Raw genomic sequence first — 287109 nt, 5'->3', positions numbered from 1 at the left:
GGGTTCTTCTATATTCGCCTGAGCGTGCTGGCGAACCACAATATATATTTCGCGGGACACTTAAGGAAGAAATCACTACGATCTCACGGCGGCAAATTTACAGGAATACTAGGATTTCCTGGATTTATAATTAATTGTTGCGGTGCTCAACCTGCGCGTGCGGTTACTTGATGGAATGTGTGTTACGTCATACGACCATGTCGCAGCTCCCGGTTTATTCTCAACTTGTACCGGTAAGTTATTAGGATGAAGGTGTAAGGGGTTAGAGAAAGGGTTGATTATTTGGACAACTGGCGTTACCAGATGGAATTTCAGTTAACAAAATTATGTAACTTGATGTCTTAAATAATTTTACTAAATAATTAAATTTCCATTGGTAAAACAAAATACACCGCCAACCAAATGTGTAAACGTGTAATGTAGACGGATGTCTCTATCGCACATTTCGCACCACCATCAATGAGCATCTCATGAACGTATACAACATACAGACTTTGAACATAACTAAAACCAAACAGCGCGTTTACGTCGTATCTTTAACTATTTCTTAGCAACCCCGCATCACGACGCCGCCACAAGTAAAGACGTTTTATGCCCGTCGCTTAAACCCAGCAGACAACCCTCATTCTGTTTTTTCAGCCTGATTCAAAAGAGTGATATAGTGCTCATTGAACCAAGTATTTAATTCTGACCATAGACTTTGACCTGAATATGGATTGGCCTCCATTTCTCTGCATTACCAATCTGTGGGTGACATCTTCAGAGCGTACTTTACGTACGTAGACTTTGCTCAGACTTTAACGTAATACATAGCTGAGTGTAACCTTAGCATGATCTTTTATTTCATCTTTATAGTTAGACAGCTGACAATATGCTGAGCTTAAGTTATGACAGATAAATACAAAAGCCAAATGCGTTTTTTATCACACTTTAAGAGCTGAGACAATAGGCCAGAAAAGGAATTAAAAAACGATTAAAACCAGTTAGTATATTATAAGTACTTTAATTATATTTATATACAAATAGTAAAAAATCAACAAATAACATATTTGAAGACTATATATTTAAAAAAAAAACGCTAAATCGTACATAGCATGTAATCTTATTTTTATATCTTCATCAATATTTTTTGAAAATAGTAGTTAAAGATATTTTCTGAAAATAGAAGAGACTTATAAAAATCAATATAAGTTCCCTTATTTTACTTGTTTGTCCTCTTCCAATCGTTACAATAGAAGAAATGGGGATAATTTTTTATAAATTTCTTAATATAATAAGTTTGTAAGCGATTGAATTATCTAAGTACTAAATTGTCACTTTTTTTGAAAACAAATGAATTAACGCTTACGTTCTTTATATCCCCTCTAAACTCTACGCATAAAACGGATGTTATGATTTTAATATATAGCATATACACACATTGTGTGTTTGTCTCGTAGCTCCAAAATGAATGGATCGATCTGATGCATTTTTTTCTGTTTGGAAGATTTTTGATTTTTAAATCATGCAACTGAAATACCGATGTAAAACGCCATTCTATCCGTCGTAAGACAGTTGTCATATTTAACACGATTTATTACTTCACAAGTCCAATATCTCTAGAAACTTCGGCGAAAGCCTGAACGGCTTTGCTGACATCATCTGGAGTGTGAGCAGCGCTGATCTGTACACGGACTCTAGCGGCACCTTTTGGCACTACTGGGTAACTAAATGCTACCACGTATATTCCTTTCACTGTAACAAAATAATACACAATTGTTAAAGATAACAGAATGTAACGTCGCATTTCCGCAAGTGATGACCTACCAGAGAGAAGTTTATTATCAAATTTACAACCATAGGTGTTACTGTCTGTTTGAGATGCATAACTCGATGAAATCTTATCTTCTTAGGAAGAAAAGACAGATAGGACAGATCACTAAAGTGTCACGGTTCGTATACCTCTTAACTTTATTGAAAAGGTTACTTGGCACTGTAACAGCGACGAAATATCAGAAGCTCATATAAGAATCACATCATGGAGTATATATTAAAACGTTTCTTTTATAAAAAAGCTGATGGCAATTGATACGCCCTGCCCATAACAATGCAGCGCCGCTCAAGATATTGAAAACCCCAATAATTCTGATCGGCACTACAACTGCGCTTGTCACCTTGAGACAAAGATGTAAATTCTAATTTCCTCAGTAATTTCACCAACTCGGCGCCCTTCAGACCGAAACACAATAATGCTTACACATTACTGCTTCACGGCAGAAATAGGCGCCGTTGTGGTACCCAAAATGTTGCCGGCATCCGGTGCAAAGGAGACTGTTTGTACTTGCCAGTTGACTGGGTTTTTCTAAAATTAGGGTACCAGTTTCTTAAATCTAAATTCCTAAATAAAATAAAGGAAAAACATACGTAGCATTTTCGAAGCAAGCTCTACAGCGAGCGGGGCATCACCAACCATCACGGGGCATATCGGATGTTCATCACCCGCAACTGTTAGTCCGGCAGCCTTTATACCCTCGCGGAAACTGCGAGTGTTCTCCGCCAGACGCTGTCGAAGTTCGTCGCTTTGCTCCACCAGATCTAGAGCCTGCAATATAAATATTTTTTGGCATTACTCGGGATTCCAATATTGGGGATATTGAAGGATTGGCGAACAGACTTATTTCTGCACCATGCGCGGTTTAAAAGATTAGACAATTAACTGACATAGATACGGCGCGACTAGTATACTACCTATTTCCATAGTATTATGTCCTGCGGTATATTGTTATGGGGCAACGCTGCCGATATAAATACAATATTTATGCTGCAGAAGAGGGCTTCTCGCGTTATTGATAACCTAGGTCCTAAATTCCATTAAAACTTATACTTTGAGGCTGAGATTTATATAGTGCATAACTTTATTTACGTAAAACTGAGTCAGCTGAGTTCAAGGTAAGCGAAATCTGATTTGTTATTTATAGTCATTTGACAGCTGACATTATGCAGCGACAGCTCAAGCGCGCGTTTCATATTCGACGACCTGTATAGCCGAGTGGTTAGCGATCCTACCTACTAAGCTAGAGGTTCGAATAACAGTAGGTGCAAGCATTCATATGATGAATATGGATGTTTGTTTCCGAGTCATGGGTGTTTAAATGTATTTATGTTTATATAAATTTATGTATGTTTAAGTAAGTATATTGTATTAAATATATCATTGTCTTGTAACCCATAACACAGGCTATATATGCTTAACTTGGGGCAAGATAATTTGTGTAAAAAAGTGTGTCAATATTATTATTATACACAGTAGGTACACTGTCGATTATTATTAAACAAACTTTTACTATAAAAAGTTTAAGTACCAACTTATAACAGTATCCAAGACTTATCTGATTATAGTTTTATTGATATAGGATGAATGATTTAAGCGAAATGCAGACTTGGTAACTTATTTGGTATAAGAAATGGAACGCAGTTTTAGATGCGTATTATACGGGAATTTTACAACGTCGAACAACAGCTGTCGTGATGACGCAAAGAATTGTTAATTTCCTTTTTGTTTGGTTTATAGTCCAGAGTTTTTCCTAAGTCGTCGTTTTGGTGGACTAGAGTGCGCGCTAAGCTTGCTTGATGTTGATAAATACGTTTTTCAAATCCTGAGGGCGGATAGCGGTAACGGACTGTCAATAATCATTTATTACACACACACTCATGTTACAAGTAATAGAACAATAGTGTAACTCAGCGGTCTTCTTGACATTTATAGCGCGCGGAGCGCTAGAGTTGATACATACAAACAGATTGACGACAAATTTAACTCGGACAACGACCAGTCTCAGCGTCGTACCACGTACATCGTAGCACTCAATAGTTCTGTATTCCCAAGATTGCTTAGCGGCTGTGTAAATGGTGTGTATGTGTGCGTGCGTCAATTTGGGCGCTCTAGTTAAAGAACTGTTATTTTACTGTATTGTGTCGAAGGCTTACAATGGAAGGATTACATTATTAATAATTACGTGGACATAACAATAAAGAATTAAATACTATTATAGTTGTTACTTTTTATAGATTTTATGGCTCAACCATGTCTTATTCTACATATTGTTTGTAATAAAGTAAAAATTTTTTTGTATAAATTTTTGTGAAATATAATACACACACATACTCACGCCTTGTTCTCGTCGGGGTAGGCAGAGACAAAATAATGCCACTTGCTTCTATCCTTATAAACCTCATTACTTTTTTCATACATGCTCGTCGGTTGCGGGTGTTGGACCTTTCCTTTTCTCAGAACGTCCTCAATTTGGTCGACGAATGTTCTACGAGGTCTCCCGCGACCGACTCGCCCACACCCTAGCCTTATATATTTGATAAGTCATTCTTTCCTAGAAATATGCATGTATTTAAATTGTATTTTTAGTGATTGACTTAACCAGACTCAAAATAGATACCTTTAAAGAAGCTCCAACAACGGGTGGTGGTGGAGCATTAGAGAAGAGATATGGTCTGGAGACGTTCCGCAGCAGAGTGATCAGTTCCTTTGGTCCTGTAGTATATCCACCAGCCGCTCCGCTCACGGCTTTGCCCAGGGTTGAGCAGATGATGTCTGCCGCACCCATCAAGCCGCAGAACTCTTCCGTGCCTCTGTAATAAGTTTAAGTACACAAGGTTATAGCACTTTATAACTAAGATTTCAAGCTTATTAAAGTAAGGATTTTCATGAGATAGAGCGACAAAACCTTTGAAATAATTAAAATTACAGGAACTTTAGATCATATATACGTTTAGATAGTCTGTGACAGCTGTAAAAACGGAGGTTGATAGTTAACCTCTATTTTGTCCAATGCACGCACACTAACACAAAGTGTCATACAAATCGCGAGTGTAAGACGTAGCTTGTCACGCACACCAAAGTATTAAACCTGGCCTGCTTTCATCGGTTGTCTACAACAATCGTTACTATAGGCTCTATCGTCTCGGCTCTATCTAGACGTATAAATTATCTAATTATTAGTAAAAATGCTAACCTGCCAGTTTCTCCGAAGAATCCGGTGGCGTGGCTGTCATCGATGGCAAGCAACGCCCGATACCTGTCGGCAAGTTCCCGGAGACCCTTCACCGGCGCCACGGTACCATCCATCGAGAACACGCCGTCTGTTACTATCAGCTTGACTCTTGCTTCGCTGTGAGCCAGAAGATGTTCCAGCTCTGCGAATTTTTACAAATTCAACAATTTTTTGAAGTGAAACTTCTTTAGAATCGTTGTGATTTGAAATTTGATATCTTGAAAAAGGATTCAGCCGGCGGGAGAATAAGATAGGAAGCATAATACAGTCTAAAATATTATAAATAATAATTAATTAATTATAATTAATAATAATATAAATAATACAGTAGAAAATATTGTCTTATATTAAGCGATTATACCTTAATATTCGACGTATTACGACGTTTTACAAATTTTTGTGACCAAAATTTTATGATCGATGCGGCACTCAAACTCTCGGGTTCCGTCCTAACGCTCTTACCAACTGAGCCAACCGTTCGAGTGACATGAACCCACCATAGGCAGTAAAGTTCGTGCATAAGAGCGCTATCTTCTTGACCTAACCTAACTTACATTCTTTAAAATTGTTTTTCCCTGAATCTGAAATTCCAACCAAAAAATACTTTTGTGAATGAAAATAGAATTATTAAGCCTTATTTAATGCAAACATTTATAGACACATAAAAATATTTGTAATTTGCCCAAGCTCCATACAATGCTGGTCATTCTCCTTTTTGACCCACAGATTGACAGTTCTGCCGTGACATTTTTTCATTATAAGAACAAGGAATAAAGATATAATTATTGTAATAACTGAACTTCTACAAATGATGTAGATGAGCTAGTATTATATAAAAATTGTTCGTTTTTTAGATTTCTAATGTATGTACTAACCATTTAAGTCTCTATGGGGGTAGCGGAACTTCTGCGCTTTGCACAAGCGAATGCCGTCAATGATGGAAGCGTGGTTGAGTGCGTCGGAGAACACGGCGTCTTCTGGAGTGAGCATGGACTCGAAGAGACCGGCATTGGCGTCGAAACATGACCCGTACAGGATCGTGTCCTCTCGCTGATGGAACTTGGACAAGCGGTCCTCTAGTTCCTGCAATTATAAATATATGATAGCTTCATCCGTAGTTCGTAAGGATCCCCCAGGTATAATCAAAGGCGAGTTTTTGATTTATAATACATGTCTCCCAAATATACCCCTCGATTCGAGATCAATTCTCTAATTGCCACAGGTAGTATCGACATACTTGGCGTTGATATTAAATTCAAATTCAAATATTTTTATTCAAAATAGGATTCAAAATTACTTATTGAACGTCAAAAACTACCACCCATTCAAAAGAGACTGCCTCAGATCTGAGAAGAATGGGCGCAAGAAACTCAGCGGGCTTTTTTTTTAATATAAAAATATGGATTACAATGTGATATCGTACAATAAACATTTATAATTAAAGAGCCTGAGGGTGTTTGCTTTATTCCCAGTTCGTGGTGTCATTAAGAAAATCGTTTATGCTTATAGTAACCTTTCCCACACAAACGTTTTTTAACAATTCTTTTAAATTTCGTAACACATTTGTTTTATACATTTTCTGGGATCATATTGTAGAAGCATATACATCGCCCAACAAAAGGCTTACTAACTCGACCCAACTGAGTAGTTGGCATAACAAGTTTATGTTTGTTCCTCGTGTTAACATTATGAATGTCCCAGTTTCTAGAAAATTATATCGAGTGAGGTTTATTTTCGTTGTTACTACGAAGAGATGCTAAATTCGCCTCTAAACAGGTTGAAGTAGTCAGTAAGGCGAGACAGTATTTCACTTTAAGCCACCCCCTGCAACTAAGCAAGGCGCAAATTCGCCATCGCATGCAGTACTTTTCTCACCTCTGGGCAAGTGCCCCCCCGTACAAGCCCCTTCCATTTGACCGTATACAACGAAGAGCGAATCGAATCATCGACGACCAAGTCATCTCCAATCGACTTGATTATTTCGACACAACGCCAAAACATGTAGGTTTTGTGTGCATTTTGTACCGTATATATCACGGGGATTGCACAGAGGAGTTGTTCGGGTTGATACCAGCAGTCGAATTCCACCATTGAACGTTACATTACAATGCGAAATTTCACGCGCATCATGTTGACGTCTGGCTTTCTACAACCGCAGGATTGAGAGGAAATTCTTGCCTCTCACAGCCAGTTTGTGGAATCAATTACCGACTACAGTTTTCCCGAACCAATGCAGCTTGGGATTATCGATTGGACCTTCAAGCATAGGGCATAAATACTCTCAACTCTTACGCCCATAACGCATCTGTTAATGCCTAGGTTTGTATATGTCTATGGGCAGTTACCTCACCACTCCCCATTACGGGAGTCTTGCCCGTTTGCCCCTCTATTATATGAAAAAAATCATACAGTTAGCTTACTTTGGGCTTGTCACGCAGAGCCGAGCATCACGTATCTGTGAAAATTACCATCATGCGACCAGCTTCCTGCCATAGAACGACGGTGAATGAGTGTTTTCCTGACTTTCGTTCACTGTTATTCTTTACGCCTTACGGGAGTAAGGCCTTCACCACACAGAAGCTCTAACATAAGATGTAGTAGGTTTAGTATCCTTTTACGGAACGATTTATTTACCTTATGTAGGGTCTGTGTTCCGCAGATGAATCTTACAGAACTAAGACCGGCGCCATAGTTCTTTAGACTGTCTTGTGCAGCTTTTACCACTTCAGGGTGATTCTAGAAAATATTTTTTTACCATTACAATACAAAATTAATGAACATAGAATAAACTGAGATTAATTTAAGTGTCATATAAGTATCCATTGTAAGAGATACATTTAAAAAGGAAAAATCCATCAAGAATCCCTTTGGATTACCGGAAATAGGCACCCACCATTATTTACTTGTTATATTGACACGGAAAATATGCTGTATATATGAACTTGCGACCCTTCGCCTTTACACGATAGGCAGAGAAGCATAGGTACTACGCCAGCCTTGCATAGGCCAGCAGGTTTTAAATTTTCCTTCAGAATTTTGAAGTGACAGTCAGTAAGGTTTAATTTAAGTTAAAAACAAATTTATAGAGATCGGCACTTACCGAAAGGCCTAGATAGTTATTTGCGCAGAAATTCAGAAAGTCACCTTCCACTCCTTTCACTCGAACCTAAAGAAAATTGTAAACATAAGATATGACTTACTTAAATTATTAAATAATCTTAATTAATAGATGGTCTATAACATATATCTAAGTAAAATAAAAACTCTAATGATCGCCAATTCCGTGGTCATTAGAGTTGCCAAATTGTCTACGAAGAAACAGGAAGGATAGAACACGGCATTACGTCAAGCCGGCTCACATTCTAGCAAATCTCATTTCTGGTCTAGTGCAGGCTAGTATCAGCTTGAACCGATTGACGTTGTGAAAAGCTTCATTGTGTGTATTCTACAGCATTTATTATGGGGACAGTTCCGAAGATCTGTTTACTGCCGCAGAATTCTACCTCTCTCTCATGACGCACCACCAACATGGATATTATCCTTACCAGCTGATTGTGTGGCATTCCTCCAAAATGCAGTTTTCAAGGAACTCTCCTGTCATTACTCTGGTGTTCGAAGAGTGTAGGTTGCTGGGATCACTTAACACGTTTTAAGACGCCTTCTGGAATACGAACCTTAATTTATAGGGTAACCGCATGTGTTACAGTGTTCCCATCCCTGAACTAGGAAGGTCCATCGGCCGAATTTTGTGTTTTTGTCAATTGATTAGCTCTTCGGTTGCCACTTTCCAGTAGCCTCATTGAGGCAAGGCTCTAAGGTTCACGTGTCCCTCCTTTTCATGGTGAAATTGATGGAAAAAGTTGACCCGCCTCATGTTGTGTTACAAAATGTCTAAATGTCATATTATGTTACAAATTTGGATCCAAGTCTTCAAGGTGCGTCTATACTAGAGCCAAGCACGAGTAGCCCCAAACAAGCATGTCACGAGCTGGGTATTTCGGTTTTTTTACGAACACAATGGGATTTTCGTCACGTACTGACACACGTGTATGGTGACCATCATGGAAAGAAATCTTGATTTTTATGGTGGAATCTGTCTTTATTTGTCCTATGTTTGTTTATAGACCTTAAAGAATTTTCGATGTGGCATGGTAACCGTATACTATACTATATAATAATAAAATAATTTTTGGTTGTGCACTTGCGCGATGTAACACGGTGGGTCCTTAGCGTCCAGCCGTCAAAGGGGTCAATAAAAGAGGCTTTTGAATTGAATGGAAATAATTGGAATGGAAAAACTTTAAATTTTTTTTAGATAAATTTCTGTAGCCATTTTTCAATTATTCTGTACTGAGTGATACCCAAAGGGATGTTTTGTTGTGTTTTGTAACATCAACCAAAGATAAACAAATCTGCACGGTGGTAATAAAAGATTGCTGTATGTATTTGTAGATCACCATCATCGTGGCCTTGAAGCTTGTTTGCTAACTTTGATTGTAATTCGTAATAATGTTATTAAGCCGCTGCATTTCTGCACACTACTGAAAACTGTGTTATAGAGACTGATTATTGTAAGATTGGTCCACGCTTGAGACTGAGTGGAGTTTGAACAGACTGGCTTCGCTCGTACTTGGCTAGCATGGTCGCAGCTTTACGCATGAAACTACCGATACCGACCCTGAGACTCAAAGATATAATGTGCCCTTTCTGCGACACCAAATAGGTCAAATTCTTAAGTCCGAGTATATTCGGCAGTCGAAATATTTCTTCACTTAACTATGGCCTACCTTCCTATCTTGTGGTGAAGTAATGATTCTCTCGTGTTTCCAGGTTTTAGCTCTCTTTATTTCCTTCAACCTATCCTCTAAAACTTCTCGAAGCTTCTCAACACCTGCTCGTTGTCCTGTTTTCAGCTCGTGCAGTTGTCTAACTTGCTGTCCATTGAAAACTACTGCAAACATACGATTAAAAGTTTACTTTATAAAGTCGTAATACACAACACTGTAATCAGTAATTATACAATTTTGAAATATAAGAATTGACTTTAACAAACTGCTTTCGTTACAATAAATAATTTCAATGAAAATAAAAAAATAAATAAAAAAAATCTCCAAAATAAGAATGTATATCAGTGTAAGAAATTATTTATTTATATTTGTATAATCTTAATATATATAAATTACGTGACACGTTGTTTGTCCGCGATGGACTCCTAAACTAATGAATGGATTTTAATGGGGATTACTTCATGGAGTGCAGTTTGGTCCAACTTGAGAGATAGGATAGTTTTTATTTCGATTTGGGACCAATAATTATTTTATTTTCAATATTTGTTTTGTATAGACATATTTTTTGTGAGAGAATTTAGTGACGCACGGTTCTGCTGTGAAATAATTTCATTATAACAACAAGGAGCATATGTTACGAAATAATTCTTGATGTTTTGATTATTATTGGCAAATTCCTATAAAACAGTTTTTTTTTATTATTTACAGAACAACGTCTGTCGGGTCAGCTAGTATGTATATAAAATTCTCCTGTCACAATGTTAGTTGTAACGGCTTGATCGATTTTTATAAAATTTTATATGTAAGTATATTCAGTATGTCTGAGAATCGGTCGTTATCTATTTTTCATACCCCTAAGTGATAAGGGTGGTCCATCCCAATAATTATTTTTTATTTATCAGATGTTTTTTCCCTGTAAATATATAGCATTAAAAATACATGTTGCACGCAGATAAGTAGAGTGTTTGATGGTGACGGGGAAAATAGAGGTTAAAAGACCTAAAGGAATTAGTTCTAAAAGGTGGTCGGATCAATTCTCCAAAAATCTGAAGATCCCTGATGATGAAGATGAGCGCCGCACATTATCAGGAGAAGAAATGAAACCGATGGATACTGCTCGTTGATCAATTGAATCTGAGTCACGATCTCTTTCTTCTGTTATTTTTCTGGAACGACTAAAGAACGAAGAAGGGAAAAAATACATATAACCTTAAATTTTTAACCTTATATCACCAACCCCTATTTATAATCATATTAATCACTTGATCAGTTATCGCGCCAGGCGACGTGTACCGGTGTCACTCACCCAGTAAACAGTACGGAGTAGGAATGAGACCGAAGCTGGTCTCTTGTCTCTCTCACACAATAAGCCTTCTTTCACTCCCTACACAGCTTTCGGCCATTATTATTGTTTACGCATCGAACGTAGTAGTGACGTTTACAATTATTATCATTTTAATTGACGATGCGGGCACAGCTAATTTAACTCGGTCGTTCCTTTCGAGGATCCGCCAACTAAGGTAAAGAAAGGAAGAAATCAAGGAAAAAAAATGATTGCCTCATTCTTTGGTCGGAAAGGTCATTTCGCGACAGTTGTGCTAGAAGATGGAAGGACAGTTACTGCAGACTGGTATGTTAAACGCTGTTTGCCTGTTGTCTTGGAAAAAATTCGACAGCAGCGCCCTCGAAGCAGGATCCTCCTTCACCACGACAATGCGGAGTGCGCTGAAGCTCCGCAAAACGGACTGTTGAATATTTGACTAGGGCAGGTGTCGAGATAATGAGTCATCCGCCATACAGGCCTGACCTGGCGTCCTGCAACTTTTATTGATTCTCAAGAACTAAACATAAAATTCGAGGTATTCGCTTTACGAGGCCTGAAGATGCGGTGGAAGCGTACGAAAATGCTATAGAAGAGACCCCTAAGAAAGAATGGGCTCACTGCTTTTCTCAGTGGTTCCATTGAATGCGACGATGTGTAGAGAGGAACGGAGATTACTTCGAAAAGCAATAAAAGTATAATCAACTTTAACATTAAGCCGTTTTTCATTTTCTAAACATTTTCAGTGTTACCTAAGTATATTGCTGAATATATTTATTATTAAAATCAAGCTATTTTTTTTAAATATTAACAAGCCATAATTTAAAAAAAATGTAAAGTTAATGATATCTTGCTATTGGGCCTTTGTTCGAGTTTTGAATTAAGTATTTCTTGAAATACTTAGTCTATTTTAAGAAATTCGTACTATTTGATTAGAAATAATGTTTTTTTCTGTGGAAAAAGAGTACAGATGGACATCACTGCCGCCCATAGAAAACTGCACCACCGGAGGGCTTGCAGATGCGTTACTGGCGTTTTAGGAAATGGTGTGGAAAGGGAAGAGTGGACCTACGGGGCTCTGGGGGAGGAAAAGAGGGTAAACATACTCCGTGACTCTCACTGACCAATCGAAACGCGACAACATAGCTGCCACATGACGCCGATTTTAAGCATGGAGATTTATCTACAAATCATCCGAGCTCTCTTGATACAATGAAGATACGTTTCTACGCAACGCCAGTCGATCGAACCGTTCACAGGTAACCGGATCCCCGCCAATTCAAGCAGCCCTGTGTTGCACGGGTTGTCAAATGGTTCGAGGTGATACTGGGGTGCGCCACACCAGGGATGAAAGCAATACTTGATATGTGGCTGGACCTGCGCTTTGAAGAGCGCTAGAATGTGGGCCGGGTTGAAGTATTGCCATGCTCTATTAATGACGCCTAGCTTCTTCGAATCCAATTTGGCTTTGCCTTCCAGATGACCGTGGAATCGGCATTCGTTCGAGATTTCGAGACATAGTATTCCGATACTGGGCAAGGCTTTAAGGGAGGTGTTGTCGAAGAGCGGTGATACGACAAATGGTTTTTTTTAGTAGTAAACGCGCAAACTTGAGTCTTCTGGGGTCAAATTGGACAAGGTTCATTTTACCCCATTCTGCGACCTTCTCAAGAGAGGACTCTATCGGAGACACAAGTTTCATCTAGCACTGTTCGACAATTTTCTAAGAGAGGCCTGCATGGCCCGTGTATACGGCATCACCAGTACTGTCATCTGCATAGCAATGTATGTTGGAGGTGTCCAACATATCATTGGCATACAAAAGAAACAGGAAGAACAAACAGTGTAGGAGATAGCACATAGCCTTGGGGCACTCAGGTATTCTCGGGCTTCGGGTTTGAGCAATAACCATCGACAACGATCTGTACCTATGCTACAAACAGTGAGTAAGCTGGAGGTCCACTTGCATAAATCTAGGGAAGCCCAAATGATCGAAGTTTTGAGAGGGGCGGCTTGTGCCATACACGATCCCTTCTCCCTTCCTACCGATAGCCGCCGTCTATAGTTCCGCCTTTTTTCTACTTTTCTGTTTGATATATCTAATCTTACAACATAACTAGGGCGGCTGAAATATTTTAAACCAAGGCCTCCTCTCCTTTTACACATTTCTTACATTTTCCATAAAGTGCTTTTAGCCAAGTTAAAAAATAAATAATAATAAATATCCATTTATTTTCTTCTCACAACGATCTTAAAGCTAAAACAGTACAGTAGTGTTACATTTTTTTAACAGCTAGTATTTTGTGAGGAGGAGGAGTAGGAGGTTTCTGAAGTAGGTTGACCCTGTATTACAGATCACCAGGACCTCACCCCTAGATATAAGGATCAAAATAGTATACATCTGTACTAGTAGCTAGAAGAGCATTAATAACAATAGATGACTTTAAATTTTTGTAAATTACTAGTAATGTATTGTGTGTGTGTGTATGTGTGTGTGTGTTTGAGTGTTTGTGTGTCTGTGGGCGTACTCTACTCTCAATTACTATTAGTGTAGAAGGTTTTCAGTAGAGGTATAGTCCAATTCCTGTAACCACTCTTTCAAGATATGCTTGCATTTAGTTCTGTTGAGGTGGTAAATTGACAGCACTTTGTTTACCTTATTGTAAAGGTTTTGATTTGAATTACCTTGAACACAGAAGAATCTTTGGGAGAATCTAGTATTAAACAATAATTTTTCACAGTTTCATCTTTTCGCAGTTGTGCTTTATTTTTTTCCGGGTCGTAACTGATAACGCTATGTTTTTATAAGATACTTGACGGTCTCTGATTTCTGTATTTTGGCACAGTGACAATATAGGTTTTCAGAATTACCACATGAGTGGAACATTATATTGTGATTATGATTGGTTGTAAATTTGGTATTTCTTAGAGAAAAGGTAATATAACTTGTTGTAACTATTACGGTTGTAACTATATTTAATTTCAGGACATTGTCATTTAGCCATTCACTGACGGTATTAAAGCCCTTCTGTGCACTCAAATACACTTCTTCCCAAGTGTCCCCTCTAAACAATAAAGCTGTGTCATCACCAAAGGTAACTATTTTAGCATTTGGGAGCTGTAGTTAAAACAGGTCGTTTATATATACTAATAATAATGTAGGGGCAAGAATACTTCCCTGAGGGACGCCAAAATACACTGCTTTACTTATCAGATTACCTATTTGGACGCATTGTGTTCTATCACTGAGGTAGTTTTTAAACAGTTTTAGTTGTAAAACCCTAATCTCGAGACGATCGAGCTTTTCTAAAAGGATAGGGACAGAGACTGTGTCGAAAGCTTTGGCCAAATCCAGAAAAATGGCGATTTTTTTTCTATGATCTATATTCTTAACTAAAAACTTTGTGAGTTCATGTACGGCGTCAGCTCCCAAAAATATTCCCCGTCTTTGCATTGAAAATGCTCGTCAACTGCCGTCTTCATCTCTTCTTCACTCGGAAATCATTACCTTCGGAGTTCTTTCTTTACATTAAAATATAGAAAATAATTACTGGGGGCTAGGTGGGTGGTTAATTTCTTCATACCCTGTTTAATCTAGGGCACGCATTGCAGCTCCCGCTGAGTTAAGTAATGCATCAAAAACAGGATACCACTTCACTCACTTTTGTCAGCAATGTGGCATAAAGATCCCCATTCATCGTAGTTTTTTTTTGGAATGTAATCGATAAGCAAATTCCCTTCACAATACCAAAAAATAGTGGACATGAGCTTGGATACAAATTTTTCGACTTTGAACAACCGTGGCGGTTTTTCCATTCCATCCGGATCATATTGTCGGATACATCTTTCATTAACTGTGACAATACGAGTAAAAATACTATCAGGATTATTTTTTATTTATTTATTTACATTTAACTTACATTTTTTTACCTGCCAAACGTTACGTTTATCAGCGAGATGCGCTCATTAATTTTATACATAACCTACTTAATATACACACCGGCACAATTAGCGGAACAGAAAAAAAAGTGAGACTATGAGATAATAACGCATATATTTGACGAAAACGTAATTAGACACAAAATAACAAATTGATTAACATCTTTTATCAACGACTTTTTAAAAGTCTTCGTTATTTTTTATTGAAAAATAAAGAAATTTGAAATAAGTGAAATTTTTAGATGATTATGAACCATCACAAAAATAAAAAAAAGTAAGCATTAAATGATTTAACAATAAAATTAAAGCAAAATTAATAACGAGTATTTCCCCCTCTTGCTCTGATTACGGTTTCCATTCGTCTGGGCATGCTACAGATTATGTTATCGATGATTTCTTGAGGCAACCGCTCCCACTCCTCAAGTTATGCGTTTCCAAGTTCATTCAGATTGTTGGGGGGTGGCACTCTGGATTTAACCCTTCTTTTTAGCAAGTCTCAGACATGCTCTATCGGATTCATATCGGAGGAATTTGCTGGCCACTGCATCACCGGTATACCTACGCGGCTCAGATATGCCTGTACCGATTGAGCACTATGAGCACGAGCATTATCTTGCATTAGAATAAAGTCGTCACCAATAGATGGGGCAAATGGTACAACATGTTCTTCTAAAATGTCTCTGATGTATCGATCTGCTGTCATGGTCCCTCCTGTGACTATCACTAACTCCGTGCGAGCTCCCAAACATATCCCTCCCCAAACCATAATCGAGCCACCACCATAAGCCACTGTGTGTTCAAAATTAGACTGTATGTGGCGTTCTCCTTTGCGTCTCCATATTCGCTGTCTCCCATCGATCTGTTTTAAAATAACTCTGCACTCATCAGTAAAGAGAACCTGCTGCCATTCGTTCAAATCCCAATGACGATGTTCTCGCGCATAGCTTAATCGGTTTACGCGGTGACGTCTCTCAAGTTTTGGGCCTTTGGCAGGTATATACGACCCTAAACCAACTTCTTCAAATCTCCTGCGAACTGTACGCTCACTTACTCGTACTCCTCGAACGTTTTCCAGCTTTTCGTTTCAAGCTTGTACAGCCGTTAATCGCGTATTCCTACGAACTCCAAGTTGTAAAAAACTGTCATCTCGCCTCGATGTATCTTTTTCTACCTTGTCCCCTCCTCTTCACAAGAGAATTAGACGATCTGTACCGCTGGATGCTGCGATGAATCGTTGATACTGGGCGACAAAGCCTTGAGGCAATCGATCTGTAGGTATGGCCATTTTATTTATCTTCTCATTTCATCAGCCCTAATGATTTCCAGTGATGTTAAGTCAGGCATAATAAAGAGCTTTTAATAAACAAAATTGCCTATAGAATAACAAATTTATAAAAAACCATTAAGTGTAATTTTTCAAAAAAATTTCAATTACGTCGTTATTACTCGAATAAGTTGACAAAACGTATTGTTCGGGAAAATAAAAAAAATTAATGAAAAAAGTGTATGTCATCTAATTTTCTATTTTCAAATTTGACAATAAATTAAAAAAATATCATAACTGGCCAGTTCCTCAAGTAAAAGATTTTAAAATCCTGCTTTTTTTCTGTTCCCCTAATTGTGCCGGTGTGTATAGTATAGTAGTAGGCTATTGCCTAGTGGTATACAAACATAACATAAAATGCTTCTAAATTTAAAGTTTAATAATATAAGCTGCAAATAACTATACCATTATGATATATTATGCTTAGTAATTAAGCTTTTTCTTAAATAATCCAATCTTTGTCTTGGTGGTCTGTCTTAATATGTCTACATTATTAAATACATAGGGAACCATATATCTATCTGTACGTTTACCGTTATAATTTGTTTTTTAACTAACTCTTCTAGTATTATATTTATTATGCAGTTTCTTTTTTAGTTTTCACTATATTAGTATTCTACGCCTATTAAATATTCGACTTTCTGTTCTATCGATAGTATTTCACATAAGTATATAAAATAACTTATGATAGTCTTTTTTGCATGCTATTTTTCGTTTATTATTTTACAAATCTTTAATCAACCGAATTTGTAGATTCTTAATGTCTCTAATCTATATATAAAAATGAATTGCTGTTCGTTAGTCTCGCTAAAACTCGAGTACGGCTGGACCGATTTGGCTAATTTTGGTCTTGAATTATTTGTGGAAGTCCAGGGAAGGTTTAAAAGGTGAATAAATATGAAAGTGTTCGGAATTAAATAAAAACAACAAATTTGTTTTTCCTTTGATGTGTCCCCCGTCGTCCGATATTTGTTTTGTATGGAGAATTTATTGACGCACGGTTTGACAGTTCTGCTGTGAAACAATTTCATTACAACAACAGGGTGCATATTTTACGAAATAATTCTTGATGTTATGAAATATTATTGACAAATTAATAAAAAACATTATTTTATTAATTATATACAGAACAACGTCTGTCGGGTCAGCTAGTGTAAGATATAAATGTTCGTCCATACACTACCAAACCATAAATAATCAATGTGTCTGCAAGCGCGTAGTATACGACTTTTAATGTATCTGAACTTAATATTTTCTTTAAGTGAAAAAATTTTCCTAGTACAAATCTCAATTTATTACAAACATTGGATACATGCATTGCCCAGTTAAAGTTTTTTCAATGTTGAGACCTAAATATTTGAAATTTGTTACATATTGCAGCATCACACAATTACAATTATGTTTATTCTTAAGTAAACAATCATACGTGTGTCCTATTATGGTGAGATGCTCTCGGTTAATATATTTTGCGTTTTTATTATATGGTGAATATATATGCATGCATTTTGTTTTATTGAAATTAAGAATAATGCCGTTGTCATGTGCCCACTTCGTGATATTTTCAAAGTCGAGCTGCACGTTTTTTTTGTACAATAGAGATATCTTTTGACCGGTATATTGCACACATATCATCCGCATACATAAATACTTGACAGGTGTTAACTACGTTTGTCACACTATTGACATGCATAACATACCCTACTGGCGCAAATAATGATCCGGTCAGGACACCTAAACTCACTACTGTGTCCTCCCCAGTGACTCCATCTATCATAGTTGGTATTTTCTAGCATCTAAACCAATTATTAGTAGGGCCACGTATCCCGCATTCATGCATGGCCTGCATTTAATATTTCTTAATCGCATTTAATCACTTTCGTAATGATGCCACAGATTCGGAACGGGGCTACCGCCCTCAGGCTATTTAATAATAAATTTTATTGTACGAAGCTGTCCTGTGACGAAATTTTGTTTAAAAAAATTCCGAGTTTCTTGCACCCGTTCTTACCAGATCTGAGGCATAATTATTGTTCGAATGGGTGCTAGTGTTTGTCTTTCAATGATTTATTTTAAATCAAACATTGAATAAAGATATTTGAATTTCAAACTGCGCCTCCACACAATATGAATAATAAAATTCGGTATCAGTGAAACATTGATATTGGTGTTATAACGTAATTGGCCTGTAGGTGACCACAACAAAAACAAACTTGAACACCTTCGCTTCGAACTAATTCGGAGGAAACATTTTTATTTTCCGAGAGGAAAATTAATAACATCTTGCAGAAATAATCATGAAACTGAAAAGTCAAATATCACTTTGCCACATATAAAGTGTATACAAATATAGATATGACGTAGTGTTTTTAAAAGGTAAATACAGATACCAACTTGTTTTACTCTAAATGTAAACAACCTTGATAATCTCAGGACGAATACAACTTGTCTACATAATATACATTATACAGAGGGCGCGAAATATATTTGTGAAGGTGACGTATAGTTTAAGATTATATTTTTTTTAGGATAAGGTGGACAACGATCGTATGGGTCATTATCTGTCATCAACACTTGGTGGCAATTGGCTCTGCCATCAGCCTTCAAGGTAGATGTACACGCTATTATTAATTATTTTATTGTTAAATAATAATAATTCAAGAATTACTTAATCTTAAAAATCTACTAAGACTTAGGTTATGGATTTGCATAGTTTTGTACTTATTTATCGCATTTGAAGCTATCAAATTCACCATATTTTTGCTAAACTAAGTATTATAAAATATAATTGACACATTCGCAAAGAAAAAATCTCGCAGTCTACTCATTAACAATATGTACTTATTTATTTGTATGAATAACATTTAATAACTTCTCACTCATAATATTTTGCCTAAGCCTACGTCACTTAACCTTTAGTTAACCTGTCTTGTTTCATCTAATATCCTTTATTGTATAATAATAATAATATTGACACACTAGTACACAAATTATCTTTCCCCAAATTAGGCATATCCTATTATGGGTTGCAGGACAACGATATATTTAATACAATATACTTACTTAAACATACATAAATACATATAAACATCCATGACTCGGAAACAAACATCCATATTCATCATATAAATGTTTGCACAAATATAGTATATAATATTATTGGGTAAGTTACATTTGCTAACGCAACAACGAATCTGTTTCGCAAAACAACACTAAGTAGAAGCTATACGGCCTTCATTATACAATAGAGCCTTAACATGGACAATCACCTGGTAGAGATATTATAACAACTTATTTAACAACTTATTACGTAAGTTAAGGTAGGCTATGTTGATAGTTTTAAACTAGATCATGAAACTATAAAATTACTTACAGTTGCGCAGGAGTTGGGGACGTAAAGCCATGTCTTGTTGACGTTCGATACTGACTGTGCTGTGGCCTGTGACTGAACTGATTACATATTCTAAGGCGCGGTGTATTGCCGCTCGCCGGTACCGGTATAAACATTAATTTTGTTGTGTGAGCTGTAAGCGGTCACACAGGTTTCTGTTTACCAATTACCATTCGGTTTTCACGAACACACCTCTTCTTACCATTATTATTTAAATCACCGAGTATGTGAATTGGCACAGAATATTTTAGTATCACATATTGGAAATTATTATTATCCTAATAACGGCACTAATTCTATTATTTGCTAACTTTTGGCAAAATATACACTGGCCTTCAAAAGTAAGTATCACACTTTTAAAATTGGGATAACGTTTTAAGTTCACAAGATATACTTTCGAACCTTCTTTTAAGAATTGGCTGAAAAAAAACTTCAAAAACAAAACCATTCCTTTTTCAAAGTGGACGTTTCCGAATTACAATTTTACCATTCACATTTTTCTTTCTGTTTAAATTTTTTTCAAGATCGATGGGTCTTGTTTTAAAAATTTATGCTAAAAAGCACATAACATTTATTTATCATGCCTCTTTCAGTTGAAGAAGGATCTAGGATCATGGCTTTTCTGGAACTACGCATCAGTATGCGTCGCACTGCAAGAATGGTGGGAAAGACGAACGGTCCGAACGAAGGTAAAGCGAAGGTACGAAGCGACTGGACACCATCTGAGGAGAACTTGGAATGGCAGACCCAGGTGTACCAGTGCCCGAGAAGATCGTTATATTATTTCCACTGTGTTAAGAAATCGCCACTAAAATGCAGTTGAAGTCCAGCAACAGCTACTTCAGACCCGGAGGGACTACATTAGTGACAGTACAGTGAGAAGAAGACTTGCTGAAGCAAATTTGAAACCCCGAACCAGCGAGTGGCCCAAAACTCGAGAGACAGCATCGAGTAGCGAGACTGCGATACGCCCGTGAACACGTCATGCAGTGGGATGAAGAAGAATGGTCAAGAATTTTATTTGCAGATGAGTCTCGATTCTCCCTTTACACTTCTGATGGAAGGCGAAGTGTTTACAAGCGAACTGGTGAGCGATACCTTCAAGCCTGCATCTCAGAAAGAGTCCAATACAGTGGAGGCAGTGTACATGTATGGGCTGGCATATCTTCAGAAGGTCGCACAGAGCTAGTAGCCATAGAAAATGGCACCCTCACTGGGCAAAGATATGCTCAAGAGATTCTCAATGAGTATGCAGGGCCGTATTTAGCAAATATGGGTGATGGATCGATGCTGATGCATCATAATGCCCGGCCACACACGGCTCATATCGTACAAGAGTATATTCAGGAGGTCGGTATCAGCGTGATGGCTTGGCCATCAAGAAGTCCTGATCTCAACCCGATTGAACAAGCCTGGGATGAGCTTGGGAGGCTAGTCAAAAATCGCAGACTACCACCTACTACCCTCAGGGCACTAAAGCAGGCCCTGGTAGAAGAATGGGAGAATATTCCCCAACATCGGCTCCGAAACCTAGTGTTCAGTATGCCAAACCGGCTCGAAGCTGTAATCAGAGCTCGAGGAGGCAATACCAGTTATTAAAAATTAAATAACATGTAATATATAATTTTAGTTGAATTTTTTTACACTAAACTAAAGATGTGTATTTTCAATGATTTATCTTTTTTAAATTAAAAATGTTACTAATGTATAATTTTAGTTACTAAGAATTAAAGCCTATAAAATTTGCAACAAAACGTTTTTAATCTTAAATCTCTACCTTCTATAGTTAAGAAAAAAAAAATTTGAAAAGTGTGATACTTACTTTTGCAGGCCAGTGTAGTTTAAGTATAATAATAAAGCGTTTATTTCTTTCTGGTTCATTGATATTCTAATTCATAGTGGTCCTCCTATCTGTTTCAGTTCATTCATCCATCGTATGAACTGCTTTCTTCTATCCCTATTATCTCCTCCGGGATACCATTCAGTTATTGCTCTAATCCATTTTGGTGTTCCATCCCTCATAAAGTAGTCCCCACCCATCTCCATTTGAACGTGCGTATTGTTTTCTCTATGCTTATGAACTTAGTTTGTCCTTTGATATGATCCAATCGCACTTTGTATTGGCGCTTTACCCCAACTTTTCTATTGAATTTTGGCAAACTTTTAACTTACTTAGTTGTTTTTGGGTAAGGGCTCAGGTTTGACAACCATAGGTAAGGCAAGGCAGTATGCAAGAGTTGAATACTTTTCTCTTGTCTTTTATAGAGATTTCCATATTCTTCATCACTTCTTTTTTTAATGACCAAGTTTAAGTATGCATAATTATTTTTAAATTAGAACATAGTTGCATGTTTAGCATGTGGAAGGCTCCTTTGTTTATTATAAGCAGGCTCGGTGTTTGACCTTTCCTACAGCCAACACTGGATTTCAAGCATTTTTTGTCTCGAGTGCAATCGCGTGTTGTTCAGAACAATTTCGTCTGACAAGATCAATATTTATTCTGTGCAATGTATCTAATGGATGTGCCGTACCATATCAGAGACCATCATATAGTATTTCTCTCGTTCTTCCTTAATAAATGTGTATCGTATTTTAACCTCAAAGGCTTTGTCCAGCAGTGGACGACTTTTGGCTGCAATGACAATGATGGTAAAAGTCATGTTGAGAAGATGAATAAATAGATTGCGTGGACAAATTTATAGAGTGGTTGTGGATAGTATTTCTTCCCAGGTCAAATCTGTGAAATTAAATGAAATTTATTTATTGGGTCGAATACAGTATAACTACATTATAGATCTTAAATTTATTGTAGTGTCTTCTATTCGGCTAATTTAAATTAGCATGCAAAAAGTTTACTTGAAATTAAAAAAAATCCTTAATACTATAATTTTTTGTCGATTAACCATTTAAACAGGAGTCCAGTAAATCGTTTCTGTGGTAAGTTTTTTATTTCGAGAGGTAGATGATTAAGTAATGTTATACACATGCGTAGCTACTATTTAGGTATAATGTTGTTCTGGGACAGTGGCCATAAACCATTATATCCGGTTATCTGGTGGAACGAGGATTCAATTCAAATGTCCTAAAAAGGGTGAGTATCGAGAGAAAATAGGGAGTTTGTATAAAACTGGGCGTGATAGAAAGGTAAGGTAAGGGTGGACATCCGCAGTCTCTGCCTACTCGTGCCTAAAATGTACACAGACGAACATTATGTATCTAAAAGGAGTTAGGTCTAAAGTACTTAGAATATAATCAAAAAGATTATTATTATATGGCTTTGAATAGTGGTTCAATTAATTTTCTGCCACCATGAAAACGATATTCATAGCGTAGCTGTGATAATTTTGAACGGCAGCCATCTTGGATTTTAAAGTACATATATACTTACTATACATATATACTATACATACATATATATAATCTTAAAGGCATTATAAAAACATATCCCTACCTTTACTCATACGAAATTAAACGACACATTTTCTTTTATATTTTCTTATATTCTATTTCGTTCCAAAAATTTATTATATAGGTATTACTACTTCACGGAGTTATATTCTTAAAGATGTCTTAGTTGCTGTAAAAACCCTAATTTTTCGAGGACCTGGTGATTGCGTTAAGAAAATAAAACACTTATTATTTATGTTTAAATGTTTTAATCACAGGATACAATAACAGTCAGATTTCATTTATATTTCCCCAAATCAGATTCCCCTCCAGATCACAGCCGACTCTGGAACAATAAGAATACACATTCGTGAGTTATTTGTGAAGAGGCGGACAAAGATTTTAACTTGCGCACTGCGAGTACTGAAGTTACTACAAGAACCAAAACTTCAAATGATGAATGGAAAAAAACCGATGCTCTAACATACAGTATTTATTCTCTATTTTAGATATGTATACTCTAAAGACACGAATATTTTATACTAAAATACTCTTTTTACATATTATTATATGTACTAACTTTTTGGCATATGCAAGCCATACTCATAAACCACAAAATAGAATTTCTATTACTTAACTAAATACACCGGTTGTTATCCAAAGCATGAAACTCAGACATTTCTGAACGCAACCGCGATAAGTTGAAAGTTTAAAATATGTTTGTAAATGTGATATGTTCCTGAAAATTAACTATTTTTAATAATTAACATACATGATACCTACTTATTTTCACACATTGCATGACCTTTTCAGAGCACGTTCTATAACTAACAATATAACTAACAATAAAATATGTAACTTTTACGCAAAACCCAAAAATAACTGAAAAAAATCTATTTCATTTTCATCACCTCAGATCCAACATGTATTGCCACCATCATATCGTAATCCTGAGCACCCACAGATATTTGTGCTCGGCCATCGCTTCCCACGTGTACAGTCTTTCCGCTACAATTGTTGTTCACTTTAGTGCCTGATATGACGTCACAGTATGTCCCAGCTGGGAGTCCAGTCTGAAATAATTATAACCTTAAATTCTATTGACTTAGAAGAAAGGGAGACTTTACGAAGAAAGAAACGTACAATCCTTAGTTATCAATGTTCGATTTCGAGTTCCCTCCTTTTCCTTCTAGATTATTAGAACAGCCTTAGAGAGTTGATATAACAGGAAAAAATAGATACGATGGGTACTTTCAAAAAAAGCGCGTACACCTTACTTAAGGGCCGGCAACGCTCCTGTGATTCCTCTGGTGTCGCAATATTATGTGGGCGGCGGCAGGTGACCCGTACGCTTGTTTGTCCTCCTTTTCCACATAAAAATATATATTGTTTACCTCGGAATCAACGAGAATTTTTTAACACGTAACTCGAATGAAATCTTTTTTCTACTCGTATTAAATCATAATAATAAAATTTTTCAGCATTCATTAATTTAGTAGTAGTTTCGATTGTCTACACTACCTTGAATCCAAGAATATAAATTTTGACGTACCATTAAGTTTTGGTTCAGATCCCAGTTATCGTTGTTAAATGCAATAAAAGCTCTGTTTCCCCTGCTAAAGGCGATCTGGTTACTTCCATTATCCCACCAGTTGTTCATCCCAGCATCACCAGCCTCGTTCCTGAATGCAACCATGGAGTAGATCTGTCTCCAGCGATGCTGACAAACCCACCCATTTCCGCAGGTCCCATCCTAGATGTTAACGACATAACAACTAAAGTAATTTTTTTTTCAAATTTTTTACTAGTCAGTAGATTATGATTATTTAATAGCACAATAATCTTTTATACACATATTCTATTCATTCACAAGAGTGCATAAATAGAATATTTATTAAAAGAGCCCAAAATTGTGTTCGTTTAGAGGACACGGGGACTTCTTGGTCAGAGAGTGTGGGCGAAGGTGATCCCTCACCATCAGATCTAGCATGTGTAATGAGTAAACACATAAGCTTTTAACAGCTCTACTCATCCATAAAAAAAATACATAGCTTCCATTAAATAGCTATTGGCGTTAAAGGCTAAACTGAACTTAGCTTAGCTAGAGCCAAGTTAGACGTCCACATTCCTGCCAAGCCATTGCGTCATAATCTAACATATTTCCTAGCTAAAACGTCAAAACTTTTAACAAATTATCCAAAGAATATTATATTGACCTCTTTAATACAAGTGTTACTCAGGTGAGGTAACTTGTGTTACTGCAACTTCGTAATTCTTAATACCTTGTTACTCGTATTAACGGCACTTAGTTAACGTGCCAAATTGATGTAAATAGCATTATGTGATGCATAGTTACTGTCAAGTGCACGTGCTCTTTTGCATTTTTCGATTTTTAGAAGCGAGAAGCTGAAATTGGTTTTGTTATAATCTAAGCTTAACATACATTATGTTTGTAAAGCTGTTGGTGTTCCAAACACAAAAACAAATAAATAATAGTTAATACAACTTACGGAATTAATAGAAGGTGATATAATGTTGCCTGCATTATCCATAGGCGGGCCTATCTCGGTGTCCCAAAAATCGAAACTGCTCATAATCTGTGGCTCACCATACGGATGCGCCAACAAGAAAGCAATAGCTGCTTTATACGGACGAGACAGTTTGTATGTCAATACATTTCCACCACCACCGTGGTCCCTTTCATTATCATGATTATCAATGAATGTAAGAGCATCACCGCTTTCCAACAGACCCCATTGTGTACCCCACGTTTGTAGCCATCTGAGTTGATTATTGCCTCTGAATGCATTGCTCAGTTCTGCTCCAGCTTTGAACTCAGTGACAGCTGCTAATGGTGTGTATTCGTCCCTGCTGATGGCTTCCCCACCGTAGTCAATAACTTCTTGGTAGATGTAAGGACGAGCGTTCTGTGGGAACCCGTGAGCAGTATTGAGGTTTCGTAGACGATCGTAGATGATGCGCAAGTCTTGAGGCCACATGTGTTTTGCTGCGTCGATTCTGTAATGTGCAGATTTCTGTATGATTAAAGTCCAAACTACGAGCAATAGGTTATTCTTGTATAAACACAAATTGTAAATTTAGATTATTAAAATGTTTGTAAGTTCTACTGTTTATTGAATAACGAGCTTCTGTCCGCCTTCTTGGTCACTTTTGGATCGCACTCGGGAATTTTTAGAAAATTCAGGATATAATATGACCCTTTTATGTATACCTATGGGAAATTTTACAATGAACAGCTAAGCTGTTAAACAACAAATTCACATTAGCAGAATTATTTTGCTAATGTCAATTTCGGATAGGGAACTGCGATGCCGCACTGAATTTTGAGGTTTTTAATGAAATCTGAGTAGTTAGCACTGCATTGTTATTGGTAGAGCACTGAACATTAGGAATGTCTTGCGTCATTCATTTACTTTTCTAATGAAAAAATAATAAAATAAAAATAAATAATAATAAAAAGGGGCACGCTTTGGGAGCATCCTCCACTGCATACGTCCAATGTCCAAATTCTAACAAATGAATTTGTAAAATTTAGAATACCCGCAATGTTTGGCCAAGTACTTATTGCTTCCTTCAAATACGCAATCTCTGATAACTCAGTAACCTGATAAGTACATAATTTACAAAGTTTTTAGCTTCACGAATCGGTCGCCGTGTAGACACATAATTGACAATTCAATTCAATTTCATTTTTTAAAAACATAGGTATTATTTTGAATAAAAATATTGACTCTGACTTTTAATTTTATTAAAAGGGTAGGTATAACTTATAGCTTTTAAATTATGTAAAAAATGAATATTACCTAAAACCAGCAACGCCTAAATCAATAAGTCTATTCATAAAATCGACAATACTCCGTCTCACGTGTTCATTGCTTTGATTTAAATCCTTCAGTCCTACCAGCTCACAGTTGCGGACCTGTAAGAAAGTTCCATACAATAATTACATAATAAGGAGAACAGTAGCGTGACTCAGCGGTCTTCTTGAAATTTATATCTACGTCTGGTGGGAGCGTTAGGGTTGGTATATACATAAAAGATTGACGACTCGAATGGCGCGGCGCAGCTTATTTAAGCTCTGTTCAAACTGAGGCGAATAACGCGCGGGAAGCGAGACGTGTTTTAGCGTAATTCGCTCGCTCGCTTAGCCTCTCAAACTGACGCGACTTCCCGCGTGTCATTTTTGGTTATTCAGTGGAGAAACATCATGCATTGTGAGATCAAACAATCCTGCCGGGCGTCCCGCTCTTGTTTCGCTTCAACTTGGGCGATTACTCGCGTCAATTTGAACACGTCCATACAAGTCCCGCGTTCCGCGCGTCGCCTCAGTTTGAACAGAGCGTTAACTGGGACAACGACCAGTCTCGGCGGCGTCGAAGACTCCCAAGATTGCTTAGCGGCCTTTTAAGTCGTGTGTAGGTGTGCTTGCGCCGATTCGAGCGCTCTCATATGAAGTTAAAGTACTCTTCTATTACTGTATTGTGCCATAAGATAATATATTTCGCCTAATTAGCCAGACTTTTAGGCGTAAACCGTGATTGTCTTCATGATTTTGCATAAAAGAGACAGAATGCACTTGATCCATGAATTATTTAAGTCCTTCAAATCACAATTCACGAATTGCACGGTGCCGATCACGCTATTGTCATTAATCTCATAACATTGCTAGAATCATTGGCGAACTCTGTTTCGTTGTGAATTACTGGATTTGCCAGGCATACCACTAGTCACACCTTCTTCGACTGAAAGTTGGATCTACGGCTATGTTCCTTTGAATTTGAACCCACCCAAAATTTAAAGCATATTGTATTAGACTGGGATGTATCATATGAGCTGTTATAGTTAAGATTTAAGTCAAATTTTACGTTAACAGTAACGCTGACTTTAACATAGACTGCGGAATAAATTGCACCATCATATTCCTTGATATAGTTAAAGTTAAAAAGTGATATATCAAGTCAATAACGAATATTATTTGAAAATTTTGACAGGTCGCTATTTAGCTATTTAACATTAACAACTAGCTTTAACAACAAATGCTTAAACCGGTTACGGTTGACAGTTAAAGCTATGACGTCTCTAAAAATTGTCAAATGGTGCAACACATTTTTATGGTACTTTAACATATTTTTTTGGTAAAGTTAGTTGATACAACCCAGCCATGACAATTAAGTTTATAGATAAATTCCTGATTATTAACGAGGACTGGAATAAATAGTGTCATTTAATAAATAACTGGTAACAAAAATATTATATAATAAAATTAATTGAAGTTTTATTATTTTTCATATGTCCTATTTGTATGTAACACCAGCGGGAAGCATCTATTGGAATGAATACTTCTAAGGCCTTATCCACACTGTACACTGCAAACGAAAACCATTGAAAGTTCTCCCTTCTTTTTCACTTGTCTCTCATTCCCTTCCATTTCTTAGCTGTCTTTTGTTAAATCTAGGACCAGTTTATGTGGCTGTAATCGCGACGGCCGCCTTCTTGACTGAAGCACAGTGTTGTGTGATACCCAACTAATATGCTGAGTAGCAAACCTTTTTGGGACAAAACATTGCAAACACCACCTTATTATGTTGATATAGAATTAGCCTTACTTTAGTTTTTTCTTTGGTTCTTAATGTATGTTCGTTTTAAGTAGATTAGGTATGTATATATATTTTTTATAATTATTTAATCAAAACAAATCTTATAACTATATGTATGTATGTATATTATATTCGTAATAATTTTGATAAGTTTTTCATATTATTTGTTATGATATTTTGTAAATGTTTACCTGTATTTGTAGTGTTTGTTCCAAATAAAGATATAATTTCTTACTTACTTAATAAGACCAACAGTTTAACTAATTAAAAATTTATTTGAACTGTGTAACTTATTTTATTAAGTCATTCTGTACAAACACGCCACAAAAGTCTTTCTTCAAATACGAAAAAGATTGACTAAGTATTACGAAACACCTTTATAAGGCAGTCTGTATAATATACCTTTTTTATGAAAATAAGGGACGATGATAGATAAGTAATTGATACGCCCTGCACATTACAATGCAGTGCCACTCAGTATTCTTGAGAAAACCCAAAAATTCTGAGTGGCACTACAATTGCGCTCGTCACCTTGAGACATAAGTTGTTAAGTCTCATTCACCCAGTAATTTCACTAGCTTTAGTTCGAAACACAATAATGTTCACACATTACTGCTTCACGACAGAAAAAGGCGCCGCTGTGATACCTACAATCTAGCCGTCATCCTGTACAAAGGAGCCTGGTACCTACATAATATGAATGAAATGGATAATGAAAAGGAAATAAATCGCGATGCAGATTGTGCATATTAAATTGAGAGATTCAGATCATAGCTGGAGTTTGGACACTTACCCTCCAAGCGTTATTTACGTAGTCCATTCCATCGATGACACAATGTGGCCAATTGAAATGCTCCCTAGTGTAGGGAACAGCAGGATAATACCATTCTCGGAAATTGGCGGTATTACCAGCTGTACCAACATTCTCTGAAGGCTCACCCGTCATGTGGTTGATCACTGCATCAACGTAAACTCTACAACAAACAATTTGTATTAGCCACTATAGCGTGAATTAAGAAGTTCAATCTTATCTATTATACCTTCTTAATTTAATTACTGTGGGTGATACCTATAGGTAGTCATGTTTTATAAACAGTTCTTCAGACCCCTGATAAAAATCTATATGCACCGTCTGCTTTAAAGAATTAAACCAAGAAAACTAGTTTTACAAATTACTTTAGTTATAATTAGGTACAGAATTGCTACACTTTCCGAAGGCGTCTCGGCCGCAAGGAGTGAATTGTTGTCCGTTTTACACATTCCATGACCGTGGATGCTAGTCCTTCAGTTGGAATAATAAAATGAAATATTATATTATAAAACGATTGTTATCGTACTAATAATTCTGGTAGCATTACCGCGTTGCGTAGCCCTATTGAGGCGCGTAGATAGTAAATTTGTACATTCTCCGCGCCTCTGGGCCCCACGGGCCAATTGTCTTGACAACAAACGGCACAAAATGTATGACTTACTGAGACCAACACATTTGCGACGTTTTTTATTCGCCGTAAATTATATCATATTACCTTACTCCAGCGTTATTACATCGTCTTAACATTTCACTGAATTCAGCTTCGGAGCCTGATCTTGTGTGAAGCGCGTAAGACATTGGCTGGTACCTCTCCCACCAGGGTCGGTTATATGCCCAAAGCACTACATTTTCATTGGGAGGTGATATCTGTGACAAATTAAATATAATTATTTTATGTTTAATACTATTTATGCGAAAGCTGTGATTATGCTGAACTTATGCTAAGGCAAATGTTACATGCGTCTTTTATTACTCACAGAACATTCTCAATTATTCTTAAACAAACTTTTAGTTTATTTATTTAAATTGGCTTTACTCATTAGCTAGCATAGCTTCGCACCATTCGGAGGTCCTACAACAGGATGAGTGTAGTGTGGTGTTAATGGTGAGCAATGCGTTATGCTGCACTTTCTTGTTCCTTATGGGGGAGGACGAGGAATTCCAGATATTCATGTAAAAATCCCAACCGTAAAGGAAGAAATATAAAGGTATTCTGTGGCCTATAAAAGGGGAAGTTGAAGTTGTTACATCTGGCTACAAGACTTATGAATACAAGTTATTGTACATTTTGACTGAAAATAATGTGACTAGGTTTTATTTAAACACAGTGTGATTTATAAATTGGAGTTGACACAACACAGGCTGTGCACTCCCGAACTATTTAATTAACATCAAATCTGACTGAAGCAGCTGTGGGGTTGAGTGCAGATAATAATATATATCTATAAATTCTTCACGAACAGTCACCAGATTTTAAATAATAACCTAACTCTGAGTGCAGATAATTTTCTATATCTACAAATTCTTCACGAACAGTCATCAGATTTTAAATAATAACCTAACTCTGAGTGCAGATAATTTTCTATATCTACAAATACTTCACGAACAGTCATCAGATTTTAAATAATAACCTAACTCTGAGTGCAGATAATTTTCTATATCTACAAATTCTTCACGAACAGTCATGAGCTTTTAAATAATAACCTAACTCTGAGTGCAGATAATTTTCTATATCTACAAATTCTTCACGAACAGTCATCAGATTTTAAATAATAACCTAACTCTGAGTGCAGATAATTTTCTATATCTATAAATTCTTCACGAACAGTCATCAGATTTTAAATAATAACCTAACTACCACGTTTTCGATAACGTAAACACTTTATCACCTCACGTGTCCCCGTGTCAGATGTTGTCCCGCGTTTCCTAGAAGCTCGGTGCCTTCGTATGGACTCGGGAAAAGTTTTAAAGTATTTTGTAATTTTAAGGTTCAGTTAGTAGGGCAATAATTGTCATAAGGTGTATGTGATTACGTAACATTAACGCCCTATGTTACAAATTAGAGAAGCCCCATAACTGCGTTGCCACTCTTTCTGCGTTCTGTAGTCTGAGTGATAAATATAAGAACAAAGGAACTGTATACAATATACCTGAATTCCACCGAATCCTTTAGGTCCCAAGAACCGCTCGCATTCATCAGCGATGTCATTCCACTTCCATTCGAAAAGGTGAACATTCACGGATCTTCCGCTGGCATAATACGGATTTTTGTACGCTGATATAGTGCTCAGGACCGTGAAGAAACTTACTATGATGTGGAGACGAACCTGTGGAATATTATGTCAATTTATGATCATCTCTTGATCATCGTCGTGCTCGCTTTATGCCACTGCTTGTGGCGGTGACGTGGGGCGGGTCGTTTCCTTCCCTAAAATATGGTCAAGGGAGTCCATGCGTCATGCTCGTACCGGGAAATCTGCTTGGGTTCGGGACTCGAACCCACGACCTCTGGCGTTCCGTGCCAGCGCTCAAAACAAACTGAGCTAACCGTTCGAGTCCCGCATCGTTTATATGTGTATTTTTGTTGCATGGCTTTGCATACATTGTAATTGAAATGATTTGTAAATTTAATTGAAAATAAGAACTTGTTATACCATTCTGTTTTGAAAAGAGCAACCTCAGAGTTTCTTGCTCGTGCTTCTCTAAAGAAATCTGCCTTCCGAACGAGTTGTATGAAAAAATTACATATTTCAAGTGTAATGCAATCTAACTACGAAATATAATATTTTTGATTTGACTCTATGTCTTGATGATGCTTGAGCAAAACTGATTATTTCAATCCTAATTAATAGGTAAGAAAGATACTACAGAGTAGTAAATTTACAAGACTTTAGTGACGCTGACAGGTCGTCGGTTTATGTGAAACTTGATGCACTTTACAAAGTTTGTTTGAGGGCTCTGAATGGTATCAGCTACATCATCATATTACATATAAATGCATCAAATAATAAGACGATGATCAATTAGAGCATAGTTGCCTGTAGCCTTGTAGGTAGGTCTACGTATGTATTGGCTTACGTGTGTTTACAACAATCGGCATTTCAGCATTTACCTTACTGATTTTTGTGTATACTAAGTAAAATTGTTTTGGAAATGCAGGAATAAAATTTACGACCTTGACTCAACAAATGAGTTCCTTTTTCAAAAGCAGCTAGAGAATATTGTTTTTTTTTCTAGAATGTGTATTCATATTCTAATGCGAAATAGTTAAGAAGAGGCAAACGCTTAAGGAATAGTTAAATCCAAGGTCTTTACTTTTTTTGGGAGAATGCTCTTAGCTTGGGGATCCGCAAGTCTTATCGGTTGGATAACGTGGCTTTGCCTAGCAAGATGTGTCTCACGTGATTCTATCATGCCAGACTTCGTTGATCGATGGGAAAGCATTCGCGGTGTAAGTAAGATTACGCCTTATTCCTACTGTAGTCAAGAAGACTAAAGTATTTTTAATAACAAAGCATTAAATCACAGCAAATGTGTAGAATATTTCCAGAGGAAGAGTCAGATTTAGTCTAATGAACACTGATTAATCCTACCATTGCGGATAGCAATAATTGTTCCCACTACGGTCTCACCAAATATAATTTTATGATTTCATAATTTATATAAATAAATGCAGTATGTCTTGCCACTTACCATCTTGTGCCACCGAGTCCAACAATAATGTTTACATCATAATTATCAATAATCAATGCAATGGTATAAATATCTATATCAAAAATATTAATCTTTAGATAAGCCTTCTAATTAACCTTCATTTAAACTTATGGGCACAAATAAACAAATTAATACTGGATAATCAGTTTCGCGTGTGGTGCCTGTTTATCTTTTAATTTATTATCAATAATCGGCTTGGGAAAGATATTATTATAAATAACAACAGCAATAATAATTCGAGTTTAAATATGAGCATGACTTTTCGCCGTATTGGCTAATTTGGATTTAATAAAACCTCCTTTGCCTGAAATTGCAAAGTAAACTTTTTTCACCCGATTAGAACTAGAACATTCCAGATTAAAAAAAGAAACAATATTGGATGATTAGTCATTAGACTTACCTGAATGTTTTTCCTTGATGTTAAAGGTAAAGACGGAAAATTTAGGTTATTTTTTAATACGAGTTCCGGCGTGGAACGAACGCAGCAGCACTGATTGGAGCAGGAGAGAAGAATAAAATCGAGAAAGAGTATTTACTAAGTTAAATAATGATGAATTGAAAGCGATGATAGAAACCGATTCGCATTCAAACTACCGCGTAATTTGCAGTTTGGTATTATCGTACTAAATCATGTAGACTTTAATAGGCTGAGTTTGTTTTATAATTTAATATTATACAAGATTGTAGGGAATATTAATTTTGCAGAAAACCTTTTAGTTTAATGTATGGCTTAAAGCCATAATGCTTATCTATTACCTAGGTACTAATTAAAAAAGCAAAGTGGTTCTAATACGTAAAAATATGTTTTAAAGATTTTTTCTTTAAATTGTAAAAAAAATATATAATATCATGCGTACCTTGTTACTCATGCGATAATATGGCGCGAATTCGTTTCCTTTCTTTGGAAATTATGTCTACGGAGTTTTCATATTCGTTTAAGTCTACGGATAATTTATCATTTTAACATCGCATTTTAAAATTTTTACTAATTCTGAGCTAAGACTTGAAGCCTCTCCTGACCTGAAGACTTGACCTTACTGTACTATCACATACTCTTTGACCTTACGCCCGAATAACTTACGTTACGTTACGGCTTCCAGGCGTCTCAATACGTGATACATGATCAAGTGTATTACGTCTCAAACTTTGATTACGGATTACACTTTTTAGATGCTTGGACTACGGGCCTCAGTATTGGAAATGTGTTAAGCGAAAAAATTCGAAAAAAAAAATTCTTAAATTAATTTAAAGACTGGCCAGTCAATTTTAAATGAATGGACATGAACACGATGACATGTATAAAAACATAATATTATTTTAAGATATATTGCTCTTAAAATTGTGAAGGGGCTTAGTAATACTAAAAGCTTTCTTAACGCACTATATGTTCATAGAAGACACTAGTTAACACAAGAATAACTTCTAGATTTGAATTCTGGAGGTCAAGTACTTATTTGAGTTCAACTTAAACATTATTAAAGCCTACATCAGAACGTCTATCTTATCTACGGCAAACTTTACTATTTCATTAATATGCAAGTGATTTATATGGGAAAATTAATAAATAGATTTATAGCTACTTATATTGTTTAAAGATTCGATTCTCTTCGAATCCTGGTGGACAAGCTCCAAATTATTTTTATATTGTACTCTATTCAGTGGTCACTGTGAGAATGCTAGTTAAAAAGTGGGTAAAAGTTTAAAAGCCCATTAATAATCTTCACTTTATATTTACCAATAATAACTCCAGTCATACATTTTCAGAAGAAAATAAACGACATTTTGCAAACCTCCAGTGATGCAACGAAGAGAGTTTTCGTTGCATCATTGTTCTGTCTTTCGTTCAGTCACTTGTCATTGCGTAGAGGTTTGTCTTCTACCGCAATTATCTCATAGTCTTTTTGAGGAGTGTTTCATCACATTTTAAAACATTATCAGGAGGTATGGCGGCCATGCAAAGTCTTGTTGTCAAAGAACTTTTCTCAACGTGCATCTTGTTATGAATGTTACTTTATACATAGTCTGCTGTTTTTCTGGTATTGGCGCTAGTTATTAAAGACAAATCTTGCATTTCAATAATAAGTTGTACCAGCCCCTCAAGATTTTCGTTAGAACAAAGATGATGAACTAACATATGGATTTATCATTGGATACTATTCATGCACGACTAAATTTCAAGCACAGAATTTCAGCTGAATGCTATCTTAACGATATGCAGGAAAATGAAGGGATAAAAAATAATGAGAAATTATAGAGAGTTGTTCCAAAATATGACTAGTAACCAAAACTTAAAAAGGCAAATTTTGGAGAACTCCAACCTGATATCCCCCTAATAAACCTTTGTTATCCAAATTTAGAATATCCAATAAAACAGTTATATCAAGAGTTTGCCGTTTTGCCAGTTTTTAAACAAAGCTTGTTCTCCAATATTCCTAGCCAAACTTAGAATTAGAGACCATTCTTTTACAGTAGCATATATATTATAAGTATTATAGTTTCAGGTATAATAAGAAAACAATACTTGGTTTAATCTTAGCACTGATAATTATCGTTAAAATTAAAAAACAGATACTAGTATAGCTTTGTGGTCTACCATAACCTAACTACCTACCGTAACATTGGCTAAATGCCCTGTGCTCCTCCGGGGCGTAAAAAGAAAGGAGCCATAGGCCCAAGACTATCGTAAGAGGCGACTAAAGGCTATTAGAAGTGGGAGACTCACGCTGTCCTATTATAACGTCGGCACGAACAGGCTAGACTCGTCGATATGTTGGATACTTGCAACATACATTGCTATGCAGACGACAGCACTAGTGATGCCGTATACACGGGCCATGCAGGTCTCTCTCAGGAAATCGTTGACCAGTGCTGGGAGGAACTTGTGTCTTCTATCAAGTCTTCTCTTGAAAAGGTCGTGGAATGGAATAAAATGAATCTTGTCCGATGTAACCCCCAGAAGTCTCAAGTTCGCGCGTTTACCACTAAAAAAAATTTTTTTTCGTATCACCGCTCTTCAGTAACACCTTTCTTAAAGCCTCGCCAAGTATCAGAATACTGGGTCTCAAAATCTCAAGTGGTTGCCATTCCGCGGTCACCTGGAGGGCATGGCCAAATTGGCTTCCAAGAAGCTGGGCGTCATAAATAGAGCATGGCAATACTTCAAGTCAGCCCATATTCAAGCGCTCTACACAGCGCAGCTCTCGCCACATACGAGGGCGGCACTGAAAATTTCGGGAATCAAGGAAGTGACAACATTACTATTTAAAAATGTATTTATTGACTTTCGAAGTATTCTCCGCGAAATTTGACACATTTTTCCATACGATGGAACCAATCTTTAAAACAACCATTCCGTTCGGGTAGTTGGGGTCTCCAAAATGGTCGTTTTGTAAGCGTCTTCAGGTGATGAAAATCTCTGACCACGCAATTTATTCTTTATTTTAGGGAAAGTATAGATATCATTAGGGCTTAGGTCGGGGCTGTAAGGCGGATGGTCTAATAATTCTATGTTTTCTTGCTCTAAAATCTCTTTTGTACTGTGCGCGGTGTGAGAACTCGCATTGTCATGATGGAGGATGATGCGGCGGCGGTTGCAGTTCTCTTTACGGAGTTCAGAAACGACCTGTGGCAAACAAATAGCTAGCATACGATTCTGCATTAAACGTTCTTTGTCCCTCAAGAGGAATAGTCGCAACATGGCCGGTTTTGGAGACAAACGTGGCCACTATTTTTTTTGCAACACTCTGTGAACGAACAATTTTTGTTGGCTTTAACTCATTTTCGAACACCCAAACTCGTGACTGGTTTTTTGTTGCGGGTTCGTACGCGTATATCCAGGATTTGTCACCTGATACGATATTGTATACAGCATTTGAGGATCCTGCGTGGAATCTTTCGAGAGTTCTGACGCACCAAGTAACGCGAGCTGCTTCTTGCTCTTCAAAGAGCAAATGCGGTATCCATCGGGAAAACAACTTTTTTACACCTAATTCTTCATGCAAGATTATTTGTATTTGACTCATGTTATGTCTAAAGTTGCTTGAATTTTGCGGTATGTTACATGTCGATCTTCCTCAATCAGCTTACGCACAGCATCAACATTTTCTTTGGTGACTGCAGGTTTTAGACGACCTTGACGGGGACCATCACTGAGCTTGACACGTCCAAGTTGAAATTCAGCAAACCAGCGATAAATTGTGGTTTTTGATGGGGCTTCATCATCAAATGCAGAAATCATCCGGGCAACACACTTTTTTTGTGTTAAAACACTTCGAAAGTCATAATCAAAGAGTATAATAATATATAGGGAATAATAATAAATCATCGCTCTAGAATTTTCTCGAGTCAATTCCATTTTCTCAACGACTAAACAAGTTTGACAAGGCCTTGTGACAAGACCGAGAAACATTTTTTAAATAAATTAATGGTATTTGATTTTTAAAACCAAGGAGTTTCCAATTAAAAAGATTTTAATATGACAGCAATAGTGGAAATATTCCATTCCCGATTCTTTTAGTGCAGCCTTTGTATTGAGTATTGCTGTCATCTCTGGTCTGGCGCACCCCAGTATCAGCTCGATCCATTTTATCGAGTGCAACGCAGAGCACCACGAATTGTCGGTACTCAGTGCTCTGTGAACGGCTGGATCACTTGGCGTTACGTAGAGACGTTTCTTCATTGTGCGTCTTCTACCGCATTTGTCACGGTTGGTGTTCCGATGAGCTGTTTCACCTGATTCCTGCCTTCCTTCCTGAATTCCACCTTCACACATCACACCACAACTTAGAATATCATCACCACCATCTGGATGTGTGGCGGTCCGCCACAGTGCGGTTTTCAAGGAGCTTTCTTCCACGTACCACAAAGCTGTGGAATGAGCTTCCTTGTGTGGTGTTTCTGGGACGATACCACATGAGTACCTTCACAAAAAGCACGTACACCTTCCTTAAAGGCTGGCAACGCTCCTGTGATTCCTCTCGTGTTGCAAGAGAACGTGGGCGGCGGTTATCACTTAACACCACACATATTTTTCATAAAAAATAATTGTGTATTTTCCAAAGCCATGGAAGAATGGAAGAGGATTAGAATGAAATAGTAAAAATTATTATAAGTTGTGAAGAGGTCTCCTATTTGGACTCAGCCTGGGAGCTACGGGACCTTTTTCGTATTATGTAGCAATATACTTATATGACATGATAGAGGATATGACTTTGATATTCTATACTAATAAATGGAATGCCGGTTTCTTCCTTCGGTTATACTGCGAAAACTACTGAACCGATCGGAATAATATTTATACCATATGCAGCGTGTTTCGGGGAAGGTTTTAGTATATGGTATGTAGGTGATTACTTATCCGGATCTTATATATTTTATCTTGTAAATACCTAATCACAATACAAATAATTCTGTCAATGACATTTCACTGCAATGATATTTTTATTGTAATATTCATCATAAATAATAACCACTGTCAAACACGGTCTAGTAAAAAATAAGGACTCCGTGTCACCTTACATAACAGTGGAGCACCAAAACGTTATTATTTGTAGTGTGTATACTATTGGCTTTCCAAAGGTCTGACGATCAGGTCGGATAAACTTTCCAATATGGACCATCCATTTAAATGCCCATATTTTTTTGTCGATAGTACTCACTAAAAGAAAGCGTTTTGTAAAGTTTTAGGTTGCGGAAACATACGGTTCATGAGATACGTTTTTTTTACTTTTCATACAAATTACGTAAGCTTTCATGGTTAAAGTTAGAATAGCGCTATTTGGTTAATAGAATGATTTTAATCTGATATTTTCTTTCCTTACCATTATCTCGTTTTACTTTTTTATATTATTGAAATAAAACATCTTTAGGCGCGACTTGGGGGTAACTTAGATTTTTTTTCTGACGGAAGTAACGGTCAGGAAAAAAGTCAATTGAAACAATTTTTAAGCCGTTATAATTGGTTTAAAAAAACATTTCAATATGCTCAGTAATATTTTTTGAAAATCTCTAAGTGTATAATTTGCCAATTTATTACTACTTATGTAAAAAATATTAAATAAGTTATCAGAATTTTTCTAACATTAGCGACATTCGTTAATTTGTTTTTGGTTTCTTCGTCCATTATTAGGAAAGGCAAAGGATTCGAGGCCATACAGCCATATTCGTTAATATTCAATAACAACATCATATTAATATGTGCTAATATAACCTTCAATTTCTTACTTTCATTTAATTAAATGTTTAACCATCAGGTCTTTTACTATCCGCATGAAATTTACATATGGTAAAATTTATGGTTTGTATTTCCAAGTTCCATGAGCTCTTCATAAAATATGAATGCCCGTACTCCGTAGCTCCCATACTAACTGTCATTGTTATATGTGACAATCACTTTTGACTAGTGTTACTTTCAGTATGACAGTGTCAGATGTATATGTCAAAGATTCTTTTCATTGTGGCTTTGTAGAATCAAGTTTCAACTTCAAGTTTGTAGGTAGGTACCTACTACCTACTTTGTAAGTTTGTAGTGTCAAGTGTGTGAGTTGTGTCTTGTGTTTGATAGTTCGCGGAATTTTATAAATATTCATAATTAAGCGTCATTTTCATTATTACTTTAATCCGCGAGCAGTAAAGTTGATAATTCAAGCTAAGAGCTCACTATTTTATTTCGTTATTACCATTAACATAGTGTTTCCACTCAAACCCTAGCACTTATTGTAACTTTAGTGGTAACATAACTTTGTGTGTTTTAAAGTTTATCTTGACGAAAAAAGTGACTTAAATTTTTTTACAATATTCAAAATGCATGCAAAGTTTTACTGTCTTGTTACATTTCTTTGCATTATACCCATTGCTTATGCCTGCAATGAGGCAATTTGTGCGAGTGTTGTTTCTAAGTGCATGTTGACTCAGTCTTGCAAATGTGATCTAAAGGACTGCTCTTGTTGTAAGGACTGTTTCAACTGCCTTAGCTATTTATATAGTGAATGTTGCAGTTGTGTTGGTAAGTTCTATAAAAGTTGATTACTAAAAGAATTTGCTCATTTAACATAAAAGCCCTGAAGTTGGGTTACATGTTCTGTGTGTGTGTGCCTTTTTTTCTGTAAATATGTCTTGGTAACTGCTTTTGTTATCCTTTAAGAATAAAAACCCTTTCCTAGAAAATCATAGTCAAATAATTTTTATGATAATAATCTTGATATTTAGAAAATTATAAAAAGCTATTGCTTTTGCATTACAATTTTTGTATGATATTTATCTCTTTCATAATATTTCTCATCATAATATTATATATCATTTGTTAACAGATATGTGTCCAAAACCGAATGACACCCAGACAGAGCTCTCCAAGTCATCACATGTGGAGGAAATGCCGGACAATGTGCCGGGTCTCTTTGCAGCCTTGACCAGTGATCCTGATCCTCAACAAAGATGGTTGTCCATAACATATCCAGTAGACGTTGACTTGTCCGCCTACAGACCTGCTTCAGAGAGACAGCTAGTTTATCATCTGCGTAAGTAAAGCGCTTACACTTTCCTTAAAGGCCGGCAACACTCTTGTGATTCCTCTGGTGTTGCAAGAGAATGTGGGCGGCAGTGATCACTTAACACCAGGTGACCCATACACTCGTTTGTCCTCCTATTCCATAAAAAAAAAGTATTATTATCCATATTTTCATGATATTATCTTAATCTTATATTAAATGTTACTTAACCACACCTTACATACTCAAAAAAATTGTACTGCTAATAATTTTTATGCTGAAGTAGAGTTGTCTCAATCTATTTGACTGCATACAACAAATAGTGGCTTGAACCATAGACCATCAATTAATCCGGTTGCCTTGAATCTGGCCTTGTTTGTGATGTGGGTTCTCTATACATCTTCTAGTGCAAATGATATTTACGCAAGGAGAGCGGCACATGGTGGAATTTCACCACTGAAACATTTTCTTAATTTACTAATTTATATCCGAGGGAACAAAGCAAGTTACTTACCTGATGGAAAGTAAAAACCCAGCCGTCCATGGCTATTAGCATTACCAGAGATTAAGAGGTGTGCTGTTTGAGATTGAAGTATGCTTGAGACTTGATGTTCAGTTATACATCAGTCAGCTGATGATTATACAAGAAATGAGTCATCTGGTGATTTTTGCAAGAAACTATTTGCCTCATACAGCCACTTTGTGGAATTATATTTGATATCTAATATATAAAATTCTCATGTCACTGTGTTTGTAGTTAAACTCCTTCGAAACGGCATGACCGATTCTCATGAAATTTTGAGTGCATATTGGGTAGGTCTGAGAATCAGACAACATCTATCTTCATCCCCCTAAATGTTAAGGGTGGTCCACACCAATTTTTTTTTTTTTTTTTTTTGACATTTTTTTAAATTTGGTCGATTATGAGTCAGCATTAAAAAATACATACAACTTCAAATTTTCACCCATCTACGATCAACAGTTACTTTTGTATAGCAGGTCTTAAATATTTTTTTTTCACAAATATGTAGTTCAATGTAGTGGTTGTTCTCCATTTTTGTTCCATTATTCAGATCCATATATTGTGATAAGCTTTCTGACAGGGCCGAGCTTTATTTAACATGTGTTAAATCAGCATTTGATCTTGATTCCTTTGGATACATACTATAAAAAACACCTGTTTTACCTAAAATGATCTTTTAATATTTACTCTTTATTTATTTGAACAACACAACAAAGATTTTATGCATAAATTACATAATTCACATTATGCTGTAAATACTAATTAATTTGTCTTTTTATTTTTTTATCTACTAGTTGTTACCCTTATAAGTTGGTTTTCCAGTGCATATACAGACACATTAAACACTCCCATACATTCAGTATGAGATTAGTAGTCATTGTATCGTATCACACAAGGATGTCATTTTGAATATGAAATCTTGTTCTTACTTAGAAATAAATATTATTCAATTAAAAGATAGTTTTATTACTTTGTTAGGTTAATAAACTGTTTTCTTTAATATCAGCTTTAAGCTAAAATAATGTTTTAAAATAAGTAAACTAAAACCTTTCTACTAGTATAGGAGTGTTTCATATCAAAATGTTGGATACTTCTCGTTTGATTTTTAAAAAGTTATTGCCCTTTTACTATTAGATACTGTACTTTCGATATCAGTTTATAGTTTTTTTGATATCTGTAATAGTTACGGCATAATCGCCTTGTCGCGCTTAAAGATTACATCCTGTAATGTATGTAATATGTTTTATAATGAAACAAAAACCATTTAATTGTTGCTGTGTAAAGAGAAATTTATTTTGTGATAAAACTTTCTAACTTTTACACTTTCAAACATTACAATTATTTACAAACCTGTAAAGAGAAACAACATTAAAAGCTATTGCTCCAATTTATATTTTAATAATCTAAAATGATTAATAGTATTTCTTTACAAATAATCCTTGTTAATTTTCAATTACATAAAACCAGAGTGGATACCGTTAAAGTAGGAACATAGTGCAAAGTGCTGACACCATAGAATAAATATGCATGTAAAACTTTGACATTTAAGGTCAAGTTAATGTGTGGGAAATTTAAATTAAATGGAGAGCCAATAGAGCTTCATTTACATACATGTATATACAAAATAATCATTATCTCTCATTGGTAAGGCAGCTTTTGTTTTTCCGTTCGGTCCTTATCTGACTTACTTTGCAAATCTGACTATCACGAAATAGTATTTCCATTTTTCGAGTTAGTACACTCACAAAATATAATTAAAAATCAAATATTTTTATTCAAAACAGGATGTTATTTAGTGAAAGTCAAAAACTACCACCAATTCAAAATAGACTGCCTCAGACCTGAGAAGAACGGGCGCAACAAACTCAGCGGGCCTTTTTTTTATAAAAAATATGTTTACAATGTAATATCATGCAATAAAACATATTATTTAATAGACTGAGGGCTGTCGCTCCATTCCCAATATGTAAAAGGCATAAAAAGCATTTATTTTCTCAAAATTGATTCGATTAGAATTCTTTTTGAAGTCATTTCTAATAACTACTAGATACTACTACCGCTTCGGAAACAAATGGCGCTCTGAGAGAAAAGAAGCGACGCAAGAAACTCTCCCAACATTCTTTTTTTGCGCTCTTTTCAATATAAATATACAATATTGTACAGTCATATCTATCGCTATAAAATTATCATAATCTAGTCCCAGGTTGTCTGATCATTTAGATATTCAGGAGGTCTACTCGCAAAATCGACAACGATACATTCGGAACGATAACGATAATACTCCGAATATATCGCAACTAACCTACTCTAACAAATGATCGAATTCCTTATCGTTTATCGTTACCATAGACTAATATTTTGATTTTTTTACCATGTTAGTGTGAATGTAATATGTTCAAACCTAAACATTATCTGTGCTTTGTCGCTGTGAAGTGTCAAAAGTCAAAACATAGTTTAGGCGCTAAGGACCATGCCAGACTCTGCACCACCAATTTGGTATCATTTACACATAATGTAAATATTACAAAAATATGTAATGAATATAATATGACCATTTAAAATTGAATAAATAATACAAAACTCGCGGATAATAAAATGTAATAAAAGTAACTCAACCCTTCTCGTCGACTTCCTATTTCTCAGGCGGCCATTTGCATTATTTCTACGCATAAACGATCAACAAAATGACTTAAATAACTTAGTAGTAAAAAAATCCTCTTGAATAGTAAATCACATATAATTATTTTAATAATATATATTAACTATGTATATTGTATGGCAAATATATCTTGAAACGATAATAGCAACGACAGCCTAGGAGGTATCGTTGAGATTATCGTAAAAGTGACGTTTGATTATTTGTGAATTTCGAATATTCGTCTCTGACATTTTCAACTAAGGGTAGGGTTAGGACCGATAATATCGAATAATGTTTCGTTCGTTCAATCATCGTTTCAACATTGAATACGATGTAACTAAGAGTAGGATTCGACACGACTAATGCCACGAATTTATCGAATATCGATTTTAGGAGTAGGCCCCCTGCAGTGGAGTAATAGTTTTTACAACAGAGCCATTTTTTTTATAAAACATTTAAATTTATTTGTAGATAATGCCTGAACAGTGGCTGGGACTTTATTATAGAAGTGTATACATTTACCCTTAAAGCTATTATGTATCTTATGAAGCCTACTAGAATTAGTTACAAGCAATCCCTTATTTATATTGTTTTAATAATGAAAAAAATGTAGCTTCTGTGAATAACGTAACATATTCCAACAATACTTAGTAAACAACATTAAGCTACATCAGTTCATTAGAATGGGAAGAAGAAGTGATAAGAAACTCCCAACCCATCTTTCAAATAATATAATAACAAAATTGCTTAGCCTGCTGAATTACGCCGTTTAGATAGTACTAGAACTAAAACAATCCAGCGAACAATTAAGAACAGAAGGGCTTAACTGTCTATTGTTAGAATTGCAGGTAGAATCGGCTTCACCGACATTCCTGTGACATCCCAATGTGACTCATTGAGACGCCGGTCGAGTTCTCAGAATTATTATTATCGCAATCTTAAGATCATTTGAATTAACAAATTTTCTGCCTCGAAGCAGTGAGCAAGTTATTTTGAATCCTATCTATCTAATATATATAAAAATGAATTGCTGTTCGTTAGTCTCGCTAAAACTCGAGAACGGCTGGACCGATTTGGCTTATTTTGGTCTTGAATTATTTGTGGAAGTCCAGAGAAGGTTTAAAAGGTGAATAAATAGGAAAATGCTGCTAAATTAAATAAAAATAAAAACAACAAATTTGTTTTTCCTTTGATGTGTCCATACATAATTTCTATGAGAGAATTTATTGACGCACGGTTTGACAGTTCTGCTGTGAAACAATTTCATTACGACAGCAGGGTCCATATTTTACGAAGTAATTTTTGATGTTATGATATATTATTGACAGATTCATATAAAAACATTATTTATTATATACAAAACAACGTCTGTCGGGTCAGCTAGTTTTGAATAAAAATATTTTAATTTGAATATTTTAATGCCATAGATATAAATTGTGATATGTGATATGAAAGCATACGGCATGTTTTTACAGCCTTTTAGCATGCGTAGAGCTTAGGCCTTGGCCGAAATGATAATCATCTCGATTTATTTGTGTTTAATATCGCGTGTAAAATTGCAGAAAGCGTCGACCAAGAATCGGAGCCCGTGAGCCGTGACGTGGTGACATTCAACTGTACCGTGGCGTACATGTCGCAGTGCATGTCGTGCGACAAATGTCGTGCGTCCTGTCGTTCTATGGGCTCGAACAGCTTCAGGTATCTAATATGTATATTATATGCTAATGTACGTTTGTTCGTATTGAATGCACTTTAATTCCATTCGTTATTGTGGCGTGATGGTAAATAATACTCCGTAAACATTCCTGACAAACGTTCTTAAAATTAAAACTTAATATTTAATTACTAACATTTATTTAATCTTGTGCACAGTTTGACATACCTACTCACACAGACTTAATAAAAATACACACACACACGCGCAAACACATACACACACACGCACACATACACACACACGCACACATACACACACACGCGAACACACACATACCTCTTTTTAGTGAGTTTGCTAATTATGTTTAATAATGTATAGCCTTTCGGAAGGACCTAGCCTCTGCAACTCAGGGTATCCTATCGCAGAGGGTAGGACACAAAACATTTTGTACCACATATTATTAGTTGAATAAAAAAAATCTAATATGCTGACGATACAGGCAATGTTATAAATATAATAAGCCACCGCGGAGACCCCGCTTCGATTCTCGACGGTCACGCACCAATGTGTTTTCGATTTTCGAATTCAAATGTGTTTGTTTATTCGAAGCTTTGTAAGATTAAGATGAGATTCATCTCTTGAGACTTCATTGATTTTCAACATCCCAATAAATAGATACAAACGACAAACAGATAAAAATAAAAAATAAAAAACTCTTTTTTGACTGGGTTTACCTAAGTACCTACAAAGTGTATATTTTTTATTGTATTTTTGTTAAACATGGCATGGCATAGTCGGCGAGAATTACTACCAGTCTCATATATTAACTACATACCTAACTTTGTACACAGTATACCTAAGCCACTTGACTGGGTACTTTATATAAATTATTTTGTTTTAATTTTATTAGTATATTAGAAAACTTGTAATTAGCTATCATAATTTTATTATATAAGTACTAGCTAATAACCTAGCTGTAAGCTTTCCGTAAAGAAGAAAATGAAATGACACGTGCCTTCGATTTTATGTTATGTACAAATAAATAAATATATTTGTCGATGCATCCAATAAACGATAATTTCTATCAAATAATAATAATAATAATATAATATTGACAACTTTTACACAAATTATCTTGCCCCAAACTAGGCATAGCCTGTACTATGGGTATAAGACAACGATATATTTGATACAATGTACTTACTCAAAAATACATAAAAACAAATAAACATCCATGACTCGGAAACAAAAATTCATATTCATCATATAAATGATTGCACCTACCGGGATTCGAACCCGGGACCTCTAGCTTAGTAGTCAGGGTCACTAACCATTCAGCTATATTTGTTTTTTTATATTACAGCCATTGTAAAATACTCTATTCGATATAACAGAGTTTCTCGTACGTTAATCTCACCTTTTTAGAACATATGGCGTATTCAGTAATTTAAAAGAAATCTAATATATAAAATTCTCATGTCGCGGTGTTTGTAGTTAAACTCCTTCGAAACAGCTTGACCGATTCTCATGAAATTTTGAGTGCATATTGGGTTGGTATGAGAATCGGACAACATCTATTTTTCATCCCCCTAAATGTTAAGGGTGGTCCACACCAAAAATTTTTTTTTTTTTTAAATTTGTTTGTTCATGAGTCAGCATTAAAAAATACATACAACTTCAAATTTTCACCCATCTATGATCAACAGTTACTTTTGTATCGCGATTTTAATATCGGCAATACAACGTTTGATGGGTCATCTAGTATTTATATATAAATAGTGACGATTTAAAACCGCTTAGTTTAAGACTAATTGAATGAAGTTTATTTGACTTTAACTTTGAGTTTAAGGCGCGGTCATACCTCGATATCCAAAAAAAAATGGTTTCTTAGAGAGTCGATTTCAACATAACGCAATGAAAATATTCCGACGCAAAAAATACAGTACACATAGAAGGAGTTAAAGAAAGATTTGAATAGAATAGAATATTTATATATAAGTATAATTTGAAATATCCAATAATAAATTTGGAAGTTGCTTCCCAAAAATAAACTTTGGAGTCAAAAATCTCTGAATTTCAGCGATAAAAACATATTTTTTTTAAAGAATTTAATAGAATTAATACTTTTCTAAAACTTAAACCGAACAATTATTCAATTTATTATGTAAATATTGAATAAACATTAGAAAATCTGTAAAATAAAAATCGCCCATTTGCAGCTTAGCTAACTTTGTTAAACAAAAAAATTGTAGCGTTGGTTGTAGCATTTACAATCCTAGTCACGCCTTACGGCCGTTCCCAATATACTATCTACAGATAGAGATAAACTACTACCTTATACTGTCAGTAATTAGCTATCAATAATCTGAAGCTGTCCCAATATACCCGATAAGTCATTCTTATCGCCTTATATTGGGACGCGTGAATTGCTTTTTCCATACAAACTTGTATCGCTGGCAAGCTATGCGTCGTCCCATTGACAGACAGCGTGTACGGATAAGGTGAATTACCGTCGGTAAGTTTATTAGAACAGAAAATTTGAAAAACAAAATTTTATGAACGACTCGGGACTCGAACCCACGACTACCCGCGTTCCGTGCCGGTGCTCTAACCAAGTGAGTTGTTTTTCAAATTTTATTTGTGTATTAATGCCAGAAGTGAGGTTTATCACTTTAAAAACATAACATATTGTTAGGAACAGAAAAGTCAACGATAGTTTCGATTTTTATCTCAAGTAAGAGATAGACTGAATATTGGGAACGACCGTTAAAGTATGTAAATTAATTTTCAGATGGTTCCACGACGGATGCTGTGAGTGCGTGGGCGATAAGTGTTTGTACTACGGAATTAATGAGAGCAGGTAACGTAATATCGATTCCGTTATTGTAAACACACCGATATAGACCGTTCTGAATACAGGGGCTGTAAATAAACTGACTTATAACGGGCCTCAACTATGTTGTTAAAAGGGAATTTGGTGGTTTAGTCATACATGACTTGATTGATATTGAGGTTGACTGTTAACTTCTATTTTGAGTCTGAGCAATGAACGCACACTACCACAAAGTGACTTACATATCGCGAGTGTGAGACTAATAAACCTGGCCTGTTTTCATCGTTTGGGTAGCAACAATAGGCTCTATCTAGACGTATAAATTATTAATGCTTTTTAAACTGTGTTTCTATCAAAATTGACATTTTGTCTCATGTCCGCTGAATAAAGAGCTGTAATGTTATTACATAACGACATTTAGGTTTTATATACATACAGGTATTCCTCCCTATAACGCGGTTGAGTGTATTCTCGTTATAGGCTGATCCATATAACGAGTTTGTATGACCACATAATTCGTAATAATAATAAGAAATAATCACACTCGTAAGAATTGTTTTTAAATTTCCAATTGTTTGCCTAGTTTTAATATTAAGGTTTTTAGTACACAAATTTAGTAAAACAATTTAATTTTGTAATAACACGCATGGTACGCAAAGCTTATTATGAACTGTACAAATCATTATAAATTTCACAGAACACAATTATGTTTTAGGGATATCCATGCGTTATATGGGAACATGTCCGTGTTATACGGGATAACGCATAGTATAAAAAGCGTTATAAGGGTACCGCGTTATACGTCGGAGAAGTGTTTATAGTATAGAATTTGTAGAATTATCTGCACGTAGAGTCACAACGCAAACACTAGTCATATTAATCATAGTTATTGAAGATGTCTTCATTGTCATCTACACAAACACCTGTGCCACAAGGTCGCATCGCCGTACGAGATAATTAACATAATATACTTGTGCAGGCGCACCTTTATAGCGTATCGTATGTCACGCAGGTGTTCAACAGATTCATACGTTCCATTTGTTTTTTTGCCGATTCCGCAACAAAAGTTATTTTAATTAGTTAATCAGTGTTATTAACTTGTGTAGGCAAGGGTTATGCTCAATCTAGATTTTTTTTCCGTACAAGACCTTTGAAAAGCGATAATATTAAAGAATTATTGACTCTTTCTGTAGTTGCGTTAAATTATGGTCGAATAAGTGAATAAATTATACTAAATAACTTTGCCAAAAAAATGCGTACATATTAGTATTATTATTTATTTATCGATATGCATTGTCCAATTTAACCCCCAGAAGACTCAAGTTTGCGCGTTTACCACAAATAAACCCCCATTTGTCGTATCACCGCTGTTCGACAATACTTCCCTTAAAGCCTCGCCTAGTATCGGAATACTTGGTCTCGAAATCTCGAGCGATTGCCAATTCCATGGCCATCTGCAGGGTAAAGCCAAATTGGCTTCGAAGAAGCTGGGCGTCATCAATAGAGCACGGCAATACTTTAAGCCGGCCCACATTCTAGCGCTCTACAAAGCGCAGGTTCGGCCTCACATGGAGTATTGCTGTCATCTCTGGTCTGGCGCACCCCAGTATCAGCTCGATCCATTTGACTGCGTGCAACGCAGAGTAGTTCGAATTGTCGGGGACCCAGTGCTCTGTGAACGGCTGGATCACTTGGCGTTGCGGAGACACGTAGCTTCATTGTGTGTCTTCTACCGCATTTATCACGGCGAGTGTACCGAAGAGCTATTTAACCTGATTCCTGCCGCCGAATTCCACCTTCGCACGACACGCCACAAGTTAGGATATCATCCCCACCATCAGGATGTGTGGCGGTTCTCCATAGTGCGGTTTTCAAGGAGCTTTCTTCCACGTACTACAAAGCTGTGGTATGAGCTTCCTTGTGCGGTGTTTCCGGGACGATATGACATGGGTACCTTCAAAAAAAGCGCCTACACCTTCCTTAAAGGCCGACAACGCTCCTGTGATTGCTGGTGTTGCAAGAGAAGGTGCGCGGCGGTGATCACTGAACGCCAGGTGACCCATACGCTCGTTTGTCCTCCTATTCCATACAAAAAATATATAATTTACAAAATACACAAATAATACACACTGTAAGAACCACTGAGGTTTGACAACAATGCATTATTTTAGTCTACGCCTTATGTTAGTTTCTTACAAAATAAATATAATATAAGCTTAAAATTAAATTCTATACCTACAGACAATTACTAATATCTAAAACATAACACAATCGTCTACAACAACATTAAGTAATGTACTTGTAGACGATTAAGTAATTTAGGCGTGTACTTTACCATTGGGTCCATTTTACTTACATATGTAAGTTATTTTGCGGAAATCCATAATTATCCAAATGTTGAGTTTTTCCGAAACGAGAATTCGGCCAGTTAACTTTTATTGAAGATGCCTAGAGGCGAAACACGTGTCGAATTGCTGAAAGACAAAATATCTTAGTGGAATTAACAATCAAGAACAACTCATACCTAATTATGTTGTTTAATTGCGGAAAGATTTGCCCCTATACCATGCTATACGATACTACTACCACTACTTACTTACTGGTTAAAAATTGTCTGAAGCAAAACTCTGCCTATGCGTCTATTAGGCAGAGTTTTCGTTCAGTTGTGTCAAAACCCCGGTTCAAATACAACGCCACGCAATGACAGTGTTCAGTGAAAAACTGTTAGTATTGATGTGTTTCAGATGTCTGGCGTGCCCTGGTGGAAAGGAAAGTGCTGGTTCTGTGATAGACGAGGACCTGTCCTACGATGACCTTGACTACGGAGAAGAGGTAGACGCACAGTCAGTCTGAACAGCAATAAACCGTGAGTGCATCGGGACTGGGACAGACCAGTCTGTGTGTCATCAGCAGGCAGTAATTAGTTTGTAAGCGGCAATTCTGAAAGTGATTTTTTAATCTGTGAAAAATGGAGGTCCATAAACCTAACGAGGTTTTTTCTTGCAATCAGGTATATTTAAAAATGATTGAAATTTTATTATTTTATTGTATTTTGGTTTGAGCTGATGGTCTTGTTACATATGCTTTAAATAAATATTTTACTATTCTTTGAAGTGTCTGCCTGACCTGACGTCACTATGACGTCCCCAAAATGGCGGCCAGTCATGTCGCGGCGGTTATAACAATTAAAGACATATCGTACTGTCAAATAAATATCTTGCGATAGTTTTTATATACTTTAATCATTTAGTAGTTAACAAATAAATGGTTTTAAGTAAGCATTGCAAAAAATGACCCAATTTGATGTATATATTGAGATTGATAAGATATTCAATTAAATAATTATATTAACATAAGGTGTCTTTGAGTTCTCAATTTGTTCGCAAGTGCGAAGGAGACCGCGATATGTCTAATGCTGCAAATACGTCCCATTGCTACGATATTCGGTGCCTGAATGAAATTAGGACGAATTCGCATGTTTTTAACAATTTATTTATTTGTATCTGTCACATTAGTAGGTACTATAAATTTACAATGCATATTATGTCAAACTGTATATTTGCGTATTATTACTTTTATCTGTCATTATTTTTCTATTCGAGCATTATTATAAGTATTATATAAGTATAAATTAAGTTAAACATATTTAGATACTTTAAGCAGAATTTATTAGAATTAATTTTTATAACTGACTTCTTAAATCAAAAATAGTACTTTAGCTTGGTCCGCTATTACCCTCTTGTGATTGATTGATTGTGTTGTTTTTGTTCATACCGTTGGATTTAAGTTGACCATCTACTAAACTTTCTTGCGCCGCTTCTTCTCTCTCAGAGCGCCATTTGTTTCCGAAGCGGTAGTAGTACTAGATACTACTATATATATATAATAGTATAGTAGATGTGACATCAAAAAGAACTCTTAAGGAATCAATTTTGAGAAAATAAATGCCTTTTATGCCTTTTAAAAATTGTTTATGAATTGAGCTGACTTAACACACCGTCAATCGAAACTATAAGTCTGGGTTGCCAAGGAATACGATGGTGCCACACATTCCGCAGTCTATGTTAAAGTCAGCGTAACTTAACGTTTAATTTGACTTAAACCTAAAACACCGAACATTATCTTTTTATTGTGTTTGGTAATATGTATATGTGTATTAACTATTAATTAAATCAAAGTTTTCGTAAAACATCACAAATAAATATTGGGTAAACATTCCATTTATATTTCGCTAGTTTCCAAATTTTAATGTTGGGCTGAGAATTAATACTGTTCATCTACCTATATCCAAATTAATATACGATCTCAGTGCCATATTATTGCATGTCAAAAATTAATTCAACAATCTTGAATTAAATAACATAAATATTTCATTTAATTTGTAAAATGTACGCTAAAAGCCCCGCGCTTTAAGAATGGGACAAGCCGCCATGTTAGTGACATAACGTCCAGGCGGACAGAAATCACAAGTCAAATGTTTTAATTTTAAAACCAACGACTAAACCTACAATGTCACTGTCAATGTCATTGCATTTATACTTCCAACAACAAAGACCCTAGAGATTGGAAATAAACTATGTCATGTCGGTGATGCGCGACCTTGAGTTCTTCCACCTTCCAAAAGTGTTCAACGTGCCTAGAGAAGTTTTTATTTATTCTAAAATACTCAGAACATTTTGGTGACAATTGATTTTAAACTATGGTTTAACTTACTTAATGCTAGGTATGTTACCACTATTTCCGTCCTTCACCAAAAATGAAACATGAGATTATGTATTTTATTCTATTACAGTTTATTATTTTAATATTTTTAGTAGAACACATAAATAAGTATAACATTCTTAATTTTATTTCAATTATGTATTTTAAGTGATTTAATTTTATATAATAAGGTAATTACATTATTATATTGTAAACGCAAGCTGTGCTATTAATAAACGCGACGTAAAGGTATTCCAAATTTATTTATTTTTTTGTCTTTATCTTACGTTTGTCAATGTACAACGTCAAAAAGAGACGCTTAAGGCGACACTAAATGCTAGCGACCTTGAGCGATACGAGTTCACGGCTGCCGGCTTGCCATCTATGTAACAAAGCCAATATTTTCAAAATTCTTGCGTGGAAAACAGTTTATAATAATAATACTTACAATCCTCGTTATTCACTACTAATCTGAATAAATGTACCTACACAAAAAAGTACAAGCTATAAGAATAACTTTTCTGAGAGTAATACTAAAAAAATGCGTCCTGCCATGCCAAAAAACTTGTTTAACTGCAAAGAAAAGTGGTAGTTCAAAAAGGCTCGGCAGTGTTAACTATAACCAACAGCAAGCATTAGCAACCTACAAACAAGACTTAGGGATATGTGTAACAGGATTAAATAGTGTTCATAGCTCGAAATGCTATATTTTCACCACAAAACTTGTGTAAAACACCATGTTTGCGTGTTTTCTGCTTACTCTTCGCCTTAAACCTAACGCGGGTTTTTCTTGTTATGGATATTGAAAAATAGTTTATATTATTGTCTTCGTTTATTGTATTTTAGTTTGAGCTGATGGTATTTATACCAAAGCTTTTATAAATAAAAAATTACAATAAGATTACCTTTGTCTGTTTAAAACTTTTCATTTCACATAACTTTTCATTGCGTTTAGTAATAAGACACAACATTTATTTCAATGTGTATTTAAATAAATTATTCAAATAAATTTAAAGTAATTCTAACATAGTTTAAAATGTGTTTTAAATTTTATTATGCATTGAAATCATCTGTTATAAGATAATTATCAAAATTTTGAGTACAAAAAATGCATTACACGACGACTTGCGAAGTCGAGTGGTCGATATGTAAATCTGTTTAAGGTTTATGACATAGATTAAGGATTGTTCTCCGCTGCGCTCCAACTAGATACCGTACTACCTAAGAACAATTGCTTTTTTATTACGGCAGCTTTATAATGAAGTGTGTATTGGCTGTTTGTAAAGATGCTTATGTCTTTAATTAATAAATTGATAAAAGAAATTAATAAAATACAAAATACTTACTGATGAAAGGTGATCCCAGTGTCTTTCTTATTTCTTATTGTATCATATCTACAAACCCGGCATTTTAGTGTCAACGTCACACATTGTTCGAGACTGGCTCGAGTACGACCACTACGCCTATCCTGCGGTATCTAGTTGGAGCGCAGCGGAGACCAATCCTTAATGTAAAGTTTATGAATAAAAAAATTTGTTTGATTCATTTAAATCCTGTATATTTTTGTAGTAAAAGTACGCTATGGGTTACTCATTTAATTATACGTTTAGTATTAATATACTTATAACATTCATGCGAACATTATTGAGAAGTATATCTATATCTCTATTGCACTATTTACTTTTTAATAATTTGTGTCCATAGTCTAATGACATTTTTGCCACTTCTACACAACGACCATTTACAATATGTGACCATAAAGAATGTCTAATAATAGTTGTTTCTTTAAAAAAAAATATGTGTCAAATGAATAAAAATACTTTTTAAACAAATAAAACCCGTGTAATTGTAGCTGTATTTTAACGTGAGGTTGTTGCGTAAAAGTTACTTTATTATTATTATTTATTTAACCCGATGTTTCGTGACCTTTACGGGCTCACTTTAGGGGACATGGAGGAGTCTTAAAAAAGTGTTTTATTGAAATGAATTTGTAATACTCGTGTTAATTTAGGAAAAAATTATGTCGTATCTATTTAATTGTTTTGAGGTTAAGTTTGATTTTAACTAGTTCTGATTGTTTCGCTGGTATTGCCAGCTTTGCATAAAAAATGCATTTGTATTGCAGAAAATTATTTTCTACAATAAACTATTAATTGAGTAAAGGGTCGATATTTGTCATAACGGCTTATTATTTCTCGGAAGTGCCAAATTATATTTTGTTTGAACAATTTGCCATTTACAAGTAGTTTATATAAGATCTGATAATTGTATCGTAAGTGTTGCCATTTAAGTGCCTTAATTATCATAGTTTTTACGTACTTTTAAGCGATTTTGTACTCGAATATTTTTGTATTACATTTTATACAATAAATGTTTTTAATAGTCTTCTGATGATTTTACCCTTTTTTAATAATAAATAGGTCTCACCTATTGCATGCCTCGAACGCGAAGCGGCGAGGTTGTCCTTTATAACCGACCTGTCAACGTCACACGATTTCCACTCTTTAAACTGCCAATTTTTTAGTTGTCGAATACGTATTAATATAAAAAAAAGTTCATTAAACAAAATTTATCGTGGACGTCATTAGTCTGTGGTTCAAAAAAACGGCGTGGTACGGATATCTCGAGGACGACTTGACGAAACGAATTTTTTTTTTTCACAATTTTCAGAATAAAGCAGAGAAGGTTCCTTTCGAAAATCATTATTGTAGGCCTTCTCGTTTTTTTAAAAAAAACGCAGGTCATTCGATTTTATTCGAAATTTAAGAGCGTTCGAGGCGTGCGCTTTTGGATTTTCCATTTTTTTTATATAAGAACCACGGGATGGGGAGTGGTGAGGCAACCAACCATGGACATCTGACGAAGGTGTCAAGAGACTCATTGCCGGCCCTTAGGGTGGGAGTGTGCTCTTTTCTTGAAGGTCCCTAAGTCGTATCGGTTCGGGAAAACAGCCGGTAATTGATTGCACAAAGTGTCTGTACGAGACAAGAAATTTCTTGCAAATTCAAATATTTTTATTCAAAATAGGATTTAAAATTACTTATTGAACGTCAAAAACTACCACCCATTCAAGAAACGCAGCGGGCTTTTTTTTAGTTTAAAATATGGATTACAATGTGATATCGTACAATAAACATTTATAATTAAAGAGCCTGAGGGTGTTCGCTTTATTCCCAGTCCGTGGTGTCATTAAGAAAATCGCTTATGCTATAATAACCTTTCCCACACAAACGTTTTTTAACAATTCTTTTAAATTTCGTAACACATATTTTGTTTTGTACATTTTCTGGGATCATATTGTAGAAGCACATACATCGCCCAACAAAAGACTTACTATCTCGACCCAACCGAGTGGTAGGCATAACAAGTTTATGTTATGGAATCAAAACAAATCAAGCAAAACGTGCGGTTGTGGAATGCAACGTGATGCGGGTGGTACTAGAATTTTGAAGCATTGATTACAGGCTATGTTATCACTCCCCTCTTGAGGGAGGAAGTAGGGTTTCAGTCCAATACCCTGTCAGGCATACACGCATCACTAGGCACGAAAACGGGCGCGCGGGATTCGTGGCCGACATGTAGTTCGGACATCAATAGCAAATGGCCGCTGTTTATTTGATTGGACTTAAAGTATTTTCAAACGAAATAAGCATTGAAAACTTTAAGATAAATAAGGTTCTTAACAATTTAATTTATTGTATGATATGATATATATATGATAACCCACACTTCAAACTCCTGTGATTCCTCTGGTGTTGCAAGAGGACGCGGTGATCACTTAACATTAGGTGACCCCTTCGTTCGTTTGTCTCCTCTCCCATAAAAAAAGACATCCGAGTGAAAGAACGGAGGGGTCAGTACATCTCTGGTTGTAAACAAAAAAAAAATACTAACTCTTTTACAGATGATAAACTGATTTGCAAAAAATAAACGGGCGGCTTTAATTTTTTCCGTCCGATTAGAAAATGCAAAAAAAGTTTTTAATCGTTTGAGAATATTACTGGCTCATTTATGAAGTGTTGTGGTGCATAAAAAAGTTTATTCCAAATTCAAATTTAAGACATAGTTGGACTTGTTTGTCGGACAGTAATGGTTGATAGAACGATAACAGCGAGCAAAATTATAGCGCTACTTGAGGAAGGGGGTAGTCAATGGTCCTATGTGTCCCAGAGGCTAAATGTGAGTCGTTTGGATAACCAGAGGACTTGGAAACGATATCAAGAGACTGGGTCCTTCAGTAGAAGGCCTGGGTCTGGAAGAAAACCATGCACAGAAGCTCGAGATGAGCGATTCCTGGTGAACCAGGCTTTGGGAGATGCCAATATATGTCGCCGTCCACTACGTGGCCCCAAACTCCGCGAGCACAGAGTTGCTAGACTTAGTTTCCATCGAAATTGTGCGACGTGGACTCAAGAGGATTGGGGTAGAGTATTAACACTATATGGTGAGGACTCGGCGAGTACGGCGAAGGCAAGGGGAACGTTTCGCAGAAGCTTGCTTTGAATACAGAACCACTTATGGTGGAGCCTCAATTATGTTTTGGGCAGCGATTTAATATATTGGACCGTACGGAGTTAGTCTTCATAGGAAACGGCACTTTAAATACCCGTTACCACACCGGTAGGTAGATGATAAAGTTCGCGCTCACCGTTCTGGAGATGTGGAAGCGTAAATTCAAGAGGTAGGGATTGGTCGTTTGGATTGGCCATCTCGAAGTCCCGACCGGAATCCCATAGACCACATTTCGGATGTTCTAAAACGAAGAGGAAGATCAGTGCAGCCCGCTCTGCAAAATATAAGGGAGCCAAGGAATGTAATTTCTGCGCAGTGAAACAAGAATAGCACGTCATTTTAGCAAGAGACTCGATACACACGATAACACTCGATATTAAACTTACTTTTATGTTATAAAAACTTATTTTTTTTATCCTGCTTTTTTATTTAATGAACCCTACAAGCTGTTTAAACTCAAGGATCATTTTTACTTATTTATACTACCTACTTAGAATTTTGAAATAATCTGAAGATGCCCGTGAAAGACGTTATTTGTACTAGGTGCCCGTTTGTTTTTTTTTGCAAAAGAGTGTATAATGTAATAAAACATACCAAAGAAAGTACGTACTAAGTATCTAATACTATACGAACAGAAGCTTTGCCTTAAAATGTTATCTGAAATCGCCATCATCAAATTTCGATGAAAATATCGATATTACACGTATTAGAACAACTAGCATCATGTCGTGTTTTATATAATTTACAATTTATAGATAAACCTTATGAAGAGTATTTTAAAATTATTATTTATGATTTTAGCGCATAATAAATTTCAACCTTTTATCATGTAATAAATATTCAATTATTTATTTACTGTTTATCAGGTAACAGTGGGAGGTATACAAAATGTTGATAATTTCTCGTATCTAGAAATTATATCGACTGATATTGTAATCAGCGGTGTTAAAGGATAGATAATGTATCGGCCAGAGATAAAATTTTTAACAGTGAAGCAATTTAGGGCGTGGTGTTAATCCTACTTTACGCAAATAATAATAATTATTATTATTACGTATTATTAAATGAAGTAAAAGTAAGTAAAGTATTCGCGCTTCCTTCATTCGCATTATCACTATTAACGGATTAAAAAATGCGACCAAATTCGCGGATACAGATCTTTTAATGCGTGGATACATATGTGCATACGTGCGGTATATACATATTCATAAAAAGGATTCCAATATATTTCCAAGCCAATCTTCTATCTATATATATAAAAATGAATTGCTGTTCGTTAGTCTCGCTAAAACTCGAGAACGGCTGCACCGATTTGACTAATTTTGGTCTTGAATTATTCGTGGAAGTCCAGAGAAAGTTTAAAAGGTGAATAAATAGGAAAATGCTGCTAAATTAAATAAAAACAACAAATTTGTTTTTCCTTTGATGTGTCCATACATAATTTCTATGACAGAATTTATTGACGCACGGTTTGACAGTTCTGCTGTGAAACAATTTCATTACGACAGCAGGGTGCATATTTTACGAAGTAATTTTTGATGTTATGATATATTATTGACAAATTCGTATAAAAACATAATTCTATTTATTATATACAGAACAACGTCTGTCGGGTCAGCTAGTATTCAATAAATAATTAAAATATTCCTTATTACAACCTATTGAAGGAGCTTTATTAACTGCCAAGCAAGAAAAAAATTGTCACCTGGGAACGTATCCCCTATAATCCCTTAGAAATTACCATTCCATATTCACGGTTTCGGTATTTGCGGCATATTTACGGAACATATACCCCGCAAATAAAGAGCTTTTACTGTACAACGAGCACCACCCCCAGTGACACGAACTTTCCATTCAAGTGGTGCCAACCCAGCTCATCAAATCTGAATTTTTGAAGTGAAAACTTCGATAAGAAAAGTCGATGAAACGAAAAAGCGACGGTAAATAGAGACAGAAACATAAAATCATAAGATTTAACGAGGGAGAAAATGAGATAGGAAGAATTATAGTGTTTTGGTACCAGGCGATCATAGTTGAAGAAGAGATTGTCTTATGTATGACGCGAGTATACCTTAACATATTCCGACATGATGCACGACGTATTACTACATAGACACCAGGAGATCATAAATTTGGTAGCGGTGATAGTAATGTCTTTCATAGCGGTTACAATCATGTGTCGTCCCAGCAATATGTACCAGGATCTCGTATGCAGTTTAGAGGTTCATCAAAAAATCAACCTAATAATTGTTTAGGTCTTCAGTCAGTATTTTGACAAATTAATTTGTAATTTCTACCCAACCCAAGCACCCCTTCAACCACAGAACATTGAATATTACAATTTACAACCACAGATTAATAAAATCTAAAGGTAAAAATAACAGGGAAAAGAGATATAACGATATAATATACAGCAACTATAAACTTTCGATTACTAGGAATCACGGAAGAGTTGCAAGAACTATAGTTAGCATTGGATGACATAAAATGGAACATGATTGGGATTAATGAAGGAAGAAGATTTGGGGAAAGAATAGAAGACCGTGGAATATACATACTACTACATATTTGGGAGACGCCCGGGTTATACAGAGACGGATTCATGGTTAAAAGAAACCTTGCCAAAAACATTCAAAAACTAACAGGGATTTCAGAACGGACCGCACTTCTCAACATTCGATTACCTGTAGATGGAGAGGAAGAACAACTTAGGTCTATAATCCAGGAGAATACGCCTACCGAATCAAAAAAAAAAAAGAAATATTAAAAATCGAAATGGACTAAATTAGTAACCGAATTTTATCCACGAGATAGCAAAAGACATAGAGGCAGACAAACCAACAGATAGGAAGATGACTTCAAGAAGTTATTTTAAATCCTATTTAGATTAAAAATATTTGAAAATATTTGTTTTTTTACACACTAGTTCACTGACAGAAAGTGGACATACTCCTTAGTAACAGGGTTTCCCGTTACTATCCTAAAATCCCTGAGCGTTATATTTAATAAATTTTTCATAGATCTAGAGAACTGTCTATCGAATATGGAAAGGCCTTGATTCAAAAGATAATAGGCATTTTTTTGTAGAAACATATTTTTGTAGAGATATCGCTTGTGACCTAGTTCTATTGCTATTAAATATCTACAGCTCTTCATTGAATTAATATTATAATTGTCATGTCAAATATATAAGTGGGTTAATTACGAACGTAATAATGTATAACCAAACAGCACGCACACAACACCATAGTTGTAAGCAGTATGACTAGTGAGGACGCCATTGGGGACTCAACCAATTTTCTGTGATAGCCAAGAAACCGCTATCGAAACACATATGTCCCAGAAAAAGTGTGCAAATAGAATTCTCCGTTTATACCCATCGCTAGGCATATTACAAAATCAGCATTTAAGAAAAAAATACCATTAACACAGACCCGCGCCCGCACGCCTATATTTATACATACACACACAATTTACTAACTGACATACTCTTCTTTCAATTGTATTGAATATGAAATAAATAACGGAATCATTCATTCTCTGACTTCAGTAATATCAATTTCCACGTAGAAGCCTGTATGAATGTTGGTGCAAACAGATACAGTTAAACGGCATCCATATTCAGCGCTCTAAACACCTGCACCAAATCCACTAAAGTTTTATTGTATATTGATTTCCAAATTATATTCAAATAACTATATCCTAAATAATAGAATAGTCCAGTGTAATACCCTCATAGTGGCAATCATTTGGAATTTGGATGGAGTATTTCAAACAACGTAGCTGTCTCATTTTCTCATGTGCATCTGGAGTGTGTGCATGTATTGGAACAGAATATCGATGACGTTTTAGGTAATTGGTAAGGCAAAACTTATGAATCAGAACAACTGACCTCTTTCTATATACCACTGGACTGGCGGCTGTCAAAGTGCTTTTGCGCCTGTTTGATATTCGCCATTTTGGCGCTGTTGGCCATATAGCGAGAGTCTGCGGTACTAAAACTAGTGATAACAACCTCAGCCAACATCGATAGATGGTGGTAAACTATTTACGAAATAATTGTGTACTTTGTAACGTTGATTCTTGAAGTATAAATAACACGTGAAATGAACGAAATTAATTCAAAATGCAAAAATACTTTAGACTATTGTACGTTCTTTCGCAGCCATTTGTATTATACGTCAAAATTAGTTCTCTGGACGCTCGTAAGTTGCGCTTCAAATAGGCACAAAAAATTTGCTGTCAAACATGTGGAACACCTTATCCTGTGGTATATAAACAGGTCAGTAATCAGAACTCTCAAACCATCACTTCACTTCGTGATTTTTCATCACTAATCAAATTGTTTTTTGCACCTCAGAATTAATTTATTTGGCGGAATAGGCTAAACACCAATCTATTTAGCAAAGTTTTTTGCCTCTTCTATACACATATAAATTAATTATTCTCTCATTTATTTCTTTGTAAAGTTTTCAACAGTCCAACTATTAAGGAGAATATTTTTTCAAATCGTCAAATTCAGAATAAATTTTATTTTTATTGTATTTAGGAGATAACCTTCCTCGTATTTTGGTTCCGGAGCATGAAATGTTTTTTTTTTTTATTTAAGAGAGGGGAAACGGGTAAGTCGATCACGTGATGAAAAGTGGTGAGGTAACCCAATGGTGGTGGACAATCCGCAATGCGATGGATTTTAGAGATCGGGTGTACTAAGATCGCTTTCCATAATTTTTGGATTGCGCCTGATGAGTTAGAGAACGCGAAAAACGGGCAAGGATAAAACGTCACCAATAAAATTTTTCTCGTTTTTCGTTCTTCTCAGGTCAGAGGTATAAATTTTCAAATGGGTGGTAAATTTGAAGTTCACCAAGTGATGTTTAAATCCTGTTTTGAATAAAAATATTTGAATTTTAATTTCATTGATTTTAATTAATACCTTATTTAATTATAATATTATTCTATCCACAAAATTAAAATAGCACGAGAATTAAAAAATTAAGGATTTTGTTTTGTTACGCCAAAGAAGTAAGTATAAATTTTCGCGTGCGTACATAAGTACCTAAGTGAACACACCTTTATTTTTCACGCACATCTCAGATTTTTTTATATAGAGGGCGAATGTCGTGAGTCATTTGTTTTTGCCCCACTCCGCAGCGCGTCAGAGATATAACTAATAACTTTATTTTCGATGAGGGCAGCGCAGGACCGATCGTCATAGAGATCTTTGGGGGAGGCATTCTTCCAGCAGTGGAATTTTTCCGGCTGATGATAATGAGACTTTATTTATCCAAGTAAAATAAGTTTTTTTTTTTTAACTGCGGAGTACCACCAGTCCTTGGCGCCGTAATTCGCATTCGTAGAAAAACCATACATATGATAATGTCCCAACAGCATCCTAATATAGCTGATAGGTTGAAGACGGCAAGACGGTGCCTTGTGTGGAGGCGATGACGGAAACCAGCTCCAGCTGTCCTCTGTCACCCTAGACGCGCGGAAATGGGTTTGCCTGTGTCTTTTATGTTTATATTTAAAGGGCTTTTTGATTATCGTTTATTAAAAGAGTTTAAGTCCAAGACGTTATAAAAATACAACTACTAAACAAAGAAGAAAAATCAGAACCTTAAAACTATGTTATTTTACCTATAGAGCTTACAGGCATCATGCTCGCAAATCTTTTCTTACGAATATTAATCCTTTTTTTATATGTTAGCTGACCCGACAGACGTTGTATATAATAAATAAAATATTGTTTTTATATGAATTTGTCAATAATAACATCAAAAATTACTTCGTAAAATATGGACCCTGCTGTCGTAATGAAATTGTTTCACAACAGAACTGTCAAACCGTGCGTCAATAAATTCTCTCATAGAAATTATGAATGGACACATCAAAGAAAAAACAAATTTGTTGTTTTTATTTAATTTAGCAGCATTTTTCTATTTATTCACCTTTTAAACCTTCTCTGGACTTCCACAAATAATTCAAGACCAAAATTAGCCAAATCGGTCCAACCGTTCTCGAGTTTTAGCGAGACTAACGAACAGCAATTCATTTTTATATATATAGATATGAAAATAAGGGACGAGACGAGCAGGAGTGCTATGCCCTGCCCATTACAATGCAGGGCCGCTCAGGATTCTTGAAAAACCCAAAAATTCTGAGTGGCTCTACAATTGCGCTCGTCACCTGAGACATAAGATGTTAAGTCTCGTTTGCCCAGTAATTTCACTAGCTACGGCGCCCTTCAGACCGAAACAACCCGTGTTTACATCACGGCAGAAATAGGCGCCGTTGTGGTACCTAGCCGGTAATCTAGCCAGCATCCTGTAAAAGGCAACGGAGCCTCCCACTGGTAATTAATTATAATAATACTTGCAACAATATCATTAAATTATCTGTGTAAATAGATATTTTTTCCCAATTTATAATGTTCTCAAAGAATAATATAACATGTACGACCTTGAGTTATATAATTGAAACACCAACTACAATAATTATTTATAAAACTTGTGTTACTTGCGATGTCTACGTTTTTGTAGTTGTATTTATGAGTTATGATCATACGAGGCAACCTTGGCGACTGCCTGCAAGGTTGGTTCTCAACAAAAAATTGGAAATAAATAAGTCTTCTTCAATAATAAAATTTGTCTTTCCTTATCTTTTTAAATCTAGTTGGATGTTAACCACCCTTAATAAAATTTACATGTAACTTTTTTATGACAATAAGGGTCGAGACGAGCACGACGTTCAGCTGATGGTAATTGATACGTCCTGCCCATTATAATGCAGTGTCGTTCAGGATTCTAGAAAAACCCAAAAACTATGAGTGGCACTACAATTGCGCTCGTCACCTTGAGACATAATATGTTAAGTCTCATTTGCCCAGTAATTTTGCTAGCTATGGCGCCCTTCAGACCGACACAATAATGTTTACACATTACTGCTTCACGGCAGAAATAGGCGCCGTTGTGATACCCAAAATCTAGCCGGCATCCAAGAACAGCCTTATTGAGTTCTGATTTATATTTAAAGACAACGAGGTCTGTCGTAAATTACGATGAAGCTTTATATGTTACCGCATTTATAAAAATAAATCACCATAAACTCTACACATTGCCGTTAAATGTTAGTAGAACTACACATAACTGTTATGGTTTAACACCATTTAGGTTCGTGTAAGGCTGAAGGCATAGATTGTGCCGCATTTTTTTAAAACTAGCACTGTATGGCGAAATTCAGGCAATATATTACGGAGTTTAATTAAAATACTTCATAAAGGATTAAAAACGCATGTTATAGTAAGCAATTTATTATGTTATTGCGTAAAATTATTATTTTTATAGTCATACTTACCAATTCTTCAACTTTTCTTAACTTGTGTGACAACTTCGTGGCAACTTTCTTGATAAGTCAGTTCACACTGTCGCCACACAATTGTCAATACGACGCTACAATGTTAAAAACTGATGAATATCACACAATATGCTCTACAAATACCATATTTATTTAATTGTTTTTTTTTGTAATAATTGCTTTAGGTACTATTGCCCAGACCAGGACCTACATTACCTACCTACCTACCTACAAAAACTTCACATAAAAAGTTTTTTCGTCAACATGGGTTTTCCCAGAAGTCCATTCGCAAACTAGAGTCTTCTGGAGCTTAAAAAGATGAGTCATGCTTGAGAACGGACGCTGCTTATATTTACATACATATATTTGCTGAAATGATTGCTTGCTTTATTTATTAAAGGCGACCCATATGGCCCGATGGTTATGGTGACCCTGACTTAATAAGGTAGGGGTCCCGGAATCGAATCCCGGTAGGTGCAATCATTAATATGATGAATATGAATGTTTGTTTCCGAGTCATGGTTATATCGTTACTTGGCACTGTTAAAACAGGCAATGTATTTAATATACCTTATTTGGGGCTAACTAACTTGTGTGTGTATTAATTATTATTATTTATTTCCAAAGTGTACAGACTGATGCATCCACTGTACTTGAAACTGTTTTAAAGTTTTTTTTTAATGGTATTAAAATTTTGTCACTTTTAAATTTATACTTCTTTAGGCATGTTATGAAAAAATTATGAGAGTGAAATTTTAAGATGCGCGCGTATCACTGTAACACAAAAGTGTTCAACAGGGTGAAGTTGGTTCCTAAGATTTTCTGACGTTTGCGATATTCGTTATTTTTTTTTGGTTTCTTCATCCATTATTAGGATAGGCAAAGGTTTGGCACATCGTTGCAAGAATTTTATACAATAATATTCTTTCTAGAAACATAGAATAGCACGAGGAATAAATAATTTTAAGGATTTTTGCTTTTTTAGGCCAAAGACGACTAAATTTATGACCTGAATAAATATACTATTATTAAATTTTAATATGCATTTAAATGTTATAACAAGCGTTGTCAATAGCACAGAATTGTCAGTTGAAATACATTGAGAGCGCGCCGTATTATTTATAGTAAAGTCAGCTGAGAATTGCTTAATGTAAATGCGGAGACATGTGAGGACTGGGGGCAGCCGACGTTTAATGTTTATCGTGACTCGCGAGCGATAACCGGCGCCTACAACTCGTTTCACTCCTTGTTTAATTAAAGAAAATACACCGATTAATAGTGTTGTGGATCACCGTGAATGAATGTGAAGTGAAGTGGTCATTATGAGGAGCGACTTGATGCCGCCGCTCGAGTTGGAGGGGACTGACTATCTCCTCTCCTCAACTATTAGGATCGAAGACAATTTTCTGCAGAATATACTCGGTGAGACTATGCTAGATGTATCAATATACCCACGTAAGTATTGTATAAACTACACAGCACTAAATCAGAGATCGTGAAGACCTCTTTAAACATATTATATGGAAGTATACCTAGTTACAAATGTAGAAATACACACACTTTTCGCAGTTACCTCAACGGTAATATTCTACAAATAACAGCACCAAGAAACCGGTACTAATTTAAACCTTAATAAGTATATGGCCTCGATTGGATCGTTTATTGACTTTTACATAATCAAATAATATCATATAAGTACTTAATAAAATGTTTCGTAGTATTTGCTGGAAAAACATATTCGTAGAGCATCCAATTAAATAGTACAAGAATATGGAACCTGATACTTATTATCCAATCTTCTTAATAATTATATGTGAAGAATTCAGTGCCATCGCTGGCATTTATTAATTAGCTTAGAATCTCATGGTTCAGTTGCATATTTTAAGTTGGGATCATGTAATTACTTAAGCCAGCATAATTATTATTATCTTCATGATATTGTTTTGTTTTTGTTCATAAATCTTCGTATGAATGGTAATCTATACTAATATATAAAGCTGCAGTGTTTGTTTGTTTGTTTGCTTGAATGCGCTAATCTCTGGTACAACTGGTCCGATTTGAATGATTCTTTCAGTGTTGGGTAGTCCATTTATCGAGGACGGCTATAGGCTATTTTTTCAAAATTAGGGATCCGTAATAAAATTGCTATTTTGTAACACAAGGTGTAAAATCGAAAACCTATTTTTGCGTGCGCTGCAAAAACTATTGACAATAGAACAAAATGATGTACAGGCTATAATATAGGCAATATTTTATTACTTATAAAACTATCGCGTGAATTATACTTTATATGGCAAAACAACGTTTGCCGGGTCAGCTAGTGAGTGTTAAGGCGCGGTCATACCTCAATATCCACAAAAATTGGTTTCTTAGAGAGACGATTTCAACATAACGCAATGAAAATATTCCGACGCAAAAAATACAGTACACAAAGAAGGACCTAAAGAAAAATTTGAACCGAATAGAATTTTTACAAATAATTTGAAATATCAAATAATAAATATGGAAGTTGCTTCCCAAAAATAAACTTTGGAGTTTAAAAATCTCTGAATTTTCAGCGATAACAACATCTTTTTTTAAAGAATTAGTATTTTTCTTAAACTTAAACCGAACAATTGTTGAATTTAATATGTATATTTTGAATATGCAAAAGAAACCAAGTAAAATAAATGCCCATTTGCAGCTTAGCCACATGATCAACACAAATATTGTACTATTGGTTATAGCGTCTACAATCCAAGTCAGTCCACGCCTTAAAATTATTGTCATGTTTTCGCGAAAAAGCGCTTTAAAGTCCAGTAATAAATGTCATATTGTGTGGTCACTTTCATAGAAATACAGCACTAATTCCAATAATTAATTTTAACATATATTTCATTACTCTATGTAAAATCTAGTGTTAACAAAAAATTAAGTGCTGTGTTGATGTCATGTATAATAAACCTAGTGTCACAGGTCATTGTTAAATTTAATAGCTATATTTATATTGACGTTAATAATCACGGGATAAATTAATATGGTATTGTATAAGGCCTTGTCCACAAAGAAAAGCAAAGAATATAATTTATATATAAAAAAGAAAAGAAAGATTTTTTTTGCTATCGATTGATAAAGGAGGAGTAGGAGTAACAACTTTAAAAATCTAGAACAGTGCACAGTTTTTTTTTTGTAAATTGTTTCCCACCATCTATCGATGTTTGCTGAGGTAGTACCGCAGACTCTCGCTACATAGCCAACAGCGCCAAAATGGCCAATATCAAACAGGCACAAAAGCACTTTGACAGCCAGGACTTGCGGCTGTCAAAGTAATATAGTAGAGGTCAGCGCTATTATTATAATTACCATAATAATGTCACAGGCTGTCGTAGATAGCCGCTATTGAGTAATGAGATAGTGTATTTTATGATAAGGCTGAACAGCAGACAATACCTTAGACGAGTTAACCACTGGATACGCGACTCATGAAGAATATGTAAGATCACGACCGACCAATTTTCACGTAATAATTGTCAAATGATAACAGTAGTGCTTATTTATATAGACAATTGGAAACAAGGCTATCAGCTCAAACCAAAGTATAATAAAATAAGATTATTTAAATCATTAATCAATATTATAAATAATAATATTAATATTTAAATCAATAATTTATTCTTAGATTTATGTGCAAAATATTTTCGTGACAGATCCTATCAAAACTCATATGTCAAAAAATGACAGTAGTGCCGTAATCCGTTTATGAGATTGAACGAAGTGATAAAACTCTCTATGTATGAGATACTGTGATTAAGTCTTAGCACGCACTGCGATTAAACGCATGCTTTTAAACGTAAGTCTGAAAACGCAAAAAAATTAACACATAGCTTTCTATACAAGCGCACGCATTAGCGATATTTTTCAGTGGCTGATTTTAAGAACGCAACTTGCTACATTTTGATGGCGGTTTGTATAAGCGCGTTTTTTTCGTGCCCCATATTATTAATATGGTGGCGCATGCACGGCGGTTAACCGCATTCGGTTTTCCATACAGTCTCGACTCGGAAAGCACATGGGATAGATCTTAAGGTGATATTGCCTTACGAAGTGCAGTGTCTTTATTATATTGTAGATTCTGTAGTAATTCATAAACTTATCGGGATGCTGCCGCACGTCGTTATACATTTTGCAAAAATATCCTTTCAAATGTCTTTGATCTATTAATGGGTATACCCAGTACCTATGGCGGTGCTGTTTTCGTTTTCTTTTTTCTATTTTGAAATCCAAAGCCGCAACACATGCTGCTCGACGGATATCCATGGTGATAAAATTAAGCAAAACGCCAACCGCAGTGCGAGGTTGTATACGGTGTTGAGTTTTCAGCTATTTCTAAACCGCTCGCTTTTAATCGCAGTGCGTGCTAAGCCTAAAAGGATGATAAGGAAATTCATCATTAATTTATTACTCTTCGATCCCGTATCGGATAGAAGTACTGGTTACACGTTACAGTACCAAGAATAGAGTCTGTATTCCAGAGTCCAGACGTCTCAATCTGTGATCAAGTGTTTTAAGCTCTGTTCAAACTGAGGCGAAAAACGCGCGGGACGTGGGACGCGTTTTAGAGCAATTCGCTCACTCGCGTAGCCTCTCAAACTGACGCGACTTTACGCGTGTCATTTTTGGTTCTTCAGTGCAGAAACATCATGCATTGTGAGATTAAACAATCCCGTTCTTGTTTCGCTTCAACTTGAGCGACTACTCGCGTCTATTTGAACAGGTTCATACAAGTTAGCTGACACAATCGGCGCGAGCGACTTCGCTCCCGCGTTCCGCGCGATAGTAGCCTCAGTGTGAACAGTGCTTTATTTATGAAATGAAATGCAATATACCTTTTTGCTCACCACCAAATAATTAAATACAGCAAATGACGAGAATACACCACAAGCAATAGGCGGCCTTATCGAAGATTAAGTTAAATTAAGAGTGATATCTTCCAGGCAACCTGTACTGAAATAATTTAGTTATAATAATATGATAACAGTTGGCGTAATACATATAATTTAAACATACACATACAGTAAATAATACCACGAAAAAACTAATGAATTTGTAGCAGCCATTTAAAGTAATTAAGGAGCATTGTTATGAAAGATTGGAGAGTTTGAGCCTTTCTGATTTCAGTGGGAGTAGAATTCCATAGGCTAAGAGCTTGCACAGTAAACGATTATGATCAGTTACTGGAATAGCACACCAAATATAGACATATTAAGAAAGACCCCTAAGATAAAGATTTAACTACTTCAGAAAAAGCTTAAAAATGTATTATTAGATAATAAGTATAGAAGGAACTACGAGACGTCAAGCATCATAATAATATAGTTATTCGCGTCTTACATTATTAAACTTTAATTTTAGAACCATTTTATGTTATGTTTGTATATGATTAGGTTATTAGTATGTTATTTATAAAATTAATGAGCGCATCTCGCCGATAAACATAACGTTTGTCGAGTAAATAAATGTAAACAGATATATTTAAATAAAAAAAATAAAAAATAGAACATAAACGAAGTGGAGAAAAATGACAGTGGTTCTTCCACTGTCATTTTTCTCCACTTCGAAAAAATAGTTATTAATATTATAATTTCCACGTATATATATATAACACCATAAGGCGTAGAGACTTCAAATTTGGTAGGAATACTCCTTTCGTCGAGTAGAGGTCAGCTAAGAACGGATTTACGATAATCCACCCACAAGATTTTTTTTATTAAGAACAGAACAACGTCTGTCGGGTCAGCTAGTTTTAAATAAAGCACTATCGCGGCTTTGGAAACAAAAGGCGCTCTAGGATAGACGAAACGCTCTTTTTTTGAAAAATACAATATACTGACCAATATTTTACTATGTTATTATTACTATATAATCATAATCTAGTCACAGATAGTCCAATCGTTTATTTATTCCGCAGTAGTAAGTATACCTACCTTGTGATAACGACAGGACATTATCTATTTTCTATCGAAGCCTACCAGAATAAACAATTCTTTGTTTATATTGTTCTAGCAATGAAAATCACTATTAGAAGCAAAAAAAAGAGTGTATGTACTTATGTACACGCGTTAGAAGTTATACTTCTTTGGCGTATTGAAAAATAAATCAAATTTTAACAAATAGTTAAGATCAAAGATAGTATAAACACTCAGCATTTAAGGTTAATATAAACAAGTATAGAAAATTAATTATTTTTTTTATTTAAACATAAAATTTGTTAATATACCAGAAATAAAAGAAAAAGGAAAAAAAAATTTTTTTTAGATAATAATGTAATAATTTTTAATTAACGATGTAAATAAATTATACATACCGACAATTAACCTCAAATCTATAAATGCACTCAAAACAGTTTATTCAAATCAGTTTTATCACTAATATTCTATATATATATAGATATACATACTAATAAATTATTAGTAAATACTATCACCGTCGTATATGAAATTGATTTAATAAAAACACCAAAATAATATTTATTTATTCACACTGTTTAATTGTACTGTTACGAAACACGTGCTCTAAATATAAAAATACTAGAATATACAACTTGAACATAGTTATTATTATTATTTATAATTATTATATATTATATTACATGCCACGTAGAACTAACTTCACGATGTAGAATCCAGGTGTCGGTGTGCGCGCGCATAGTAAAAATTTACTCTCATCATTTTTCTTCATCGCGTCAAAAGAATTATAACTGATGTTACTAAATTATGATTTTTGTGAACGTATCAAAATATCCTCGATAAACTGAGATCGGAACAGTTTTAATATTTACATTATTTTATTCTTGTAGCTCTTACGAATACTATATATTTTGGTTAGAGTACGCAAAGGCTTGAATATTGTAATAACATAGTATTTTCTTAAATTAACGCGAGTGTTACATGTATAAATAAAACACTTTTAAAGGATTAAAACGTATGTAATTGTAACCGTGTTTTTAAATTAGATTTTTGCGTAGAAGTTACATTTTTATTTTAGTTAACCCGACGTTTCAAGACCTTTCCAGATCTCGTTTTCAGGGGGACTGCAGTTGAAATGAGTCAAAGATAGTATAGTATTGTCATAGTTGTCATTAGGAAGTTGTATTTGCTGTACACAGATGGGTTTCGGCAAAATTTACTGACAGTGTCCTCTTCTTTATTGGTATGTGTAATTGTGGGTTTTAATCTAGAGATTATTGGATCCCAGGTGTTTGATAATTTTAAACCGTCTTCTCATTTGGGTGTTTTTGAATTCATCTGCAGTCCCCCTGAAAACGAGATCTGAAAGGTCTTGAAACGTCGAGTTAACTAAAATAAAAATTTAACTTTTACGTAAAAAACTAATGTAAAAACAGTTAACAATACCTACACGCGTTTTAAACCTTTAAAAGTGTTTTATTTAATTGTAATAACAATTTTTTAATGAGCACAAATAAATGAAAAAGCCTAAAAGCGCTGTAGTTTACCTATATCTGGTCCTAAGTTGTTATTTTATATATCGCAGTAAATATGTTTATTATTTATATTCAATAACTGTAAACTTGTTCGAGTTGCTCAGTAAATACATCATATACATATATTACAAAGACATATATTATTTAACAAACTTAATATAATATAATTTGTACACATACTTAAAGAATGACGTTGCATTATTCAAAACGTTGTTAATATCCTCTTTGTACTAACTTCTAATGTGTAACCTTTGGATATTCTGTTCTATCGATTATCTACATTTAATTTATTTATACTTAAAACTTGGTTTACTATTTGATATTTAATACCTTTTAATTTTAAACATGATTTTATGCAGCAGCCTATTTCAGCCGTGAAGAAGTAATGTGTAAGCATTATTGTGTTTCGGTCTGAAGGGCGCCGTAGATAGTGATATTACTGGGCAAATGAGACTTAACATCTTATGTCTCAAGGTGACGAGGGCAATTGAAGTGTCACTCAAAATTTTTGGGGTTTTCAATAGTCAGGGCAGCATAATTACGATTCAGCCATTGTAAAATACTCTATTGATTGAAAAAAGTGGCCGTTGAGTTTCTTGTATGTTCTTCTCACGAGCTCTACTTTTACCGAAAATTCAGAAATTTAAAAGATATATTTATAGTGACGATTCAAAAGCACTAGTACTTACGCTAGTACTAAAAAAAAGTACTAGTTTAAGCCTAATTAAATAAAGTTTATTTGACTTTGACTTCGACTTTGAAACCTCTTTTTATGGCAGTGTTGGTGAACACCACCTTGCTGATGTCATACAAACTGAGACGCCGATGGACCGACGATCTGTTCAAAATTTTATAGCAAACGCAATGACAGTACAATATTGTTTACTTTTATTAAAAAGAGCGCAAAAAAGATTGCTGAGTTTCTTGCGCCTCTTCTTCTCTCTCAGAGCGCCATTTGTTTCCGGAGCGGTAGTAGTATCTAGTATATTAGAAATGATATCAAAGAGAACATCTTTAAGATCACCGGAATACGTTGTATAAGGGCAGCGCAGGACCGTTCGTCGTGGAGATCTTTGGGGGATACCTTTTACCGGCTGATGATGATACTGTTGAAAATAACGCGGCTTCGATGACTAGGATAGCAATATTGGCTAGCTTATACCTATTTGATAGAATTTCAAAGAAACATGTTTCATAACAGCTTTCCATAATATTTAGGATACCAATATCTTTCTATCTTGTTAAATATCTGATGCAAATAAATAGATAAATAGACATAACTGTTATGCTAATGACATTATAATAAGACTGCCGTACATAAACAAACAACAATCATAAATAAAAATGATCGTTTACGTGCCAGTCAAAAATACTTGTACATGATACGTTTGCTATTTATAACCTAGGTCCTAAAGAATCATTAAGAGAAAAATTTAAACAAATAAACATTTTAACTGTTGCTTCTAAATACATTTTTGATAATGTTCTGTATGTTCATAAGCACATTGAAGAATTTTCTAGAAACTGTGACATTCATAATGTTAACACGAGGAACAAACATAAACTTGTTATGCCTACTACTCGGTTGGGTCGAGTTAGTAAGTTTTTTCTTGGGCGATGTATATGCTTCTACATTCTGATCCCAGAAAATGCACAAAACAAATGTGTTACAAAATTTAAAAGAATTGTTAAAAAACGTTTGTGTGGGAAAGGTTACTATAGCATAAACGATTTTTTTAATGACACTACGGAATGGGAATACAGCGAACACCCTCAGGCTCTTTAATTATAAATGTTTATTGTACGATATCACATTGTAATCCATATTTTATATTTAAAAAAAGCCCGCTGAGTTTCTTGCGCCCATTCTTCTCAGGTCTGAGACAGTCTCTTTTGAATGGGTGGTAGTTTTTGACGTTCAATAAGTGATTTTAAAATTTAAATCCTATTTTGAATAAAAATATTTGAATTATCTAACTTTGATAAATCTAACAGAACCTTTATACTTGCCAATGCTAGAAGCATCAGGTGTACAGTGACTAACTATTGATGGTCAGATAAAAATATAGTTTGATTACTAATTTAATTACTAAAAACAATAATTCTAAATTCAAAAATATAACCGAAAGTCGCTAAAAGAAATCAAGAATTACTAACTAAAAATCTATCTAGCGTTTTTAGGCGCGAACTTGATGCGATACTAATGCTACTGCGGGGAGAACTGTCATTAGAAATTTATTTTTTATGGCTAATCCTTTACCCCCTTATTCATAATAGTCTGCTAACTTAAAGCATTGCTAATTTTCACTCTGTCTTCTTCTATTGACCTAAGCCAGAATGAGAAAAAACACTCTTTAGCGGCTGTTGTAAGTTAGCGGACCATTATGAATAAAGGGGTTAGTCTTAGCCTTTTTAGGTGAGTGATCACTTGCAATAGCGGAAATAAACATCAGCGTTGCCGGTGAGTCTCAATATTCAACATCAGATTTATCCAATAATTAACTAGTTTGGCAACTGATCGAGTTGGCAAGTGGTACAATATATCAACTTTGTAAGGTTGTGGTATCTGTGCTACATTACGAATTGCCAAGTATTTCAATTAAGATATATTTTGTACTGCTGGAAGTCTCAATATGTTTATCAGGGCCAAGTGTAAATTAAACTTAAATATCTTGGATTCCCTACTCAGTAGATAAAATAATATATGATTATATGGCTTATCCATTTTCCAGAAACTTTTTAAGTGAACATTTCTTTAAGCATGCTGAGCACTTTTTCTTCTTTGTATTTCATGAGACTGGGCAACGCTAGGCTAAACCTATAACGCTCATTCGGGTAAGTTAAGATGCTGCCTTAAACTGTTAACCTGCTTATATCGTATGAAGGGATATTGTATTGAATGCGCTATGCCCCTGCACTGAATTTTGCCGCACGGCTCGATCGGTTAGTAGTCGCCAAATTGGATGTCAACTTCAGCAAGATCCGGTTTTTTTGCCGTGTCTTTTTAACCGACATCAAAAAAGGAAGAGGTTCTCAGAATTGAGAACCTCCTCCTTTTTTAATATTTTTTTAAGTATTTTTTTATGTTTGTTACCTCAAAACTTTCGACTGTGTGAACCGATTGTTGTAGTTTTTGGAGTCGGTGTCATCCGAGATTGGTTTGTTAGTACATACATAGTTATAGGTGAGATGTGCTTGAAGCGTGAGGAGGCGAGACGCGAGAGCGGGTCGCGGCGGAAGGACACCGAACCCAAAAATAACAATAATCGTAACTAGAATAAGATTAATTAATTAGATTGTATAAAAATACGCAATTATTTTTATACTTTTTAGTGCACATTATATCTATTGTTTTGGAATAGAGTTTTTGAAGGCGGTTGTATTTTTGGTTAAAATATTTTTATTCATGTTATATTATGAAGTTAATAAATTATAATATAGCTTTTTATAAGTTTATTTCAATTGAATTATTATTAATTTTTTTATTGTTTTAACCTTTACCTAATATAAGAAATAAGTAATAATATGATTATCACTGATAGCGTCAAAAATAAATTAACGAAAAAAAAAGTGTTTCTATAAAAATATTTGAATAAAATATTTTACTTTGACTAACCGTAAGCAGATACATGTGTAAAATTAGCAAAGTACTTACGTGCGATATGTCATGCTTTGAAATGTTTCACAAATAACATAAAATATTATTTCTTTTCATTTCCGTGTTTCATTTCGTCTAATTATCTTGACTACATTCCACTGGCTCTTTCGATCAGTATTTAAGTTCTACCGATCCCAAGTGTAACAACTTTTGCTGGGCAAAACAGAGCTACTTTTACTGTAGAACAACTGTAGCAAAATGACCCGATAAATTGTTTTATTTTGAAGTGAAGCTGTTATACGGACGTTCGGAAAGCTCGCTGGTTGGCCTCTCTAGACGAGCGTAACGTCAGATTTAAGCGTTACCTGATTGCATCAGATTTAGGACCGTTACACCGGTTAGACGCTATATATGTGATTTGTCAAAAGCATTTGACTGCGTCCACCATGAAACTTTACTCCTAAAACTAAAGCATTATGGAGTGAAAAATAGAGCCCTAAATCTGTTAAAATCATATTTAAGCGAAAGAGTTCAGATAGTAGATGTAAATGTCACACGGTCTTCGGGTAAACCTGTGGGAATAGGTGTTCCACAGGGTTCTATTCTCGGTCCTTTCTTGTTTCTTATATATATTAACGATCTACCGTTTGTGGTAGATGATAGCCATGAGATTTTATTGTTTGCTGATGGTACTTCACTTATTTTTAAAGTGAAGCGACGTGCGGATATTGATGACGAGGTAAGCAATGCACTCTCAAATATAGTGCGTTGGTTTGAGACGAATAAACTGCACGTAAACAGTAAAAAAACAAAGTGTTTACGGTTCATTACACCAAACACAGCGGAGGTACAAACCAACGTACTTATAAATGACCAGAGATTGGAACTTGTCGACACTACGGTCTTCTTGGGTATCACGTTAGATAAAAAACTTCAGTGTGGTCCACATATTACCCATCTAGCAGATAGACTCAGCTCTGCGGCATATGCAGTTAGAAAGATAAGAGAGTACACGAATGTTGTGACCGCTAGATTAGTGTACTTTAGTTATTTTCACAGCATCATGACGTACGGTATATTACTATGGGGTCATGCTGCTGACATTGATATAGTGTTTGCTCTGCAAAAGAGAGCTGTTCGTGCTGTATATCAGCTTGGTTATAGACAGTCTCTCAAAGAAAAATTTAAAGAAATAAATATTATGACTGTTTATTGTCAGTACATTTATGAAAATTTAATATATGTTCACAAAAATCGTCACCTTTTTGCTCTTAATAGTGATTTTCATTATTATAACACTAGAAATAAGGGATTGCTTGTAACTAATTCTAGTAGGCTTCGTAAGATACATAATAGCTTTAAGGGTAAATGTATACACTTCTACAATAAAGTCCCAGCCACTGTTCAGGTATTATCTATATATAAATTTAAATGTTTTATAAAAAAATGGCTCTGTCGTAAATCCTATTACTCCACTGCTGAATATCTAAATGATCGGACAGCCTGGGTCTAGATTGTGATTATTTTATAGCGACTGTACAATATTGTATATTTTTATTGAAAAGAGCGCAAAAAAAAGAATGCTGGGAGAGTTTCTTGCGCCGCTTCTTCTCTCTCAGAGCGCCATTTGTTTCCGAAGCGGTAGTAGTATCTAGTAGTATTAGAAATGACATCAAAAAGAATTCTAAAGGAATCAATTTTGAGAAAATAAATGCCTTTTATATAGATCAGGGATACACGGGAAGCATCAGCTTTCAAATAAAAAAAGAATTATCAAAATTGGTTCACCCAGTCGAAAGTTTTGAGGTAACAAACATAAAAAAAAGAGTAAGATTCGCCTGACCAAATAGTTCTAGCGTTTGGGTACGTCTCATATTGGTTAACGGCCGTTTTCAATAACCTATCTATCCTTAGTTTAACTTAGGAACTAGAGATAGACAAATCTATCCTTTTAAGTTTACTTATTTATTCACTCATTTCAATAACCTATCGACAGATAGCATTGGTCTTTTTTTTTGAGACGAGCAGGACGTGCAGCTGATGGTAATTGATACGCCCATTACATTGCAGTGCCGCTCAGGATTCTCAAAAAACCCAAAAATTCTGAGCGGCGCTACAATTGCGCTCGTCACCTTGAGACATAAGATGTTAAGCCTCATTTGTCCAGTAATTTCACTAGCTACGGCGCCCTTCAGACCGAAACACAGTAATGCTTACACATTACTGCTTCACGCCAGAAATAGGCGCCGTTGTGGTACCCATAATCTAACCGGCTTCCTGTGCAAAGGAGCCTCCCACTGGTATATTACTATACTATAACTAATAATATAACTATATTGGACATAAAACTATGGAAAGATAAGATCTTGTCATTAAACGGTGATAGTAATGTATCCGTAACTATAGATACGTTATTGAAAACGGCCGTAGATGTTTTAAGTTAATAGTGAACGGTAATTTTAGCGGCGGTCAGCCTGCGTATAATATTGTTTAATTTAAGGTAAAACTGGTATACGACCTCAAGGATTTCTTCATTTAATTAGTATCTCAGAAAGCCACGTTCAAACATAAGTGAATCTTTTACAGCCAGCCTTTATCAGAAGTCAAAATATACCGCAATATTATGAATCGTGGTAATTATGAAGTGTGGCTAAATTAGGCTTAGCTTGTACTATGGGTACAAGACAACGATATATTTAATACAATATACTTACTTAAACATACATAAAAACAAATAAACATCCATGACTCGGAAACAAACATTCATATTCATCATATAAATGATACCTACCTACCGGGATTCGAACGCGGGACCTCTAGCTCAGTAGGCAGGGTCACTTACCATTTTTCTAGTACAAAACTATTCGTACTAGCAAATAATGTATCTTGATCATGTGTATGCTATTACACGGTTCATCGTTCTCACTAAAATGGCATTGCTTCCGGCGTCGTCGTGTGCCGGGTCGTCTCCTTCCCTCAAGGAGAAGCAGCACATAATATGTGCGCTGGTCCATGCTTCAACTCGTGAACGCGTGTTGCTAGTGGTGTCGGATCGACCTGTTATAGTTAATAAATCATTGTATTTGTTCGATGTGATTACTAATTATGACAGTAATCACGACCATCATGTTCACGAAGCATCCTTACACAAACAATAAATTCAAGCTCTAAAGGTTGATGCATCCAATATACGATAATTTATATTTATAAAGATAATTCTTTATTACTTTTTATGAACCTGATGATATTTAAAACGCTTTTAACTTTGAACATGATTCATATATTGGATACCTAACTAATTTGTTTTGAATAAAACACTTTTAAAGGATTAAAACGCGAGATTTTTGCGTAAAAGTTACATTTTTATTTTAGTTAACCCCACGTTTCAAGACCTTTCCAGATCTCGTTGTCAGGGGGACTGGGGCAGGGGAGGGAGACCAGTTTTAATACTTTAAAAGTGTTTTATTTAAATATGTAACTCTAGTGTTTATCAAAGAAAATACTAATTTGTTTTGTATATTACAGCTATTGTAAAATACTCTACTTATTGATTGAAAAGAGTGGCTGTTGAGGTTTTTGTATGTTTTTCTCACGTGCTCTATCTTCTCTGAACATAATTATAGTAGATTCATTAATTCAAAGGAAATATTAAAAGTAACGATACAAAAACGTTTAGTTTAAACCTAATTGAATAAAGTTTATTTGACTTTGATTTTTTTTATGGAATAGGAGTACAAACGAGCGTACGGGTCACCTGTTGTTAAGTGATCACCGCCGCCCACAATCTCCCGCAATACCAGAGGAATCACAGGAGCGTTGCCGGCCTTTAAGAAAGGTGTACGCGCTTTTTTGAAGGTACCCATGTCGTATCGTCCCAGAAACACCGCACTAGAAAGCTCATTCCACATCTTTGTAGTACGTGGAAGAAAGCTCCTTGAAAACCGCACTGTGGAGGACCGCCACACATCCAGATGGTGGGGATGATATTTCATTCAAGTATATAATTTAATTCGTTGGTGCTCTAACGGCCGATTCCAATATTCAGTCTATCTATTACTTGAGATAAAAATCGTAACTATCGTTGACATTTCTGTCCCAATAAACTTTACGACGGTAAATCACCTTACCCGTACACGTCTGTCAATGGGACGACGTTTAGCTTACCAGCGATGGAATTTTATATGGAAACTGCAATTCACGCGTCCCAATAGAAGGCGATAAGAATTGTTTTGATTGTCTACGAGTCGGATTTGAATAATTATTTTTGTATATGATGATGGCCTCTTTAGACTATACCTCAGCTTGCCTTAAATATTGATATTTGTAGGTCGGAAGAAAAAACACTCCAGAACTGCCTCATCAAAGTCAAAGTAAAATAAACTTTATTCAATTAGGCTTAAACTAAGCGTTTTTGAATCGTCACTATAAATATTTCTCTTAAATTACTGAATTTACCATATGTTCGGAAAAAGTTGAGCTCGTAAGATGAATAGGTACAAGAAAATACAAGAAACTCAACGGCCACGCTTTTCAGGTAATAAGTAGAGTATTGTACAATAGCTGTACTTAATATACATAACAAATTAGTTTGTAATTGTATGCGGCATCGCATCCAATATATGAGTCGTGTTTAAATAATATATATTATTTCATAAAATGTAATAAATAATTAAACGTATAAATAGGTTATAGGTTATCACGGGCTATTATCGGCAAACTCGACGACAACAGCGCGCCTATTTTGCGTGGTGAGGTGGGCGGCTAATCCTGCCAGCCCAGCTCCTCAAGGTATTGTATCAAACCTCTGATGTCACCCATGACCTCGGGGAGAGTCCTCGGTGACCTCAGGTGTTTGGCCCGGTATGTGGCCACACTTCTACACTCCAGAATGACGTGTGCGGCTGTTTCATCTGCCTCCATGCAGGCTCTGCACAGTGGACTGTCGGTGACACCTATATTAAACAGATGCTTGTTGAAAGGGCCGTGACCCGTTAGTACATGAGTTATTTTCCGTAACCTAGGTCGTGGAAGTTTTACTAGCTAATAATGTATAAATATTATAAATTATCTTATATTGGATGGATCAATCAACCTTTAGAGTTTGAATTCATTGTTTATGTAAGGATGCTTCGTGAACGTGATAGTCGTGATTACTGTCTTATATCTGCGTCTTTAGCGTAATGGTTTACAGATACTTTCTGGTACGTAAACTTTGGCATTCTATAACCGGGCATTTCAGTAAAAACCTTTTTGCATTGCACAGGACCTTTGACGCATCTGCCGACAACTATGATCAACTGCCATCTGTCATACGATAGGACTTAAGGACCTTCCAGTCTAGAGGATTCTCCCACTTCAGAGGTCGGAAACACATCTCTTTATCTTTTAATACAAGATAAAATACAAATTTTAATACATTATGTATAGGCGACTAGTAAACCCCTTTCACTCCAATACAAGAAATAGCAGGTGCGCAAAACAGTCCATATAACGAATTTACGTACGCACATATTTTCAATTTAAATGAAACTATTTTCGTGTAAAACTTTAGCAACATAAACAAGTCAACCATACTACTTATTACGTCAGGTATTGTGTTTTTTTATAGTAATACGGCAAAAAAGGCGTATAACACAGGCGTTGGTAACATAAAAATAATTTTATTGAAGGCATATCCGTAGAATATGGCTATAGCACTTAGCTATACGAGCACGACATATGAAAATACTTTTTAACTTATATTTAATTCCAAAATAGGGCAGGGTTTAAGTACACCGCACCAAAAATTTGTAGGATGCAAATAAACTACCTCTGCTTGAACTAAAAACACATGCATTTATTCCCGGACTAGTAAAAAAATAAGGACTCCGTGTCACCTTACATAACAGTGTAGAACCAAAACAAGCCAATTAACGTGTAAATGCATAGACCCACGCACACACTTACACTACTCCATGCGGATTGGCGGCCATTATGAGAATTGTCATCGTATTTGATAGATCTCAGATTTGGGTCTCAATAAAATATTTTAATGCCGTCGTGCGTTGTGAAAAAGTGTAAAAACGATACTATATAAGTATTTGTGGCCATATATGATTATTTAAGGGAGAAAAAATTGTGTTACTAGTATCCCCCGTAACCGCACACACACTAGCATAACGGTGCTTCACTTGCTAATATCACGGCGCGGAGTCCTTCTTTTTTTACTTGTCCGTAGCATTTATTGTCTTATCACTCTTATCACGTAACTTATTCTCAATTAAACTTTATCATCATCATCATCAGCCGTAAGACGTCCACTGCTGGACAAAGGCCTCCCGCGAAGATATCCACGATGATCGGTCCTGCGCTGCCCCCATCCAAATGTATTTTAAACTTATATGTATTTATTTATTGAAATCTCAGTAATAAATAGCAATAAAAAATTACATTTATATCTGCATGATACAACGCTAGTAGTGAATATGTTCTACTTACTAGCGGCGCTATGTGCTTCGTGCTACGTTCGCCCTTTCTTGCTCTCTATCGATCGGTCTCAATTTCTCTCTCCCTCATCTCTCAATTTCTCTCACCTCATCAGGACAAAAACGTCCCACATTTTTGTGTCTCTATATTTATTGTGTTTCATCCGTAAAAATTTTACCCTCATGCTCGCAAAGAAGTTTCACTTCATAAATAATTCTATTCGAAATCTTTGACTTCAATGCAGGCCTTAACACTTTCTGGCCACGAATCTATGAAGGGATATGGATTAACGTATTCTTTTTACGGGAAATCGCTAGAACGAGCTGTGGCTAGATTGTTCTAGAGATTTCTTAAGCGACTCGATGTCAGGCTGTAGATTAGCGCAGACAGCGTCTTCTAAAACTGACTATAGATTTGTGTGAAAGGGGTTTAGAAGTGGGCTAGATGAAGACTTCATCCAAATAAGTATATACTTCTCCCACACAGGTTTTTTTTGCAAGGATAAAGGGCTACGGCCATCCTCCCGGATAACGATGGGAGGGAGGTGGTGAATGCTCATGCATACCAACGCATGCTGCATCGGATTTGTGGGACTCACATGAAACCTACGTGCCTACCCACTGAACACCAATAGAGGTTGGCTTTGGGCAAGTTCCCGCTAAGCCTTCATCTGAGGCGACCTCTCTTGGGGAGAGAGAGGCGCAAGCGGCACTTCCTTGGGAGTATCCGCTGGGTTAGGTACTTCTGAACTGAGGCCTAGTGAGTAAGTTTCCTTAAGCCATATTGCTATTCAATACGCCAGTATTTACGAGCTGCGGGAGGATTTTTCCCAGATAGTTTTACCGCTGCATAGTTGTGAACAAACTGGGTTTGTGAATTACTGCCAGAGTCATTTCATAGTAGGCTTTATGTTTATTAAACTAGGCTTTTTAAAATGCATCCTCTACTCAAATACTTATAAAGCATAAAGCACTAGTTTCGGAGAAAATTTAGATCTAAATAAGTATTCCGGGATATGCAGATGATTTGGTGAACTATTTTGGGATTCGTTTCTGGCATGTTTTACAGGAGTTCTAACATAACCTAACTTAAATAATAATGGCTTTCGGGTAGTTGTAAAAAGAATAGAATAGAATAGAAGCACTTTATTAACAGTAAAACACACACCATCAATTTACAGTATAAATCTTAAAGTAATAAAAAATTAAATTAAATGTAACAAAAATATAAACAAAAACAAAATATTAAATAACTGTGCGCGCGTGATTCCCTGCTAAAAGGAGCTGACTCAGTATATTGTTGGTCAGTGCAGAAGACACCAACACAACACTGGTTTTCAGCAGCCTCTCGTGACATTTGGAGTAAACAGCTGTTGTAGTTTTCCCATTGTAATTTATTTTTGATGTAAATTTATAGAGTTATAAAATAGAAGTATAAATAAATAATTAATATTAAATCATATAATAAATTTTTTAAGGCAAGTAGCATGAATTATAATTGGCTATAATTATTTTCGAATAAATGTTCAAATAACGTATTAATTGATAAGAAAAATCATTTTCAATACAACTTTAGAACCTTCGGTAGTCATGATTACTAATTATATCTTAATAATTATACCTACCTTGAAAACAGTGTATTTGTAAAAGTTTTTTTAATAAACTTCAACAAGGCCAGTACATTTTTAACACCAGCCTCAATTTAATAGTATACTTACAATTTACATCATCGTTGCATCATTAATTAAAATTTGTGTATGGACTCAGCTATGAGCAACGTTTTAATTAGAAAAAAAAATGAAATACATCCAACGTAATCGTGTTATTAATTGCTATAATTAAAATGGCGGACAAGTGTTCGTCTGTCTAATGTTTCCGTAGTAATGAGATAATAAGAACAATGCGTGTTTTTTTTTAAATAAAAACACATGCTAGGTGCTACATGCCAAAAGCTATTCTAGCTGAAGATTGATGCATACAATATATGATAATATATATTTATATCTACAGTTTATTCTATATTATAATTTGTATGAAATATTTGATATTATTTAAAAACTATTCATATATTTCAGCTTTACAAATTTGTTATGTATATTACAGCCATTGTAAAATACTCTATTTGATTGAATATAGTGGCCGTTGAGTTTCTTGTATGTTCTTCTCAAGAGCTCTACTTTTTAGAAATATTTATAGTGATGGTTCAAAAGCATTTAGTTTAGGCCTAAATGAATAAAGTTTAATAGATTATGGGTCCACAACGGCGCCTATTTCTGCCATGAAGCAGTAATGTGTAAACATTACTGTGTTACGGTATGAATGGCGTCGTAGCTAGTGAAATTACTGGGTAAATGAGACTTAACATCTTATGTCTCAAGGTGACGAGCGCAATTGTAGAGCCGCTCAGATTTTTGGGTTTTGCAAGAATCCTGAACGACACTGCATTGTAATGGGCAGGGCGTATCAATAAACATCAGCTGAACGTCCCTTATTTTCATAAAAAAAGACTGACCTTGAAGAAAATTATTCTAAAATAGCAAATCATATGAATATGTTTATGACTGTTAAATTGTTTGCGCTGTGACCGTCAGAATTCCTACATAATATGTAACGCTTATATAAATTTAAGTTTTAATAACTTTTATCTATGAACTTGTAAAGTTTATTATGAAACAATTCAGTACAAAAAAAAACTTACTGCATATTCGATATAAACAATTTGTGGTTTTATAAAAAATTCCGTGTGACTGGACTCTCCAAATAGATAGTAAAATTCGATGACATTTTATATATAACTAGCTGACCCAGCAAACGTTGTATTGCCGATATTAAAATCGCGATACAAAAGTAATTGTTGATCGTAGATGGGTGAAAATTTGAAGTTGTATGTATTTAATTATTTAATGCTGACTCATAATCAAACAAATTTAAAAAAAAATGTAAAAAAAATTAAAAAAAAAAAATCGTATGGACCACCCTTAACATTTAGGGGTATGAAAAATAGATGTTGGCCGATTCTCAGACCTACTCAATTTGCTCACAAAATTTCATGAGAATCGGTCAAGCCGTTTCGGAGGAGTACGGGAACGAACATTGTGACACGAGAATTTTATATATAAGATAATGCTATTTTTGTGTCTGTCTAGCAGGGGTCGGAAAGTAGTTTTTAGGTGGGGTCCGGACTCTTTGGGATTTTTTTTTAGCACGTCCAGAAAAAAACAACTGATAAAAATTAAGTGCTACCTATTTATTGTATGGTTTCAAATACAATTCAGAATTATAAAACACAAGACCTAAAATTAATGTGAGAAACTGCACCGACGGTTTTGAGCCAGTATTTTATAGTTTAGTTCTCGAGAAGATCAGCATATTCAAAACGTGTCTTCTAGGTCCATTAAACTCGAACAATTTTTGATATTGATAAACATGTTTTCCAGTGGGAGGCTCTTTTGCACAGGATGCCGGCTAGATTATGGGTACCAGAACGGCGCCTATTTCTACCGTGAAGCACTAATGTGTAAGCATTACTGTGTTTCGGTCTGAACGCGCCGTAGCTAGTGAAATTACTAGGCAAATGAGGCTTAACATCATATGTTGCAAGGTGACGAGTGCAGTTGTAGTGCCATTCAGAATTTTTACAATCAATTACCATTAGCTGAACGTCCTGTTCGTCTTGTCCCTTATTTTCATAAAAAAAATGTTTCACATACATTTGTCAGCCAAACATAGTGGCTAAATTGATCGCTAGTTTTTCGCAATTATTTCAATAAATAAAGGTTTAGTATACCTCATCTACGTATTAATTTCTACCTGGTGTACAAATACATTAAAATACTGGGCGGTCGTATGTTCGACCTATTGCGGTCCGCCTGTTGCCGACTCTTGGTTTAGAAGATTAAATTCCGATACAGTGACGTAAATTTTATTTCAAAATTACCAGTATGGAGCTAGCTCGTAAATTTATAAAAATTTATTATTAAAAATTGTTTTTAAATCAAATTCAAATTAATAAAAATTGCAATCTCGTGTCCAATTAGGGTATGGTCGGCGCTGTTCGTAAAGGATCCGTAAATAGATATGACATCTTTCAAAAAAATTATGAAATTACCCAAATTACCGTAACACGCAATAACTCTCTATACACAGCCGGAAGACGTCCACTGCCGGTGCACCACGATCGGTCCTGAGCTGCCCTCATCCAACGTATTCCGGCGATTTTGACCAGATCATCAGTTCATCTTGTGGGGTCCTACCAACACTGCGTCTTTCGGTACATGGTCGCCATTCAAGGACTTTACTGCCCCAACGGCCATCTCAGTTTCGCAATCGTTTGGGCTATGTTGGCCACTTTGGTTCTCCTACGGATCTCCTCATTTCTGATTCGATCTCGCAGAGAAACTCCGTGCAGAGCCCTCTCCATTGCCCTCTGAGCGACCATGAACTCTCTCATCAGGCCCATAGTTAGCGACCACGTCTGCGTACCGTAAATCATCACTGTCAACACACACTGGCTTGAAACCTTCGTCTTCAGACACACCCTTATAAGGACATATTAACATTCGCATTCTGATATCGGAAGGGCAAAAGTGTAAGAAAACTTTTATCTTTAGCTGTGTGTCAACTGTCACTGTCCAAATGAAATCTGAACTAAATAATGTTTTACATTGCTCCTTATTGACCAAGAATATTTTAAACAACTGGAGTAAATGCGGCAATGTATAGATAAAGCAGTCGAAGATTATTATGGTGTGTTTCATATTTCGGCTTTGATTTTATACGACGTGATTTGTCTATATGTACAAAACGTCATTGGCAACAGGCTTAAAATACTGACTTACTTTATATTTACAAATTCTTCAATATTCAACTCAAGTCAAGATAAACATTGGGAATCCGGGTCAATGCGCGATGAAGACATCTTATCAGCTGCTATCAACAAGCCTTAATACGTAATATTATATTGTATTGGTTAATAAAAACAAAATGACTCATTTTTTCTGCTATGTTCAGATAATTCGTATTTTTAATATGTTACAATTGAAAGCGATTAACAACAAAATAAGCGGAGCTTATTTTTATTACTTTTTAAGAAATATTTGATATTTAAAACGTTACTTACATGATATTTAATATATTTATAAACTGAAACACGATTCATATATTTAAGTGAAACACTTAAATACAGCATTAAAACGCGTATAATTCTTACTGTATTTCTACATTAGATTTTGCGTAAAAGTTTACATTTTTATTATTATTTTAGTTAACCCGACGTTTCAAGACCTTCCCAGTCCCCCCCCCCTTCTCGTTTTCAGGGTGACTTTCATCTGCAGATCTGGATTCATATATTGGATACAGCACCTTATGAACTAATTTGTTATGTAACTAGGTATATTAAAACTATTGTAAAATACTCATTGATTTAAAGTGTGAGCAGCGGTGGATTTACACTAGGGGCAGTTGGGGCAAGTGCCCAGGGCGGCAAATTTTTTAGGGCGGCAAAATTTTGAAAGTGAAAATTTTTTTTTTGTCTTACCAAGATTGCTCATTATAAATCATTAATTTTAATCGACCAATTCGCAATTCAAAAAGTCAGATGTGTCTGCCTGTGAAAAAATTGATGTAATATAATTATGAGTTAGCACCCTTAGTGCCAAATTTATAATTGTTAGAAAAAAACAAATATTTATTCATGTTTTTAGAATATACTTATTACATATAATAAAGCTTCTGCAGTAAATTAGTTTTTTTAGTTTTGAAAAATAAAATATATGTATAAGCTATAAGTGTTGTAAAATTCCAGTATTGGGGCGGATTTTTTTCCGGTGCCCAGGGGCGGCATTAAGTTTAAATCCGGCCCTGAGTGTGACCGACGAGTTTCTTGTATGTTCTTCTCATGAGCACTACTTTTTCAGAACATATGGTGTATTCAGTATCTTAAATTACATATTTATTTAAAATGACGAGTCAAAAGCGGTTATTTCATCGGCTCCACATAAAATTAAAGACGGAAAAATAAAGCTATATATAAAAAGAGAAAGCTAAACCAAACTCAAATATTATAGATGTAGATCATTTACTTCCCATTTACTACCAACTCGAAAAAGAGAAGAAGTGGCGAGAAACTTATTTCCACTCTTTTAAGTCAATATTTACAGCGTCATCACTTCAACTTATCTAAGTGAAGTAATAAAAATGTAAGTTAAGGATATATGCATCTGTGTTCAATCATGTGATTGAAACTTTATCTACCAATATTCATATTCCAAATTCCAGTCACTCTTAGGCTGAGTTCTGTAGAGCGTACTTAGAGTTTGCTCAGACTTTACTTACCTAAAACTTAGCTGAGTGTAAGCTTGGTGTAATTCAAATTTAAAATCAATTATTTTTATTCAAAATAGGATGTGACATCACTTATTGAAAGTCAAAAACTACAACCCATTCCAAAAAGAATGCCTCAGACCTGAGTAGAATGGGTGCAACAAACTCAGCGTCCATTTTTATTTTCATCACAAAATTTGTTTACAAAGTAATATTGTACAATTAAACTCCATTCCCAATCTGTGGCATCATTAAGAAAGTCATTTATGTTATAGTAACCTTTACCATACAATCGTTTCTTAGCAATTCTTTTGAATATCGTAATACTTTTGTTTTGAACATTTTCTGGGATCTTGTTGTAAAAGCATATACATCGCCCCACAAAAGACTTACTAACTCGACCTAGCCGAGTAGTAGGCATTATAAGTTTATGTCTGCTTCTGGTGTTAACATTGTGGTTATGAAAGTTTCTAGCAAATTTATTTATGTGCCTATGAACATTCTCGTACATAACATTTACAAGAATATATTGAGAAGCAACAGTCAAGATGTTAATTTCTTTGAATTTTGCTCTCAATGATTCTTTATAGGCAGCTGAAGTAATGATGCGCTATCACACTCAATTGAGTTTTACGTAAGTAAAGTCTGAGCAAAGTCTAAGTACGATCTATAGATGTCTGTCTTAAACCTTGGAGAAATACCTACGAATCCTTAAATACCGACCAAGACATAGCTAAAGCATTTACTCCAATCTGAAAATATTATAGTATACAGGATGGTTTTTTGAGAACGGACGTGATGGCCTAGTCGGAAACTACGAGCCTTAGAAAAAAGTCGTGAAAGGAGTCATGCCCTCGATTTATAAGAAACCAATAAATGTATACTTGATTTTTTTTTTAATTTCTTGAACGGAAATCGACCCGAGTGATAAAAAAAAATACATCCTGAATTATTGGACCAATGGACTCTGTTGCTGATAAGGATCAATCTTTGCAAATAAATGTATTACTTAAAATGAAAGGAAATACCAAATGTTTAATTATTTTTACACGGAAGAGAGCTCTATCTCCTATTCAAACTTTTTGTTAAAAATATTACTTTTTTTTGTTGGTATTCTATCCTGCCATGGTATTAAATACAGTAAGGTATTTATAGAGACGTATAATCTTATACATTGGAGTAAACGGAAACCATTTTGAGCAACTTATTAGTTATAATATATTTCTTTGCAAAGTTTAATCCTTATCAGCAACAGAGTCCATTGGTCCAATAACACAAATTGCGATTTTTTTTAGAAAAATCAATCGGGGTTGATTTCCGTGTAAAGTTCAAGAAATTAAAAAAAAAACGCAGTCATTGGTTTCTTATGAATCGAGGGCATTACTCTTTTCACGACTTTTCTCTAACTATTGTAGTTTTCGACTTGGCCATCATCGCCCTTCTCAAAAAACACTCCTGTAAATTTCTATATCAAATAGCCTAGAAGATTCTTGTATGTTAAATAATAGGTACATTTTATGTGACAATGTTAAAATGAAACACGCGTACCTACACAGTGTCAGATTGGCAGTTCCCAAGGGTTCCCCTTCGATGCAGCAATGCCTAATACGATGGTTGGTAATTTTCTTATTATGAATATATAGGTCAGAATTACTGCAGTCAACTTATATTTATTTAGAAGTATACGATATAGTTATATTTCGGCTCTAATAGCTAGAGAAATTTAGTAAAATAATGAGTAGATTATAAAGACAGAGAAAAGCCAGCCAAAGAATAATAATAAGAATAACAGTAAAGGCTGCTTTAAAAGGAGTGTTAATAAAAATCTAAACGAAGGTTAAATTAATTAACTTACTAGACGTAGACAAATCTATCCTTTTACGATAGCATTGGAGTATCGGCCGTTTTCAATAACCTATCTATCCATAGTTTAACTTACAGATACATTGCTGTCACCGTTTAATGACAAGATCTTATTTATCCATAGTTATGTCCAATATAGTTATAGTCTAATGCTATCTGTCAATAGGTTATTGAAATGTAAGTAAGCGTAAAAGGATAGATTTGTCTACGTCAGGTAAGTTAAACTGTGGATAGATAGGTTATTGAAAACGGCCGTTAATCAATAACCCTTCACTGCTCAGTAATACAGAAAAATCTCAATGTCATAAAATAAAACTGATGCGTTTTAATAATTGTGCCACAGCGTTGTCGATTTACCTTCTTCAATGTGATGACAATGGGTAACTAGATTATTCTTTATTACCTATATATGAGTTATTCTTTATAATAAACTAGAATATAACTTGTTTACTTCATAAATAATTTTACTAGTTTAGATCACAGTTTAAAAACGCACACAAGTGCATTACAGCAAGAAATATACATGAATATGATGCATATAATATTTATTAACTGAATGTGTGGATGTGTGTAAATGTGAAACCAATATTGTTTTATGTCAGGGTTATAGTAATAATTTTTAATTAACTAGTGGATTCGACAGATGTTGTCCTGTAGACGCTTCTTAAATTTGAAAAATTGGTCCAGCCGTTAGGAGGAGTTCAGTATCATACACATGAGCAGGAGAATTATATTATATTATGGACGGAATTGAGACTCTAAACCAATCTCAAATTCACTGGAACACATAAAAAATAATCAAAATCGGTCCAGCCGCTTAGGACGTAGTTCAATTGTGAATCTAAACCATTCTCGAATCCACCTGAAGACACACAGAAATTTTCATTAAAGCGGTCCAACCGTTTAGGAGGAGTTCGGTTACAACAGACGCACAAAAGAAATACATATCTTAAGATTATAAAATCCCTGGGTGACCTGTAATTGAGAAACGTCTACAACTTTGTTTACATGTTTGTTTCATTTCATTGGCACTTTCATAAAACGTAGTCTCGTTAACTTCCTGACTCTTTAAAATTGACCTTGTTTTTAATATACTTACTAGCAGTGACGGATAATCAAATTAAGCAATTGCCTAGAACATCACGTCTCACTCTCACGTCACCAAAAACCAAACCAAAAACAGTTTCTAGGACTAAATTTGAAAATTCCCGCATTTTAAGTTGACATAGAGTCCGACCTAGAGTCATAACCCCACATCCGCTTGCTCACTCATCATCATATTTTACAAAAACTAATGTTTTTACGCGGTAAAGGTTTAAAGACCGATTCTAGTTGACAGACGGATAGGGCCCCCCCCCCCCCCACAGGCATTGATTGGTTAGGGCACCAGGTAGTCTTAATCCGTCACTGCTTACTAGCCATTTGTTGTCAAATATTGGTGTTCTGCTAACACTAGGATTCCAATTATGTTACTCAGTGGAAGTGGAAGTGCTTATGAAGTATCAGACAATAACAATCATCTAAGCGAAATCCCCAAATATTATCAATTATTCAGTAAAATTTGAATTTGTGTTGATGTCTTACAGAATAGCTCAACAATAGGTTCTTCTATCCGGACTACTACGTAAATGGGCGGCGGCTATTCAAGGGAGAAGGACTGGATATTAGTCTGGATTTAACAATGGCTTTAACAAATATGTTCAAATTTATAGGCACTCCAAGTTATCTGATTTACAATCTACAGTTCATAGTCTTAATAAGGATCTCGCTACCGTATGCGAGTGGTGTAAAAATTATGGTGTAATGATAAATCCAGGAAAAACGCAGGCAATTATCATAGGCAGGCAACATCTGATCTCTAAAATTGACTGGGATGTACTGCCTAGACCTCGTGTCAATGATGTTTTAATTCCTTTTAGTAGTAATGTCAAAAATCTAGGCTTACATATAGATTCAAATTTTTCTTGGCAGACGCAACTGAATGAATTAAGTAAAAAAGTTTTCTCCGCACATGGATCCCTGCGCCGGTTACGTAATCTTCTCCCAGTACCTAGTAAAATATGTCTTGCGCAGACTTGCCTGCTCTCCATTCTTGATTATGCAGACATTTGCTATCCCAACCTTACCGAGGCTCAGCTGGATAAACTCGAACGCCTACAAAATTTATGTATTCGCTTCATTTTTAACCTACGTAAATACGATCATGTCTCCTCCTACCGAAAAAAACTCAACTGGCTTCCTATACATCTATGTCGCAATTCCAAAATTCTTCACCTTCTTTACTCCATAATTTTTCACCAAAACACTCCTCTTTACCTTAAAGACAGATTTGAGCTACTAGGGTCTCAGCATAAGCTTTCGTTGCGCTCTGCTGCGAAACAAATACTAAATGTTCCTTTCCATAAATCTGATAGCTATCACTCTTCTTTCACCATTAATGCCATCACTCTTTGGAATCAACTGCCGCTTACTATCCGTCAAGCACAATCATTAGCATCCTATATCTATATATATATAAAAATCAACTAAAAAACATTATCTGTCCTCTATTTGATAGAGTCTATCTGTATGTATCCTCCAACATAATTCAACAATTCTGAAATGTTAATTATTGTTCTTACTTTTTACATATTTTATTTTCTTATAAATTTATCTATATTTTAGTATAGTATATATTATGTGTGTCTATATTTTTGACACTTCTTACCCTTTTAATGTACTGCCTTTCTCTTTTATTGTATTAAAAATGGTTGCCTGGAAGAGATCACTATATAGTGATAAGGCCGCCATTTGCACCATATCATGTTATTATGTATGTTAGTAATTAACTTATATTTTGTTAATGTGGTGTCAAAAAAGTGTAATAAATAAATAAATAAATAAAGGCCTTCGATCTTGTGTTGCACAAGGCGCTCTTCTAGAAACTTCCATCATCTGGGCTTATAGGTCGCAGCAATTTAATATATATTACTCGACGTACATTGCCTGAACCTGATGCTCGTGAACGCTTCAGTTGAAAAAGAAAACTTGAGCTCCATGTCTACTGTGGCAATGTGCTATCTCCTACAATATTTTGATGTTGTAACGAAGGTGACGTCGTATGTCATATTTTCGCGAGAGAGAATTCGATAGGTACGATCATACGTACGGTAAAGGAATCTCGACCTTGACATACCTAGTTGTTTTGTAAACAACTTGTTTTTGTAAACCTTGTTCAATTTACTCAAGAAGACTCAATTTTAAGAGTTAATCACAAAATAGCATAAATATTTCGATCAATTTCGGTTCATTACAAATTAATTTTGGCAACAATTTTAGCAGCAAAATATTCACATTGATAATGGAGAGTGACTTTGAAAGTTATTATATAAATTCTAAAGTAGGTGTTCTGATTGTTTATTTCAAGACTATTTATATTGTATTTCTGTGTAACGCTATTTCAACCCTTATATCCATTCAGAGCTAGAAGCATAGTTAGATTTGTTAGATATTTTTTTTTTAATTAGACTCTTTTTAACTTTTTTTTTGAGCAGCGTTGACATTTTCTCTATCTAGAATTTAAAAAAATCATTTAAAATTATATTATTTTAACACGTGCGATTTTTTAAATTTTACTTAAAAATTATGAGAGAAAATTATATAAACAACAAAAAATAAACACTTATGTTTTTTACAGACAAATTCATTGCGAGGTTCTTGATTTTATCTTTTATTCTTATTTATAGATGAAAGAGTAAAGAGTAGGGGACACCGCCATTTTGTTAATTCGATTATTATTTCATTTTATATTATGCTATACTGCATTAATACCATTAATGAAATTTATATAGAATTTTAAAAATAACCTCTCATTAAATAATAATATCCGGACGTCCGAGCTTTGCTCGGATTTTTAAGAATGTACAAAACTTGAACAAAAAAAAAACTAATAGGACATCTGCATTCGAACCGGGGTCTTCTGCTTTCCGGATCACCCAATGTCCCATCTGAGCTATAATAGTCTTGTATATAGTGGCGAAATTTACCTTTGTATTCTAATGTTATTGTAGCTGTTTCTCATTCAAACATGGATAAAACCATTTTTTTTAAATTGAAACCTAGCTAGATCGATTTATCACCCCCGAAATCCCCTGCATACTTAATTTTATGAAAATCGTTGGAGCCGTTTCCGAGATTCAGATTATATATATACAAGAATTGCTCGTTTAAAGATATAATATAATTGAGATTAAGGTGAGATTAGCACATGTCAGTATAATATTGTTATTGAATATTATTAGAGAATGTCGCAAACGTCAGAAAACTTCTGAAAACATGGAGATTTTCAAAAAATATTACGTTATTATGGTATACATTATGAAATATATTAATATTAGGGCAAAAAATATTACGGTATAAAAAATAGATAGCAAATCATTTGAAACTGCCACCGTTATTAATAAAAGGGAATCCGGTAGAAGTGCCAATATATTCCTAACCTATGCCAACTAACAGCAGAGCGGTGAGGGTTTCTGGGCATTATGCTGGCTAGAATGTATTATGGAAGGTCATGATCCAGCTATTCCTGTTATGATTACACAACTAGGAATGGTTTTTAGTATTTATTTGACTACAGGGTTTGGAAAACACTAGCATATCCGCGAATAATTAATTTCACGTAACAGTAGTCAGTAAATTACTCTCTAATGTACAATAATACTAAGCACTTAGATTAAGGATTGGTCTCCGTTGCGCTACAACTAGATACCGCACTACCTAAGAACAATAGCTTCTTTATTGCGGCAACTATTGGATGGGATACCAGTGGGAGGCTCCTTTGCACAGGATGCCGGCTAGATTATGGGTACCACAACGGCGCCTATTTCTGTCGTGAAGCAGTAATGTGTAAGCATTACTGTGTTTCGGTCTGAAGGGCGCCGTAGCTAGTGAAATTACTGGGCAAATGAGACTTAACATCTTATCTCAAGGTGACGAGCACAGTTGTAGTGCCGCTCAGAATTTTTGCGGGTTTCTAGAATCCTGAGCGGCACTGCATTGTAATGGGCAGGGCGTATCAATTTCCATCATCTGAACGTCCTGTTCGTTTTGTCCCTTATTTTCATAAAAAAAAACGCTTGTATGCATGGCATCTTGACACTCAATGGCAACTTTAAAATTTTGTAACATACGCTTCGTGTTTTGTATGTACCTAGTCCAGCCATAAGATCTGTTACAAATGAAAATGCATTTTTTTTAATGAAGTAATGTAATATTATTAAAACTTATACCTACATTTTTTTTTATGAAAATAAGGGACAAGACGAGCAGGACGTTCAGCTGATGGTAATTGATACGCCCAGCAAATTACAATGCAGTGCCACTTAGGATTCTTGAAACCCCCAAAAATTCTGAGCGGCACTACAACTGCGCCTGTCACCTTGAGACAAGATATTAAGTCTCATTTGCCCAGTAATTTCACTAGCTACGGCGCCCGTCAGACCGAAACACAGTAATGCTTACACATTACTGCTTCACGGCAGAAATAGGCGCCGTTGTGGTACCCATAATCTAGCCGGCATCCTGTGCAAAGGAGCCTCCCACTGGTGTTCACGGCAGATATAGGCGCATATTATTAACGTCTCAGCAAAAAATAAAAAAACATTCTATTGGAAATAGTCACCTTTAGCTTTTATACAGGCCTTTAATCTGTTTGGCCATGAATCTGTGGATTTACGCACTGCTTCCAAGGGAAATTTCGCCACTCCAAAGATTTTTCAAGACTCAATGTCGCCGTGTCGTTTAGAGCAGGCCATGTCCTCTAAAACTGACCATAATTTGAAGTCTAAAAGGATGAGTTCTGGGCTAGATGAGGGCCAGTCTTCAACTCTTATAAAGTCCGGAACGTTGGTTTCAAGCCAGGCTTGGGTAGTTCATGCCTTGTGACCAGGTGCAGAGGCCTGCTGGAAAGTCCATGGTATATTTTTAAAAAGTGTATTGCTGAGAGGTTTCACAACATGATCCAAGACTGTATATTGAAACACTTTGGCTGAAGTTTTCACTCCTTTTTCACAATAATGTAGTTTTGTGACTCCTTGATAAGACACGCCTCACCAAACCATCACTGACGCAGGGTGATGTGCTCGTTGTACCTTTCCGACAACTTGAGCACCTTCTTTAGAACTGTAAGCGTACACTTTATCATTTTGCTTATTGTAGTGTTCTTCAATCGTGAAAATTTTTTCATCGGTAAAGAGGATATTTCTGTGCCTCTCACCTGCGTATCGTGACAGAAGGCGATCCACTCTCTTTAATTGTAAAGATTGATTTAGGGTACATGCTGTGTATCGGCGATAAGCACCGAGCTTCAGGTCTTGTTTTATAATACGCGACAGTCTTCATTTCTCGCGATAAGATTTTTTGCTTCCTAATGGGGTTTCGACGAATTCTGGCTTTAACAGCATTAACAGCCTTTTTAGTTCAAAAACACGCGGCCGCCCCGATCTTTTCTGGTCTTCGACAGACGAAGTGTTACTGTATCTGTTGATAGTACGATATACGGATATACGGCTGATACCAAGCTTTTGAAGTGTCTGGAATATGATCGACGGCTCCATAACCACTTTGTGCAAGGCGATCACTGCGATCCTATTTTCTTTAACACCCCATTCCCTATTGTAATTTGATAATGAACACGAAAAAATATGTGAAATGGCGCAAAATCGAAATAACTTTTTAAACAATATACGTGTTCCAATTTCAAAATAATTAAAAAGTTGAAAAAAAGAAAAGTTTTTATGTAACAGTATTTATGGCCAGACTAAGAAGTTTTTTTTACTTTGAAATTAATAAAATACAAAATAATTACTGATCATATGTGATCCCAAGGTCTTTCTTATTTCTTGTAGTATTATTTTTACAAAGTTTTACTACGCAACCCGGCATCTTAGTTTCAACTAGTAGCAAAGTTTATCACAACATATCACACATTCTTCGAGACTTGCTCGATTACGCCCATTTGAGCGTATTAAAAGCACTTTGCGGCTACGCCTGCGGTATCTAGTTAGAGCGCAGGGGAAACCAATCCTTAATCTAAGACTAAACAGTAAGTACTAATAAAACACTATTAACGCTTGTATAGGTAGGTAATGACGTTCTATACAATCCCCCTTACAAGTCCGCTTACTTTAAACAGCCGCTTAGGAGTGTTTTTTCTCATTCTGACTTAGGTCAATAGAAGAAGACAGAGTGAGAATTAGTAATGCTTTAAGTTAGCAGACTATTATGAATAAGGGGGATAGACAACACACGTTATACAAAATGAAAGCCGAAATATGGCAAATGCCACAAATGACACCATAATAAGCTTCGACTATGTCTATACATTTCTGCGTTTACTCCAGTTGTTTAAGCTATTATTGGTCGAAAGGCAGCAATGTAAACACTTTTTGAGTTTAAGCTGCGTTTTTTAAATTTAGAACCCGATTTGGACAGTGACATCAGTGGAGTAGCACTGAGATATTTTTTTAAACCCAGACGAAAAAGAGGGTTGCTATAAGTTTAGCGTTTGACATCTATTAGCTGGTCAAGATCTGTTCAGTCAGAGGTTTTTTACGTTTTTAATCAAAAATCACACTCGTATTATAAAGGCGGAAACTTGTATGTTTATTTATTGGTTTTGTATATTTGTTACTCCTTATCGCTCTAAATGGATGAAATAAGCTAAGGTAACCTTCAATGAGCGAGACAAACACTCGAATAGAATTAAGTAAAAGCTGAAAAAATTAGCTTCTACAGAGTTGCGGTGTAAATAAGTATCAATTATAACTAGGTTACTATACGTCTGTGTCTGTGATACTGTGTAAATAGCACTGGTTTGTAATTGTTCCCGTTCTTGTAAGCCGTTCATATTCAGTGGCAATGACGTTCTGTACACAATATACAATATTGTTCTCAGGGCCTTTAAAAAAAGTGCGACTCTATAGTTTTCATTTCTGACTGTGTGCTTGTATATAAAGAAACAATTTAAGTAATTGATGTTTTTGACTATATATAACAGCTTTAAGGGTAAATGTATACACTTTTATAATAAAGTCCCAGCCACAGTTCAGGCTTTATCTATAAAAACATTTAAATGTTTTATAAAAAAAAAATGGCGCTGTCGTAAATCCTACTACTCCACAGCTGAATATCTAAGTTATAGGACAGCCTGGGACTATAGCAATGACAGTACCATAATGTATATTTAATTAAAAAGAGCAAAAAAAAGAATGCTGGAAGAGTTTCTTGCGCCACTTCATCTCTCTCAGAGCACCATTTGTATATTAAAAATGACATCAAACAGAATTCTAAAGGAATCAATTATGAGAAAATAAATGCCTTTTATGCCTTTATGTTAAACAATCACGTAAACATCGTAGCTATGTATGTACAATAAATCTACATAGCCTTGATCTAAAGTATCACCAATGAATACATTGTTATCTAAATATGTATTTCGGTATCGAACTTGAACTGCATATCGACTTGAGTGTTTTATGATAGAGTATGAGGACAAAGGAGCATGCGGGTTACCTACTTCTCGTGTTTAATAAACGCAAGAGCAGTGCGGAATATTATAGGTACTATGATTACATTAAATTAAAACTATCATTACGGGAAAGTGTACCAAGAATACTGGCAGCATTTCCGCGTTGGAAAGCTAGGCTGATCCGTTCACCGAAATAGCTGCCAGAGCTTGGGTTTCCAGTAGCCCAATTGAGGCGCGTAGATAGCACTTTGTGCATTCTCCGCGCCTATGAGACCCCTCGGGCCAAGTGTCTAGACACCAAACGGCACAAAGACATACGACTCACTGAGACTAACAGATTTGAGATGTTTTCTGTGTTCGCCAGTCGAAGCAGCTGCTCTAGCACCAACTGACGTGACTTAAGAGTTCGAAGCTACCGTCGTTGCGGAATGGAAGTTCGTTGCTCAGACTTCCTCGTGTTCACATTTAATAGAGGTTCATTCCATTACAATTGAAAGAAAGTAAGAAAAATAACTTATTCTGCAACTTCCTTAAACCTAGTACCCAAATAGACTTATTATGAAATTATACTGAATTACAGAATTGGAATTCACCTCAACATAATACTGTTCATAGCCATAGGTTATACGAGCAGCGCTGGTCTTCCGGAGAATCCCAGGTGGTCTAGCGGATATAGCCTTGAGAAATCAATTTACCAAATAATGGTTGTTGATCATTTTCGTATTTTGTAATGATAATAATGTATATATTTTGGTAAATTGAGGTAGTGTAGTATTGAAATATTATCCAAATTAAAGATTCAAATGTTTATAGCAGACATTAATACAAAGTAACCTTTAAAATTTTCCTCTTGCCACCCATTTATTTCTTAAAATAACAAAAGGCTTTACGAATATTTGTTATAAAATATCATTGACGTCAAAAACATAGAAGAAATATAGCTTGAATTGATTTATAAAATTATTTATTGGAAACTCAACAATCTGACGATCGACTTCATCATACTTAAAAGAATATGCAAAGGAGAATAAACTTGCGGTCTTCAGGATCCACCACTCCCACTCTCTTGCAATACCAGTGACCAGAGGAATGACAGGAGTCTTCCTGGCTTTAAAGGACAGCCTTCCAGAAGTTCAGAGTCTTCCCGCGATCTTCACAGACTTCTCGGGGCGAAGTCATATTTACGAGAACATTGAACACGGAACTTAGGCCAGTCCGTTGGTCATTCCACAACCGCACGTTTTTCTAGAAATGTCGTGCTTCGCACAGCTTCGCGACTTAGGGACCTTCAAGAGAAAAGCATACTTCCACCTTATTATGGCCGGCAACGCATTTCTTGACACCTGTTGTTGCGAATGTCCATGTGGGGGTTGCCTCACTATCACCTCTCCCCATCCCTCTTGCCCGTTTGTCCCTCTGATATATATATATATATATATGTAAGATATATAAAGATATATATGAGATGCAAACAGCACTACACTCATAGCCTTAACACATGATCGGATTTGGTCCGGCCGAAGCATCGGAGGCGCTCTGGAGGTCTACTCGCAAAATCGACAACGATACATTCGGAACGATAACGATAATACTCCGAATATATCGCAACTATCCTACTCTAACAAATGTTCGAATTCACAAAATTCGAATATTCGTCTCTGACATTTTCAACTAAGAGTAGGGTTAGGACCGATAATATCGAATAATGTTTCGTTCGTTCAATCATCGTTTCGAGATTGATTACGATGTAACTAAGAGTAAGATTCGACACGACTAATACCACGATTTATCGAATATCGATTTTAGGAGTAGGCCCCCTGATAGCGGATCTATGTCGCATTGTCCATCGCATAATATTATTATTACCGTCTGGACCGTACGATGAATATATGATTCATGCGGGGGCCCACCGGATCGTCCGATGGTCCTGCCGTACCAAGTCCGACCATGTGCTTAGGCTATTATGGCTGTCTGCTACGCCGATTGTGACGAAATGCTTTTTAACAAGTGTATAAGCCCAGATTAAAAAAAAAACAAAGTCATTTATCAGAATTTAATTTCTTAAACCTGTGTTATTCTATTTCTGAATTCTCGTAAAAGTTACTCAAATATGTATGCAAGAGGCATGTATTTATGCGGTACTTAGTAGTTTAACACATAAATTTGCATTTAATTTATTATTTCAGGCATTCGTTAACCTACGAAGGTCAACGATAAATAATTTATATTCATTCTCCTATGTCTTGCGAGTTTAATGACCTTGGTAGCATAATTTGATTACCTAACTGAAGTTTTCGATTTTAATAATTCGATATATCAAGAGATTTTATATTTAGGTACGATTCAGTAAAACCAAACTGCCAAAACCCATTTTAAAGTAATAATAGTTCAATTACTAAAATACTTTCATTATGACTAGGAGCTTGCGGCGACGCGCGTCGTGTGCCGGGTCGTCTCCTTCCCTCAAATATGTGCGAAGGGAACGACCGTCGTGGTAATAAACCATTGTATTTCTTGGTATTATTATTATTATGACGGTAAGTATGACCATCATGTTCACGAAGCATTCTTATACAAACAATGAATTCAAACTATAAAGGTTGATGCATCCAATATACGATAATTTATATTTAAACTTACAACTTACAAGTTATTCATTACTAGCTGACCCGACAGACGTTGTTCTGTATATAATAAATAAAATAATGTTTTTATATGAATTTGTCAATAATATTATATTATCATAACATAAAAAATTACTTCGTAAAATATGCACCCTGCTGTCGTAATGAAATTGTTTCACAGCAGAACTGTCAAACCGTGCGTCAATAAATTCTCGCATAGAAATTTTTTTCTTTATTTATTGCTTTTATACGTATGTACATGTCAGCCCCATTATAATCTAAGTACGTTAAAAAGACAAAAGAAAAACAATATTCTTAACTTAACAAACTAGAAAAAAAGTTAATAAAACGAAAAGCAAGTTATATCAGCTATTGTGTTCAACAAATAAGACTTATGGATTCAAACAGACTTATGGCATCCTTAGATGCAGGGCGGGCAAGTATATTTACAAACATGCCCGTATCAAATCTGCTCAAACCCATAAGTCCTACAATTTTGTCTCTACTACACTGAAATCGGACACATTCCTTTAACAAGTGCTCAACATCCTCAATTGTTCCACATGACTCACATAGAGGTGACTCCGCAATTTTCATCAAATATTTAAACTTATTCAAAGGCATGTGTCCGGATCCAAAAAAATCCAAAAAAAAATAACTTACTATAACATAAACGACTTTCTTAATGATACCATAGATTGGGAATGGAACGACCGCCCTCAGGCTTTTAAACAATCTTACCTGCTTATAATCTTATAGCGATTGGCAAGGCCAGTGCATGTATGAATGGATCACGTCAATATCTTGTCATCCACATCTAAATGACACGCCGTTTTGAACCAACCCTGCTGCCAACTCTTCTTCAAACGTTGCCAAGTGTCGTATGACGTCACACCGTAAAACATTCGATTAGAAACATAGTAGATGCAGTTGCTAGTTGCCAGTTATACTTATAGGATGTCCAAAAACTGTCCAGATGTCACTGCTAGGGCTACCCGAATCACTCTCATGTCAATGTTCAGCAATTTTTTAGTTTCTGACTTATGATTATTTTCGTACTTCTTAAGTGAAGTTTTAATTTTTTTTTAAATGAAAATAAGGGACGAGACGAGCACGACGTTCAGCTGATGGTATACGCCCTGCCCATTACATTGCAGTGCCGCTCAGGATTATTGAAAAAACCCAAAATATCTGAGCGGCACTACAATTGCGCTCGTCACCTTGAGACATAAGTTGTCAAGTCTCATTTGCCCAGTAATTTCACTAGCTACGGCGCCCTTCAGACCGAAACACAGTACTGCTTCACGGCAGAAATAGGCGGCATCCGGAGACTGGTAAATAATAGTAAGATGTATTTAATTTTTATGTTACGATAAGTCTTAAATAAGGAATGTTCTAGGTAAGTAATCAAGAAGATCTTGAACAACAGAAAGATAAGAATATCAGATCGCAACTGGAATTTTCTACGGTTCATGTTAATCTTGAACAGAATAGTATATATTAAAAATATATACATAAAATAAGATGCACATTTCATTAAATAACTAACTAAAATAAATAATATTAATAATTACAAATTTAAGCAGAATCTAAATCTTATATTAAAAGGAGTCCCTTTAGGCAAGGTTCCGAAGATACTGGCAGCGTTCCCTCTTTGAATAGCTAGAGTAATACTTTGTCCGAGGTAGCTGCCAGGTCTTCGGTCGCCTGTGATGTGAACTGTGTAAACACACAATACAAGAGACAGTATTGCATTAAAAGAACTCAATTGGCGTGATTTTCTCATTTCAGATTTACACAACAAAATTCAGAAGGTCGATGTGAATGGCAATAAATCGCTATACCTTCTCTTGAATATTTGAAGGGGAGGAAATGATAAAGAAGTAGTCTTTGATCGTTCCTCTTCCTTCGAAATCATTAATTGATTACTTACTGCCTGCATTAAACAAACCAACAAACGAAGTAAACAATGCTTTCTACGACATTGATGATTGTTGTGTAATAGTGGCGACGATTGTAAATATTACGACATAGATAAGATAACCATTAGATAACGGACTTTAAAATATTGCACATTTTCCGAACTCAAAGCATAAATAAGTACCTACTGGACTAGCATTTTTTCAATTGACATACTCCTTAAGAGACTACCTACTCTGCGTATTTTGAATAGCTGTTTATGTTGTTACTTCATCGGAATCAGATCTTACTTACACACTTATTATTTACTGCTTCATGGAAATAAAAAGGCCTATGGCCTCCAGAAGGAATATCTTCTACTTCTTACCTACTTATGGCCGTTCCCAATATTTAGTCTCATACTTGAGATAAAAATCTTAAATATCGTTGACTTTTATGTCCCAATAAACTTATCGACGGCAACTCACATTATCCGTGCACGCTGTCTGTCAATGGGACGACGTATAGCTTACCAGCGATATAAAGTTTGTATTTCCCATTAAATAAGAATGACTTATCAGGTATATTGGGACAGCTTAAGATTATTGACAGCTAATTACTGACAGTAGACGGTAGTAATTTATTTCTATCTGTAGATAGTATATTGGGAACGGCTGTTAGTCGTTTGTTCTATTAATACTGACTGCTGTTAGGGCTAGAATGTTCGATTACTAAAAAAAACCGACGAGAGAAAGAACCACCACTCAACGAATGTTTTTCACGAATCCGGAATATTGCACCCTTTCTAAAAGAACGACACGCCACGCGAAGTTAGGATATCATCCCCACCATCTGGATGTGTGGCGGTCCTCCACAGTGCGGTTTTCAAGGAGCTTTCTTCCACGTACTAAAAGCTGTGGAATGAGCTTCCTTGTGCGGTGTTTCCGGGACGATACGACATGGGTACCTTCAAAAAAAGCGTGTACACCTTCCTTAAAGGCCGGCAACGCTCCTGTGATTCCTCTGGTGTTGCGAGAGATTGTGGGCGGCGGTGATCACTTAACAACAGGTGACCCGTACGCTCGTTTGTCCTCCTATTCCATAAAAAAAAGAAGTGGGACCTGAGAAGAACAGACGCAAGAAACTCAGGCAATTACAATATAAAACTTGTTTTGGAAATTAAAATAAAAACTTGTCTGCATAAGTAACGGGTAGAAGTGCTTACATACAATTAAGTGAGCCCAGTTTTACTGAGCACTCTTAAAAGCTGGTAATGAATTCTTCACTTCTTTAACATTTAATACATAATTGATATAAAAGGAAACTGTTTATTAACCTAACAAAGTAATAAAGCTATCTTTTAATTGAATAGTATTTATTTCTTAGTGACTGCAAAATTTTGTATTCGAAGCAGATGTTCGAAGTGACGTCCCTGTTGTGCGATACAATGACATTTCTACTGATCTCATACTAAATGTGTTTAATATCAAAATCTGGGATAGTTCTCGCTTGATTTTTAATAAGTTATTTTCTGTCATTTTCCTGATTAAGTAACGTTCATTCGAAATGAGTTTAAAGTTTTTTTTAGATCTGTATTCTTAACGGAATAATTGCCTGTCACATTCATCGGTTACACCCTGTATACTTACATAACTATGTTTTAGGGTTTGTACGAGTGATAAAAACTGATTTTGATTGACAACTCGTAAACAGTCAGTCAGGGTCGTCAGTATTTTGAATATTAAAATTAGCTAACCGTTAACTAGCGCACACATTGACATATATAATGTCGGTTGATTACACCAAACATAGCGGAGGTACAAACCAACGTACTTATAAATAATAAATCTTTATTTAAGGTAACAAGCATACCTACATTATTTACATTATTATGTTGACAGGCGCATTATATACAATATGATCCCAGAAAATGTACAAAACAAATGTGTGACGAAATTTAAAAGAATTGTTAAAAACGTTTGTTTGGGAAAGGTTACTATAGTATAAACGATTTTCTTAATGACACCACGGACTGGGAATAAAGCGAACACCCTCAGGCTCTTTAATTATAAATGTTTATTGTACGATATTACATTGTTATCCATATTTTTATATAAAAAAAAGCCCGCTGAGTTTCTTGCGCCCATTCTTCTTAGGTCTGAGGCAGTCTCTTTTGAATGGGTGATAGTTTTTGACGTTCAATAAGAGATTTTGAATAAAAATATTTGAATTTGAATTTGAATTAGTCAGTAATTAGTAGTAACACTAGAAATAATGGATTGCTTGTAACTAATTATACGTTTTAAAGTTTTATAGCAATAGCAATGACAGTACAATATTGTATATTTTTATTAAAAAGGGCGCAAAAAAAGATTTATGGGAGAGTTTCTTGTGCCACTTCTTCTCTCTCAGAGCGCCATTTCTTTCCGAAGCGGTAGTAGTATCTAGTATGTTAGAAATGACATAAAAAGAATTCTAAAGGAATCAATTTTGACAAAATAAATGCCTTTATGCCTTTAAATGTCTATGTATAGATAATTATGTAGTATAATATAATTTCACTCATGTATCAGCCGTTTGTCTGTCCATATATCAAGGTACATTTAAAACGAGGGTACGAGGATTTTTACTTGTCTTTAGTCTATTTTAAAAAGAAAGTATAACCTTCATTGACACGATTCAAATATTGCAAATACAACGTCATATATTTATATGCAATCCCGAGGAAGCGCGAAGCCACGGGTAAAAGTTCGTTAAATAAATAAGTCAAAAAACATTATAAATCCATCATGCGAGACGTAAATAGAACCTGGATCATATCCAGTCGTAATTAATAGAGTAGATGACGACGTGATAATTTAGATATAAATTTTTATTTTTCTACTTCGATGTCATGTAAAAATCTGTGTAGATACATGATACTGGTAATGCTAGAGGGTTTAGTAAACTTAGGTTTACACGGGTATAACTAGTATTCCCAAGATCTTTGGGTAAAGTCTGAAAATTTAAGCAACATTAATTATTTGTATACCTGGTTTATACATCTATGTGTACCCAACTACTGGACTAGCTGGGTAATGACCATGACAAACAAACCGTGCCAGAGAGAAAATATCTCTAACGGAGATACAGAAATGAAAAGTCTATAGTATATATCTTAAAATGAAAACGTTTCGTTGCGGCGCAAATACGCAAAAACTATTTAACATATCGCCGACGCTGGAGTCCCGGACTACTACGCTGTTATACGGAATAGAATAGCGGGTTTCTGGGAAACCGTCCGTTATTCTAATAATAAGATGGTTAAGGTTGTCGCTGAGGCATCCATTGACAATGTGTTTTACAAACACTGGCTAAGGGTACACCAGATCCCTAACGTAAAATGACTATTTATTTTTATTTATTTTGAAGTGACTTTAATTTTATATTAATTAATTAATTAATTATCTTCATACATATTCTATTTATAATTTTAAAATATTTTGACTACCTACTTATATGTAAACATGTTTTCTATGGGTCCCTGACCTGCAATAAAATGATTTTATTTTATTTATTTATTATTTATATCGGAGAGTGTGACCTTGAAGGCACTGCTTTAAAGCGGCTTTTGTTTCCTTTAGTTTTGGTATACCTATCCCTCGCCACTTTTAATTCGCTCTGAAGTAGCCACAAGCACACATACAGACAAACTCATTCCGCATTCACCCCTCCCCGAACCTTATTTTTTGTTACTGCACAAGTAATAATAGAGCAGTCAGCTTCATAAAAATGAGTCATAGAAAATACTAATATATATCGAATAAAAAATATTTTGAGCTGTTAAATGACTGAATCGACATTAGACTTGGTAATCTAGACTTTGAGTATATCACCGGTCTGATCGTGAATATTCCACGTTAGGCCGAAATAGACCTTACCAATAATTCCCTTTAAACTCTCTATTTTGTGCAGTCACTTTATTTTCAACCCCACCATCTCCACGTCATGATCAATATAACTTAACATGGTCTTCTCGATGGCTCATGCTTCTTTTCTTTATACCAATCTAACCTTGTAAGGAGGGTTGAAAGTAGGTGCCATGTACATATAAGTACCTACATACTAATGTAAAACGGAAAATACCCATGCGCCATGCTCATAATCTTTTTGCTATAAGTACTAACCTACCTACTAACTGTTTTTGCTCCATTTTTGCTGTGGTTCTAGCGTATGGCGATTTAATTACTGTACATATCGTTTGTAAGGTTCCGTACTTCATAAAAACCGATGAGTTAAAGCCGTTCGGCCTAATAAAATATTTTAACACTCCGCAAGCCGCATGTTAATCAAAACGTAGAGTAGGTACTTTTCATTTATCTAGAATAATGATGAATAGTTATATCTCTATCTCAATCACAAGTAAATGAAAAAAGTTACATGATCGGTTTTGTAGACAAAATACAAGTTACTTGAAGTGTGAGATAAAAGCATTTATAGCGCCTACTTTATATTAATAGCATTAGTGTCTTCTCGCGTCACATACTCTCTGTTTTGTTGCTTTGTCGGTTAAAATTACATTCTGATACATCAAATACATCTGATTATAGTAATTTCGCGATGAAACCCTCGCTGCGCAATTCAGACTCGAACTTGCCTAGAAATGAAGCAATAAAAACCAATAATGTATACTAGAACTGCTGCAACTACGGTCTATCAGACATTAAGCAACGCCAAATGCACTGAGACAACAGATGGCGCTGCATACCTAAGATTATCGTACTTCGTACAGCTCACTCTCAAATTGACATAATTGACAATGACGTTTTATTTTAATAAACGAGCTATCAGAGAATTTATTCAGCCAGCTACGAATAAACTGTTGTAAATATTGTACTAAATACTAATAATAAATTTACCGTATCATCTTTACATTGCAAACTATAAAGTTATAATACATACCTTTTTAATGTTGTGTGTAAGGTAGTGTTTTGTGTACAAACTACAAATATGGGACTACGCGATGAAGGTAAGTAACTTTAGTAAGATTGCTACGTCATAATAGGAACATAAAGTAAACAAGTCAATTAACTGTCTACCTACTACCAATGTTTTCGTAATACGACAGTTATCTACATAACTGGTACTAAAATAGAAAGAGTAGAATAATAATTATAACATGGAAATTTTATATTGTACATAATCTATAGCTATTTTAAAAGCTGCAATTTCGCAAAGTGATCTTGCTAGGCTTCATAGAGCTAATATATCTAGATATCAATTTAAGTAATAATGTTAATTAACATGCTAGCCCCACTATAAAATATCAGATTATTTTTAGATTGCTATCAAAGTAGTTGTTCTAAATCTTTTAAAAGTTTTCATTTATATTTTCTACTTTATTTTATTAGTAAATAAATCAGTCAAACACATATATCCAGACTTAGGAGCTCAGACTTATATTCTCAAGGTGTGATCAGGATTCAGCTGACTATATTGGGTCAGTGAGATGTTTAATATTCACTGTGCCATAAAAGGCATTTATTTTCTCAAAATTGATTCCTTTAGAATTCTTTTTGATGTCATTTCTTATACTACTACTGCTTCGGAAACAAATGGCGCTCTGAGAGAGAAGAAGCGGCGCAAGAAACTCTCCCAGCATTCTTTTTTTTTGTTGCATTTATATCAAAAAAAAATTAAAACCCAATTACAACTCATATTGATGTCTCTCACATTTTCTTCGAAGAAATCTCTTGCCTCACACAACCATTTTGCAGAATCAAATGCCGGCTACTGTTTACCTGAATGACTTAGATGACTGAAGATATGACATAGGGACCTTCAAGAAAAGAGTATATTCCCACCTTAAGGGCTGGCAGCACATCTGTTTAACCCTGAATTTGTGGATGTTCAAGGGTGATTGACTCACCAGTCCCCATCATATGAGCCTCTTGCCCATTTGCACCCCCTTATTTAAAAAAACTTATTGGTGTGTGGCGGGGCATAAACTGGGCCCTCCTGAATGTGAAGCATTGGTGCTAGAATATGTGTTTTAAATATACATTAGTAACCTGTGAGGTAATTGTCTAATAATAATATTAACAAATTAGAATGTTGAGGATTCATTAATCACTATTAACACATTCACCTTTCATAGTACAAGTGGGTTAAAGGTAAATAGACATTTCATTATGTCTTTTTTCTTTCAAAACTTGAATCGCATTGAATATATAAAACATATACAGGTTTCCTAAAAAAATATAATTTTTTCCTAAAAAAAAATGATTGAGTGGATATGGATTCAAGTGTTGGGACTAGTTTAAGGGTTAGTAAGAGGTATTGTATGGTTAAGAAATGATTGATACAACTGCAGGCAGAACTAGTATGTATAACTAAATAACCAACTACTGCTAGACATGATTGTTTATATACTTAGAACAGTTTTTTCAAACTACCTTCATCACAGAGTCATATTCAAAGTCTCATTTCTACTCTTGTGGAATTAGCCAGTTAAGGATTAATAAAACACTCTGTTGATGTTTACACTTGGAATATAATAATAAAAAGCTATCTTAACTATTAAATTTAAACTGGTTTTAAGCCATGGTTAAATAATATTATCACCTACCTTGACTTGCTGTCTAGCTATGACTTTAGCAACATTGTAGCATATTCTAATAATATACAATTGTGATATATAACATTACATGTAATAAATGGTTGCATGGCGTATGATCCACTAATTGTACTCATGGTTGTGGCTGGTTGAGGTTCTTTGAAGACAATTAGTATCAATTGTGTGTTGCAAAACTAGAACTGCCAATTGATTGGTAATTATTATCTGTAATTATTATTGTGCTTGTATTTAAAAAAGTGGTTACAATTATTTCCTTTATCCTTTTTTCTTTCTTTATGAAAATAAGGGATGAGCAGGACATTCAGCTAATGGTAATTGATACGCCCTACCCATTACAATGCAGTTCCGCTCAGGATTCTGAAAAACCCAAAAATTCTGAGCAACACCACAATTGCGCTCGTCACCTTGAGACATAAGATGTTAAGTCTCATTTGCCCAGTAATTTCACTAGCTACGGCGCCCTCCAGACCTACACAGTAATGTTTACACATTACTGCTTCACGGCAGAAATAGGCGCTGTTGTGGTACCCATAATCTAGCCAGCTTCCTGTGCAAAGGAGCCTCCCACTGGTTCTGACACACTTAATTAACATAAATTTGAGGACCTTTGTTTCTTTTGCATCTCTCAAGTAAAAGATTCCGAATTCGATTCTCAGTTTAAATTTTAAACTACTCCAAAAAATTTTGATCTGGAGGTTCTCTTTCTCTCAGTTGACTCAAGCTACCTTTACACAAACAAGTGTTACATAGCTAACTGTGACAGCTTAGACTGATTCAATACTAAAAAAGTAAAGTGCTCCGACTGCATAAAAAAGTTTTCCACTTCAAAAAAATAGAGCAGGGGTTATCACTCACCACTGCCACTTTCATATCCGATAATAACTGACATAAGAAAATACAAATTTTTATGTTATTTCGATAACTATAATATTTATATTCCTCTAGAAAAGTATTGTTACAATTACTAACAAAAGCTATTAATCATTAAGTTTTCATTACTACAAATAATTACGAATCACAAGTTGTGTAAATAATAATTAACTAACTACTGTGACTAATTTATCAGTTTGCAGATTCATAGCTTTTAATGAACCTTGTTAGTGATTAGGTACTATTGATAAAGGTAGTTCCGTAAACAATGCGGCACTAACATGAACAATATTATATGTATAGGAATCTCTTAAATTACAGAACCTTCTAGCATGCTCTTGTTGAGTTGATACCCGATTATAGTAGGTAGTACAACTCAACACCTTTGAATTGATTGTGGACTGTAACTGTGCAAACAGCCAAACAGGTGTGCTTGACAACTTTAGAGCCAATTAAAAGTTTAATGAAGGGCATACAGGATGTCCCAAAGTTATGGGACATGAAGGGATAGTACCTTAAATATCGTAGATAGGGTATTTTACTGAAAGAAGGCTTTATGTTATTTTTAAAAGTTAGTAATTCTGCATTTAAAGATTTTCTACAAATTACTTGCCTCGTCTTGGACTCGAACCGATTTAAATGTAGAAAAAAAAACACCCCTACTTTATGATGCCGATCGAAAGAATGGCTAAAAACTAATAACTCTTCTTAAGTAACATAGCATTTTAAAAGAAAGGAGCAACGTAAAATGTTTGAGTAAAATTTTAAGAAAGTTATTTATTGCCGACGACGACGTCCGAAAAGTAGAGATAATATCATTTGATAGATAGCATTGATTATTCGTAAATAAGTACCCACTTCATAATTAAAATACTTTATAGCTTAGTTTTTTTTTAGTTTAAAAGCGATACGAGAACGTGGGCGAGTTACAACCAGAATTGTGCCATATCATATCGAGTATTCACCTTAAAATGATAAGAAAATCAAAAGGCAGCGGACTCATTAAAAGATTGGCGATTTGCGTTAGACAGGAGGGATCACATTTTGAGCATTTAATTAATTAATTTACAAAAAAATACCCACTTAATTGGCTACTTTCTCATATCTGCATATCATAAAAGTAGGGGTGTTTTTTTATATTTCAGTCGGTTCGATTCCCAGACGAGGCAAGTAATTTTTAGAAAAATCTTTGAATGCAGAATTACTAACTTTTAAAAATAACATAAAGTCTTTTTTCAGTCAAATACTCTATCTACGATATTTAAGGTACTTTCCCTTCGTATATTATTCAGAAGCTCCAATTTATGCAATATTTTGTATAATAGTGATAATATTGAAATTGATTTATTTGTTAGTAACAAAAAAAGTAAAAGATGTGCCCTTAGTAAATATTATATGGTGACGCTAGAATAAACTTTATTCATAAACTTATTATTTTTGTTTTTCCATATCTAGTAGCTTGTGTTGCTGTATTCTGTTTGTGGCTGTAAGCTTCCCAAATAAAATAAAATATCTGACATCTGTGCATCGTGCATTTGCGCATTAAGATGAATTGATGGATTAAGTTACCAGAACACTTAAAAGCCGAAAAAATATTAAAAAAATTCATAACCTCTTTGAAAAAGTTACTTTTGGAAAAATGTTACTATTCTATTAATGAAAAATATATTTTAATGTCTGCCCCTCTGTCGTTCATTGCTATGCCTTATTACGAGGTGCATGTGATAATTATTTAGTACAACAATTTTGTTTAGTAACTAAGTCGCATGTAACGCAATTTAATTTAATAAATAGATGTGGGTTCTCTTAAACATATCACGGTGCTGAGAGTTGTTCGTGTGGATACCAGCAGTCAAGTCAGAGTCCAAATGTTTAATGTTTTCTTTAGTGTTAATTCCGCCAATATTTATCTTTGTCTCACGAGTCTTGTGCCAGAGTTTGGCGGGTCAACATGTCCTGATGATGCCTCGTGTAGAGGCGAAACACGTGTCGAATTGTTTAAAGACAAATATTGGCGGAATAAACACTAAAGAAAACTTAAAACATTTGGATGTTTATGGATTTCTGCATAGTAACTCCTACTTTAATAAATTTTCAAATCAGAGAGCACCCGACATTACTTACATAAAAATGGGATATTCCATCCGCATCATGTTGACATCTGGCATTCTACAACCGCGCGTTTAACAGGAAATCTTACATCGCACAACTACTTTGTGGAATCAATTACCGACTGCAGTTTTTAACGACCCGATACGACTTAGGGACCTTCAATATTAAAGCATATTTCAATCTTAAACCGGCAACGCATCTCTTGACAACTGGTATTGCGGATGTCCATGGACGGTTGTCTCACCATTTCCCATCAAGCCTCTTGCCATTGAGCCTTTTGCCTATTTGCCCCCTCTTATATATATATTTAAAAAATGAGATGTCTATAGTCTATGTTCGAGCGGGATCCTCGAATCCTTTATATAGTCGGTTGTCAATTACTCGCCACACACGCGCGTATTGTTTTATTCCCGTTATAGGCACCTAAATATGTTCCTTTCCTTATTTCATCGTAGTAAAAGTCTTCTTAAACATTGAAAGATATAAGAAGCTTTTTAGCTTAATAAGCGTCAAGGTAATAATTTCAAATATCAACGTTGTAAGATAGTTTTAAGTCTTATCAGCGTGGTCCTCGATCTTACGGCTACAAGTACATAGTAGTAGGTACCCAATAAGTGCGAGTAGTGTTAGTGTTAGCGTGTAAACTAATTTATTAATGTGTTATGAATCCAACACACCTGCGAACTGCGATTTAAAATAAATAATATCAGCCGTTAGAATAGTCATTTGCTCTATTTTTAAAAGGTGTAACTAAGTTAAACTTCCCTACTATTCCTCTTTATTCTACAGGTGTAAATATATTAATTATTGTATGTAGTACATTTAAGAATTGGTTATTATTTGGGGCTACTTAGTGCAAGCTGAGAAAAATATGATGTCAAAATCGTTCACTACTATAGAGATTAGCACATAATGCTGTTTCACTGCAAGTTGTTGTTGCAGTATAAGAGGGAATGGACTTTGATCGGTACAGTCGGCAACAAAATATTCCTAAAAGTACATTCTTGTTAACTATATTTTATTCGTACGCGTAAAATCAGATTTAAGATTTTTAGAGAAAGTTTAAATGCCCAATTTATTTTTATACCTGGTGAAGCAGCTCATTGCATAGTTCACTAAAATATTAATGTTTCATTTATGTGGATAAATTATGATGCATTGGGCCTTCTGCTAACTTGAAATTGTATTTAGTTACGCATGAAAGGTCTAGATTGCGCTAGTTGTCGCGCATGCTCGCTGAATACGTGCGAATAATCGACTCGCGCGCCAAAAACCAGTCACACAGTTGTCTTTGACCTACCATTCGGCAACATCGGATGTATAGTGCTACCTACTTCTACAGTGCGGTATAACTTTCTTAGATGTTTTTGTTATAGAATAGGAGGACAAATGAACGTACGTATTACCTGATGTTAAGTGATCACCGCCACCCACATTCTCTTGCAACACCAGAGGATTCACAGGATCGTTGGCGGCCTTTATGGACGGTGTACGCGCTTTTTTGAAGGTACTCATGTCGTGTCATCTCGGAAACACCGCAGAAGGATGCTCATTCCAAAGCTTTTTTGTACGTGAAAGAAAGTTTGTTGAAAACCGCGCTGTGGTGGGGGTGATATCCTAATTTGTGGCGTGTCGTGCGAAAGTGGGATTCAGCGGCAGCTATCAGGTGAAACAGTTCTTCGGAACACTCCCGTTGATAAATGCTGTAGAAGACACACCATGACGCGACGTCGATACGCAACGCCAAATGATCTAGCCGAACGCTGGGGTCCCGACAATTTGAGCAGCTCTGCTTTGCACGCGGTCAAATGGTTCGAGCTGATACTGAGGTGCGCCAGACCAAATATGACAGCAATACACGCACAATCACACTGTGGAATGATCTTCTTTGTGCGGTGTTTTCAGGTCGATACGACATCAGTACCTTTATAAAAGCGTACATACCTAAACGGCCGGCAACTCCTGCGATTCCTTTGGTGCTAGAAGAAAGGCGTCGATGATCATTAACCATCAGTTGACATCCGATCTCTGGTTTTTTTTTTCAATACAGGACGAGACGAGCAGGACGTTCAACTGATGGTTATTGATACGCTCTGCCCATTACAATGCAGTGCCGCTCCGTATTCTTGAAAAGCCCAAAAAATTCTGAGCGGCGCTACAATTGCGCTCGTCACCTTGAGACATAAGATGTTAAGTCGCATTTGCCCAGTAATTTCACTAGCCCTTGCCATTGTGGTACCCATAATCTAGCCGGCATCCTGTGCAACGGAGCCTCCCACTGATCTGTGCTGTTTTAAAAAAATGCCGTACCGAGGAGCCCTTTGAAAATTACATTGCATTTGTAGATGACTGTACATTCAAGCAAAGTCCAAAGTCCAATAGGACAATAATATAAGAAATTACACTTATAACCAGTATGTAGTAGTATGTTCTGCGAAACGAGTAACAATTCACGCTGACTGGCGGAATATATATTTAGTTTACTGTTACTAAATATTATTTATAGATGTTATTGTGTATATCTATTGTAGTTGTGGCTATACTTATAGTAGGTATATTATATTCGGAATAAATAGAAGTGTTGAGTCCCACGGTGCCTTTGATTAGATTCTCGCCCGCCACGTGCTAATGTGTATTCCGTTTTCGACGGATTTGGAAGTAGTATATAGAATTTGGAAATAGTAGCCGACAACCTTGAGTGTTTGAAGGTGACGGGTAGAAGAAATAAAGGGTAATTGACCTCGAGGCAGTAGTTCTAAAAAGTGGTCGGATCAAATCTCCTAAAATCTGAAGATTCCTAATGATGAACACCGCACTTCACCAGGCGAAGGAACGAAACCGATCGAGACAGCTCATTGACCAATTGAATGTGAGTCACGGCCTCCAGCAATGAGGGAACGACTAAGAAGACACACAAACAGTAGGCAATATGGAATATAGTATACAGCTCTATCAAAGAGTATAATAATATATAGGGAAAAGAGAGCCCTCTCTACGCATTATGAGCTGTCTATTTGAAAACTAGCGCCATCTGGAAATTGGCCCCGAAACTATATATAAGCTCCAAATTATAAAATTCATTTTTTAATGTTGTGACGCAAATAACTAACTCTACTTTATGGTATTGCAATTTTTTACCATGTTGAAATTGCGCGTAGAGTTAGTTACTTAATTTTGTCACAACATAGAACATAAAGGATAGATTTAGTAGTGTAAATATGCAAAATGGAACACGAGAGCTACATACATGCGCAAACGCTAGAAGTAGCCACCATTTTATGACCAGTGGGCAGTGACACAAATAAAGAAAAGTTGAAAGGTTTCAAAGCGAGTGACAGCTGACCAAGGCTTTCATTTTCGGGTAATTTTGTCACAACATAGAACATAAAGGATAGATTTAGTAGTGTAAATATGCAAAATGGAACACGAGAGCTACATACATGCGCAAACGCTAGAAGTAGCCACCATTTTATGACCAGTGGGCAGTGACACAAATAAAGAAAAGTTGAAAGGTTTCAAAGCGAGTGACAGCTGACCAAGGCTTTCATTTTCGGGCCAACTAACAGATGGCACTACAGTCTTGCTCTATTTTTATAAGACTGTAAAGGGATGATAAAAATTGCTGAGTTTCTTGCCGGTTCTTCTCACAACAAGGCCTCCTGGTAGGCCTCTTGAATCGATGGCATCAAAATTGAATTTCATATGCGTACAAATTGCACCGACATGAATAAAGAAATTTCATTTCATTTAGTATTTTCTTTGATTTTGATTAGATTGCTATCAAATATTAAACACAGACGTTCGTCTAAGTCAGCTGTATGTGAACACATAACAGACCGTCCTAACCGCTACATCCAGTTTGACCAACCAAAATTTTTGGTAAAAGAGAATTGATTTCTCCCAAGACTGGTACGTGAAGCGAAAAAAACACCATAATTTCAATAGAGAAGACGGTCTAAAATTATGTAACACCTGGCACCCAATAATCTCTAAATTAAAACCCACAACTACACATACCAAAAAAGAAGAGGACCCTGTCAGTAAATTTTGCCAAAAACCATCTGTCAACAGCAAATACCACCTCCGAGGCAATAAATAGCGCTAAACTTCATAATGACAGCTATGACAAATACTATCTTTGACTCACTTCATCTGCATTCCCCCTGAAAACGAGATCTGGAAAGGTCGGGTTAACTTAAATAAAAATAAAAATGCAACTTTTACGTAAAAATCTAATGTAAAAAAACAGTTACAATAACACACGTTTTAATCCTTTAAAAGTGTTTTATTTAAATTCATTTCAAATCAAATCAAAATCACTCTATTCTTGTAGGTCACGGAAATGACACTTATGAATGTTAAAAAAAAAATTTTCTTATTGAATCTACCCCTACTTCGTAAAGGGTTGAGCTAATGAGAAGAAGTAGCGAGAAACTCATTGCCACTCTTTTATATCAAGTTTACATTTCCAAAAAAATCATTCATTGCTAGTCTGATACTAATAGCATATTGTTAACGGCCGTTTCCAATATTTAGTCTATCTCTTACTTGAGATAAAAATCGTAACTGTCGTTGACTTTTCTATCCCAATAAACTTATCGACGGTAACTCACATTATCCTTAAACGCTGTCTGTCAATGGGACGACGTGTAAGCTAACCAGCGATAGAAGTTTGTATGGAAATTGCAATTCACGCGTCCCAATATAAGGCGATAAGAATAACTTATCGGGTTTATTGGGACAGCTTCAGATTACTGACAGTAGAAGGTAGTACTTTATCTCTATCTGTAGATATTATATTGGGAACGGCCGTAAATCCTCGATAATACAGTCCACAAATTCTTAACGTTGAATACAAATATAAATGTTATTAGTTAATAAACTCGTACACACAAATGACGTTTCGACCTCGTCCTTGACTTTACAAACAGGTAGCATTTGAGGAAAACACCTGTGCGGTTATTTGTATATATTCATGTACTTACCATAAAAATTCTTGCCTGCGTCATTATTTATTCAAATTAATAGCGGGTAATTTTGTTCAAATTCATATATACTTACTTTGATTTTTTTCTTTATACACTTAATTTTAAGGTTAACTTTAAATATATTTTATACAATTTAAATCCGACGGCTTGATTTAGAGATCAGCTAATTGGAGAGCAAGGAGTTGTTTACCAGTGGGAGGCTGCTCTGCACAAGATGCCGGCTAGATTATGGGTACCACAACGGCGCCTATTTCTGCCGTGAAACAGTAATATGTAAGCATTACTGTGTTTCGGTCTGTAGGGCGACGTACCTAGTAAAATTACTGGGCAAATGAGACTTGGCATCTTATGTCGCTTATGCCGCTTAGCCGCTTAGAATTTTTGGGTTTTTCATTAATCCTGAGCGACACTGCATTGTAATGGGCAGGGCGTATCAATTACCATCAGCTGAACGTCCTGCTCGTCTCGTCCCTTATTTTCATAAAAAAAGCTAGGCTCCGCCCAGTAGTAGTAAAAATCGCTCATTAGGGCTATAAATATTGGACCAGTTTTCGATGCTAATCCCATTCCGTAAATAGAATCTTCTTTTAAAATATAGGGCGTACACACTATAAAGACATACAAAGACAGTGTCGTTAGTATAATATATAAATAAATACTCCTGTGGTCCCTTAAATATTGCACACTCATCCACAAACTTACTCTAGTTAAACAATCTGTTATGTTTTTAAAGTGATAACCCTTACTTCTGGGATTAAGACACAAATAAAATTTTATGAACGATACGGGACTCGAAGCCACAGCTCAGACTTTACTTAGCTGTGTGTAAGCTTAACATAATCTTTGATTTCGTTTTTATAGTCATTTTACAACTTAAAATATACTGAGCTTAAGGCGAAGAGTAAGCAGAAAACACGCAAACATGGTGTTTTTAGACAAGTTTTGTGGTGAAAGTATAGCATTTCATGCTGTGAACACTACTTAATCCTGATACACATATCCTTAAGTCTTATTTGTAGGTTGCTAATGCTTGCTGTTGGTTATAGTTAACCCTGCCGAGCCTTTTGAACTACCACTTTTCTTTGTAGTTAAACAAGTTTTTGGCATGGCGTGACGCATTTGTTGGTACTTCTCTCAGAAAAGTTATTCTTATAGTTTGTACTTTTTGTGTAGGTCCATTTATTCAGATTAGTAGTGAATAACGAGGATTGTAAGCATATAAACTTATTTCCACGCAAGAATTTTGAAAATATTGGCTTTGTTGAATAAATGGCGGGCCGGCAGCCGTGAACTCATATCGCTCAAGGTCGCTGGCATTTAGTGTCGCCTTAAGCTAAGACAGCCTATTGCAAAAGTCAAGTTCGCGTTTTATCACACTCAGTAAAGTTTTACTTCAGTAAATTCTGAGTAAAGTCTTATAACACTTTATAGATTTCAGGCTAAGACTAATAATTATATATATATATATATCTCAGTGGGCCTAATAATTAAAAAAACAAAATAATATTGCACTAAATTTATGTTTCTCGGATTAGTAGTTTTGTTTTTTAAGTCTCGGATAAGTATTGTGTTTCGTGGGTATGCTTGCGGCGGCGTCGTGTGCCGGGTAGTCCCCTTCCCTCAAATATGTGCGAAGTGTACGATGGCTGGTCCATACGTCAACTCGTGGTGGGTGTTGCTTGTTGTGCCAGGTCGACCTGTTATTGTTAATAAATCATTGTACTTATTGGATGCGATTACTAATTATGACAGTAATCACGACCATCATGTTCACGAAGCATCCTTACACAAACAATGAGTTCAAGCTCTAAAGGTTGATGCATCCAATATACGATAATTTATATTTATTCAGTTGATTATTTATTACTTTTCATGAAATAATTTATGCTACAGCCATTGTTAAATATTCTATTTGATTGAAAAGAGTGGCCGTTGAGTTTCTTATATTATGTTCTTTTCGCGAGCTCAACGTATAGTAAATTCAGTAATTTAAAAGAAATTTTTATAGTGACGATTCAAAAGCGTTTAAGCCTAATTGAATAAAGTTTATTTCACTTTGACTTTATCTTTGTTATTATTTAGGAAAGATGATGTATAGTTAGACCCTATGTATCAGTGTTTCGGTGTGATTTTAAAAATACCCTCAATTCGCTGATTTATTGCCCGCAGTCGATATATTTCCATTGAAACATTTATAACGGCAAACAAATGCTTGAACGAGATCTTTGTATTTGGTGTTAACCTTGTCTTAATTAAGGGTTACATATAGTTTCAAATATGTAGCCTTGCGCATTTCCTTGTTATAGATAATATAAACATTATTAAAATTCCGATTTATATGGCCCTTCAAGGGATTCTTGTTTAAGATTTTTGTGTACAAGGATTATTTAGTTGTAGAAAAGGCTTGAATCGCTTCTTTTATTGCTATTTAAGCTCTTCAATTAAAAAAACAACCGACTTCAAAAACACTCTCAAAATATATCTTATATCTTAACACCGAACTTTCTTTGAAGCATATCCTTTCCAAAAAAATCATCGAAATCGGTTGGCACGTTATTGAGTTATTCGTAAATATATCGCGCATATATTTATAGCAAATTTAAGACTTGTATGGTTTTCTCATGGATGCTATTGTCAGATCTCGACCACACGGGATGCAATTGTCAGATCTCGACCACACGGGATGCACAAGCTTTCAAATAATAAAAGAATTATCAAAATCGGTTCACCCAGTCGAAAGTTCTGAGGTAACACACATAATAAAATTGAATTGAGAACGTCCTGTTTTTCTGAAGTCGGTTAAAAATACCCTGAAGCGCGTTATGTCTCCTCAAAAAGTGTCTTTCACAGTGTCAGTATTTAAGTTTTCTCACGTCTGTCTCAGCACTCACAAACTGCTAGTGCCAGGTCGTCTCCTTCCCTCAAATATGTGAGAAATGGACGATGGCTAGTCCAAGCGTCAACTCATGCTGGGTGTTGCTTGTGGTTCCAGGTCGACCTGTTATTGTTAATAAATCATTGTACTTATTGGATGCGATTACTAATTATGACAGTAATCACGACCATCATGTTCACGAAGCATCCTTACACAAACAATGAATTCAAGCTCTTAAAGATTGATTGATGCATCCAATATACGATAACTTATACTTAAACAGTTTTTTATTTATTAATTTTTATGAAGTATTTGACAATATTGGATGCAGCACCTTAGAAACTAATTGCAGCCATTGTAAAATACTCTATTTGATTGAAAAGAGTGGTCGTTGAGTTTCTTGTATGTTCTTGTCACGAGCTCTACTTTTTCCGAACATAATATGGTAGATTCATTAATTCAAAAGAAATATTTATTGTGTCGATTGAAAAGCACTTAATTTAAGCATAATTGATTTTTTTTTATTTTACTTTAGGGAGCCAACTTGCCACCGTGGCCTTCGCTTCAGGTAGCATATTTGCACACGGTTCGAGATGTATTTTTCCCTACCCTACGTGGAATCACTATAATAAATTGGTAGATATTTAAATGGGACGTCAGAGGAACAAGATAACTAGTGGGATGTAAAGATTTATTTATTTATTTATTTATCAAAGATACAATGTAACATTACAGATTAAATCTAAAGCGTTACAAAGATATTATACTAAAGAAAAAACAAACAATGAAAATTATAAACTAGTTATCTTATTTTATAGAGCTTACAGGCATCAAACTCTCAAATCTTTTCTTACATTCTTTGACCAAACATTCCATCGAGCTGGCAAATAGATCACACTGTGGTGCTACCTCAAGTACAGAGTTTAGAAGACAGATGGCTCGTATTACAGGCTACGATTTTATGGATTTCTAATGAAATTGTGTTTTATAGGACCTGGCTGTCAAATAAATCTTCTCTCGAACTTACACCACTTGCCAAAGTACATTTATATTAAACTAGCTGATGCCAGCGACTCCGTCCGCGTAGATAAAGGGTTTTAAAAAATAATAAGAAAGTCTGGAATTGATTGCCTGAATTTTTTACAAGTGGGAGGCTCCTTTGCACATGATGCCGGCTAGATTATGGGTACCACAACGGCGCCTATTTCTGCCGTGAAGCAGTAATGTGTAAGCATTACCTACTGTGTATCGGTCTGAAGGGCGTAGCTAGTGAAATTACTGCGCAAATGAGACTTAACATCTTATGTTTCAAGGTGACGAGGGCAGTTGTAGTGCCGCTCAGAATTTTTGGGTCTTTTAAGAATCCTGAGCGGAACTGCATTGTAATGGGCAGGGCGTATAAATTACCATCAGCTGAACGTCCGGCTCGTCTCGTCCCTTATTTTCACAATAAAAAAAAATTAAGATTATGTCATGATCTATTCCAGTTCCGGCATATTATATGAATCTTATTTCGAAGAAGATTGCTTTGGCAAACTATACCTACTATTGAAATAGTTATAGCTCTTTGACGTGAATTTCAGTTTTTCACAATGCCGCGGGAAGCAAGGGGTTTTCCGGGATAAATTGTGGTATATGTCCTTTCCCAAGCTCTAATCTATCGCTGTACCAAAACACATAGCGTAACAAACAAACTTACATACACATAATATTAGTAGAGATGTTCCTAAATACAAAATCAAACTTTTGTAAAATTCAAAACAGTATTACTTTTTTATTCAACAATACTAACTTAAGAAAACTTTTCATTTCATTATACATAAGTTAATGCTTATGGCAATCATAATCAAGTCTCAAGCCGCTTCGTCGTTTAGATAATTAGCAGTTTAGTAATATGTAAGACTTTTTGCAGAGTTATTTTAAATGAAACTTTTAAATTTATTTAGAAACAATGCGTGAACAAGCTGGGACATTATAAAAGTGTTTACATTCGTAGTTCAGAAAACCCATTATAATAATATTGTAATCTTTATTATGAAGTGTTTATTAATTGGCAGTAACATTACTGTCTGTATCCTTGGGACATGACCATGTGGCGTTAAGTATTTAAATTTTCTTTCCATAATTAAAAGTGCTACTAAATAGGATATACTTTACCAGCGATACGTGGCTTCATTATAGTTAAGTATTGAAAAGCTACAATAACATTTTAATCTGGCATTACATCTCATATATCTTACCAGAGGGAGGCTTCTTTGCACAGGATGCCTTGAAGCAGTAATGTGTAATCATTATTGTGTTTCGGTCTGAAGGGCGCCGTAGCTAGTGAAATTACTGGGCAAATGAGACTTAACATCTTATGTCTCAAGGTGACGAGCAATTGTAGTGCCGCTCAGAATTTTTGAGTTTTTCAAGAATCCCGAGTGGCACTGCACTGTAATGGGCAGGATGTATCAATTACCATCAGCTGAACGTCCTGCTCGTCAAGTTCCTTATTGTCATAAAAATATCTCGTTTCCAACAGTTATTATTTTGCAAAAACCTCCAATACTGATAATGTAAAATTTTTATAGTCTTGTCTATTAATGTGATACGCATGCTTTTACAAAAAGATCCCTGAAAATGTTCAAAACACAAGTATAACGTTATTCAAAAGAATTGTTAAAAAACGTTTGTGTGGTAAAGGTTACTATAACATAAATGACTTTCTTAATGATACCACAGATTGGAAATGGAGTGACCGCCCTCAAGCTATTAAATAATAAGTTTAATTGTACAATGTTACTTTAATTGTAAAACATATTTTTGAAAAAAAAAGCCCGTTGAGTTTGTTGCGCCCATTCTTCTCGGGCCTTAGGCATTCATTTTGGAATGGGTGGTAGTTTTTGACTTTCAATAAGTGATGTCACATCCTATTTTGAATAAAAATAATTGATATTGAATTAGTTTTTCCACGCGACATAACATTATTAACTAAGCCATTTATATCTGGGGTAATGTGAGGACACGAGACGAAAGATAGAATTGACCCGGCCTGCCCCGAGATATCGGTCTGTTTACTCGATGCAGTGACTCGTATTCTCGCCAACAGCCGTACTAAACAATAGCTAATTTGTATTCGTTGTTGTGTCACTACTTGTGTTTGTGGTGCAACTGGTGTTCCTCAAGGGACAACAGTAAGTCCCATTTTATTCAGTGTCTATAGTGCCGTACCCGAAAAGAAACTAGCGGGAACTCCGGTGTATATGTTTAGATAGATAATTTTTGTACGAGAAAAACTGACAAGATGAGGAAATTTCACCTGATGGTGATACGCTGAGCCCATTTAGGCTTTTGGCAGAATCCTACGCCGTTGTTTTAATCTATCTAGCAGGCATCCTGATCAAAGTTGTCTCCCGATGGTGAAATTTGATAATTAGTTGAAATTTTGACTGAATATTCTATAATGCCGTTATAAATTATAACAAAATGTTATAAAAATCGACAACCAAAACAATACGACAATGACGTCATGCTAATTAAAAATCCTAAACTAAAACTAACTAATCCTAAACTAAACCTACACCTTATATTAAACCCGATGGTATAGAATGTTTCATGTGAAGGTCATAATCACATCTGAGCGGATTTTTTTATAAAATCAATCATCCGATAGCAAAAATTCACCTACATTTGGAATCTACGTAATAATAATAATATTGACAACAACCCGAACTAGGCATATAGTCTATGGGTACATAACAACGATATATTTAATACAATATACTTACTTAAACATACATAAACACATATAAACATCCATGACTCGGAAACAAACATTCATATTCATCATATAAATGATTTAATATCTGCTATGCCTCCTCACCACCCATAGCAATAGAGGAGGTTTTTTTTTATTTATTTGGTGACCATGGATTCTAGTCCTTCATTACCAATACCAAAAGAATTACAGAAGTGTTACCAACGAAGTTCTAGTTTAGGACTCTGCAAAAGATCCTGAAAATACGGCGTGTTCTTAAGTTAGATCAAACGACAGAATTGAATACTTCATTAAGGCGAGTTATACCAAATATTACTGTTAAATTGTAATTTAAAATCGTAAAGTAATAAAGTTAACAATATATGTTATAATTATGGTTATTTATGAAGTAAATTTTCCATCTGATAAATCACACTCACTCAGTGAACTCGAGCCCACTATAATAACCGAAAGAGCTTCACACAAATAGGTTGCGCATCAAAATTTCAAACCCATTAAAAGTTTCACTTCAAAAATGAAATAAAAGTCACATCATTGATCTTTATAATGATTCATAATAATTAATTAAATAAATCAATTACTGTGTTATTACAAAAAAGTTAAATAAGTGTTAAACACTTGTTTTAAAAAAGTTCTATTACGAATCTGTCTTTCTGTTGTTTAGCTTTTAACAATCTTTAGACATTGCTTAAATTTAAACACGAATCGAAGCTTGTCTAAGGTTTGTGAAACGGAAAGATCGTATTCGTAGGAACATTTAGATTATATTATGACAGATAGCTGACAGCTGTCCAAAATCAGTTTATGTTGTGTTTAACGACGTTTTAGTTAAACACAAGCTTAACACTGTTTTGTAATAGAAAAAGATAATATTATCCATCTTAGGTCCCTGACATTGTGATAGTTAGGTTATTGTCTAACAAAACAAGAGTCTAAATTATGTTTAAATTATTTTTTGTAATAACACCGTTATTGTCGTAGACATGAGCTGCGAACGAAACGTTATCATTAAGCTATAAATAACGATATACATGTTTTTAATCTCAACGACAAACAACAGTAATATCACCGATAAAAATATGGTGTGATCGTGAAAAATACAGATAAAGGAACAAAGCGAGCACGCGCCTATCAATTACTCATCCGGTCTTCGCTTTATGCAGCATCAGCTGTGAGCTGAATGAGTGTCCATTCCCTATAAGTTGGAATACATCCGTTACTACCGATAACAACGTGACTCAACAACTACGAACTGCATTTGCTGACACTGTGGCCGCTGTTGCTTGGTCATCTAATTGTTTTCATTCAATAATAACATTATTATATTACTCAGGCTGTAGTCGGTCAATAGTCACCGGTGAGGAAGGTCGTTTAGGCCATATAGATAGCGATGGAGAGATTAAGCCGATACAAGAAATCCGCGGCGAATTGTGCTTAACGTAAATACAATCACCTGTTAACCAAACGGGTTATCAGACGCCTAGTATCAAACGTGCGATCGCGACAACTTAAGGTATCAGATAATCGTACACTCAGTTACGTGCTGTTGTTACGCGCGGCGACACGATAGTGCGGTGAAACTTTCTCTGGTGATCGGAAGATGCCAGTGCTCGAACACGAAATGGCCACGTCTCATGAAATGTGTTCCTCGAAGTATACCCTCAATAATGAGTACATGATGCCGCAGTTGTGGGAGAAAAGTGCTCCGAGTCCGTTCACCACGTATAACTTATACAGGAGCCCGCCGGATGGCGCTCAGCGAGTCAGTGCTGCCATGTTTTACACAGGTATTTACATAAAGGGTAGATTTAATGACAAATGAATAATTATTACTGTGAAGGTAATTAATGCTAGGTACATACATAAGTTAAGTCGAGGTAGTAAGTCTTTTGTTGGGCGATGTATATGCCTTTACAACATGATCCCAGAAAATGTACAAAAACAAATGTGTTACGAAATTTATAATAATTGTTAAATACGTTTGTGTGGTAAAGGTTGCTATAACATATTTGTCTTTCTTAATGCTACACATACTACGACGGCCCTCGGGCTATTAAATATATTGTAGATACGATATTAGATTGTAACGATATTTATCAGGTCTGGGGCACACTTTCTTCTCTTTTAATGGGTGCTAGTTTTTGACGTTCAATAAGTGATTTTAAATCCTATTTTGAATATTTGAATTTGAATACCTTCAATACTTTTATTGAAGTAGGCGTTACTTTGCGGAAATTCATAATTATACAAATGACTAGCTGACCCGGCAAACGTTGTTTTGCCATATAAAGTATAATTCACGCGATAGTTTTATAAGTAATAAAATATTGCCTATATTATAGCCTGTACATCATTTTATTCTATTGTCAATAGTTTTTGCAGCGCACGCAAAAATAGGTTTTCGATTTTACACCTTGTGTTACAAAATAGCAATTTTATTACGGATCCCTAATTTTGAAAAAAAAATATATTATACATAGCCTATAGCCTTCCTCGATAAATGGACTACCCAACACTGAAAGAATCATTCAAATCGGACCAGTAGTACCAGAGATTAGCGCGTTCAAACAAACAAACAAACACTGCAACTTTATAATATTAGTATAGATTTAAGTTTTCTTTAGTGTTAATTCCGCCAATATTTGTTTTTAAAAAACAATTCGACACGTGTTTCGCCTCCACACGATGCCGTCTCGTGCCAGATTTTGGCGAGACAACACGTCCCGAGGATGCCTCGAAACTTAAATCATTTGTAAACCTTCAATACATTAATCGTGGTCGACAGATTCATCAATATCATATTGCAGTATGTTTAACAATAGTCTTTTTTATCTAGAGGAACTGATATATATAAATTGGGGCTTAGTTTATCTTCAGTTATACGTAATCGACTTTATATTTTTATAATTTTCCACGAATCTGGCACAGTGTGCAAAAAGGCTGTATTCAAATATGTTAAGGCAGCTATTGCTTTATTGGCGAAATATGATTATGTTGGTGCTGTGCCAAATAATATAGTATTATTAATTATTACAAGTTTTAAAAGCATTGTATCCAAATATTTATTATTATGTAATATATTTATTTACATAAAAACAACGACCTCTAATGATGTCCTAATTAGCTGTTTATAACTAACTGCTTTCTATCAAGCAAAATAATGTTTACAATATTTTATCATGATACACAAACGTACATTTGGAGATATACAATTTACTCTTGTTTGTTTATGGTTCACTCAAAAATCACAAACATTATGTTCATGAAGAATCCTTACACAAACAATGATTTAAGCTCTAAAGGTTGATGCATGCAATGTGCTATTAATATGTTTATTATTTTTCATTTCTCATACTCATAGGAAAGTAGTGTTGTTTTGATCTGATTATTGGGTAGAAAATCTTGCTTCCCTCCACAGAGAGGGAAAAAACTCATACAAATTACTTCCCACCTAAGGGCCGGAATGAACTTTAAAATAGAACTGCAGTCAGCTGTGTAGAGTTTTATGTAAACGAAAAACAATGCTGTGGCCATGTGACTTTCTAAACAGCCAGTGTGAACTTAGCACAAACTTCTTTGAGCGGAATAAGCCGCAACAATTCCGCGGTGAGTTCCATATTTAAAATTCAAAAAGTCGACATAAATTGTCCTAATTTGACAATTAATTTTAAATAGCTACTACTAATATTATTACATATTATCTATGAATAGTTGAGATAAACAAATAGTTTTATTTTCCTCATATTCGAAATGAAAAGTAGAGTGTTTAACACGGGTAAAAAAATCAATTCCTACTCGACTAAAGACGCCCTTGCTGCGCTCGGGAGTCTAAATATCCCGGGAATTGATTCTTTCGACCCTCGGTTAACAATCTACTGTATTACTTTTTATGAAATAATTTATATTATTTAAACACAACTCATATATTGGATGCAGCACCTTACAAACTAATTTGATATGTATATTACTGTCATTGTAAATTATCCTATTTGATTGAAAAGAGAGGCCGTTGAGTTTCTTGTATGTTCTTCTCACGAGCTCAGCTTTTCCCGAACATGTGGTAAATTCAGTAATTTAAAAGAAATATTTATAGTGACTATTCAAAAGCACTTAGTTTAAGCCTAATTGAATATTAAAGTTTATTTGACTTTGACGTTGACTTTTATGGATTACTAGCTGACCCAGCAAACGTTGTATTGCCGATATCAAAATCGCGATACAAAAGTAACTGTTGATCGTAGATGGGTGAAAATTTGAAGTTGTGTGTATTTTTTAATGCTGACTCATAATCAAACAAATTTAAAAAAAATACGTGTGGACCACCCTTAACATTTAGGGGGATGTTTAACACCATGACACGAGAATTTTATATATTAGATATAATATTTCACAATAAGAATATAAAACTTACAATATTATTCTAATGTCAAAACATATAGCCCATAGCCAACATATAACCACAGGTTAGTGTTCTAACCTGTGGTTCCTGTGGTGTGCTAGGTCAGTATCCCACTGAAATTGAGGTCTCGGGCTCGAATCCCGGTGGATTGTATGAATAATATGGATGATTGTATACGAGTTATGGATATGTATATATGGTATAAAATATATCGTGTTGCATCCATATTAAAAGGCATAAAAGGCATTTATTTTCTCAAAATTGATTCCTTTAGAATTCTTTTTGATGTCATTTTTAATAAACACTAGATACTACTACCGCTTCGGACACAAATGGCGCTCTGAGAGAGAAGAAGCGGCGCAAGAAACTCTCCCAGCATTCTTTTTTTTTGAGCTCTTTTCAATAAAAATATACAATATTGTACAGTCATTTCTATCGCTTTAAAGTAATGATAATCTAGTCCCAGGCTGTCCGATCATTTAGATATTCAGCAGTGGAGTAATAGGATTTACGACAGAGCCATTTTTTTTATAAAACATTTAAATTTATTTATAGATAATGCTTGAACAGTGGCTGGGACTTTATTATAGAAGTGTATACATTTACCCTTAAAGCTATTATGTGTCTTATGAAGCCTACTAGAATTAGTTACAAGCAATCCCTTATTTCTAGTGTTATATTACATTGTACAAGTAGTTTGGGGCAAGATAATCTCAATAAAAGTGTGTCAATATTATTATAGTGGCGAATAATAACTTACTATATATTATTTGATATTGAACTATCGTTTTAATAGTACATTACTGCAGCACAAGAGTTATTGAAGACGAACGACAAGTAAATATTAATAGTAATTTTCTCAAATACATGCTGTGGAATGAGCTTCCTTGTGCGGTGTTTCCGGGACGATACGACATGGGTACCTTCATAAAAAGCGCGTACACCTTCCTTAAAGGCCGGCAACGTTCCTGTGATTCCCCTGGTGTTGCAAGAGATTGTGTGATCACTTAACCTCCTATTCCATAAAAAAAAATACATAATGCGAGAAAATTCAAACTAAATTACTCTTGCTGTTTCTAGAATTTGACGTAGTGTTCTCTCATAGTTTTCACTCGAACTTATTTTGTCAAATACCATTACATACTATTTAAAATCAATGACGAACTACGAACAATAATATTTATTCCCGCGTCAGTGTTCAAATCACAAAAACAAAATTTAATGAACGATGCGGGATTCGAACCCACGAACTCCGGCGTTCCGTGCCGGTGCTCTAACCAACTGAGCTAACCGTTCGAGTACCGCCTCGTTTTAAAATTCTGTTTGCTTTGTTCAACTCTCAGGCTGTGGCTTCATCTACAGGATCTACTTTACAGTTGATAACCTGCTCAACCCCAATATTCGCATTACAAGTGAGGGTTATCACTTTAAAAAAACATAACATATAGTTTAGTGTTCAGATTTTTTTTTTGCCGCTAAACCACGACATATTATATGGACTTTTGTCCAACTTTTACCGGCTACTGTTCGTATGTATTTGGCTATAACAGCAATTTTGAATTACCTCGAGGAAGGTGGTCAAAATAATAATCAAATTTCCAAGCATGTCTGAGGAAAACATAATATTAAGTACAATGTTATGTCTTAAATAATTAAATTCTACAAAATACATCATCAAGGACGGCTTTAATAATTCTGTAAAGATAATATTGATAATATATTGTTTGGCAAGGAGTGATAACAGCGTACTGTCTGTAAAATAATTGTAAAAATTGTATTTCGAAACGGCGAAGGGTAAGCAAAAAATACGCAAACATGGTGTTTTTAGACAAGTTTTGTGGTGAAAGTATAGCATTTCGAGCTATGAATACTACTTAATCCTGTTACACATATCCTGAAGTCTTATTTGTAGGTTGCTAATGCTTGTTGTTGGTTAACTAGTTTTTTGGCATGGCGTGACGCATTTTTTGGTACTTCTCTCAGAAAAGTTATTCTTATAGCTTGTACTTTTTTGTGTAGGTTCATTTATTCAGATTAGTAGTGAATAACGAGGATTGTAAGCATATAAACTGTTTTCCACGCAAGAATCTTGAAAATATTGGCTTTGTTACATAGATGGCGGGCCGGCAGCCGTGAACTCATATCGCTCAAGGTCGCTGGCATTTAGTGTCGCCTTCAGCTGAATGAATTCTTCGAAGTATTCACAAAGAAGTCAATTGGCAATACTACTCAAATATTATACATATAATGAAATAAATATTATTACTGTTCATTGTCAGTACATATATGAAATTTTAATATACGTTCACAAAAATCGTTACCATTTTGCTCATAACAGTGATTTACATTATTATAACACTAGAAATAAGGGATTGCTTGTACCTAATTCTAGTAGGCTTCATAAGATACATAATAGCTTTGAGGGTAAATGTATACACTTTTATAATAAAGTCCCAGCCACTGTTCAGGCATTATCTTTAAATGTTTTATTAAAAAATGGCTCTGTCGTAAATCCCACTATTCCACAGCTGAATATCTAAGTGATCCGACAAGCTGTGATTATTTTATAGCAATAACAATGACAGTAGAACTCAGGGCGCCATTTGTTTCCGAAGCGGTAGTAGTATCTAGTATATTAGAAATGACATCAAAAATAATTCTAAAGGAATCAATTTTGAGAAAATAAATGCCTTTTATACTCTGGACCTAATTACAATGATGTCATAGATCATGAAATAGCATTGTTGGTGTGATTACAGGTATACTAACCTCTGAAAAGAAATAATAGTACCAGCATGGTAATATTAATTATTTTATTCAGCATGAAACATTGAAATAATAATTTACTTAATAAAATATTATTTAAATTTAAATTTGAATGAGTAGAAATTCCATCCCTATTCAAATAAAAATTTAAATTAGGTATTCTAAACACAGATTAATAAAAACAATTCTTTGTTTACATTTCGACATCTTATTATTGGTGGTTTTTCGATATATTGTGAATGTGAATGAATAAAATTGACATAAACCTACTTAACCTATGTTAATTACAAGGAGTTTTACATCTCGGAAAAATCTTGATATGTTGAGACAAGGTTGTTTTTCTGTTATGCAACAAACACCTGCCAGTCACAACCATTTATAGCGCTTCCGTAATGAGTATGAGACTATTTATTTAATATATTTATGTCGATAATACATCCTCTATTTCCTTCTATGTTATCAGGTTAACAAATCAAAATCAAATCAACTTAAAATCACATCAGTCATACATGACTGAAGTGATTTTAAGTTGTTTGGTCACAAAAATGACACTTATGAATGTCAAAAAAATACTTTTTCTTATTGAATCTACCGCTACTTCGTAAAGGGTTGAGCTTATGAGAAGAAGTAGCAAGAAACTCATTGCCTATATAATAATTACATATATAATAACTATTCTCAATCTCTATTACTATAACAAATTGTAGAATCAGTAAAATCACAATTCAAAATAGGTAAATATTTTTTTTATATTCGCGTAGAACAAACAGCCTGAGCCCTTATCTTTGAAATGAAACATAATGCCGGGTCCACATAAAGCGAGTCATACAACGAACGATGGCGAAAGAAAGTTAACGAACGAAAGAAAACGAGTATGTGTATTCAAACAAATCACCAAAAGAGAGAAAAGGAGAATTTTCGCTGGCTTTCGTGCTCGGGTCATTATAGTATGTGTAGTAGGCCCGAATGTTTATTCACACATGTGTGAGCGTTTAAAAATACGGATAAACGAGCGTACGAGTCACCCGGTGTTAAGTGATCACCGCCGCCCACATTCTCTTGCGACACCAGAGAAATTATATGAGCGTTGCCGGCCCTTAAAGAAGGTTTACGCGCTATTTTTGAAGGTGCCCATGTCGTATCGCCCCAGAAACACCGCACAGCTCATTCCACAGCTGAAACAGCTCTACGGAACACTCCCCGTGATAAATGCGGTAGAGGACAGAATGAGGCGACGTCACTACACTTACCAGTGGGAGGCTCCTTTGCACAGGATGCCGGCTAGATTATGGGTATCACAACGGTGCCTATTTCTGCCGTGAAGCAGTAATGTGTAAGCATTACTGTGTTTCGGTCTGAAGGGCGCCATAGCTAGTGACATTACTGGACAAATGAGACTTAACATCTTATGTGTCAAAGTTGTAGTGCCGCTCAGAATTTTTGGGGATTTTTCAAGAATTCTAAGCGGCATTGATTGTAATGGGTAGGGCGTATCAATTACCATCAGCTGAACGTCCTGCTCGTCTCGTCCCTTATTTTCATAAAAAAAAACACAACGCCATGTGATCCAGCCGTGTTCACAGAGCAAAATGGATCGATGATACTTTATTTTAATTTTCGTGTTACCCTCAATCGCCTTAAGAACCGAATTAACCTTATGACCGATTATTGCAGATAGTGATATGCAACTGGACACCAGTAGCAGTGAGGCAAGTCCGAGCAGTTCCACGCCTGTGTCCCAGCAGTGTGCCATCTGCGGCGACCGAGCGACCGGCAAACATTACGGAGCATCTTCTTGTGATGGCTGCAAAGGCTTCTTCCGTCGCAGCGTAAGGAAGAACCATCTGTATACGTGTCGGTGAGTTCGTATGATACAATGTATTATAAAGCTCGATACTTTTCAAATATTTTTATTCAAAATAGGATGTGAAATCACTTATAAAAACTACCACCCAGTCCAAAACGAATGCCTCAGACCTGAGAAGAATGGGAGCAACAAACTCAGCGAGCTTTTTTTTTCATCAAAAAAATGTTTACAAAGTATTTTTGTACAATTAAACTTATTATTTAATAGTTTTGGGGCGGTCGTTCAATTCCCAATGTGTGGCATTCAGAAGGTCACACAAACGTTTTTTAACATTTCTTTTGAATAACGTAATACTTTTGTTTAGAACATTTTCTGGGATCTTGTTGTGAAAGCATATACATCGCCCCACAATAGGCTTACTAACTCGAAATAGCTGAGTAGTAGGCAATATAAGCTTATGTCTGTTCCTGATGTTAACATTATGTTTATGACAGACAGTAGGTCTGTCATAAACATGATCCATGAACATGACAACGATGGTCCATTATGGAGTTTGGGTGACAGTGTCTTTGGCAGGTAAACGGTACTAAAGGTGTGTAATGTTCACGAAGTTATAATTTTACTTACGTCATAGTATAAAAGCTGATTTTTATATATAATACTTAGGTAATAAGTGAATGATGTTTCCTCATTAGCCAGACACTTTTGATAGTCAAACCCCTTGCCAGACGTGGCTTTGGCAGGTAAACGGTATTAATGGTGTGTAAAATACATCAAATAATAAATTGCGATTTTTCTGTATTACCTTCAGAATATTAGGTATTTAAAATCACGTTATTCATTGACAGACATTTAATATCGTGGCAACCTCTTGCCAGACACCCTTAATGTTTATGAAATTATACCTATACCTATAAAAAATATCTAGGGTGTAGTATTTTTACAATAATCATTACAGAACAATTTTAAAATAAACTTAAACAACTTATTGTTTATGGATTACAACTCCCTTCACAGAAAGCTAATTATCGATAGAAGATGTCCTTACCCTACGCCGTACGAAGTTCGACCTTGCCTTTGAATAGCGCCGCCCGCGACCGCCAAAGAGATACCGCCGGCACGTGTACTACGAAAAAAGAAAAGCCGCCAGTGTTTTGACACGTGTATTTAATAGCCTAAACACATGGTAGGATTTGGTTTTAGAGTGTCTGGCAAGGGGCTGCCACGATGGTGTCTGGCAATGGATAAAGTGATTTTTAATAATATTCTGAAGGTAATACCGAAAAAGCGCACTTTATTCTTTGATGTATTTTACCCACTTTTAGTACTGTGTACCTGTCAAAGCCACGTCTAGCAAGGGGTTGGAACTATCAAAAGTGTCTGGATAATAAGGAAACATCATCTACTTATTACCTAAGTATTCTATATAAAAATCAGCTTTTATACTATGACGTAAGTAAAATTATAATTTCGTGAACATTACACACCTTAAGTACCGTTTACCTGCCAAAGCCACTGTAACCCTAACTCCATAATGGTCCATCGTTCTTACCTGTGTTGGGAGCATGCGCTTACAAACTTTCAGCTTTTATAAAATGACGTAGGTGAAGCCCGTGAACCCCACGGGCTCTTGCCCTATTAGTCTTATTATTGTATAATGTAAACAGCGATTTTTAATGCGGTCAATACAGAAAGTATTTGACTTAAATAAACGAACGCAATAAATTCTGATTTTACATAACAAAAGTATGTGCATCACAATGAAATAAGAATCAACTTAATATTCAAAAGTTACATTTTTTTTTTTAATTGAACAGGTTATTGTAATGCCTTGTCCATATATAAAGAATTAAGAGACGGAACATGTAGTTAACATCCGTAAACACAGTACAGACACACTTAAGTGAAAAATGTTAAAAATTTACCCGTTGAGGTCGTTCGTCATACACTTTAAGAATTACATATATGTATAGAAGGAAATAATATGAGGAGGAAAAGTAATTGAGTTTCGATACACTTTGGGAAATACCAAACTGTATTTGCTCATTTCCCCCTTCCTTCCGAAATCGGCAGTGCCCCAAGGCACTAGATTTTTCAGATACACCAAAACCGAGAGTGCCGTACGACACTATTACCTCACCAAGTTCTGTTTAACCTTTATTTTGTTTATAAGAAGGTTTTATTTTTCATGGTCTTATAGCTTAATTCAATATCTTTCAAATACATTCACTCAAATCATTCTAATTATGAGTAATCGATATATATATATGATAAAAATGGTCTTTGTTTGAGGTTCTTTCAAGCCACCATTCGAGGCGAAATTTATCCTAGATGGTTAATAGCTACTTTTTTTATTGTATTTGTAATAAGATGAATAAAGTTTAATTTATACTTTAAAAGTGTATCGGGAAAGTGGGTATTTTGACATTACACAAAGTCAAGTCCGAAAAGGAAAGTCCGAAAGAAAACGTGGCCAATGACAGCCGCAAATCGACATGCTCATAATAGAGGCTAGTTCCAGCCTAGCGAAACTCTCTAAGAAAAAAGTGATTCACTCGATTGTATGAAACGTGCAGTCATTGATAGATTGACAGATGACCTAATCAATGATATAATCTTGTATAAAACGGAGATAGCCGAAATCCACTACGTTTTAAGTAACTGTTCGCTTTCAAACTTAGCCGGATTATACTGCATCGCCAATCGCCATACTGTAATTACTACTATTTCAAACTTATATCAAATAACTGCACTTTTCATACTTAACTAAATTTCAATTTTGACTTAGGCTCTTATTACGTTGTATTTACATCCTCTTTGGTTAGGCATTTATTTTCTCGAAATTGATTCCTTTAGAATTCTTTTTGACGACTTTTTTCGGCGCAAAATCGGTGCGGATGTGTGGCGGTCCACCACAGTGCGGTTTTCAAGGAGCTTTCTTCCACGTACTACAACGATGTGAAATGAGCTTCCTTGTGCGGTGTTTCCGGGAAGATACGACATGGGTACCTTCAAAAAAAGCGCGTACACCTTCCTCAAAGGCCGGCAACGCTCTTGTGATTCCTCTGGTGTTGCAAGAGAATGTGGGCGGCGGTGATCACTTAACACCAGGTGACCCGTACGCTCGTTTTTCCTCCTATTCCATAAAAAAAAAACTCTCCCAGCATTCCTTTTCTGCGCTCTTTTTAAGCTGTCATGGTCTATCTAGACGTATAAATGATCTAAGCAAAAAAACATATATTATTTATATTTTCGTTCTATAAAGAATTTGTAATGACGTCACGATGTGCTAGCGGACAGCAAATTAACATAAACAGTGACATATGACATTGCATGTTTAATTAGACGGTTCAATATATTGTAGAAGTACACATGAATTCGGATTATTTTATACAAATGATTTGAGTTTTCTTTAGTGTTAATTCCGCCAATATTTGTCAAATTGTTTAAAGACAAATATTGGCGGAATTAATTGACGACCTGTATAGCCGAGTGGTTAGCAATCCTACCTACTGAGCTAGAGGTCCCGGGTTCGAATCCCTGTAGGTGCAATCATTTATATGATAAATATGGATGTTTGTTTCCGAGTCATGGATGTCTAAATGTATTTATGTATGTTTAAGTAAGTATATTGTATTAAATACTAGCTGACCCGACAGACGTTGTTCTGTATATAATAAATAAAATAATGTTTTTATATGAATTTGTCAATAATATATCATAACATCAAAAATAACTTCGTAAAATATGCACCCTGCTGTCGTAATGAAATTGTTTCACAGCAGAACTGTCAAACCGTGCGTCAATAAATTCTCTCATAGAAATTATGTATGGACTCAAAGGAAAACAAATTTGTTGTTTTTAATTAATTTAGCAGCATTTTCCTATTTATTCACCTTTTAAACCTTCCCTGGACTTCCACAAATAATTCAAGACCTAAATTGGCCAAATCGGTCCAGCCGTTCTCGAGTTTTAGCGAGACTACGAACAGCAATTCATTTTTATATATTAAATATATCATTGTCTTGTAACCCATAACACGGACTATATATGCTTAACTTGGGGCAAGATAATTTGTGTAAAAAGTGTGTCAATATAAAAAAAAATTTGCACTAAAGAATACTCAAATCATTTGTATAATTATGGATTTCCGCAAAGTAACGCCTACTTCAATAAATTTACGGATTATTTTAACCGGACGCCTATCACGCGGTGGGACCGTGCATCGTGTTTGATAGACTGTATGTACTGTTTCGGTACATTATCTGATGCACATATTTTTATCTTATTTACGTCAAATAATGCGTAATTAGTCCTCTAGCACTAGTTCAATCTAAACAGCTCTTTATATTCGATTGTAATACGGTTCATTTCTCGTTGAACAACGTGGTGATTTTTAGAATGATAAATTCGTAATTTCGGCTCAGTCATAATTTTATTAATGTTAGGTAAGTGTAATAATATAAACAGTTTGATATTTTCAAGTGATACCTCTCGTTTGGGATTAAATAAATAAATTTCATTATTACCAAAATCGGGTTCCGTGCGGTCGCTCTTACCAACTCAGCCAACCGTCTCAAACTCGGATGGAAGCGGAGAGACGCGGGTTCGAGTCCCGCATCGTCATTAAATTTAAATATTATGTAATAATTTAAATATTTTACCGATGATATGCTTTATGTTGAGAAATTATTGTATTATAGTTAAACTCCTTCGAAACGGCTTGACCGATTCTGGTGAAATTTTGAGTGCATATTAGGTAGGTCTGAGAATTGGACAACATCTATTATTTATTATTATTTTCATCCCCCTAAATGTTAAGGGTGGTCCACACGATTTTTTTTTAATTTTTTTTTACATTTTTTTTTTAAATTTGTTTGATTATGAGTCAACATTAAAAAATACATACAACTTCAAATTTTTCACCCATCTACGATCAACAGTTACTTTTGTATCGCGATTTTAATATCGGCAATACAACGTTTGCTGGGTCAGCTAGTAAATAAACAAATATTCGCGTTCATTGACTTACAACATACTAGCGTATAGACAAACAGAGCCTGCGAGAAAGAACATATCCAACGGATACACACCAACATAGAGAAGAAGAAGATTATGACTTTGACAAGTTGTAAACAGTCAACCACGCTGGTCACTAGCTTTTTTTTTATAAAAATAAGGGACAAGAAGAGCAGGGCGTTCAGCTGCTCCGCTCAGAATTCATGAAAAACCCAAAAATTCAGTAAAAGGCAGTACAACTGCGCTCGCACTTGCACCTTGAGACAAGATGTCAAGTCTCATTTGCCCAGTAATTTCACTAGCTACGGCGCCCTTCAGACCGAAACACAGTAATGTTTACACATTACTGCTTCACGGCAGATATAGGAGATGTAAAACTCCTTGTAATTAACATAGGTTAAGTAGGTTTATGTCAATTTTATTCATTCACATTCACAATATTATATCGGCAAACCACCAATAATAAGATGTCGAAATGTAAACAAAGAATAGTTTTATTAAACTGTGTTAAGAATATATAGTAAAAGAACTGTGATAAACACTTTTTATGGGTAATTGTAATGATAAATTACTTTCCTGCTGTTGTTGCTGATAAAATATATATTTAAATTTTAAAATAACCTTATACCACGATATAATAAACCTGTTAATTTAAGTAATATATTATTGTAAGAAAAAAAGGTAACAAAAACATTTGTTGAATATAATTTTGGTTCTTGTAATATAATAATCACAATTTGAAATGGTTAGTATGTACTTAAGTGAGTTAAAATTTAAGAAATTTAAAAAGTATTATATGAAAGCTGAAATAATAACTATCTGCAAAAATTTATAGAGCACTCAATTTAAAATATATTATGTATAGAAAAAAACACTGATCTTTGCCATAATATTTTCTTTGGTTAACGCGAGTGTTACATTTTACGTTTGTAATCTAATGTAAAGTTACAATTACACGTTACGTTTTAATCCTTTAAAAATTGTTTTATTTATGCCAGTTTCACACAGATATACATTATTGAATCAACCCTAAATAAATTACTCTCTCACGAGCTCTACTTCTTCCAAACATATCGTAGATTCTAAGATAATTTATATGTATAAAGTCTCTTGCTGTTAGACTCCCGATAAAAACAGGCCAGGAATATTAGAGTGAGAGTGTAGAGGTTAGTACTAAAGTAATTTTTTTCGACGTTTTCACAGCTGTCGTAGTCTATTAATAGCCGTTTTCAATAATCTATCTACCCTTAGTTTAACTTACGGATACATTGCTGTCACCGTTTAATGACAAGATCTTATCTATCCATAGTTATGTCCAATATAGTTACGGCCGTTCCCAATATTCAGTCTCTCTCTTACTTGAGATAAAAATCGTAACTATCGTTGACATTTCTGTCCCAATAAACGTATCAACGGGTTACCGGTGAGTTATCACCTTATCCGTACACGCTGTCTGTCAATGGGCGACGTATAGCTTACCAGCGATAGAAGTTTGTATGGAAGTTGCAATTTACGCGTCCCAATATAAGGCGATCAGAATGACTTATTGAGTATATTGTGACAGCTTCAGATTATTGACAGCTAATTACTGACTGTAAAAGGTAGTAATTAATCTCTATCTGTAGATAGTATATTGGGAACGGCCGTTATAGTCCAATGCTATCAGTCAATAGGTTATGGAAATGTAAGTAAGCCTAAAAGGATGGATTTGTCTACGTCTAGTAAGTTAAAGTAAGGATAGATAGGTTATTGAAAACGGCCGCTAGACGTATAAATGATCTAAGGGTAGATTCAGTAATTTTAAAGAAGTATTTATAGTGACGATACAAAAGCTCTTAGAATAAGCCTAATTGAATAAAGTTTATCAGACTATGACATGTAGGTCAACGAAGTGACACTAATGAATGTCAAAAGTTTTATTTATTTTTTATTTTTCCGTCACTTTGGAAAAAGTTGAGCTTGTAATGAGAAGAAGTGGCAAGAACCTCATTGCCACTCTTTCAAACTATTATTAACGCCTGGCATTGTCTGCTGATGGAATCAATACAAAAGTATTAATAAATTAAAAGTAAGTAAAAAAAATTAGATAGTTAGAACCTTAGCTATCGAACTTACAATCCATAGACACCTAATAAGTGCGAACGCGTTCAGACATTACACAACACAAATCTTACATAAATCTACAGTAGCCAATAGCAATAGTTTACGATATGCCGTGATCATTAATTGACCAATGAGCATTCAGTACCCCGCGCCCGCTTACCTCAGCCAGTTGACAGAATTGTTTGCATTGCGAATATATAGGTACAGATTCCTCGATCAGATTGGGTATTGGCATTACAGGTTTGATGCGAGTGAAAGGTCTGTAATCTTTTACAAACACTCTGAAAGATTCAAGAAAAAGAAGTCGATGACATGTAATATTTAAATAGGTACTTTCAATCACTTAGATAGATGTTAATTTTGTTATTATTTTTAATTTATGTTCTATTATTAATTTATGTAGCATGTATGTTTTTTTTTTGTCTGTTACTAGAATATTATTATCTCAGTCACTTACTGAGATAATAATATTCTAGTAATTAAACTTAAACTAATTTTGTAATTCTTTTAATTTCACCTGATTCCTGCCGCCGAATTCCACCTTCGCACGACACGCCACAAGTTAGGATATCATCCCCACCATCTGGATGTGTAGCGGTCCTCCACAGTGCGGTTTTCAAGGAGCTTTCTTCCTCGTACTACGAAGCTGTGGAATGCGCTTCCTTGTGCGGTGTTTCCGGGACGATACGACATGGGTACCTTCAAAAAAATCGCGTACATCTTCCTTAAAGGCCGGCAACGCTCTTGTGATTCCTCTGGTGTTGCAAGAGAATGTGGGCGGCGGTGATCACTTAACACCAGCTGACCCGTACGCTCGTTTGTCCTCCTATTCCATAAAAAAAATATAAATAAAGTTTCTCAAACCTGTGAAAGTTTGTGTAATTTGGAATGGTGTTTGTTTCAGATTCAGCAGAAACTGTGTGGTTGATAAAGATAAGAGGAATCAGTGCAGATACTGTAGGCTAAGGAAATGTTTTAAAGCGGGCATGAAGAAGGAAGGTATGTTTTTTTTATGTCTCCCTATGGTAAATAAAGATTCCTATATCTAAAAACAACACATATCTATCGAAGATTGCCGCGCACCCCAAGTTGTTTGCTGTTATTAAGACTCCGCTCTCAGATTGAATTTCTATTGCTGATATATCAACAAAATATTGGAATTCTAAAATTACCGCGGTTTAATTTATAAAAAAAAGTCTACAAAAATTGGCAGTCGTAGTGACTGTCGAAAGAAGTGAAAATTTAGAACTTTTAGTTTTAAAAATTCAAATTTCATAATGTATAAAAACAATTAAATAATAATGAAGGTATTTTTTGTTTTTCATATTATAACCGCTTATACACACATCAAAATAGTCTAAGCCACATGTTCTTATTTAAATTTTAGGATGGTTTTTCACATTATAACGTTGTATTTTAATTATAATATAATATTTTTAGGGTCCGATGGTGTAAAAACAACAGCTATTGTCTTCATAAGTTCTTTTAATAACAGAAATTAACAATATTAGAATATACTGCAGAAACTAAGGTACATAAGCAACTAAACATTTTTAACAAAATGAAATTTCTAAAGAAAATGAATTTATTGTGGAAGAATAGGATAATTTAATACAAAGTATGGCCTCCTCTGCTATTCAGAACTTGTCGGCAACTATTATTCATTGAATTAATGAGACTGTCTATGTCATCTTGCGGTTTTCTCTCCCAATGGAATTGTAGCAAAGCTGTTGGGTTGTTGTCACTCCGTCCAAATCCTTCAAAACACGTCTCTGGAGCATGTCCCATGCGTGCTCGATGGGGTTGAGGTCTGGCGATTGTGCAGGCCAGGTTAATACCCGGACGTTCTCCGTTGCCAAGTATTGACTGGTTCGCCGAGCTGTATGTGAACGCGCATTGTCATGCAATAACGTAAAATCGGAGCCAAAGGTTTGTGCAAATGGATGGACATAAGGTCTGAGAATATCCTGAACGTAATTATCAGCATTCATGTTTCCATTTACAAAAACGAGCTCAGTTCGCCTGTTCTTCATAATACCCGCCCATATCATAACTGTTGAGCCGCTGTATGGATGAACTTCCTGACTGCACCTGAGCCTTTCAGTATTTCCGGGCCGTCGGTATACTCGCACCCTTCTTGTATCAGGCCTAAACCCGAATCGCGACTCATCGGAAAACATAATTTTATCCCGTTGTTCCTGGGTCCATGTTCTGCGTTCTCTACACCATTCATTTCGACGAGCGCGATTCCCGTGACGTATCGGTGGGCACCTAATTGGGCGTCGAGCTCGTAAGCTACTCATGCAGTCGATTTCGCACAGTTTGGGGACTTACATCAACACCACTTAAATTTTGTAGCCTCAAACTTATCTCTCGAGCGGTTAACATCAGCGGGCGTCATACATACGGCCTGAATGCTGTTCAGCGGGTTCCCTTGTAATATTGTAGCGCTGCCAAAGACGACAAATAACACTTCTATGAATGCCAAAATGCCGAGATACCTGAGATTGATTACTTCCCGCTTGCAACATCCCTACAGCTCTTTGCATTTCATTTGCCGTCAAAAGATGTCGCTCCATGACGTAAAGAATAACTAACAATTCAATTTTGTCGCTAACTTTATTTAAATGATTGGTAAAATTATAAAATCGAGAGTAAACGTAGCAATAAAAACGCACTTAAATTCAAACAAATTCCCTTTCATTTACAACCAGCCAGTATGTCATCAACTACAAAAAAGTTTAGATACCTTTGCACTTTGAGTGAATAAAGACTTAGAAATAAATTACTATCAATGGTAAATTTGTTATATCATGAATGTTGCTGTAGACTTTTTTGATGTGTGTATTTTCGGTTGAGTACACGACGAATTTCGTGTGTAATGTTCATTCAAAAGGACGTGGCAAGGAACTCTTTTGTTCACAACAAATTCTACCATTAATATGATAGTTTAGGTGGCCGTTTCGGTTGCCAGTAATTCGCTGGCCAGTCTAGCTGTTAAATATTAGTCAAACATATCAACGTTCACATTTTTAATATTAATTTAGGTGACAGATGTATTTTTCTGATGATATTCAAATTCTGAACAAATATTAATTCATTCATATGTAAAACTTCCAGGAATTCTTGAAACAGCTTGACTGATTTGGATTTTTGATTATTGAAAAATAGCTCAATATTTAGTGACTTATGCTTTTTTTATTTTTATTTTTAACCAACAGCAGATATAAAGTAAATTATTTACAAAACTATTTATGCGATGGCCGACTACCAATCACAGTAAAAACACTGATATTGTAAATTTTGTATTTTGTTGTAATAAATAAATATTTGTATTTAAGGTAAAACATTTATTGCTCTAATTACACTATACGAGTTAAGAGAATGAATGTGTGTTAAAATCTTGAATAAAGTGAAATTAAAATCTGATTTAATTGTCAGATAATATGTAGGTAGGATAGTAGATGAACAAGTCAACACTAAACACTTAACAACTCAGTGACTTATGACATCCCCCTCCACCCCCACGCCCTCCTCCAATAAGGCCCTAATCTTAGCTACAACTCATTTAAGGCGAAAAGTAAGCAGAAAACACGCAAACATGGTGTTTTAAGACAAGTTTTGTGGTGAAATTATAGCATTTCGAGCTATGAACACTACTTAATCCTGTTACACATACCCTTAAGTCTTATTTGTAGGTTGCTAATGCTTGCTGTTGGTTATAGTTAACACTGCCGAGCCTTTTTGAACTGCCACTTTTCTTTGAAGTTAAACAAGTTTTTTGGCATGGCGTGACGCATTTTTTTGGTACTTCTCTCAGAAAAGTTATTCTTATAGCTTGTACTTTTTTGTGTAGGTTCATTTATTCAGATTAGTAGTGAATAACGAGGATTGTAAGCATATAAACTGTTTTCACGCAAGAATTTTGAAAATATTGGCTTTGTTACATAGATGGCGGGCCGGCAGCCGTGAACTCATATCGCTCAAGGTCGTTGGCATTTAGTGTCGCCTTAATAATTATGATGTTGACTGGTATCCTTCCAGCCAAAGCTGAAACTTATAATCGACCATAAGACAATTGTACGACCAAAAAAGAATAGACAACGGCTTTGACAATTGTGAGCTGTTGATTATTTCGGAATTTAATCATCCTTTTATTATACCGGGTGTTACCAGACAACCTCCGAATATGGAAGGGTTTGGCATTTTAGCAAGAAAGTTTGTACTTGCAGATAAAATAATTCAAAGTCAAATTTAGTCCGCATTGTAATGCAATGTATGTTCCTAGGTAATAAGAGACCCCGCAAACTGCAGACTTTCGATCGTCCGATAGTTTGGTTGAGTTCGGCTGTTAAGTGCGCACACTGGCCCGACTAAACAGTTGGGTCTGTGATGAGTGTGCACACTAGACAACTATCGGCCGACAGTTTTAGGGACGATTCGCTATTAGTTTTAAATCGGGTGTGCGGGCCTAGAAGAGCGCTGTACTGATATACGACTAACAGTCGGCCGATAGTTTGCTGACGGTTCAGTTTGAAGGCAATCGTGTAGCCCATCAAACTTTTTTGTCGGCCAATACCAAATCGTTATAATGTGCGCACTCTCATACATCTTCATACTGATTAGATACCAAACAAACTATCTATCTAAGGGTCTAAGGGTCAACTGTCACTTGTAAAACTGTTGCCTCGAAATACATTTCTCCATTTTTTTATAATTCTAGGGACTATTAATAGAGATTATTAAATAGCTATGATTCATAAAAGGACCGCATTGCATTTTTATTGTAAATAAAAATTAAAATAAAGTAATATGCATCACATATTTTTTTATTTTGGAAATTTTCAGTGCTAATATAGTCAGAATCATGGTCCAATTGCAACCCCCCACTTTTAGGATATAGTTGTTTTACATTCTCTATGTTATGTTTAACACTTTAAGCTGGATATTGTTAAGAACAATGCAAATATACAAACAGCAGAGATATAATTAGTGAATTGTCAACGAGAAGTTAACAGTTAAGTTATATGAATGTTGAATGTTTCCACTCGTTTAGCAAGTTTGTTCTTGATAATGTTGTTTATTTATATTTGTCATAAAGATACCAATGAAACATTATTGTAATGCTTTCAATTACTTGTATTAACTTTGAAATAAACTTAACCTTAATATATACCTGCCTAGACGACCCATATAGCCCAGTGGTTTGTGACACTGCCTACTGAGCTAGAGGTCCCGGGTCCGAACATGGTGCAAAATTTTTTATGATGTTCATGAAACATTATGAATGTTTGTTTCCGAGTCCCGAATGTTTATTTATATTTATTTATGTATGTTTAAGTAAGTATATTGTATTAAATATATCGTTGTCTTGTACCCATAGTACAAGCTTTGCCCAGTTTGGGGAAGATAATTTGTGTAAATTGGTGTCATTATTATTAATAAATTTAAATAGGTAATACCTATAAGACCAGAAGGAGGTTCCTTTGCATAGGACGCCGGCTAGATTATGGGTACCACAACGGTGCCTATTTCTGCCGTGAAGCAGTAATGTGTAAGCATTACTGTGTTTCGGTCTGAAGGGCGCTGTAGCTAGTAAAATTACTGGGCAAATTAACATCTTATGTCTCAAGATGACGAGCGCAGTTGTAGTGCCGCTCAAAATTTTTGGGTCTTTCAAGAATCCTGAGCGGCACTGCATTTTAATAGGCAGGGCACATCAATTACCATCAGCTAAACGTCCGGCTCGTCTCGTCCCATATTTTCAGAAAAATAAAAAAATAAAAAATAATATAAGAATTTGTCAGATTTAAGAATTATATATCAATATATCTATCGCGGTGTGGGCTAGGACAGCTGTAGCTGCGACTAAAAATTTTTAGCAAAAACTTTGATAACAGAAGCTGACTCCTCGACTATTTCCTTCTCCAAAGCTGAGGCAATCGTAACGTAATATAAACTGAGTGGAAACTTAATGTAACTTTTCATTACTTTGCTTATTGTTGTCAGATTTATGTATATACTAGCTTTTACCCGCAGCTTCGTGCGCGTGAAGTACTTACTTAGGGCAGAATTTTTTATTTTAAATATGTACTCACTTTGTAAATAATACACCACAAATTGCTGTGGTTAATAAATTTTTATAAGCTATCAACTATAGAACTTTCATCCCCCTTTTTCACCCCCACACAGGTCTAGATTTTAAAAAAACGCTAGAACAAATATTAATTTATTTCTTATCAAGTGCCTAAATACAAAGTTTCATTGTGTTATCTTCGATAATGACGTACTTTAAAAAAAAACATTTAAATTATTAATTTCCATTTATTTTCAATAATATATTAATCAAACAAACACACTATTTAAACAATGCACATTATAATACATAGATTGAACTTTTCACTAAATCTATTCAATTTCACTTACAAGATATGCACATCACTAAAATACGTCAGTTGTACACATATATATAGCTACAGAGACTTAACCCATCCAAAAAGTGTGTAACTATATATATTAATATTTATTTATTAATCGCGTGCGCTAGTAATGAGCATGTCGGTGACGCGCACCCATGACACTTTCCCCTACCAAAAAGTGCCCAACGCGGCTAGAGAAGTTTTTACCTAAAAATTCATAATTTCGTGTTTTTTTACGGCATATTCCACTGTAAACAATTGTTATCTGAATGATAGTGGTTTGTTGTAGCTGTTCAGAACGAGAGGGATCGTATCAACATCAGGAGGCCCTCGTACGAGGAGCCCACACAGACCAACGGACTGTCGGTGGTGTCTCTACTCAACGCTGAACTGCTCAGTAGGAAGGTTACTGATGAGGTATGTCTTCTTCTTGGAGTGCTGTCATCTATATATATATATATAATGAAAATGGTCTTTGTTTAAGGCTCTTTCACGCCTAAACCACTGATGATATCGACATGAATTTACCACCATTGCAACCATCCATGCCAAATTTATCCAAGATGGTTTATGGCTCCTTTTTTTATTGTTTAATTTATTTCCTTTTAAAATTAAAAAGAACAGCTAGTTACATATAAAAGCAATCGTTTGTTTTCATGTATAAGATACTTCTAATTAAAGTTCGTTTTTTTATGACAATAAGGGACGAGACGAGCAGGATGTAATTTAGCTGATGGTTATTGATACGCCCTGCCCATTACTATGCAGTGCCGCTCAGGATTCTTGAAAAATCTAAAAATTCTGAGCGGCACTACAATAGCGCTCGTCACCTTGAGACATAAGATGTTAAGTCTCATTTGTTCAGTTATTTCATTGGCTACGGTGCCCTTCTGACCGAAACACAATAATGCTTACACATTATTGCTTCACGACAGAAATACGTTGTGGTACCCATAATCTAGCCGGCATCCTGTGCAAAGGAACCTCCCACTGGTAAAAGGGTTTCATATTACCTTCTCCAGGTTGTTAATCATTTCGTAATGTTTGTTATGTGATGTCGGCAGAGTAACAACGCGACCGACGCGGAGATCAACAGCCGTAACCTGGCGAAGATCAATGACGTGTGTGACTCCATCAAACAGCAGCTGCTCATCCTGGTGGAGTGGGCCAAGTATATCCCCGCCTTCACGGAGCTCCACCTAGACGACCAGGTTCTTATATTATTACTAGCTGACCCTTTCCCTTTTTATTAATGCTCAATCATAAAAAAAATAAACAAAAAAATATTTAGGGGTGGGTCAAAAACACACCTGGTGGTAAACAACTTTATCATAAGGATTAAGCTGAATCACAGACCTAACTGAGGTGCACACAAAATTTCATACAGATCGGTTTAACCGTTTCGTAATAAAGGTGTTTGGTAATAAACACCGCGACACGAGAATTTTATATACAAGATTGTTTTATGGAAAACGAGGACCAACAAACGTACGGGTCACCTGGTGTTAAGTGATCACCGCCCACATTCTCTTGCAACACCAGAGGAATCACAAGAGCGTTGCCAGCTTTCAAGAAAGGTGCACACGCTACTTTTGAAGGACCCAATGTCGTAACGTCCCGGAAACACCGCACAAGGAAGTTGATTCCACGGCTTTTGAACTACAGTAGTTATCTTTGCAGCGGAAAGACCTTCACAGAAACATTGATAAAGATAAGATTGATTGAACTTAAAGGGCTATGAAGAAGTACATTTAGATCGGGGATGAACTGTTACTGGTGCCGCCCAGATCAAAATTATCTTCTATAAAAGTACTTGCATGATAGGGTTAATGTAAGCCGAATAAGCCGAGGAAGAGCTTTAGCCATTACAGTTTTCAAGACAAACCAACGTGCTCTTTTAAAACACCAAATAAATTACTACTTTCATATTACTACGAATTTGTTTTAATTCAGTGAATGTTCATTGGATGGACCAATATATGTCTTTTGTTTCGCCTCTACACGAGGCAACCTCAGGAGATGTTGACTCGCCAAACTCATAGACATAGGCGAAACACGTGTCAAATTGTTTGAAGACAAATATTGGCGGTATACTAAAGAATACTCAATACATTTGGATAATTATGGAGTTACGAATTACGGAGCAGTACATTTTTATATAAGTGATTTCCCGATCATATAACCCACTCACATATAATATACTTGCAAACAACTCGGTCAACCAACACAGGTGAGCGAGTGCTGGATTCTGGCATGCTCATTGGTTAGGTATTGATCAAAACATATCGTGATTGGTCAATTATCTTATGGATCGTAACGTAAGCTATCGTCACTGGCTAGCGTACATTTATATAAGATCTCTCGTGTTGCCGCACTATATTCCGTCAAGTGACCCTCTTGCCCGTTTGCTACCTCTTATATAAAATATTTATATATTTGTTCTATGAATTGCCCTCACTACTGGGATTAAATATGAAAAAAAATTAGGTAACATTAACTGCTGCATTAAATTGTTGAAGGCGTTACCTCGAGAGTGTTTTCGATCTCCGTATCGTCCTATATGTTTTGATAGATAAACAATTATTTTCTGAACATTTTGTTATGTTTTTAAAGTGATAGCCCTCACTTCTAGGATTATTACACAATTAAAATTTGAAGACAAGATCTTATGAGCGATGCGGCACTCGAACCCACGACCTCTCGCGTACCGTGTGAGTGCTCTTACAACTGAGCTAAGCGTTCGAGGGACGTATCGTCATAAAATCTTGTGTGCTTTGTTCAACTCTCAGGTTGTGGCTTCATCTATAGGATCTACTTTACAGTTGATAACCTGCTCAACCCCAATATATGCATATTAGGAAATTGACTTGAGATGTCTGTCTTTAAAAACAAAACAATTTGCTATGTTTTTAAAGTGATAACCCTCACTTCTGGGATTAATACACAAATAAAATTTGAAACCACAACCTGAGAGTTGAACAAAGCATACAAGATTTTATGACGATACGTCACTCGAACGGTTAGCTCAGTTGGTAGAGCACTGGCACGGAACGAGAGAGGTCGTGGTTTCGAGTCCCGCATCGTTCATAAAAGTTTATTTGTGTATAATCTTTATGACTTATGTCACTTCTCAAGTGATTCATGTAGATGGTGTATTGCAGGTCGCGTTACTCCGGGAGCATGCAGGTGAACACCTCCTTCTCGGGTGTGCAAGGCGGTCCCTTCATCTCAAGGATGTACTCCTGCTGGGTAACAACAGCATCATCACGAAACACCAGACCGGTGAGTACAGTGTTATACCAGACATCACCAACAACATCTTGGAAGATAGAAAATATTTTAGGTTTTAAGACCAGTGGGGGGCTCCTTTGCACAGGAAGCCATATGAAAACATTACTGTGTTTCGGTCCGGAGGGCGCGGTAGCTAGTGAAATTACTGGGCAAATGAGACTTAACATCTTATGTCTCAAAGTGACGAAAGCAATTATTGTAGTGCCGCTCAGAATTTTTGGGTTTTTCTAGAATCCTGACTGCATTGTGATGGGTAGGGCGTATAAATTACCATCAGCTGAACGTTCTGCTCGTCTCGCCCAATATTTTCATTTAAAAAAACCTGGCCTCACGCTTCTTTATACATAAAAAAAAACTTTAACGTTCTTATTATTATAAAATATAATAAAACTGAAATGTTTTCTTGTCTCTTGGTTTGGATCCAAAGTCGAGTCGGATTTAATAAAATAGGAACTAAGACATATTTGGAGTCATCTTATGTATAAAAAAAACTTTAACGCGAATTAATGTATTCATACGCCCGAAACTATTATCGTTATATTTTGGAGAATTCACACAATATCTTTATAAATTATTGCCTATGTGTTAAGCTATATTATTGTAAAGTTTCATCAAAATCCATTCAATAGCTTTTGCGTGAAGAAGTAACAAACATACACACACAAACTTTCGCCTTTATAATATTAGTGTGGTATTATCAGATACTAAACTGTTTAAAAATTTGGATGTGTGCAGATCGCAGGATGGATGTAGACATCAGTATGATCGGTATCCGCGTGATGGACGAAATAGTGAAGCCATTACGGGATATCGATGTCGACGACACAGAGTTCGCGTGCCTCAAAGCAATCGTCTTCTTCGATCCCAGTGAGTTGACACACGGTTAATTTATGGAGGCTACAGGATAACAGAACAATCTCATAAGGGGAAACAGTTACCCCCGTATTCATAATAGACTGCTAACTTGAAGCATTGCTAATTCTCACTCTGTCTTCTTCTATTGACCTAAGTCAGAATGAGAAAAAACACTCCTAAGCGGCTGTTTAACGTTAGCGGACCTTTATGAGTAAGGGGGTTAATCATTAATCATAAATAAATACTTTATTTTGCTAGAAAACATGCAAAAATGTGTGGAAATAGTTTTAAGGTATCAATGTTATCGGCCATTTCTGGCATGCAAAATTATTATTAAGTATTAGTACAAAATTCTAGTTATTATTATGATTGATTTAACATTAATAAACTCTATATTTTAAGCACTTAGGTCAATTTAAATTATAATTATGATTTTACCGTCCAAACACCACTGTATTCGAATTTTTACTATTATATGAGAAGCACTTGTTTACATGACGACACTAGCGACGCGATTGTTAGAAAAGTAAACAGTAATAACTGCTTGGTACATTTTAAATTTCAAACTCGTAAATGTAGGCGTGAAATAGCTGACATGGCTATCCTACACAGGATTGTGCATGGGAAATTTCAGCAATTATTTATTAACAGATGTTGACTTTGTAACTCGCAAGCAAGCCACTCGTATGCCTACATATTTGCAATACCGCACTGCTATAACAATGTCGCACATAATAATGCACTTCATCGTATGTGCCAATTATATAACGAATTGAGTGGTGATACAAATGAAAGCAGTCATTAGTCCGTTGTTTATAATGTCTTCTAGAACTTTATAAACTACCCGCATGTTAGGGCTATATTCACTGGGACACCACACTGGCGCTAACAGTCGCGCCACCGTGGTGTTCGTAAGCTACCAAACTAGACTCTGATGTCTGTGTGGTACAGTCACGAACCACTTTCTATTTTATAATGTTGAAAAACTTATAGTTCATATACATTCAGAGCAGCTCGAATTGTCGGGGACCCAGTGCTCTGTGAACGGCTGGATCACTTGGCGTTGCGTAGAGACGTCAATTGTATGTCTTCTACCACATTTATCACGGGGAGTGTTCCGAAGAGCTGTTTAACTTAATTCATGCCGCCGAATTCCACCTTCGCACGACACGCCACAAGTTAGGATATCATCCCCACCATCTGGATGCGTGGCGGTCCTCCACAGTGCGGTTTTCAAGGAGCTTTCTTCCACTTATTACAAAGCTGTGGAATGAGCTTCCTTGTGCGGTGTTTCCGGGACGATACGACATGGGTACCTTCAAAGAAATGCGTACACCTTCCTTAAAGGCCGGCAACGCTCCTGTGATTCCTCTGGTGTAGCAAGAGAATGTGGTCGGCGGTGATCACTTAACACCAGGTGAACGTTCGTTTGTCCTCCTTTTCCTTAAAAAAAAAATATTATATATATATGACTAGCTGACCCGGCAAACGTTGTTTTGCTATATAAAGTATAATTCACGCGATAGTTTTATAAATAATAAATAGCCTATGTGTTATTCTGGTGTGTAAGCTATATTATTTGTAAAGTTTCATCAAAATCCAATCAGTAGTTTTTGTATTAAAGAAGTTCAAACATCATCCATCCAGATATACAAACTTTCACATTTATAATATTAATAGGTATTGGTATTGGTAAAGGGCTCCTGTTTCTGCAATTAGACCGCTTAATTGGGTCCATTTTGCGTGCAGTGTTGGCCAGTCATTCCAACCAGCCCAGCTCCTTCCAGAAGTTCAGAACACTCCTGGGGTGTTCGCAGACTTCCTGGAGCGACCTTGTATTTACTTAGGTTTGTGCCCGTTGGTTGGCCACCCCAGCACATTCCAGGCTTACGTGAGTGACCGTTTCATCTTCGGTTAGACAGCCCCTGCACTTAGAACTGTCCGTAACGCCGATTGTAATTAGGCGTTTGTTCAGTGATGTGTGACCCGTTAGGGTGCCGACCATAATTCGGATGTCATGTCTGTTTAGGCTAATAAGTCGACGTGTCAGTTTGGGCATACACCCATCAGCTTCAGGCGGAGAACCGACATTGTCGCCTCATGTTGGATATGTATGTCAAGCGGTGTGAGCCCTAGAATGGTTTCTAGGGCAGATGTTGGCGTAGTGCGCATGCAACCAGTTATGGCTGTACTGTTGTTAGCTCTGTCCTGGGCCACCAAGCTATTGCTCCGTAGGTGATAATTGGTCTAATAACTGCTGTATATAGCCATTTACATATCTTTGGAGCAAGACCCCAGGTTCTCCCTACGAGTCTTCTACACTGCCAAAATATTATACATGCTTTTCCAGCTTGTGGTCTATGTGTTTATTCCAAAGCAGCTTACTGTCCAGTATGACCCCCAGGTATTTAACTTCTTTAGTAAGGGTTATCTCGGTATTGAACAATTTAGGTAATGTAAGGTAATAATGTTAATAGGATAATTAATAGGATTGTAATGCTTGAAGTATAATTAGAATAACATGTATAAAATCATTTTTTTTATGTATATAATGTTATATATAAAAGAACTTTTCAATTTAAAAACGGAGCGTAATGTTCGCACAGGATGCCGGCTAGTTTATGGGTACCACAACGGCTCCTATTTCTATCGTGAAGCAGTAATGTGTAAACATTACTGAGTTTCGGTCTGAAGGGGGCCGTAAGCTAGTGAAATTACTGGGCAAATGAGACTTTAAATCTTATGTCTAAAAGTAATGAGCGCATTTGTAGTGCCGCTCAGAATTTTTGGGTTTTTCAAGAATACACTGCACTGCATTGTAATGGGCAAGGCGTATCAATTTCCATCAGCTGAACGTCCTGCTGTCCCAGTCTATCTTGACGTATTAATGGCCAAAGCAAAATAGTTAGATTTCCATTTGCTTTACAGATGCCAAAGGTCTATCACACCCGCAGAAGATAAAACAGCTCCGCTACCAGATCCAGATCAACCTGGAGGACTACATCAGCGACCGGCAGTACGAGGGCCGCGGCCGCTTCGGGGAGCTGCTGCTGTGTCTGCCGCCGCTGCAGAGCATCACGTGGCAGATGATCGAGCAGATCCAGTTCGCCAAGCTGTTCGGGGTGGCTCACATCGACAGTCTGCTGCAGGAGATGCTGCTCGGAGGTACGTAAACTGGCTCATAGGACGCCGGCTACATTATAGGTACCACAACTGCGCCTTTTTCTGTCATGAAGCAGTAATGTGAAAGCATTATTGTATTTCGGTCTGAAGGGCGCAGTTTACTAGGCAAATGAGACTTAACACCTTATGTCTCAAGGTGACGAGCGCAGTTGTAGTGCCAATCAGAGTTTTTGGGTTTTTCAAGAATACTGAGCGTAATGCATTGTAATGGGCAGGGCGTATCAATTACTATCAGCTGAATGTCCTGCTCGTCTCGCCCCTTATTTATCGCCCTGTCATTTTAAAAAATACGATTACAGAGTAGGCAAAGTCAAATAAACTTTATTAAATTAGGCTAAAACTAAGAGCTTTTGAAGCGTTATTTAAATATTTAGGTAATTTAAATTGAATCTACTATGTTCGTGAGGAAAACGTACAAGAAACTCAACGGCCACTGTTTTCCATGAAATAGAGTATTATATAATAGCTGTAATATTTTATTACATAGTATTATTATGTATACATAATAAACTAGTTTGTAAGGTTTATCCAAGATATGAATAGTGTTTAAATAATATCAAATATATCCTCATAAACAGTAATAAAGAATTAATTGTATAAATATAAATAATCGTATATTTTATGCTTGGTTAACATGATGATGATGATGGTCGTGATAATGTACCTTCCGGTGCCTTAAGTTAAGGTCCCTAACTATTGTTACCTGCTAAAATATAATTCTTTCATTCATTAATTAACCGGTTAATTCCGCAGGAGTCGAAAATAGACGCCCCTGAAATTTAAACTATGCTCGTTTAACCAAAGACTATAAGATGGATAAAACCGTTCTTATCAGTTTCATTAATCAAGTTCATTATAAAGATTTTGTTAAATGTAACAAAATATTTATAATAAACTTAAATATCCAAAATAAATCGATAAATATTTTGGTCCTTCGAGCCGATTGTTAATGAAAGTTAATTAATTGCAGGCGCGACAATAGAACCACCGCTACAAAACAGCCCGGGCCAGCAAGCAGTCGAGTCGTCATCACCGATGTCGTCAGAGTCATCGCCGCCGCTGGTGCCGCAGCTGCCTGTCCCAGAACCAACCTATCTTGAACCCTTCAAGTCAGAGCCCATCTTATAAACTATATTGCCCAACACAACCAAATTTAGTTCCAATAAAAAAATGCAGGCAGAGAAAAAAATTCTCAGACAAAAGTATATACATTACATTAATTAAGTTTTATTGCATGTATATGTCTCCAGTTATTAATCAAATTCCTTGCATGTGCCTTGTCTATTATAGAATTTGCAATTATTGTTATTAAACCAAAGTAATAAATTTATTTAATGTTGAACACTTTTGGACCAGATTTTACATTGTTATTTATGTATTAATTTTTATAGATCTCGATTGAATAAAGCTATTATCAACTATTATGAACACTTTACAAATTATTTTTATTATACATATATAGGTATACGAATTTATATTGTTGTTTGGACCTGTTAATATATTATTAGTGAAGAAGATATTGATTAATGAAACGTATTTCGGTCTGGATAGATAATATCTCAATGGTTCACAGTGAACTAAATATTGTAAGAACAATTAATGTTCAATATAACTTTATTTTAATAATTATTTACCGCATGAATTAGGTGACGGTTGAGTTTAGAGCAATTATTTTCGCGTATTCTTGCGTTTTTATATAATTTTGTACCTAGTGATAGGTGAATAGTTAGACTGAGATGTTTTGTATAGATATATCATGAAATGCTCAATTCTTACGTGGACGCGGTACCCGATAGCTTGGTGATAGTAATACTATGTGTAATGTATTAGAGATATTATTGTACCTTGAGTAGATGTAATACAGGTGCCTTATTTTCCTATAAAGGTGTATTGTTAATGTATATACCGTTAAGAACTTAGTATTTTCAGAAATTAAATAATCTGTTACGCAATCTTTGTTTTATTTATTCGAATGTGTTTCGGAATCGTGCGGCTTCTCTGTGACGTCGATATATCCTTTTCTTCGACCTCCTCGGTTCTTGCAATATAAGTATATTACTGATACCGCCGAAACTGCTGTCATGGCCACCAATGGAATATATACAGGAAGCATTGTATCTTTAGAATATCACTCGATTAAGATAAGTAAACATACTAAATAACTGTATTTTTAATACTTGACAACGTCGTAAATGTGTCGCCTTTTATCAAGAGAATTTAATGTAAATTACATAGAGAACGAATGTTAGTGTCACGCTACCACTATCCATAGATAATTTAGGGCACCAGCACTCGCTGAACTCTACTATGGGTAAGTTCTGAACTGCGAGCACTGCACAGTGCTATCACTGTAGAAAAATTCGTTCCGGTATGAACTGCCAGTATACTGCCGCAGTACCCTAGGGAAATATATGATGTCATAAATCGCCGCCATATTCTACTGTGAGCACTGGCGTTTTCTAGGTAAGGTACTTTGATCACGTGATCAGTCAAAAACACTCGAGTGCATAAATTTTACGCCTAATATTTTTAGTTTGACACTACTCCAACAACAGTTTTTTTAATGAACTAGAAAACTTTAATACACTCATTTGAATGCTGCGGCAAAAATGCGGCTGACAGTATTCGGGATTGCGTTCCGTTTTAAACAGTAACCAGTATAACTGGCTATAAACGGCTTCGCAGTATGCTGAATTGACGTCACACTGTACAGTGGTCGCAGTGCATATGGGAACATATAATATATATCACTGGACTGGCGGCTGTCAAAGTTCTTTTTGTGCCTGTTTGATAATCGCCATTTTGGCGCTGTTGGCCATGTACCGAGAGTCTGTGGTACTAAAACTAGTGATGACAACCTCAGCAAACATCGATAGATAGTGGGAAACTATGTTCTAAAAAAATGTGTACTTTATTACCATGATTCTTGAAGTGTAAATACGGAAAACGAACAAAATTAATTCAAAATGTAAAAATACTTCAGAGTTTTGTACGTTCCTTCGCAGCCATTTGTATTATACGTCAAAATTAGTTCTCTGGGCGCTCGCGAGTGGGGCTTCAAATAGGCACAAAAAAATTGCTGTCAAAAACATGGAACAGCCTGTCCAGTGGTATTTATACAGTGTTGGCACTTTATAACTATAGTAAATACAGCCTGATCTTGCGTTTTAATTTTTACAAATATTGGTTACGACACCCTGATCCACGGAATTTCGCACCTTGCCGATTGTATAGGGGCACAATTATTGCATCAGCGAACATCACGTGAAAATATAAATACCGGTCTAGAGCAAACTCCTAGGCCTGAATTACATATATACAATTGCCCGTTTGCCTCCTCTAAAAAAAATAGTGCCGTCTAGATATATATATATCTAGACGGCACTATTTTTTTTATAGCATAGCATAGTAATTCCACAACAAATTATTTCATTATATCTCTAAGTGTACAAATGATTTGTTTTCTTTAGTGTTAATTCCGCCAAAACCAAACTCAAGACTGATTCTCGTTCCAGATTTTGGCGACCTGAGAATGCGTCGTGTAGAGGCGAAACACGTGTCGAATTGTTTAAAAACAAACATTGGCGGAATAAACACTAAAGAAAACTTAAATCATTTGTATAATTATGGATTTCCGCAAAGTAACGCCTACTTAAATTTTTCATATCTCAAGTGGTTTAAGGCTAAGTTTTCATTGATGGCTCCCAGACGGCTTATTTTTTCCGACACCTCCAACAAATATTATTCTATTTTAGCCAATGTATATAAAAATTTAACAAATTATACTTATACTAACCCTAAACTAAACTAAATATGAAAATCGGTGTAGTAGTTTTCGAGTTTATTGCGAACAGACAGACAGCTATATAATCATCAACGTCGACCGTACTATTATGAACAATAATTGGCGAGTGTTGAAGAATAAAGATCTTAACAGGTCATCCCCTATTTCCTTGCAATTGACTTTATTATTGTGCTATCTGCAACTTATTTTCCTCGTCCTCCAATCTAGTTCTAAGTGTTTTTTCATTATTCACAAGGTTAGGCCTTATCATAATTTATTGTTAAATGTACATACACATACATACACACTCTAGCGCCTTGTTCCTGTCGGGGTAGGCAGAGACAATAGAATGCCATTTGCTTCTATCCTTACAAACTCTTTTCATACATGCTCGCCGGTTGCGGGTGCTTCGGACCTCTACTTTTCTCAAAACGTCCCCAATTTGGTTGACGAATGTTCTACGAGGTCTACCGCGACATACTTGCCCACACACACTTTGTTAAATGTACTCCTTTTTTATCTATTTTTATAAAAGTAATCTGAGACTTAAAAAACATTGCAAAAGGAAAAGTTCAAATGCATACCACAATTTTTCTTATAAACCAAAATAAAACTACATTAGAAAAACTTAAAATTTTATTGCTTGTTGATAACTTAAGCACACCAATAGTAAAGCAACCTTACATAATTAATATGTTTATATAGACTGTGGCAGCTGTGAACACGTCGAAAAAATAGCAGCTAGCTGTTAACCTCAATGTTCAGCAACGCACGCACACTAGAATAAATTGTATCACATGCGTTGTCTAACAGCAAGAAGCTCTATCTAGACGTATATATTATCTAAGAGTACAACAGACAATACAAAACTCTACAAAAATGTTTTATTTTAATTAAAACCATAATATTATGTAACTTGCAAATAAGACTTAACAACTTATTTCTCAAGGTGATGAGCGCAACTGTGTCAGTTTTTGGGCTTTTTAAAAATCCTGAGCGGCACTGCATTGTAATGGGCAGGGCGTATCAATTACCATCAGCTGAACGTCCTGTTCGTCTCGTCCTTATTTTCATAAAAAAAAAACTTTAAAATAAACATTTCGAAGCCAATCCTAACATTATTAACTATTACTATGTCACAATTAACATTAAAAATATCTATATTTTATTATACTACATTGTTAAATGAGAATATGTAACCACAATAACATTAAAATTCTTCTAATAAAAATATATATATGGTGGCGAAAGTTCTCGATTATATTAAAATACTTTATATAATTTATATGTTGAGATCTCTTGCTGTTAGACAATCGATGAAAACAGGCCAGGTTTAATACTTTAGTGTGCGTGACAAGCTACGTCTTACACTAGCGATTTATTTGACACTTTGTGTTAGTGTGCGTGCATTGCTCAAAATAGAGGTTAGTTCTAAACTCAATTTTTTTCGACGCTTTCACAGCTGTCATAGTCTATCTAGACGTTTTTTACTTAAAACCTTTAAAGAATTCGCTCGATGTAAAAATACAAGAAAATTATATATTCTATATATTTACTAAACTAATTAATTTATAATTAAACAATATGTTATGTTTTTAAAGTGATAACCCTCACTTCTAGGATTAATTCACAAATAAAATTAGAAAAAACAAAATTTTATGAACGAATTTCACTTTAAAAACATAACATATTGTTTAGATTTACAAGAGCGACATCTCAAGTAAATTTCCTAATATGCAAATATTGGGGTTGAGCAGGTTATCAACTGTAAAGTGGACCCTGTAGATGAAGCCACAACCTGAGAGTTGAACAAAGCAAACAGAATTTTATAACGAGGCGGTACTCGAACGGTTAGCTCAGTAGGTTAGAGCTCCGGCACGGAAGCCGGAGGTCGTGCGTTCGAATCCCGCATCGTTCATAAAATTTTGTTTTTTCAAATTTTATTTGTGTAATTTATAATTATATTGCATCTGTTAAACAAATATACTTACACACTATACATCGTAATAGTAATAAAATCTAAATATTCACTATCTTTCGCATTCCGCCATGGCTTCAAGCTCATGGAGGAAGAGAGATAGTATCAGCCTAGTCGACTCTAAGAAAGAAGCGACTGTATGAAACTTGCAGTGATTGATAGAGTGAAAAACGGAAATAGCCGAAATCCACTACGTTTAAAAGCAACTGTTTCGCTTTCAAACTTAGCCGGATTATATTTCGTCGCCTATAATGTAATTACAATTTCAAACTTATATCTAATCACTGCACGTTTCGTACTAAACTAAATTTCAATTATTACTTAGGCAGTTCCGCCTCTTATTATGTAGTATTTACATCCTCTTTGCAGGTCAGATAAGTAAAGCTCACACTTGTACCATAATTATTCATTTGTTCTTGAATTTTTGTGCAAATAAAAATACTTGACGTAAAAATAGATATTTTCAACACTCAAAATTTTAATGAAACTAAATTAGAATTATTTTGAGTTATATATTTCTTATACTTATATGGGACGGACCAATAGGAAAAAGGACAAAAGGACGTCCTAGGAAAAGGTGGATAGAAGATATAAAAGCGACAGCTACAGGAAACTTATGGAAAAAGATAGCAATGGACAGAGAGGCATGGAACAAGCTGGAGGAGGCCTTTACCCAAGAAGGGCTCCCACTCAATAATGATTTACGATCGTTTTCAATAACGTATCTCTAGTTACGGATATATTGCTGTCACCGTTTAATGTCAAGATCCTATCTATCCAGCTATGTCAATTATAATTATTATAGTCCAATGCTTTATGTCGATAGGTTATTGAAATGTAAGTAAGCGTAAAAGGATAGATTTGTGTACCTCTAATAAGTTAAGCTAAGGATAGATAGGTTATTGAAAACGGCCGTAAGACAGTACATAACAACAGTTACTAGTACCAATAAATTATATTTTTTCATAATTAATTATGTAAAATGTAGATATATTATATATTTACTATGTAAATAATTATAACAATTTTTTATTATAATGGATGTATTCGTAGGTGATAACTGTAATTTAAACGTCAACTCAATTTTTGAAGTGAAAACTACTATAGCCGTGTTGGGCACCCTTTGGTAGGTAGAAAGGTAGGTAGAAATCTTACGGGTACGCGTCACCGACATGCTCATGACTGGCGCAAGCGATAAATAAATAATTAATAAAAAAAATGTAATATATAGTTAAACATTTTTTGGGTGGGTGAAATCTCGTGAGTTCGTGTCACCGAAATGGTTATAGCAGTATATCTGTAGCTATACAGCTGACGTATTTTGGAACATTAGTGCTGTGTATATCTTATAAGTGAAATTGAATGGATTTAGTGAAAAGTTTAATGTATATACTGTGTATTGTTGAAATAGTATTTTTGTTTGATTAAAATATTATTGAAAATAAATGTTAATTAAAATTAATCATTTAATTGTTTTTAAACATTATACATAATTTGAATACTAAAAGTTGTAAGTTTTCACTTCCATCGGCAAACTCAAAAAATTGCATTTTTTTATAATCATTATAATAAAAAAATAATCACAATATTTTCGTTATATTTTTTATGGAATAGGAGGACAAACGAGCGTACGGCTCACCTGTTGTTAAGTGATCACCGCCGCCCACAATCTCTTGCAACACCAGAGGAATCACAGGAGCGTTGCCAGCCTTTTTTTGATGTGGGGCCACAGGCTAATAATACGGACGTGATGATAAGTAGCCCCATGCCCATTATAATGCCACTTAATATTCTTGATCATGGCATGACAATTGTTACTTTCAGACAAATTTAAAATATATTCTAGCTGTTAACAATATTATTACAGAAGTATAATTACATATTATATACTACAGAGAACATCCCTTTACGTCGGTAAGATAACAGCATCATCAGCTGGATGCCCTGGTCTCACCCTGCCTGGCCTTGGACCTGGAGGTGTTGACTCCAACGTAGCAGAACTCCACTTGGATATCATTTTGTTTCATGTAGTGCATCCACTGTAGTTGCTTTATTGAAGGCTTGTCAGAGTCAGTCTTTACTTCTACAAACATTATCTGTGAAATTATAGTACCATTAAGCAAATAAGAATTAAAAATAACGAATTTTTTTATGGAACAGGAGGACAAGCGAGCGTACGGGGCACGTGGTGTTAAGTGATCACCGCAGCCGACATTCTCTCTCACCAGAGGAATTACAGGAGCGATGCCGGACTCGTAGTATTTTTAATATTAGATGTTGCGTTCGGAAACTGCACTGTTTGAAATTTTAACACCAAACATGATATTTTTAAGTAGGTGATAATAATGTTTACTAGTATTTATTTTAAATATTAAGTCTTAGAAAGGCACACAAAAAATCAAATTTTTGTGAGTATAAATGTAGGTACAACTATTAAAAAAATTATAAGGTATATTCAAATTCGAATGAATTTATTTTATTTTAAAATCAACTATCGAAAAAACGGCCTTTAAGGAAGGTGTACGCGCTATTTTTGAAGGTACCCCCCTTGTCGTATCGTCTCGGAAACACCGCACAAGGAAGCCCATTCCACAGCTTTGTAGTACGTGGAAGAAAACTTCTTGAAAATAGTTGTATGCACGTTGGCTTCATAATACATAAGTATAAAAAAAGTACAAGGAGTTTTTATCCGTACCTATATAAGAACTCATCGTTATAAGGTTGGCCGTAAAGATAATAGTTATTTATGTAACTGTTGTGTAATAAGGGGTATTAAAACACGAATGTGGATTTATATATATTTATACTTTGAATGTTCAGAAGTAGAATGTAGGGTTAGCTTCCTTGTTCTGTCGTTAAATATGTACAGTATCGACGTCTAGTTGCTAAAAATGTCCTAGGGTTGTCAAAAAAATTTGTAATAGTTATTTATGCAACTGTTGTGTAATAAAACACGAATGTGGGTTTATCACACGAGTATGATAATAGTATCACATGAGTGTTTTAATACCTAATTATCAACAGTTGCACACAAGACTTTATCTACACCCAGAATATGAATCCTCTAAAAGATTCTGGAACAGTTAGCTTACTGCTAACATTAAAACACCAGTCCTAGTAGTAACCTAATATCATTCGTTCATTTCGATTATATACAAATAAAATAAGTATAAATGAAACAATTATTTATTTTAGTAGTAATTTACATTTTGTATAGTGCAATAGTTAAAATTCACTCGAATATAATGTTCCATAGCCAGCATTCGTTGTAAAAGAGCCTCCCACTAGTACGTTCAGCTGATGGTAAGTGATACGTCCTACCCATTACAATGCATTACGCTCAGGATTCTTGAAAAATCTAAAAATTCTGAGCGGCACTACAATAGCGCTCGTCACCTTGAGACATAAGATGTTAAGTCTCATTTGTTCAGTTATTTCATTGGCTACGGTGCCCTTCTGACCGAAACACAATAATGCTTACACATTATTGCTTCACGACAGAAATACGTTGTGGTACCCATAATCTAGCCGGCGTCCTGTGCAAAGGAGCCTCCCACTGGTAAAAGTGTTTCATATTACCTTCTCCAGGTTGTTAATCATTTCGTAATGTTTGTTATGTGATGTCGGCAGAGTAACAACGCGACCGACGCGGAGATCAACGTGATCGTGTGTGACTCCATCAAACAGCAGCTGCTCATCCTGGTGGAGTGGGCCAAGTATATCCCCGCCTTCACGGAGCTCCACCTAGATGACCAGGTTCTTATTACTAGCTGACCCAGCAACTATTGTATTGCCACATAAAGTTATTAAAAAAAAATCAATAATTGAAATTTTTGGGGTATAAAAATATATGACGACTGATTCTCAGACCTACCAAATATATCGTGGATACATAAAATTTATCATACTACAATTATTGTATTCGATTGCCATCTTGCAACCTTATTACGGATCTGTGGATGGAACAGAATAATATAAAATTGTTATACAAAAATAGGTGTTGATCGTAGAAGGGTGAAAATTTGAGGTTGTACGTATTTTTTAATGTTCAGTAATAAAAAATAAAAAAATATATTTAGGGGTGGGTCACCCTTATCATAAAGGGTATAAAAAATAGATTTCATGCTAAACTGCACACAAAATTTCATACAGATCGGTTTAGTCGTTTTGTAGGAGTTTCGTAACAAACACCGCGACACGAGAATTTTATATACAAGATTATTTTATGGAAAACGAGGTACAAACGTACGGGTCACCTGGTGTTAAGTGATCACCGCCCACATTCTCTTGCAACACCAGAGGAATCACAAGATAGTTGCCAGCTTTCAAGGAAGGTGTACGCGCTACTTTTGAAGGACCCAATGTCGTAACGTCCCGGAAACACCGCACAAGGAAGTTGATTCCACGGCTTTTGAACTACAGTAGTTATCTCTGCAGCGGAAAGACCTTCACAGAAACATTGATAAAGACTAAATTGATTGAACTTAAAGGGCTATGAAGAAGTACATTTAGATCGGGGATGAACTGTTACTGGTACCGCCCAGATCTTCTTATCTTCTATAAAAGTACTTGCATGATAGAGTTAATGTAAGCTGAATAAGCCAAGAAAGAGTTTTAGCCATTACAGTGTTCAACACAACCCACGTGCTCTTTTACAACACCAAATAAATTACTACTTTCATATTACTACGAATTTGTTTTAATTCAGTGAATGTTCATTGGATGGACCAATATATGTCTTTTGTTTCGCCTCTACACGAGGCAACCTCAGGAGATGTTGATTCGCCAAACTCATAGACATAGGCGAAACACGTGTCAAATTGTTTGAAGACAAATATTGGCGGTATACTAAAGAATACTCAATACATTTGGATAATTATGGAGTTACGAATTACGGAGCAGTACATTTTTATATAAGTGATTTCCCGATCATATAACCCACTCACATATAATATACTTGCAAACAACTCGGTCAACCAACACAGGTGAGCGAGTGCTGGATTCTGGCATGCTCATTGGTTAGGTATTGATCAAAACATATCGTGATTGGTCAATTATCTTATGGATCGTAACGTAAGCTATCGTCACTGGCTAGCGTACATTTATATAAGATCTCTCGTGTTGCCGCACTATATTCCGTCAAGTGACCCTCTTGCCCGTTTGCTACCTCTTATATAAAATATTTATATATTTGTTCTATGAATTGCCCTCACTACTGGGATTAAATATGAAAAAAAATTAGGTAACATTAACTGCTGCATTAAATTGTTGAAGGCGTTACCTCGAGAGTGTTTTCGATCTCCGTATCGTCCTATGTTTTGATAGATAAACAATTATTTTCTGAACAATTTGTTATGTTTTTAAAGTGGTAACCCTCACTTCTAGGATTATTACACAATTAAAATTTGAAAACAAGATCTTATGAGCGATGCGGCACTCGAACCGACGACCTCTCGCGTTCCGTGTGAGTGCTCTTACAACTGAGCTAACCGTTCGAGGGACGTATCGTCATAAAATCTTGTGTGCTTTGTTAAACTCTCAGGTTGTGGCTTCATCTATAGGATCTACTTTACAGTTGATAACCTGCTCAACCCCAATATATGCATATTAGGAAATTGACTTGAGATGTCTCTCTTTAAAAACAAAACAATACGTTATGTTTTTAAAGTGATAACCCTCACTTCTGGGATTAATACACAAATAAAATTTGAAACCACAACCTGAGAGTTGAACAAAGCATACAAGATTTTATGACGTCACTCGAACGGTTAGCTCAGTTGGTAGAGCACTGGCACGGAACGCGAGAGGTCGTGGTTTTGAGTCCCGCATCGTTCATAAAAGTTTATTTGTGTATAATCTTTATGACTTATGCCACTTCTCAAGTGATTCATGTAGATGGTGTATTGCAGGTCGCGTTACTCCGGGAGCATGCAGGTGAACACCTCCTTCTCGGGTGTGCGAGGCGGTCCCTTCATCTCAAGGATGTGCTCCTCCTGGGTAACAACAGCATCATCACGAAACACCAGACCGGTGAGTACAGTGTTATACCAGACATCACCAACAACATCTTGGCAGATAGAAAATATTTTAGGTTTTAAGACCAGTGGGGGCCTCCTTTGCACAGGAAGCCATATGAAAACATTACTGTGTTTCGGTCCGGAGGGCGCGGTAGCTAGTGAAATTACTGGGCAAATGAGACTTAACATCTTATGTCTCAAAGTGAAGAACGCAATTATTGTAGTGCCGCTCAGAATTTTTGGGTTTTTCAAGAATACTGAGCGGCACTGCATTGTAATGGGTAGGGCGTATAAATTACCATCAGCTGAACGTCCTGCTCGTCTCGCCCAATATTTTCATTTAAAAAAACCTGGCCTCACGCTTACATAAAAAAAAACTTTAACGTTCTTATTATTATAAAATATAATAAAACTGAAATGTTTTCTTGTCTCTTGGTTTGGATCCAAAGTCGAGTCGGATTAAATAAAATAGGAACTAAGACATATTTGGAGTCATCTTATGTATAAAAAAAACTTTAACGCGAATTAATGTATTCATACGCCCGAAACTATTATCGTTATATTTTGGAGAATTCACACAATATCTTTATAAATTATTGCCTATGTGTTAAGCTATATTATTGTAAAGTTTCATCAAAATCCATTCAATAGCTTTTGCGTGAAGAAGTAACAAACATACACACACAAACACAAACTTTCGCCTTTATAATATTAGTGTGGTATTATCAGATACTAAACTGTTTCAAATTTGGATGTGTGCAGATCGCAGGATGGATGTAGACATCAGTATGATCGGTATCCGCGTGATGGACGAAATAGTGAAGCCATTACGGGATATCGATGTCGACGACACAGAGTTCGCGTGCCTCAAAGCAATCGTCTTCTTCGATCCCAGTGAGTTGACACACGGTTAATTTATGGAGGCTACAGGATAACAGAACAATCTCATAAGGGGAAACAGTTGGAAAAGTAAACGGCAAATAACAGTTATGGTGCTACAGTTACAAGAGGGTATATGGTTGCGCCACCGTGGTGTATATATTTATATATATGTATGATTGTAATGCCCGAACTTTAATTAGAATAACATTACAAAACCTATTTTTTTTTTGTATATAATGTTATATAAAAAGAACATTTCACTTTAAAAACAGAGCGTAATGGCGAAATGTATTACGAACCTAAATTGTAATTTCCCGTTAAAATTCGAGCATTACATTCATTTGTTTTTAACATTGACTTACTATAATCAACTAGCTCATTAATATAACTCACGTTCGCCCATTTAAAAATCGTCAAAAATATTACGATTAGCGTTGAGTATACGTATTAACTTTTAACATTAAAACATTAATTCTAATTAATACCTTATTTCGTGGCAGTAGTGTTCAAAGTCTATTGTATACGCTCATAAGAAGCTCATTGATGGTGGTGCGAAATGTGCGAAAGAGACGTCCGTCTCACTTGTTTCGCACATTTCGTAGCGATGTATTTTGTTTTAGCAATTGAAATGTAACTATTTAGCTCGATGATTAAAAACAGGAAGTTAGTAACATAATTTTGTTAATTTAAAGGGGCTTAATACGACACTTCATGCTTTTTAAATTAGGATAAGCTGTTATTTGAACAGTTTTTCATGAAACACTTTCTCATTGCGTGGCGTTGTATTCGAATGAAATATATATATATACTAGCTGACCCGGCAAACGTTGTTTTGCCATATAAAGTATAATTCACGCGATAGTTTTATAAATAATAGCCTATGTGTTATTCTGGTGTGTAAGCTATATTATTGTAAAGTTTCATCAAAATCCATTCAGTAGTTTTTGCTTTAAAGAAGTTCAAACATACATCCAGACATACAAACTTTCACATTTATAATATTAATAGGATAATGTTATATAAAAAGAAACTTTTAGAGAGAGACAAACAAAGAGGTAAATTTAAAACTAAGTTTAAGATATAATAATCCCAGTAGTGAGGTAAATTACAAAGAAAATTGCAAACCAAACGAAAAAAAAGTTTAGATAACCGATACGTCTTACACTCGCGATATGTCACTATGTGTTAGTGTGCGTACATTGCTCAAAATAGAGGTTAAATGTCGACCTCAATTTTTTTCGCCATTTTCGCAGCTGTCACAGTCTATCTTGACGTATATATGACCTAAGCAAAATAGTTAGATTCCCATTTGCTTTACAGATGCCAAAGGTCTATCACACCCGCAGAAGATAAAACAGCTCCGCTACCAGATCCAGATCAACCTGGAGGACTACATCAGCGACCGGCAGTACGAGGGCCGCGGCCGCTTCGGGGAGCTGCTGCTGTGTCTGCCGCCGCTGCAGAGCATCACGTGGCAGATGATCGAGCAGATCCAGTTCGCCAAGCTGTTCGGGGTGGCTCACATCGACAGCCTGCTGCAGGAGATGCTGCTCGGAGGTGCGTAAACTGGCTCACAGGACGCCGGCTACATTATAGGTACCACAACGGCGCCTTTTTCTGTCATGAAGCAGTAATGTGAAAGCATTATTGTATTTCGGTCTGAAGAGCGCAGTTTACTAGGCAAATGAGACTTAACACCTTATGTCTCAAGGTGACGAGCGCAGTTGTAGTGCCAATCAGAGTTTTTGGGTTTTTCAAGAATCCTGAGCGTAATGCATTGTAATGGGTAGGACGTATCACTTACTATCAGCTGAACGTACTAGTGGGAGGGTCTTTTACAACGAATACTGGCTAGATTATGGGTACCACAATGGCGACTATTTGTGCCGTGAAGCAATAATGTGTTGGCATTATTGTATTTGGGTCTGTAGGGCGCCGTAGCTAGTGAAATTACTGGGCAAATGAGGCTTAACATCTTATATCTCAAGGTGACAAGCGTAATAATTGTAGTGCCGCTCAGAATTTTTGGGTTTTTCAAGAATCCACTGCACTGCATTGTAATGGGCCGGTCGTATCAATTACCATCAGCTGAACGTCCTGCTCGTCTCGCCCCTTATTTATCGCCTTGTCATTTTACAAAACACCATTACAGAGTAGTCAAAGTCAAATAAACTTTATTAAATTAGGCTAAAACTAAGCGCTTTTGAAGCGTTATTTAAATATTTAGGTAATTTAAATTGAATCTACTATGTTCGTGAGGAAAACGTACAAGAAACTCAACGGCCACTGTTTTCCATGAAATAGAGTATTATACTAGCTGTAATATTTTATTACATAGTATTATTATGTATACATAATAAACTAGTTTGTAAGGTTTATCCAAGATATGAATAGTGTTTAAATAATATCAAATATATCCTCATAAACAGTAATTAAGAATTAATTGTATAAATATAAATAATCGTATATTGTATGCTTGGTTAACATGATGGTCGTGATAGTGTACCTACCGGTGCCTTAAGTTAAGGTCCCTAAATATTGTTACCTGTTAAAATATAATTCTTTCATTCATTAATTAGCCGGTTAATTCCGCAGGAGTCGAAGATAGACGCCCCTTTCGTTGGGTATTAAACGAGTTTTAGATAAATATTACTGAAATTTAAACTATGCTCGTTTAACCAAAGACTATAAGATGGATAAAACCGTTCTTATCAGTTTCATTATAAAGATTTTGTTAAATGTAACAAAATATTTATAATAAACTTAAATATCCAAAATAAATCGATAAATATTTTGGTCCTTCGAGCCGATTGTTAATGAAAGTTAATTAATTGCAGGCGCGACAATAGAACCACCACTACAAAACAGCCCGGGCCAGCAAGCAGTCGAGTCGTCATCACCGATGTCGTCAGAGTCATCGCCGCCGCTGGTGCCGCAGCTGCCTGTCCCAGAACCAACCTATCTTGAACCCTTCAAGTCAGAGCCCATCTTATAAACTATATTGCCCAACACAACCAAATATAGTTCCAATAAAAAAATGCAGGCAGAGAAAAAAATTCTCAGACAAAAGTATATACATTACATTAATTAAGTTTTATTGCATGTATATGTCTCCAGTTATTAATCAAATTCCTTGCATGTGCCTTGTCTATCATAGAATTTGCAATTATTGTTATTAAACCAAAGTAATAAATTTATTTAATGTTGAACACTTTTGGACCAGATTTTACATTGTTATTTATGTATTAATTTTTATAGATCTCGATTGAATAAAGCTATTATCAACTATTATGAACACTTTACAAATTATTTTTATTATACATATATAGGTATACGAATTTATATTGTTGTTTGGACCTGTTAATATATTATTAGTGAAGAAGATATTGATTAATGAAACGTATTTCGGTCTGGATAGATAATATCTCAATGGTTCACAGTGAACTAAATATTGTAAGAACAATTAATGTTCAATATAACTTTATGTTAATAATTATTTACCGCATGAATTAGGTGACGGTTGAGTTTAGAGCGATTATTTTCGCGTATTCTTGCGTTTTTATATAATTTTGTACCTAGCGATAGGTGAATAGTTAGACTGAGATGTTTTGTATAGATATATCATGAAATGCTCAATTCTTACGTGGACGCGGTACCCGATAGCTTGGTGATAGTAATACTATGTGTAATGTATTAGAGATATTATTGTACCTTGAGTAGATGTAATACAGGTGCCTTATTTTCCTATGAAGGTGTATTGTTAATGTATATACCGTTAAGAACTTAGTATTTTCAGAAATTAAATAATCTGTTACGCAATCTTTGTTTTATTTATTCGAATGTGTTTCGGAATCGTGCGGCTTCTCTGTGACGTCGATATATCCTTTTCTTCGACCTCCTCGGTTCTTGCAATATAAGTATATTACTGATACCGCCGAAACTGCTGTCATGGCCACCAATGGAATATATACAGGAAGCATTGTATCTTTATAATATCACTCGATTAAGATAAGTAAACATACTAAATAACTGTATTTTTAATACTTGACAACGTCGTAAATGTGTCGCCTTTTATCAAGAGAATTTAATGTAAATTACATAGAGAACGAATGTTAGTGTCACGCTACCACTATCCATAGATAATTTAGGGCACCAGCACTCGCTGAACTCTACTATGGGTAAGCTCTGAACTGCGAGCACTGCACAGTGCTATCACTGTAGAAAAATTCGTTCCGGTATGAACTGCCAGTATACTGCCGCAGTACCCTAGGGAAATATATGATGTCATAAATCGCCGCCATATTCTACTGTGAGCACTGGCGTTTTCTAGGTAAGGTACTCGCAGTACTTTGATCACGTGATCAGTCAAAAACACTCGAGTGCATAAATTTTACGCCTAATATTTTTAGTTTGACAGTACTCCAACAACAGTTTTTTTAATGAACTAGAAAACTTTAATACACTCATTTGAATGCTGCGGCAAAAAATGCGGCTGACAGTATTCGGGATTGCGTTCCGTTTTAAACAGTAACCAGTATAACTGGCTATAAACGGCTTCGCAGTATGCTGAATTGACGTCACACTGTACAGTGGTCGCAGTGCATATCGGAACATACAATATATATCACTGGACTGGCGGCTGTCAAAGTTCTTTTTGTGCCTGTTTGATAATCGCCATTTTGGCGCTGTTGGCCATGTACCGAGAGTCTGTGGTACTAAAACTAGTGATGACAACCTCAGCAAACATCGATAGATGGTGGGAAACTATGTTCTAAAAAAATGTGTACTTTATTACGATGATTCTTGAAGTGTAAATACAGAAAACGAACAAAATTAATTCAAAATGTAAAAATACTTCAGAGTTTTGTACGTTCCTTCGCAGCCATTTGTATTATACGTCAAAATTAGTTCTCTGGGCGCTCGCGAGTGGGGCTTCAAATAGGCACAAAAAAATTGCTGTCAAAAACATGGAACAGCCTGTCCAGTGGTATTTATACAGTGTTGGCACTTTATAACTATAGTAAATACAGCCTGATCTTGCGTTTTAATTTTTACAAATATTGGTTACGACACCCTGATCCACGGAATTTCGCACCTTGCCGATCGTATAGGGGCACAATTATTGCATCATCGAACATCACGTGAAAATATAAATACCGGTCTAGAGCAAACTCCTAGGCCTGAATTACATATATACAATTGCCCGTTTGCCTCCTCTAAAAAAAAATAGTATATATATATATATATATATACACAATTCCACAACAAATTATTTTATTATATCTCTAAGTGTACAAATGATTTGTTTTCTTTAGTGTTAATTCCGCCAAAACCAAACTCAAGACTGATTCTCGTTCCAGATTTTGGCGACCTGAGAATGCGTCGTGTAGAGGCGAAACACGTGTCGAATTGTTTAAAAACAAACATTGGCGGAATAAACACTAAAGAAAACTTAAATCATTTGTATAATTATGGATTTCCGCAAAGTAACGCCTACTTAAATTTTTCATATCTCAAGTGGTTTAAGGCTAAGTTTTCATTGATGGCTCCCAGACGGCTTATTTTTTCCGACACCTCCAACAAATATTATTCTATTTTAGCCAATGTATACAAAAACTTAACAAATTATACTTATACTAACCCTAAACTAAACTAAATATGAAAATCGGTGTAGTAGTTTTTTAGTTTATTGCGAACAGACAGACAGTTATATAATCATCAACGTCGACCGTACTATTATGAACAATAATTGGCGAGTGTTGAAGAATAAAGATCTTAACAGGTCATCCCCTATTTCCTTGCAATTGACTTTATTATTGTGCTATCTGCAACTTATTTTCCTCGTCCTCCAATCTAGTTCTAAGTGTTTTTTCATTATTCACAAGGTTAGGCCTTATCATAATTTATTGTTAAATGTACATACACATACATACACACTCTAGCGCCTTGTTCCTATCGGGGTAGGCAGAGACAATAGAATGCCATTTGCTTCTATCCTTACAAACTCGTTTCATACATGCTCGCCGGTTGCGGGTGCTTCGGACCTCTACTTTTCTCAAAACGTCCCCAATTTGGTTGACGAATGTTCTACGAGGTCTCCCGCGACCGATTTGCCCACACACACTTTGTTAAATGTACTCCTTTTTTATCTATTTTTATAAAAGTAATCTGAGACTTAAAAAACATTGCAAAAGGAAAAGTTCAAATGCATACCACAATTTTTCTTATAAACCAAAATAAAACTACATTAGAAAAACTTAAAATTTTATTGCTTGTTGATAACTTAAGCACACCAATAGTAAAGCAACCTTACATAATTAATATGTTTATATAGACTGTGGCAGCTGTGAACACGTCGAAAAAATAGCAGCTAGCTGTTAACCTCAATGTTCAGCAACGCACGCACACTACAATAAAAAGTCTCAGATGCGTTGTCTAACAGCAAGAAGCTCTATCTAGACGTATATATTATCTAAGAGTACAACAGACAATACAAAACTCTACAAAAATGTTTTATTTTAATTAAAACCATAATATTATGTAACTTGCAAATAAGACTTAACAACTTATTTCTCAAGGTGATGAGCGCAACTGTGTCAGAATTTTTGGGCTTTTTAAAAATCCTGAGCGGCACTGCATTGTAATGGGCAGGGCGTATCAATTACCATCAGCTGAACGTTCTGCTCGTCTCGTCCTTATTTTCATAAAAAAAAACTTTAAAATAAACATTTCGAAGACAATCCTAACATTATTAACTATTTCTATGTCACAATTAAACTTTAAAAATATCTATATTTTATTACACTACATTGTTAAATGAGAATATGTTACCACAATAACATTAAAATTCTTCTAATAAAAATATATAGATATATGGTGGCGAAATTTCTCGATTATATTAAAATACTTTATATAATTTATATGTTGAGATCTCTTGCTGTTAGACAATCGATGAAAACAGGCCAGGTTTAATACTTTAGTGTGCGTGACAAGCTACGTCTTACACTCGCGATTTATTTGACACTTTGTGTTAGTGTGCGTGCATTGCTCAAAATAGAGGTTAGTTCTAAACTCAATTTTTTTCGATGCTTTCACAGCTGTCATAGTCTATCTAGCCGTTTTTTACTTAAAACCTTTAAAGAATTCGCTCGATGTAAAAATACAAGAAAATTATATATTCTATATATTTACTAAACTAATTAATTTATAATTAAACAATATGTTATGTTTTAAAGTGATAACCCTCACTTCTAGGATTAATTCACAAATAAAATTTGAAAAAACAAAATTTTATGAACGAATTTCACTTTAAAAACATAACATATTGTTTAGATTTACAAGAGCGACATCTCAAGTAAATTTCCTAATATGCAAATATTGGGGTTGAGCAGGTTATCAACTGTAAAGTGGATCCTGTAGATGAAGCCACAACCTGAGAGTTGAACAAAGCAAACAGAATTTTATAACGAGGCGGTACTCGAACGGTTAGCTCAGTAGGTTAGAGCTCCGGCACGGAAGCCGGAGGTCGTGCGTTCGAATCCCGCATCGTTCATAAAATTTTGTTTTTTCAAATTTTATTTGTGTAATTTATAATTATATTGCATCTGTTAAACAAATATACTTACACACTAAACATCGTAATAGTATTAAAATCTAAATATTCACTATCTTTCGCATTCCGCCATGGCTTCAAGCTCATGGAGGGAGAGAGATAGTATCAGCCTAGTCGACTCGAAGAAAGAAGCGACTGTATGAAACGTGCAGTGATTGATAGAGTGAAAAACGGAAATAGCCGAAATCCACTACGTTTAAAAGCAACTGTTTCGCTTTCAAACTTAGCCGGATTATATTTCGTCGCCTATAATGTAATTACAATTTCAAACTTATATCTAATCACTGCACGTTTCGTACTAAACTAAATTTCAATTATTACTCAGGCAGTTCCGCCTCTTATTATGTAGTATTTACATCCTCTTTGCAGGTCAGATAAGTAAAGCTCACACTTGTACCATAATTATTCATTTGTTCTTGAATTTTTGTGCAAATAAAAATACTTGACGTAAAAATAGATATTTTCAACACACAAAATTTTAATGAAACTAAATTAGAATTATTTTGAGTTATATATTTCTTATACTTATATGGGACGGACCAATAGGAAAAAGGACAAAAGGACGTCCTAGGAAAAGGTGGATAGAAGATATAAAAGAGACAGCTACAGGAAACTTATGGAAAAAGATAGCAATGGACAGAGAGGCATGGAACAAGCTGGAGGAGGCCTTTACCCAAGAAGTGCTTCCCACTCAATAATGATTTACGATCGTTTTCAATAACGTATCTCTATTTACGGATATATTGCTGTCACTGTTTAATGTCAAGATCCTATCTATCCATAGCTATGTCAATTATAATTATTATAGTCCAATGCTTTATGTCGATAGGTTATTGAAATGTAAGTAAGCGTAAAAGGATAGATTTGTGTACCTCTAATAAGTTAAACTAAGGATAGATAGGTTATTGAAAACGGCCGTAAGACAGTACATAACAACAGTTACTAGTACCAATAAATTATATTTTTTCATAATTAATTATGTAAAATGTCGATATATTATATATTTACTATGTAAATAATTATAACAATATTTTATTATAATAATGAAATCGTAGGTGAAAACTGTAATTTGAACGTCAACTCAATTTTTGAAGTGAAAACTACTATAGCCGCGTTGGGCACCCTTTGGTAGGAGAAATCTTACGGGTACGCGTCACCGACATGCTCATAACTGGCGCAAGCGATAAATAAATAATTAATAAAAAAAATGTAATATATAGTTAAACATTTTTTGGATGGGTGAAATCTCGTGAGTTCGTGTCACCGAAATGGTTATAGCAGTATATCTGTAGCTATACAGCTGACGTATTTTGGAACATTAGTGCTGTGTATATCTTATAAGTGAAATTGAATGGATTTAGTGAAAAGTTTAATGTATATACTGTGTATTGTTGAAATAGTATTTTTGTTTGATTAAAATATTATTGAAAATAAATGCTAATTAAAATTAATAATTTAATTGTTTTTAAACATTATACATAATTTGAATACTAAAAGTTGTAAGTTTTCACTTCTATCGGCAATCTCAAAAACTGCAATTTTTTTATAATCATTACTAGCCGACCCAGCAAACGTTGTATTGCCGATATTAAAATCGCGATACAAAAGTAACTGTTGATCGTACATGGGTGAAAATTTGAAGTTGTATATATTTTTAATGCTGTCTCATAATCAAACAAATTAAAACAAAAAATCAAAAAAATTATAAAAAAAATTCGTGTGGACCTTAACATTTAGGGGGATGAAAAATAGATGTTATCCGATTCTCAGACCTACCCAATATGGACTAAAAATTTCATGAGAATCGGTCAATCCGTTTCGGAGGAGTTCAAAGTTTAACACCATGACACGAGAATTTTATACATTAGATAATAAAAAAATCATCACAATATGTTCGTTATATAAAATATATTCTAGCTGATAACAATACTATTACAGAATTATAATAACATATTATATAATACAGAAATGTCCATTTACGTCGGTAAGATAACAGCATCGTCAGCTGGATGCCCTGGTCTCACCCTGCCTGGCCTTGGACCTGGAGGTGTTGACTCCAACGTAGCAGAACTCCACTTGGATATCATTTTGTTTCATGTAGTGCATCCACTGTAGTTGCTTTATTGAAGGCTTGTCAGAGTCAGTCTTTACTTCTACAAACATTATCTGTGAAATTATAGTACAATTAAGCAAATAAGAATTAAAAATAACGATTTTTTTTATGGAACAGGAGGACAAGCGTGCGTACGGGGCACGTGGTGTTAAGTGATCACCGCAGCCGACATTCTCTCTCTCCAGAGAATTACAGGAGCGAATTTACATTTTACACGATGAAAAATTATATTTTTTCTGTAAATAAATTACAAGGTATATTCAAATTATTTTTTTTTTATTTTAAACTCAACTATCGAAAAAACGTACCACGCTTTCGCACGAGAGGTAGATTACATACGCATATATTATTCCATACCTTAGTCCCTTTTTATAAAATGTTATCAATAAAAAATATTTTTTGGTTAAGATAAATTGTATTCAATTAACGGCTGTTCCCAATATTCAGTCTATCTCTGGGTATGAGCTACTTGTGATATAAATCGTAACTATCGTTGAATTTTCTGTCCCAGTAAACTTATCGACGGTAACTCACCTTATCCGTACACGCTGTAGCTGTCTGTCAATAATGGTAGGACGTATAGCTTACCAGCGAAGTTGGTATGGAAATTGCACCATCACGCGTCCCAATATAAGGCGATAAGAATGACTTATAGGGTATATTGGGACAGCTACAGATGATAGATATCTAATTACTGACAGTAGAAGGAAGTAATTTATCTCTATCTGTACATAATATATTGGGAACGGCCGTAAATTGTTAAATGCGATACGATATCATCCCCACCATCTGGATGTGTGGCGGTCCTCCACAGTGCGGTTTTCAAGGAGCTTTCTTCCTCGTACCACGAAGCTGTGGAATGCGCTTCCTTGTGCGGGAGGAGACCTTGTGTTTCCGGGACGATACGACATGGGTGCCTTCAAGAAAAGCGCGTACACCTTCCTTAAAGGCCGGCAACGCTCTTGTGATTCCTCTGGTGTTGCAGGAGAGTGTGGGCGGCGGTGATCACTTAACACCAGGTGACCCGTACGCTCGTTTGTCCTCCTATTCAATAAAAAAAAAATGCTTAAATTTTAAAAAGTTAAATTGCTAACCGAAAACAGAATGAAAACACTACGCTTGCCGGCGTCCATGATTTACTTATGACGTCATACACAACATGCGATATTGCAATGGAGATATTGCGTTGAAATTGGCTTATTTTGTTGTTATAACTTTATTTACTTTTTTTATTACAAGTTCCTCCAATAACTAATACACAAACTTAAATATTGCACAAAAAATGTTCCAGTGCATGAGTCAAATACAGGTGCACACAACATTAATGAGAATCATTTCTATTGGGCACTTATATATAACAAAATGACTTATACAGTATATAAAAAAATATGATGATGAGTAATTAAAGAATCACTATACTATAGTTGTTACTACCTTACGTTTAAATGCTATGAGGCTATCGCAAAATGGATCAGCCCCGGATGTCTCCAAAATATTATTTAATGAATGACAGACACCACGATAAAGGGGCGCGTTGCTGCCAACGTTAGTTCTTACGGTGGGTAGATAGAAAAGTTTGTGTTTGCTTGTTGTCCCTTATATATGTATGTTTTATGTTATTTTGCTCAACGAGTGGTAAAGCCTACGACGTCTATTAGAGAGCTTTTCATTCATTTTAAAAAAACTTTTAATCTTTTTTCATAGTTTTATCGGTGTTTTGCTTGTGGCTTTGGTTTTGTTAAATTTTTCAAACTTATCTTAAACTTTAAGTTGTAATCAAAGAATGTCTATTAAAAATATTATGCATTTATGCAAGTTGAGTTAGCTTACAAGTGGAGTGTACAACATTCAAAAAGAATTTTGAATGTGTCCATAGATAAAGATTGTTGTGTGCATCTTGGCTTCATAATAAATAAATAAAAAAGTTTAAGTACTGGGAGTGTTCTTCACCTGTCTCGTGTGCGGGTTCCACAAGTTGAATTAGCCTCTAAGTGTAGTGTAGAACATTATAAAATAATTTTTAAATGCGTCAATAGATAAACATTATTATTATTTATTTTATGAAAAAGAGGAGGACAAAAGAACGTACGGGCCACCTAGTGTTAAGTGATCACCGCCGCCCACATTCTCTTGCAACATCAGAGGAATCACAGGAGCGTTGCCGGCCTTCGCGCTTTTTTGAAGGTACCACAACGGCACCTATTTCTACCGTGAAGCAGTAATGTTTAAGCATTACTGTATTTCGGTCTGAAGGGTCGAGTCTTATGTCAGAAAGGTGACGAGCGCAATTGTAGTGCTGAGCGGCATTGCATTGTAATGGGCAAGGCGAATCAATTACCATCAGCTAAACATCCAGCTCGTCTCGTCCCTTACTGTCACATAAAAATAAAGTGTCCGTCACCTGTCTCGTGCGCGGGTTCCACAGCGTGAGGTCGGGGACGCCGCTATGTGTGTACCGGTAGTCGGTCGCCAGTCGCTTGCACACGGCGCTCACACCGCGACCTCCCAGACATACCGCCACGTCGCTCACGTTCTCCCAGCCCACGTTGCGAGATATTCCCGACATTTCATCTTAAATATATCAATAATATTATGATAATAAAAAAACAATAGAAATTAAATTATGTGCACATGTTTTGCGCACCCTGCGCCCCCCACCCTTTCCAGCCGCGCACTACGAGCTCAAGTCCGCAGTAAGAGGTGGGACGTTATCGCGAACGAACCACACTCACCCTGATGAAGGACCTCCGAATGGTCCGAAACTAGTCGGTACCGACACCGACAAAACGTGAGTAAAGCCGTATATTAATAAATAAAACAATAGCATTCAAAACAAGATTGCGCGTTAACGACTAAAAAAACCCCATTTGTCGTATCACCGCTCTTCGACAACTCTTCCCTTAAAGCCTCGCCTAGTATCGGAATACTGGGTCTCGAAATCTCGAGCGATTGCTAATTCCGTGGCCATCTGGAGGGCAAAGCCAAATTGGCTTCGAAGAAGCTGGGCCTCATCAATAGAGCACGGCAATACTTCAAACCGGCCCACATTCTAGCACTCTACAAAGCGCAGGTCCAGCCACACATGGAGTATTGCTGTCATCTCTGGTCTGGCGCACCCCAGTATCAGCTCGTTCCATTTGACCGCGTGCAACGCAGAGCAGCTCAAATTGTCGGGGATTTAGTGCTCTGTGAACGGCTGGATCACTTGGCGTTGCGTAGAGACGTCGCTTCATTGTGTGTCTTCTACCGCATTTTTCAAGGGGAGTGTTCCGAAGAGCTGTTTAACCTGATTCCTGCCGCCGAATTCCACCTTCGCACGACACGCCACAAGTTAGGATATCATCCCCACCATCAGGATGTGAGGCGGTCCTCCACAGTACGGTTTTCAAGGAGCTTTCTTCCACGTACTACAAAGCTGTGGAATGAGCTTCCTTGTGCGGTGTTTCCGGGACGATAGGACATGAGTACCTTCAAAAAAAGCGCGTACACCATCCTTAAAGGCCGGCAACGCTCTTGTGATTCCTCTGGTGTTGCAAGAGAATGTGGGCGGCGGTGATCACTTAACACCAGGTGATGACCCGTAGGCTCGTTTGTCCTCCTATTCCATAAAAAAAAACCAATAAAATTAACAGTTTCATCTATTTGAAAAAAAACTTCCATAACTTAAATTAAGGATTTGTCTCCACTACGGTCCAACTAGATGCCGCATGCGTGTGCGCAAAGTGCGGCAACTAATACTACGAAGTGGGCGTAATCGAGCCAGCCTCGACTAAGACGTTGACGTGCCACATGGTTTCTTAAACTTTGATAATAATTGAAACTAAAATGCCGGGTTGCGTCGTAAGACTTTGTAAAAATAATACATGAATTTCAAGATGCCACGCACACAAGCACTTAATAGTTGCCGCAATAAAAATGCTATTGTTCTTAGGTAGTGCGATATCTAGTTGAGCGCAGCGGAGACCAATCTTTAATCTAAGGTCCATAACTTTAATTATTTTCTTACATTTCTGTTAATTATTTCAATTATATTTAATTATGGGTTATGAAATACACTCCTTAGCTTGAAACGAGTTTTCCTCATCCACTAAATAGTTTTAAGTTTTAACAATATTTTATAGTTTTTATATTTCTCTCGACTCAGAATAAGACTAGCTAAGAAAAATATAAAAAAATGTCAACTCACATTCAGGGCGACTGTCCCACACGCGTTTCATCATGGCTATAATCTCATCTTCTCTCGCCTGCTCAATCTCCTTCAGACGGTCGTCAATGAGACACTTTCTGTTAGTGTAGAAGCTGTCACAGAACAAATCCAGCGGGTAGTTCTGGTAGTAGGTGAGGAAGATGCCTCGCACGCCACGCAGTTCGGCGTATATAATGTCCCAGAACAGCAGGAAGAATAACGTGGTTAGTATTCGACCCTCCCAATGTTCTCCTGAAATATTTTGTGCAGGCAATTTGAAACACATCAATACTAATATTAAAGAATATAATATAATAGTACAAGTACGGAAGTCTCACTCCACAAAATCAATTAAAGAAATATGGACTCATACGGTCATACCGTAAGGTGTAATTCTGATTGCACAGCGCTACTAACCTACATTTTTATTCACCTAGAAGTTGCCTCTCTTTCTATCGCGTAACTCTTAACTCTTCTGACGATATTAGGGTTGACTTCTTTACCTAAATCTGTACCTACCTAGTTTAAGGTCATCTTCTTAAAATTGCTCAGTTGTTTCTATAATATAAATAGGTATGTTATCGTAATTTTAAATAGTACTAACGTAACGTAATACGTTGGAGTACCACGACATAGTCAAATTTACTTAGTATATAGGTAATAAACAGGTAGCTATCATGAATGGTAATTTCATTTTTATAATAATCACTTTAAATTAGATTGTTTCAGCGTCTTTAGGACACATAAAAAATATAAATTTTGATCGCAATGACCTTTAATATGCTTCGCTTTATTTATGTTTCTCCATTTTTAAAATATCGGTCGGATCGGTGAAGTTGATGTCTATCTACTTACTGTACTTACGATTTTGATGCCTACACGGGGAATGAGACGGGCCTGCTAATATTATAAATTAGACTGGGAGGCTTCTTTGCACAGGATGCCGGCTAGATTATGGGTACCACAACGGCGCCTTTTTCTGCCGTAAAAATGTAATCGGTAAGGATGTATTTCGGTAAGAAGGACGCCGTAGCTAGTGAAATTACTGGGCAAATGAGACTTAACATCTTATGGTTCAAGGACGAGGGCAACTGGAGTGCCACTCAAAACTTTTGAGTTATTCACGAATTCTGAGCGGCACTGCATTGTAATGGGCAGATATCGTCCCTTACCGTCCGTATAAAAGAAAATATTTTATGTTTGAACGCGCTTATTTCCAGATCGATCTAATCTGAACCTATTCTGAATCGAGCATGAGGTTACCACGACCCATAAAATTTATTGTTGTGAGACAGTCGTTAAGCGCCCGAAAGGCAATACAATGATTTATTAAAATTTTGATGCTAAGTGTGTCATTAATAAAGTTATTCCAAATTAAATATATTTTTGACGATATCTTACCTTTGTCACAATATAATTACATGACAGGGAGAAGTAATTTTAAACTTAGACTAACTTTTCATTGCGTTTATTAATAAGACAGTCAGACAAAGTCTTCGATACTCTATTATATATATAACTAGATGACCCAGAAAACGTTATATTGCCGATATTAAAATCGCGATACAAAAGTAACTGTTGATCGTAGATGGGTGAAAATTTGAAGTTGTATGAATGTATTTTTAATGCTGACTCATAATCAAACAAATTTAAAAAAAATTTCAAAAAAATTAAAAAAAAATTCGTGTGGACCAGTCTTAACTTAGGGGGATGAAAAAAGATGTTGTCCGATTCTCAGACCTACCCAATATGTACTCAAAATTTCATGAGAATCGATCAAGCCGTTTCGGAGGAGTTCAAAGTTTAACACCATGACACGAGAATTTTATATATTAGATATATATATGTAATTGATCGTCGTTATTATTAGTACGATGCTAATGTTGTTAGAGAGAAAAGTTTCTTTGCATTTGTGTTTAGTTTGCTAGTGCAATTTTAATATTCTGGTAATAATTCTGGAAAAAATATTAGAAGGCATAAAAAGGCATTTTTCTTAAGATCGATTCTTACACTACCATCGCTTCGGAAAGAAATGGCGCTCTGACAGAGAAGAAACAGCGCAAGAAACTCGCATCGCAAAAGCGCGTCTATCCATAGATACTATTGAAAAAATTTATTAAAATAATTCTTCTATTTGGAGTCTTGCGACCAAAAAGAGCATAAATATTGCATATCTCGAAAACCGAGGGGCTTTTCCTAAACATAAAACATATTTATCTAAACCGCCACAACGTCCTACCCACTGATATCAAATTATTCATTCATCACGTCACACTGTATAACATAACGTTTCGCCTCAGACGGTTTTATCTAACGTATCTTGCAAGACTCAGAATATATTATTACATTGTCACATTTATAGGCACATAAGATAATGACGCTTACCCTTAAGTAGATCAACTGCTCGACGAAATGCGTTAACATTTTACAAAAAAAAAGAGTCAAATGAAGCCCAATTTTTCACTAACGTTGCCTTTATCATAAGCTGTGAAATGAGCTTCCTTGAGCGGTGTTTCCGGGACGATACGACATGGGTGCCTTCAAAAAAAGCGTGAAAAAAGCTACACCTTCCTTAAAGGCCGGCAACGCTCATGTGATTCCTCTGGTGTTGCAAGAGAATGTGGTCGGCCATGATCACTTAAGGCGACACTAAATGCCGGCGACCTTGAGCGATATGAGTTCACGGCTCCTATGCAACAAAGCCAATATTTTCAATATTCTTGGGTCGGAAATGTAACATTTTAACAGGCGCAAACTGCTTAATTGCTTACAATCTTCATTATTGATTACTAATCTGAATAAATGCACCTACATAAAAAAGTAAAATCTATAAGGACAATTTTTATGATAGTAGTATACTAAACAAATGCATGATGCCGAGAAAAAACTTGTTTAACTGCAAAGAAAACTGTTAGTTCATAATAGCTCTGGAGTGCTAACTTTAACCAACAATAAGCATTAGCAACCTACAAGTAAGACTTAAGGGTATGTGTAACAGGATTAAGTAGTGTTCATAGCTCCAAATGCTATATTTTCACCACAATACTTGCCTAAAAACACCTTGTTTGCATGTTTTCTGTATACCCTTCGCCTTAACACCAGGTGACCCGCTCGTTTGTCCTCCTTTTCCATAAAAAAAAGCTTGAATGTCAAAAAATTAACAAACTTACCGTGTGTATATTTGCCCTCGTCTAAATATTGCGTCAGACAAAACTCTTCAGCTTCCAGAACAGATAAGCCATCTACCGTTTTTGTTTGAAACTTTATTTTCCCTCTGCCGTATGTTCTACGATTTATAATATTATATATTAAAAATCTATACAATTTAATTGAATTTAAATTATTATTATTGACTACTATTGTCTGCCAACTTCATTCGCGACCGTTCCACGGGCAGACAGACGGTGGGGGGACGGGGTAATATGATGTCAACGGGTAGCGGATAACGGCAGGGTTCGACGTACTCGTACCCCGTCCCTCCACCGTCTGTCACCCCGTGCGACGGTCGCGCACGAAGTTGTCGGACTATAGCTATTACCCGCGACTTCGTCAGCATTTACCAGTGTAAGCATGTCAGGTGGTGTTCCAATACTGCCCCATGCATAGATATATATACAAAACAATCAAAATATATATCTCACAGTTAAGACAGCGTTCGTAAGAAACGTTTACGCTCGACCGTTGCGACCGTGGCGGGGTACTAAGGGATGTCAGCAGGAGGATACCAGAGGGAGACTCCTTTGAAAAGGATGCCGACTTGATTATGGGAACCACAACGGCTCCTATTTAAGCCGTGAAGCATTGTGTGTAAGCATTACTGTGTTTCGGTCTGAAAGGCGCCGTAGCTAGTGGAATTACTGTGCAAATGAGACTTAACATCTTATGTCTCATGATGACGAGCGCAGAATTTTTGGGGTTTTTCAAGAATTCTGAGCGGCACTGCATTGTAATAGGCAGGGCGTATCAATTACCATCAGCTGAACGTTCTGCTCGTCATGTACCTTATTTTCAAAAAAAAAAGTAGGTAACGGGAGTTCGGTAGACATGAAGTTGTTGGGCTATAACGAGCGAGTGATGGCGAAGTTAACATATTTTCATATATCATTAAAATTATTAATAAGCTTCATCTTTGAATAATCTACATAAGTAGTCGACCAAAAAGATTGGAGATCGGCAGAACACATGATGCGAGATAAAGTGGGTAAATGGAGCAAGAGTTACAGAATGGTACCAAAAAGATGGGGAGGAAGAGAGCACGCAAGGTGGGAAGATGAAATAAAATTGACAGCAGGACGTAACTGGAGAAGAAATTCCCAAAACAGACCAGAGTGGACATTGTCAGAGGAGGCCTTTGCCAACTGGCATGCTGAACATAGACATTTTCTAATTTAACTCTATCCATTTTTTAGTTTATCAAATATTAATTGTTCGAGTTCCGCATCGTTCATAAAATTTTGTTTTTCAAATTTTAATTGTGTATTAATGCTAGTAGTAGTTAGGGTTATCACTTTAAAAACATAACATATTGTTTAGATTTACAAGAGCGACATCTCAAGTCAATTTCCTAATATGCTAATATTGGGGTTGAGCAGGTTATCATCTGTAAAGTAGATCCTGTAGATGAAGCCACAACCTGAGAGTTGAACAAAGCATACAAGATTTTCAGTCACTCGAACGGTTAGCTCAGTTTTTTAGAACGGACGCACGGAACGCACGGAACGCCAGAGGTCGTGGGTTCGAGTCCCGCATCGTTCATAAAATTTTGTTTTTCAAATTTCATTTGTGTAATGTTAAATGTTTTTTTCCCCTATTATATCCTAATTTTTGCGACCTGGATGGATGTTGTTCGGAAAATACTTCAATATACATACTCCATGGGTTGTTTATAGATGTGTTTAGATCGGACACATTTCTCCAGTATATCGTCATGATGTCCGTAGGTACGCAGCCGATCTCTTGTCTCCTCATCCGCCAAACTATTTGTTTGTCTGTCTGCAAGTTTTATAGCCCGTGGTCTCATGCAATCCATCGATGCTTTTGGCAAATCGGGGTTTTGGAAACCCTCCAATAATACTTGTGCTGCCTAAAATAAAAGATTTATACAGAATTATGTTGAAAAATAACATTTATTTATATCGGTCTACAAATGGCATGGGAAGACTTGGAAATCTGGCGTAAAAGGCATTTATTTTCACAAAATTGATTCCTTTAGAATCCTCTTTGATGTCATTTCTAATATACTAGATACTACTACCGCTTTGGAAACAAATGGCACTCTGAGAGAGAAGAAGCGGCGCAAGAAACTCTTTCAGCATTCTTTTTTTGCGCTCTTTTTAATAAAAATATAAAATATTGTACTGTCATTGCTATTGCTATAAAAGAATCATAATGTAGTCCAAGGCTGTCCGATCACTTAGATATTTAGCTGTGGAGTAATAGGATTTCCGACAGAGCCATTTTTTAATAAAACATTTATAGATAATGCCTGAACAGTGGCTGGGATTTTATTATAATTGTATATACATTTACCCTTAAAGCTATTATGTATCTTATGAAGCCTACTAGAATTAGTTACAAGCAATCCTTATTTCTAGTGTTATGATAATGAAAATCACTATTAAGAGCAAAAAGGTGACAATTTTTGTGAACGTATAATTAATTTTAATAAATGTACTGATAATGATCAGTCATAATATTTTTTTTTTATTTTTCTTTGAGAGACTGTTATCGACAGTAACCAACCTGAAATATAGCACGAACAGCTCTCTTTTGCAGAGCAAACACTATATCAATGTCATTATGTCAGCAGCATAACCCCACAGTTATATACGGTACGTCATGATGCTGTGAAGATTACTGAAGTACACAAATCTAGCGGTCTCAACATTCATGTACTCTCTAATCTTTCTAACGGCTATATATAGTTTTTTCAAATAAAAATGGTTTGAAACTTTGTTTACATTATTTATCTCGCCTCGTTGGCCTTACTATAGATGAGTATGTGTATCAAGGAGTGGCGACATCGTGCAATTGCAAAACGTTTGCAACCTGGCTACCAGAGAGACGAGCAATAATATAAAGAAGGCAGCAGGCTCTGCGTTGCATCAGAAGAAAACGGAACGTGCCGTGTGGGGGAAAACGGAGAGCCAAACGTTGGTCACAACGGGTACTACTGGAGGTCTACTCGCAAAATCGACAACGATACATTCGGAACGATACGATAATACTCCGAATATATCGCAACTATCCTACTCTAACAAATGTTCGAATTCGTTATCGTTTATCGTTACCATAGACTAATATTTTGATTTTTTTACGATGTTAGTGTGAATGAAATATGTTCAAACCTAAACATTATCTGTGCTATGTCGCTATTAAGTGTCAAAAGTCAAAACCTAGTTTAGGCGCTAAGGACCATGCCACAATCTGCACCACCAATTTGGTATCATTTACACATAATGTAAATGTAAAAAAAAATATGTAATGAATATAATATGACCATTTAAAATTGAATAAATAATACAAAACTTGCGGATAATAAAATGTAAAAAAAAAGTAACTCAACCCTTCTCGTCGACTTCCTATTTCTCAGGCGGCCATTTGCATTATTTCTACGCATAAACGATCAACAAAATGACTTAAATGACTTATTCGTAAAAAAATCCTGTTGAATAGTAAATCACATATAATTTTTTCAATAATATTTATTAAGTATGTATATTGTATGGCAAATATATCTATACAACTTGAAACGATAATAGCATCGACAGCCTTGGAGGTGTCGTTGAGATTATCGTAAAAGTGACGTTTGATTATTTGTGAAATTCGAATATTCGTCTCTGACATTTTCAACTAAGAGTAGGGTTAGGACCGATAATATCGAATAATGTTTCGTTCGTTCAATCATCGTTTCGACATTGAATACGATGTAACTAAGAGTAGGATTCGATACGACTAATGCCACGATTTATCGAATATCGATTTTAGGAGTAGGCCCCCAGTATGCTGTTGGAAGATCATACGAAGAATAAGTTAACTTATTTATTAATACGGCTTCACTCACGTTTTATCGGTGTCGGTATTTTGTGCACCCGTGGACACCAATATAAGAATTATAAGTGTATGAATGACACAGTGTCAGTGATACCGTGCTCGTCATCAATGCCCCCCCCCCCCCGCACTCCCCGCCCTGTCCTGCCGCGCACTACGAGCCCAAGTCCGCAGTAAGAAGTGGGACGTTATCGCGAACCCACTAACACTCACCCTTATGAAGGACCTCCGAATGGTCCGAAACTAGTGGGTACCGACACCGATAAAACGTGAATAAAGCCGTATTATAAATAAGGTAATAATGACACACGAAAGTTTTAATAATTTAAAGAAGAAGTTAATGAAAAATACTTAAACTGATAGAGTTTAAAAGAATAAGCGCCGCAGTTAGAAACGGGTGAAGTGTGTCTTAGAATTGTACTGGTTCATCAGGTTACATATTTTTTATATTTATATTTGGATTTCAATTTTGCTAACTGATTAGCCTTTTGTGCGCTACAGTGAAAGACGAACGGTTCAAAACTCTTAGCTTAGGGTATGAGGTTTATTTTTTCAATTGAAAAACGGGAGCTACTGAAATTCAGTGCTATGACCAATTGTCACAGGTAACCTGAGTAGCATCCCTTTTGAGACAATGCCACACAGCTGCTATATAATATCCTGGGAAAGTTATTTATTTATTCTTTGTAAAATATGTTCTAGGTTAGTTTTAATTATAATTTTTATTTTTTATAATTTTTTTTGTGGCTATGTAATGTTTCATGTGTGTGTCAAATAAAAGATATTATTATTATTATTATTAAAATAAACTCAAATCTTTGAGACCTCCACGAAAACCCGAGATCACCAGGCGTGCTTTCGGTGTGGCGATAAAGACTCGTGAGGATGCACTAGGTGTGTCAATGTGACTGAAAGTTATAATCGCTTTGGAAAAGCAATTGGCACCTTTGCACTTACAACAAACACTGTTATTTTATAATATAACTTGCCGTTCTCGCCCGCTTCACTGGCCAAATTTTAAAAGCAAGGAACGTTGGAATTCGAAAAATAAGTAGCCATAAACCATCTAGGATAAATTTAGCATCAAATGGGGGTAGTTTCATGTCGATACGATCAGTGGTTTTGGCGTGAAAGAGCCTCAAGGACCATTTTCATTATATCTTAATATATATATATATATATATATTTTTAGAAATTATTTAAGTTTTCTTTAGTGTTAATTCCCCCAATATTAGTTTTTAAAACAAGCGACTCACTGAGTCTCGTGCCAGATTTTAGCGAGACAACACGTCCTGAGGATGCCTCGTGTAGAGGCGAAACACGTGTCGAATTGTTTTAAAAACAAATATTGGCGGAATTAACACTAAAGAAAACTTAAATAATTTGTAAAATTATGGATTTCCGCAAAGTAACGCCTAATTCAATAAATTATCATATATACCTATATATATGAATATATTTGTTTTGTGCGTCTGTTGTAACTGAACTCCTCCTAAACGGCTGGACCGATTTTTTTGAAACTTTCTGTGTGTCTTCAAGTGGATTCGAGAATGGTTTAGATTCACAATTGAACTACCTCCTAAACGGCTGGACCGATTTTGATGATTTTTTTGTGTGTTCCACTGAATTTGAGATTGGTTTAGATTCTCAATTCAATATAATATAATGCCTTTTATAGATAGATACACTTACAGTGTCTGGGTCTGACATACACTTATCATAAATAAGTGCTTTTTCTGCGTACCACTCTGCCTTCTTGTGCAGTCTAAAAGAGTCCTGTGATATCATCATGGTCAGTATGTCCAGTGCCAATTGTATGTGGATTTTAACTTTTTTTAATTCTGCTATTCCGGCTTCCATTATTTTGATATAAATATAAGGTGGTGTAAATCTTCTCAACCACTCCGGTAGAGACTTGTAACTGAAATACATTTTGTTTTTTTTTTACAATACAAAATCAAATCAATCTACCCCCTTATTCATAATGGTCCGCTAACTTCAAACAGCCGCTAAGGAGTGTTTTTTTCTCATTCTGACTTAGGTCAATAGAGTGCGAATGACAGAGTGCGAATTAGCGATGCTTTAAGTTAGCAGACTATTATGAATAAGGGGGCTAATCTTTACCAAACATCCAACGTAAACCTTAATTATTAGTAATATCCATAGGGGAGGCTTTTTATAATTTTTTTTAATTGTGTAAATTGCTATCAAATATGTCAACTTCATCGAAATGCCTGTTATAATCCCTGGTATTTCTATTCAAGGGATAATGATATGTATCTCACCACATATCGCTACAGTATGTTTATTGTGGAGGGATAGGTGGTAGGTTATGGTTATGACTAACCATAACCATAGGTGGTAGGTACCAACTCCTAAGCCTGCCATATTGTATTTTAGATGCAGAATAGTTGGACATCTAGCAAGTCCTCTCGACGAAACCTTTCTTTCAAAAGGCAATAAAAAAATCAAATGAAAGTAATTTATGCTTCAATAATATTGGTGAATGACCTGGCAAATTACACAAATTTTTATTATGTAATTTATACTTGTTTTATAAGTTTGCTGCACATAAAGCTGCATAATATTATGCAGTTTTAAACATGGCTTATAGCAATTTACTTGGCTATAAAAATACTTAGTTATCTATACTATATCTTTAAACAAGTATATTATAAAGCTGCAGTGTTTGTTTGTTTGTTTGAACGCGCTAATCTCTGGTACTACTGGTCCGATTTGAATGATTCTTTCAGTGTTGGGTAGTCCATTTATCGAGGAAGGCTATAGGCTATGTTTTTTTTTTCAAAATTAGGGATCCGTAATAAATTGCTATTTTGTAACACAAGGTGTAAAATCGAAAACCTATTTTTGCGTGCGCTGCAAAAACTATTGACACTAGAACAAAATGATGTACAGGCTATAATATAGGCAATATTTTATTACTTATAAAACTATCGCGTGAATTATACTTTATATGGCAAAACAACATTTGCCGGGTCAGCTAGTCTTTAAATAAGTATCTAAAAAAATAACCCAAAAAAGGCAAATACAAGGAGGATTGATTATTAAGTTTTTAACACTTTAATGTCATAGCAGACCGAGGGATCTGGATGGTGGCACTCTGTCTACTCTAAGGGCCGGTTTCCACCAAAGCGGAGAAGAGGGGAGATGCGTTTTGATAACCAATCAGATTTCGTTATTTCCACATCTCCTCTCCGCTTAGGTTTGGAGAGGAGATGTCTCGTTTTTTCTTTGATTTTTGCTTTGCGAGCAAGTGGCGCGGCAGAGCGATGTGTGAGATGTCTGTAGCCGCGTCTCGCACACTTTTCGTCCCTTCCGTATTTTTAAACGACTTCAGTAGTTTAGCGAAGTATTAACTAAAAATATTCTTATAGAATTACATTATTTATTATTGAATTTATTTATTTATACTATTTATCATTTACAGAAAGAATCCTTAAAGCTAACATAGTCCCGCAAAACTGTTTGGACAATTTGTCTGCAGGATCAAGTCTCTTGTAATACATTAATGCTTATTAGAACATTGATTTTATACAAGTGTAGTTAACAATTCTTGATAAAAATATAATAAAAAATCTAATTTTAATTTTAAGGCAGTGTTGACACTAAGTATTTCTTAAGTTTAGTTTTTAATTTTCTTTTACTGGTTTCTAGTCGGATGTCGTCAGGCAAGCTGTTTAATAGATAAGGTAGGCGTTTTTTCAAAGTTCTATCTCCATAGTAGTTATTGATTCTAGGAACCTCGAACTTACCAGCAGACATCAACCGAGTATCGTGGTTGTGCATAATTGGGTTATGTTCTTGATTGCCATGATTGTTAACGGCTAATAAGTACTTATGTTTTAAGCTTACTGGCAATACTTTACATATTTTAAATAATTTTCTATGATCATTTTTACAATAATTTTTAACTTTATTAACATAATATAGTCGGGTAATAAGTGTTTGTTGTTATTGATGTCGATATTATTTTATTTTTATTTTGTTTGTTTCCTCTTCCAAATTAAAATACAATTTTGTAACGAAATCACGTCTTCCTTTCGTATATATCAGTTGATTGATTTTGAGCTCTCACAACTCACATTACCTCCCCGCTACACATTTCCTCTCCGCTTTGGTGAAAACCGTGCCTAACGCTGAGAGATCTTTAAAGCGTACTTAGACTATGTTCAGACTTTACTTACGTAAAACTTAGCTGAGTGTAAGCTTAGCATTATCTTTGATGTAATTTTTATAGTCATTAAATAGCTGAAATTATACTGAGCTTCAGGTAAGTCAGCTAAGCGCAAAAGTCAAGTTCGCGTTTTATCACAATCAGCTAAGTTTTATGTTAAAGTAACCAGTGTGAAGCTCCTTTGCACAGGATGCCGGCTAGATTATGGGTACCACAACGGCTCCTATTTCTGCCGTGAAGCACTAATATTGACACACTTTTTAACACAAATTATCTTGCCCCAAATTAGGCATATGAGTATAGCCTGTGTTATGAGTTGCAAGACAACGATATTTTTTATACAATATACTTACTCAAACATACATAAATACATATTAACATCCATGACTCGAAAACAAACATCCATATTCATCATATAAATGCTTGCACCTACCGGGATTCGAACCCGGGACCTCAAGCTTAGTAGGTAGGATCGCTAACCACTCCACACCACTAGTGTGTAAGCATTGTTGTGTTTCGTTCTGAAGGGCGCCGTAGCTAGTGATATTACTGGGCAAATGAGATTTAACATCTGATGTCTCAAGGTGACGAGCGCAGTTGTACTGCCGCTCAGAGTTTTTGGGTTTTTTCAAGAATCCTGAGCGGGACCGCATTGTAATGGGCAGGGCGTATCAATTACCATCAGCTGCACGTCCTGCTAGTCACTGATGCTCATTATTAAAATTAAAAATAGTTAATCATTATATTAAGCAAGTACGTATTACCTCTTCATCACTTCCTTATTAATTTTATTATAATTAGAATACGCATCGTTAACAATGGAAATCTTTTCTGTTGTATCTGTTGAATTCAGGAAGGTTACATACATTTCATTTGCTGTTAAATATCTGGAAAAGAAAAATATACAGATATATTTTTAATCGACAGACAAATTATCTGGTGTTTTCGAAATAGCGACGACACCGCCACGTACCAATATTGTAATCATTCAAATTATGTGACCCTTCTTCAGTGTAAATTCCGCTCAGATTCGTCTTCAACCAATTCAACACGTGTTTCGCCTCTGCACGAGGCATCCTCAGGAGGTGTGTAGTCGCCAATTTCTGGCACGAGTCTCGTGTCGAATCTTAGCGGAATTTACACTTAAGAAGGCTCACAACATTACTACTATAAATGGATTTTCTTGTTTCATTCTAAAAAAGTTATTGATGAAATTTTTCTAAATAGGTAACGTACTTTCGATATTAGTTTAAAGTTTTTTTGGTATCTGTAACAGTTACGGAATAATCGCCTGGTCACACTTAACGATTACATCCTGTAAACAATGTGTTATGTATGTTTGCAACACTCCGGATATTTAGAGACTTGTGCAGCAGTGGCTTGCAAAATGATGGTAATACGAATGAATATAAAATCTCACATAGGCGTAATATATATATTTCAGTTAAATATATACAATTGAAATGTAATATTTAATTACGTTGAAGTGTCCAAATATACTGATCACACGATATGTAAGCCTTGTTTCTCGCCCGAAGTTCCGTTTAATACTAAATCACTACTCACTGGTGGTCTATAAGTCGACATGTTTAACACAACACTGTCACATATAGTACCTTCATATTTAGTTTTCTATGAGGTGATCCATGTATATTGAATATCTCATATTACCCTCTTGTTTAGATAGTTTACCAGTGGGAGGCTCCTTTGCACAGGATGATAGATTATGGGTACCAAACGGCGCCTATTTCTGCCGTGAAGCAGTAATGTGTAAGCATTACTGTGTTTCGATCTGTTAACATCTTATGACTCAAGGTGACGAGCGCAGTTGTAGTACCGCTCAGAATTTTTGGAGTTTTTCAAGAATTCTGAGCGGCACTGCATTGTAATGGGAAGGGCGTATCAATTAGCATCAACTGAACGTCCTGCTCGTCTCATCCATTATTTTCATTAAAAAAAAAGATTAATATGGGCTAGTTTTAGTTAATTTGTGATTGAAGCTGTTAACGAGATATATTGTTATATATATTGTTTAATGAACCAACAAACCTGTGAAATTCGTGTCTAGTTTTAAACACAACACTTGCATCGTCTATGTCCATGTGTTTGTCAATTGGATATGTTTCTCTATTTATTTTGTCATACAACAATGTTAGTTCCAGCTTCTTCTCTCTAATAATATTCTGATTTATTCCCAGATACATCAGCATGTATAATTCACTTAATGTGCTTTGAACTAGATCTGATAATTTATAGGAAGGTCCAACTTTATCTCTTAATCTGAAATGAAATGAAATTATTTATTTTGCCTTGGAATAGGGTATGTCCAGATCTTAAATATTAAAATGTTGCCACTATCAAGCTTACATAAGAAGCTTGCAAAACCTTAAAACCTAATTAAATATTCATATTATTGAAAGAATAGATTTTTTCACTGTAATAATTTTCCAGGTCATGTTAATTCTTTAGGCTAGTTTATCTATGTGAATTGTATTCTTGATTTTCTTGATTTGTATACCAAAAATGATTTAAAACATTCCACATGTTAAGGATGAGAGTAAAAAGATTCAAAATTATAAAGTGAATGGAAATGTTAGATATGCGCGAACTAAAAAAATTCAAACTGAAATATTTTAATAAAAAAATCACTTATCGAACATCAACATCTACCATTGAATAAGATATGAATAAAAATATACAAGAAACACAGTAGGTCTGTTGTTGTTATTTCTTTAAAATTTATGAATTCGTCATGTCTGTCTGTCGGTCCATCCATATGTCACAGCTACTTTTTTCCGAAACTATAAGAACTATATTGTTGAAACTTGGTAAGTAGATGTATTCTGTGAACCGTATTAAGATTTTCACACAAAAATATAAACAAACAATAAAATTTAGGTGGTTCCCCTTAAGGGATACCTAGAACTGAAACTTGAGAATTTTATATCATCAAACCGATACATGTGGGGTATTTTTTACACTATCATTTTTTTAACTGAATAGTTTACGCGAGAGACGCTTGTAAAATGGTAAAATGTGTCAACCCCATTGTAACTTCTAAAATAAGAGAATGATTAAATTAAAAAAATATATATGATCTAATAAGCAGTTTTTTTATACATCATAAATAGTTATAATTAACTAACTTATATTTTATTTTACTTCCTGCTACGGAACCCTTTATGGGCGAGTCCGACTCGCACTTGGCCGCTTTTTTTCATTTCAATTATTCATTATTATGATTACAAATATTCCTTCTTGTTGCCTTATATAACTTGTACAACGTATATATCAAAAGAAAAACAAATGATAAAAAAACTAAATGGAGCGTAATCGAAAATCGTTACGATATCAAATCAAATTTATTCATGTAGGTCACGGAAGTGACACTTATGAATGTCAAAAAAAATAAAATATTTTTCTTCGTAAAGGATTGAGCTAATGAGAAGAAGTAGCAAGAAACTCATTGCCACTGTTTTATATCAAGATTTACATTTAAGTACATTGATTTACAAATCATTTCAAATTACAATATAATATGTAAAATGTAAAATGATGCAACAGACACACACACACACATATTGCTATAAAAGTTTTCTTATACGTTGATAAAGAAGTATCACTTCAAAAATAGTGACACAAGGGGAATACTCTAGTATGAAACCCAATAATAATCAATTAGAAAGCGATCGTCTCCAATACAGTTCCTACTTTCATCTAACAAACGGTAAATAAAACTTACATTTTTGAAAGCCTTGCCTCATTATCACTTTTACAACCTTTAAAGTAGCTGCTTATATTTGATTTGCGGTTCTTGAAATTCATTAGGGATCTTATAGCGTCATCTTTGGTGGTTACTTTCATTTTTAAATCCTTACATATCAATTTTAATTCTTCCAACTTCAACATGCTTAGTAATTCATCAAAACCTAATTGAGATTCAGCTACAAAGAAAGGTATAGTTATCAAATCTAATATATAAAATTCTCGTGTCTCGTGGTGTTAAACTTTGAACTCCTCCGAAACGGCTTGACCGATTCTCATGAAATTTTGAGTGCATATTGGGTAGGTCTGAGAATCGGACAGCATCTATTTTTCATCCCCCTAAATATTAAAAGTGGTCCACACGATTTTTTTTTTAATTTTTTTGACATTTTTTTTTAATTTGTTTGATTATGAGTCAGCATTAAAAAATACATACAACTTCAAATTTTCACCCCTCTTCACAGAGTATAAGCACTGGCACTTAGATACATATTACTACTGTAACATTCACACACTTCTCCCTTCAATTTTGTATTGTGTTAGTATTTAACTAACATGATAGTTATTAAGTTTAGGTGTTTAAAACTAACTATACTAACTCTTATGTTGCCTATTCTTCAGTTCACAAAAGGTAAATATACTCAGTGGTAGGATTGTTCGTCACTTCACAAACAAATCATGTGAATTAATCGTGTATTATAATATATATCTTGGTCTCACTTGTGGCCTCAATGTGAACATAACATATACTAGTGGGAGGCTCCTTTGCACACAATGCCGGATAGATTTTGAGTACCAAAACGGCGACTATTTCTGCCTTGGAGCAGTAATGTGTAAGCATTAGCCACTCATAATTTTTGGGTTTTTCAAGTATCCTGAGTCTTCATCTAGTCCCTAAATGTCATAAAATTCTTCATTAATAGAGGCTTTTCTGATTACTGATGATGAAATAATAAAGCTAGTAAAACAAGATTGTGATGATGAAAGTGAAGAAATGTTTCATGTTGTACATACTGACTAGAAGCAAACATGTCATATTCAAGCACATTTAAAATTTCACAATACTAATTGTTTTATTTCGTAAAAATAGTCTGAAGATTCTCTGGACTATAATCCGAACACTGCAGGATTCCTAATAGAGGGTTTTTGGAGTTAGGAATAAAGAGGTCCTAATACTTTCAAATTGCTCTGCAAATTGATTTACATATTTAAACAGTGGTTAATTTTAATTATGTATTTCTTCTTTAGTTAGTAATAATTCATTTATTTTTATTATTTGGGTATATTATTTACCTGTATTATTACTAGTCACTAGAACTTTACTTTCCAATAGATTATTTATCATAAGCCATAACTCGCTATCATCAATTGGGTATTTTTTGTCCATGGTTATTTGTTTGATTTGTTCCAATCTGTACCACCCTTCTTTACGCCAATATAAACGACAAACCAATCTCAGTCCAGGCTTCACCAAATTGAAGCATTTTGATAGTAATTGTTGTGATTGCTCTTCCAATAAACATCTCAGTGAATTGCAGTTGAGAAATTTGTATATGATTGCCAGAAGAAATATAGCTGTAAAAGTAATACGACTTGGGTGGTACATTAAGCTCATACCAATTAGAAGTTTTAATATACTAAGGTCACTTTATATATTTTTCAACTTAGGAATTGTACATGAAGAGTCTTTATTTAAATAAAACACTTTTAAAGGATTAAAACGCTTGTAAGGGACTGCAGATGAAGTGATGAACTCCCTGAAAACAAGATCTGGAAAGGTCTTGAAACGTCGGGTTAACTAAAATAAAAAAGGAACTTTTATGCAAACATCTAATGTAAAACCGTTAAAATTACATGCACTTTAATCCTTTAAAAGTGTTTTATTAAATTGTGTAACACTTGCGTTAATCAAAGAAAATACTAAGAATCTTTATAGCAATGCTATTAATTATTACAAAAATACCCCAAAGATAACAAATTATAATGTATTGTGTTATATAATTCTTAAATTAAATTTAAAGATCACCCTAAATATTAGTAAATATTACTGAACCACTTACTTTTATCATCCAAGCCCTCAGAAGCCATTTCAAACTCGGAATCATTTTTTGAAGTAGAAAACAATTTTCCTAAGCTTTTTCTTGCCTTTTTCGGGGACTTCAATGTTATACTGCATTTCTTCTGTGGTGAAAAATATTTATGAGCAGATGATTTACCAGCAGATCCGCCTGTACTAGTGTTAGGAGATTTCGTTGGAGTTTTCGGTGAATAATTAATAGTTGTGTTTGATGTTTCTGATCTTGAGTCTTCATCATCACTGACTAAGCTTATAACATTTACAGCAATATTGTCTTCTAATTTAACCTTTGACGATTTGTTTGGCGATGTCTTCGTAAGACTTAAGCTCAATCTCTTTTTTGGCATGGAATTGTCGATTTTATTCGATCTAAAGAATTTGTTTATAGTTAATTGATTGTTCATAATTCCGTGTTTACGATGAAAGGAGTGATAATAGCATAATTTTATAGCACATAAATTCGGGCGGGCAAAAAGCTCAAAACTAGTTTATACAAAGGTACTCTGTGATCACAAATGAGCTTGACAATAAATATCTCTAGGGTCTCATTATCATATCAATAGTTAAATAATTAATATTTAATGTGTACTGTAATAATAAGACTTAACCTAAATTCTTGCCGATTGCCGATATCAGAAATATAAACAATGTACAAAGAGTAAAGACAACAAAAATGTTTGACAATTTGACAATGACAAAAATGATAATTTACAATCAGGCTAGCGAAACTCTCTTGACTAAAGTGATTCTCATGTGATTCACTCGATTGTAAAGCGTGCAGTCATTGACAGATTGACACATGACGACTATATTCTTGTAAAAAAAGGAGATAGCAGAAATCCACTACGGTATCAGCAACTGTTCGGTTAGCAGGATTTTACTTCGTGGCCAATCGTATACTGATACGTTTTTGGTAGCTAACACGCGTGAGTCGAGTGTTATTATAGTTTATAATTACATTTTCTTACAGTGCCTATTAATAACTTGTGTATAGCAGTTTTTATTATCTTATTGGTGGTGGAGTATTTTTACTAGTAAGTATTTATTAACAATTTAACATAGATATCTAATTGCGTGCTTACTAACTTAGACTTACTACCAACTTATCCATTATGGATGAAGATCCCCAGAACCTCCGGATCCTCCGGATATTCCATTACCTGGATCGAAACGTCGTTTACAGGACAGCGCAACACATAACGCAAATGCAGTCTCTAAAAAGACAATTATTGATACCGATATGGCTTCTGCATCCATACAGAATATATATAATCACCCAACTTTAGTTGTGGGGATTAAAGAATACACCTCATTAGATAAAGGTCCATTTATTATTCATGTTTCCCGCAATGAAGAAGATCCCTCTTCAGGTTTAACAATAAGACCTATAAAATTTGGTCAACTTTTACACAGACATAAAGTTGCCAATATATGCCCGGATGGTATTCAAAAAGTTGGTAGGAATAAAATAGCAGTAATCTTCAAATCAGCTTCAGATGCCAACAAATTTTTAGATAACCCACTTTTAACTGCAAACAAATATGAAGCAAATATACCTAATTATAATATTACAAAGATGGGTATTGTCCGCCAGGTTCCGGTGGACTTATCCATGAATGAGTTTGTCGAGTCAGTTGATCTTCCCACAGGTTGTGGAAAGATTTTAAAAGCTCGCAGACTCAATAGAAAAGTTATTGAGGATAACAAAGTTTCTTGGATCCCAACCCAAACTATAGTTATTACTTTCCAAGGACAATCACTCCCTACCAGAATATTCCTATTTCATAACTCCCTTCCAGTAGAAACTTACCTTTTCCCCACCATTCAATGTCAGAACTGCTGCAGATTTGGACACATTAAAACTACATGCAGATCCAACACAAGGTGTTATAAATGTGCCCAATCCCACTCTGGTGACTCATGTAAGATACTAGAAAAAGATGCAAATTGTATTAATTGTTCTGGACAACATTTTTCCATCAATAAAGGTTGTCCTGAACATGGTAGGCAAAGAACAATTAAAATAATAATGTCGCAAGAGAACATCTCTTATGTAGAGGCAGCAGAGCGTTGCCCAAAATCTACAAGGCCATTCACAGAAATTCTCAGTAATCCTTCCTCATCCCATAATGCCCCTACAACCCACATGAGCCAGACTAGTATTCCTTCTGCTCCAACTACCTCATATAGGAAAACTGTTACTTCTCTTCCACACTCTAGAGCCCCATTAAGCAAGTCCTATGATAAAGCTGCTCATCAGGCCATTATTGCTGAGGTACCTTCAGTGTTCCCCAATGGCTCAGCATTAATGCATCAGTCTATTCCCTCCTCTACAGTACAGAATGAAAACCTCCTGGAGGTTCTCCTTTCACTCATTCTAAGTCTCATATCAAGTAACACTCTTAACATACCGTCCAACGTTGCCCATAAACTATCTCACATATTATCCCTTTGTAACAATCATGGCCCCAGTGACCATCCTTCAATGGAACACCAGAAGCCTACGTCCTAGGAAACCAAGCCTTATTCATCTTATAAATAAATACCTTCCCTCTGCCATCGCCATATCTGAGACATGGCTGGCCCCTGGATCACACTTCAGGGTCCCGGGCTATGCATGCCTCAGGGATAATCGAGCAGATGGTGTTGGCGCAGGCTGTGCCTTATTTATAAGACGCACACTTCCCTTTTCCCCAATAATCCTTCGAAACCAACATCCTGGTATAAATATTGTTGCTGCAAAAGTTTTGAACATCTCCATGGTCTCTATATACATCCCTCAACCTCATTCAACTATGATTGCAGACATACTCCATTTAATCTCGTCTATTCCCTCTCCTATGATTCTAATGGGAGATTTTAATGCACATCACATGTCTTGGGGCTCTAGCACTACTGATTATTTTTCTCTTTCCCTTCTTGATATTTTTGATGAATGTAATCTCTGCATAATAAATGATGGCTCTCCAACCCGCAGGGTTGCTCCTTCTCAAAATCCAAAAAGTGCAGTTGACCTGACCCTATGTTCTCCTTGTCTTGCTTCTCTTATTTCTTGGAACATCCTTCAAAATTACAATGGCAGTGATCACTATCCTATTATCATTTCATTACCTGATAAAGTAATCCCTGCTCAAAATTTTTCCCCTTCTCTCAAATACAGATTAACAAATGCTAATTGGCAGCAATTTTCCACTTGCCTTGATGAAAAAATTTTAAGCTTTCCCAATCCTAACCATTCAAATGCTGTTGTAAATTATAATAAATTAGCAGAGGCCATGATATTTAGTGCTGACCAAAATTTTCCCATAAAAAAATCATCCAATAGTAAAATTTCAACTCCTTGGTGGGATTCAAATTGCACCAAGGCTGCTAAGGATAGAAAATTAGCCGAAAAAATATATAATAGGAGCATGACTTTGACCAACTTCATTAATTATAAAAAAGCTGCTGCCAAGGCCACTAATTTATTTGCCAAAAAGAAAAAACAAGGTTGGATCAATTTTTGCCAGAGCTTATCTCCCTGTACTCCATCTACAATTGTATGGAAACAAGTTAAAAAATTTAGGGGTTCTTACAATCCTTCGGAGCATGACTCAAGTGTAGATCCATCTGTATGGCTTGAATCCTTTGCAGATAGGTTGTCACCCCCTTCAGTTCCTAATGAATACTATCTCCCTTCACCTCCAATCCCTCTCTCATCAACTCATAATTTAAACTCCCCTTTCTCTTTTTCAGAACTTCTTCTGGCATTGGATGGCTTAGTTGACACTTCTCCCGGGGCCGATGGCATCCCCTATTCTTTCCTTAAACAATCTTCAATCAGATCCCAAGAATACTATCTCAAAATTATGAATAACCTATTTGATGTCGGTGCCATACCTCCATCTTGGAAAAATCAAGTGATCATTCCTATACTCAAACCAGGTCAGAGTCCATCTAAAGCCACCAGTTATAGACCTATTGCCCTATCATCTGCTCTTGCAAAAATATGTGAACATATGATCAAACATCGACTTGAGTGGTTTGTTGAATACAATAACCTCATTTCCGATTCCCAGTATGGATTCAGAAAGGGGAAGAGCTCATTAGATAGCTTGGGTATCCTTACCACTGATATAAGATTAGCCCTTTTCCAAAAAGAACCTCTTTTGGCAGTCTTTCTAGATATAGAATCCGCATATGATAACGTGTCTCTTCCTCTGCTCAGGAGCAAACTCATTCAGCTGAGTATTCCAGCGAAGTTAACTCGATTCATATGCAATATGCTAATGGAGCGAACAATTACCATTAAAGGCCCATCCTCATACCTACCTCCTAAAACAGTTTGGAAAGGTTTACCTCAAGGTTCTGTTCTCAGTCCTTTACTATACAACCTGTATACCTCTGATATTTCTAGCACAGTTACCCCCTTTTGCCAAATCTTGCAATATGCAGATGATATTGTTCTATATACAAGTCTATACAGGCTTCTTCTAATCGTTTGAGTCATGCTCTAGAATATCTCTCATCATACCTCTTGCAACATGGGCTAACACTATCACCTTCCAAAAGTAGGGTAGTTTTATTCACCAACAAAAGACGTCTCCTGTAATCAAAGTCAAAATTTACAATATTGAAGTTCCTTTTGTCGATAATGTTAAGTTCTTGGGTGTATGGTTGGATCAAAAATTGACAGGTGTAAAGCACTTTAACTACATCTCCCAAAAGTGTGAAAAAAAATATTAATATCCTTCGCTCATTATCTGGCGTTTGGTGGGGGGCTCACCCCTTCACCCAAAGATTGCTTTACAATGCCAAAATTCGTAGCCACATGGATTATGGCACGTTACTTTTGATTCCAGGCAATAAGGCAGGTTTAGATAAGTTAGACAAATTACAGGCAAAATGTTTGCGCATTATATTAGGAGCTATGAAATCTAGTCCTATTAATGCTATGCAGGTCGAGTGTGTAGAACCTCCCCTCTCGCTTCGTCGACAGTTCCTCGCTAATAAACAAAAACTAATAAACAAAAACGTTTTTTAAATTAGCGGAATTCCGGGATCACCCTTTGCTGCATAAATTAGATCAATTAGTTGGCCTATACAACAATAACCAAATTTCTCAAGATAAGAGATCATGTCTTGCCCATAGTTACCTATTGTACTCTCAACTCCCTAACCCCTTTTTTCAACTTTCGAAATTACCCCTATTCTCAATGCCTTTCAATGCACTCACCTTCCAACCGTCAGCTGCCCAACTGTCACTTCGGTATTCACAGGGGAAGCAATTGCTATACTTGAAGCTATTTTATTTATTAAGTCCCATGGCCTAAACAATTCTATTATATTATCAGACTCCAAAAGCTCAAAAAGTAGGTTTCCAATTATACTTAAGATAAGAGAAAACTTGAAAGAGTGCTATGATCTCAACATCAACATAGTTCTAGCATGGATACCAGGCCATGCAGGTATAATCGGCAATGAAAATGCTGATGCTTGTGCCAGGTCAGCTGCTCATACAGGCTCCCAACAACATTCTTAAATCTTCTCTCATGATTTGTGCTCCACTTTGAAAATAAATATGTTTGAGAGGTGGTCAAACATCTGGCAGGTTTCCAAAACTGCTAAGGGCGTCTTTTATGGTGATATACAACCTGTTATCCCTTTAAAACCGTGGTTCTCGTAATTTAGATTCCCCAATAAATCAATAATATCAACAGTTTGCCGGTTACGCTTAAACCACTCTTGCACTCCAGTATTCCTAGCCAAATTAAGAATTAGAGACCATTCTCTATGTGACTGTGGACTTGATGAGGGAAATGTAGACCATTTATTCTTTAATTGCCCTTTAATGAAGTCTTCCTTGTACAACTTTATACCTCCTGAAATCCCCCGCCCCACCTCCATGAAATGCCTCCTCACCTTTGTTTTCACTCCTTTTATAAATACTTTATGTAAATATATTAAACAGAATAATATTAAGTTATAACTAACACAATAAATGTTTTATATAAGTAATATTATCAGTGTTTGTCCATTATAATCTAACAGCATGTATATTTGTTTCAGGTATAATAAGAAAATAAATCTGTTTTGATTCTGGGCACCGGTCATTACTATAATCACTTATAAATTCGTTTACACCGATCAAATGACACACTCTAAGCTTGTTGGTCTACTGTAACGTGACATTGGCGAGTTGTGGTGCCCCTTCCACAGAAGCCACTAGAAAGAATAGAATAGAATCGTATGCTGTCATTACTAGTACTTACTATTTCAAACTTATGTGAAATCACTACACGTTTCATATAAAACTAAATTTCAATTTATGTTAGGCAGCCCCGTCTCTTTTACGAAGTTTACATCCTCTTTGATTTACAAATATTGGTATATCGTGACAGCTGGGTCACGTGACTGGCCTAAGAATTCCTTCATCAGTTGCGAAGACTGCCCTCAAACTATTGAGACATCCAGACTTGCTATAACGTCTAATATATAAAATTCTATAGCAGTTAAACTCCTCCGAAACGGCTTGATCGATTTGTCTGAGAATCGAACAACATCCATTTTTTCATCCCCCTAAATGTTAAGGGTAGTCCACAACATTTTTTTTTAATTTTAAGATATTTTTTTTATGATACAACATTAAAAAAATACATACAACCCTAAATTTTAAGCCCTCTACGATCAACACCTATTTTTCTATCGCGATTTTAATATTATTCTATTACATCCACAGATATGCAATAGAGTTGCAAGATGGCAATCGAATTTATTGAATATTGAAGTATGATAAATTTTATGTACATTTATATGTACGATAAATTATTATATATCATTTGGTAGGTCTGCGAATCGGTCGTCATCTATTTTTATACCCCAAAAATTTTAATAATTGAATTAATTTTATTACTTTATATGGCAATACAACGTTGCTGGGTCAGCTAGTAACCAGTTAATATTTACAAATTCAATTATGTAACTAGTTCTAATAACGTTACAAATGAAATAATATTAATTCTTAATCATTATATAACTCGAATTTATTAGTAATAAAGCAATGTTTATTTATATTATTTAATATTATTTACGGGATTTAATTTCAAATGACATAGTGCTATTTGAAGCTTTAAAAGATCCTAAATAACTACTCCAAGACAATACAAGATTAGACAGTCATGGAGAATCTGTCCCGGGTCTTCCACAATTACCTAATGGTGGACGGCCAGGCTGCCCCGCGTACTTTGGAGCAGGCAAAGCTATGCTGACTCGAATCAAAAAGGCAGAGGCTTAAACGGGAAACCTCAATCCGCTACGTGCGCTATGGACTTCTATCGTATCAGTGGGTTTCGTCCTAATCTAAATACCGTCCACTCCCGTTTGGATACACAGATATTCTATCTGGCTGATACATTCGCGTGCAGGCCTCTCGGTGAAATCAGGAACGCAATCAAGCTTAGGTCAATGCAGTTGTATATAAGAAAGAAAACACCTGCAAACTTAAAAAAAAAACACTATAATCTCGCCTCTAAAGATTTTTGCTGAGGTGAAGTCAAAGCACATAGGCAGTATTAGTAAGAGACCAGCACGTTTTTCCACCTAGGACAACATTCATAAATCGATCTAGATAAATAGAATTTCCACGATAGTGCTGCGGTACTGGTTAAGCTCCTTAAAGCGGTCATTCCTCTCGGGATAGCGTTGTCGGGTACCAGTTTCTTCGATTGAAGAATACTCCTCCGACTACTACACCCTGAATTGGAAAATTCGGCGACACCAATTTCAAGATCAGGTTCTTCCATTTCCGGCTCGGACATTCGACGATCAAGTCATCTCCATTTGGCTTGATTCATTGGCGTTGTATAAAATATGGAGTCTCTTCATATTCTCCCACTTAATTCAAGAGGAGTGCTCAGAGGGATTGTTCAAGTTGATACCAGCAGCTGAATTACACCACCGGTAACTAATGAAATTCCGTCCACATGTTGACGTATTTAATCCTATAACCGTGTGTTTTGCGAGAAACCTTTTTGCCTCATATAGCTACTCAATAGAACCAATTACCGGCTGCAGTATTCCTGAGCAGATATAACGTAGGGACCACCAAGCTTACAGCGTACTTCCACCTTAAAGGCGAGATATGAATCTCTTGGCCTCTACTGTTGCGACGTACATGGGCGGTTTCTAAATCACTTTCCTTAACCTGATCCTATTATCCATTTGCCCCTCGCTTTGTCACTCGCGACATGTTTCGTAATCGCGAACAATTGTGAATAAATGTGTTAAATAGTTGTAGTCAACCCAAACGAAAGCATTAAAACGGACTGCAGTGCACCTGAATAAGAAATGTACAGAGTTCAGCAACTGAGATATATCGCCTAAGTACCTATATGCTGTAAATCTAAAATGTTCGTTAATGTAATCTACAAATTCCTTAAATTTTATATTTTATATTAGGGTGTCACCGATGCATAATGTGGTAACCTTCCGGGACATATTACAGTACTTATAATACTTAGAAATACATATATGCGGGCATTGTCACGGCCACCTGCTAGTAAATATAAAATTACATTCTTCGACCTACCTGCGACCTTACAATGCACGATTAATAGGTAGGTATAAAATTATTAAATATATATTAAACTACATTGCTACCATGTCAAACTTACGGGTGCTTACAATACATGGCAAATTGAAAGAGAAACATTATGAAGTAAGTAATAATTTGTCCAAGTTGGCAATAAAACACGGAAGCTATTTATAATTATTTTAATCGAGACAGCCATGATTATTGAAGTTCCGAAACTTCGCGCTGAAGATTTCCAATACAATTTAAAAAATGTCCAGAGAACAAAGAAAACGGACAAGATCGAATTCTTCTGGAAAAATACCATTCAATACTTTATTACGTCGCCAAAGTATTAAACAAAAACAGGTTCGTATTTAATTTAAATTTATGGTATCTTTTTCTTGGTAATGGAGTTAGTGATAATATTTGTCTAAACAACACACCGTAGAAGCTTCGTAGTTCGTTAACGTATATTGCTCGATTGGCTTTATAACACTGGAAGTATTGTTTACCTTTCCCGTGGACGCCAAATGTATTTTATTGGTATTAAGTACATCTTCAATCCTCCACGAAGAAGCTCTGAGAAATTACATCTTCAATCCTCCACGAAGAAGCTCTGAGAAATCTGAATCTGTGAAAAAAGAAGATGGGAAAAACGAATATGGTCCGTAGAGGTGGTTTTTCATTTAGATATATATGGTAACCCTCAAAAACAATGTAGCCAGGCAGAACTATCTGCATCTTAACCTTAAGCAACTTTATCGATTAAACATTTCAAAAATGTCCTTTTCTACTTCCAAACAGGTTAGAACTTACCAGCCTACGTATCAACTAAACCCTCGTAAACGTGTTAGTGTAGAATCCTTGAACAAATTATTGAAACGAATGGTGGACTCTGAGCTAAATGAGATTGAATATAGTGATAAGATGATACCTGAAATCTGCACTAACCTGGCCGAAAACATACGCAATGTTGTCAAGGAAGAAAAATATGACAGGTGGGATATTTCGGGCAATTAAGTCAAGAGTGAAAGAATAAAATATATAGATAGAAGAATAGACTTACAATATACTAGCTTAAAGACGACCTGACAGGCTGTTAATGCGTGTCAAAGTCAATTTGTGCCTTAGCTAGTGTTTTAATATTCAAAATACTAAGTACCTAATGCTGAGCGTGGCTGACTGTGTATGAGTTGTCAATCTAAATCGGTTACGTAATACGTTCACAATCGATATGTATCTTGCTGTATCTTATCGTTAGAGATGATCTTCTCACTAGCACGCTGTATTTGTCTTTTCGCTGGTATAGACATTGAGAGGAGAGTAAAATTAGGTAATTAAGAAAAACGGGGCCTTGCAGCGCAATATGCGCAGTCAGAATAAATCACAGAGCACGTCAAAACACTTCTGGTAGTTCATTGAAGCGTGTACACTTTAGATTCCTTGGCTTACTTGTGGTAGCGAGTGTTGGGTGTGGTAAAAGAGGATTGAAAGCAATAAAAATGCGGTAGAGAGCTTTTTGTTTGAAGTGGTTATATATTTGAAACAAAGATTAAGAAAGAATGACATAACAGAGCTAAGTGGACTAAAAGAAGAGGTAAGAAGAGAGCGACTTAGGCGTAAATTCTTCACTCAGTCATAATGTAGGTACATTTCCGACACAGCTAGCCTGCATTTATGTGTCATATTTTAATAATAAGTAGGAACCCAGGGGCAACTTTAATAAAAGTCAAGAAAAACAAAATCAAAGACAATAGAATCACTACGTTCCACTAATATTATGTTACCTTCCTACTTTAATAAATACCTACATAACAACCATAGATAATACTATATAAATATATATTATTTAATGTCACAACCAATGACAGTGGCAAGTAAAAATCTCCTCAAACAATTTTATATCATAATATTATACAAAGAAGCAGTAAAAATCTACAAAATGATGTACATATTGCCCATGATAGCGGGAGTAACAGCCCTTTCCTGTTTTTACTGCTTCTGCCGTAGAAGATGTTATTAAAAATCACTTGAATGAACTTACTGAAGTCATTTTAAATATATTATTGAATGCAGAGTGGCGCAATCAGAAAGAACCCATTGAATCTAAATTTGTATTTCAGTAACATTCGGAAGTTTGACCGTGCTTGTTTTTGCGATAAATACAAACTTGTCGAGTAGGTAAGTAATATCAATACTTATAATCAAAATAATGTAAAATCTGACATGAGAGCCAGGTTGGATTTGTACACCTTACTTATTTAGCGGTACTCTTAGGATTTAATTAATAATACTATTAAACGGTGTTTTCAATTCTTTTGTATAATCGTAACAGATATTTTTGGTTATTTCTGCATTAGTAAAAAGGCTTATTTAGGATAGCTTCATAGATGATGTGGAGCACATTAGTGAAAAGTGGGGAGTTTTTTGTACACGGTGAAGTTGTTGTCATCAATTCAAAATAGAAAATTTCTTAGTTTTAAATTTTAGAAGTATACCTGTAGAATACGGAACTAAATAATTGTTGCCCTGCAGAGGGAATCAGGTTGCCAGTAATTGGTTGGGCGTAGCAAATGGGGAAGCAAACAACTGGTCGTGCCGGTCGGTTCTAGCCAAAAACGCAAAAACCTAACGTAAAAAAACAAATACACGCATTTTAATCTTTTAAAACGAATTTTATTTAAATACCTAAACATTGTATTTCAGGTACAGAATCATCGTGCTGGTTACGATCGGTCAGCGTCGACAACAGAGCGTACAGATGTTCCATTCCTTCCTATGGGACCACGAACGAGATGCATTCGCTTCATACAATTACGAGAACTGTCACATCTTCGCTAATGTCGTTGTGTATTGTATTTATTTCGATTAGTCATATTTTGTGTATAGATTGATTTAAAAAAATTATGGTATCTAAATTTTATCTTTATTTAAAACATTAAAATTCTAAGTGATAGTTCTAGTTGACACTTCCAATTTTTTAGCCACCAAGCCCTCGGATCCTGTCCTACTTTTTAACCGACTTCAAATAAGGTGGAGGTCCTCAATTCGTCGGTATGTTTTTTTTTGTGTTTGTTACCTCAAAATTTCGACTGGGTAAACCGATTTTGATAGTTCTTTTTTTTTTTATTTGAAAGCTGGTGCTTCCCGTGTGGTCCCAGTGTTGTAACTTAATTTGCTATACGTACGTATAGCAAAGTGGATGATAAATTTACGAATAGGTAACTCGATATCGCGCCAACCGATTTCGATGATTATTTTTTTATTGAAAAGGATAGATCAAAGATGTATATATGTGAGAGTTTGACTAGATTCTGATTACGGAATCCATGACAAAGTAACGGAACTCTTCAATTAATATTAAAGTTAACGATACTCGGCCGTATTTTTTTTATGCTATCCGGATATTTAAGTCATCTACCATAACATAGTTATGGTTAAGTAATTGTCGTAGTCGCATATGATGATCAATAGGACTCCTTAACGACTTACAGTAACGGTGCGATCTGTGGCAGAATTTCTAACTGTTTGTAATCAAATTGCTATTTTGTTTATTGTTGTTTTAAAAAATATTAGTGTTAGCAAAGCATACGAATAAATAACTTGCCTTTAATAAGAAAATTTTTGAATACAGCAGAACTAATACAATTTGGTGACCTCCAATAGAACGACGGCGACTCCAAACATTATCTACAGATATCCGTGCGGTAAAACGTTCACCTCAGTTTGCACGCTAACCACAAAAAAAAAGCCATTTGTCGTATCACCGCTCTTCGACAACACTTCCCTTAAAGCCTCGTATAGTTTCGGAAATCGGAATACTTCAAGCTGGCCTACATACTAGCGCTCTACAAAGCGCAGGTCCGGCCACACATGAGGTATTGCTGTCATCTCTGGTCTTGCTCACCCCGGGATCATTTCGATCCATTTGATCGTGTGCAACGCAGAGCAGGTCGAATTGTCGGGGACCCAGTGCTCTGTGAACCGCTGGATCAGTTGGCGTTGCGTAGAGACGTCGCTTTATTGTGCGTCTTCTACCGCATTTATGACGGGGAGTGTTCCGAAGAGCTGTTTGACCTGTTTCCTGCCGCCGAATTCCACCTTCGCACGTTACACCACAAATTAGGATATCATTCCCACCATCTTTCAGCGCTTTTCAAGGAGCTTTGACATGGGAACTCTCCTGTGATTCCTCTGGTGTTGCCAGCGAATGTGGGCGGTGGTGATCACTTAACACCAGATGACCCGTACGCTCGTTTGTCCTCCTTTTTCCATAAAAAAAAACCTATGACCAAATGAGCCACTTGCCTTGTCTATTGTTTTATTACTTTTATCGGTATTCAAGGTAAAGTCAACCAAGTGATAAAACAAGACAAACAAATAAATTGAAAGTGGTGAGGTGCCTTAGAGGGAAGGTGGAATAGCAGATTGATATAAGCCATCACTAAAATAAAATAAATACGTCCCTAAAATGGCAGCCTATCCCATTTTAAAACCGCGGGCATTGTCTTCATTAAGGTGCATAACTGCACTGCACCCATAGACATAAACAGTAGCACAAAACATTAATCCATAGTCACGGACGAGTAGAAAAAGGGGGTCCCCGCACCATAATATTAACAAGTGAAGCACCTTTAATCTAGTGTGTGTGCAGTTACGGGGGATACCAGCTAACACAAATTATGTCCCGTTATTAGTCATAGTATTATTTAGCCACATTACTTTTAACTCCGATTTTCTAATTTCTGATAGTCATATTGTTTCCTGAATTAAAAATACATAACGTAGGCAGAGTATGAGTAAGTAAATAAATCACATAAAAAAAAACAGGTACACCTTGAAAGTAAGGTTTGCTGGTTTTATTTCTGTTTTATTTTTTTATGTTTGTTCTAACTGATATAAAAATGACGTACTAAGATTTCTTATTTTTTAAGAATGCCTTCACAAAATTCATTCTTAAATTAGTTTGTTTGCCACTGACGTGGTATTAAATAAGTACATTTTTAGAGAACAAATAACTATGTACTTTATAGTGATTTGGTTGCTAAGTAAATACACAAGTGATGGAAATTTTGACAGAGTCGGGGATCCGTCAATTCGAGTAGCTCTGCGTTGCACGCGATTTAATGATTAGAACTGATACTGGGATGCACCAGATCAAAGATGAGAACGATACTCGTATTGAAGTAGTGTTCCACACTACTTTAAAAAGATATTGGTTAAGACATACCTGTTATCATAAATCACTGCGTCTTGAGACAGATAATGATTTATCTACTTAGAACACCATTACATGGATTACCCAATTTTTCGGGTAAAGTCCCTGTTTATTTACCGACCACACAGGATGTCACTGTCAATCACAGACGAAGGCAGATATCATAATGGCGGCTGATTAGCTTATATTAGTGTAAGTGCGAGCGTGGGGTTATGTATTTACACGTTAACTGGCTTGTTTTGATGCTTCACTGTTATGTAGGTGACACGGAGTTTAATTTTTTTACTCGTCCGTGTCAGTAGTTGATATTAATAAAGATGGACATGATTATTTATCGATAAGTTGTAAATATTAAAATAGTCACAATTTCCCTTTCTCGCGACGCCATATTTACAAGCTATAAGAAAAACAAATAAAAAAATGGAATCTATACTTAGGCTGGGTTGCATCAACTAACTGTAGCTATAACAAACATTTTATAGTACCGGATATGCAAAAAATGAGTTGCAATTTTTGACAATTTTAAGAGGACGCCATAACTTATAATAATAATAATAATAATAATAAATCATTTTATTTTCAGGCATTACCCATAGATATACAAACAATCTTAACTTAAATTAAATTACATAATACTGTTGAGTTTAATTTGATATTAATTAAATTACAGATAAAATTACAGTTTAAAATTTAAGATATGTCATAATCACAATTAATAAGAAAATACTTAATAATATTATTAATTTAAATTCGGGAAAAAAAAAAGATATCCATAATAATTGTTAGTAAAATGTCCTAAATTATATTAGTATAATTATAACTAAACAGGCACAGGCACAGGCACATGAAGCCGCATAAATGCCTTTATAATTGGCGCATCATAATGACTAGCAATGGTTTGCAGAATGATGTTAGGGCTACCCCGCAACCTCCTCAGCAATGACGCGGTTCTTTTGCGTTGGATGGCATGGAAGCCGTCCACCCTCGCATCCGCGAACATTGCCGAAGCACTGCAAAAGCGGGGCAGCCCCAACATCAACCTGAAACCATTGTTGTACTGAACGCGAAAGGCACTAAGCGTTCTTTGAGTATATGACCAGGCTGCTCGTATAGAAGGTTTGACAATATACTTTGAAAAGCGTTATCTTTACCTCACTGCTACATCGAGCAAACCTGCGAGCCAGCATATTACTCCTCACCGCCAGTGCCCTGCGTTCCCTCTCAATATCCATTTGGTCCTCGAGGTCTTCGGTGACGTAGTGTCCAAGGTACTTAAAATGTTGAACTTTCTTAAGCTCAACACCATTCAGCTTCATTGGCGGAATATTACATATATTCTTACCAGGGACTCTAAAGACCAAATAGTTGCTTTTTTGGCAATTATATTTGAGCCCATGTTGCATCGCATACCTTTCACAGATAGCTAACAGCCTTCTTATAGAGCCTACACTTGGACCCAGCAGCACCATGTCATCCGCGTAGCTAATGTTGTTTATATAAACACCATCAACCGAGCAGCCGACACGCTCGCTGCTGAGCCCAACTATGAGCTCGTTGACATACAGATTGAAGAGCATGGGTGAGCTCAACCCCCCCTGCCTCACCCCGCACCCCAGCCTGTACGCATCCGAGAGGCTGCCAGCCCATCTTACATTATTGGTCTGGTTAGCGTACCAGTACTGAAAGAGACGCTGCACCTGTGTATGCACGCCAGTCTTATCGAGTTTTTTCCATAAAAGATCATACGAAACAAGATCAAATGCTTTTGATAAATCAAGGAAGCAGGCATACACAGGCGTCCGCCTATCAGTATAGTATTGGACAGTGTGCTTGAGACTCAGAATGGCAGTTTCAGTAGAAAGTCCGGGTACAAAACCGAATTGTGCCGCATGAATTTGCACATGTTTTTGCAGTTCTGAGTCAAGCACACTATCCAACACCTTTGCTACAACAGTCGCCAGAGAAATGGGCCTATAGTTGCGCTTATGTGATAAGTCACCCGTTTTGTTTTTAACTATTGGTACAACAATAGTCCTCATGAGTGCAGCAGGTAGGTAAAAATGATTAAGACTGAGATTAAAGAATGTGGCAAGTACATTGGGTAAATGGACTCCTGCGTTCTTCAAATGCTCTATACTGAGCCCATCATGACCTGGCGATTTGCCACGTGACATTTTGGCAATTATATTAGCTATTTGTTTGGCCGACACATTAAACAGCTCACCGGACATGACGGACCCAGTATTCAGCGCTTCCTTAGAAGAACCCAAGGTTGAACACACTTTAAAGTGTTCCTTAAACAAATGGGCTATATCCCTACTCTCGCATAAACCTTCCACACTTACTGGCAGGCCAGGCTTTACATTTAACTTATTAGTAGACTTCCAAAAATAATATTAATTATAACTAACCGTCCAATCTTCGCCACTTATAGCTGTTGTTAATGTTAAATAGCGATATTTCATTTTTTAATTTTAACTATGCCAAGGACTACGATGGTGCAATACATTTCGCAGTTTACGTTAAAGTCAGCGTAGTAACGCTGACTACTTACAGTAGTTTAACTTTAACAGCAAATATGATGCAAACCAGCCTGAATCGCTGAGAATATTGGTTTCAGCGAGTATATTGGATGCGGCAATATCTTTATGTAATGCCGGATAATTGGTCCGAGTGCGGCCCTGTATTGAGCACTGTGAGCAATTTTTAGCGAATTTTTGGTCTGCTACTTTCTATGGTGTGGCTGCACCACGCCTTTACCACTCTTTAAAATAAATATGGCTGCCAGGGCGCGACACACTCACATGAATTTTGATATTAATATTATCACTATCTGTAAGAAATTAGAAAAAGGAGATGAAATAAAAGAACTTTATAAGCATTTTTACAGATCATACATATTTATTTATCCATTTCATATTATAGATATCACACTGGCCCGCCCTTAGAAAACAAAATTAGAACATTAGGTAACGACCCAGCTATTTAAATACTTCTGGGCTGACTGCGCCCACAACCCTGCCTTCCCAAACAATAAATATATTGGCCACTTTTCGCTACTAACCTACAACAATTTCATCTTACACACCCCGGCGCAGTCACTCCAGAATTAAACAGAGTTTGAGATATCCTTATAAGAAAATTTAGACAAATCTAACCATTATACAGGTCGATATAGTTACACAAATATGTTTACATTTATAAGAAAATTCGCACGAATTTGACACATAAAGCGACAAAGATTATAAGAAGACTACAGCGTAGAGATATTGGTCCGAAAGACAGAAGCGAGTCGAGAACACTAAGCTAGCACCAAGCCACCTTACGTTACGAAGCGGCTCGTGGCGAACTTACAACAAGGGATCTTTGACGAATTTCAAAATATTCTAACTCAATATTACTTAATCATCTTACTCAGGATTAAAAAAAGGGTAAAATATCATATCAATTTTAAGTAGCACATGAATTTTAAAATGATATAATTAGTTTTCTAATAAATAATTCTAATGACGCTCAATAATTCATATAAACGCTCGCCCCAAAATATTCAAAAAGGGTATAAAGATTGTAAAAATGTCTACGTCAGTGCTTGTTTTCCGCTAACTCGGCAGGTTATATTGAGCAGTTTGTTTTGCAAGATTTAGCCTCAATTTATTCCGGTACCACCGGAGAACTACTTTTCAGCCTTTCTTTTGTATCCTTTACATGCATTTTGATATGTTACACAGATAAAATGTAGGTAAGTACTCCGTGGAAGCAATTCTATCTCAACGCTATACCTGTCTCTTTCATTTCTTGGATTGAAAGAGACAGATGTAGTTTCCATTTTTGAAATGAACCGTAGAATTGCTACCAAAGTGTTACTCGATAGATAATAGCTATAGAATTTAATGTCCCTTACAAAGTTTACAACCTTATCAGAAATATATCCGTAAACACTACAAGGTGTATATTGAAATAAAAATCGGGAGTAATATTACTATCAAAAATGTTTCTTAATACAATGTGTGAATGTTTAGATATGTGATATTTTGTGTAGATACATAGAAAGCCTTTTAAGACATTATTAGACATCTGTCTATAAAAATATACTTTAGTACTAATTATGAATAAAATATGCCACAGAGTATATGAATTTACTTAAGCCAGATATACAAAGATCTACGAGGCTCGTCGTTGTCTCGCTACTCGACATAATATGTAACGACATGTTTCTATAATTCCATTACAATATATAGGAATCAAAATATTATATGTTAAACTACATAAATGGAATGAAGTAGTTAACTCCTAAGTTATATGAATTTGGAAAACGGTGGGTAGTATCAAAGTTAAATAATTCTAGCACGACTAATGTAAAATATCACACACAAGAGGTTTGTTTGGTTAGCGAGATAGCGACGAAGACAGAAGCATGGCTGCGGGCAGGGAGAGGGATGTCAGGGCCAAATTTTAAACATTTACTAATAAAATATTAAAGCTTAACATACATAAAGATTAAGCATCTCTGCATCTTATACAATAGCCGTTAAAATAACTGCTGACAAAAATATCTCATACTAAAATAAAGACTTAACGTTTAAACTATGAGACTGGCGTTATTGAACGTAGGCCACATAAAAAAGTATAAAAATAAATTGGATTAAATAATTCCTCGATCGAATTTCGCTGCACCGTTATTTAGAATACAAACAACATCATTATGCAATGTGGTGAATTCATAAACACAACGCAAAAACTAATCTAAATCAGAATAAAAATACAATGTCCAGACGTATTCTCTATCTGCAGTCCTTATATCGGAACGTGATTGACGACAATAGCTTTTACCTTTGCCTCTTTTTGGGTTCAAAGAGAAAAAAAAAGTTAGTCGTTGTCAATCATGACAGACGGTAACACGTCGGACAGAGCCGCAATCGAACTTACAAGATAAATAATCAATTAAATCATGAGGCAACATAATAATAGCGGTGTGCGACCTCAGCGCATGTGTGCGACGCGACGTAATGCTATGCGACTGACGGCGTGTATCTCGGCGCATTCGGTCGCGTCGCTAAAACTAGCAACACTAAAATAATAAAATGGCGGTGGTTTATCTGGTCCAGGTCTCCGGGAAACAATTCAGCTAGATTCTTTTTCTTTCTCCTTGGACTCTGTAATTTAATTAAAAACATGAACATAAAAAAAAATTATGAATAATATTATGTAAATGCTTTATTTCATTACACTGTTAGAAACCTATCAATGAAAAATAACCTGAAAACAATTATTATTACAAGAGCGAAGCATAATTTGTAACTTCTAATGCGCTTTCGTTAAATTAGCAAAGCTGGATATAAAAAAAATTATATAAAATAAATATGACATGTGAACATTTGTAGTTGCATTACTGCTGTTGTAAAAGCACATAATAATTACCTATACTTTGAACAAAAATATAATCAACTCTAATAATAAATGATAATTATTGAAGATATAATAATATACAAAAATTATGACAAGTAATCGCTTTTCGCCTTGATGGACGGGCGATATATTCGTCTCCAACCGCCAAGCAGAGAAAATTTCGGACATTGACCTTTACGTCGTGCTCAAACAGGGCCGGACAAAGTCGTCAGAGCATGATATGAAGTTTGGTTGATATTAATCTATATATTTAAACAAATTCAAAGTCGGTCAATAGTTTGCTGTTTAATATCACAAAAATAGAGAGTGGCTTCAGACATGCCCATTGTAGATATTTTAAAGTGTTTTCTTTACATAATTGATTTTTAATTAACAATTTGTTAGGCATAATAATTAACGGTTTGTCTGATTGACATCAGTCAGGTAAATTGAAGATTGAATCATCACCAATTTTAGAAGTTCTTTATTTTTAATAATATGGGCAGGGGGCGTCGTTATTTAATTCTCAGTATTATATCAAAATAAAATGCGAAGCAAGAAGTTTTATGAAAGAAAAAGTAATTCGATGTCTGAAATTCTCTCTTCTTGCTCTTACTTACTTAAAAATAATGCACAGGTGTAATGAACTCGGCCGTCTATCAAGCCATATAATAAAATTAAGATTTCTACTAACATACAGATCTTTTAAGACCCGAATTGTCATGACCAAGCTGGCTAAACGCAAATGATGCAGCTTTCACACTTATTTTTTAATTTATAAAAGTTTATCAATTATATAAATGCTACTATTAAATCGATAATAAATTAATATAAAAAAGCTGCTTGTGTTTCGAATTAATTAAATACAATATGGCTTCGCGAAACCTTTCATGTGCGTTTAGCCGGTGCGTAATAAAAGCCAAATAAATATATATACCTATATAAATATATACACCTCTTACACATATAAGCAATTGAAGTCCTATTGTTTTGTTCGTATTTGTAGTCAATGGTAATAACCCCCGTGCTTTAAAATAGTGTCGGAACCTTTTCATATTAACGGTATCGAGATCTCAACAAGCAGATGGTTTCGTAGATTTTCAATCGATACCATTAAAGAAAAAGATTAGTGATTTTAGAAATGTCATTCCGGGCCTGGCGTCTCTATGACGTCACTAAGATGGCGGTTTCTCAACGCGCAGATTTAAGTTTGACAAACCTAAGTGGAAGTGGGCATGGATTAGAGAAACAAAAACACAAAATAATTCTGATCAAAAATCGGATAAATACCTGTGATTGGAGTTTGTTTAATTAATTATACCTATTAATACTTTTTACCTCTTAGAATTTTTTAATTAGTTTGAGAAGAATTAATTTGTCGCATAATTTTTGTGAACAAAAAATCAACATGCAATGCATAATAATTTAAAAACTTAATTTTCCGATATTTGTCACCGATATCTTTTGATTGATGCTACTACATTCATATATCGAAGAAACCGGTCTCGGTTCTAGCGTGATATAAGAATTGTAAGAACCGGTTCCTAAATTTTGATTTATCCCGATCCCCTGGGTAAAAAAGACGAAAGAACCAGAATGACGCATACATATTATATGGTTTCTTTCAGTTTAAAAGAGCTATATATAGTGTCTAAGAAACTCGTACCCGGGAACGAAATATTAAGGGCTCAACAAGTGGCTTTCGATATGTTAAACGTCTTATTTATCATAACAAGCAAAATATATTTTATGTAACGCTGTGTTAATAATAATTATAAACATATCCATCGTTGTTCATAAGCGATCATAAAAATTACAAATCTACAAACTGAAGCCAATTCTAGCACGAGATTATAACCCTACTTTACTTGTAAGACGATTATCTGGAAAGCAAGTGTTGTTATGCATAAAGCCCGATAAACTAAATGAAGCATCGTCTGTAAGCTGTTTATGCTTTTTATAAATTCTACCGCTCTATAATTCTACGCATGTAGGTATGTGAATAAAATGTTTTACCCATCTTAGTGCTGCTATTGTTTGAAATCTTTATGCTTACTAACAAAAGTTAGGTGCTTATTAATAATGAAATATCAAAATACATAAAATATTTAACTACTTGCATATACATAATTAAATGGACGCTGTCAAAACTTTATTGATTTTGGTTTTTATTAATTCATCAACAAGTTATATTGTATTTGGTGACCATGTGATACAATTAGATATAACTTAGGTACTTGTGTAATTATTACACTTTTATTAATAATATTAACAAGACATATTGGGATTTTTAGTAAGAAAATATGGATAAAGTTTGTAAAGGCTTTGGTATAGTTCAGTGCAGCCCTATTTCACTGCAACTAGTGTGATCTATTATGATAGCCACTGTTAAATAAAAATAAATAAATAATTAGACTTCCCAAAGAGATGCTGCATTTACATATTAAAGGACCACATTCAGAGAGAATGTGTAACGCGGTTTCAGGTTTCTTTTCAAACGATTTTATTTAATTTGATGAGGTATAAAAGCTATATGTGTACAAAATATAAATAAATCCAATCGCAACGTGTAAGAGGCTCGTATAAAGCAACTATTTCTGCGGCTATGGAGTACGCATGCTCGGTCACAATAATTCAGGACTGACCTTCATCGCTGCCACCGTTACTCATCGGCTCCTCACCGTTCTTGTCTCCGTTCTCCTGTTTCTTCTCCTCCTCCTTCGAGTCCTTGTCCTTCTTCTCCTCAGAACTCTCTTTGGCTGGCTTCTTTTCCTTTCCTGACTTGCCCTTGGCCGGCGTCGCTGGCTTTGGTTTGGGCTCCAGAGATGGGTCTAGCACCAACTTGCCGATGTTCTTACGGTCGTGCATCTTCTGCATGGCTTCACCAACCTAAGAAAACATTCATTTTTATATTAATGGAATGAATAGCAATAAGAAGACGACTATTGTTCCATATGTGTTTATGCATATTTTCTTTTATCCTGATCATGCGAATTTTAATGTGAAATTTCAGATTAAAGAAACGATACGTCTTGCCAATATGTTATGTTTTAAAGTGATAACCCTCACTTCTAGGATTAAGACACAAATAAAATTTGATAAACAAAATTTTATGAACGATGCGGGATTCGAACCCACGACCTCCGGCGTTTCGTGCCGGTGCTCTAACCAACTGAGCTAACCGTTCGAGTACCGCCTCGTTATAAAATTCTGTTTGCTTTTTGTTCAACTCTCAGGTTGTGGTTTCATCTACAGGATCTACTTTACAGTTGATTCTGTATTGCCTGTGACGAAAAATATGAATAATATAATTATGTGATAGACTTGAGGATGTAAAACTTATAGAGACGTACATTAAAACTCACGATAAGATCCTGTACGAGACTCGACTCTGCCATTTCATTCAATTAAATTATAATCTTATATATAAGATTCTCCTGTCACAATGTGAGTTACCTTACTCCGAAACGGCTTTACTGGTTTTTACCAAATTTTATATGCATATTCAGTAGGTCTGAGATTCGGCTACTATCTATTTTTCATCCCCCTAAATGTTAAGGGTGGTCCACTCCAAACTTTTTTTTATTTTTTTGGACGAAATTTTTTGTTTTTATTTTTTATGATACATTATTAAAAAATACGTAAAACCCTAAATTTTAAACCCTCTACGATCAAGCCCTATTTTTGTATCTCGATTTTTATATTATTCTGTTCCATCCACAAATCCGCTATAGGGTTGCAACATGGCAATGGATTAATACTTACAATAATTGTAGTACGATCAATTTGGTAGGTCTGAGAATCGGTTACATCTACTTTTTACACCCCAAAATTTTTTTATTGCTCTATATGGCAATACAACGTTTGCTGGGTCAGCTAGTAAAATATATTATTGATATTGATGTTGACATTGCGATGTCAAATATATTTCAACAAATTTGTACCAAATTTCTGCACGATGCGCTCAACGACGATGCGATGAACTCAACCCGCGCATCTCGAGTTCTGTTTGAGCGCTCTTATCAACTGAGCCAACCGTCCGAGTGACGCAACGGCCGTAAATCTTGGTATGTGCCGTTCAATTCTCTGGTTGTGGCTCCATCTATTTATTTGTAAATTTAGACCAAGAACTGAGTGACAAGGCACAAATTAAGTTTGTTTTTGTTTTGTAAGATTTTATATTACCTACTTCTTTTTAAATGAGTATAAGTATATTATTATTGCTTTAATTTTTTAATGTGGAGTAGGTATAGTACTCACATCCTCAAGGGCCCAAGTGGAGTCCACGATAGGCTTGACCTTGCCCTCGCGCCACAGAGCAAACACGCGGTCGACAGCGCGGCGGACGTAGTCGGCGCGCCCGTTTTGGAAGAGCAAGTGTCGCAGGTTCAGGCCAGCCAGGCTCTTGTTCTCGTCAAACAGTTTAATAGGGGACACCTTGTCCACTTGCCACCACTGTAAAGAAAAGTTACATAAATGCACTGTTTTAGACATTAATTATTCATTGTCGTGCAATAAAACAACTAGAATTACGCACAAAAAATGTCTGAAGCTCTAAAAAAAGTTTTCATTCAGTTGTGTTTCAACCGCGCTTTGAATAAAACGCCACGCAATGAAAAAGTGTTCAGTGAAAAACTACTGAACACTTTGAAAACTGAAAAACTGTCCAAATAACAGTAGGTATATCCATAATTAAAATTTTCAAATTAAAATAAATATTTTTATTCAAAATAGGATGTGACATCACTTATTGAAAGTCAAAAAACTACCACCCATTCCTAAAATGAATGCCTCAGGCCTGAGAAGAATGGGCGCAACAAACTCAGCGGGCTTTTTTCATCAAAAATATGTTTTACAATTAAAGTAACATTTACAAAGTAACATTGTACAATTAAACTTATTATTTAATAGCCTGAGGGCGGTCGCTCCATTCCCAATCTGTGGTAATAATACTTTACGTACGTAATACTTTTGTTTTGAATATTTTCTGGGATACTGTTGTAAAAGCATATACATCGCCCGACAAAAGACGTGCTAACTCGACTTAGCCGAGTAGTAAGTATACTTAAAAAGGATGGAGTGTTATATTTCAGGTAAGTGCCCCTTCTAATTAACAAAATTATGTAACTAACTTGACGGTTTTAACCATTTCGCTACTTAATTACATTTCAGTTGCTAAAACAAAATGCTCGTGCCTCGTGTTCGCATCCGTCTCGCACGTGACGTTGTGTTACTACTCCTGATGAGCGTATACAATAACTAGACCTTGAACATTACTGCTACCAAATAAGGTATTAATTTGAAAGAATGTTAATTTAAATTTCACTGTATAGCTTTTAAATACAAAGTAACGTTCATTTTTTGCTCATCCTTTTTACGTGATTTATCTAAGTTGGTACCTATTAATACATTTCTTCGCATTTCTAAAGAAATTCTCTTTAATCTATATATATAAAAATGAATTGCTGTTCGTTAGTCTCGCTAAAACTCGAACGCCTGGACCGATTTGGCTAATTTAGGTCTTGAATTATTTGTGGAAGTCCAGAGAAGGTTTAAAAGGTGAATAAATAGGAAAATGCTGTTAAATTAAATAAAAACAACAAATTTGTTTTTCCTTTGATGTGTCCATACATAATTTCTATGAGAGAACTTATTGACGCACGGTTTGACAGTTCTGCTGAGAAGCAGTTTCATTACAACAGCAGCGTGCATATTTTACGATGTAATTTTTGAAGTTTTGATATATTATTGACAAATTCATATAAAAATATTATTTTATTTATTATATACCTATACAGAACAACGTCTGTCGGGTCAGCTAGTGAATTATAAAATAATATTTATGATTACTTAAATCTATCAAAAAAAGGAATACTTGGCATAAGTTTTCTTTTAATGGAAGAGGAGGACAAAAGGAGTGTACGGGTCACCGGGTGTTAAGTGATCACCGCCACCCACATTCTCTTACAACACCAGAGTAATCACAGGAGCGTTGCCGGCCTTTATGGAAGGTGTACATGCTATTTTACAAAGGTATATCCATGTCGTATCATCCCGGAAACACCGCACAAGGAAGTTCATTCCACAGCTTTGTAGTACGTGGAAGAAAGTACTGATTAAAATATTTTAAATGATAGTTCGTTTAATAATTTTCCCTTTAGTGTCAGTAGAATGCCACATAAAACCAATGTAGTGTAACCACAGAAATGAAACACATTCGCCTGGTTAGTATTACACCGCATAATACAAAACGTTGCAAAAAGCGCGTTCACGTAATCCCTAAACGTCTGTTACGACTCGAGGATTATGTTGCCGTTTCCGTGTTATACGGTTTCTGGAATATTCTAACAATACGATTATCGAGAGTTATTATAATACGCCCGAGGTATGCGGTAAGGGGCTTAGTGTGTTTGTGTGAAAGGAATTCTGTTTTTATGTTTTATTTTGGGTTTTGTACGAAAGTAATATGTGAAGGATTCTTTTTTAATATTGTATCAAATTTCATTTCAACAAAGTTAAGTAATGCTTAAGTGAATTTGGGCACGAAGCCTTCGCTGGTTCACAAAACCGGCATATAGTAACGATACAGATCGTCTATTAGTTAGTTTTGTCTTACCAGTGGGAGACTCCTTTGCAAAAGGAGCCGGCTAGATTATGGGTACCACAACGGCGCCTTTTACTGCCGTGAAGGAGTAATGTGTAAGCATTATTGTGTTTCGATCTGAAGGGCGCCGTAGCTAGTGAATTTACTGGGCAATTGAGACTTAACATCTTGTCTCAAGGTGACGAGCGCAGTTGTAGTACCGCTCAGAATTTTTGTTTTTTCAAGAATCATGAGCAGCGCTGCATTGTAACGGGCAGGTATCAATTACCATCAGCTGAACGTCCTGCTCGTCTCATACCTTTTTTTCATAAAAACAGTCTCCGAATTAGTTTTTTTTGACGAAATTTGACGAAACTAGCGAGACCTTCGCGTGATCTGATGGTAAGTTGCCCATTATAATGCAGTGCCGCTGTATCATTGAAAAACAAGAAAAAAGCTGAGCGGCGTAGTAATTTCACTAGATACTTAAAAAAATTTAACAGTTTAAATCTAGAATCTCGCTGAATCTAGAATTTTTCGGCGAAACTAATTAACTGAATACAGAGATTTGTCCCTAATATTATTCTACTGTGATTATGCGCAGATATATTAATAATAATAATAATAAATTTATTTATTTCAGGCAGCATTGCCCATATATTGTTAGTATTAACTTATTCTAGGATTAATAATATTACAAAGATTTATTTTTAGATTTAAGAATAATATTCCATTTTCTATTAATAAAATTATGTACATTATTTAAGACTCTTAATATACTATTTTCATTTTTATTAATTCTGTCCCTAATTGAAAAAATCTTTTTCCTCAGAATAGCATAAAAATCATCTACTCTGTATAAGGCAAACATATGAGATGCACTACAAAAACGTGGTAATCCCAAGAACATCCTAAAAGCATTTTTATATTGAACTCTAAAAATGTTCATAGTTTTACGTGTATACTTCACCCACAAGTTACTTGTATAAAAGGACTGACAGTAGGTGGTGAACAGTAGCTTTTTGACATTCCTACTGCACTTCTGAAATCTTCTTATTATCATGTTCGCCCTAACTGACAAATTTCTTCTCTCTCTCTCTATATCATCATCATCACTCAGAGTGCTGGTAACAAAATGGCCTAAATATTTAAATTGATTAACATTTACTAACTCTTTTCTATTGAGATATATTGGAGGGACGCAGTCAGGACCTCGCCCCGACCGAAACACTAAAACATTACTTTTTTTTTTAGTGTTTCGGTCGGTTTATATGAAATGTATATATTTTAAATTCAAATTAGTCTATTGAGCGCGATTGTGTTCAAGATGTAGTGTATCATTCCAAAGTGTGTAACATTAGCTTCACAGTCCATTAATCAGCCAGTTATATGTTATACTCACGGCACGGGCGGCGCTGAAGAAACTCTTCGTTTCTCCGGTCACGATGTTTGATGAGCCTGCAATATAAAAGTCATTATTCCAAAATGCATTTTGATTTCTTAAATTACTGGCTATTATTTCAGTGTCAAACAAAATCACCGACAGAGCCCAGATGGTTGCGAAACTGAAGTGGCAGTGGGGAAGGCACATAGACGGACGGCAGTAAAGTCCTCCCACAACACAAAACACGATGATCTGGTCAAGATGAGGGCAGCGCAGGACTGATAGTCATGGCGATCTATTGGAGAGGCCTTTGTCCAGCAGTGGACGTCTTCCGGCTGAGATTATGATAATGATGATTTCAGTTGCAGTAGAACTAATTGAACGTGCACTGTTCTTTCGGCGCTTAATCAGGGTGCACATGTTATGTTGTATTCTACAGGGTTGAATGGACCTTATTGCCCAGTAAACTCCCAGCTAACCATTCAGTCAACCAACTGAGGTGAGCGGGCGCGAGATACTGAATGCTCCTTGGTCAAGTAATAATCACAACATATCGTAAACAATTGCTATTGGCCACTGTGGATTTATACAAGTGATTATATCTGTGTTCGTATTTGAAAGCGTTCGCCCTATACAAGGTCGTCTATTGATGGAACCGCTGTTATAATCCTAAGTCTACAAGAGACGTGCATAGTGTGATAAGCTTGGTGTAAGTTGACAGTTCTCGTTGTAGAGAGAGCAAATGTTATTGATTTTTAAGGCTTACTTATTGCCAGATGTTGTAAAATACAAGCCACTATATACTGTCAAAAATAGTGATTATCAAAAAAATATGTTAACCACGTATGGTACTTAAATTAACCTCTAGAATTAAAAATTACACTCCTGAATTTGGGATTGGAAAGATTATTATTTTATGGAGGTTGTTTGCCACTTTGAATTTTTACCTTTCTCACCCATTTCATTCATTCGTGGATTTCGTTTCGTCGGATCGTTTGAAGTAACGACTCAAATTCGGGATGCGAAATTCTAATGCAGACCAATAATATTATTCATATAATTAGAAACAACATTTATTCCGTCCGCAAAAGTAATATTATTAATGAACGTGCGATATTAAAGATTAAAAATGAGCTGAAACGGCTTTTATTGAAGTACATAGTGCACTCAAGTTGATGTCAATATTCCGTTATCGTCTCAACTTTCTGTGATAGATCCATTATGCTCAAGTGAAGATTCTAGAACTCGAGTGCACACCGACAATTAAGAATTAAATTATTATGTATATTAAAATTGTTTTGCACGAATCACACTTATCTTTTCAATTAATATTTCTTTATTGCAATACAGGGTGGCTTTTTGAGAAGGGCGGTAATGGCCAAGTCGGAAACTACGACACTTAGACAAAAGTCGTGAAAGGAGTCATGCCCTCGATTTATAAGAAACCAATACCTAACTGCATATCTAGCTATAATTTTAAGTAAGACATATCTTTGCAAAGATTGATCTTTATCAGCAACAAAGTCCATTGTCAATTTAACATACGTTCACAAAAAACGTCACCTTTTTGCTCTTAATAGTTATTTTCATTATTATAACACTAGAAATAAGGGATTGCTTGTAACTAATTCTAGTAGGCTTCATAAGATACATAATAGCTTTAAGGGTAAATGTATACACTTCTATAATAAAGTCCCAGCCACTGTTCAGGCGTTATATATAAATAAATTTAAATGTTTTATAAAAAAATGGCTCTGTCGTAAATCCTATTACTTCACTGCTGAATATCTAAATGATCGGACAGCCGGGGACTAGATTGTGATTATTTTATAGCGATAGAAATGATTGTACAATATTGTATATTTTTATTGAAAAGAGCGCAAAAAAATAATGCTGGGAGAGTTTCTTGCGCCGCTTCTTCTCTCTCAGAGCGCCATTTGTTTCCGAAGCGGTAGTAGTATCTAGTAGTTATTAGAAATGACATCAAAAAGAATTCTAAAGGAATCAATTTTGAGAAAATAAATGCCTTTTATTGGTTCAATAATACAGGTGTATTTTTTTGAAAAAAAATTCGTGTCGATTTTCGTCAAAAGTTCAATTAATTTTAAACAACTAAATATGCAGTTATTGGTTTCATATAAATCGAGGACATGACTTTTCTCTAAGTTTTCAACTTGGCCATCGCCGCCCTTCTCAAAAAACCACCAACAGAAACTGAGTAACAAGGTAACAGGTATTTTTTTCAATAAAATAATAGAAAATATCATAAATTCCTTCGAATCAGAATGATGAGCGTGTAGTTCATATGCCTAGAAATATTCTAGTTATTGTTTCAATAAAACCTAGCCTGTAGTTAGTTACCTACGATAATTTACGTTACCGCATTCTTTCATTAAAAACTGCTTATATTCATTAGACGAATATTTTCAACTAAAAACTTGACTATATATCTACTATATAATACTGCTACTAAATGCTGTTAAATTTATATTATTGTAACTAATGATTTAGAAATGTATTTTATAAAATTTGCACATGTAATTTATAATATTTATGTAACATCAATCTAAAATGTTTATGCAAATAAAAACTTTGACTTTTAAAATAAAACTTTGACTTCAATATTTTTAATAAAACAAATCTGGCAATAATAATTTTAATTTATTTTAAATATTGATAAGGTAAAAATTAGATGATATTCATTATTGTAACAATATAATAATTAATAAGCATATTTTAGTATTGTTTATATAAATATTAAATTAAATAAATAATAAGAATGGAGCCATATAATTAGTACGAGTGGAGAAACCGGTTTTTCCGTAAATTCCAGTCTTCTTCTTTTTGTCAGCCTAGCGAAACTCTCTAAGAAAAAAGAGTTCAATCGATTGTATGAAACGTGCAGTCATTGGTAGATTGACAGATGACGGCTAGCTGAAGATAGCTGAAATCCACTACGTTTTAAGCAACTGTTCCCCTTCAAACTTAGCCGTATTATACTTCTTGGCCAATCGCGATACTATTTCAAACTTCTGTCAAAAAACTGCACGTTTCATAAGCTAAAGCTAAGCTTAATTTCAGTTGTTACTTAGGCAGTCCCCCGCCTCTAGTATTTACATCCTCTTTGCATCTTGTAAATGGTAGTCCGTACCTATATCGGTCCACGAGTGACTTTGCGAGACAGCAATGATGGCATGCACCTAAGATAGTTTATACGTCTAGATAGACCGTGACAGCTTTGAAAACGTCGAAAAAATTGAGGTTGATAGTTAACCTCTATTTTGAGCAACACACGCACTCTAGGACAAAGTGACATACAATCGCGAGTGTAAGAAGTAGCTTGTCACGCACACTGAAGTAATAATACTGTTTTTATCGGGTGTCTAGCAGCAAGAGGCTCTATCGAGTTTAGACGTATAAATTATCTATGGTATGTAGGGTGTAAAGAGATTAAAAAATGTCATACCGTAGAGAATATATCGTCCCATTGGCTTGAGCAGTTGGTATCCACGGTTGCATTCTTCTCCGCAGAGGCAATCCAGGACGATGTCGACACCATCGGCGGAAATCCTGCGGGGAAAACAAATTTATGAAATTCCACATTTTTTATTAGGTAGTTAGTTCAATGCAATAGTGAAGAAAGTCTACTTATATCTTATAATTGTACCAGTGGGAGGCCGTTTTGCACAGGATGCCGGTTAGATTATGGATACCACAACGCGCCAAGCAATAATGTGTAAGCATTATTGTGTTTTGGTCTGAAGGGCGCCGAAGCTAGTGTAATTACTGGGCAAATGAGACTTTGTGTCGCTCAGAATTTTTGGGTTTTATAAGAATCCTGAGCGGCACTGCATTGTAATGGGCAGGGCGTATCAATTACCATTAGCTGAACGTCCTGCTCGCCTGGTCCCTTAATTTCATAAAAAAAATCAACATGTATCTATCTGTAAAACTACATTTAATAGTCCTTGTAAACGCATTTAACTCAACCTAGCGAAACTCTCTAAGAAAAAAGATATTCACTCCATTGTATGAAACGTGCAGACATTGATAGATTGACAGATGACGGCTATAATCATGTAAAAAGCGGAGATAGCCGAGATCCACTACATTTTAAGCAACTCTTAACTTTCAAACTTAGTTGGATTATACTTCGTTGCCATAAACTTAATTCCAATTTTTTACTTAGGTAGACCCGCCTCATATTACGTAGTATTTACACCCTCCTACAGACATAGAGAGAGAAAAATATAATATTATGTTTTACACCTCTAAAGTTGAAAAACATAGTTTGTCGCATTTGACAGTTATGATCTATGTCAAACATTACCCGCTAAAAAGACTCGAACGCACTGTCCGTAAAAAAAAAACAAAAAGAAATCTGTTTTTAGACGATTTTAAATTCATTTTATTTCTGACGGATCGATAGTTTTTGCGACGCGATTTCGTCAAGTGGAATTACGCATTGGGTAAAGACAAAATATGCAATGTATCGAATATAATCCATTTAAAATACCTATCATAAAATATACAAAATCCGACTTCAACGAAACAAACTCATTTGAATTATTCTCCAATACATTTAAACAATCCGTTCAGTTGTTTCAGGAATTTGCGCCAACAAACTAACAGTAAAAACAGACAAGCAGACAAACAGAAGAATCTTAAAAATGTATAGAGCTGATTTGTGATCTATTGCTCTTCTTTTTATGTATTCATTCATTAACGGTACAGACACAACGGAATGAACTATTTTATTATATGTACTAGCTGACCCGACAGACGTTGTTCTGTACATAAGAAAAAAAAAATACTGTTTTTTATGAATTTGTCAATAATATCTCATAACCACAAGAATTATTTCGTTAAATATGCTCCTTGTTGTTATAATGACATTATTTCGCAGAACTGTCAAACCGTGCGTCAATAAATTCTCTCATAGAAAATATATGTCCATACAAAACAAATATTGTATACAAAAATAATAATGGGTCCCAAATCGAAATAAAAACTATCCTATCTCTCAAGTTGGACAAAACTGCATGAAGTAATCCCCATTAAAATCTGTTCATTAGTTTAGGAGTTCACTGAGAACAAATATCGGGATACTGGATTTATATAATATATTAAAACTAGTTGACCTGACAGACGTTGTTCTGTGCATAATAAAAAAATACTGTTTTTTTTTCTGTATTTGTCAATAATACTTCATAACACCAAGAGTTGTAAATTATGATCCCTGTCAATGACGTATAGAACATCATAGCTCCCGTTGTTAACTGTAATGAAATTGTTTCACAGCAGAACTGTCAAACCGTGCGTCAATGAATTCTCTCATAGAAAATATATGTCGATACAAAACAAATATTGGATATAAAAATAATTATGGGCCCCAAATCGAAATAAAAACTATCCTATCTCTCAAGTTGGACTAAACTGCACTCCATGAAGTAATCCCCATTAAAATATGTTCATTAGTTTAGGAGTTCACTGAGAACAAACATTGGGACACTGGATTTATATATATTAAAATAAGTATATACATAAACAGTATGTTAAATCAAATATTTGCTACAATAGTATTTCAAGGCCCTTCGTTCCATTAGCGCGTGCTTGTAATTCTCAAACACTATTTAACATTCAATCAGTGTTATCTTCATTTATTTATAGCGATGTAATTACAGATATAGTCCAACGGCCGTTTCTACGACTACCCTCCGATTGTGATGCGAGATGTTTGTTTATGTTAACCAATGCGAGATGTTTACGTTACGAAGAGCTCCCAGATATAAAAATATCTTCTATTTACGAGGAATGGCCGTTACGGAGCAGCTGCCCTTCAGGAATTTTGATCGTGGAATTCAGTCTTTGATTCATTATTAGACCCTTTTATTTAAATGCTATTGTATTGTGTAGTTCAGTATTTTCAAAAGAAATCTCATTGTAAAACTGTTATATCAAAATCACATTAGAATGCAAATCGAATTTGTAACCAAACTTTATGAACGATGCGGGACTCCAACCCGCGACCTGTCGGTTTCCGTCCGAGCGCTCTTACCAACTGGGTAGACCGTTCGAGACCCGCATCGTCATAAATTTTGGTTATAAATTAATTAGTATAATTAATAGCAGAAGTTAGGGATATTACTTTTATATAACAAATTGAATAATTTTTTGGAATGGTAAAATGTACTGTTTCGCGAAAAGGTCTACCTTCACAATGAGTCTTATAATATTTGTAATGTTTAGCCCAAAATTATATATAATATTAGTGGACCTATAGAAACTGACCTTAAGAGGACAGAATTTTATTAAGGAATTATCTCAAACACTACTAAGACTTTCAAAAGTCCTTCACCAGTAGAATGCTATTCTACTGGATATTGAAAAGCATGAGATATTTTTATACTTAAAAAAAATTAGCGACCGACAGCTAAATTACAATAATGTTGGTTTTCAAGTATAACACTGGATTGCTATTAAAAAGAGACTTTACTTCTTATGCCATCAAATTAAAACTGAAACAATTTTTGGGACAAGCGACAAGTTATTTATATACTAGCTGATGCCCCCGACTTCGTCTGCGTAGATAAAGGGTTTTTAAAAATAATAACCAAATTTGGAATTCAAGATTATCTCACGTCCAATTCCAGTTCCGATTCCCGGTTTCACTCCCGTTCTAAACATATTAGGTATATGAATCTTATATCCAGGAAGTTGCTATGGCAAATAAAACATGCTGTTGGTATAGTTATAGCTCATCGACGTGAATTTCAGTTTTTCACAAATCCCGCGAGAGCCATGGATTTCTCCCGGATAAAATGTAGCCTATGTCCTTTCCCAGGATCCAGTCTATCGCTGTACCAAATTTCATTAAAATCGGTTCAGTAGCTCCGGCGTAAAAGCGTAACAACTTAAACTCAAATTTATAATATAAGTAGGGATAGATAGACACATGAAGTAAATGCTTGAGTTAAAACACAAGGCGCATGGGGATATTAATCGGTACTAATAAAAACCAATTAAGAAAGCATGGGATCTGGGACAATGGTCTGTTTGTTTCACGCTCCCGACTATTTATGGGAACATTAATGGGATATCTGTCTGACATAAGAGCATTCTTGTTTACAATACCATAAACACTTCTTTGAATGATGAAGCTGATTGATTAGAAGTTAGCGGCACAGTGAGCCTGTCTAGTGTCAGGCGTGTGGCAAAAAAAAACAGTTGCCACTAAGGCTCGTACAAAAAAGGTTACACTGTTTCATTTCAAAATATAAATATATTGATTTGCATGTGAGGGAGGCCATTTTGTAGTTACTTGACATCTTTTAAAATTTGTTCCTTTTTTAAATAACGCCAATAGAAAAACGCGCGCTGTCAAAATCATAGAAATGTAAATAAGAAGGTACATGGAAGAAGTGAAATGACCGATACCGATATAAACCACTAGTGTGTTGTAATTTAGTATTAATTGGAACCGCGGATGTGAAACAACGCGTTAAGGCGAAGAGTAAGCAGAAAACACGCAAACATGGTGTTTTTAGACAAGTTTTGTGGTGAAATTATAGCATTTCGAGCTATGAACACTACTTAATCCTGTTATACATATCCTTAAGTCTTATTTGTAGGTTGCTAATGCTTGCTGTTGGTTATAGTTAACATTGCCGAGCCTTTTTGAACTACCACTTTTCTTTGAAGTTAAACAAGTTTTTTGGCATGGCGTGACGCATTTTTTTGGTACTTCTCTCAGAAAAGCTTATAGCTTCTTATTGCTTGTACTTTTTTGTGTAGGTTCATTTATCAGATTAGTAGTGAATAACGAGGATTGTAAGCATATAAACTGTTTTCCACGCAAGAATTTTGAAAATATTGGCTTTGTTACATTGATGGCGGGCCGGCAGCCGTGAACTCATATCGCTCAAGGGCGCTGGCATTTAGTGTCGCCTTAATATGGTGTATTTCCGTATATCTAGCTGCGGAAACTCTAAGGTAACGGAAAAGCTATAAGTGCTTATTCCTTGCAGGACGTCTGACACCCATATATACCATGCTACACCTGCTTGCAACGCTCCGGATATTAAGAGGCTTCTGCAGAAATTGTGACCAAAATTACGGAAATACGGATTACTTAATTAGGAATAAGATTCTTCATGAAAAATAATCAACATAATATAATATTTTATTAAAAGAAAAGACATCCCGATGAAATGTATAGTGATCTATCAGTCATCTGTGAGGCGACATGTTTAACGTGGCTAATTTACTTCTAGTACCTTCGTTTTAGATTTCTATGTGGCAGACACTATCAAACTAAAACTATTAACTGAAGTAATAATCATTATCCCATAACTATCAACCCAACACCAACATAGACACATTACAAAGGAACTGTAAAACTAGTATAAATATTATAACGCGGACTTCAAAGAGCACTTCAAACGGCAATCTTTGCCCTCAAAACGTCTAAAAGATTACTGAAGCACGATTAAAGGGAAGGGGAACATCAAAATACTTAACAAAGAAAGTGGTAAAAATAACGCACTCATAATAATTAGGGTAAATTAACAAACAAAACACGAGATATGAGTATGGCCAGGCAACGCATTGCTCGGCTTAAAATTCCCGCGAAGGGAATGAGATATATTTAGAAAGTGATTTCATATTTTCAGTCCCTGTACGTACGCGTTACAATTTTCGAATTAGTCTTCACATAAATCATAAGACTGCATTATAATTTCGTGTACAATAACTTTGAGAATGACACCGGAGCGAGAAATTTTAATAAGCATTGCGAATAACATGAATATAAAACTGACGGTTTTATAATTAATTAAAACTCACCTGCTTTATGCTAACTTTATACATTCTCATCATTTGAATGGATTCAAAGACAAATAAAAACATTCAAATAGGCTCATTAAAAACTCTTTTAAATCGAGAATTTAATTTTTTTTTCAAGTGAAAATTGCTTTTGGAGCTCAAATTATTTTGTGGGTAATTGAATGAGCTGGATCGAGCATGCTCGTTTATGTAACGCTATCAGTAATAGTATTTCGTATTTTTTACGTGTCATTGTTTTTTACTACTACCAATGATTTAGTTATTTTTTGCTTTTCTTAAGAAGTTTAATCGTCATTGTAAAATGGGATTATTTATCTCGTTTACACCAAAACATACATTTTTATTATATCTACATGATATATTTATTCACGATTACAAAATTGTTTATTAAAATTAATTGAAAAACAAGAAATATGTGTCAATCAAAACATTATCCTAAGCTTGTGATGAAATTCTTTTCTACATCTCTAACGTCTCTTGCTTAGCTAGTCTAAGGTTGATTATTATTTACTTTCTTATATTTAAGTTAGTGAAAGCTAAAAGATGAATTTTCTCTTCATCATTATAAGAGCTTCATCACCGAGTTCCATGGAACCTCATAAAAAACCCCATTGATTATTGTCGCAACTTGCGAAATACTTAACATAGAGAAGTTTTGGTAGCCAATTGTGGTCTTCCACTTCAGTTCCGCTTAACCCAATGATATAACACGTGTCATGTGTGTACAAATGATAGATTTATTATTGAAAAAAAAAACTATTTACACCTATAAAGATGTTAAAAAAAACAATCGGTTATAAACAACTACAAATCAACTTACAAGTCAAATTAAATAATCATTATTGTATTTCGATCTGAAGGGAGCCGAAGTTAGTGAAATTACTGGGCAAATGAGACTTAAAAACATCTTATGTCTCAAGGTGATGAGCGCGATTTTAGGATTCTTGAAAAAACTCTAAAACTCTGAGCGCCACTGTATTGTTCTGGGCAGGGCGTATCGATTACCATCAGCTGAAGTCCTGCTCGTCTCGTCCCGTATTGACATAAACAAACTTTATTGAATTCTTCACTATAAATACTGATTTTAATTCACTGGATCCAGCATATATTGGGAACAAGTAAAGCCCGTACAACAAGAAACTCAAAGGCTACATAAGATACATAATGGCTTTAAGGGTAAATGTATACACTTTTATAAAAAGTCACAGCCACTGTTGAAGCATTATCTATAAATAAATTTCAATGTTTTATTAAAAAATGGCTCTGTCGTGAATCCTACTACTCCACAGCTGAATATCTAAGTGATCGGACAGCCTGGGACTAGATTATGATTACTTTATAGCAATAGCAATGACAGTACAATATTGTCTATTTTTATTAAAAAGAGTGCAAAAAATGAATGCTGGGAGAGTTTCTTGCGCCGCTTCTCCTCTCTCAGAGCGTCATTTGTTTCTGAAGCGGTAGTAGTATCTAGTATATTAGAAATGACATCAAAAATAATTCTAAAGCTCAAACGGTCGATCGCGAGTGCTTTTTGAGTCGATCTCGAGAAAAAAAAAATCCGATATAGAACTATTCACATATTTTGTTTTAGGTTACTAAAATCGGTAATTTCCGTACTATCTTATAAAAAGTATGCTCAGGACATGCAGTGTCATGCAGATTCAACATCCAAAGTCACTCTTTAGTTAAGTTTAGAACTCTAGCCACTAGAACGCGTTTGTTTTATAAGAACCAATAAACTCGCAATTTTGAATAATTATGAGATTTTTCATTGATATTTTAGAGCAGCAAAACTAATATCTATGTCATCGTGACACTCTACATACACGACAATCCTTCATCACACATACTTGATGTCTCTCAGAGTCGATCAATCGTAGTCTAACAATTTTGAGGTAGATCGCGAGCAGTTCAAGCCTTAGCACCCCTGTTCTAAAGGAATCAATTTTGAGGAAATAAATGCCTTTTTACATCTTAGAAACTTACTTCCTAACTTCGCTGGTGTAGTCACTGCCCCTCTCAAGGAGATGGTCAATGTTGTTGTTGTTGGCCTTCAGAGCCTCGTGCTTGGTCTTGGAGCAGACACCGAACACCGTCACGTCATCCACGGTCTTCGCCAGCTGAGCGACGGCTTGACCCTGGTAATAGAATAATAAATCATCTGGAATTCAAATAAGTCAAACCACGGACTAGTAAATAAATAAGGACTCCGTGTCACCTTACATAACAGTGTAGCACCAAAACAAGCTGATTAACGTGTAAATACATAGACCCGCACACGCACACACTTACACTACTACAGGCCGATAGGCGGCCATTATGAGAATTGTCATCGTCTGTGACAGATCAGTTTGCGTCGCAATAAAATATATTAAAAATGCCGTCGTGCGTTGTGTAAAAGTGTAAAAACGATAGATACTATATAAGTATTTGTGGCCATATATGATTATTTAAGGGATAAAAAATGGTGTAACTAGTATCCCTCGTAACCGCACACACACTAGCATAACGGTGCTTCACTTGCTAATATCACGGCGCGGAATCCTTCCTTTTTTACTCGTCCGTGAAGTCAAACAACACATGTGATAGGCTAACATACAGCGTGCCGCTACAATGGCAATAAACACACGGATAGAACTACTAAACCGTAATCATAAAAAATAAAATACATCTTATATATAAAATTCTCGTGTACCGATGTTTGTTACCAAACTCCTCCGAAACGGCTAATTTGTTTTAAAATTTGTGTGCCTTTCGGGTAGGTCTGAGAATCGGCCCACACGTGACAAAACACTCGATGACGGATTATGTATTCGATGATCTTCGAGAGCAGCGTGTCAAGACAATGACATATAAAGCCATACAACTGATAATATGTTTGTATGTACATAATTTCAAAATACTAAAGTTCACGCAGACGTGGTCGCGGGCAGAACTATGTGTAATCAAACATAATATTACATCAGACTAATCGAGAGCATTATTTCGGTACAGAAACACGAATGTAAGATTAGTCTTATTGTATAAACCCGTACAGCAATTATAGTACAGGAGTTGCCCCACCCACCATGCTCTTGAACCAGCCGTGTCAAATTACCACCGGGTCATTGACTGAAGGGTAATGAATGATGTAATTGACGGAAGCCAGAACATTCCACACTACAAATGTTTCTCACCTAATTCAGAACACAATTAAACTTTGTTAATTTGTTTGCATTGTGCTGAGCTAAGAGGCAACACACAAATCTTTCAGTAATATTAAACGTAAATAGGATTTCTTTTATAAATTATCAGTTAGGAATTTCATTTCAGTTAACTAGAAAAAGGTGAATTTTATTTTTAATCGCAGATTAAAGTCAAGTTACGTATGTCAAATTTATTAAAATGATCTATAATCTCAACACAAAAAAATAATCTTCTATCGATCTATATATATATATATATAATGAAAAAGGTCTTTGTTTGAGGCTCAATCACGCCTAAATCACTGATTGTATCGACATTAAACTACCACCATTCGATGCGAAATTTATCCTAGATGGTGTATGGCTACTTTTCGAATTCCAACGTTCCTTCCTTTTAAAATTTGCACAGCGAAGCGGGCGGGAACTGCTAGTTAATTTATAAAAATCTTCGACAGACATTGTTGTATTTTTTTATGTTTTTTGGACGCGAATATTTTGAAAAGTTAAGTTAAGTTTTTCTGACTTAACTTTTCTGGCTTTAAAATGGTCAATAACGTAATCTAAAAGGATGCTTACATAGGTGTAAGTGCAAAGGAGAGCGCGATATAATTGGTAATACTGCTCCCTCATTTTGAGACTGCCGACTTTGTCCAACGAGTTACAGCAGTAGCAAACTAGGTACGAATAACGGTTGAGTTTATACAAATTTTTTATCAATTAAATGAAGACATTGTGATGCTGTTTATAAAAATATTTTTAAAATGTAAACAAGCCCTTTCTGTAACTATTGATTTAAGAGTTTCTCATGGTTAACGTTAATAATTTCCACAGTTTATTTCACTGTTTATTTGCTCCTGTCGAAGTGGCGCGAACTTTTCACAGTACAAAGAATTTCACACGAGTTCATTGCGTACTTTATATTCGTCTCTACAAAACATCGCATGAGATATATATTTATTGTTGTAACCGTGTAATTTTTTGGCGTGTCTTGTGTTAAATATATTTAAAAAATTGTTTTTATTGAAGTTATACTACTTTAGGCACGTTATGAAAAAATGATGAGAGTGAATTTAAGATGCACGCATCACTGTAACACAAAAGTAACAGGGTGAAGTTGGTTCCTATAATTTTCTGGCGCTCGCGACATTCGCTATTTTTTTTTTTTTGGTTTCTTCGTCCATTATTAGGACAGACAAAGGGTTCAAACGCATACAGCCGTATTCATTATTTAATAATTAACTGTCAAAGCCATTGTTGCAAGATTTTTACAATATTGTTCTTTGTACAAACGTAGAATAGCACGAGGAATAAATCATATTATTGATTTTTGCTTCGCTAGGCCAAAGAAGTATAACTTCTTGCGCGCATACATAAGTACACACACACTTTTTTTTTATATAAATAGTGTTATCAATTCATATGTAAATAATTTGATTTAAAGTTGATTATGGACTTAAGTTATAAATATTGCCTCATAATATTAATGTTGTACCGACCTCACAATAATATTCATACAAAAAGTTTGTGAAGCTATAATTATTTTTATGGCATCAGAAGCTATAAGCATAAACGAGAATTAATGTTACTCCAAACTTTAGTCTTTATCTTACCTTTGTCACTACAGAATTACATAACAGGGAGAAGTAATTTGAATCTTGGAGTAACTTCTCATTCCGTTTATTAATAAGTTAAAAGGTGTATTTATCGCTTATCTCCTTGCTATTAAATCAGCTTTAGATAATACGATCTTAACTATGATTTCCCGTTTTTTCAAACGGAACTATTATTTCTACATTAGTCAATCAACATTAATATTAGTATATTAAGATTATACCATACCTATTGTTTGCAGAACGGTAAGTATAGTTGGTTGCATTGAAGCAAATAATGCAAATAAAAAAACAATGTTTGCAATACCACGATCGGTGCGGCGTCGTGATATGTAAGTGAACCCCAGTCTCGTGTGTTAATGACGAACATATAAAATGCTTTAATAATATAATTTAATTAGAATAGGAACTCCACAGTAAAACACTAACGCATTTAGCAGATCATGTTAGATAATAAACAGATGTTAATTAATTGCTTTAACACGCGTAACATAGTCGGCTCTACCAAATTATAGGTTTCAATTTGAATAATTAAAAAATACATTCAAACTTATAATTTTTATTAATATTATAAATACGAATGTGGATTTGTTTGTTTGTTAATGAATCTTTGCGCACCCTTTATCAGGAGTACAGAAAATGATATAAGATACTTTTAATCTAGAAACTTCTTTAAGAGCTTCGGAACGAGCGAGACAGCAATCTTAGGTCGGGCACACACCAATGGCCATAGAAATCTATCGAATAAAAGGGAACAAAGACTAGGGAGACCTTTGCCTTTCTTTGTATGTGGACAAGACCATAAACTAAGTAGCGGGTTACGAGCTAGTTATAAATAGGAAAATACCTCTTGCAATAGTATGCCGCTAGCAAACTGTCAAGTGGTTGTCATTGTTTGACCGAATTGACTTCTTTACAAATCTGTATTTTCATCATTATAAATCATTTATATCATAAATATGTGAGAGGTTAATAAAAATAACTTACCACGCCACCTCCAGCAGAGTGCACCAGTAGACTCTTGCCTGGAGTGAGGTTCGCCATCTCGAAGAGAAGCAGATATGCCACCACGTAGTTGGTGGTGATGGCCACGGCATCCAGGGCGCTCATACCCTCGGGGAGAGCGTACACGTACTGCGCTGGCACGGCCACCAGCTCGGCCCAAGCTCTGTACTCCGGAAGAGCCACAACCTGGTCTCCAACCTGTGATAAAACCCATATGCTTAGCATAATCTTTGATTTGGTTTTTATAGTCATTCCAAATTGCAGTGGGGCCCCCATATTGAAGGATTGGCGAATAGGCTTAGTTCTGCAGCATATGCGGTTAAGAAAATCAGACGGTTAACTGACATAGATACGGCGAGATTAGTATACTTTAGTTATTTTCATAGTATTTGTCCTATAGTATATTGTTATGGGGCAGTGCGGCCGATATTAATACTATCTTTGTGCTGCAAAAGAGGGCTATTCGCGCGAATTATAACCTGGGTCCTAAAGAATCATTAAGAGAAAAATTTAAAGAAATAAACATTTTGACTGTTGCTTCTCAATACATTTTTGATAATGTTTTGTATGTTCATAAGCACATTGAGGAATTTTCTAGAAACTGTGACATTCATAATGTTAACACGAGGAACAAACAAACTTGTTATGCCTACTACTCGGTTGGGTCGAGTTAGTAAGTCTTTTGTTGGGCGACGTATATGCTTCTACAATATGATCCCAGAAAATGTACAAAACAAATGTGTTACGAAATTTAAAAGAATTGTTAAAAAACGTTTGTGTGGGAAAGGTTATTATAACGATTTTCTTAATGACACCACGGACTAGGATTAAAGCGAACACCCTCAGGCTCTTTAATTATTAATGTTTATTGTACGATATTACATTGTAATTCATATTTTATATAAAAAAAAAAGCCCGCTGAGTTTCTTGCGCCCATTCTTCTCAGGTCTGAGGCAGTCTCTTTTGAATGGGTGGTAGATTTTGACGTTCAATAAGTGATTATAAATCCTATTTTGAATAAAAATATTTGAATTTGAATTTAACAGCTAAAATTATGCTCAGCTAAAGCTAACTTCTTCCACGTACTACAAAGCTGTGGAATGAGCTTCCTTGTGCGGTGTTTCAGAGACGATACGACATAGGTACCATCAAAAACCCGCTTTTTTAAACTTCCTTAAAGGCAGGCAACGTTCTTGTGATTCCTCTAGTGTTGCAAGAGAATATGAGAGGCGGAGATCACTTAACACCAGGTGACCCGTACGCTCTTTTGTCCTCCTATTCCATAAAAAAAGCTAAGACAGCCCAATAATGCAATTCAAGTTCGCGTTTTATAATTCTCTGCTAAGTTTTACGTAAGTAAAGTCTGAGCAAAGTCTAAGTATAGATCTCAGCCTAATTCTTACGGCCATAGTTTGCAAATACATTATGCACAAATTGCAGTTTACAAACAAATACAGGCACATACGCCACATCTTTAACAATTTGTTATTTTTAAGTGATTTTGGGATTAAATATACAAATTTAATTTGTATCAATTTTGAATGTTCAGAAGTAGAATGTAGGGTTAGCTTCCTTGTTCTGTCGTTAAATATGAACTGTCTCGACGTCTAGTTGCTAAAAATGTACTAGGGTTGTCAAAAAAACTTGCTACGAAATTTGTAATAGTTATTTATGCAACTGTTGTGTAATAAAACACGAATATGGGTTTATCACACGAGTATGATAATAGTATCACATGAGTGTTTTAATACCTAATTATCAACAGTTGCATACAAGACTTTATCTGCATCCATCCAAACGAGTGTTGTAATAAAAACTAATGATGTTATGGTTATTAGGAAATTGGGTATTTTAATGTTGGCAATTAGCTAACTGTTTTAGAATCTTTAATAGAGAATTTAAAGCAAGGGTGTAGATAAAGCCACTTACGGCACAGAGGGTAAGCCCATATAAAATAAAACAGTACTAATTTTAAAGTAAAATTCATAAGAATGTAGCAAAATAGTTTTTTTATCACAAGAACATAAAACGCGTGCTGTTTTCGTGTATTCTTCGTGTGACACGCGTAACGACCACAGACGCCACGGGCAGAGGGGCAAGCATTTTGATTTATTTTTTTCAATTTTAACAAACTTAAATTAAATACTATTTAATTTGATGTTGTAAACGGCTTTTAATTCTAAAAAACGCCTTAATTCTTCACTGCTATAAACCCTAATTAGTATTTTAGACACGGTATTAAATTAGCATTCACTAAATGTTGGCAGTTAATTAACTGTTACTAAGTATCTATTTGTACTCTGTGGTCTTACTGTGCTTCATTTAAGTTAAATATGAGCTCTTCGTAATTAAATTAACAAGACCACTTATTTAGTTACTAAGTAATGAATGAATCCTCTATTTAAACATGAAATATGTGACTCGTAAAGAATTAAGTAGAGCTACTTAGGAACGACCTATATAATATTACATAATTGTCTGTAATTAATGTAATTTGTGCTAACCATTTTAATAAATAAATAATATACGTCATAGAAATAATTTTATAGAAGTAATAATGTAACGTCGTGTTATTCTTAACAGTAAGGGACGAGACGAGCAGGACGTTCAGCTAATGGTTATTCATACGCCCTGCCCTATACTCAGCGGCACTACATTTGCGCTGGTCACTTTGAGAGATACGACGTTAAGTTTCATTTACCCAGTAACTTCACTAGCTACGGCGCCCTTCAGACCGAAACACAATAATGCTTACATTACTGCTTCATGGCAGAAAAAGGCGCCATTGTAGTATCCATAATATAGCCTGTGCAAATAAGCCTCACTATAGTAAGTGCTCTAAGTCGCCTCTTATAACACCCTTGCCTGGGACTTGCCTATTCCTTTTATGCCCCGGGGAAGCAGCAAGAAGGGTGGGGTAACAATGTTTACCTATACTCTAGCAAGTTATGTAGCGATTTCGATGTTTTTTATAAAACACATACGCTCCAACCAATAGTGGAATTGTTTAAAAGCTGATTTCATTTGATAAAAGATGCACTTTTATGCAAGTCATTAGCCTCAAACTATGTATACCAGACAAAGTTGTATTTAATACAGTATACACACATAAAATAGATAACATATCATTTGACCTCTGTAGGAGGGTCTTCTGTAGTCAGGCCACTTTCCACTACGCTAAGAGATTCACTTAGGTTTGATTAAGGTCAGGTAAAACAGCTCTCCGGAACACTCCCCGTGATGCGGTCGATGTCGCAAAATAAGGTTATGTCTCTACTGCGCAACGCCAAAGGATCAAACCGTTAACAGAGTCCCTGGCAATTTGGGCAGCTCTATAAATAGTTCGAGCTGATATTTGTGTGAGGCGGAGGAGTCCTTTGCACAGGATGCCGGCTAGATAATGGGTACCACAACGGCGTCTATTTCTGTCGTGAAGCAGTAATGTGTAAGCATTAGTAGTGTTTCGGTCTGAAGGGCGCCGTAGCTAGTGAAATTACTGGGCAAATGAGACTTCTAATTATGTTAAGTTCCATTTTAGTTTCAATACACCAAAATAAATACAAGGCTCATACAATACCTTGAAGTTGGTGACACCTTCTCCGACCTGCTCGATTTCTCCAGCACACTCGAAGCCAAGTATGAATGGGGTTTTAGGAGGAGAGTCGATGGCGCCCTGCCGAACGATGAGGTCTTGGAAGTTCAGGCCACTGTAACAATTGAACATCATATATTTTAGGCTCGGATGATTTAAGACGTAATTTTTCTGAAGAACAGTGGGAGTCTTTTCATTACAAGATTTCAGAGGATCTTTACAATATGTTTTAAAGATTATGTACGTTTAAAGCTTACATTTTTTCAATAGAATTTCTTCAGAACCGAAGAACCTAACAAGGAATCGTGATAAGGAACTTCGGTTGGCAAAAAGTGAAAAATCATTAAATGGTCATTTTTTTATGGAAATAAGGGACGAGCCGAGCAGGACGCTCAGCTGATGGTAATTGATACGCCCTGCCAATTACATCAGCCGTTATTAATTTAGGTCCAGAAATTTGAAACACATTTTAAGCGGGTTGGAGAGTTGAAGCATGAGAATAATGAGAAGAGGCAAGAAACTCATTGATACTCTTTTAAATCTCAAACATTTTCAGCCTCAACATTTTACAAAATAGGCAAAGTTATATTATTTTGAGAACAAAGCAATATTTTTGACAATAAAAAAGCTGTTCTCAATGACGTTGATGTTAATAATAACATTTTGCTATTTTTAAAGTATATTTATTGAATTAGGCGTTACTTTGCGGAAATCCATAATTATACAAATGATTTAAGTTTTCTTTCGTGTTAATTCCGCCAATATTTGTTTTTAAAACAATTACGAGCACGAGTCTCGTGCCGGATTTTGGCGAGACGGCGCGTCCTGAGGATGCCTCGTGTAGAGGCGAGGCACGTGTCGAATTGTTTTAAAAACAAATATTGGCGGAATTAACACTAAAGAAAACTTAAATCATTTGTATATTTTTAAAGTGATATCCCTCAAACTCGTGCAATGGTATGAACAATTCTTGTCTTAATAATAAACGCTATGATAAGTTACTCCAAGTCTAGAATAACTTCTCCGTGTCATGTAATTCTGTAGTGGCACAGGTAAGGCGGAATCCGGATGGATAATTGAAGAAGAGAGACAGACAGACCCACCACACTCACTCTGATGAAGGACATCCGAATGATCTGAAGCTAGTCGGTTTCCACACCGATACAACGTCAATAAAGTCGTATTAATAAATAAACACAGTTCGTTACAAGTTGAACTTGTAACTGGCGGGATCCCATTAATTTCTTCAGTAACAGATCGTATGATAATGAATATGCTTCCTGCGTACCATCAGAGACCTTGAGATATGAATTCCAGAGCATAAATGGCGCAGTGTCTAATTGATATATGCAAGAATGTGGCAGCTATTATCACCATGAGTCAGAAAGGACACTACGAGCATATTAATTGGAGTGACCCATGTTTAATATTTATCATAATATCTACTGCGATGTTGTGTTTATTATGATCAGGGTTGCCAATCGTACTATACAATAGAGTATTGTACTGTAGGTATATCTATATATAAAAAAATGAATTGCTGTTCGTTAGTCTCACTAAAACTCGAGAACGGCTGGACCGATTTGGCTAATTTTGGTCTTGAATTATTTGTGGAAGTCCAGAGAAGGTTTAAAACGTGAATAAATATGAAAATGCTCGAAATTAAATAAAAACAAAAATGTTGTTTTTCCTTTGATGTGTCCCCCGTCGACGCGTCGTTCAGAGATTTTGTATAAAGAACAACGTCTGTCGGGTAAGCTAGTAAATAAATAAATTCTTTATTGCCATACAAAACATTACTAGAATAAAATGAATCATTAATAATATTTTTTTATTTATTCAAGTAAGTTATTATTAAATACACTTTTAATCTTACACTAATCATTAATTAATTAATCAAAACTTAAACAATAAAATTTTGCAAATTTAATAAGAACAGGTAAAAAATACAAAAAAATATTATTTTAGTTGTCAGTAGCATTAAACTAATTACTTCCAGAGACAATTAGTCTACGCGATGAAACAGTAGACAAAAGGTAAAGGCTCAGCTTCACCTGACATGGAATGATAGATTTATGTTTCCATGCAGCGCTGTTTTTCAGCCATCCTCTCCTCCCTAAGGTGTTGAGCGGGAGTCTATGTATAATGGCTCCCCGATTTCCTACTTAAGCTATCTTTTTTATAAAATGTAATATTAAAAAAAAAGTGTTCTTTTTACCCTTGCAGGTGTAAGTGTGTGTGTGTTTGCGTGCGTATATCATGTAGGCGTACTTTATAATCTATGAACCTAATAGAGTATGCTAAAATACCTACTCTTTTTTACACAATGTCTACTATACTAGTACTAGTCATGTAATATTATGCAAACACATTTTATTTTTATAATTATATCATATTTAAAAAAAAATATAATTGGTTGATACTCTTTTTGGGAAGTCCGATACTCTTTATTAACCTCCTTTGAAATAAGATATACTCTATTTTTTCTTATAAAAGTTGGCAACCCTAATTATGATGTTCTTAATGGTTCATTAAAAAATTATGTATTTGTTTCTTTAAAAGTAATTCACAATTCGCGTTTGCACCTTCTTTCTATACCTTCTCATGTTTGACCCTTTAATCGACTGGAATGTTCTAATAAAATGATGTTATTTACACTTTCCACATCAGGACTTCCCAAATTTCATCCGATTTATATTATTTTTCTTAGGAAAAGAAGGATGATATATATTTTTTATTTATCAGTGGTGATATTGAAGTACCTACGCGAGATGGCCTATAAAAATAATTCGCATATCTATACTAATATTATAAAGCTGAAGTGTTTGTTTGAACGCGCTAATCTCTGGTACTACTGGTCCGATTTGAATGATTCTTTCAGTGTTGGGTAGTCCATTTATTGAGGAAGGCTATAGGCTATTTTTTTTTCAAAATTAGGGATCCGTAATAAAATTGCTATTTTGTAACACAAGGTGTAAAATCGAAAACCTATTTTTGCGTGCGCTGCAAAAACTATTGACAATAGAACAAAATGATGTACAGGCTATAATATAGGCAATATTTTATTACTTATAAAACTATCGCGTGAATTATACTTTATATGGCAAAACAACGTTTGCCGGGTCAGCTAGTCTTATATAAATTTAAGTAAATGATATAATAAATTATATAATATTTCATATTATAATAAGTAAGAATTAAAATTTTAAGGAGACAAATGCTTTTTAAAATATTAAAAAAAAATATAAGCAAAAACTTTTTACAGATTCTACAACACACGCAACACAACAAGAAAATAAGCAATGGTGTGCAATGTTAAACTAATTTAATTTAATATAAACGCATATTCATAATTCAAAAGTTTCCATTTCTACGGAACTCTCGATGAATAAATCTTATTCTCACTTGACTAGTTTCATCGTGGTAATGCGTTGATAAAAGTTACGAGAGCACAGAATCGCATTAACCAATACTTCTACTGAATCATAAACATTTATGAAAATAGCTTTAAAGATAAAGACCCCAGATGTTCAGGGGACCAGAGAGCTATAATGCAGACTATACAGGGTGGTGAAATAAAGTATGTTTATAACTTTTGTACAATAGAGACCGTTGGTCAAGTTGTTTCAGTTTGTAATGGTAAAGCAGCAATACGTTATTTTTAGGGTTGTGTAGCCATATGGCAACCCTTTTGGATTCGTCATGTCTGTCTGTCTGTCCGTCCGTACGTCACTGCCACTTTGTTCCGTGACTATAAGAACTATAGGTACTGTTGAAACTTGGTAAGTTTGAACCGCATTAACATTTTCACACAAAAATAATAAAAAAAAAACTATAAATTTTGGGGGATGAGAGCTCTGCAACTGTATGATTTTAAGCAACGTTTTTTTTTGCCTTTTCCATCTAAATAATTAAATATAATTTTCCTTTCTTTACAATTTTTATATTATGTTAGGTACCTGCTGCTACGGAACTCTCAATGGGCGAGTCCGACTCGCTTTTGGCCGCTTTTTTATATAAATGCGTTCGTTGGCTCTCTTTCTGTATACGTATTATTAAAAGCTTTGGTTATGTATTTTATACACAGAATATACTTATAAGGATTCCTATAAATTGTACAAGCACTTTCCTCGATAGAAAATCCATAGTTTAGTCTTAGAAATAGTAAACTCTTACGGCCGTTCCCAATATACTATCTACAGATAGAGATAAATTACTACCTTCTACTGCCAGTAATTAGCTGTCTGAATCAGAAGCCGTCCCAATATACCCGATAAGTCATTCTTATCGCCTTATATTGGGACGCGTGAATTGCAATTTCCATACAAACTTTATATCGCTGGTAAGCTATACGTGGTTCCATTGACAGACAGCGTGCACGGATAAGGTAAGTTATCGTCGATAAGTTTATTGGGACAGAAAAGTCAACGATAGTTACGATTTTTATCTCAAGTAAGAGATAGACTGAATTAGACTGAATATTGGGAACGGGCGTCAGTACCTACGGCGTAAATACTTTACTACTACTCATAAAATTTGAAATAAGAACCAAGCTACTGTTGTTTTAGATAACGTATACAATTTACATTTCGAAAATATGTAAATGTTTAAAAAAAAAGGTAACATGGGCCATCACGTTTCCCCGGGCTTGATTTCGTCTTGCGTTCGTCCTCGAATCTCTGTGCCCCTCGTTATAATTTTTGCTCTTTGAAAACTAAATACAATCCTAAGCACACACTTGACTGAAAATAATATCTCTTCTGTTTTATCTCTTGTGATTCCTGTCGTGTTGTTGAGACAGTAATCACCTTTCCATTAGATAACCTGCAGACTCGACTCTTCCTATCTCATAAATAATAAAGGTTGGTTTCATTACAATTTAAAGAAAGATCTGCATCGAGACAAATAAAATATATTTACTGGTTCCTGATTTTATGTGACGGATGTGAGATTATCATCTATGTACAAAGAATCTCACAACCAGATATTGGTGTTCTATTTTGCATACGAGCCATAAAGGAACTGAATACCAAAGTGTAATTCGCTGTCCTTGTATTTATGTTAAAGGTTAAGATTATAAAATAAAAACAACAGTTAATAACTTCTATCTAAAACTGAGTTCTCGCAAAGGCAGAATTACGTGTGTGTATTAACCGCGTATTCATTAAATACATCCTGTATAATGCGTTTCATTTGTATCATTTATGCGAAAAAATTGGAGATATTTAATAAAACGCATTGACTCACGTTGTTATTGTCGGCCATATTGGGAAGTTATGTTACCAAATTTGGTCAGGATCGCATTCGACTATATCATATTATGAATATTTTACATGAACTATTTCTTAAATGCATGTCAGTGAGTCATTAATGCATATCATATTTTTATTCATAAAATTTATCCGTCTTACTTAACGCACATCCAAAACTAACACAAAAAATACTTTCGATCATTTTAGAGATACGAAAAGGCATTTATTTTCTCAAAATTGATTCCTTTAGAATTCTATTCATAACTCATAATAACTACTAGATACTAATACCGCTTCGGAAACAAATGGCGCTCCGAGAGAGAAGAAGCGGCGCAAGAAACTCTCCCAGCATTCTTTTTTTGCGCTCCTTTCAATATGTACTTTAATATTGGAATTGCATATGACTATAAAATTGAAATCATAATACAAAAATTAGGATTAACGACGGATTTAACGATTTGCCTCTCACGCCTGACATATTATATCGATATTGCAACTAAAACACAAAATTTGCATCAAGCATCCACTATCTGACAATGAATCACGCATGTTAGCATGCATACAGTCATGCAACGCATAACGCGTGCGGCGCTTCATAATGCGTCAGTAACTTAGTACTTCTGTTAGTAGTCGTCAAATCAATATTTAGTGATCGCCCCCCGCCCGTACCGCGTCCTGCGCTTGGTATCGTGAGCCACTGCGTTAAACAAAGACTGGTTGACGTTGATAGCATTGTTTACTCGATACTTCCAAGCCTCGGACAGACATTATCTTCTAGTTAATTAAACATTGCAAATAACTTGAACGCCGACGGAATGTTTTGTAATGTGGGAATTATTTTGATACATATCTATACTAATATTATAAAGCTGCAGTGTTTGTTTGTTTGTTTGAACGCGCTAATCTCTGGTACTACTGGTCCGATTTGAATGATTCTTTCAGTGTTGGGTAGTCCATTTATCGAGGAAGGCTATAGGCTATGTTTCTTTTTTTCAAAATTAGGGATCGTAATAAAATTGCTATTTTGTAACACAAGGTGTAAAATCGAAAACCTATTTTTGCGTGCGCTGCAAGAACTATTGACAATAGAACAAAATGATGTACAGGCTATAATATAGGCAATATTTTATTACTTATAAAACTATCGCGTGAATTATACTTTATATGGCAAAACAACGTTTGCCGGGTCAGCTAGTAATATATAAATTGTTAAACTTGGACGCAATTTCTAAGGATTATCATAACAATGTATACTAGGGTTACCATTCGTCTGGATTAACGAAACTTTTAGACTCTAGTCCAGATTTGGTCCGGCTCAAATCTGGACTAGTCCGGATTTTATTTTTGATTATAAGAATATAGTTATAAAACTACATATTAATTAGTATCAAATAAGTTTTTAATTACACTAAGGAATGGTCTCCGCTGCGCTCCAACTAGATAGCGCAAGCATAGTCGTAAAGTGCGGCAATTAATACTACGACGACTAATATTGCGAATATTTAGTCAAGAAAAGAATGTTCGAGTATATATATGGTCGAGTTAGTAAGTCTTTTGTTGGGCGATGTATATGCTTCTACAATATGATCCCAGAAAATGTACAAAACAAATGTGTTACGGAATTTAAAAGAATTGTTAAAAAAAGGTTGTTTGAGAAAGGTTACTATAGCATAAACGATTTTCTTAATGACACCACGGACTGGGAATAAAGCGAACACCCTCAGGCTCTTTAATTATAAATGTTTATTGTACGATATCATATTGTAATCCATATTTTATATTTAAAAAAAAACCCGCTATGTTTCTTGCGCCCATTCTTCTCAGGTCTGAGGCAGTCTCTTTTGAATGGGTGGTAGTTTTTGACGATTTTAAATCCTATTTTGTATAAAAATATTTGAATTTGAATCGTACGACATATTTTTATAAGAGCGCGAATTCAATGACAGTTGTTCACGGTTTTTTAAAGATATCTTTGTCATTTGAATACGAAATCCTTTTTTTAAGGCGGTTATATGTTTTAAGTCTAAATTTAGAGCATTCGATATATTTATTCACAACAAAACAATGCTTATACTATATTTACAATACTTAATATACATGATTATTATTGATTGATATAGACTGAGACTAGTCTCGTGCCAGATTTTGGCGAGACAACACGTCCTGAGGATGCCTCGTGTAGATGCGAAACACGTGTCGAATTGTTTAAAAACAAATATTGGCGGAATTAACACTAAAGAAAACTTAAATCATTTCTATAATTATGGATTTCCGCAAAGTAACGCCTACTTCAATAAATACTTAATATGATAACATGATGCAAAAACTATTACTCGTCTAAATTTAGTATGGAATTGTGTATCTATGCTTATTATGTTACGACGGTATGGGGTGACGAACCATTGTTCACGAAATATATTAGACCTGTTTTTTTTTTCAATAAAAAATAAATCTTTTATAATTGCACGGTTAACGTAACAAGTCTAATAGCAGCTATAAGTAGTTATCCGTATTTAGACGCGGTTATATTTGAAACAAACAAAAATAACTTGTTTCCTTGAATCTTTATGAATGAAATTATATCTACGTGAATCACAAACGAAGAGCTTTGTATTAAAATGACCTTAATCCGAAATGAATGAGTCACGAAGTGCGGTCATTAATGTTTACATTGTCTCGGTATTAGCTCTTCAAAAGGGGACACTTGGCTCGTAAGGGCGCGGTCCTAACACCCCCCGATGACGTGGGCACAAATGCTATTAAGGCTGCGAGCTCCATTTTGAATAATTACATTGACAATACGTCAGCACAAAACTGTATCACGCTTATTGGAAACAAACGTTCGACCAAGACATTGGCCGCGTATAATTTAAAAATATTTTTATTTTTCAAAACTGGATTTATAAATCACTTTATATTGTTAAGCTTACCAAGACTTTTAAGTTTCGTTTATTGGATGTGGCAATCCTTATTTTGAATTAGATTTCGACCATTTCATATGATGTGATTATACCTACTCTTTTATAATATTACTAGTTGACCCGACAGACGTTGTTCTGTATATCTATACTAACATTATAAAGAGGAAAGATTTGATTGTTTGCATTAAATAGGCTCCGCAACTACTAAACCGATTCGAATAATACTTTCACTGCTGGGAAGCTACATTATCCCCGAGTCTTATAGGCTATATAACATTTGCAAAAAACTTAGGGATCCCCACTAAAAGTCCAGTAATGTAACCCAAGGTGTAAAAATACGTACGCGAACGACGTCGCGGGATATCAGCTAGTAATAAATAAAATAATGTTTTTTATGAATTTGTCAATAATATTTCATCATGCTCCCTGTTGTTGTAATGAAATTGTTTTACAGCAGAACTGTCAAACCGTGCGTCAATAAATTCTCTCATAGAAAATATGTCTATACAAAACAAATATCGGACGACGGGAGAAACATCAAAGAAAAACAAAATTGTTGTTTTTATTTAATTCCGAACACTTTCATAATTATTCACCTTTTAAACCTTCCCTGGACTTCTCAGAAATAATTAAAGACCAAAATTAGCCAAATCGGTCCAGCCGTTCTCGAGTTTTAGCGAGACTAACGAACAGCATTTCATTTTTATATATATAGATGAGCAAAGAGCATGTAAATACTGCGTAATAAGAGGCGGAACTGCCAAAGTAAAAATTTAAATTGAGTTTAGTATGAAATGTGCAGTCATTTGTCATAAGTTTCAAACAGTACCGCGATTGGCCAAGAAGTATAACCCGGCTTAATTCGAAAGCGAATAGTTGCTTCTTCAAATAGTTTATCTCGGCTATCTCCTTTTTTTACAAGATTATAGCCGTCATCTGTCAATCCATCAATGACTGCACGTTTCATACAATCGAGTGATACGCTGTTTTCTTAGAGAGTTTCGCTAGGCTGAACATAAGGGTTGCCAACCCTACTATATAATATCGTATCATACTATTTAAGGTGGCAACTTACTATGATTTTAAAAATATAATATAGTAGGCGAAACATCAATATTTTATCAGCATATTTTCTGTGATGAAGAAAGTATAATAAATAGAGCCAATACCGGTCTTATAAAAGCAGAGTTAATTTAGTTCTATAAAGATAGTTACGATTGTAATGTTACTTTAAAATAAAAATCTATCAATATAAGCTCAAAACAGTAAAAACTATTCAAAGAAATTATTTAATTATATATTTTTAATTAATTCCCTCTTTACTATATTTTTTGGGTACTGAATGCAAAAATAGTATATTCCGTCTATAATAAGTTGCCAGCCCTAAACATGACCTATACGCCAACACTCCTGTATTATCCTCAATCCATCTATAATTTAAACAGTTTATTTTGATATGTACATCTTGATTAACAATACTATTTACAGACATAAACTTAAAACATTTTAGATCAAATCAGTTTGACAGTTAAAGCTAACAACGGTAATGAAAAAAGACAGAGAGTAACGCTCACATTTAAAATATTATGCGCACAAGTTAATTAATAAATGAAATTGTATTTTTTATGCAATTTTAAAAAAGAAACTCTCATGAATACCTTGGCCTAATGACATCAAAAACGATTCTAAAGGAATCAATTTTGAGAAAATGAATGCCTTTGTGGTAAGATTTTGATGTTCAATAAATATTTTGAATTGAAGCATTGGGGAGGTTCATGGCGCTAAGAATTTGTGAATAAGGGTTAATTTATCCATCGGAATTTATTTATAATCTAAATTCTCGAATATCATCCTAAGTGCAGACCAGTACAGCAATGTTTTGTAGCGAGAGTGATTGCGAGTGAATAAAAGAAAGTTGCGTGTCTTCACTGTATAGGAAAGCCAATAAATTATCAAATTAGCCTTGAGCTAAGGTCACAGACTGTTTCCAGCCGGTTAACGACCACCACGAGGTCAGAAGTCGACAACCGTTTCCCCTCCTCACTATAAACCACCCACCACGCAAGGAGAATTGAGAGTTTTATGGGATGGAGGGCAAACACTGTGACTTTATGGTAGCCTGGTCTTGATCTCTTAAAACAACAGAGAAAATAACTTCGAAACTGGCAATAAAACCTGAGAAATAAAATGCACACTTTTGTACGAAATATTTACTATTTTTAACCGACTTCAAAAAAAGGGGAGATTCTCAATTCGTCGGTATTTTTTTTTGTTCGTTACATCAAAACTTTCGACTGGGTGAACCGATTTTGATAATTCTTGTTTTATTTGAAAGCCGGTGCTTCCCGTGTGATCCCATTGTAATTTGATCCAGATCTGTCAATAGCATCTATGAGAAAACCATGAAAGTCTTATATTTGTAATGTATGTAGTAACCTATCTTGGATGACACCGATTCCAAAATAACAATACTCGTAACTAGAATTAGATTAATTAATGAGATTGTATAAAAATACGCAATTATTTTTATACTTTTTAGTGCATATTATATCTATTGTTTTGGAATAGTGTTTTTTAAGTCGGTTGTATTTTTTTTTTTATAAAAACGATACTTCACAGGCAAAACTTTAATATTAAGGGATAAATTAATAATATACCCTGTGTTCCTAAGACTATTAAAATAATACCACAGTTTTTATATTTTTGTGTGAGTGGCTCACTTGTAGTGTACAGCAAGTATGTACGTAAGTCGCATCGGTTCAGGATTACATCAACCGGTAGATCTACAAAGGGACTTCGAGAGGCAAAAAGTTTTTAGTGAAATGCACGGTTGGAATGTCAGATATTGACCATGATACGGGAGGGATTTTTCATTTTGACCTATTAACTTGAACAACTCCTCTGAACACTCCCGACTCTGCAGAGGACCATAAAAATCTACGAAACGCCCAAGAATTAAGCCGCTCTTAGTTGCATGCTGCAATTCGAAGAATCTGGTACTGGGGAGCCCACCCCCTAACAGTACCCCCACCTAAGAACAGTAATCCATTTGAAGCCTTACACAATTGGCTTGAAGCGAGGTTCTATCTCGCTTTACTGAGCACACCAAGTTTCGAAGTAGGCACGAAACTGAACGTCGCTCGATATATCGACGCCAAGTATACAAATACAGGCTGTGGCATTTAGGAGAGGAGTTGAGCCATAAAAAGAAATAAGAATTCAATCATATTTATAATATAAAATAAAATTTTGATACATTTTTGCCTCGAAAACTATAGGTAAATGATTCAATTACTTATAACTCGTCCATTCCTTTAAAAATATAAACGAAAACAACAAACACTGTCTGTACTAAACTTGATATCGAAACGTATAACAGTATTATTGAGAACAAGGTTTCCACTTATTCAAATTTCTGATAAACAACCAAGAGAAACGTATTTAATCATTTCCGTTCATTTATATATTGCAGGCAACGTTAATAGACTTCATATTACGTTTTTATATATTAAACTTTACCGGCCTTACAAATAAAAATGTTTTATAACAACTATCTCACCGAAAATCCACCCTTAAAGTAAGTATAATAAAAAAATATAAGAATATTGTTGACAATTTAACCAAATATTGCCTTCTCTCTTCTAGGTAGTCACAGTTAAACCGAAATTTGGTCAAAATCATGTCAAAATGCGCGGTTCGGCAACAGCGCAACCAAAGAGAAGACACAAAAATGTATCTTTGCCTGCTCTGTGTACATAACACAGATTAGACAAAGATAGTTTGACGTATTGATACTTCACTTTTCGAATTCGTTCTATAAGACAGACCGCACACTAAAGTAATCTGCTACTAGTGCTAGTGCTGCACCAGAGGAATTACAAGAGCGTTGTCGACCATATAAAGCGTCGAATATGAATTCGAAAAGCAAAAACAGACTGGAATGTAGCGGACAAGATTGACCGGGGTGCTCGGATGTGAGAGTTCTTTCCTGAGACAACAAGAAACAAGACACATTTAGGTGGAAACAATATGCTTATCAACCTAATAGTTTTTTTAAAATAATATAATATGCATTCCTTGTGGATAAATAAAGACTAAAATACTCTAAATTAAAAAAAAAAGCTCTGAAGGCTGCATAGCACAGACTTCCTTAGTATTAAGCGTTTTAAAAAAAAGTAATGTATCATTATATGTAAGCCTGTGTAGTAAAAAATATTCGCATTATTAGTGATTACAATTACCCTTTGAAGTAACACGTGTAATATTTTCACGGAATAGGGAATGAGTGTTATTTTGTGATAGGGCGACACGCGAGGTAAATAATTCACGTGAATGCATTATGTTCGTTTTCCCTGTCAATAATACGTAATGCTAATAATAATAGAAGATATTAACGTACCCCTGATTCGAGGTATTATAAGTTAAGGGGTTGTCATAGACAAATTACTATGTAGAGTGTAGATTGTGTCTGGCGTCAGGATATCGCGCCGTCGCGACGCATTAGCCTGACCCCAGCTATAGCAGCTAGGGTGCCCTCCAGCATTAATGTACTAAGTACTTAGTACCGCCATTAATTACTAAGCACAGCCCTAGATACAGTTCAGTGACCTCGAATGTAATGGCAGCGATTTGAATTTTTTGTTTCCGATTCTAATTTTATTAATACGCCAAGTTTCATTTCCTTTTACTGTATCATAAATACATTTTAAAATATAATAAATTTGAGTAGAAGCACTTTAGAATTAATTACACTCAAGATTTTGTGATTTTGGTATTAAGAGCTTAGATAGCTTATATGTCTAGATAGAGTATCTTGCTGTTAGACTATAGATTAAAACAGGCCAGGAATATTATACAAATAAAACTGAAAACAAAATTTTATTAACGATGCGGGACTCGAACCCGCGACCTCTCGCGTTCCGTGCGAGCGCTCTTTACAACAGAGCCAACCGTTAGTGACGTATCGTTTATAAAATCTTGTATGCTTTGTCCAACTTTCAGGTTGTGGCTTCAGGGCTGAAAAAATTAATAGACTTATCCTCTAACAGTCATACCCTACGTTTGTAGATTATTTACTAGAATCCTCTTCAAAGAATTCAATTACTTAGCCAAGAATGTCTGAGTCGAGTTGACGTGATTAAAATGTAGTCAAGAGCGTCCCGGCAATTCTCATGGGCGTTCCTCATAATCCAGTTAATTGGATCCAATTTAGATGTCAAAGCTAATAGAGAAGCTCAAAAGTATAGTCAGCTTCCTCTGACATTCCCTGCCGGCTAAAAATATCATGCGGGTGAATTGTTGAAGTAATTGTGGTCATTGAAGGTTTTATGGTGAACGTACTGTGCCGGGAACTACGAATTAAATTTGACATAATATTATCATTAACGCAGCTTAAAATTATTTTGTATACAGATTTTATGTCATCAATTAATCAATTGCTGCATTTCAGTATATCAATCTTTTGTTTCGTATCCATTTAATATAAAAAACGCTACAAAATACCAAGTTGAATTGAAAAATGGAGAACAGTTCAGGACCAAAAAAAATTAACCGTTATATATGCAACTTACATCAGAATTCTAATTTTGAATGTTTAGTAACGAATACATTTACAAAGTTTATTGTTATAATGTGCTACACATAATCCAACAGTAACTATTCATATAACTGACATATTATCCACATTGTGTATTATATCAGGGGAGTGCATATCATTTAAGCAATTAAGCAGTGTGTGTGCTAATGTTAAAGTTAGGTTACGATATGGATCTGATATTCTATAACCAAAGTACACCTACTAATTAAGTTTTGTGCCTTGCTAAAAAACCGATGCACGCCCCTGATATATATATATTCAAATTCAAATATTTTTATTCAAAATAGGATGTGAAATCACTTATTGAAAGTCAAAAAAAAACTACCACCCAAAGTGAATGCCTCAGGACTGAGAAGAATGGGCGCAACAAACTCAGCGGGCTTTTTTTTTTCATCAAAAATATGTTTTACAATTAAAGTAACATTTACAAAGTAACATTGTACAATTAAACTTATTATTTAATAGCCTGAGGGCGGTCGCTCCATTCCCAATCTGTGGTATCATTAAGAAAGTCATTTATGTTATAGTAACCTTTACCACACAAACGTTTTTTAACAATTCTTTTGAATAACGTAACACCTTTGATTTGAACATTTTCTGGGATCTTGTTGTAAAAGCATATACATCGCCCCACAAAAGACTTACTATAATTATGATTTATAATGCAACCAAAAATTTTTCAATATATATCATCGAATAGAGGATCCAAATCAATAACTCTCTAATTCAATAAAAAAAATGTCACAGACTAATATTAACAAAAATAATTTAAAACAATAATTATTATTGTCTGTGTAATGATTAAATACTCTTTGGTAATGTAGTTAATAATTTTAAATGGCTCCGTGATTTAATATCAAACACACGGTATCTCATATATCAGAGGAACATTCAAAGGGTTGATATTTCAGCCTGTTAATAATAGCATTTGTTTATTTTAATATCGCGTAAACTGTATTCGCGTGTTGCCAGTAGGTACCCGAGCACCGAATGGAATTTCCTCATTCGCGTGCTTTCTGACTCATTTATATTCTGTGGTACAAGTGACGCTCGTATTGAATGTAGTTATGAATTTATTATGACTAGACAGGAAACTGCTACCGGTACTTATTACTAATAGCTCTTAGTAATCGTTAATCTATACTCGTACAGGGAGAAACTAGCGTACAGTTTGAATTACATAGGGATTGTTGAGAAATTCAATGAATGATATCACTGTTTTACAAAATAATTAGCATAAAAATTTAGATATAAATTACTCATAGACTAAAAAAATACTTCCGTACACCTGACATCCGAATAATGCGTTCTATTATTTGTCAATGAGTACGTTAGCTAGTAGTTTAATATTCAAAACAAAGAGGATGTAAATACTACGTAATAAGAGACGGGGCTGCCGAAGTAAAAATTGAAATTTAGTTTAGTATGAAACGTGCAGTGATTTGACATAAGTTTGAAGTAGTAGTAATTACAGTATCGCGATTGGCGACGAAGTATAATCCGGCTATGTTTGAAAGCGAACAGTTGCTTTAAACGTAGTTGATTTGGGCTATCTCCGTTTTTTACAAGATTGTAGCCGTCATCTGTCAATCGAGTGAATCGCTTTTTTCTTACAGAGTTTCGCTAGGCTGATTCAAAGTAATAAAGTGCTAATTTCAAGCGTATACAACTATTTTCGCTTAGGTTTTCTAACTTGTGGTATCTCCGTTAGAGATCTTCTCTCACGCTTTGTGGGTGTATACAGTATATCATATATATATATACTAAATGACCCGACAGATGTTGTTCTGTATATAATAAAAAAAATTGCCAATAATATTTCAAAACATCAAGAATTATTACTGGAACGTATGCTCCTTGTTGTTATAAAGAAATTGTTTCACAGCAGAACTGTCAAACCGTACGTCACTAAATTCTCTCATAGAAAATATGTCCATACAAAACAAATATTGGAAATAAAAATAATTATGGGTCCCAAATCAAAATAAAAACTATCCTATCTCTCAAGTTGGACCAAACTGCACTTCATGAAGATATCCCCAGTAAAATCCGTTCATTAGTTTAGGACTCCATCGCGGACAAACAACGTGTCACGTAATTTATATATATTAAGATATACACTAGAATATTGTAGGTCTATTAATTACACGTGTTAAATGTAAAGATGATCAATTGCTACTATTTTCAACAATAATTTTGCGTAAAAACACCCCTTTTGGGGTTTTCTTGTTCCATATTGTGAGGTATTTCCCCCAAGAAATTATACGCGTCTAAAGAAGTTTCACTACAAAATTTAAACTACCCGCATTAAGTGTTACGTTTTTGACGGCGTAAGGTTAAAGGTTAATTAGGCCAACTAGAGCAATAATAAAACCTAGAAAAATCATTAAAAGTCTTAAAAAAGTGAAAACTATGGCGTGTGGATAACAATAAATGTGATAAAATGTCGAATGGAATGAATCGCGTGTTTGTACGACTTTAAATTGTTTTTACTCTGAGTTGTTAGTCCGCTATTTACTTATAATTGGGGCATACGACCTTATAATATAAAACTAAAGTATATTTTACTTAACCATTGTTTAGTTGAAATGAGAGTAATTTATGATTTTATCAAAAAAAAATTAAAAATATATAACCACTTTTTTGGCTACGATATTGTTTGTAGAGCACACCACAGCAAGTATTCATATTTAAAAAAAATGTGCACGGTTTTTACATTTAAAGGGACTTGTTTTGCGGCAACACGAATGAAATAAGAATATCACAGTGAAAAATGGTCGACAAGTATTGTATCAAAAAGAAGTTTACTTAAAAAAGATCGTTCAGATGTGATATAGAATAAAAACGTTATAATTTTAGAAATACTTAATCATAAAATAAATACTATCACAATTTTAAACAAGATAAATTAAAACAAACTCATCGACGAGTAAAAAAATAAGAACTCCGTGTCACCTTACATAACAGTGAGGCACCAAAACAAGCCGGTAAACGTGTAAATACATAGCCCCACGCATACACTTACACTAATACAAGCCGATCGGCCGCCATTATGAGATTTGCCATCGTCTTTGACAGATCAGTTTGCGTCGCAGTAAAATATTTTAAAAATGCCATCGTGGGTTGTGATAAATTGTTAAAACAATAATATAAAAGTATTTGTGGATATATGATTATTTAAGGGAGAAAAAATTGTGCAATTGGTATACCCCTTAACCGCACACACACTATCATAAAGGTGCTTCACTTGCTAATATCACGGCGCGGAGTCCTTTTTTTAATAGTCCGTGATTGAAACTATAAATTTAAATAATAATCAAGTAATCAACTCATGCTTAGGTTTAATTTTAAGCGATTACATGAAAAAGGTTAAAAAAACAATGCAATAAATACCTACAGTTGTTAAAGTGATTATATAAATAAGGTGAATAACCTGACCTTATTAGCTACATAATAATAAATAAGCGTGTTTGCACGTTATGCTAACTATTTGTATACATTGACTGTAATTACCGCCATTACGGTAAAACAGCTGATAATAATCGGAATGGCCGATAAAAGGAAGCGGCTTGATAGTGCGGCAATGGTCAATCTGCATACAGCCAAATGTCACACTACGGAGGTCGGATATCGTAGTTACGATAGCATCCGGCTAGCGGTGTCTATGCCAATTGGAATTTCATGCACAACGAAGGTATACTTCCGATCTGTAGACCTATTTCTATCAATATTGCGGAATGACTCATGAATCAAAAATTTTATTTTGCCTGTCTTTTACTTGCCTCCTATAAATAGGTTACTAGAGACGAAAACTAGTGTAGGACGATTTAGTTCATTTAATTTATCAAATTAGTTCTTGAGAGGCAGAAAAATAATCACCTCATTTTACATCTTCTATTTCGAGTAGATTGTGTCATTTGTGTTTTATCAGAAATGGCTTAAAAATATATCCTTGAAAATTTTAATAACAGTTTTTTTCTTGAATAAAATGTGAAAATAATATATAACACGCCGAAGTAGTAACTCACAAGTATTTTTTTTAATAATATCCAACCTACGCGGACACAAACGTCACACCAAATAAAAAAGCGGAAAGGATTGGTTAAAAATTGACATTGGCACTTGACAGCATACTTCTACTTCAAATTCGGTGTGAGCCTAAGATGATTTAATACGGCTAGATAGAGCTTTTCGCTGCTAGACAACCTATAAAAACAGGCCAGGTTTGACAGGACACGCTTGAAGCTACGTCTTACACTCGCGATTTGTATGTCACTTTGTGTTAGTGTGCGCGCATTGCTCAAAATAGAGGCTCGCAGTTAACCTCAATTTTTTCGGCATTTTCACAGCTGTCACAGTCTTATCTAGAATCTAGATATATAAAATATGATCTAAGGTGTAAGCTATATTGGCGTAGCTTTTCAAGTAGATACTTATTACAATATATCACAAATTATATCATTTTTTGTAATTAATTTCTTGTCCAAAAAAAAGTTACTTAAACTTAACTTATTAACACTTAATTAAATGATTTGCATATACCCAGTTTATGATATGTAGGTATATACGTGATATTTCAATAACAATACAAATATTAATCATTTCTGTTTGAAATTAAACTTGGACTACTGTTGATAAAAGTTTTAAAGCTTGTATCACACGATTAATAAAATAACTAACTAAATAATGAGTTAGTCGCTCAACCTGATTGCATAGTCCAATGAAGATGGCCACCACACTCATTTACTTTAATTGTCCTCACAGGAAGCAGGCCTCATTCCACAGATGGCTGCTCGTATATTTAGGGTGGCTAAACAACCATAAAGTTGACATAAAGATTGACCCCTCCGCTAACCCATAAAATGTAAAATAAAACTTTTAATATTAAGTCTACAACAATTTTATTTATTATCACGTTTGGCAGTGGAAGTTAAGCACTTAATTTTTTATTTGAAATTGACACACACACGTATTCAGTAGGTTATATTAGATGCTTTTATTAAATGAGTTATCAGTGCGATCGCCAAAATACATAAACTAAATTTGCACATCAATCTTTGACGCACGCAATCAAAAAGGTTTTAAGAGACTTACAGAAACGTTTTTAACATTAAAATTAACGGTTACGAATTAACTAATTTTTTTGTAATATCAGCAAGGAGGATTAACATAATTGAATTACAAGAAATTAAGTATTTAATATGTAAAGAATATGTCCTTAATAAAAGTGCCCACATACAACGCGATTTTACAAAACAACCAACCTAAATTGACATTCACAATTGACAACTTCCTGCAAACCTCTCCGAGATACAAATAATACATTATCCACCGTTTCCTTTGCATAAAGTGGGTACTTTGTATTCCGTGTAGGAAAGTTTTGGCAAATTACTACTATTAGAGCGCTTTTATCGTATACGGCAGACTCAGACATAACGAGTGACGGTGTAACAATGCTAAGAAACGAAAGAGAAAGAATGTGTGAGGGGTGTGAGAGAGAAGGATGTCAATTCGATGGCTTTCGTTCGCTGTATGTTGAATATGTCTTTATGCTTCTGGACTGGGCATCAACATCAACGGCGAATGCATCACTCACCTTCGATTCGCAGACAATATCGCAGATGGCAGAGACCATGGAAGACTTAAACCATATGCTCTACATCGCTATTAACATGGACAAGATGAAGATCATGTCAAATGTCCATGTCGCACCTACACATAACAATTGGGAACTGTACTCTCGAAATTGTCGACGAATACGTCTACCGCGGACAAACAATCCAGTAAGGCAGGTCCAATTTCGCGAAAGAGGTCACATGTCGAATCCAACTCGGATAGGCAGCGTTCGGGAAGCTCTGTAAAATCTTCTCGTCCCAAATACCAGTCTAAAGACGAAGGTTTTCAACCAGTGTGTCTTGACAATGATGACGGTACGCAGGCGACCTGGGCCTTATGAGAAAGCTCATGGTCGCTCAGAGAGCCGTTGGGGCAGTAAAGTCCTCGAATGGCGACCACGTACCGGAAGACGCAGTTCCCACTAGATGGACCGACCATCTGGTCAAGACCACCGGAATACGTTGGATGAGAGCAGCGCAGGACCGATCGTCGTGGAAATCTTTGGAGGAGGCCATAGTCCTTCAGTGGACGTCTTCGGGCTGATGATGATGATGTTGACAAAGCCTAACGTGAATCAAATAAGGCAAACTTTGGAACTAATCGTTGTTTTATGTACTTAGCTTATAATAGCGCACGATTATAGATAGGTATCATAATTTACTGAGCATTTTCGGCACAAAAATTTCAACACTTAGTAAACTATTGCAACAAGAAAATAATATATAAATTTAAAACAAACACGCACGCGTCATGAAGATGATGTATTTTTTAATGAGCGCCGACTAACCTAGAATCACGCGCGTAGTGTGGGTAGGGCGTAGCTTACCGTGGCGCATAAAAAAAACTCCCGAGAAAGCGTGGCGAAAATCAACCGAACTTCGGCCGATTTTTTTATTTTTACCGAATGTACAGCCGAAATTCGTATTCGGTACAAGTCACATTTGGTCCATAACTACTAATTTATATAAACCTATACATCTATTGTATAGTCTCTCCAATTATGACTATGTTCAATTAGGCATTCATCAACTTGTAATATACAAATTACACTGGAGTCCAGCCAAGAAGCATCTCGAATATTCTTTATTTAAATTTGTACATTGTTATTTATTTGTTACAGATATGACTAATGGACATTTACGGAGAAATGATAAGGAATGCAGTTTATCAGTTGTGTCGATATCTGAGAACCTGACACAAGATGTTCTCGAAGTTTCGATATAAATAAGAACAATAAGGCCTATAGCATTGCTGATAGCAAGTTTGCTAAGTTGATTCTGCGGTTTTGTAGAATATTGAAGTTATACTTCTTTAGGCGCGTTATGAAAAAATGATGAGAGTGAAACTTTAAGATGCGCGCGCCCTTTAACACAAAAGTAACAGGGTGAAGTTGGTTTCTACAATTTTCTGACGTTTGCGACACTATTATTATTTTTTGGTTTCTTTGTCCATTATTAGTATAGGCAAAGGGTTCAAGCCCGTACAACCGTATTCGTTATTTAATAATTAATTGTCAAAGACATCGTTATTGTGTCGCAATTTTGGATTGCGCGGGCGTACAGGTCACTTAAAGCAAAAAAAAAAGAATGCTGGGAGAGTTTCTTGCGCCGCTTCCTCTCTCTCAGAGCGCCATTTGTTTCCGAAGCGGTAGTAGTATCTTGTATATTAGAAATGACATCAAAAAGAATTCTAAAGGAATCAATTTTGAGAAAATAAATGCCTTTTATGCCTTGGATTTGGTTATTTTCAAAAATCAACTAAGCATTGTAATACTACGGACGGTTTTATAAAAATAGGTATAATTCCGCAAAATAATTACGAATTCAATTAGTGAACGAGATAATCCCTTTGAGAATGTGGACAAGTTTTTAACATTTTCTGAATTCTTTAATACAAGTCGAACCGGTTCTGATAACAAATAATTCCTAGACAATTTTTGTATCTGGCGACATTACCAACGCTGTTAATGAATCTAAGACATACGACTCAACCGATCCAAATGGTTAGTCAGAAGATTTTCATAATGTATTGTTGATAATATGTAGATATACAGCTATATAGTCAAGTAATTTTTGCAATTTTTTTTATAAATTTGGTTCTCTTATCGAATTTTTTTGTATGCAGTTTATGGAAAAGTCACGAACAACAAGTCAATCAAACTTTTCTTTAAGAAAATATAAAAAAAGTCGAAAACGTATTCTGTAATTCACCTTCGCGTCTTTGTTCGCTCGGAATTTATTTCTTATAGAATCCATACACTCACACGTGGACAATGTGTAATAAGCTTCTAAGCTCTTTCGAAAGAATTTGTATAACAAAACATTTATTAAATAGCACCCATTCAATGGAAAGGGCTCGTTCATTCTGTCATGCGGGTTCCAAAAAAATAACACCCAAAGGTTATAAACACAATCGTAATAGCACCCGTCCCTAACCTTTAGAACAAAAAAGTTGAGAGTGGCATTAGAAGGGCACATAATATTTAGGGACAAATTTGTGGAACGACGCATTTGGCACTGCGATCCCTTTACGAGAACAAATTCTTGTACAAAACTTAATACATTGATATGTAAACTTAAATAGCATGATGGGGCACGGACTAGTAAAAAAAGAAGGACTCCGCGCCGTGATATTAGCAAGTGAAGCACCTTTATGCTAGTGTGTGTGCGGTTACGGGGTATACAAGTTACACAATTTTTTCTCCCTTAAATAATCATATATCCACAAATACTTTTATATTATTGTTTTTACACTTTTTCACAACGTACGACGGCATTTTAAAAATATTTTATTGCGACGAAAACTCATCTGTCACAGACGATGGCAAATCGTATAATGGCGGCCGATCGGCTTGTATTAGTGTAAGTGTATGCGTGGGGCTATGTATTTACACGTTTACCGGCTTGTTTTGGTCGTGTGGAAGGGATGCTTTTTAACAAAATTAATGTCACGTTTACTTGAAATACGCTTTGGAAAGACGGTAGACGTAAAAAAGCAAGATGACGTCGTTTTGTCATTGTAGTGGTATATTTTTTAAATTGAGGTTTATTCCTGTCAAGAATAATATTAATTCTTATTTAATTTATAAATAACAAGAGCTAGCCCAGCCAGTGTGGAGAGGACGGCCACACATCCAGATGGTGGGGATGATATCGTAACTTGTGGCGTGTCATGCGGGAGTGGAATTCGGTGGCAGTAATCAGGTGAAACAGCTCTTCGGAACACTCCCCGTGATAAATGCGGTAGAAGACACTTAATGAAGCGACGTCTCTACGCCAAGTGATCCAGCCGTTCACAAAGGACTGGGTCGCCGACAATTATTTGTTTTATCCATTCATAGTAGTATACATAGACTAAATAGTCATTTGCAACCCCTCGGAGGAATTAAAAACAGTGTTAATACCTTAATACGTTCTTGAAAATATTTAATCAACGATGACCTACATGATAAAAAAACCAACAATTCTGAGCGGCACTACAATTGCGCTTGTCACCTTGAGACATAAGATGTTAAGTGTCATTTGCAAAGTACTTTCACTATCTACGGCGCCCTTCAGACCGAAACACAATAATGCTTACACTTTACTGCTTCATGGCACAAAATTGCGCCGATGTTGTACCCATAATCTAGCCGGCATCCTGTGCAAAGAAGCCTGCTAGTTAGTAATTTAAAACTGCTTAGTGAAAATTAAATATTGTGGGATAGATATAGCGAGTTCTAATCAAATTATTTGTCAATGATAAAGAAACAATCCCCTCAGAGCCACTAACCCCGGAGTTTGCAAAGTTAATAAAAGTAATTTGTAGTCGACGCACGTTCGAGACCTCCTTAGAAAAAGTAACATGAGTCGGCAGGCAGTAATAATTTATAACAGACTCCCGAAAAGGACTGGCTTTGGCACATTTCTTGATCGAAACTAAACCAGTTTCAAATCAAAATCGTGGAAGCGAACATACCTTTCTTTCATATTATTTGTTTAGCTTTGCGGTAATGACGTCAATTTTTGTTACATTTAAGTTGTTTGGCTCAATATTGGAATTATCTCTACATTATATCTAAAAGATGTTTTTTGGTTTGTGAGTACGTCAATATAGCTTTCATTTTTTTTCACCTTTCATCATATTTTCATATATCATATTATTCATTCATCAAATTTAATTATTTTAGCCATTTTAATGCTTAGGACGATGCATCATGCTGCTTTTATTGGAAAAATATCTATCTTCATAGATTTTTAAATTATTTATTTTCTTATAGAATGTTGTCGTAAAACCTTCATTTATGAACAGTTTTATAGATCAATCTTTCCTCTAGGTGAAAATGATAAAATTTGTAACTTTGACATAAATAAATATGTACATATTACTATCTTGGACTTACAACCGAATTTCTTCTGTAAGTGGCCTACGCTGATGTGATTTTTCTTGTGTTGCGAAAGAACATCGGCGGTCATGGTAACATACCATTATTTCATCCCTACCCTCATATATTCCCTTGTTTAATAAAAAAAGGTAATGCAATGATGGATGATGCAATCGAATCCAGTTCAGAGCATCTGACAAGCAGAGTGCGATCCGTTCACTCATGGATAACAATCCTTGCGAACGGTCTATTTCCTTATCAGACTTTATTAAATCCTCCAATTTTTTTCTACTATCTATCGCATCATCATCATCAGCCGGAAGACGTCCACTGTTGGACAAAGGCCTCCCCAACGATCGGTCCTGCGGTGCCCTCATGCAACCTACTACGGCGATCTTGACCAGATCGTCGGTCCATCTTGTGCCTACCAACACTGCGCCTTCCGGTACGTGGACGCCATCCGAAGAATTTACTGCCTCAACGGCCATCTGTCCGTTAAAATATGTTTCGCATGTCGCATTACAATCGGCCATGTTTTTCTATCACATTCTATTTATTTTATTTAAATATATTTTTTTGAATTTTTATTGAAACAAAATTTTATGGGTTTTTTGGAATTATTTTTTGTTTAAAGTAAATTTTTCTTTTTGGAAATATGTTGTTTTTTTAATATTTTTGACGGGGAACCTTGAAATTTGTTTTTAAACTTAGTCCGTTGAAGTTTCACTTCTACTATGTGTCTCAGCCAGTGAACGCATTATATGCGCTCACTGGTCCCAGCACACATTTAAATTTTTTTCTAACCTTCCACATGATACTCAAAAATCTACAAAGGGAATACAAAATTACCTATAAATCGTACGTAATTATTATGTTAAGGACTTCATAAATTATTCCGAACACATCTTGGTAGGCCCCTTAAGCTCGTATCCCGGAAAGACACGGCGTCAGACACTTCCTCACACTTTCACACATTCTGTATTAAAATCACATTGTACGTTATTGAAAAAACTTAACACCATATGTTACCGATGGAGGCGCACGATACAACACGTGTTAGCGATGATTGACTGACAGAAATACGTATGCTTCGAGCCCGCGGACTAACTCAACAAAATAAATAACAAACGTAAATTCTACTTATATATAATACTCACTCTACACACGAGACTCGAAAGCGTCCTAATTGTGACGCATTTAGACAGTCGGTTTTACATTAAGACATTGACTATTTGACGTTTGAGTGTGTTTGTTGCATCATTTTACATTTTACATATTATATTGTAATTTGAAATGATTTGTAAATCGATGTACTTAAATGTAAATCTTGATATATAAAAGAGTGGCAATGAGTTTCTTGCTACTTCTTCTCATTAGCTCAACCGTTTACGAAGTAGCGATAGATTCAATAAGATTTTTTTTTACATTCATAAGTGTCATTTTCGAGACCTACGTGAATAAACTGATTTTGATTTGATTTGGTTATATAATGTATGTTTACAAAGTTTAACAGTGCCACACAATTAGATACCTACACTAACACTGTTTTAATCCCGCCATCCTTTTTACATAATTATAATGGGTAAATGTACTGCTGGTAACACTTATAGCCCAAACACATGGGCGGATTTGGTATGGCCCGACCATCTGACGATCCGGTGGGCGCCCCATCCCAATTGGTCCGCCGTCGTACTTGGTACGGTCCGGACGGTAATAATAATAATTTTGTCCGATGTTTGACAATACGACATACCATCGGATATGGTCCGTTCAGTAGTTTTTTTATGGAAAAGAAGGACAAAGGAGCCTGCGGGTCACCTGGTGTTAAGTGATCACGACCACCCATTCACACATTTCGATACAACTCCAGAGGAATCACATAGGAATTCAGTTTAAAACATCTGACAAGCTGAGTGCGATCCATTCACTCATGTGTTATTCCTGCTATCGGTGTTTTTCCATATCGGAATTTACTTAATTTACTATATATATCTATAACGGGAATACAAAATTACTTATAAATCCTAACGGGAATACAAAATTACTTATAAATCCTACGTAATTATTATGTGAAGGACTTCATAAATTAATAATAATAAGTTCGTCCGATAACCAATACGACATACCATCGGATATGGTCCGCTACCGAACCGTGTCCGATGGTTCGGCCGTACTAAATCCGATCATGTGTTTAGGCTATTATGGATGTTTTATGAGTGTTTTAATATTATCACAATATAATATACCTATATTATTATATTATACTAGCTGAGCCAGCAAACGTTGTATTGCCGACATTAAAATCGCGATACAAAAGTAACTGTTGATCGTAGATGGGTGAAAATTTGAAGTTGTATCTATTTTTTAATGCTGACGCATAATCAAAAAAATTTAAAAAAAATCGTGTGGACCACCCTTAACATTTAGGGGGATGAAAAAAAAGATGTTGTCCGATTCTCAGACCTACCCAATATGCACTCAAAATTTCATGAGAATCGGTCAAGCCGTTTCGGAGGAGTTCAATGTTTAACACCAAGACACGAGAATTTTATATATTAGATAATATACCTATATTATTATATTATATAATATACCTATATATTTCTTTAAATAAAATTTAAGGAGGAATCACGGTATCTTCTGTGATTTATCTAAGGCTTTTGATTGATATCCGTTTTCGCTCCCGTTCCCAACATATTATATGAATGTTATTTCGAGGGAGATTGCTATGGCAAATTTAACCTACTATTGATATCGTTATAGCTCGTCGACTTGAATTTCAGTTATTCACAAATTCCGGGGGAACCATTAATTTTTCCGGGATAAATTGTCAAAACCGGTTCAGTAGCTCCGGCTTAAAAGCGTAACAAGTAAACTTACATTCAAATTTATAATATTAGTAAAGATAGCACTAGACACTTGTGAAACTCAAAGAAAGTGCAAACCGTGCACATCATTCAGACATTCGTAAATGTAGAATCAATAAACTTCCATGTGATATTAAATAAAAAATATAAGTTAAACAGAATACATAAATCCTCCAGACATTCTATTACTATACACATTATTATACACGTCATGCTTTTACATTTCTCCAAGAGTATATTTAATGGGCGCTATAAAAAAGCAACGGCGTCGAAAGAGGGCCTGCGGAGATTGGACGGGCGTAGCGGGGAGGCGCAGTATTGATCTGCCACCGGGTTCCACCCTCCCTCCCCGCCGCACACCTCACCCCCGCCAGACATTTCACAACTACCCTCACCCGGCCACCTAACACCCTCTACGCAACCACACCCCTTTTTCATGCCAACGAGTCACGGGATTTTCCAATTCAATTTACTTAGCCGCCGGCCGGCGTATTGATTATATTGTATAATTGACATTATTTACACGCCGGGAATGTTCTAGGCTTCGATTGAAAACGATATTGTATTCCAATGTTCGCGCCGCGATTCCGCGAACTGCATACGGTCCTAAAGAGGATTTGTATGCTGGGAAAAAAGATTAAGAACATGTTGCTACCATAAGAGTGGAGAGTTCATTCGATTATGGTCACAATAAGCGAGGAGGCATTTCGTAAGTTCATTGACTCGCCGAACAATGCGCCCGCCGGCAAATGTTCCGGCGATCCTGTCTGCAGCATCCTGTATAATCTCAGGGAATTATACAACCTTGAAAGATACTTGTGCTCACACGCCGATATTAACAAAAAAATATATGTAGCCATTTGTATAGGACTGTTAGGGACAGATTAAACTGTTATAATGATTATAGGGGGAGTAGGTACCTTGCTGATCCTATACTTATAAAACTACAGCAAATATGTAACTGTGCTAGTATCTAATTATATTATACTTGTGGAAACATAGCAATTGTGTAGCATTAATTGTGCTAGTGCGTAATTCAACAGTAACAAATAATTTCTAAGATAATTTATCATCATTCTTCATTTCTGCCGAAAGACAGCCACTGCTGGACAAAGGCCTCCCCCAAAGAAAGCAATGACAATCGGTCCTGCGCTACCCTCGTCCAACGTATTCCGGCGATCACCAGCTCGTCGGTCTATGTTGTGGGGGCCCAACACTTTGTCTTCCTGTACAAGGTCGCCAGATTAGATATGACATCAAAAAGAATTCTAAAGGAATCAATTTTGAGAAAATAAATGCCTTTTATGCCATTCGAGGACTTTACTGCCCCAGCGGCCATCTGACCGTCGAGCACACAGCCCTCCTGCCACCATTTATTATCAGCTATGCCGGTCGGTGACTTTGGTCCTCCTACGATCTCGCAAGGAAAAAGGAAAGATAAGAGTAAGTAAAATACGTCCCAGAGAGAATGTTTAATTTCAATCTGAACTACTGGATTATTACGGAATGCTTGATTGATGATAGCCCAGTCTCATTCAAGACTCTTAAAATAAAGAAAATTCCTCTTCAATAAATCGAATTCCTGCAACTGTTAACCTGATCCTGTTAAATGTTTACAATCAACATGTGTGGTATGTGTACAACGTAGTAAAATGTATTTTAATGGAAAGTCATAGTTGTACATAAAAGCACGTAGTTACTCCCAGTCAAAACGTGGCACAGAGCCAAATAAAGCTAGACCAGTCTAGGATAAAGGGCAGGTGCACTTTACTCATTTTGATTCTAACAATAACTATACAGGGCGCCCCACGGCTATGCCAGATGGATGCGAAGTAACACAAATATTGTTGAAATAACACTTTACTGAAAAAAGACTTTATAATAATTTAAAAAACAATTTAAACTTCATTCATAGAATTTTGAATCATTACCGGGAATCGGACCCGCTACACGAAAAGAAAATATCCTGTACCTTTATCATACCGATCGAAAGGCTTCATCATAAGGCGTCATCAAAAGGCTTCATAATTTGGAACGTAACATAAGCACCAGAAATAAAAACCATATTAATTAATCAATTAATTTTATCAAATGCTCAAAATGTGTGCTACGTGCACTGAGAAAAAAAAGGATCAAAAGAGACGTTGCCGGCCTTATATGACGTCGAATATAAAACTGAAAATACTTTGGGCTGATGGAGATCGGCCCCGGGGCACCCCGCACCGCTTTGAGACGGTCAACGATTTTACCTATTAGATCAACGACAATTCGTTTTTTTTATGGAATAGGAGGCCAAACGAGCGTACGGGTCACTTGGTGTTAAGTGATCACCGCCGTCCACATTATCTTGCAACACCAGAGGAATCACAAGAGCGTTGCCGGCCTTTAAGGAAAGTGTACGCGCTTTTTTTGAAGGTGCCCATGTCGTATCGTCCCGGAAACACCGCACAAGTAAGTTCATTCCACAGCTTTGTAGTACGTGGAAGAAAGCTCCTTGAAAACCGCACTGTGGAGGACCGCCACACATCCAGATGGTGGGGATGATATTCGTTAATTGTTTCTAATATTTGTATCGATCAAATACTACCCGGGGGAAAACGGGGTGAACTGCTAGTCTCAATAAGCCACAAAAATAAAAAAAATAGAAGAAAAAAGACTAAGATCGTTATTTGTGTCAACAATGACGTAGTTACTAAAAAACGCAAACAATATCCTTTATCACCGACATTGTGTGTTAAATAAGTTATAATGAGTCAAAATCGACAAGAGAAACTGACTCATTCAAAATGAACTGGAATAAGTACGTGACGCACAAACTAGTCATACGAATACTACTTACAATAGAAATGCGATAAAACGTAACCAAAAAATGAGTTTACTTAATTACGCACGCAAAAGTTATACTTACTTCTTTGACGAAAACAAAAATCCTTAAAAATAATTGCGTGCGTAAAAACTACACATGTCTCAAGTGAAGTCTGCATAGTGCATGAATCTCTAAACAGTTTATGAAGTCCTGGTACATGTTGCTAGGATGACACATTATTTCAACCGCTATGAAAGACATTACTATCACCGGCTACCCTATTTATGTTCTCCGGGTGTCTACGTCCGAATATATTTAGGTATACTCGCGTCATACGAAAGGCAATCTCTTCTTCAACTATGATTGCCTGGTACCAAAACACTGTATTATGCTTCCTATCTCATTCTCTTTTTCTTTCTTTTTCGTTTTATCGACTTTCAAATCACAACTAAAGAAGTTTTCACTTCAATTATTGTATTCCTCGAGCTGTTTTACTGTATAAAATATAAATACAACAAATGCATTTATTATTATACTGATTTTATTTAGTTAATAACGTTTTTTAAAATATAATGAAATTATATTTATACACCTCGAAAGAATCGATTGTTTTATTTAATACCAACTGAAATTTATTCCTCTTTCATTGGTTGTGGTTCAAGTAAACTATAATATAACTCTTGCCATAAACCTCTTTTTTCTTCTCGTTTCCGACTTGTCGTAGTAGCGAGCGGCCATCGAACCTGGGACACCGGGTTAAATCATTGCTTCTACCTATTTCCCCATGACCTCAAAATTCGTTTTTCCCTACATTAAAGTTATATTAAAATTAATACTTTCAAATGGATATACGAACTTCGACAAAACGGCCTTCTTCTTTTGTTTTTATTACGCCATATTTTTAACGTACTAATCAGTTCATTTAATAATATAGTGTCTTTATTATAATTTATAATATCATTGATTCATTGAAAATACGTCAATTGACCCTCAATTGGTTTCAATTAAATCTTCGATAGTATCGAAAGTAAAGCATCGTATTGTGTTATCCATATGATAGGGGTGGACAGAAAAAGCCAATTAAGTAGTTCTGAATTGTTCAATTCGTGAGAATTATAGTTATATGGGCGATTATGACAATGCATCAATAAACTGACAAAGGATGATGTCAATTTAGATTTGATATCGAGCAATGGGCATGATGACAGTAACAAAGTATCAAGGAATTAGTGATTTTAATAAAAAATTATGAATATTGAGTAAGGTTTTATAAAAAGACCCAGTTTCGTGGATTGGTTATTGAAATTCCAACAGCAGGAAATGGATAGAGTCTGAATATAGCAATTTGCTTTGTGTTTGTTTGCGTTATTCTACCAATTAAGGTTTAATCCAGGGGCGTAGCTACCGCCGTATATGCCGTATCAATTATTCGGGGCCCCGCGGCCACAGGGGCCCCCGACGTGCGTAAGCAAAAATTAATAAAAACTTTTACTGCTTACCAAAAAAGGCAAGGGGAGTGTACCTATAATTAATTTGATTTTTTTCGAAAAAATTTGGAAAAAGTGACAAATAATTATGATGAATGAATATTTCTTTTAATTTGATGCTAAGGTTTTAATTTCTTTCCTGAGAATTATTTACCCTTCATAAGGGGAATCAAATTTTTATACAGGGCCCCGCCATAGCACGCTACGCCACTGGTTTAATCAATACGTTAAAATAGTAATAAGAATTTAAATGACACAGATTGAAAGTGTTCTTTAATAAGCGAATATTGAAACAAGAATTCTCTTCCTTGATTAGTTATCAAAGCCGTCTACTCAAAGTACATCCATTAATAACATTGAGAACATAGAAGATACAAGTACACCCACACATAGACACAGAGAGCGGCCATGTTAATCCGGCGACTTGTTCAAGTTCGCGCAAGAACATTACTTTCTAGTGAGTCATAGGAAGAGAGCTATCTCGCCAGACGTTTTCAATAAGGAAGAGGCTAATAAACAAATTCATCTCTCCGATCTTATGCTTCGTGGGACATTAAGTGCACAATACTGCACTTTATCCATTTATAAAATAACGGATATAGAGGGGGCCAGCGCTATTTTGAGGTTATAAATAGCATCAACAAAATGCAGGATGTTAATAATTAACGCACTCTGCAGACTATACGATCATTTTATCTACAATCATAATATGGGTGATAATTAATAATCTACGAACTACGAAGTAGGACCCCGGTCGAGTGACGAGTCTAAGTTTGAATATTACGGGAACATATTATTTAAAATAGAGCGTACAAAATGCAAATAAACAAGAAAATATATTTTTTACAGAACCTCACAAGAAACTAAGGAGGTTCACAACCAATCCGCAATGAGAATTCAAAGGAAATAACACTTATGAATGTCAAATCGTTTTCTTTTCTTTTTAAATTTACCACCACTTTGGAAAAGTTTAATGAAAAGAAGTGGCATTAAACTCATTGCCACTCTTATAAATCAACATTGACAGCTTCATCGTTCTACAAATCATTTCAATTACAATATATTATGCAAAGTGATGTAGCAAAAAAAAATCACAAAAAATATTTTTTTAGAATATTCTAGATTAACTACAGAAAAGTATTATAACTACAAATGCATTAATTTGTGAATAATGAAATAATTATTTAAATAAACTAGTAGACAGATTCTAGACTGTTAACATAGAATTAAAAAATGTTAGACGGCTGTTAAAATATAGCAATAGAATTACTTTTTGATCAAAAAACGTAGATATTATGATGAATCTTAATATTTTTAATTTTAACGCAATATAATCGAATTACCAATGACCCCAGGGCCAAAGACCTCATCAAATGTAACAATTAAACTACAGTTATTATTATAAAAGTAAACAATAAAGATAAACTGTAATATAATAATAATACAAAATGGGGTCGAGGCCTGCTTTCTACATCGACTTGTGAATAAAAAAACACAACGATATTTTTTATTCCCCTCTCGTGTTCACATGTAATTAAGCGTTCAGAAAAAGAAAGCCAGTCGGGCATAAGGGCGTGAGTACGTCGATTGTTCTCCGAAGATATATTTCTGACACTGACTTGACCTAATTGAATATAATGGTGCTATTCCGAAGAGCTATCAAATTTCTTCCAAACGCTACTATTAAGCTCTGTTCAAACTGAGGCGAATAGCGGGATACGTTTAAGCGTAATTCGCTCGGTCGCTTAGCCTCTCCAACTGACCCAACTTCCCGCGTGTCGTTTTTGGTTCTTCAGTGGAGAAACATCGTATAATGTATATTGTGAGATCAAACAATCCCGCTGGGAGTCCCGCTCAATGGTCGCGTCAATTTTAACGCGTCCATACAAGCTTTAATTTCAGATCAATACGACTTCAGTGTCTTAAAAGTTCGTATTTTTATTGAACTTCCGCTGCCTTTTTTGACATTTTCATAATAATATTTCGAGTTCGCGTTAATCTTCCACTGATTATGTTTTCAAACTCAAACTTATATACGTCTATAAGACTATGACAGCTGTGAAAACGTCGAAAAAAATTGAATTTAGAACTAACCTCTATTTTGAGCAATTCACGCCCAAAGTGTCATACAAATCGCGAGTGTAAGACGTAGCATGTCACGCCACAGAACAGAAAAACTAGTTTTTATTTCCGTGTGTAACGCGCACACTAAACTAATATTCCTGGCTTGTTTTTATCGACTGTCTAACAGCAAGAGACTATCTAGACGTATTAATTATCAAAGTTTTCAAAAATTGTTACTTATTCGTCTATACAGGAGGGTATAAAAATGGCGTTTTGTACGATGTTTTAAGAGTCATAATTTCTTATGTCGTTAGTTGTTTGACAAAAACTAAAAGTAGGGACATAGCTTTAGCATAATATCTAGATTATGTGACAAAAAATCTCTGCCGTAGAAGCATTATCCAGGGAGAAAAAAGGGGAATATGTTTGTATATAATAACGTTGCTAGCAACATACCAAAGTTTAGATGATTTCACGTCAGTTTTCGTTCAGCAATCTTCGATCAAAAGTTTCTCGTCAAGTGCCTCTTGTAGTTATTATATAGGAATCTAAAGAAAAACTCACTCGATAAACGCGTTCCGGGCTCTGGCATTAATAGTAATAATATTATGTTTTCGTTTTATAACTGTAACATGTCATTAATTTAATAGCGCTATTAAATAGTGAACACTTATAATGGCAGCTGAACGAATCATTGTTTGGACGCTTTTATGAAGACACAAAGAATCTGTCTGTTCATAACTTTGCTCTTCCGTTTAAATCAATGATAAGATCGTTTATATCTTACTTTCTAAGTCTTTCCATTGAAATATTGCGTTTATTTCTATTGAAACCATATTTACCAGTGGTAGGCTCCTTTGCACTTGAGGCTAGATTAGTGATATTTTTTAGTTTTTATGTTTGCCCTCTCTTTATCATGTACTTTAAAACCTACAAAATTTTAGGGGGAAGGCTGAAAACATGCAAATATTTTATTGAAAATTCTCTCCTTTGATATATCTGTTTATAACGTTGTTTTTGTATCTTTATTTGAAACAATAAGCTATATTATTATGTATATTTTAACTTTGCAAATGTAATGCTAAAAATGATAAAAAAAACTTGATAGATGTTGTGTTGATTTCACGTGGCCCATACATAGGACATAATAATATAGCAATATTGTTTATGTTACATAATTATATCTTGATCGCAAAATGCAATTATAGTGTTACGAGTGGTCGTCACATGAAATATTCATTCTGGGGATCGGATTTAAGTATTAAATTCAGCAAGCGACATTGACAAATGACGCCGCAGACAGTAGGGAGGGAGATCTGACAGTTTATTTATCAACTCATTGTTTTGAGATCGCTTTTGGAAAAGTTGCATTTCTTGTGGAATCGCAGACCGGTGGGAAGTTGGAAGACCGTGTAAGAGATGGGCTGGTGATGTGATTTAATACCCTGGAAAAGACTGGCTAATATTGGGCAAAAACCGTATAGTGTGGAAAAAAATGGAGGAGGCCTACACCCAAAGAGCCCATATTAAGAAATAGATAAAAAAAACTTACTAACACAAAACTTTTTCTCATTTTTAATTCTTATAATATTAGGCATAAGTTAAGGTAAGTTTACTTACAATAACTGTTTTATTCATTATTAAATTTAGTTTAATTTAATTTTGTAATTTAGTATGGGAATAAAACGCTTTTTTATTTTTATTTTATTATTCAATCGCAACGGTTAGGACCACTTTTACATTTTCGCGGCCGTTGGAAACACGACCATTTACATAGTAAGTCGACGATAATCTATATTTAGCACAAACAGGGATCGCAATGGCCATCGCCTGATCGCACCTCGTTCCACCCACGTTACCATAGCTTCAACATCCACTCGGAAAGTTCATAATATAACCTAACAACCGGCAGAGAACGCATCGCCACCCGTATTATTTGGTATATTGTGATCTTCGAAACAATCCTGAGATCATTTATACGTCTAGATAGACTATGAGCTTTGAAAAAGTCCAAAAAAATTTAGTTTAGAACTACCCTCTATTTTGAGCTATTCACGCACAGTTAAAATGTCATAAAAATCGCGAGTGTAAGATGCATTTTATCGGTTGTCTAACAGCAAGAGACTATCTAGATTCTAGACCTATTAATTATGTAAGAAACAATGAGATATATTTCAATGTTAAGTATCTCTATTTTGACTAATGCAAACACTGAAAAGTGCAAGATATACCTATCTGTACGTGAGCAGCCTGTCTGCGATTGAATGATGCATTATCTAGAACTTAGTGAAACGATAACTTAACGAACAAATAGCATTGTTTGGTTTTTGCTTACCTACCGACCATTGTTAAACTTTGTATAGAATACACATTGTGCCCAAGGAATTATTCGCATGAATAATTTGAATACGTCAACTGAGGATGTCCTTGCCAATTTCAATAAACTTGAAAATGTAAATATGTGTTGATGTTATATTATCTTAATCTAATTTCTAGTCACTAGTACCTATCATTTTAATGAAAAATAATATTCAAAATGTATAACTGCGCATATTCAATCGGCGAGTTATAGGTACCTAAGTTCTTGTTGGCACATTGCACGACAGATGTTAATGAATCGATAGAGACGCTCAGAAATTATAAGGGTGCCTTGTTTTACACTTAACGCACACGTTAAATATTATATATGCACGTTGTAAGGACAAACAAATGAAACTAACTGTTACCATACAGATTTCATGTTAGTTATTGATTTTAGGCTAAGAACACACAAATTGTAATTATTAATAAAATAAAATATACTAATTAGGACTTACCAAGCTTTAACACGAATCACGACTTCGCCTTCAGCTGGAGTAGGTTCCGGTTTTTTTAATATTTTGACAGTCTTCAGCCCCCCGAAGCCGGTAAGTACAACTGCGCGCATCTCTTTGGGCGGGGGTGTCTCCTTTTCTTTTTCTTCGGTAGCTTTCTCCGGTGTTTCTTCTGGCGGAGTTTCAGTGGAGCCATTTTCAGTTGGGGTCTTCTCGGGCGCGGCGGCCGCAGGGGTGTCTGTACTTTCCGTCATGTTTTAAAATTCGAGTTTACTTTGCGTTGTGTTGTGTACACGGTACGGGTGAGCCCGGGCGAATGAGGTAGATGCCGGCCGGCGAGACAACGCGTCGCGGAACGAATGAGTGGAGGGAAGGGCGCAGAGGCGCGCGCATCGAGGGTGCCGTCTGCGGGGCGCGGGCCGCGGGGAGCGGGGTCTGAGCGGCGCGGGTGTCGGCGGGGTGGCTACGCCGCGGGGTGCGGGGGGCGGGGAGCTCGGAACAGGTGCTGTCGCCGCCCGCGCCAACCAGACCCCGCAACGACCCATCTCTCGACACATATTGCACTCCACAAGACCTGGAGGCTGGATTGACTTCATTACTCAAACAAACTGGATTCATTTTTTTGCCCACCACTTTCATCCTTCATGGCGAAATAGGGAAACCGGTCAAAACTCTCAAAGACACACTATTACACATTTAAAATATAATGTTATGTACAATAAAAAAAGTAATAAGGTAAATACCTACCTACCTACTTATGCCTAAATAAATAACTTGTTAATGTTTAATTGTCTTGTATATTGTAGACCTGCATCAGGGCCATCATCAATATCATTTGTGACTCAGTTATTCCCTTCCAACTTTGTTTCTTCTATCGAGTTCTCTTGGAAAGTTGGCGCAATGAGGTTCAATTTAAGCCTCAGCATTTGCATCACCGCTCTTCTATTATACATTAATTCTCTTAAAGCCTGGCCTAAATAATTAAGTTGGCCCACACTAACCTATAAAGCCGAGAACGCTCGTATGAGTCTCTGGTGTTGTAAAAGAGATGGTGGAGGCGAGGTTGAATTCCAATAGGTGACCCGAACTTGTGTTTATGTCCTCTTCCATAAAAAAAACTAAGCAATGCCCTTTCCCTACGCTCATCTGTTACCAGGCACGGTTAACAAAAAAAATTAAAACACCACCACAACAGTCAACACCTGATGAAGAACGTGACTTGGCATCCAGAGCACGATACAAGGACATAGTATAGAAACTGATACGATATTTAAACAACATCGTTTGTTGTAGTAACGGTTATATTTCCAAGGCAATCTAGAATTTTCTAAATTTAACATTCCAGTTAGTTCAATCCAACCAGTTTTTGTCGACAAAGTTGCAGTTTGTTGAGCATTGAGCACGTTAATTTTGCAATGAATCATTGCCGGTGCTGTTATTTAGGTTTAAGAAACGTAACACAAGATGATAAAAATTATGTAATTGAGTAACATAGGTATTAACCTATTAATATAATAGGCCAGGATAACGTCTTTTGCCATATTAGGTTTATGAAGTATGTTCCAGGACACGTAGAATGTTTTGCCACAAAAAAGTTTTTACGTATGGCACACTAGTTAGTTTACTATTTGTTTTGAAAGCATAAGTAAAAATAGGAAAACTAGAACTTTAAAATATTCCCTCCAAATTTTTACGAAAGATTTAGGTACTTACTTAATTTAAATTACTGAGTGTCGATAAATTGAAGCTGCTACGTCAGAAACATTTTTGCGCCATTATTTTTTATGATTTCAAATGCCAAAAAAATACAATAGGTACTTCTAAAACATCCTTCTACTACCTCTAGTATGATGAACTTAACTGCAGTTTACTTACTTTGAGGAATTAAGAAGGCCATCCTTTGAGGGCTGGGAATGGAGGGTTAACTCCATATCAAGAGATTCAGCACATACTTCCGGCTGAATCGGGAAGTGTTCATGATATTCTACACGAGCATCTTCGTTTGAGAAGGTTATTTTGGCGCTGGGTGGGACAACCTGACCAATGCTCAGAAGCATTCCCGCGTTGGGAGGTGGCATGACATGAATAATAAATATGAATTTGCTTAAAGAGATACAGTTTTCGTCGCCGTAAGATGCGCTATCAGCGTTCTAGAAGGCTATAGAAAAGGTGTCTTAAGAGGACTGGTAAAAGTATTTTGAAAATAGGTTCAGACGTATATGAAGTTTTGTATAGATGCTGGTGGAGAAATTTTTGAAAATATTTGGTTTAAAAAAATGTTACCAATAGAACCTATTTTTCATCGTATTGATAATTTTATTTATTTTTTTTTTAATCGGGAACAATAAACATCATAACATGACATCTTATTTAATAATTACAATTCTTACAATATAAATGCATGTATAATCAACTACGTTATCCACAGATTACTTATTTGTGTTGGAGAAACAAATTCACTAAAATCACCTTATCACAAAGGTTTTAAAATACATACATATACACATACATAGAATCATACAAATATACCTACATATTAAAACTTATCCACATTATATGATAATATTAGTCAAAGATTACTAGAATTATTTTATGCAACTTGTTAAATATCAGTTTCTTAAAGGTACCCTCTCTTAAACGTACTCTTGTTTCTCTGATCTACAAGATTCGTCACCTGTGACGATGTCAGAAGCACGCCCAGATATGCCAGCTTCAAATTTATTAGTCATGTCATGGCATTATTCAACGCGGGTATTTTCTATAAGCGTCGTTCGTTGTATCTGGATATGGCCTTAGGCTAGGGTTACTATGGATGCGAGTACTGACGAATATTTGTTCTGACGAGTACGTCCGAAATCCTCGTCAGAACAAGGCTTTTACACTGTGCGCGTTTTCTGTTATTCTGATAGTCAGTTCGTTTCTGCCGTCCAGCGAAGATGGACGAATTTGATTTTCTTGAAAGTCCATTATTTAAATTATTATTGTTAAATGGTGGAAAGACTGAGCATGTCAACGAGTTATTTTCTATAAGAGACGACAAAGGAGAGTTCCAAATGTAGAGTGTTGAGTTCTGCACCAACTTTCTCCCACTTTTGCCGAGAAATATATCTGTTGTGATAATTTTTGTCTCTCATATCCCACAAACACCTGTTCTCGTACACGAGACTGATCAATTTATTGTTATCCATGGTGGAAACCAAATCACTCGAAATTCACAGACGCAGGTCGTGCGAAAAAATCAAACTCGTTTGAACGCTTGAGTGGTTCTGACGACGTCGTGCATGTTCTGACGCGTTCGTCGTTGCCAGTGTAAACACTGTCATTGGATACCAGGCGTTTGTTTCTCCTGAAGAATCCGCCAGAACTCGTCAGAACAAATTTTCGTCAGAACTCTCATCCATAGTAACCCTAGCCTTAGAAGGGCGAGACATCCGAACAATTGTTTGACAACAGAGATGACAAAACTATTTCCAAGTGCAGAACCAAGATCGTTAGAAATACTGTAGGAAGACATGAGTAACCTACTCATCTTAAAGACGAATATCACGAAGAATTATCATTGAGGGCTACGAAGAAGTAAGTTAGTGTGGTTAAGATTATAAAGTATATTATTATCACTGAATAAATAGAGATTCTTAAGTAAATTTCAATAACATAAAACAATAAAGTCAAAATTTCCGGTTTGCAAAAAGAGCATGACACTTCATTTTTTTACCTATTCTATCAAATTCAAACTGAATAAAGTTGGAATTCGAATGGAATAATTAATCCAAAGGATTGCTCAATAAGTATCAGCGGTGAGCGATATTTATGTACATAGTCTTATAAAGGCATTAAAAGGTATTTATTTTCTCAAAATCGATTCCTTTAGAATTCTTTTTGAATTCTGCGCGAACTGTGCATCAATCTCTAAAGCGAAAAGAAAGACGAAAGCCCAACGTTGAACATACAATGTGCCTAGCTTCATAATTACGTCACATTAGTAAATAGTAACCCCCATTCATAATGTTCCGCTAACTTTAAACAGCCGCTAAGGAGTGTTTTTTCTCATTCTCACTTAGGTCAATAGAAGAAGACAGAGTGAGAATAAGCAATGCTTTAAGTTAGCAGACTATTATGAATAAGTAAGTGATTACGTTGCGTCACGGCTCGCACCCTCCCCCTCCTCTTAGTGATATAATTTAATGTCTGCGATGACGTCTTGCCAATTGCCAGGCCCATACATAATATTTCTAGTACAGGTTGCCTGGAAGACATCGCTCTTAAGCGATAAGGCCACCTATTGCTAGTTATGAATGTATTCTCGACTTTTGTTATATTTAAATATTTTGCGGTCTACAATAAAGATATATTTCATCTCATTTCATTATTTCTTATTGTTTGAGCCATCTCCATTTTGTACTGAAATACGTAAAACACTCCCGTCCATTACCAGATTAGAATCATTCGATTGATCATTGAACATTAGTTATCCCTGCTTTTTACGAAGCTTTCCTTTCCTTTTAAGCCACTTATTTTTCTTTATTCCGAAACTTTTTAGAGAAAATAGTGAACTATATCAAAGAATAGATAATAGAACAAGTAACTATGCCTAAAAAATTGTGTGTGCTTACCACAGAAGTGATAAATTTATTGGAGGAAAGGTACATACTTTAAGTAACTAACTACCTATATACATTTAATATTTTCAACAGATATTAACTACCTGAGACCAATTTATTTTGCGTTGGCCTGACACAAATTATTTATTTATCTCAGAAATGTGAACTATGACTATTGTTAATAAAATATATTTAAGCAAATTGTTAATTTTTTTTAAAGTGATAACCCTCACTTCTAGGATTAATACACAAATAAAATTTGAAACCAAAATTTTATGAACGATGCGGGACTCGAACCCACGATCTCTGGCGTTCTGTGCGAGTGCTCTTCCAAATGCGCTAACCGTTCGAGTGACGTATCGTTTATAAAATCTTACCCTTAAAACTTAACCCCTAGTTAGGGGCAATGTAAGTTGTAAGCCATCCGTAAATCAAATTCAAATATTTTTATCCAAAAAAAGGATTCAAAATAACATATTGGACGTCAAAAAAACTTTATTCAATTTCAAGTTATTTAATGAAAGTCAGGATGAAGTGTAAATGTTACTTAATCTATTTATTCATATGAGTATAAAACATTCAAAAACAATGATAAATATTTGGTACTAATACACATTCTTTGACATTATTAACCAACTTCGAATAGGAGGAGGTTATCAATTCGATCGGTATTTTTTTTTATGTATGTACACCGATTACTCTGAGATTTATGATCCGATTTACGTTATTTGTTGCCATTTGGTCCCACACATAGTTTGGCCCAGTAGTTTGGCCCAGTAGTTTTCATTTTATGAACATTTTATTTATTATATGAAAATTTTCGTCTACCTGGATGACATAATTGTTTTCTGTGTACGCCTTTCTTTGGAGTTTTCATTCAGGTTTATTATATATTATTATTAACTGGCACTAAAACGTAAAAAATAAAAAAAATCTACGTTTAAAAAAACTAACTCAAAAACTGAAAAGTATCAAATAACTAAAACTTTAATTTAATACACCTCTTATGCAAACATTTACCTTTAATATTAATAAAATACTATTATTTGTATGTGCTACCTATTGATAGCTTTGAAGTCGGTGCCAAGTATATTATATTTATTATTCTATTAATATTAAAGGTAAAGGTTTGCATAAGAGGTGTATTAATTTAAAGTTTCAGAAATTTGATACTTTTCAAATTTTGAAATCGGTTTTTTTAAACGTAGTTTTTTTTTATTATATAGTAATACATTTTTAGTAATACATTTAATACCTACTACAGGCACCAGCGATCCACGACCAAAACTTATGTACCCCCTGTATTTTTAAGTTTTCGCTATATTGTAATTTTGGTTGTTGGTGAGAAATAAAAGTTATTATTATTATTATTCAAATAATCTTTCACGTTACTATCGGCCATAGTTTGGGTGAATGTTATATCACAACTTTTTTTATATAATAGAAGGGAAAGGGGCAAGAGATTCTCATGCGCGTTTTTCTTGAAGAGCCGTGATGGCGGGGGCTTCCATATCATATAGGCAACTAAGCAGTGCCTACCTCGTTATCAACTTAGGTAAATAAATATAGTGTTTAAGCTAATTCAGTTTAATTTTATAACCAAACATTAAACAACCTAATAAGATTTTTCCTTACGCTAGATCAGGGGTGCTCAAACAGTCGATTGGGATCGACTGGTCGATCGCGAGTGCTTTTTGAGTCGATCTCGAGAAAAAAATCCGGTATAATAAACTAAAATCGGTAATTACGTATTATCTCATAAAAAGTATGCTCAGGACATCTAGTGTCATGCAGAATCAACATCCAAAGTCACTCTTTAGTTCGGTAAGCTTAGAACTTTAGAACGCGTTTGTTTTGTAAGAACCAATAAACTCGCAATTTTGAATAATAATTATGAGTTTTTTCATTGACATTTAAGAGCAAACCTACACTTACCTTGACTAAAAAAATGCATATTTTGCGCAAAACTAATATCTATGTCATCGTGACACTCTACATAGACGACAATCCTTCATCACACATACTTGAAGCCTCTCAGAGCCGATCGATCGTAGTCTAACAATTTTGAAGTAGATCGCCAGCAGTTCAAGCTTGGGCACCGCTGCGCTAGATACTACTATAATACCTACGGCAAGCAATCTCTAGTTTGTATATTCTAAAGCTCACCTACGACTAGTTAAATATACAGTCCCTACCTTGATAGAAAACGAATTCACGCCCCTGCGTGATGGGTTGTTGTGAGACAACCGCACATGGACATCCGTAAAACCAGAGGTCAGGAGAGGCGTCGCCATCCTCCACTCTTGTATCATGTATGTACCTACCTACCTACCTATTGAATCGAGTAATTTTTTATGAGTATGTTGGCAGCAACTTCTAAACGTAGCTAATACTCCATATATATTTTTAATGAGAGAAGTGACGAAACGAACAGGTCGATCACCTGATTTTAAGTGATAGGTACGCGTTGCCCATTATAATAATAATAAATAAATCATTTTATTTCAGGCTACAAGGCCCATAAAATAAATACCTTATAATCTAACATTCATATTTTTAAAACTTATATCTACGTCACATTTTCGCGGCGATGTGAGGCGCGGGTTCGGTAACTTCCGGCGGTCGGCGACGTCCGCGATACTTGCGGAACACGACCCCCTTCGGCCACAGGCCACAGCTTCGCGTCCAGGAAGGTCGATATATTATGTTCTGTCGGGACCCGAACAACAAAACAGTTAAAGTCTACTGCGTGACGCGTCACCAACTTTTCGACCCCGAACCGGAACCATGTTTTCTCCACCAAGTACTAAACAATGTGGGAGGCCTTGGTGGTGTGGTGAAAGCGGGA

General features: G+C 35.4%; 6 protein-coding genes, 1 long non-coding RNA gene and 1 other non-coding gene across 20 annotated transcripts; 3 read left to right on the top strand and 5 right to left on the bottom strand.

Moving 5' to 3' along the window:
* Positions 1–987: 987 nt before the first annotated feature.
* LOC126972177 (2-amino-3-ketobutyrate coenzyme A ligase, mitochondrial) lies at positions 988–19947 on the bottom strand. The gene is made up of 9 exons (XM_050818804.1): positions 19787–19947; positions 9833–9996; positions 8146–8211; positions 7680–7781; positions 5921–6128; positions 5007–5187; positions 4431–4623; positions 2404–2581; positions 988–1734 (listed from the first exon to the last, which is right to left on the bottom strand). The coding sequence occupies exons 1-9, from the start codon at positions 19815–19817 to the stop codon at positions 1577–1579; spliced, it is 1281 nt and encodes a 426-aa protein (XP_050674761.1). The 5' UTR covers positions 19818–19947; the 3' UTR covers positions 988–1576.
* A 3515-nt stretch (positions 19948–23462) lies between these two features.
* Positions 23463–33346, bottom strand: LOC126972170 (alpha-amylase-like). 2 transcript variants are annotated; one of them, XM_050818774.1, is made up of 9 exons: positions 33314–33346; positions 31771–31947; positions 30336–30487; positions 29603–29783; positions 27016–27131; positions 25702–26209; positions 24744–24944; positions 24103–24264; positions 23463–23537 (listed from the first exon to the last, which is right to left on the bottom strand). In XM_050818774.1, the coding sequence occupies exons 1-9, from the start codon at positions 33314–33316 to the stop codon at positions 23526–23528; spliced, it is 1512 nt and encodes a 503-aa protein (XP_050674731.1). In that variant the 5' UTR covers positions 33317–33346; the 3' UTR covers positions 23463–23525. The 2 variants fall into 2 exon arrangements, with proteins under 2 accessions (XP_050674731.1, XP_050674732.1); XM_050818775.1 differs by lacking the exon at positions 33314–33346 and adding an exon at positions 33214–33231.
* Positions 33347–39867: 6521 nt separating this feature from the next.
* Positions 39868–55555, top strand: LOC126972190 (protein twisted gastrulation). The gene is made up of 5 exons (XM_050818820.1): positions 39868–40337; positions 40642–40848; positions 45542–45677; positions 48428–48496; positions 51214–55555. Exons 1-5 carry the CDS (start codon positions 40136–40138, stop codon positions 51320–51322), a joined length of 723 nt encoding a protein of 240 aa, XP_050674777.1. The 5' UTR covers positions 39868–40135; the 3' UTR covers positions 51323–55555.
* Positions 55556–66247: 10692 nt separating this feature from the next.
* LOC126972172 (transcription factor HNF-4 homolog) lies at positions 66248–171336 on the top strand. 10 transcript variants are annotated; one of them, XR_007731062.1, is made up of 10 exons: positions 126375–126801; positions 133854–134037; positions 142013–142107; positions 147817–147944; positions 148592–148738; positions 150689–150809; positions 151554–151685; positions 154602–154838; positions 155827–156502; positions 171031–171336. XR_007731062.1 is itself a non-coding variant. In XM_050818785.1 (9 exons), exons 1-9 carry the CDS (start codon positions 66361–66363, stop codon positions 155982–155984), a joined length of 1302 nt encoding a protein of 433 aa, XP_050674742.1. In that variant the 5' UTR covers positions 66248–66360; the 3' UTR covers positions 155985–156808. The 10 variants fall into 10 exon arrangements, 9 of the variants coding, with proteins under 9 accessions (XP_050674742.1, XP_050674741.1, XP_050674744.1 ...); XM_050818785.1 differs by lacking the exons at positions 126375–126801; positions 171031–171336 and adding an exon at positions 66248–66460 and having other exon boundaries at positions 155827–156808; XM_050818784.1 differs by lacking the exons at positions 126375–126801; positions 150689–150809; positions 151554–151685; positions 154602–154838; positions 155827–156502 and adding exons at positions 66252–66493; positions 166528–166648; positions 167398–167529; positions 168838–169074 and having other exon boundaries at positions 170355–171336.
* Positions 171337–173764: 2428 nt separating this feature from the next.
* LOC126972165 (fanconi-associated nuclease 1-like) lies at positions 173765–197318 on the bottom strand. The gene is made up of 10 exons (XM_050818766.1): positions 197159–197318; positions 196416–196617; positions 194723–194953; positions 193438–193560; positions 190171–190399; positions 186300–186511; positions 184599–184714; positions 181429–181680; positions 179644–179813; positions 173765–177295 (listed from the first exon to the last, which is right to left on the bottom strand). Exons 1-10 carry the CDS (start codon positions 197277–197279, stop codon positions 177131–177133), a joined length of 1821 nt encoding a protein of 606 aa, XP_050674723.1. The 5' UTR covers positions 197280–197318; the 3' UTR covers positions 173765–177130.
* A 9964-nt stretch (positions 197319–207282) lies between these two features.
* Positions 207283–209984, top strand: LOC126972199 (uncharacterized). Of its 2 annotated transcripts, none has more exons than XR_007731069.1 (2): positions 207283–207432; positions 209773–209984. It is a non-coding gene; the product is annotated as an uncharacterized LOC126972199 (long non-coding RNA). The 2 variants fall into 2 exon arrangements; XR_007731068.1 differs by lacking the exon at positions 207283–207432 and adding an exon at positions 208900–209247.
* Positions 209985–215155: 5171 nt separating this feature from the next.
* LOC126972173 (synaptic vesicle membrane protein VAT-1 homolog-like) lies at positions 215156–280035 on the bottom strand. 2 transcript variants are annotated; one of them, XM_050818789.1, is made up of 9 exons: positions 279664–280035; positions 243861–243990; positions 240266–240481; positions 236470–236621; positions 229103–229206; positions 225655–225710; positions 221930–222124; positions 220315–220558; positions 215156–217437 (listed from the first exon to the last, which is right to left on the bottom strand). In XM_050818789.1, the coding sequence occupies exons 1-9, from the start codon at positions 279912–279914 to the stop codon at positions 217406–217408; spliced, it is 1380 nt and encodes a 459-aa protein (XP_050674746.1). In that variant the 5' UTR covers positions 279915–280035; the 3' UTR covers positions 215156–217405. The 2 variants fall into 2 exon arrangements, with proteins under 2 accessions (XP_050674746.1, XP_050674747.1); XM_050818790.1 differs by having other exon boundaries at positions 220351–220558.
* Positions 220783–220856, bottom strand: Trnaf-gaa (transfer RNA phenylalanine (anticodon GAA)). The gene has a single exon. It is a non-coding gene; the product is annotated as a tRNA-Phe (tRNA).
* Positions 280036–287109: the final 7074 nt, after the last annotated feature.

Source organism: Leptidea sinapis, chromosome 25, assembly GCF_905404315.1.
Source record: "Leptidea sinapis chromosome 25, ilLepSina1.1, whole genome shotgun sequence".
NCBI lineage: Eukaryota > Metazoa > Arthropoda > Insecta > Lepidoptera > Pieridae > Leptidea > Leptidea sinapis.
Note: the sequence above shows the minus strand (reverse complement) of the source record. Positions and strands in the feature narration are given on the sequence as shown.

Excerpts from the sequence above, each read along its gene's own strand:
- LOC126972177 (XM_050818804.1), bottom strand. The coding sequence starts at position 19,817 with ATGGCTTTACGTCCCCAACTCCTGCGCAACT. Across the intron at positions 5,188-5,920 it reads CCCCCATAGAGACTTAAATG|AGCTGGAACATCTTCTGGCT; the intron begins GTTAGTACATAC and ends AAAAATTCGCAG. Across the intron at positions 4,624-5,006 it reads TTCTTCGGAGAAACTGGCAG|AGGCACGGAAGAGTTCTGCG; the intron begins GTTAGCATTTTT and ends AACTTATTACAG.
- LOC126972170 (XM_050818774.1), bottom strand. Across the intron at positions 29,784-30,335 it reads TGTAATAACGCTGGAGTAAG|AGTTTACGTTGATGCAGTGA; the intron begins GTAATATGATAT and ends TGTTTGTTGTAG. Across the intron at positions 24,945-25,701 it reads TATCACCTTCTATTAATTCC|GATGGGACCTGCGGAAATGG; the intron begins GTAAGTTGTATT and ends GTTAACATCTAG.
- LOC126972190 (XM_050818820.1), top strand. The coding sequence starts at position 40,136 with ATGCATGCAAAGTTTTACTGTCTTGTTACATTTCTTTGCATTATACCC. Across the intron at positions 40,338-40,641 it reads TGAATGTTGCAGTTGTGTTG|ATATGTGTCCAAAACCGAAT; the intron begins GTAAGTTCTATA and ends ATTTGTTAACAG. Across the intron at positions 45,678-48,427 it reads ATGGGCTCGAACAGCTTCAG|ATGGTTCCACGACGGATGCT; the intron begins GTATCTAATATG and ends ATTAATTTTCAG.
- LOC126972172 (XM_050818782.1), top strand. The coding sequence starts at position 126,615 with ATGCCAGTGCTCGAACACGAAATGGCCACGTCTCATGAAATGTGTTCC. Across the intron at positions 147,945-148,591 it reads GTAGGAAGGTTACTGATGAG|AGTAACAACGCGACCGACGC; the intron begins GTATGTCTTCTT and ends TGATGTCGGCAG. Across the intron at positions 148,739-150,688 it reads AGCTCCACCTAGACGACCAG|GTCGCGTTACTCCGGGAGCA; the intron begins GTTCTTATATTA and ends GGTGTATTGCAG.
- LOC126972165 (XM_050818766.1), bottom strand. The coding sequence starts at position 197,279 with ATGCTTACACATTACTGCTCCAAGGCAGAAATAGTCGCCGTTTTGGTA. Across the intron at positions 193,561-194,722 it reads ACTAGACACGAATTTCACAG|ATATTTAACAGCAAATGAAA; the intron begins GTTTGTTGGTTC and ends TTTCTTTTCCAG. Across the intron at positions 177,296-179,643 it reads GGAACCCGCGCACGAGACAG|ATAATGTTTGTAGAAGTAAA; the intron begins GTGACGGACACT and ends ATAATTTCACAG.
- LOC126972173 (XM_050818789.1), bottom strand. The coding sequence starts at position 279,914 with ATGACGGAAAGTACAGACACCCCTGCGGCCGCCGCGCCCGAGAAGACC. Across the intron at positions 236,622-240,265 it reads ACTCTGCTGGAGGTGGCGTG|GGTCAAGCCGTCGCTCAGCT; the intron begins GTAAGTTATTTT and ends TTCTATTACCAG. Across the intron at positions 220,559-221,929 it reads CCACTTGGGCCCTTGAGGAT|GTTGGTGAAGCCATGCAGAA; the intron begins GTGAGTACTATA and ends ATGTTTTCTTAG.